Below are 211,381 nucleotides of genomic sequence, written 5' to 3' on the forward strand. Positions count from 1 at the left end.
AGCATTTTTTAAATTTAACATTTGCATATGTGTATCGATATAAGAGATAACAATGCATTTATTGCATCATGAATACCAACAAAGCAAATTCCTATTCCCAATGGTAAAAATTATTCAAAAAGAAGTGCTTTACGCTTAGATGCAAACACTGGGAAACATTGAAGAGTTCCTTAATCTGTCATATTCCAGAATCAGTGTTTGCATGCATATTCAGACTCACCTGAGAATCTCAAATGCAGTGTTCATTAATTAAATACTGAGGCATGCTTTTGACAACCATACTAAAATATAAGCAAGTATTTTGAAACAATCTCAGTGGGAAGCAATGGAGAAGCTTACTGAAGCTTAAAGGTCATCTACTGGGATTGACACGGGGGGAAAAAAGTCCTCACTTGAACCATGCCTTTGCATTAACATTTTAGACACATGTAGCTGGTTAGGACTCTCTGGGCATGTTAAAAATCCTACAGATCTCCAAAAGCACAGAAAATTATATTCAGATATGTAAAAATGTAACTGAAGTGAATTGATGACTGCAGCATAAAGTCTTGTTTACCCTGAAATGTATTATTGCAGAGTAATTAAGAGATTAGGGATGGGTTACAAAAAAAGGTCTGTGAAAACAACAAAATATTTTGAATATATCAAGCTCCTTGTATCCCTTACACAGAAGACAAATTCTTTTTTTCCTCAGCAAAAAGTCTTTAGCATATAAAAATCAAACTGAGGAAATAAACACCTTGTGTACAAGTGCTGGCCAGATGCCTTCTCTAACACAGGTTATCACAGATGAATGTAGGTGTTTAAGAGCAACATTAACTTACAGTCTTCATGAAACATTCATTTCACGGCGTTTTTCATTCACTGTCTCTGACCTAACAGATCTATCCAGTCAATATTCCTAAGCATTTTGACAGCTGCAGGAATTACAGACAGCTTGAGGACCCTAAAAAGAAGTCGTCTCTGCCACAAATTTTAAACAGGGTTTTTACTCATTGATTCTCCCATTCTCTTCTGTTCAGACAGGTGGAGGAGCATGGAAAGTGCATAGTAAATGTCATTGTATGTTTACTAATCCTAATGAGTGTTGTTATTCTGCTAATGATGTATGCCCTACATTTTTCTTCTGTGTCTTCTAGCCACAGCTGTTTCACCATTGTAATGAATCTTTTATTGTTTCTGGGAAAACTACCTCTGTGCAAAACCACAGAAGTATGGAATCCATTCTTACAACACGGTCAAACAGTTCCTTTGACTACTTCAAAATAGCATGTCCAAAAGTCTTTAAAGACCAAGATCAGAATCTTAAACTCAGCATGGATTCAGTGCAGGGTATTTTGCCAGATGGGTTTGCCAAATTTGGAAACACTTAACAAAAAAAAAAGTAGAATAAGTACTGTTACTGGTACTTATGTTTAGAGTCAAATACTGCTTGGAAGCCAATATTCCTAAATGAAAACCCTGAAAAAGAGATCTTACAGACTCACTGTTGAAAGTGTGTGTGTCCAGTGAAGGTTTATTACCCACCTACTACATTCAGTGTCCCTTATATGCTTACATAAATGATGACTCATGAGCACTGACAAGAGGAATCTGTAAGAAATTTTTGCTTGACTCAGTGCACATTTTATCTTTCAACAGGTACTTACTTTGAGGATGATGAAGATTTAAGGATTTTTTTTCCAATATTTTTTTTGTGTTTTTTTGGTTTTCTAACTGCAGTCCTAAAATAGGAGGGTCATTCCAAATAGTATCTGTTGGTATCCTAGCCGTTAGAAAGTAATAAGACTTTAGCCCAGTGCTGGTCCCTATACCAAATACCATTCCAGTTAGTAGTACAGCTTACATCAGACAATGCCAACATGCAACATCGTGCCTTGCTCTCCAAGGTTACTGTTACTGAAAACGTAAGGAAGTTCTTCAAGTAGAAATTGTTGTTTGCATCACCTAAATTAGGAGTTTTCACTAGCAAATAGCAGGAAAATCCAAAATGCTAAGCAAAGTAGTGTTTAGAAAAATAAAAAAAACCTTTAAGAGAGTTTCACTTTCTCAAAGCTTGAAAGGGTTTTCTGTTTTCCAGATCATATTTTTCTAGGGCAGATGTAGAAATAGGTAAATGTACCTTCCAGAAGGAGTCTGGACTAAATATGCTGTCAAAAAATGATAGGAAGAAACACAGTATGTTCCATGTAGTCAGTCCTCTGTGAATAAGATGGAATTTTTCCTGTATATGTACTCCTGCATAGAGCTAAACGATGACTCTAAATTGTCTTACAGGCTATTACATCTTTGCAGAATATGTTTTTATGATTAGTCTCTTACAATAATGAATGATAACTTGAAGGAAATCAAAGATGTCTTAAATTAATAAGGACCACCTTTTTTATGCTGCCATAAGAATTTACTTTAGTGTCTATAACTGCTTAGTTGGCATATACAATGTTTCTCTTTTCTGAGAAAATCTGCATTTTGATGGTCAAATGAGCATATCTTCCTTCTGTCTTTCAGTGAAAGTTACATTTCTGACTTTGTTACATGTAATGTAATGTAAGACCAGACATCAACTGGCATCTGAATGAGAAGCCAGTATAAAGTATGTGGTTTTAATTTCCACTCAGGATAAGCTACCAGATAAATTGCATCACCTCTTAAACCCAGTCTGGATTTTACCTGTTGTCTGCAGTACTAAGTAATTGGTTCCAGTGAAAATGAGAAAAGAATATTCATTTATTCTTTTTACTCTGTCATGTTTTAATCTGGTCGTTTCGAAAAGGAGGGAAGAGAAGATATTGTTGGAAAGGTTTTTAGTAAAATGAACTTACATAAGAATGAAATGTTTTCTTTCTAGTGCTTGAGAACAAGCAGGAGCAAACATGGCCAACACTGAGCAAAATGTGGCCTACACTAACAGAACTATGAAACCTTTTGTTTTCTCTGTTGTATAGCAGGCCTTTTGTGAAATTAGAAGTTAGTCTTTCATACAGTGTCTAAGACAAAAGTGTGCTGTGAATGAGTTTCATAAGTTATGAATACAGATGATGCACTCAGTGAAGTAATGAGCTGTTGAATTATTTTAAAAGAATGGCATTTCAGCAGAATAGAATTCCTCCTTTAGCACAGTACACTTGCTTTCCACAGAATTATACAAATATCAAGTAACTGTTACAAAACTGTGAGAGAAAGGAAAAAAATATCATTCAAAAGTAATAAATAAATAAATCTGGCATAGAGATAAAAATGCTGGCATGTCCGAACTTTGATCAACACAATATAAATTATTTTCTGACTTTATGAAAGAAATTAGGAAATCTTTATATGTATGTATGAAGTAGTCTTACTATCTACTTGTGTGAGAGTACTCTGACTCACTTCCATTACGAGATCCATGCCTATCCCAAGATAGGAAATGTCATTTTAATGATGATAAGGCTTTATTTGTCACTGTATATGTATACAAATCACATGGCAGGGGTGCTTCCTTTTTCATCAGCTGTGGTGAACTGCATTTACCACAGCATTTACCATTTGGGTACCTCTGGAAAAACTTTGCAGCTTCTGGCTGTGGCTCTATTCAATTTGTCAGAAATAAGTTTTGAATGCAGGCCTGAAATTCCTGATACTTTGGAATATATATAACTCATCTCTGCTGCAGCAATGCTGAATGCAGCAGGGAGTCTGTCCTGCCCTGAGATTTCTAAAGTCTCTATTAAATTAGAAGGAAGAAAGAAAAGCTCACTCTAGTACAGAGCTGGCTATGAGCGGATGTCAGTCTCAGATACCTCCTACCTTTGGGACACTTCCCTCATGTAGGGTAAAATTTCTGGGAAGAGCTCACAGTTCCTATGAAATCTGCCCTTAAGTTTAAGCATATCTATCAAGATTTCCCATTGTCCATAGTCTGAATTCTCTAGGATACTTTATAAGCTTCTTTTCTGAGAAGTCATCAACAGGATAAACTGTGGGTACCTTAACTCACATACCACCTGGAAAAAATCTGCATAGCATACTTTGGATCCCCCCTTTTTTGTACTAAGGGCTTCACGTGCAATCTATTGAATGTCACAGGAGTCTTCTCACTGATGCTAAAGTGCTTTTGGGACTATCTACTGTATCTTTCTCTCTAGATACTTTAAGATGCCAAATAACTGAGGAAACTGATTCAAACTATGCTTCACCTCTGGATGTAGATAAATGTATTGCTCCTTTTCAGTATGAGAGGAGGAAATGTAGAAATATGAGATGGAAAAGAGATTCTTAAGATACTGAGCCCAGCCTTGTATTATGATCAGTCACATCACATAGTGCCCTTCAGAAATGCATTCATCACTACCTGCAGAACAGCAGGGTATTAGTAACTAGTATAGTGCTGCTCCAGAATGTCAGTCTAAGGCTGAAGATATTCTTCTACTATCAAGACTAATATTATTTATGGCACTGGTCACTCCTTTTCTGCTCATGTGGTTTCCCTTAAGTAGCTTGTTTCCCCACATACCCAGTCCTCTTATAAATAAAATTATCTCAAGACATATGAAATGCTTAAGTCCTTGGCCAAACTTTGGTGTAGTAAAAATGCATGTAACTCTCAGAGAAGCTGTAACCGTTTACAATACATATTACTTTCATATAAGAACTTTTATATTGGCTTGCGAGGATATTACAGCAAAAAGAAAAAAATAAAGAAGTACAGGTAATCATCAGTGTAAAACATTGTAAGACTTTAATGTTAAAGCAGCTTCTATTATTAGTAATGTAAAACTAAAGCTCGTTATTCACAATCTCTTACACAACAGTTTCAAGTGCCCCCAGGATTTATGGCTCATCCAGGCCTTGAATTTGAATTTTAATTTGGAATTTCTGTAGCTGAGATGAGGTGAATTGGATCTTTTTCACTTCTTTCGTTGTGTATTTCTTCTTCACAAAACTTGAGATAACTGAGCTAACTCACATCCAGGAAGCAGGATGACAGGTGGTGCTGTACCCCTGCTGGTTAGCTTTCCTTCTTTAGAATTGTACCAAGCTAATAATGCTTCATGGTTATTTTACTGTGCCATGTAGATAAACCAGCTTATATTCAGAATGAGCGCCAGTCTCTGCTTGCCACTTCACTGCATAATGAGGATGAATTTTTGTGGTTTTTCCATGCAGTATAAACATCAGGATTTTTTCTAATCTCCTTATCCTTTTCATCTTCAGTCTCTGTACAAATTTATAAGATGTTTTAAACCTTGAACTTTTAAACTTTCTCTCTTACACAGAACCATTCTACTGACTAAGGGAAAGTTACTACAATTTTTTTCTCATGGTCAGGTCCTCAGTTGTTCATCTCAGGGGCTCTTTGTCATTACCTAAGATGATGAAGTATTATCTGAGTACTGATGAACTTCTGACTAAGCTGGGATAGCTGAAGCACTGCACCACCAATCTTACATGGTGTTGTAATCCTCATGTTCCACATCTGTATATTTTTCAGCATAGAAATTGTTCGGTACAATGTTCATTCTGTATAATTATGCATATACTTATTGGCCAAAAAGCTGATTTCCACTACTAGTGGGTATGATACAAAAGATGATTTTCCTAATTAGTTCAGCAAGTGAAACTCCTGTATCACATTTTGGATATTAGCTCCAGTTCTTGGATTGGACTGGAGTGTATGTTTCTAGTTTTATGAAATAGGACAGAGTTATCAAGCTCTCAAACAGTCTTGGAGCTGCTTGCTGTCCTCAGGGACTTATCAGTGACCTCACTTGTAGGTTGTCAGGGGAAAGAAAAGAGAACAAGAGCTCCAGGTGAAAGCACTCTGTTTGATAAAGGTATAGCTTGCTGGTTTGGTAAATTTGCTCAGGAGGGACTGAGCCCACAAAGAGCTGAATATTTACTTTACTGGAGATGTTGAAAAAGCTAAAGAATAGGTACCAGTAGCTCCTACTCTTGCTAAAGCTTTCAGGTGGAAAGAGTAGCAGCTGGATAGCTTGCAGAAAGAGTATTCCTTTTTCAAACAGCCTGTAACACGTAGTCTGGGGTTACAGCAGAAATTGAGCTTGTTTTCTTTTTTTAACAAGGTATTTTAGAAATAAGTGTGAGGCAGCTTCTAATTAGATGTGTCTGAATGTGCTGCATATTTGTGTGTTATTAGAATGTTTTATCTTATTTTCCAAGAAGGAAGCACTAATGAAAATAAGCAGCTATGGTAGCACTTGTATGCTTCATAATTTCAGGAAGAGTCAGAGCAATGCTGCGCTGATTAATACTGAAGTTTGTCAGGAACCACAAGTCTTGGGATGCCTACAAACAAACCCTGCAGGAGTTTCCTGCACGGAGGGATGTTTTGGAGCATTTTCCAGTCCCAGCAACAGTCTGTCCCTGTGCTGGAGAGAATACTGTCCATTGGAACAAAGAAGGTGAAAACAAATACCTGTTGCATATCAGCCTGCAAGTCTTCTCTGCTTTCACTATTTGGCAAGTTATTTTAACCCAAGACCAACGGCAGCTGATGCAAATTTTTCTGGCTGTGAAGGCTGGGAATGAAGATTCAGCATATGTATTTTACTGAGGCTAGGCTGGATGCTAACCTTGGGCAGTGGAGGAGGGGAGGAAGGAAGGCAGACTGCTGGGAATGCATCATACTGGTATCTTATATCATCCCAAAGGATCACCAGGGTTTTATGAAAGGATTCTTTTGTAGTCCTATTAGCAGCAATACAAACACTCTCAGAAGCAAGGTATAAGTCAACGGAGCAATTTCTCAACAAGTTTTATGTAAGTATAACTATTGATTCCAGGGTACCTTATCTAACTCTACATCAGCTTAACAGATTTAATTTATAATACTTGTTTCTCATGGAACATATTTCAAATCTTATTTGTAGAACACACAGCCTTTTAACTGCTGGTAGCTTTTAAAATACATTTTATATATTTATATAATGTCTTATTGACAGTGTTTTGGAATTCCTTGTGAAAAACCAAATCACAAAAATCAAAGGATACATTTAATAACTTATTTGACATGTGACATGAAGAGAAATGTTATTTATTCCCCAAATACAGCACGGTTTCCTTATTGTCCTGTCAGCATTCCAAAAACTGCATTTATGTGAGAGATTATGTCATAAAAAATGTATGCAACATCTCTGTTCTAGAAATGTGAATTCTAAATAGCAAAGTGCGTTAGCAATAGCTACAGTACCAGAAAGCATTTTCTTAAGAAAGTGTTTTGTTCATTTCATGCCAGAAAGTTTCTCAACTGTTCAGAAGAGACAGTCTACCAGGTATTTTTCTCTATCTTTTTCAAGCAACTGTTCAAGAGCAAGTGTTAAACATTGCTGGGTTCATGCACTTGAAGAGCCCCCTAGGGTTAGATTCTAAAGCCCTTTCATGGCCTTTATACTCATAAATAAGGGATTTGCTGCATTTTAAAGCATATCAGATCACAGTGAAAGTTTAAATTAGCATTTACTCCAAGGAGAACACATTCCCCAACCCTTGTTAATGTTCACCTCTTGGGTACATGCAAAGATTAAAATGAGAAGCTTTCCAGACATTCTGGGCATTTCCCTCCTGTTCTCTGTCCTGTTTTGCTCCCTCAAAACTACAAAGCAGCAAGATGAATGTAGGAGGTAGTCTGCTGTATTGCTAAAAAATGAGTATCGTGTTACTGCAGCTACACCGCAGGGGTGTATTTTATCAATTGCTATAATAACTCGATGGCAGCCAATCGTAAAGCTACTCCCGTGCTCAAACCCAGCTGCCAATTAGCAGCTGTAACAATAATCCATCCTAATAGCTATTAGCAGAGCCGGTGCTGGGATGTACCTTTACAGCCTGACACTGGAGAAGTTATGGTTATCTCTGAATCTTCGGTTTTCAAACACATAGTGGGGGCTCTCCTCATTCTTGCAGTTTTCCTTCTGAGGATTTTATTGGTATGCAGTTGGAATAAAGTATACAGTAAGGTGTATCTGATAAAGACATTTGGGGCTGGAATTTTCAACGACTGCACAATGAGGCATGCAGTTTAGACTTAGACATGTAAATGTTTTCATCCAAACCCAATTTTCAGACGTGCAATTGAAGTGAAAAATGCAACTGAGAAGATTTGCCAGCCTATGCATTTATGATTGCATGATTCAGATATTGTTTTGGAAAGATTTACATTAGTGGTTAAAGTAGGATGAGAATGAGTAGATCGAAAAGCCTTTGCAGTGCTCTGCAGTCTGTGCTCCTCTGAGTACAAGCCCACCCAGGCTGCAGCCTGGGGGATGCTGTGTAGGCAACCAACTCGAGATTGTGCTGCTGAGTATTAGCTTAGCTGAAGTTTTCTCCTCTTTTTGGTGTAATGTTCTGAGGGTTTGTGTTTGGATGTCCCTGAAAGGGGGACAGTAAATCTCTTACTTCATAGTAGCTTCTAACTATTCTTCTAGGTTAATGTCGTTCTGGATTTTTGATTTTGGTTAATCTCGGGTTCTAAACACATTCAATCCTAGAACTGAGAAAATGGATAGAAGAGGAATCTGTCACAGTTCTCTGTTCTGGAGGCAGAGGAGGGGAAGGATAAGAAAAGGTGGTGTTACCTACTTGAAGGAGGATCATTTATTCTGATAAGGAGACACACAAGAACCTGAATAGATTGGGTCTTGCAGATACTGATTTTTCTGTTTTGTTGTATTGTTCTCTTGTATCCAAATATTAGCAAAGGCTTACTCACTTTTATAGCACTTTTGCTATGGCTCCCTGTACCCGGATATTGGCAATGCCAAGCTGAGACATGAAGCAGATATTCACGAATCTATCCAATGTCGGGGTTTTGGGTTTTGGGGGTTTGTTTGTTTGTTTGTTTGTATTAATGTCAAAAAAGTTCAGGTTTCTCTATTGTTAAGCACAATAAAGCTAACAGGTTTGGCAAGACATTACACCTCTGGAAGTGAAAACTGATTCTATTACCCCAAGATGGTAAAGATAGAGAAATTAACATGGGAATTAGGAAATAATTATTCAAAACACTGTCACTGAAATAGCACTCTCCTTCTGCTGCTCTGAGCTTTATTGCTGCTTTGCTTTCTTGAGTGATAAGTTTCATATAATCCAACTTAAGGGTTCTTTGCTGCTGTGAAGCAAGTGTTACAGTCAGTCTTGATTCATTGCTGTGATAACAGAAAACTTCTATTCCTAGTTAAGATGCTGCAGTGCGACTTCTGAAGCAGTGTCAGGAAGAAATTTCAAAGCTGATTTTTGTCCAGAAAGGAGAGAAATTCTTTTATCTTTGTGCTAAGAAAAAAGTGAGAAACGCTTTTGGAGCTCTTCCTCTAAGATGTAACTAAGAAAAAGTATCATTGTTATTTAGGAAACTGGGCAATTTATAGATCATTGTTAAGAACAGTAACCTGATTGATGGACTGCATCAGAAAAGGTGTTGTAACAGCAAAAATGGTGAATTAAACAGAAAGTGCTTGAGGGCTGAGAGTTGAAGTTTAGTCTTGGAATATTAATTAAAATTATAAAAGTACGTGGCATTCCTATGAAACAGCTAAGTCTATTGGAACAGACTAATTCCCATTATAACACTGCTGAAGACACATGAGTCACACAGAATAAATTTGGCTCACTGAGTTAAATGCTGTATCACTACTATGGGAGACAACTGTACCTATTGCAACAGGTGCAATTAGAACTCACAAGATGCCTAGTGTTACTATAATAATGACTTTTCTTTCAACAGTTAAGAGAACTGAAACAGAACTGTATATAGGAGGGTGGGGGAAAAGCTTATTTTTATATGGTTATCTTTCTTTCCATTGCTGTGAGGGGGGAGAAAAAAAATTGTGTGAAATGGCTGTTTTCTTTTAAGGCAAGTTTAGCAGAATATTGGTCCAGCATGTTCATTCTTTATCCAGTACATTGAGGATAATGTAAACAATAATAAATTGTACTCTTTTGGTTTTGATTTTGTCAGTGCTTTTGCAAAAAGAAACTCCAAAACATCCACAGAAATGACTTTCTGGTCTTGATCAGCTTTGTGTAGATGCTAACACATCTCCATAGTAATCAGTCTGTAATAACTAACGATCTATTTTTTTTGTTTGTTTTGTTTTGTTTTCTTATGATGCCTCACAATAAGAAGGACAAAGGAACAAAAGCGTGGAAAGAAGCACAATCAGAAGAATTTATTAGTAGGAAATAGTCTCAGGTAAGAATTTGCATATGTTTTCACAAGTCCAGAATTATTTGGCACTGTGCAATGAATGCGTAAGGAGGAAAGAAGTGTATTCTCTGACTAACATAATATGTAAAAGTGTGTACTCAATGGTCCCTCCTTTGGCAGACTCCCAAAAACTCTATCGAGAGCCCTATTCATGGTTAGCGTAGTATAAAATGGGTCAATTTAACAGACTTTAATTGGATCAGTTTTCAACCATGAGTTACAAATATGGGTCTCTTCTTTTTTCACTTAACTCTAATTGCTGCTTGCTGTATACTACACGCCTGCATCAACTTGAATGCTGAAGTACAATTATATTGCTATGAACCGAGCGTCTCATTCTGAAAAGGGAGGCCTATGCTTGTTTCTCAGTATAAAGCATAGAAAACCAATGAACAGTGGGTTTCTTAGTCTACAGAAAGATTAATTTCTACTCGCACTTATCCGTATAAAACACAAGTCTTCTCTATTTTCCGGCTACTTTTTAGCCTCTTGTTAAATCAAGCACAAAGTCCTTGATGGTGGGAAGGAGAAATAGCTGGAAGATTGCTGATGATTTGCTTTAGGATGACTCATTCAATATGAGCAATTGTGAACCATGAACAAACTATCTACAGGCAGCACACATAAGACTTAATATCTTCCATGTTACTAGATGTTTCTAATGTTCAGCATTAGTGTTGCTTTTTTTCTTAAGAGCAGAAAGGTTCCCAATATGATATTGAAGAATCACTGGTTTAAAAGTTGCACAGAAATGTTTGGGACACTAATTACCAGTTACCATTGCACAGGGGTTTAGCCAATTTTTTCAGATTCTTCTGTATGTAACTTCAGAATTCTTTAAAATAACAAGGAAAATGTTAAAAAATGTTTAAGTGTATTCCTGGGCAACATATTGTTACTCCTTGTGCACGTGGCCATTACATGTTTGAACTTTGTGATGCACTGTTTCAGCTACATCAGCTGCTGTAGCTGGTAGCAGGGTGTTCTACTAAATGCTACTAGATGGTGAAGGGACAGTGGCAGAGTGGGAGAGCAACTCAGTAGGATTTACAAGTGTTGCTAATAAGAGAGAAATTATGAGATTTTAGAACCTTCAGATTTATAACGGCGCCAGCATGGAGCATCCAGTAATAGTAATAGGAAAGTACACGCATATATTTGATTTCTATTGCTGTTCCAATCTTTCTTTGTCCCAGTACAATGTACTTTGACATCCAAGCAATCCATTTAATCTCTCAGCCTAGCCTTCATGGTTTTGTTCAGGCAGACCTTTTTTTTTCCTGATTTTACTTTCTGGCACTGATCCCGTAGTTTACTAGCCCTTCTGGTACTACCTGTCTTGTTCCAGGCTCTTTTGTCTCACCCTCTACTCCCTTTTTAGTTCCTTCATTCAGATTTTTGCTCTACTTTGTTCTCCTGCCTCTTCATTCACATTCTTCTTTACTCTGGCTCCCCATCTCCCTCCTTCAGGTCTCATTTTCAATCTTCACCCGGCAATCAGCATAGCTCACCGCCCAGTCTACTTGTCCAGTCAGTCTTATCTCAAAAGGCTGTATATTCTGGCTCTATATACAGGCTGAGTGGCCTATATTCTTGGCTGTTATCAAACCTACCTGAGCTGTCCTATTACTTTCCTATTCTCTTTACTTCCTATTTTCAGTTCATTTGCTGAAGGAATCCATTTTTGGTTGTTTCTACCTCAAGGTCATTCTCCCCCAGTGAACTGATTCCCAGGTTCCATTTTTCTTACTAACTTCTTGTCCCTAGTTCAACCAGTCTTCCTTTTCATTAATCCCTGTTTCCATTTATGAACCCAGTCTCCATATCACCACATTCCTTGCTCCAGATTTTCTTTCCTCTTTATCTCCATACACTGCCTCATATTTCGCCTGCGTTTAAATCCTGCAGCTTCTTGTGACATTTTGAGTGCCAACAGGACAGTCTCGGAGAAGGTGGCTTATCTTACAAAGTTACTTTTCCACAAGTATCCCTCTCCTGCTGCATACCAAACAATTCTCATCCCATTCCCTGAATGAATGTGAGTTACCTCAAATGAAGAGGGTAACCGGGAACAAGGCTCCATGAGCTTCCTGAGTGACCTCTTCTCTCAGACAATCCTGGAGAACATAGGATTCAGCTTTGGTGGATGTGCTTGCAATGCATATGTGATAAAACTAATACTTGTACTCTGAATACAGGAAGTGTCTCAAACATGCTCAATTGCTTGCATGGAAGTGGCTGAGTCGTGCAGTGTCCCTGATACTGAAAGGAGTTATCAACAAAAAGGTTGTTGTAGCACTTCTGAAATAATTTATATGATTTCAGCTAGGTAACTTCTTGATCTTAAGGAAACTTTAAATCTGCTAAGAAATAAAATCTGAGGTTTCCTTTTATGTTTTATGTAACTGTTTATTTAAATTAGTGAAGTGATTCATTTTAAACACCCTCATCTGTGGTTACATAGTAAACACTTTTATTAGTAGTAGTGTGTACAGAACACAAGAAGCAAGAGAGAACACAGAGAAGACCATTAGGAAAAACAGCTTCTTATGACAAGTCAGAGAAGGTATGCTCTACTTTTGAAGAATATTAATTTCCCTTCATAAATTGGTAAGGCTTTTTATGTTCCTTGTTCTGAACATATACTCCCCAATCATCTTCTGTTGCCGGTGGTCCTTTATGCAAGAATCCACAGATTAATCCTAAATGCTGCTCGTGTATAACCAAGCACTACATGATAACTAAACATTTTGTTTCTGATAGTGCCCTCTTAATGAGTTGCAGGTGCCACAAACTTCATGTTCCCTATAGTGCTTTACTGCTTACTAGATGCAGTAAAACAGTTGGCATGCTGTAAATTATCAAGTGATAATTATATTCATGGCCTCAATACAAGAAGAAAATCCTCTGTTAACAACATATTTCTTCCAAAATGTGGTAATGAGATGTGTTGCACCTCCTAAGAAGAGCTTGCAGGGTGACTCTCTATTTAGAATACTGCAATCACAGTTCTATTTTTGGCCAGCATCTCTATGGTCAGAACAGAGAGTGACTCTACTCCCAAACGTGTATTTCTCATTCACTACACTCTTAAATTTTTACTCATCCTCTAAAAGAAAATAGTTCTGTGGTTAAAATTGGAAAGATGTGATATTTCTTTACCAGGAACATATCAATGTGATTTTTTCATACGATCCGATTTTAAAAGGTTGACCTGTGAGCCATAATAACCTGATGGCTTAGCCGAACTATTCTAGTATTTTTCCACTTTTCCAAATGTCTTCTGTATGTGAACACTTCATGACAGCCACATCTCAAATGGTAATAGTGTCTCTGAATAGCATAGGATGCTTCCTATCTCTAATAAGCTCCTTTAATATACCAGTCATATAATGATGCTCATCAGTACAAATTACCACTGCAAGGTCAATGAATGTTAATGTTTCCTGCAACAGAACCTTGAAGAATAATATAACCCCCTCCTCCTCTCGAACAAATATAATTCCAGGCTGAGTATTGTCCTACAGCAAAATAAATTAAGGAATACAGGAGTGTGTGGGGATGCTGACCATGATTTTGTAAAAAAGCAACCTCATCTTAGAATTCTTCTCAAGTGCTATAACAATAATTATTTTTAATGGTTTGTATTAATCTGTCAAAATTCTGTGATAACTGTAAGCAACTAGAATATTTAGGGAGCAATATTCACACAGATATAATTTGTATCATTTCAGTTTTAATGTTTGGAATCTTCCTCCAGGCTGCAAAGCTCTACACAAGCAAACAGGCACAAGGGGTATATATATTAGTTAAGCAATGTGAGAGAGGTGCAAGGAATTCTGGCTTCATCATGAAAGAATTTAGAGTTTTTAAAATAAAATCTATGATTTTATTTTTTTGTGTGAAACAATTTTATTTTTTCATTTTTTAAACAGATTCTCTGATTCCTCATTATTTCTTAGGTAATTTATGTTGCTCTTTGGAAAAACAGAGACGTACACTGAAACTGAACGTTAGTCATTCCATCTGCAGGCACTAATTCAAGAAAAATTCAAAGCTGCATTTTGGTGCATCCCTCTTTAGGACAGCATGTGAAAAAACTAAGAATAAGTTCTGAACAGGTGCCTCACGCAGTTTAATTTTAGTATATGAAGCTTAATTCAGTATTGTCACCAAAAGTTGTTTAGCAAAGAAAAAAGGCTTTCTGAATATTCTGTTCTGTTTTCTTTCACAGCTAACTTAGCCACCTGTCATATTTGTAGCAGATAATTAATTTCAGAGCATACAATTAGTCTAGCTAAGAATAGTCTTTGCAGCATACTACCTCTACCTTCTTATTATTTCTTTATCATACTCCCCAGCCCATTGACTCATTACTTCTCAGCTACTACATTTACATTTTACTCTTGGGTGAATTCACAAAATAATAAAATGATAAGATAACAGACTGACACTGCTCATTACGTATTGTAATAACCATAATAAGAGGGATAATCATATCATGCTTATATTTCATGCACACTTCATTGCCTTAAACTCTGGCCTGTACTAATTGATGATACTGGGGTTTTGTTGGTGCTTTCTAGAAGAATTTAATATTAAACGATAATACATTAAACAGTAATGGAAAATTTATTGGAAAACACAGTGGTAAAACCAGGATAACTAGCTATTTGAAAAACACTTCTAAAAAGAATATCTTTAATTAAAAAGCTATTTCATCATTAAAATGATAGACAAATTAATAAAAATCTGTTTTACTTTACAGCATATATTACAGTTAAAAAGGGACTCTCATGAGAACGAAAATGCATAAACCATAGTGTACTGCTTTTTACCCAATACATAATTCATACATGCAAATGTTCTGCAGATATTTCACTATAAATATAATTAATTGCTGCGGATTCACAGATGAGGCTGTGTGACTGTGCATGCACATATTGCCAGGCACACTCATTTATGTTGATTTCAGGCTAGAGACTCCTGTGACAAGCATAATAGGTAAAGAGGGGAAAAAATCAGCATTTAGAGACACATGGAATCATGCAATATCTATGCAGACAATTCCTTACAAAAATGACAGCATTCACCAAGAAATTGATGGAAGTAGCCTGAGGTAAATAAGGAAAGGTCTCCCATGCTCATGAATACACGTGGAACATTGCATAACATTAACATCCGGCAATTTAGTGGAATTTACACCATTGTCATTCAGCAATTACCTCTTTATGCTGTTGCTGATTATAACTATTGGGGAAACATTGAAAAGAGGGTGGGAAGTTTTAACAATTACATCTGTTAAGAGCTTTGCAAGATAGAAACTCTATTGCTTGTGTTATTGAAGATTTTGTGATAGAAAGCTACAGAAGAGTTTACAGATAGTCTTGCAAAATGGGGAAATTAGGTTCATAAACATAGGGGTCATTTGGAAAAATCCAAACAGGGAGGAGCTATTCAGCTTTGGAGGAGGGAAGCAGACATATGAGATGATCTCTTCTTCCTTTTCTGTTCTGTATGACTTCATCACTGACTCCACAAAGCAGCTGCTGGCACCAAGTAAAATAAATTATGTAGTAAATAGATTTTGCTGTTATTTCATAATCTCAGTTTCAACACTGTAAATACCTAATCATATTTTTGCTAAAATGTCAGTAAGACCACGCACAAAGAAAGAGATTCTTCATGTGTATGGATTTTCAAATTCCTGTGTAGCATTGTGTAAAGGAAAAAAAGAAAATTAGGAGACTGCATTTAATAATTTATTGCCTGTGGCGTAGTCCAGTGGAAAGGATATGCTCTGGAATTTCATTATAATTCTACCATCAATTACATGTCTGATCAGGCTCCAAAGCAGATATTATTTTGGGTTCGTACTCTTTAAAATCAAAATAAACACCTCGATTTTTAGAAGTTTGATCACCAAAGCCTTCCAAGGCCTTCAGTAGAAAATCAGTTGTTCCCTTTTGAATCCTAATGCATTCTCATAAATAATTAGAAATCATGTGTTAGCATCCTTTCTAACAAAACTCCAAATTTATGTTGGTATCTAAAAATTGATGCCCTAATAAATTCCTAGGGTAGACTTTTCGGAATTTTTATGATTGCTGTGCTCTATCTTGTCCATTTCTGAACATAAAGGTTACAGGAATTCTCAGATTTATGACTTCACTAAACTTCTACAGTGTTCAGATAATTCCTTCAGTCTTCTATTCTAGACCTTTTCTAATTAATTTAGTTACTATATTTAATTTCTTAGAATTGTTTTGTTTATTATACTTGGAGATAGGTTTAATAGATCAGCATAAGCTTCAGTTCCTTCTGTTTTATTATTACTCTGCAAATATCTGTTCAGAACACATTTGATTTTTCATGCTTTATATTTGGTTCAACTTGATTTAAATTTTGAAGTCTTCAAGATGGTATTTAGGTTTCTCTCCCACATAAAAGAAAATAATCTGTCACTTTTCAATGCTTAGTTGATTTTTACACCAAATCAAGAGGGAGCTTAAAAAGGTGAATTTATGATGTTTGCCTACTGGTTTGAAAGGGTCTCCATGCCTAAGGTGCAAGAATGCATAAATATTTGTAAATGAGTGGGAATTCCGATGCATTAGAAAAGCCAAACAGCAACCAAAGAAGAAAATTAAGAATTACTTTAGTAAAGGCTTTCTTCAGATACTTAGTCAACTCTCTTGGTCAGCTCTCGTTTTGTTGTGTAATTTAAAGTCATAACTCACAACAGCTATACACTTCGGTTATCTGGTTTGAACAGGAATGGAAAAAGCTTCTCATTTGTTTGGCTGCTTTTTTATTTTCTTTTCTTCTTCCTGTTTTTATTGCCCATTTTTTAATGTTGCAAGATTTTGACAGTGTCAGTGAACTAAGAAAGAGGAAACACAAATATGAATTAGGTGAAGTAGCTTAGTATAAATAAGAAAAGTAAATAGCCAAGATAAAAACTTAACAGATTGAAATTTCCTTTCAAATCTAAGTACTGCTGAGTTGATAAATGATGGAACAGGGCAAAACCCCATAAACCCCATAAAAAAAGAGACACCCCGCCCCCAACAACCTAAGTTAATTGCAAACTGTTTTCAGTAAAGATAGTTTTCTTTTTTCCTACTGAGTCTGAGTAACTGCTGTTGTCTTGAGTGACTTCTCTTGAGTACCAAAGTGAGCTACTGGAAATGCTTCAATTTTTATTGTTTTCTATACAATATTTAAACTATTATATATGTTCTATATAACAACATATAACAATATATGTTGTTTTGCTTGAGTTTCTCTGGTGTATGAGGTTATTGATGCCTGAGTCTTTAGCAGCTTAAGCACAATTTCACAAAAGTAAATGTGACACAGATTCAGTAAATTTACTCTGCTTACTCTGACATTTCTGCCAGAGTATCCTTTAGAAGGAAATCCCTATTTTTGTGTATTGTTACTTAAAGACAAAAAAAAATATATAATTATTTCCCCATAGTGTGTATTGTACAAAAGCATGCAAAACAAATCTCAATCAATATAATTTTTTTGTCAGGTTCTCTTCTTCAATCTGATTCTCTGATGGAAATGTGAACAAAAAAAGTCTTCAGAGTTTCCAGTGAAGTCAGAACCTAGCCATTAGTCTTCAGCACTCAAAAGTTTCTTGCAAGTGAAGATGTGTGGGAACATTTTTTTGTCCAGCCACATCTCTGTTCTTGCTATAAAAAGTTGCTTACTATCGTCTTTCTTTACAAGTTGATACCCTGCAGGCTTTTCTTGTATATCCTCTGAAAAGCTGTAATACTTGCTCTTCCACCTTTTCCAAGAGCACAGAATTTGTAGCCTAGTATTCTATTATCTCAAACGGTTTCTTAAGAACTGCTTAATTATTCCCATCTTGTTATCTACTTTTTTCAGTTCTTTGTTTCAAAAAACCAAATCTATCCTACCTGTAAGTTAGAATGATCTTCCTCTTGTGAAATGCCAGTGTTAGAAAATAATCGTAACTCCATCCTGCCTTTGATTATAGATTATTCTTCTTTGGTCACTGTAGATCTTACTAAGGTACTGAGAAACCAGTCGTCCTTTATAAACACTGTAACTAAGATAACTGCACCTACGAGCCTTAGCAAAGAACAGAGGAAAAAAGATAGATCTGCTTCTCTTTTCCTGATTTTCATCAATTTGCTCTGTCAAAGAGAGTTACTGTAGAGCAACCAATGGAGACACAGAGAGGTTTTCCTCAGAGGACCAAGTGCTTAGAGAAACCACAGCAAAATTGAGAACAAACAGCATATTTAGCAAAGATTCACTGATCTAAATCTTAAGTCCTATCCAGAGAGATGCTAAAACTAACTTGCTCAGAAAGTATAAATTTTCCTGAAACTTGACTTCATCAGTTCAACTTGTTGCTGTGTTATGCCGAGGCTAAGCTATTCCACTGAATTAAAGTATGGGTGGTAAGTAGCAACACAGGTTCATTGTTATCAGATTGCTCTATAAAAAAGCTGTCCTTGACTTCATTAAAAATAATTCATAGTAACACTATTCACATATGAGAAATCATCATGGCCCTTCTAATAAGTAGGTTCAGTAAGGTTACACTACCATTGTTTTATGTTATGCCTGTGTTATCATGGACCTATCACAAACTCAAAGGACGATTGAGAGCATCAGCACTGATCCCATTATTCTGGTGTTTGGTACCAATGCTGGTGAGCAATTTAATCTCTGAAGAGTCTTTACATGTTTAATGGTTTGGATGTCATCAGGAAACAAAGTTCTGCAGTGGCACTATGTGTGCATCCCTTAATAATTCTTGAAGCTGGTGCTGAAATTATTGAAGATTGCTTGAAATTAGGAAGAAAGGCAGAAATCTCACTGGTCAAATTCCAACAGGTTTTGAAAAAATAACATGAATAGATAGAAAAGGAAAGAGACATCAAGCAGTGCCCCCAGGAATGGAGAGGCTGCATGATGAGCTCAGCAGTGATCAGTCCTGTTTAGCCTGTTACTAGTCAGTCAGCACGCAAATGCTGGCTGGCCAGTAAGCACTTTCCTGACTAGAAACCAATGACTGGTTATGCTGCCTCTGGCTGAAGCAGTTGTTGCAGGCAGATGAGTGCTGTGGAGATAATGTCAGGGAATGTGAGTGGCTGAGACATAGTTGGAATCGGCTTTATCACAGGACTTGTGCAGTCAGATTGGATATGGACCTGGGTAGCTGGTGAAGAGAGGTTTCCAGGGCACAGACGCACAGGAAATCAAGCCTAGGTAGTTGTGCTGTTTATGAAATACTTTGAAGGATTTCCCTCCAATATATGCAATAATATATTTGCTCTGAAAAATTTCTTAGTTCTGTAATCTCTTCCTCACTCATCACTCCCGAATTCTTCCACTTTGCAGAAAGGCACAGATGTTGTTATTTGTCTTTTATCTCTGTGTAGAAGCTGGTCTGGATATCATGGCTGTGATTCTTTCTGTATTAATTAACTTGTATTTGGATCTCTCCTGTGTAAGAAATCATTATGTGTACTTACTTTCATAGCTGTATAGCTATGTATATAGCATGTATAGCTTACTTTGCTCTGGGGCCTTCAGGAAGTGCTTTACAAGTGAAATTGTCAGTGCAGTTTCTGAGTGATGTAAGCTGTTAGCAGAAGGAAGTGAACCAAGGCCAGCTAAAACACAAGAACATGTATTTTGCAGGTTGAACAAAGAGGCAGCAGATCTAGATTTACACCCTCTGTGTCATTCATTGTCACTTATCTTACACGTTCTGATGCAGACACACTAGCTTTGAGTTACTCTGGGTTTTGCCTTCAATCAAAGTCAAAGCCAAGTACTCTTCAGAACTGAATGCTCACATGCTGTTAAAAGGGCCTTCTGTGGCTGTGAAGAGAGGTCTACACCACAAAACTATAAGGTTTTTCCTCACTGAAGTGCCGTTGCAAGCTATAAAGAAAGTAAAGTATCTTAGGTTTGAACAGAAATTTCTCTCTGTCCTTGAAAGCGTGGATGCATTGCCCCTGTTCAGAAAGATTCCCATTGTGATGGATGAATCACTGTAATTACTTCTTATACATTAACATTGAATTACACTCAAAATTTCTAGTAGGTGGTCAGGATAACACTATGGACAATGACCACCATTTCATCCTATTCCCTCTGCATCTGCTCCTGTGAAGATGCCTGGGAATATTTTCTTTTGCTGAAAGAAAGCACATTGTAGAGTCAGCATTTTCTCCATCCACTCATGGACTTCCATCATGATCACATGGAGATATTAATTTTTATCTACAACAAAAGGTAATGATGTTAGATGGAATATAGGTAGACTGGTTTTGCCTATTTTTCCTTACTTTTACCTTCCCTGTTTATCCTACCTGTTCCATGCCTGTGTTAGTTTAGATTGTAAGACTTTTGGAGACAGAAATAAAACATCTTATACAAAGCATTGTCAGTATATAGCCAATAATAATGATGATGCAGGTGGGAGATCGATTAGTACCCTACTATTATAATTCCCTACATACTCTTCTTAATGTATGTCTTGTGATGTACGTAATTCAGGTTTGGGTTTTTCACTAGGTCCATACATTTATTGCACATTTTCTGTAAAAATATTTATAAGGCAAGTAAATTTTTTAAAATCTAAACCACCATAATGTTATGCTTTATATTCAGAGACACGTTCTCTCTTGTGTATATTTATATTTATGATTCAATGTGACTTCTTGGTTTTTGCTGGCACTGGAACTGGCAGCACCAAAATATAACGATAAGGGTTGTTTATGCAATACTTCCTGCCTTACCAAAGCCAGGAAGTGCTAACACCCATAGAAAAATTACACAAGCTTTGTAATCCAAAGTTGTTCAACAAAGCTGCTGAGCTTTCTGGATACTAATGCTAACTGACCTTTTTTTGATGGTTGCCTACCATTAGGACTGCACTTAAACTATGCCAGTTTGTCCTCTTGAATTGTTATCTGTCCTTGAAGACTAAACCCCTGTGCTTAACAGATCTTTTCAGTAAGATCTATGGGACAATCACAGATCACTAGCTTTTTTGCGCTGTTTGTCCAATGTATCCCAATTCATTTTGTGGAATAACCACCTCAGGTAAACACACTTAGTTTAGGCTGAGCTTGTTAATTGTGGTGTGACTGATGGCAAGCCAGTTAGGTTAAGGCATTGTTGACAATATTCCACAAGCATAAGAAAGAAGTGTCTAGCATGATGGTTTGGAAAGAAAAATACTTCTGTGCATCTCTTTTTGACCTAGTTTGTAGAAATAATGTACAACCAAGTATCTTTAGTTGCTGTGAGTGTATAGGTACTGAGAAAGGGACAGACATCTCAAGTAAACTTTTTTTAAGGGGCAAAAGGTTTGGGAGAATTGGAAGTCCCTGGTAAATTATTGCTGTGAAGAGTACAGCTGCGAATCAGCATTTGTCATAAAACTTTCAGAACTCTTATTCTGACAGAGGTCTCATGGAGTTATGTGATACGCAAAATGCAGGACTATCTACTATTTAGAGCAATGGGTTTTTACCTTTGCGTGTGCTTGATAGTGAGATCATTCATAACCCATCTGAGAGCACACATGGCAAATTCTTTTTATAACCCAAGAAATTAATGTTTCATCTTTCCACCTAAGAGGTTCAGTTTAGGTGTTTATGTGTTTGTGAACATGTTTAAGTGAAAAGGGGAATAACTATAAATGACAAATCTGCAGGAGAATGCAGTGCTTTCCCAATAAGCATCTGCCCCATCCCTACTGCCCCTACATCTATAACCATCAGAAACCAGACTCCAGAACTGAGAGCAAAAGACCCCAGTGGTATTTTCCTTGGAATAATACTCCCTGGAGGATGGAGTCATTACAGGACAATATAGTAGCAAAGTGACACAAAGAAAACGAAATCACTTTTTCCATTCCTTGTGGCCTAGATGCATAAATCAGAAACCTGCATCTTGCTGGGATCCTCCACTCTTTCTTCATGGCAGCCTACTCCCAGAAGGACAGAGTCCCAAGTCTATGACATCAGCTTCCTCTTTATGAGTAAACTGTTTACCAGTTGTCTGCTTAAAGGGTTTTTCTATCTGAAAGAGGTACCTTATTCACTTACTTTTTTTTTTTTTTCATAAATTGCAAGTATCTATATTTTAAGACCTAAAGAACCTTATTATAAGTGACCCTGTATATCTGATCCTTCACCGACTTAAACTAACCTGATAGGAATGGAGCTGAGGGAAAAGATCAGATGAGGAGATAAATAGGGGCAGAGACAGCAGCATATAAACAGTTGTGGAAGTAAAAATAATTGGGTGACTATAACACCCAAATGAAAAGGACTATTCATAAGAATTGGATCATCAGACACAAGCCAAAGCCAAACAACCTACCACCGTCAAAAGATGTGTAATGCTTACTTTTTAGCAATAAAATAAATATTCCTCATGAGAAGATATGATCCTTCCTAAGCAATGTTCTCAGTGTCCTGAATGTACAAAGCAAAGGAAAAATTGGGACAGAAAAGTTGACTTTTGGGTTTGAGTCATGCCACGATCGAATGGTAGACTGGAGAAAGGTCATTATCAAGGATTTGTCTGTGAACAGCTATATGAGTAACTGGGACTGAAGTTATCTTTTCCTTTGATAAAGTGAAGAAGCTGAGCTCCAACATGAAGTCAAATAACAGCATTCTTCCTGTAAACATGTAGTCCCTTGTAATTTTAACTCCACTCTGTTTTGTCAAAAAGGCTCCTTCCTGTTTGAAGGTCTTTCAGACCCATGATCTTAGACCAGACCTGCTTCTCTGAGTTGAAGATGTCCATGTCTATTTATGCCTACAAGAAACACCATGCACACACCCACAAATGGGCTCACATGCTCCCAGCTGAATTGGTGCATAGACACATTTTGCAAAAGGACTCTATATTGAGCATGTGCTCTTTTAGGAATATCTTCACCTTCAGCATCCTACTGAGAAGTTAGTTTACATCACTATCTTACCATATCCTGGGAAGAAAGAAAAAACTGGTATTTAAAAATCAAAATAGAAGAAACCAAAGAACGAAGCAGCCTGTCCACTGGTTCTAGAATCTAGAATCTAGAAAAGACTTTTTCTTAAAGTGTTTGGGGTTTTTGGGTTTTTTGTGGGGGGCTTGTTGTTTTTTTTTTTTTGTTATTATTATTTTTGGCAGGAACTTTGGTAAGAAGAATCTCAGCATCATACTAAAAACTTACATCCCTATTTGAAAGCTTGTATAAATATAACATACATGATTAATTTGCATTAGTCCTGTTAAATACTCATGTAAATGTATTATTAACAATGATTAATTTCAGTTATTTTAATTATTCACTTTTTCAGTTCTCTCAGATTAATTTACTTCCTTTGTGGGTGTTCTGAATACCTAATTGGATTCTGAGATGAGGAATATGTTCAGAGCTTGTCAGAAAAATACACAATCAATAGCCAAAGAAGCTTCTAAAATGTGTGATATTTGATAACAGTGATTAAAACAATATGAAAGAAGAATATGAAAAGTAGAAGGGCTGAATAGGAATCAACTACATCAGTTACTTTTCAACATGGGATGCTGCCTTTTCCTTTAAATACGAGAAAAAGAGAAATACATTTTATTTTATTTAATATGCAGAGATAATGTTGTAATAAGCTTCAACATAGTCTTAACAGAACCATCATGGTGGTATGTGGAAAAATTTGGAATATTAAATAATGGAGCTGATAATGAGATAGGAAGGTCACGGTCGTGCCCATGGCCTATGAGGTGCTGCATCCCTCCGGTGAGAGACAATCTCCCTCCATATGAGTCCAGTGGGAATGAGAAGCATGCAGTGCTTTGGAGCATCAAACGTTTTAGACACCAAACCTGTAATCAGAATTGCAGCAATTGTGTTTCTCTGGGTATATCCATGAAGGCTTCACCCGGATAGAGCTTTTGCCGTTAATAAGTTTCCTATGTTTCTTAAATCAGAACGACATACCTTTTGACACGTTGCGTAGTTACGTCCCCCTGGGATGGGAGAGACTTGCTTCCGCGCGTAGACTCGTTGTAAAGAGCCGGAGGAGGAGGCGAGCATCACCAGGTGGCACTGTTACCCGCCGCCACCGGCACCAATACCGACACCGGGCACTCACCGGCACCCGGCCCGCCCGCCCGCCGCAGCAGCACCGTGGGGACGTGGCTGCCGGCCTGCCCAGCGGGGCTATCGCGTGGACCCCTGGCCTGTGAGGAGGAGAGGGGAGTCCCCCCAGCGCCACCCGTACCGGCATAGCTTTAACCTTGCCGCATTCTTTCTCCAGGAGTTACCGGCAAGCTTTTAGAGCTGGGGATGCCCGTGGCGCGGCGAGTCAAACACTGGGTTTCTGCACAGAGGGCATGGGACTGGCCGAACAGCTACAGCGCTTGGTCTCCACTTTCACCCCTGGCAAGAGGCACTTCCCGAAGGAGCCTTCTCTTGAGGGATCAGGAACTGGTACTGGTCTGAGATTACTGAAAAAACCCCACCCAGACTGGCTGTGTTAAAGGCACTGTGGCCATGTCTGCCCATGCACAGAATTGCATGCTGATATTTCAAAAATGCTGTATTACAGGTGCCGCCACATGTGTTCACGTTCTTTATGTTATGCCCCATCCCTGGCCGTGTTCAAGGCCAGATTGGACGCGGCTTTGAGCAACCTGGTCTAGCGGAAGGTGTCCCTGCCCATGGCAGGGGTCTGGAACTGGATGATTTTAAGGTCCCTTCCAACACAACCCAGGCTGGGATTCTATGATTCTATAAGTAGGGAGTCTAAGGTTGCAAATAAACTAAAAGTCATAATAAACTAAACCTATAAAATCATTGTGAGTCCCTAACGTATTTAACCAGCCAGTATAAAAATATGAAACTCCAAGCCTGTCAATCTTAAGGATGATTGCAAAGTTTAGAAAACACTCGCTAGTCTCTAAGTCCTCTGAGAGAAAAATTATTAGCATTCTTCATTGCTAGAGATGTGTTGATTACAGCTCAGACTTTAGCTTGTTTATTTACAGATTTTAGGTCCCATAGGAACATACGTTTGGAGGTTTGATATCTTTGTGCCTCCCCTAGTGAAAATGGAGGCAACAATGCTTTATAAACATCAAATTATACAAAAATGAATCAAAATTCATAAAATTATGCAATAAATACTGCTAGCATCTGATAGAAATATTATCCCACGATCAGTGAATACTTGCTTAAGTTTCTCAGTGGATTAAAGCCCCAGAGACCAGAACTGGAAATGCAATATTTTTATTTGGGTAACTTTCCAGCAAAGTAAATACACACTGGTTTATAAAGAGTTGTTGTGAAACACAAGATCTGGAAATAATTTTGAATGCTAAGGACATTTTGGTGTACATCTGAAACACTTTTTTGATCCCGCAGTTTCTGACATGCATGAGATCCTAAGGAAGAACTATAGTAAAATGAGACTCTGATAGTTTTGGAAGCAAGAAAGATAGAAAATGGTTAAATATAGGTAGGAGAATTCAAAGCTTTTATTCTCTCATTTATGTTAGCAACAACTAAAACCATTGAGCTGGTCCAAAAGTGGAGAGCTAGCCTTGGAAGCAAAAAAAATCCAAACTATGTTATTTTTTTTCTTGTATTTTTATTTTACGTTATTTGCAACAAGATTTGTCATACATAATCTTGTAAAAGCCACATAGTCCCTCCACATCTCAGTGTTGTACGTGTAAATGGGCTCACAAAATGGGTTCAGAAAAGTGTTGTGAAAATTAATCGAAAAATACTGTGATATTTCACAGTATAAAGGACAGGATAGAAACAGCCTAAATGCTTCCAGTTAAATAAAAGAGGGTTTGTCTTCTTAGTCCCAATAGCATGGAAATTGGCATGTCTTGACATAGCACAGAATGGACCCAGAAGAATCTCAATTTATCAGTTTGACACTTTTCCACTATCAATTTTCAGACATAAGAAAAACTTTAATTCCCTAAGAAAGATACAGTAACTGGGACATGTAGCTGGGTCTTGCTCTTAGTTCCACAAATTCACATCTGCATTAGCATTACTGTCTGTGCTGAACAGATAAAAATAAATGAAGTTGCTCAACTCTGCTTTGTCAGTGTTGCATGACTCAAGAACTGTTTTAGCAGGGAGTGCTGGGTCTTCTACAGAAAGGGCAGCACACAGAGTGAACCACCCCAGCTTGACTGAGGCTCTGGTGCTCCATCTAGAAGACAGAAATGGATTCAAAGCCAAGGAGGAAGCTTCCATTTTTACAGCAGATCAAGGGTGATGACACTTTAATGCTTTATGAAATATGCAGTAGAGACACAGCACCTATTAGCTGCGACAATGTATTGCACTCTAAGTGTTAATTTGCATGTACATGGGGCTGAGTGTCCAGCGTTTACAAATAATTTGTGATAAAGCTAAACATGATAAATGGTGAATGAAGCTCAAATATGTAAACTAATTCAAAAGGGCAACGTGTTGTGGTCCTTTTGTGAGAAAGGCATTTTCACTGTGTAAAGAAAATCTAATACAAAAGCACTGAAAGAAAACTGCTGAGATACAGCTTAAGGGTTTGGTTCATATGGAAAAGGATTTTTAAAATTTATTATAATTCCTCATTCTCTGGGTCTAAAAATATACAATTTTAACGCACCAAAAATGTAGAACTTAATATTGCATACCTGGTAACAGTTAAAAGAGCCTTTGCTTTTTCATATGTGCATTAGTAAAAAGATGGTCTTTGACTTACTAATGCACTTTCTTACGGAAATAAGGCTCATGCAATTGTTTTGCCTACTCACCTTCTCATTCTTCATCCCTTATGCCATTATAACTTTTGAAGCCCATGGACAATTTCAGTCAAAGGTGATGGTGAAGCAGAGGTGTCACAAATAGGATGACTCTAACAGTTGAATGAAAATCAGTAGCTGAGAAACGGTGTGAAAGCTGGTGCTCTGCTCCAGCAGGTGGGGTTCAGCCTGGGCCACTTGGCCAGACAGCAGCTTGCTGGCCAGTCAGCGCCTGAGTTATATCAGCTAACTCAGACCGTGCAGAGGGTGTGGGACAGCTGAAGGTATTGCTGTGGGTGATGGAAGGAGGAGGAGGAGTTTGAGGCATTGGAAAGACTTGTTAGATGTTTCGTAAGTTACAGAACTTCTCTAAAATACAACTGCATTTGCATTGGAAGGTTGACATTTCATGTCTGGGAATAGTTTTATTCAAAAAATAGGAAACTTTAGGGGTGCTTTAGGATGGAAGCCTGAAGGATGTATCCTTCACCTTTTAGTCAGAGCTTGCTTAAGATATGCCTAAACCTAGTGCAATGTGTCCCTAGAGTCTGTAGAAATAAGATGTCTGTTTTCTATGTCAATTAAACTTTCAGATTTTGTTTGCATGGCAGGAAAAAAGTGTTTGGTCTGAATTATCCACAAATATTTAAAATCAATGGTTTGAATTTGATCAGGACCAACCACTACTGGTTGGTCAAGCTGGTAAAAAGACACCCACAAAAATTATTATGCTGCCACCAGAGTAGCTTGGCCTTTGTGCTTTCCTCATCTGTTTGTGAAGGATGGGAAGGAATGGCAAATAGTGCCCTGAAACTGAGATGAGGAAATTGAAAGGGAATGTCCTAATGAAAGAATTGTAGCTGGTCAATATTTTATAGAGATACAATTATTCTCTTCCTTGTTCATCTGCTGGCACAGTGAAGACTGTATTGCTAGGGAGACTCCAGGGCAGTTAGAAGCTACATGGAATGGAAGTTTCTGATAAATAATGTATGAATAGAAGCTGGATTCTTAACTACCTCCACCCTAGGACGAACATACTTCTATAATACAGCTAATTTTTGCCATCAGTGAGAAGACCGTTTAAATAGATCTATAGAGCTGGACCCACAAAAAGTGCATCACAGGTTTAATGAAGAATGCTGGAAAAAAAAACAACAAACCCAAACAATTACTTTTAGCATGAAATGATTTTTATCAGCTGGGCATCTTAGGGTAAGTAAAGTAAACCAGAATACAGAAAACTCAGAAAATGCAGTGCTTACATGGGAAAGGATTCTCTCAGACCTATCTAAACACAAAGAAAAGGTAATTACTGGCAGTGTACCCAAATTCATGGTGATATGCTTAGCTCCAAATAAAGAAACTGTTTTCCTGAGCAGTTCGGCTGCATTGTTTCTGGATGTCCGCCACCCATGGTGGAAGCATTGCCTGGTGCTCATGAAACTTCATGAGAGGGGGAGCCCGAATGCAGAAGTATGTTAAAGTCCTGTACGTTAGTACCAGTTAAATACTTCAGCTGGACAACCTTAGAATAGTGTACAGCCCTGAAGATTATACAAGAGTGAATTACACTGACTGCAGCTGTCAGGAGCAGCTGAGTCAGAGCAGTATACGGCTCAGCTGTAAGGATAAACAAGGGCAAGTCACATTCAGCAATGTTTTAGGGAAGCATTGCTATACCAGCAGAGCTACTGTAAAAATACAGAATTGTAGTCACTCTGTTCAAATAAATATTTAAGACTTTGCTGAAAGGGTTAATAGCCACTAAATCTAGAGAGTTGATTTAATTGATGAAAACAATCAAGTGCTTTTCATCTTGGTGGCCCATTAACAATGGCCGTTTATTTAGCCTTTGTGCTTAAGAGTGTGGCCTACTGCGACCTGAAGAGTCTTTCATTTGTGTTGCAAAGCAGTCAAGGCCATATGATGGGGCTAAGGGTGGCATTACAACAAGGAGGTTTTGCAAGTAATTGGAACAGTGTGTGTTGGGGGTGAGAGGAAGAGCAAAGTTATTGGTTAAGAGCTTAAACCTAGCCGCTTTTCTGTAGCCCTAACATGCTGTTTGGGGGTATAAAGCAGAGTTTTGGTTTGTTACCACTTGTATGTGAATTAGGATGCTGCACCTGACTTCTCTGCATCCACAAGTGATGCACTGCCACTGCTTCTATTTATCTTAGTCCTTTTATGTGAATCACACTAGGCAGATTCCTAGCAAAGGATTGTGGTGCCCTGCATTGCTTACAGACTGACCACACAAGGCAGACAAAGAACAGAAGACAGTGAATGTTTGACACAGTTTGCAAACCGGGGAAGTAAGGCACAGGGTAATTCAGTGACTTGTCACCCTCTTGCCTACATTCTGTGGTAGATCTGGTATTGGACAAAGATCTCCCAAGACTCAAGCTAGTATCTTAACCAGGAAAAAAAATATAGATAGATAGATATATATCTATCTATAGATATATCTCTCTATATATAGATATATCCTTGTTCAAATATTACTGATTGTGTCAAAGTAATCATGATTCCAGCATAAACATATCCCTTTCAGCTTAAACCAGTGCAAAGACCCCAAGTGGTGCAGAGTAAGGCAGACTGCTTGGCTCTTGAAGTGAGTTGGATTAAGTCTATGTTGCATTTGACTTTTTCTGCCTCAGGGTAGCGCTTGTAATGTCTAAGTTAGTCTGTAAATCTTAAACGGGATTTCTCTTCCAACACTCTTTAAGAGTCAGCGGATGACCATTGATTGCATTTACCTGAGTTGCCCTAAAACCCCTCTGGCACAGCGGGACATACAGTGCTTCTCAGGCTTTTGCAGCAACAGCCCAGCTGTGCTTTCATCATGGTTTAATCAGTCCTGATCAGTTAAAAGTATAACTGTGATAAAGAAGTAACACGTATAAAGAAAATAGAATTTAGTATTGTTCCATCCATAGTCAGTGAAATATGGCCATAGACAAAATTATTGATTACCTTTTTCCTTAATATTCACAAAGCTGCAGTACCTACATTTGTAGTGGCGCAGTGGGTAGGAGGCAGCTCTTAAAGAAGAAAAGAAAAAAATCTTTTTGCTACTCTGTTGGGTATCTACTTGCCTTCAGAACAAAATTCAGTGTTTACTTTCCTTCTTAATCCTATACTTTGTGTAGTGTGTAAATGAGGGAAGCATTTTTAACCTCGTGGGTATTTAGTTATGGTGGCAGGAGCTAGTACTGCCAGACAGCAAAAGCAGTTTCAATTTAAAAGTGTTTGTTTGCCCTTGCTATGAGCACAGAATAAGCAATTAAAACCAAACATTTCCATCAGTATGAGAAGTTAAGAAATTAGTCATTTGGCTTAAAGTTTCTTCTGCAATGCCATCCTGTCTGTATTGCACAACTTGCCTTCATATTACTAAGCTGGCTGAATCATCAACATATTAAAAAGATAAAAGCAGAGACTGCCCTGAGTGATGCTAAATTAAGATTTTTTTTGCCTAAGAATTCTTCACTGATCCATTCTTTATACACTAAACGCCTTCACTGTCATTTTTAAAAAAATCTATATAAAACAGGCTCATATAAATGATTCCAATAAAATAATTATATTTTATAACCTGATTTTAATAAAAACTGAGCACCATTTGAAAATTCTCATTAATTGTCAGTGGGATCAATGTACTGTAAAAGTTGGTAGTATTAAGCTGCAGGCTTATTTTTCAAATTTAATGATAAATATTAAACTATTCATCTTGAACTTCTGCAATATCAGCTTTGTTAAATAAATTGCAGCAGATATTCTAGTAGAAGTAGATATTTAATTAGAAAATATTTTAGTTGAAAATGGAACCAGATTGGTTTCAACCTTACATTAACAGTGCCACACATCTGGGGATGAGCTTAAGCTTCTAGAGTGAAAGACCTCATTTAGGAAAGTTGTAAGTCTCTGCAAGGAGAGACTGGGAAGGTACTTGGAGATCAGCTCTAGCTGTTACAGTTGTAATCAAATACTCTCTTAGCCAGATTTCTGCTTTCATCACTCTCAGGAGCCCTTGTGGCAGAATGCACTGCTGCTCCTCTTGCTGGCAGCCATTCTCAGTAACTTGACACAGCTGAGCTGGAGACTGTTGCAGTTGTAAGTGCTAGAATGATACAGGCTGCATTTCCCTTCTCCTCATTTCCTAGAGAATTTTCTTCTGGAAAATGCTTCTCTCCCCATTCATGATTGCACGACATACTTGTGACAATCACAGTAGCTGTTTATATGAAGATGGATTATAGGAAAATACTCTTCTGTTTCTAGCTGTCTTCAGCAGAATATGTGTTTCCTTTCAGATCTCATCCTTTCCTTCTCCTCAGAAAAATCCCCACAAAATCCATTCATCAGCAACCAGTCTTCTTGCTTGTTCTGTTTTTTCTCAGAAGGAAACTAAGTGTACTAGCACCCGTAACCTGTCAGCTTAAGAGAGGCCAGCACTACATTCTTTGTAGTTCAACCAAGAACTTTAGACCACAGTTTGGCAGTTCTTAAAGCAGCCTACAACAGTTATCACCATGTGTCTGGTCTGTAGCAACACATTTCCCTGTGAAGCTCTGAAACTTCATTTCTACTATCTTTTGACCATGTGCTACCCTGCAGCCATATTACCTTGAATTCTTCAGATACAACTGCAGCCTGGATGCTTTTTCCACTGTGTAAATGTCAGTGCAGTCAACAGAAGGCAGCTGATTTTGTCCATCGCCCTTTCAGCTTTTCCAGACACGCATTCTTAACCCCCTCAAATACCTCATATTTCTGTTCTGCTCAACTTTTCTCTAACTTTAATCTTTGTCCCTCCAACAGAAAGTTACCATCGTGGACACAAAAGTATTTCCAACTCATATGCTTTTTGTGTTTGTCCTTCTTTTCATAGTGAGTCTAGCTGTGTGTTAACAAAAAAACACCCCAAACCCCAACCGATCCAAACAAACCCCCTCAAGCCTAGCTAAAACTCAAAAGCTCCCATGCCTCTTTCTTGGAGAAAAAGGCAACTCTGAAAGATGCAACTAGTCTTTTATTTATCTGTGTGGACCATAAAGTGTGTACAAATGGCTTCCCTTCAAAAAACCTGTGAAGTGATCTGGATGGCTCGCAGGAGAGCTGCACGGGCATTTGCATAATTGTCCTCTGCTCAACTGGAATTTGGCCGAATATCTGCAGTTACCTCTCATTGCTTTGCCTGCACCAGGGGTTCATGACTGCACAAAGGCTGCCTTTGCTATTGCACTGGGATGCTTGTAAATCCGTAAGGGTTTTTAATCTTTTTTCCTACTGTTATCACATTTAGCCTGGCTGATGCCAGTACACTCAGGAGTTTGGGTGGACCTCACATATATGTTTTATTAATAAAACAGTGCTGCGAGACAAAAATGGTTGTGATTCGTGTGACAAAGAAGGAGCATCTGCTTAATAGTCTTGAGAATCAGTTTTTCTTTGGGTCAAAAAGAGACACATTTGTCAGAAGTAAATCCACTGGCCAAAGTGGGTGTTTGTTGGTTTTTTTAACAAATAACAGTGGGTTATAGCGTGCTGCTGGTCCCCACTTTTAATGTTTGGGAAATTATCTTTCAGAGGGAAAAGACTCAAGTGAAAAAATAAAAGTAACTGCTGTCAACTAGAACAGAAACGTTTCCTGATTGAGAATTAAGTGTACTCGGCACCGCTGGCGAAAGTACAAATTGAAGGATGCACGATGGGCCAGACAGAGAATTTGGTCTGGTTTTGCGGTTGCTGTTCTGTAAACTCACTTTAGCGCTGCAGTCCCTTCTGCTCCCAGCACATAAATGGACCTTCTACCGCCAGGCAGAACCGAAGCCAAATGTAGCTGTTCGCAAATTGTATCCAGTTCTCCCCTAAAGCCTGCGCCCACCACCACTGCTCGGCAACGAGATGCACAAAGAGCAGAGGCGGTAACAAAGCGCAACCCGGTTAATTAGGTCAGAGCCGAGCCCTGTGCGGATGAGACCGCTGCAGCCCTCCTCCTGCTGCGGAACGTATAGCCCCGCACCGCTCCCGGAAGGACACGGCAGGCTTCCCGGCGCTGAAGCGGCCCCTTGGCCCGCGGGGCTCCGCTCGCTGCCCGCTTCAGCGAGGCTCCCCCTGCCCGTGGGGTTTGCCCTGCCGCCGGGCCCGGGCCGGGGCTCGCAACGCGGGCGCTGAGCGGGGCCAAGCGCCGCCCCTCTCTCCCTCCTTCTCTGCCTCCCTCCTCCCTCCTTCCCTACGCCAGCCCTGCCCCGCCGCCTGGCACCGCAGCCGCGCCGGCCCCGAGCGCTACCCGCGCCGCCGCTGCTGCTGCTGCTGCTGCTCGGCTCCGGCCGGGCGGGGACTTGGCAGGAACTCCCGGGGAGACAGCGAGAGTGCCTGCCCCCGCTCCGCTGTGGCTTTTGGGCGGAGGAGGAGGAGGAAGGTCTGCGCTCGGCCGAGGAGCAGCAGCCGCCGCCGCCGGAGAGGAAGAGACAGGAGGGAGAGAGAAACGGAGAGGCGGCCGGAGCCCCCCAAAGTGCCCCCCCATCCCTGCACTGCAGGCTACATTTCCAGCTTCATGGGCAAAGTGTGGAAACAGCAGATGTACCCCCAGTACACCACCTACTACTACCCCCAGTATCTGCAGGCGAAGGTAGGGTACGGCACGCCGGGCGGCGCGGCGCGGCGGGTGCGAGGCTGGCCCCGCTCCAGGGTGGCTGGCCGGGGCCGAGCCCGGAGGGGAGCTCCTCGGCGCGGGGCACGGCCACGGGAAGGCCGTCAGGTTGCACCGGGGGACGGAGACAGGAAAGGGCCGGCAGCCCCTTCCTGCCGCCCGCCGCCGCCCTGGGAGAGCCGCCGGGCGCCCGCGGGCCGCTTTGCTCCCCCGCCGGGCTCCCACCCGTTCCCTTGCCTCGACTGTGCCGTCTCCGACCCGTCTCCTTCCCTCTCGCCTCCCCCCTCCCGCCGGCGGGCCCTCCTCCTCCTCCTCCTCCCGAGGGCTCGCAGCGTGTCTCCTTCCCCACCACGTCCCCGGCCACCCCACCGCAAAGCGCAGCTCGGCAAGCCCGCGGCCCCCCTCCTGCCGCCCTCCCCGGGCGCAGCGCAGCGGCCCGAACTGGGGTGGCGCGTCCAGGCCGAGAGCCGTGGCGGGGTAGCGCTGACAAGCCGGGGTGGCAGGGCGGGCTGACTGCTGGGGACGGGTGGCCGTGATTTTGCTTAAATACGGACGCTGAGGAGGCTCCCGGATTCGGATGGACACGCATTGTCTGTGGAGTTTGAGCTTTGTGAGCCGCCACCTCGCAGTTTGCAAACTGGATTAAGGGTCCAGCGCCTGATGGCTAATGTTGTACAAGGGTGGCTGGCGTTTGCAGGCAAATTGATGTTCGCAGTGCTTGTGGTGGTGGGGTCCCCACCTTTTCTTCTCTCCTTTCTCCTTCTGTGAGGCCAGCCAGCCCCACCGCTCAAGCAGCATCATGCTGCAAACTGGCAGATGCAGAGGTGGTTGCATCAGCTGTCTGGAACATTTAGCATAAGCCTCTCCAACCACCAGTGTCACTCCTCACAAATCAAAACAGACCCATATGAGGCTTCAATGTGTGAACTTTTTTTGGAGGTTATAACCGTGGTGTGTGTGTATGGGGGGTTTGATAGCTTGTCTTCTTTTCTTTTTCCTCTTTTTTTTTTTTGCTATTGAAGTCTCCCGCCTCTGTGACAATGACAGGACAAGATTTCCCTTCTCTTTATCTGCACCCTCATTAGGCTCTTCGTCTTACTGTGTTCTGTGTTGCTATATTGTGAAATGTCATTTATACTGCTTGCCTGAAAACTAAATTCAGTTTGACGTTTTAGAAGTCAGCAACGAGGAGGCTTTGAAATGTGCTTCCCTGTAGACAGAAATGGATAGAAATATGATGAAGGTCTTTAGGTGATTTGAAATGACAAATCTCTTAAATGTGTAATTAACATCAGGCTAAACAGCACAATCTGTAGCCATCTAAAGATTATGCGGCAGAGTAATCACTTCAGTACTGTTTAGGTGTATATTTTAAATGCATTATTTTTAAGAAAGGTAAAGTGCCTGAAGGACAGCCTTTTGCATCATGTAGCTGTATAACTATATAAATATTCTCAAATGAAAAAATGTCTTTGTTTAAAAGCTTGTACCTTCATGGTTTTGTGTGGCATTAGTAAGTTACAAACCAACTGCATAGCATTGAATATATATCAAGCAATGTCACTTGGCTTTTTTGACATGTAAATAATTGAAGAGGGAGATGAACTGTAATAGCTTACTGTAGTTATTAAAGTATGATCCTAGAAATCTATGATCCTATGAGAAAGCTTGATGGACCATCCTTTGAAAATGTTTCCTGTACAGATAATTTAATATTGATTTGTATTACAGTCAGTGACATCTTCAAAACATCTTGCAGTATTTGCTATAAAATTATATAGCCAGAAATTACATTACTGTGTTTCAGCAGAGCACACACAGCCATTTGACTTACACACATGAAATCGAATATCTGGGATCCAGTGAAAGCTCCCTGTTTTCAGAGAGCTTGATTTTAAAAGAGAAATAAAAGAAAAAAAAAGGTGGCTCGTTGGTATAGATAAAAGGAACAGTGAGTTGCAATATTCAGGTATGCAGAATTCAGTGAAACAAGCTATCTTCTCACTGTTGATCCTCTTGGAACATACAGAAAAATTAATTTGATTCATAGTTTTCAGCTGTTTTGTCTTTTGGGCCCTAAAAGAACCTGTTCTGCAGTATATGAGCTATTTCAGTAATTCTGGAGAAATCTTTGGTTTTTGTTAAAGACAAATGATATTAGAATTGAGTAGCTCAATGTCTGGTGGGTAATGGTTACACTGGGAGACGTTTTTAAAACTAGATTTTGAAACTGGAAGTTTTGCATCCCATCTTATCCTTATTTAAATAATGATGGAAAATCTGCTGACTAATAAACTGCAAATTGATAATTAGGAGGTGACAGGCACTGCCTGAAGATGGATTTTTCTGTAGAGAGCTCAAAAATCCTCATTAGAAATTGCATGCATTCCTAATGGTTCTTTGGGTTAAAATGTTGATGTGGTCAACTATTTTAATTGCTGCAAAATATGGTATAGATTTTAAAAACAGATTTTTGCATTTGCTTGTTATGATCTTCACAATCTTATTTGTGAAGTATTCAAGCTGGTTCAGTCATACATTCTGGGAGGAAACATAAACATTTGCTGTGATTCAGCACCTCCGTCCCCCTAATCTTAGGGAGCTCAGCATCAAAAGAGATTAGTGAAAACATGGACTGAAATGAAATGAATAAAATAAACACTGGAAGAAGGTGTAAGGCTTTTAATATGAAAGATCATTATAGCAATGAAAATAGTTTCAAATTGAAGCTTGTAAAACCTGCATTTTTGGGACTGCCACAGTTTTTTCTCCAGCAAATGATATGCTTGACATATCTGTTAAATTTTGTATTTTCTAATGAATGTATGTTTTGGGACAGTGCCTATATTGCAGCATTGTATGGCATGTCAGAGAGCATCAAAATATTTTTCCAGTTCAATGGATGTTTCTGAAGGTTTAGATACTTTCTTTAATAATATTTCCGTAACATTTCAACTTGGTGTATGTAGTTTCCTTCCTTAACAGTTTATTTGTAATGAAGTGATTCTGTATTTCAACATTTTAGCAGACAATGTTAGTTAAGATTGTATGTGTTTTAGTAATGCTTTAAGGCCCCTCTGACCAGGAGTAAGATCTGACTGTGCTAGGCAAAGTAGTGTAACATTTAACAAGGCAGGGTACTCATAAGCAAATATAAATGCATATGTGCATCTCTAGTCCACAGTCTGTTTGCTTTGGTCAAGGAAGAAATAGAATTGATGTTTTGGTCTCCTTTACTAAAATATCGAATGGAATTCAGTGACATCATGCAGACAATGATTTACAAATAAATCGTGATGCTAGCTGTATTGCTGTTTTTTGCCTTGGACAACAAGGAGATATGCAACAATATGATTAATTTTATTGGTAGGCTTTTATTTTGTAAAGGAAAGTTCTTTGTATAGGAGAGATGTAGTAGAGTGGGCTTCCAGCTGTATAATTCGGTAGCTGCAAAATTAGTGTCCTGGCAGCTGTGAAAAGCACTTATATTTCTAGAAGTTTGTGTAGGTTTGTAGGCAGGACTGTAGACTGGTGTAAGCTTGCAGTGAGCAGGCAGGTCCTGCGTGTCACAAACTTCTTTCGGGCTGTTGACAGCAAACTTTAAAATGTGAATGTTTAATTTTTATCCATGCCTATTGATGGCAGCGGAAGTGGGAAATCAGTTAGCAGGGTACTTACTGGAGGGTGAAACAAAGCAGATACGGAACTTTTCATATTAAGAGACACAGTTTAGTGTCAGTGTTTGAAGTTCACAGACTGAATGAAGAACCTTCTGGTGTAGATGCTTCTAATGCAGAAGTGGTAAGACCCTCTAATGGTTTCCTGCTAATGAAAACCTTTACTCACTGAATTCTGTGCCAAGCACAGGTCTGCTACCCTTTAAAAAGTGATCCTAGCTTACAACCTGATTTTAATCAGCATAAACAATTGCTAATTCTAATCAGTTTAGTTAGATTTATTCTGCATGCACTGTGACTGCGAAATCTGTACATAGTAAAATACAAGTTTACAGTAACACAAAGTGTACGTGTTTATGAGGTTGGATAGAAATATCTTATCATGGGAAGTGGTACTGTCCATAATTGTGATCCTGCTGGTTCTTGACTAGGCTAGAAATCCATCAGTTACCTGATCTTGAGATCCTGTTAGCCCCCTCAGCCTCTTGACTGTATTCCCTTCCTTTCTGGCCAGGCTGGGATTTTATTATGCAACTTCCAAAGAATTCCTTCAAAAAGTGTACCAGATTGTGGAAGTGTAAAAGGAAGACGTGTAAAAGTTACCAGTTTCAAGAAAAGATTTGAGGGTGTTGGTGGTGAGGTGATCCCGCTGGCTCTAGAAAACAATCTCAGTGGATATAAAATATGGAGAAGTGGAAAGTGTTCCCTAGGAAGAGTATTTTCTCTTCTTCCAACCATCCCAGTCCAAAACTGGGAGTGCCTGTGTCATCTTCAGAGAGGCCAGTGACATTTTGTCCCTGGTCACAAGGATCATTTTATGTAGAGGTTCCAGCTAGCTTATTTTGTGTGGGCATCTCTGTCCTTATCCCAGTTATAGCTCCTTTTAACTTTTGAAGCTTAGTTGAGGTAGCTTGGTATGAACTAGAAATATGTCCTTCAGGAAGTATTTCTAGAAACTATTGCTAGAATCATTCTTGTATATGCAAAACTTGAAGCCTTTCTAGAAATGGATCAAGCGAAACTCATCATCCTTGCCTTGAATTACTCCAGTTTTGAATTATTCTGTATCAGGGTCTCTCTTCAGAAGTAATGTCAGATTAGCTCCATAGGCAAATACGCATTAGAAGCAGAGTGTAATCAGATATGTTGTTAATAGTAGTGACTTCAGGAAGGTTTTATCCTAGATATTCCACACTGGGACCACTGCATTGTCAGGTAGTGTCAAGAAGGACGTATGTTAATGTGTCATATATGTTAATGTATGTCATTGTAACTATCTGAATAACTCTGATCAAGATACAGGAAATGCAGAACCATTTCACATCGTCATCTTCAAGACTGGCTTCATTCAAGACAACATGAGTTTTGCCTTTGATTTCAGATGAGCAGCATTTTATTTACTAGAAACTTGATTCATGCTTGGGTTATGATGACCATACTTAATTTGGGGGTGATCTGCAATGACATGATATTCATAATCTTCACTTCGGAAGAGCAGAGGTTAGGCAGTGCAACGTATAGATTTTGTGATGGGGGCTGGAATCAAGGAGTAGTAGCAGTGGCATCCATAAGATTTGCTGATTTATTTGTTTATTTTTTTCCCCTAGGGAATGTTTTAAAAAGAGTTTTTAAGAAGCTACAACTTTCCTCCCTTAATCCACTTCCTCAGGGAGCGGGATGATATATATGCACTGGAGACTGGATTTGCAAATGGCAAAGTGAAAAATATTTCTCCCATCACATTAATGTTAGAAATGGCAGGTTCTTACTAGCTTTGTAATTTCTAGAAGTTTGAAACTAAGCTCATCCCTAGAGTGCACTGTGCTCGGGGCTTAATTTGATACTGCGTGATTGGCCTCATTTAACAAATGTCAACAAAATCTTGGTCCCTCTCCTTGATTCAGTAGTAACTTTACTGCTGATGTATGAGTCAGATCCTGAGTCTGATAGTCTTATGGGACTGACTTTCCGAAAAGTTATAAACCAATATATGACTTGAAAAACTTATTGAGTGCTGTTTTCCTTTGTGTCTGATGGTTAACCCCCCTCTGGGTACCAAGCACGTTCCAAAACCATGTCTATGAACTTTATATCCAGCAGGTAGGCAACAGCTGTAAGAGACCAGAATATCTGATGTGTACTGGTGTATTTTCTAGCTTTGCCTTCAACACAAGCTCCCAAGGCAGTCATGAAAGGTGTGCAATAAGTTTGTGGGGGGAGAAGTCAATTTTCTTTGAATAAAATAGTTCTTTAAAGTACGTTTTCTTTCTCGGCTCAACTGTTACCCTGGTAATGAGTGTAGTTTCTTCTCATTACTTTTAAACCAGAGCTGAGCATGCTGTTTAGAATCTAACCTTCTTTGTAACATGAACCCTATACTTCAAAATACTTTGCTTCTAGTTAGAGCATAAAACTTAAGGTCTCAAGGATGAAATTTCCTGAGAGTAAATTTCTGAGCTTCCACTTAGTGTTGAAGGATTAAATAAGAGATAGGCAAAACCATTGAAATTTTCCAGTGGAGAATAACGTGTAGTAAAGCATTGTTTTCCAAGTCTACTTTTCTATAAAGCAGTACCTTTCATAAATATATCTACTTGGGATATACATCAACCCCCCACCTGGGATACATTTCTAAGTTTCCTGAAAGTCCAAGCAGCAGTTTGAGTTGTCAATGTTGATAGTAGGTACATGTCTCTTACTCAGAAAGGTAATTGATGCTACTAATCCAGTGCTCCTGATGAAGGACACTTGATTGTGATAGCAATAACGAAGTTTAAACAAAGGTGTAATAATAACCTGGAAAATACAGCTTGATACAGTTACAGATTTAAGTTTCAGTCTTCCAAGTAGTCATAATCAAGAGCGAATAGCAGTGGTTTAAAAAAGAAATTGTTTTTCATTAAGTTATGCTTTTGGTGTAAGAAACAGTCCTTTGAAGATACATGCTCAGATTTAGCAAAAAATTCGCTACAAATTATATATTAATTTTTATTGTATTGTATAAACTTTCTATGACCTGTGCAAAGTAGCAGTCACATCTATTTCAACTGGAAAATCACCTGCTTTGTTGAAGAAGTGAGAAGTGTTGCACAAACATGCTGATAAAAATCTGTTTGTCTGAATTTAATTAATTTCAGTCCAAACACAAACACACAACAGGTTCAGGTCATATTTATTGTAGCTAATAGGTGATAATTATTACCTGACTTCATGATTCTCTTAGTCTTCCTCAGCTGAAAACACCGAGTCCTGCATTTAAATGTAATTTCATTTAAGTTCTAGCGGAATTGCATGATCTCAGAATCGAGGAAGATGAAGAGCTTGGACACGAGTATAATCAGGTACCATGGTTCACTTGTTTCGTGGTAGCTTTTGAAGCCACAGTGCTCTGTTCATGGTGTGAGACCATAAGAATACACAGTCTTAACTGCTCTGACATAAAGCAAACATTTCAAAACACATCAGAGCAAGATTTCTGAAATCTCAGCATACACCTAAGGCTGGTGAAAAGTGTTTCAGAACCATTACAGGTAGATAAACAGAGCTTATTGATGCAAAATGCATCCTGGAATGTTCCCTGTGACTCTTGTGCACTGAAAGCATTGATCTGCTGTAGAGAGGCAGAGTGAACGGGCTTCACTTTGTGGATTTTACTACAGGTTAAGAACTGAATTCCCTTGCTTGTCTCTTGGCAACACAGACTGACATAATTCCAATAGCAGTTTATAGGCTGTGGTAGTATCTGTGACCTCTTCTATCCCTCAGGCCATAGCTACATAATCACTTTAATTTTACATAACTATGCACAGCAGCCAAAAAGGGCTGTCTTGTCTTTCCCCACTGCGCCCCAGCAACTCATTCCTGTCCCTTGCCCCGTGCTGGCACTAGCATTTGTATGATCAGTCAGTGAGCTGAATCAAGAAACCAGTCTTGGCTGAAAATGAACCCCAAAACCCCAACTGCAGTACATTTTTATAGTGGAACAACTGAGCTGCATAAGGAGTTTGATGTGCGTAGCTATGGGTAAAGCTGTCCCTGAGAAAAGTACACCATCTTAGGTCTCACTTCTGTACAACAATACGGTGGTGCTTAACTTGTCTAAATAAAAGGCTTTCCAAGTCCTTGGCCAAATGGCCCAAAGATCCAACCCCAAAGGAAGATACAACAGAGCTCTTAGGTTACCAAAATCTGTTGGTTGCATATATGTGCGGATAACTGCTAGCATAATTTTTCTGTGACTTTATTTCCCTGTTTTGTTTTAGATGTTGGTGCATCAAGTGTTAAAAACCCACTTGAGTCTCTTTCATTCTTACAACCAATAAGCATGGAAGAGAGTGTGAAGTAAATTGCTGAGAGGGCTTAAGTTAGGTATAGGCCTGGGAGGAAAGAAAGAATCAAATGTAAATGTGACTTCTAGTGGCCTTGTAGCGTAGTGTTACATCTAACTTTCCATTTTCAGCACAGTGCAACATTGATATTTTATTTCATTCTGGGGAGAGAGGGGAGAAGGCTGGCACTTCAAATTAGCAGCAGCTGCAGAATTAACACAAGGGTGTTAGTGACTCATTTGGAAAAGTACTAGCTAAAACATTCTGTCTCCTAGAAAAAACATTTAAGAAGGGGTTATGATACAAACTTTGAATTTCATGTAAAGTGCTTGTGACCTTCTGGTTTCCTCTGGATAGCTTTTCTGATTAGTGACCATTTGCTCGTGACAAGTGCCCATTAAGGGGAGAAGAATACATGGGACATTTTAGAGGGGGAAGCATCTCTGTTAACAGGGTCAAAGACTCCACAATGCTTCTTACTTCTTTTGACCCAGCCAGTTAGCCGAAAATTCAGATTCTTATTGTTCTAGGTAGAAGGATAAATGGTGATACTTCATTGTTTCTCTGATATACCTGAACTATTGACAAAGAGCAGTCAAACTTAAGTTTCCCTGAACACAGGGATCTTGAATAATAGAAGCAGTTTCTTTGTTCTTACTCCCAAATTCCTTTTCCCAATTCACTATTCTTTCTGCTTAGGCCTTTTATGGGGCTGTATCCTCAGTGAGTATGCTTAGTTAGTTCTCTACTCTTTCCATATCTGTATTTTCGGTGAGATTTTTTCCCCTCCTGTGATGAATATGTGTATTTCCCTGTTTTATACCCAGGTCCTACAAATGGCTAAGGGGAGATCTGATTGATGTGTAAATCTATTGAATGAGAATGTATAGACAAGGTGGAGCCAGACACTTCTTGGAGGTGCACCAGAATAGGATCACAAGATAATTCCAGTTGGAAGGGACTTCAGGGGCGTTCTAATCCAACTTTGTGTGCAAAGCAAGGTCATCTAGAAGATCAGACCAGGTTGCTCAGGGCCTTATCCAGTCTGGTTCTTGAAAGCCTCCAAGGGTGGAGACGCACAGTCTGTCTGCACAACCTGTTCCAGTGCTGGCTGTCCTCATGGTGGTGATTTTTTTACCTCCTTATTTCCAGTTTGAAGCTCTCTTGTTTCAGTTTATGCTTATTGACTCATTGTCACACCATGCACTGCTGTAAGAAACTGGCTCCTTCTCCCTGATAACCCCCTTAAAGGTTTCTATTCTACAATTGGAAAGCTGCTAGTAAGTCCCACCAAAGCCTTCTCTTCTCCAAATTGAAGAAGCCTAGTTCCTTCAGCTTTTTACAGAGTGTGTGATCCAGCCCCCAGCCATCTTGATGTTCCTCCACTGAACTTACTCCAGGTTGTCAATGACTCTTACTGGAGGCCCAAAGCTGCATGTAGTATTCTACATGGGGTCTATCAAACAGGGGGGATACTCACTTCCCTCACCCAGATGCAGCCCAGGAGGCACACCTTACTGCCAGAGCATGCTGATGGCTTATACTCTGCTCACTATCTGCCACAACTCCTCAGGGCTGTTCCAGCAGAGCTGCTCCCAGCCACTCAGTCCCCAGCCTATGTCACTGCAAGGGACTCTTCCTTTCCAGATGTGGAACTTCACACTTCTCTGATACAAATATGTTAAATGTGCAGTCCCCGGATAGACTTTTTTAGCGCTCCCAAGGTGCTGGTCTCCAGGTAGAGTATAACCCATTATTGTGTGGCCATCCTGTTAGTTGCATTCCAATCTAGTTGTCCACTTGTCCAGACTGTAATGTCTTTACCTTGGGTCCAATGATGTAGTGGGACACAAAGCCCTTGCTAAAATCAATGTGAATGACATTCAGTGCTCTCCCCTTGCCTACAGATGTACTGTTTTGTCATAGAAGGGAATAGGCAGTAGGATGCAACACAGTGGACACAAGTTGTGACCTGAGAAAGTTGTAATTAGATGTACAGCTTTATTATTATTATTTTTCCTATAAGGGTGGCCAAGCATGTGAACAAGTGCCAAGAGAGGATCTGGAATCTCTTGGAAACAGTAAAAACAACTGGACAAGGTCCTGAGCAACCTGGTCTAGTTGAACCTGCTCTAAGAGGGAAGTTGGACTAGATGACCTCCAGGCATCCTTTCCAAGCTACTGTGTGATTCTATGAGGGAGGCCCTGAAATAACTGCTATTATTCCTTCTGTGTTTCATCATTGTACGCTGTGATAAGGTATTTGGAAAGGAAGGGTATAGATGGAATTCCCTTTTTCTGTTTAATAGAACATGCATTCTACAAACACGCAAATGATATTTCAGTAATCTCTCCATCATGCAAATTCCCTTATCCCATTTTAGCAAATATCTTGTTTAAGCTGCTTAAAATGTGAAGTTTTAGGTTTGTCTGTTTATTTCTCCTGGCAGAACATCATAGTGCTACAAGCCTATGCTGTAAATCATGACAAACACGTATACATTCTTGTACCAAACCACTCTTTAGGCTGACGTTTCTTGCTCCTGCATCAAATCTGAATTTGTTGATAAGTGTTTGTCTTGGACATGGATTAAAAATTAAATAAAACTATAATCAACCCCAAATTTAATCTTGTTTCTTTCCAAGTAGACATTATTCAGAGGAACAGCAGAGTACTGAGGAAGACAGTGTTCTGACTTTCCAGTAGTAAAAATGGGAAGAATTAGCATGTTACTGTTGCTCTTCACTGACAGTTCTGCTTCAAGTGCCTTTTATTCCAAATTACTGTAACTTCATCAGCTGCAGAAGCTATGGATATGTGACGGGCTTCCAAACCCACTCACCCAGCTTCTTTAGCCCTCTCTGCTTTTATTAGCACTTCTTTCCAGTGTCTTTTATATACTCACTCCCACATCTTTTCTAAGGATTTTCAATGGCAGGTGTAATAATAGGAAGCTGTCATGTTCCCAAACCCTCAAGTTAATCTTAAAGATGCTGTTTCTATTAGATCTTAAAACACCACCAAACAATAAAAAAGTCAGGCTGTAGTCGTCAGCCACATTGATGATGAAGAAAAATGTAAACCCCACCAAATGGTGAGTTCATTTTTGCACTGTTAACTGAATCATGTGATCATGGCTCTTCATCAGTTCTGAAAATCGGGTTGTTTTTTTTTAGGGGCTAGAATATATATTTAGGGATCTAAGACAGGGTTACGCTGGCCTTAAGATGATTTCCTCGTGGTCAGAAGGTTGCAGAGACAGCAGCGTTATCACTCCAAATCATTATCACAGAGCAGAAATTACCTAATTGAAGACTTCTTTATTCTTTATCCTAGAGTGTTTATCTTGATGGTGACAGCTGTTTGAACATAAATAAAAGTGAAGAGTTCTACAAAAATATAGGATTTGGAAGAAATGAAGAGGTATTTCTGCACTGGGGATATTTCTGCTCTTACCGGTTTTAAATGCTGTTCTTAAGACTTTTACTTAGTTGAGGGCCTGGGACTAGGGAGAAGTGTTCTCCAGCACCTAAGAAACTAAGTAGCCATGCATTTTTCTGGGAGAAAAAAGAAACAACAAACCCCACCCCATGGTTAAAAATGACAGAAGAATGACAGAAGTTTCCTTTGCCATCTTGCCCCCAAAAGAGGCAGAAAAACAACTATGCATATTTTATATCTGCTACCGCTTTCCGTCTTTTAAATCTCCAAGTGGAATTTTGTGTCAGATGAATAATTGAATAACGAACAAATGAATAATAAATTCTGTTTTTTTTGGGGTTTTTTTGTTTGGTTTTTTTTTACCTCATATAATGGGTCATTTTCAATGCTCACTTGCACTCTATTCAGCTCTGTTAAGGTTAGTATAGCTGGCTTCTGTTCTACTGATGTTTATATGAAGTTTAGAAATGCATGTATGCTGGACAACAGAACTTCCGGCATTTCCATAGCAAACCTTTTTAGGGATAGGGATTTATCTGAGTCTTGTCTTCCAAACTGTGTTTTATCTTTCTCACTGGCGGAAAGCGTGCTGCATCTTACCCAGTAGCTTTTGCCATCCAGAGAGGATGCTGCAGATCCCTGTGCTCTGGTGGTGCTTGCTAATACTTGTATATACACACATTTGTAAGATGTGTTGAACATACAGTTTAGTTTAGATTGACCTGCCTGTTGTTACAAAATACTCACTGTTGGTTCAGTTTCCAGTTCCTTGTTACTGTTTTTCGTCTGTTAACAGTGTGGTGTCTACTCTGCAGGATAGCCTTGTGCTTCAAGTAGCCTATATATTGGGCAGTCGGGTGAAGGATGTATGTATGTGCATTATTTATAAAGTATCCCAGGTTGCTGTCCGTACAATGAAGGCATTCATGTGTAAAGCGGGCACTAGCTGTGATTTTTCTTCCTAAATTAAGAACTTAGTCCTTCTCTTGACACTGATACTGAGCTCCATGTGTTCTCTAATTTATATGGCCATAGAATCTAGGCTTTGCAGAAAAATCACGCACCAGAATCTTACTTCTGTTTTATCCCAAGAAATAATAAACATTATAACATTAATTTTCATATCTGTTTCATTACAGCTCTCCTTTTTTCAGTTTCAATGAGCTGCAAAATCTCCAAGCCATACCATGCTATTGTTCATGCCAGCCTATAGCTTTAAAGCAGGATTCAGGAGCCATTTGCTCTGAATCCCTTGGGGACAGCAGAAAGAAGGCTCACTGGCATCAAGGGTTCTGTACAAGTCTGAGCAACTCTGGTTTGCCTAATGACTGGAGGATGTCAGGAGACAGATCTGGGACTTCTGGGAGCAGAAAGCTGAGAGCCATGTCTGGGAATGACAAATATTTCACAGTTTTAGTGAGAATCTTCTGTTAATTGATACTTATAGGAATAGCATCTGGAAAAGAGGAAAGGAAAGCATGGCTCAGGATACCAATGTGAAAACAACACAGAAGTAGTCCGGTCTCTGTGTTTTCATATGATCTTGGCTTCACTGAAGTGATAGACGCCTCTGGAAGAACTACTTGCTGTTAGTCCTTCTACACTGAGACCATAGCAGCTGGCCTTGGGAGCAGTGGGTTTGCAGAGAAGACAGGTGGTTCCACAGGGAGGATCCTCTTTGCTTTCCTTTGCCCTTCCTGGCATTGAGCTTATCTCTGAAAGTGGGTTAAATAGGTTCCTAAAAGCTGGCCATAGGCCTGTCTCTTGAGCCTTGTGTTGTCATTTGAGATAGGAAAAGAGGAGAAGATAAGTGAAAAATACAAAGCTGGACGCAGGGAAAATATAGGGAAAACTAATTTTGAAAATTGAAAATTTCTGTAGAAAACAGATAAGGGAGAAGAATAAGAGAGAAAAGAGCAGGGGGGAGAAAAAGCACAGTTGAGTGGAGAGGCTGTGGCATGTGTGCCAGAGTATGGCACAAGAACACGCCTCCAGCTGCCAGGTCATCCATGGGGAGTTGCATCCCCAACAAAAGGAGATTGAAGGCAGTATTCTGCAAGAACTCAGTTAGGGGATTGCTAAAGTTCACCAAGAATTAAAGGTTATTTTTTCAAAAACAAAGGGGAGTTCTGGGGAACAGACAGGCAAGTCCTCTGGGAAAAGCCTTGTTTTATATAGATTGTGAGAGAACAAAAGCTAGTTGTGGGGCAAATTTGGCAGTTGTCTTTGACGTGTAACTGGTGCAGCCATATTGTGATACTGTAGATAAAGTTTCAGAGGTAAGCTCCTCAGAATTTAAGACTTGGCCGTTTCTTTTTGTTTCTTGTAGATTGTATGTCTGTTTTATTGTTACGCTGAAACTAGAGTTAAGTGCAAGGGCTTCCTGAACGCTGTCTCAAGTAAGGTCGTGATGTTGCTATTCTTTTTGATATTTTATATGTTCAGAAATTCATTTATCCCAATAGATCTGGTATGAATCTGATCCAAGAAAATACACAGTATAGCAAAGACTAAACGGAGGTAGCATCTACTTGGCAGCCAGAATATCATCATTGGCAAAAGTGGCTAAACAGTGAAAAGAAATAAAATAATGAGAAGGCATCCATCTCAATATAAAAAATTAGAGGAGTACGCATGGAAAATAGACTTCAGTTGACATTATACAGTGTATCAGCCAGAGTGAAACTCCGAGTGAATTCATAGCAACATGTTTTCATGTCTTTTAAGTTTTACACTTACAGAGGCATGCTTTCTTATATGAAAGGTTTCATAATTCATTTGTGCTGTTTGTACAACACCAGAACACTTACGTATCCAAGCACGCTGTTCTGGTCAAGTGTCAGTCAACTCAGAGACTAGGGTCAGTCCTAGCAGCCTGAGCAGATCCAGTGTTTGGGCTAGAAATAACATTCCAGCCTGCTTTGGTGATCAGGGAGGTGGGCTTTCTATTTAGATTAACATCACTTGGAGGGAAAAGCAGTACCGAGAGAAGGTTTGAAGTCCTAAAGTCACCACCAGAGAACAGCATTTTCAGTTCCTATAACTGAGATGGAATGATTTGTGTATTTTAATTTGTATTTTTTTGTGAAGTCGTTAGAATTGCTCTCAGCTGCGCTATAGCGTTTGGAGGTGGTGGAGGTCACGATATTACAAAGGGGTAATGCAGAGCTTGTATTTTTCTGTCAACAGTCTACCCCTGTGCAGCAACACAGACCCAGAAAGGGCTTTAGTTTTGTGAAGAAGGGGTCACAAATAATAAACAGTGATTTTTTGCACTTTGAGTATGCTATTCTGAAGCCACGTCTGATCAAGAGAAGATCCTTTTTATTTTACTTAGCTTTAATGTCTCTTTCTTGGTAGATTCTGGTTTTGCTTCTTTTTGTTGTTTTTTAATCATTTGTTCTATAGGTGACATTATCCCTCAAAAAGTGATAAAATCCCAGAGTTTTATGGCCTATGGTTTCATCCTGCATCTGTCTCATGTGCAGAGATCATCTAAGAATGGTATTTGGCATCTAGTTCCTTTATACTGACAGCAGGGATCTTTGAGAGGTAATTGCTGTGCAAGCACTGCACACAGTGCTAGCACAGTGAGTGCCAGGTATGAGGATTTATTTGGTATTCTGGAATAATTATCCCCAAACAATTTTAAGTGAGGAGAGCTTTCTTCTTGAGTAGGAGTATCACTGTCCAAAACAGCTTAATCCACTTCCAAAGCCAGCTAAACAAGGAAAACGATTCGTATTCTGCAATGTGATTGCCTTCATTTACAGCATTATTTATAAATATTGTTTTATTTTAAACTGTTAATCTGACACAATTTTAATGCATACATGAGGCTTCTGTTCCTACTTCTTTCCAGGACAAAGCCTTAAAGGTTTGATGATACTGAAGTAAATGCACTGGAATGTTAGAGAGTAAAAGCTATCAAAGGTGGAAAATATTGATATCAAAAAGATTTCAAGCTTGTCTACACTTAAAAATATAATGGGATTTATGAGGAAATATTGTTCTGGAATTACTGAACATTATAAATTCCCATATATATGTTCACATACTTGCACATCCATATCAGGGGTTGTTTGAGAGTAGTTCTGGTAAACTTCCAAATGTAGACTAGACTTAATTAAGCTGACTTGATGTGCTAAATTCATGTTAACTAAAACTCTGTTAACTGTATTGTCTGCTAATTAATAACTTTAATAGTTTTAATTATATGGCTAAATCCAGTAATACCAGAAATAAATAAATGCACTATGAATATTTATTCACTTCACTAAGTGAACATTTTGCCTGCATACAGTATTCACAACTGGACTCCAGTGCACTTGGCAGAACACAGATGGGATCTGTCTGTGTTCTTTTAGATGTCTTTGTTCTTGAATTCTTAGTACTGAAGTTACACAGGTATCTTGGATTTAAGTGTAAATGGAAAGGTTTCTAGGATATGCAGTATTGCAAAACACAAGTAATAACATGAACATATGTATCAACTATATTAACACTTTTATATTAAATAGTATACTACTAGTAGTTTTATAAATAATAAGTTATGTTGCACAGAAGAATGGATTTGAAGTTGCTTAGCTTTATAAAAATCATGTTTACAATGATGTACAGATATACCTATATTTAATTTAATTGCACTAAGTGTTGGCATGACAGACCAACTCCTCTCAGTTCTAGCCCTCCAATCAAAATTGAAGGGGAATGGAATTAAATAAGTAACACTGAGTAGAATTTAACTCCAGATACAGAAAAAACGCTCAGTCTGTAGCATATTCTGCTTTTGTACAATATGAGCCTTATAGACTTCAAAGAGAATTGTACATTTGCATCCCAGGGCAGAAATTGGCTGTGTGCTTGGAAGCATGAAATCTCTCAAGGTAATACTTCATAACTATGGAATGTATCCCATGGCTGATATGTAGCTAAGAACAGAGAATCAAATTACACATTAGAAATACTTGAAATTAAATATTTTTCTAGTAAAAGAGAGCATTATGCTGGGTAAACAATATATGTTTTCTTTTTCTATGCATTGGAATATAAATACATGAAGTATTTAAATGTGTATGGTTTTATTTCATTTTTTTTTAATGAATTTTAGTAATATTTCTTTAAGGAATAAGATACTTTTTTTCCCTTGAGTTCATTTATTAGAGTTTTATGCTTGACTCTTTCAGGGATTTTTAATTTGTTTTTACATTCTTTTATGCACTCCAATTAAGTTTGGAATTTCTGATCTTAAGCAACTAATTTCCAAACATAGAGACTTGTTTCAGCAAGGAAGGAACAAACATAATATCCCTAAATTCTCATTGGCATCTGCACAGAAGCATCCACTAAGGCGTCTTTTATTCAGTAAAGAATTAAAATTACTGAAACCAAAAAATTAATTGGTGAACTTTCTTGTCCATGTTACTGTATTTAAGAGCAACAAGAATTACGTGACTATTCCTTACCCTTGCCATTATAGACAGGCTGTTTTGTCCTCATGTGGACGTACATACTGTGGTGTCAACTCCACTCGTGTTTCTTGAATCTATTTGCAGTAAAACCATATACTGGTGAGGTTTAATGGGGAGCACTGAACACCATCCATCTTATCTTCTTCCCATGATACTCCTGCCTGCCTAGAGTGTTGTTGTGCCACGTAGGGAAGGTGATGATCACAGTTTTGGCTAAACAGCTCTCAATAGTTGGGGAGACCCTTCTCTCTTGCCTTTGATCAACGTAAGAAATTGCTGAGGATCCAACCAAACCTGCAGAGAGCAAATTCTTGTAGGAAATAGAAAAAAAATGCTTATTTGACATAAAACACATAATAAAGGACATGCAAATTTTCTTATATTTGTTATTTTACCTGATGTTCTGTTCATGGGAGCCTAGGTGGTCAGGAGGATTGTCTCTGGAAGCTGGGTTTGTCACTGCAGGATAGACTACAAGGTACTTTGTAACTTATTTAGTTTATCAGCTGTTACTCTGTATATTATTAAAACACCCTAGAAGCCCTACATACAGGTCAGGAGTCCTTTACATGAGGTGTGAGACTGCCACAGAGTCCTTTCTTGTCTCAGTGAAACACATGAGACAAAATGGATTTAGGAGCTTATAAACAAACTGAGTAGTAGTAGTATTTTGTTTGATCATCTTTGGGTTTAAGACAGACATTTTTGGAAACTGTTGCCTAATGTGCATTCAATACCCTGTAACTAATGGGTACTAATAGAGAAATCTCAATAGTTTATTAGGGAAATCTAGGGAGATAGTATCAGACTCCTTGAACTCCTGATAAAGAACAAAGCGACACATTAATCTCATTGTCAAAAGAACTATATATACACCTCAGCTGCAACAAAGTCAGACACTTTTTGCTAATATTTCCTTTACAGTAACTTTTACAACCTTCAGCTCTGTGTCATGATTCTTAAAATGCGTACTCTTGGGAACAGCGTTTGGAACTATTCATGTAGTTAAGAATACTCACATGATTAAAAATTTGACGTGCTATCTGACCTTTGCAGATCAGGTTGGAAGTATCTTGCCCGTATTTACCATAGCTCAGAATTGTCCAGATTCAAGCAGACACATTGATAAAAATGTAGGTTGGTTGAACTTTGTGTAAGTTTTTGAACACATGTAGTTGGGATTGGAGAAACACTACACTGGTTATTCTGTTATCTTGCAAAATAAAAGCCAGTTACAAAAAGCACATCTTTCCCTGAAAAGGGATTTCACATGAAGACTCTGTATTTGTATGAAATCTAATGGCCATTTGTTCAGTGAAATTTCACTGCCCTGCTGAGCACAAAATACAGAAGCACTTATAAAATAGAAACTTGTAATGCTGTAAGTTACATACTTTGAACAATAAATGAACTCTTTCCTTATACTGAACTGAAGTTTAGGAATGTAGTCATCTTTGTCTCATAATTTTCTGTCTACACACACCCAGTCTGCACTTCTAAGAACAACTTGCCATTGAAGGAGCACACGTCCTATAGTTTTGGTAACAACTGTATATTTTTGTAGTGGAAGATGTCTTTACATTAACAAAAATAACTTCATAATGATTATACATTAGAGTTAGTGGTGCCAGTTTTGCATTATTGTGTGCATGCATGCTTGTTAGGACATGAATGATATTTTCAGAGTAACCATACAGTTTGTGGAACTATTAAGTGGTTTTGGCTCTGTTCAAGTATTCAACAACATGTCTGTTGAATATGAACTTTTTTTTTTCTCATTAATCTAATATTGCTGTTTGTTAGGCTGTGATGAGTATGTTCTCCAGACAAGCTAACAAAAGATAACAGATCGGTTCTCTGTCCAGGAAAATAACAAGACGTAAACAGCATATTAGGCCAGGGCTTTAGAGGACAACCCATCATTCTGAAGAAGAAAAAGGTCAGCCTGGTGTGATGCCTCTAACTGCTTCAGTACAGGTAAAAAGAAAACCATAAAGAAAAGCAATTGTCATTTTAAAGCCAAGTGTAAAAAGCATAAGCTTCATTATCACTCTGATCTGGATGAACCTTAAACAATGTTTACAGTAAGGTTTGGATAGTTGCCTAGCACTGGAGTATACACAATTAAACAACATAGCTGAACTTTTCTTTCATGTCGGTGTACTGCTAAAATGACCTCCATTGTACTCATATGATAGTAATTCTTGGAACTTACAACATAAACAGGAGTAGAGAACGTTTACTTGTAATTCTATCCCATGGTAGCTGAGGGCATGAAGGGCCAGAACTGCATTTTAATCTATAGAGCTTCAGAAGTAAATGAGAGACACAAAACAGTGGTAAGGGCGTAGTAAAACATGAACTCAATTCTGACATGTGAGTGTTTATACCTGAATTTGGGAGTTGCAAGTATGGACTAATAGTTACTTAACACTGCAAAACTAATTTTGATTGGGTCTGTGCACTTCTATTTCTGTGACTAATAAGCATCTGTGTACTCATCTTTTCTTTGGTATAGTAACCCAAGAAAAGTAAACACAAATTACTGAAGGACTAAAGGAAAGCTGAAACAACAAGCCAATGGGTACACTTTGAAAGTGGATCATCAGAATTAGAGTTGCAGTTTGGCATGTCATTAGTCTCAGAAATACTTGTGTTTGACATTGTAACAGTCGGGATTTCCAGAATCACTTACATGATTTCACACTTGTTCTAGTTATTTCTAAATTTTATTAAAAAAAAAATAAATATTTTGGATACCACTTTTGCATACACATGCATTATAATAGCCCTTGTAACAAATGTTATCTCATTAATTTGCTGTGCTCAGTTTCTATTAAACTGTTTATTTTTATGTGCAGACTATGTATGAATGAACATTTTTAATGAAAAACTGTTAATGGCTGTATGTAAAAATGGAAGTTAATGTAGGATATGAATTTAAATGTGCTGTATATGAGTTGTTTAAATCTACAATTAACTAGGTTGGGTGCAGTTGGTGACACTGCAGAAAGATGAACGCTAATTATCTTGACTGAAAGACGCTCTAAACTTTTACAAGCATCCAGAAGAGCAGTTCAAAGCATACAAACAAATTATAAACATAAATGTTCCAAATAGAAGTGTTTTCTTTCAAATATTCTTTTCTTTTCAGTCGAGACCTCTTCACCTTTGCTTTTGTAGCAATAACACTAATCCAGTGCAATTACAGACAGTCACAACACTCACTCATCAGAGATTAAACTCGGTTTCTGTAGTATTTGTACACATGAAATTAAAATGTTTAAATTAGACGTTCTCTTCACTTTCACTGAGTTTTTACTGCTCATTGACCAAAAATTATTCGCACTATTGTCTGAAATTGCAGTTTATTGAAGTTATGATAGAATAATTATATTCTACTTTGTCTGGACAGATATTCAGCTGGAGAGTGTATTGTGTGTGCCAGTATTATTGCTGTAAAAATGCAGAATTTGGGAATAGTGCACGGGTTTTTGTATGAGTAGTAGATAAACAATTTTATTAGCAGTCCTGCAGCACGCCAGCTAACAGTGTTAGAAAGTGCTTTTCCAAGCAATCCCTATCACAAGTTTTTTTTCTCTGTGAATGTACAGCAACTTTATTAACTTTGAAATTAATTTTCTCCTTTGAATTAGGCCTTTGTGCCAAATGCAATTGACATAACATTGTGAGCTATTGCCAGTACCTTTCCCTCATATTTTTAATAGAAAAAAGAAAGTTCTTTAATATTTAATGGATTCTTGCTTTTTAAATTAGATGGGGTTTTGTATGTCCTGGGAATCCAAAGAAAGTCACTGGATTACAAAGTCCAATTAATATGTCGGTGCTCTAAGTACATAAATCAATGGAAAGTAACTGTGTAGACTGTGAGGGGAACTCATCGTTTGCTACATACGCTTGGTACACAGCTTTGTGCTTGGAGGCTGGAGAAAAGCACCCTGTGGGGACACTCTGGGTTTAGGTGGTGACTAGGCATGCAAGAATTTTAGGCTGAGGGCAGTAAAAGAAAATGTCAAACCTAAAGGCACATGGCTGGTGAGAATCAGTGAAGTCACAGCTGTGTCCTCTGTAGAGGCTTGCCTGCTAGTTTAGGTGGGGAGTAATTTGTTGATACTTATGGGTAACTTCACCTGTATTTCCACCAATTTGAATGGGCTTACACCTAATGAATAGAGATACTCAGAAAGCCATTACAGTTAGTTCACTTTCAATTGCAATTACCACATTTACTGTAAGAATATTGTGCTACAGTGCACCTCTTGTGCCTGTAAATAATTCTGTATTAAGATAATTTTAATGTCTGCTAATATAATTCTACCTTCTCCTCACTGGCAGCACAGTTTTCTTCTAATAATATCTAATGGCATGCATTCGTAGCTAGTGCCTCTGTGTACTGGTGCCAGCCATCCCATGTGCAGATAAAGGATTGTCACTGCTTCTATGATAAAGTTGTATTAGCTAGGTTTAGAGCTAGCCTGTTTTATTTCTTATGTTCACTTATAAACTGGGACTCCTCTCAAAATGAGTTTATAGAAAATAATTTGTAAAAAATATGTTTTGGGGTTTTTTTTTATTTTAAAAGGAAGATAGCATCTTGTTTGAGTGATATTTGCTTTCAACATTGATATAAATTACCATTTAAAGTGAGAGACTGTTACCTGATATTTCATGATGTCCAAATGTCTTATGTTATACTGATAATATGGCTGGTTGAATTTTTTTAAGACTGTCATTCAAACAGTAAAATAAGTGTTAAAACAATTATCAAAAGATAAAATAAGCTGCATCTTCTGGTAGGTATTTTCTGGTGCATGTTTGGATCCAAATCGTGTAAGGTGTAAGGTGCTACACAAAGATTAGGTCCTATTTATGTCCTAAAATAGGCCTAAAGTGATACGTGAGTAATGCCCAAACACTGCTTTGATCCTCTGTCCAGATCCATGAATGAGTTTCATGGCTATTGTGATTATCTCAGTAGACTTGAAACACCCAGTTGATATACATCCACATCAAGATCATTTCAGCCATGCAAATCATGATTTCAGTGGAATTAATAGTTGCATGTTTTACCTCAGAAAGTCAATGATATGTTCACTCAGTCTCATTCACTGTTCCAGTGAAAACTAAAATGCATTTGTAGACCTTTCTGTCCAGCACACCCAGATGTGCAGGTTTAATTTTGTGCAAGTATTCTTTATTTGCACGGTCCATAAGCACTGATTTGATTGGGATTAGATAAATGAAGAATCCAGATACAAATCATACAATAGGTTTCCCTCCTAGTCAGTTTCCCCATAAAGGGGAAAATTTATAGGCTTAGCCTATAAATTGTTTGAATAGTTCTGTGGGTTTTTTTCAATAGATAAATTCTAAGTATGAATTGCTAGAATGTTGCTGTCATAAGGTCTCACTATTTAGTGAATTTACATGTCTTCATCAATTCTTTCAGAAATTTGTTATTTTTTCATGTCACAAAAAGCTTAACAAAAAAGGCACAAGCCAGTTCAGCTTGTAGAAGACACAAAAAATACAAACCACTGTAACCCATTAAACTAATTATGATATGAAAAATTAACATCTCCAGACTCTATGCTTCTTTTTTTTTTTAAACTTCCGCATCAGGACAAAAATGGATTTGGCATGCCTGTGAAGCAACATGAATTTGCAGTCAGAAACAAGGACTATTAACAATAAACCTCCATAACTGCAGTCCTAAAGGACTTTCCTTCAAAATGTGTCTTGCTGTAAAGCACTGGGATTACTCATAGTAGTAAGGATCTGTTCTGGGACTTTACAGGGTTGCCACCCAACCATTTTGTGGCTCCCAAGATATGCAGACCTTTCATAAAACACAGGAGCTGAAGAGCAAATGGAAAGTACTTTTTTATATGTAGCCTTGCCACTTTGGAGATGCTAGGATGTTTGGGCTTTACAGTGCCATCACATTTTAAGCAAAACTCTCTGGTGCTTTCACTAGCAAGTTCTGCTTGAGAACTGATGGCAAGAATATGACCCTGGTGTGGTGTGTGCTTGCAGGCTGAGCGGTGGTGGGAGGCCAGCTGTGGAATGTGGGAAAGCGGCTGAACTGCTGAAGTCATGCAGGGAATGTTAAATGTGTCTCCAGCTGGCAGGGAGCTGCGGCTTAAACACAAGCTCCAGGTCCTGGGTATTGCTGAGTGTTCCCAGCACCCTCAACTCCTGCTGCCTTGAGCACGGCGCCAGTACATGTTGCAGATGGATCAAGCAGAAAATGAAATGCCTGTCACCTTTTAGTGGACTTTAATGGCAAATGATACGAGGCAGTGAAGGCTTAAACTTTATGATTATAAACTATTACAGTAGCCCTACCCAGGCAGTGAGAAGCTCGGTCCAAGAAAGTTAATTGTGCAACTCTTAGTAGAGAGAAAAAGGGTTCTTACATTTTTTATATTTCCTTGGGGTATGTTCCTCTTAAGAGAAAATGCAATTAATCCTTCTTTAACAACCCTCTAGTTTAGTAGGGGTGTTCTCCATCAATTTAGCTGTCAGGTTCCAATTTCACAGTAAAACCAACAAGGGAAGTGGTTGCTGCCTACCTGGCATGAAAAGGGCAGAGGGAGAGTAAGTGGGAAATGTGCTGCAACCCGTCTTCTGGGGGGACAGTCAGAATTTCCTCAGGTCCCCTGGTGTTCCTTGATTAGCAGGGCAGCTGCTATGAATACCCCCTAAGGGATACCTGCAGGTATTTTTATAGGTTTTTTTATCATGCTGACATAAGCTCACTTTGTCTCATCCCTGAGCTAAAAGGAAACCTTGTGGGGCAGTGCCTAACCTGAGCTAAAACATCCTGCTGAGGTGTCAGCAAGGTGACTGCTGGTCCAAGGGCTCAGGCTGTGTAATCGCAGGCCTATTGGAAGAAGGCTGTGTAGACATACTCTATGTTGTCTAAAGGTATGCTGAGGAAAGAACTGGAGAGCACAACAGTAAAACTCAAGAGATGGCAACTGTGTTAGGAATAACGTAGGAGTATAGAGTCCTATCTATTAAATATGATATAATCAACAGTTGCAAATGTATTATTACAAATTGCAGTATCTAACTGCCAAACCATGTAAGGCCCTACCAACAGTCCCCAGCTGGAAATTCCTTGATGCCTTCCTAAGGCCAATTTTCATAATAAGATTACAACTTTAAATCATCAAGAGAACGCATTGATGGACTGTTTTTCAGCTTTTGTTTAGCTAGAGGCTCCACCCAAGAAACTGGGGTCATAAGACATTTTCTTCTGTTAGAGTCATAACTCAGGATGTGTCACAAATGCCATTAACATTGAAACAGCAGTGGGCTGTGCCTCCTTATTTCTAATCCTGACCACAAACCTCTTGACTCTGGATCAGAAACAAAATGGAGAAACATGAGAAAAATGCATTTTTAAACTTTTCCTATGCAAGCAATAATTTAAGGGGGTTTAGAAATTAACTCTGGTGAATCTTGCTGCACATATTTCAGATGTTACTTTCACCAGCTAACTGCACTCCCTCCCCTGCTTAGGCTCTCCCTACTCATATACCTTCCCAGGGTAGGCAGCAAGGGGACATCTGCCCATGCCTCTGCTCTTGCCTTGCAGAGTTTGACATTACCAGTCAAGTTTACTTTCCTTGATGCATCCTAAACACTGCTTCTTGAAGCAAGGTGTTCCCTACCTTGGTAACTACAGAAGGCTGCCTGGGAGCAGAGAAGAAAGTTTGCTGCAGGCAGTAGGTGAAAAAGGAATACATCTGGGACTGAAATAGAGCTGTATTGAAAAAAATCAAGTTGGGAAAGGGGATGGGGACACAGCAGCCAAGGGAATAAAGAAAAGCAGAAGCAGAAAGAGTACTTTGGCAAGCGCGTGAAAGCTCACCTTCCAGCCTCCTCCTCAGTCTCTCCTATGGGAATAAAATGATTCTCAGAGTCAGGAGGTGGAGTGCCTGGAAAGTAACCCTAATGGTGAGGGAGGGTGGGGAGATGCGGGGAAAAAAGGTTGCTGAGCTAAGGTACCACACGTTGTACTTGGAGCAGCTGAGGCTCTAGCATTCCCTTCTGCTTACTGCTAGTCAGGCATTTTTGGCAGAAGAGCAAAAAGGACACCTGGAGGCAGCAATACCTCAGATTACTAGAGGAAGGCTTGTAAATGCTCATCTGCCAAAGCGTAACTTGTAGCAAGAACATTCACTGCTCTCCAGTAGTCAACAAAGTGATTGCTGTATGGTATCAATAGAAGCAGCTGGTGCAAGTGGCGGGTCTGAAGGAGATGAACGGGAAACGAACGTTAAGTGCTCATAATTTGTGCTCCAAGGTCCGCAGCTCAATTCAGATCAGTATCCTATAATACAGAAGATGCATTGTAAAACTAAAGCTGTGTTTTCAGATGTATTCTTTTGTAGCAGTACCAACTTTAAGCATCCCTCTTTGTCTCCAGCTATTCTTTCTCCCCACGTTACCCCATCAACAATGCCAGCAGAGCTGTTAGTGGGGCCACACAATGAAATAGATCTGGGAACCGGTCCAGGTTAAAAATAAACAGCAAAAATGAATACCAGGAACAAGGAGGATAAGGGGGGAAATGTTTATGCTAGCACTGTTGCTGAAAGAAATGTAAGAAACTTTGCACTAGTGAATTCTCATTTGCTGTTGGAGAAAATGACAGTTGATGATGTGCAAAATAAAACATCAGATCTCTGTCCTAACAATATGAGGAGAGCAACTGTGATTATTATTTACCTTCATATCTTATAAAAATGTAAACTAGAATTCATTTATTACATAAATGTTACTGCCATGGAGAATGTGGCCTAGTAAGGCCCCCCTGTAAAATCTGTAAGTAAAAAAGTGGCTACAGAAGTTAAATATTAAAAATTGTTTTTGTGTTATGGTGGAGGAAGAAGTAGTTGTGAAACTCAGATTAGAATTAGGGAGCTTCTAGATAAAATCCTGTGCTATAGTATCAGAATATTTAATGCTAGATTTTGTAGTCCTTCGTATAAAGTAGACTGATAGTCATGATAAAAGGCTAATTGATATATATAAAGAATGGATATTTATTTTCATTACTGCAGATGAAATGAGGAACTTAATATCGAAGTATAGAAATAGGGGGGAAAATGAGCTACCTTTTCCAAGTAGAGATTAATGACTGCTGTTGTACAGCATAAAAAATAATCCAGTCAGTCAGTCTGTTCTTACTGGTGAAATCAACAGGTCATGAAATAAGCTCATGAAGTGAAAATGGAATGAGAATAGCATGCTATATTTGGGGAAAAATCAGATCTACAAAGGCTAGGGCACCCTATCTGATGTATTTGTAAATAGGTCTTTTGATTCATGTAAATAGGGCATGCCACATTATATTTCATATCTGCAATTAGTTAAAAACAAGAGAAACACAGCAGGGAATGACTGACTGGGTGTTGAGATGATGGCGTTTCTGCGTATGCGGTGAAGCAGGGTGCCAAAGGCAGAGGTCTTTCCACACCCAAGGAACTTTGCCAACCTCTTCTAACATCCCAACACCTTGAAGAAACCTATTGTGTCTTAAAGCAGGATTCTCTTAAATAGTTTCAAACATAGCCTTATCTGTCTGGGTTTTATGCCTTATAAAGTGGATTAAAAGACTGTATAGTTTAGGGGGACTAACACTTATGCGATTAAGAACTATCTGAAGTTGGTTTTTTTTGAGTTGAAGACAATACATTTAGCATCCACCTGAACTGTAACATTTGTAGAGATTTCAGTGAAACAAGAACAATTCTTTGCCCTAATTAATTTTTATTATGTTTAAAGTTAATTTAAAATTAAGATAATTTTGAAATTTTGTATTTAATGATTTAACAAGAAAAAGGTTAGAATGATGTAAATAGGTCTACTGTAAATAACTTTAGTGAGGTTTATTGTTGTCGCTGTCATTCCTGATGCCAATGTCAAAATTAGCTCAGATTTGTTGGTGTATTGTCTCTGGACCCTCCTTGCTCATCCATCTTCCAGATCAAACACTTCCTTGTATATTTAAAGCTCTTGTCCTTATTTCTATGTCCTGATTTCTGGAAGATAGGGGTATATCCTTTATCTTCCTGGTTAATAAAAGGGTTGCTGTAATATAAATAATTTTTAATCAACTTCTACCTCTGCTCTTCTTTCCTTTTGCTTTGCTTTTTGCTGCTTTTGCTTTTCACAGATTTTGCAAGTATTTCAGCAAAAATTACACAGTTTATGAGATTTCAGTTTTCACTTATTTTACATCTGGTAAATTGTTTATTATTTTACGATGTTTAAGATTTGACAATGAGAATGTAGTATATAAAGGTGTGAATGATGTTGACATGGTTTTATTCCAACCACAGCTGATTCAAAAAAATCCTTAATTCCTCAAAACATGAAAGATTACCAATCTGATGTAACTGTCTAAAGACACGGTAGCTAGTAAGAAATGAGCAAAGTTGTCAGCATTCAATGGCTGTTTGTTGGTAATGTGAAATGAGATGCTGGTCTCAGGCTGTGTTTGTTGTAGCTACAGAGGCCACTGTCTCAGTTGTCATCCTTCTTCGTATGCTCAGTAGAGAGTTAAAAAGGCATCACTGCATCCTCATTTATTTTCAAAAGAAAACCTAAACAGCAGGACTGAAGCAAATCCACAGGGCAAGTTGGGGAAGCTTGCTCTCCAACTGCCCACATTGTACATCCTTTCGTGGAAACTGGGATCTTGTAATTTCCAGAGCTACTAAACTAGCTTTGAGTGAGACAAGGAAGGGCTTTCATGTTTAGCTTCAAGATGAATTTAACTTCGAGATTAACGTCTTAATTCAAATTTAAGCAAGTTCTTAACTGAAAAAAAAACCCAACCCAAATCCCAAAACTAAGCCTTTTGAGATTTAATGTGAAAACCATGCAGTGCTGGCTGTGGGGCAGTAAGCGAGTGCCCAGGCCAAATGCAGAAGAGCTTTTCTGTGAATGTCTTGTCACAAGTCCCTAAGATTTAAAAGGCAATACGTAGGATCATGCTCAGTGAAAAGAGAATAAAAATACAGGTCACCATGTAAGTTTTAAGGCTGTAAAGAGGCTGACAATAAAAAACTGCTTCATAGAATCATAGAATACCACTGGTACCCTGGGCTGATCCACTACAGCTAACCTGGGAGCTGTTAGTTACTCCCTATTTAGTCAGGAAAGTTTAACACTGGGGCCATTTATCTGCTGGCCCTTGTCAGTGAGGTTGAACATGCCATAGATATGCAACAGGTTTGATTGTGAAGGTGTTAAGATGCTAAATATTCAACTTAATGCTGAGTTACTGAACAGGCTGTTAAAAACTGATGTACAAATGGGGAAAAGTCTTTAGAATCATAGAACGGTTTGGATTGGAAAGGACCTTAAGATCATCTAGTTCCACCCCCCCTGCCACAGGCAGGGACACCTCGCACTAGACCAGGTTGCTCAAGGCCCTGTCCAGCCTGGCCTTGAACACTGCCAGGAGTGTTCATGACTTCCTTAGGCAGCCTGTTCCAGTGCCTTACTACCCTCACAGTGAAGAACTTCTTCTTTATATCCAACCTAAATCTCCCATTGCAGTTTGAACCCATTGCTCCTTGTCCTATCATTACACTCCCTGATGAAGAGTCTCTCTCTGGCATCCTTGTAGGCCTCCTTCAGATGCTGGAAGGCTGCTATGAGGTCTTCACAGAGCCTTCTCTTCTCCAGGCTGAACAGCCTGAACTTTCTAGCCTGTCAAAAAAAAGGTTGCTGTCTTCTGCTTACTTTTGAGGATAGCTCCCTAGGATGGGTACAGATGTTCCACCATCTGTAAATGAAGAGTTTAGTAATAGTAAACAATAATAAGAAATATTAATAGTAGCAATAATGTTGAGAAGACGCATTATTTGTTCAGTGCTTCAAGAATGAAAAGTGTTAAGTAAATCCAATTAGTAATTAAAGTTTGTGTGAGTAACAGAAAAATATGCTCAACGAATTAGATTGGAAAATCATTAGCCAAAATTGAAATTGCCATTCCTTCTTTGGTCCATCTTTTGTGGAAAGATGAAACCCGAGATTGTTATTTTTATACATTGTGAAAACTGAGTAAAAATTAATGGTTGTCTTATAATTAAATGACAACACGTTCATTAGCATGGAGTTATAGAACTAAAATATTCCCATATGTGACTGTAATATATTTTAATTTTTCTAAAACATTTATGTACTGAGTGCTGCATGCAGGCACAACTTCTGCAAAGCACAACTTCTAGTTGCACAGTAAGATCTGACATTTCAAATACTGAGGAAACAAATTGCCGTCAACAGGCTTGCAGAACTTTCTACTTGAAAATAATGAATTCAGGAAATACCTTGTGCCTGACTCCAGCAACAATCTCTTCCTCCCTAAGAGTGATTCCTGCCCTGTGCTCCACAGTGATGGCAAACATGCAGGCTGGGGCAGGGGGAAGTGGAAAAAGGATCTATATCAAATTCAAATGTCATCTTTCTGTATGGATCCATGTCACTGTTTTTGTTTACATGAGGCAGAGTTCTATTTCTCTCAGGAAAGGTCTGTATTCTGCAACTGAATGCACCATTTTTTTCTCACAGAACAGGCAAATGCGTCCTAAGCTGTCTAGGATAGCAGCCACTGTGCGATAACATTTTAAATCCAATCCATCTCTGCTATTCAGCCACCATTTCCAATTCAGTATTGAATTATTTCCATAATTCTCCTTCTCTCTGACCTGACTTCTGCTCTTTATGACTAAGGGAGCAGGGAATCTATACATAGATCAAGAGAGTCAGCATCATTTTATGCTGTGAAATTGTCTTCAAATTTGGAAGAAACTGGTACTGTGGAGTTGTTCATTTTATCTCTAGTATTACTTATATCCATTCAAATACCTCTGAAAGAAAAAGAAGATACAAATGTGTTAAAAAAGCAATATTTTGTGTTGATGAACACCCCCTCCCCCTCCCTAAAACCCAAGTGTAAAAGAAAACAAGGAATGTCCTTATTATTATATGATGGTCATCATGTTTTTCCTTTGTGTTCCTAACCAGGATGGACAGGGGCTGTGATTCTTCATTGCCTTGCCTCTTATGAAAGTATTTATAGCAAAACAAAGTGGGCATAAGATGTCTGTTATTTACAGCCTTCAAATTAATCTAAATCTAAATCAAATCTTCGGTAGTCTCCTAACACTGTAATGAATGACTACCCAGAGCATGAGGAATTCATGAGTCAGATCCCAGATCACCTCCTTCCCAGGCTACCTGTTTTGTCATCAGCTTGCCAGTAATGGACAGTTTAGGTAGTCTGTAAATAGCCCAAAAGGTTGGTCCAACAGTACAAGACAGTAGGAAGTCTAGCAGCAGGGACACCTCCCAGAACACCGCAGTTCCTAAATCATGCCTTTAGTTAAAAACCTATTGTACCTTCAAATAAATAAATCTTGACTTCTGCATTTGTGTAATCCTGATTTGCTTTCAAACAGGGGGCAGATTTCCTATTTCAAGACTGGTCTGTCAACACAATGTCTAGTTCTCTTGTCTAAACTAAAAATCTGTATTGGTCCACCAACATACACATATCTTTTGTCAATCAGATGCTTAAATCAGATCTAATACCCATTATGAATGTTTGCAGGCTGCAGATGCACAGCTTCCTGTCTGATGACTGCCTCCCTATTTCTATTTTCTGTATTTCATACAGCCATTATCTATTTCACAATATTTGTAGTAGCCTGCCAGGTCACTTCAGCAAGGTAGATAGAAAAATGCACTTTTCCTTACATGACTCTCATGGTTTCTGTTTTCTCCCTTTGTTTCTCCCAGTTAAAGCCAGCAACATACATGAATGAAATGACAGATCACCATCATTTTCATTTTCACATGTGTTATCTCTATAATCTTTTAGATTCTTCTGTTGACTCTTGGGTCATAAAATGAATTGTACCAATTCATCAGCACATAAAAGTTTGAACAGTTCTGTGTGAAGGAAACAATACTGTCTCCATTCTCCACTTGGCTCTGCAGTGCAAGGAACTTTTCACTGTCCCATTTGAATGTATCTTACCGAAGTCTCCCATGTTGACTACAGAGGTTTTAAGACACTACAGGAAGGATCAGATGATGGTAATCACTAAAGGTGCTGCTGTGCATGCTATCATGATCACCAAAAGACTATTATTAACCTACTTTATATTGTGTTTAAACCTCGTTTAAGCAGTTGTGATGTTAAGATATTCAAAACCCGATACTGGAAAAAGAATTGAAACATCATTTGACTCAGTGGTTTTCTTGATCATGCCTAAACCAGTGCTGGTCGAACAACCATTGATTGCACATTTCAGTAACATTTTATTTAGATGTCATTTTAATAGGAAGCGATGTTTTTGAAATACTGTAAGTATTCTTCTCTCTCTTCCATGTTATGAAGAGATCAAAAGCAGTACTGGCTTGAGAAGAAGATTGAATTGGATCTCCCAAATATTGTGCGAGTCAACTACTTTAAGGAAAACATCAAGATTACAAACAGATAACATGAAACATGGACAAAACTATCAGCTATTTTACTGTTTGGGTCATGCTGCAAGTGTACAAGCAGAACTGCTTTAAAGTCAATATTAATAACCAGTACTGGATTAAATAAAAGGTCAAAGTACATCAAATCCTATTTAAATTCCAAAGGTAAAAAAAATTGCTAGAAGTGTATGCAATAACAGGCTTTTTAAAAAATCTTCAAGTATGAAAAGTAGCAGCAGATAAAGAGCAACCATAGCTGTAATATAATAGTATGTATGCCTCTTTTTTCATTGCTAGGTTCAAAATAGTCTTAAATTACAATCCCAGGATTATTGGTGTCTTTTACTGCAGAGGAATGAGTTCACTGTGGAGGAATCATGCAGTGGCAGAAGTGGAATAGAACATAGCTCTTTTGTATCCTAGTCTGGTGTATTGATCACTAGAACCCTTTACCTTTTCTTACTGACAGGCTCAAAAGGACAACCTTTAAACTATGTATGTTGTCATCTCCCTTTTGTATTGGCTTTGGGTACTTGGATATTTGTACTGTAGTCCTTTTATTGAAAGTAAGTTCAAAATTAGTGTACAAGTTAGAATCTGAGGAGTAGTAAACTGTAACAGGGGGGTAACAGATACTCGATGATATTCCAAGCATATCAGCAAGCTGTTATTAAAGTTTTAAGCAAATCTGTAATAATACAGATTTCAGTGGATGCTGAAATAAAAGCATATATTGTCAAACTTGATGTGAATAAACTTCCATCTGTTGTCACAAAGAGTTCCTTTTTAATGTTCAAATGTATGTCTCAAGCTTTTGTGCAAAGTGGTTTTCTCTTCTTTCCCCTTCTTGTAGCAACTGTATTTTCCAAGGAGCAATGTTGAATCGCAAAGGCAGAAACTTCTAGCTACACTCTTAGTTCATTTGTTAAAGGCGAAAAGCTCATCCTTTCTTCACAAACCCCACATTGTGAAGGTGCTGAACAGCTGGCAATCAGATGATAAATACAGCCCAGGACGGTACCCATCTCTTAACAGCTTTTTATCTGATGGCCTAGCCCAAGAGCTGTCTCGTTCCTATAAATGATGGGAAACCCTAGAGCCTGTGGTTTGGAGCAGTGCGTAGGGATCCCTCCAGTTCACTGCATCTAGAGCTAAATCTGCTCCCACAGGATTCAGAAGTAAAATGTCTGATGATTTTAACAAAACCAGAATGTACTCCCTGTTCCACCACATCTGCTAGCACAGCCTTGCTAGGGTTGAAAAAAACGGGTGTTTGTGATCTTCATTCCGCATGTGTGCATGCACATGTATCTGCCTTTCAGACTAAGCATACACACATACGAAATATTTTAGAGTTTTGACTTCCATGCTATTTTTAAAGTGCATTATGAACTGGTGAGTTTATATAAATACTGTGCAACAGTGATAGCCTCAAAACTTCAAGGTTGCTTAATATGTTGCAATGAGTCAGTGAGGCTGTTGGCAATGTAGAAGAGGCAGTTCTCTGCAGAACTGGAGGCTGCGGGTGGGTGCTGAAGTGTTCTAAATACATCATACACAAACTTTCCGAATAAGTAAAAATGAGATTTCCCTAATTAAATATACTTCTATTCTTCCTACCGCGGGGATTTGTGGGCTCCCCCTAGTGGGTAATTGCAGCGTATGAGCTTTTCTGACGGGTTTAGTCTCGGAGAGTTTACAGCCGACAAACAAGATGGCTGACAGGCTGCAAGAGCCTCGACATTTAAAATCCTGTGTTTCTTGTCAGCCCGTGCCTGCCGCCGCTCTCAGCGAAGTTACGGGAAAGTTACACAGAGCGTGCGATGCGCCCGTTACCACCCGGTTTGTGCGAGAGCGGAGGCCTCGGTGTTGCTCCTGGGTCAGGAGCCTGCGCTGCCTCTCCCTCGGCGGCCGTGTCTGAAGGCCCTGCTGGCGGCCCTGTCCGAGCAGGGCGCGTCGCGGCGCTGCCGGCGGTTTCCCGCCCAGGCGCTGGAGGAGCCGCCCCGCTCGCTCACGGCCCGGCCGCCGGGGAAGTCTCTCCGCCCCGAGCCCCCGCCGCTGCCCGTGCTCCCCCGGCCGCGGGGGTATCCCCACGCCGCGGTAGGAAGCGCGGGGCAGGACGACAAGCGAATTGGGTTGGCCCTAGCGTAGCCGGCTGTGTGTCGAGGGCTGGGGCCGGGCTCCTCGCCCGGCGGTCGCCTGCCCTTCAGCGAGTGGGTTAGGCCGTGCGCTGAAACCAAATCTTAACAGTCTTAAGCCGCATTATATGATGAAAATCTTTTATTATTAAAACTGAGAGCGTTTTAGGGAGCTCCCTTACTCTCGGTTGCTTTTAGAGAAAACACTTCGTTAAAGAAAGTAATTGGTTTAGCTTTTTTTCCCCGTCTGTTCTACTTCCTGGTTCTTGTAACAGAAAGCTGGAGTGTCTGGGGTGCAAACGCTGGTGGGGAGTTTGGTTGTTGCCGTGTATTTTTTCTTGTCTTACGTTTTAGTGTGCTTGGTAGTATTTTTCCGAGATTCAGAAGTTTGGAGATTGTTGGGGTGTTTTTTTTGTTTGTTTTGTTTTGTTTGTTGTTTTTTGGGGTGGTGGTGGTATCTATGTTTGGTTTTGTTTAGTTTAGTTTTTGTTGGTTTTTTTTTTCACGGGGTTTTTAATTGGGTTTTTAATTAGGGGTTTTATTTATGCATTTGGGGCTAACTTGACCAGATAGTGTCCTGCTAAGCTTGCATTGCAAGAAGAATATGTGCATGTCATCTGAGATATGCTTAAAGCAAACTGTGGGTTACTTCAAGAAGTTCATGGCTGGACTCTTGAACGCTGAATCCTGCAGTTATCTTAGCTGCAGAAGTAATTAGATTTGATTATTTTTTTGTTCTCATTATACTGGCACAAAATAAGAGTGGGAAAATGTCACTGAAACAATTAAAACTGGCAGTGAAAAATAAGAGTTGTTTTGGGCTGGTGTTTTTTTTTCTTCTTTCCCATACCTCCAGCATAGTTACATTTATAACTGAGTGTGTGTCTCTTGTGGTCTCGATTACATCCTGTGTTTTTAGCTGGCAGCGTTTCCTCTGCAGAGGCCCTGTTCTGTATGCCGGCATACATTTCTGTGTATATTAAAAGAACAGAATCAAGATGAAATAGTAAATAAAACTACACCCCCACCCCCCCAATAAGTGGGGTTTTAATATTAATGCTTGGAACAAAACAAGCAGTGTATCTATCGTGTTTCTTTTTGTTAAACCAGCGAGTGCTAGCTATGCATTGTCAATGAAGATTGAACCATTCATTTAAGTCATCAAATCTGTTACACAGACCTCTCTCCCATTCTTTAAATATTTAAAGATTCTTATTTCTTCAGTAACATTTTTTGGTAGTGGAGCTTGGCTTCTCCGAAGTATTCTGTGTTTCAGAATCAGGATGTGAATCCTCACCTCCAGAAATGTCTTTTTATTTCAGTTTGCATAGAAGCATTTTTGGAACAGTGAACTCCTCTAACAGCTGTATTCAATCTTGAGTAAAATCACTTCCTGAAAAAAGTGGAATTAAACTTAATATACAAGCTTGCTTGGAATATAATACCATGGAATTAGGGAACTTTGTGATTACGAAACCGAATCCATTCACCCTGCTGAGGTAATTTCTTGTAAATTGTACACTATGGAAATCTTTAATCAATGTCAGTGTTTTTAAAGCTAAAATTCATACTTTTCAAGTGTGCTTTTTATTTCCTCTCACCCATAGAGTGCATTAGTTTGCAGGGGTTGTTTTGGGGTTTTGTTTTGGGGTTTTGTTTTTTTGTTGTTGTTTTTTTTTCCCCCAAAGAATTTTCAGCTGTGGTTGTGCAAGGTGGGAGAGGAGAGGAGTTAGGGGACAAAGTATGGCACTCTTACCTACTCTTAAGTGTTTGGCATCATAAACCCAGTCATGAAAATCATGAAGCTGATTAATAAAAGACAGGTATGTAAAAGCTGCATCTGATTCTGTAAAAAAATAGTAATTTAAAAATCAAGCAGTTCTTCAGTTTAACATTGCTTGTTACAAAGAAGGAGTGGGAGGTATTCTATATTTTTTACATATATATATTAAAGATGAAATGTGAGATTCTGGATGTATTTATACTGCAATCCAGAGGGAGAAACTGAGCTAGCCTGCATACTGGTAAGCATCACTCTTGTGGTATAGACTAAAACCACAAAATAATGCTCAGCTCACAGCCAGACTTATGCCAGTGAAGCTAAAACCCACCTTGCGGTGACTGTACTGCTTAGGGTGCATGGGCTTCAAAATGCAAAACATAACCAAAAGCATCCGTGCACTGAAGCTGCGTATTTGTATTGTTGACATAGGTCTGGCATTCTTCTGACTTAATGATTCAGGACTTCAGAATACAACCAAAAAGACCAACACACCAAACTGAAATTGCTCAGTTGTATTCAGATCTTAAATAGAGGAATAGGATGTTCAAATTCTTGCAGGGACTGAGTTGACCCCAGTCATTGGGGTCCTGCCTTAGCTGGCACGTAGTTCTGTTTGTACCTAAGTATATAAATATGTTTTGTATGTATTTCTTCCTTCAGTAGCTTGGAAGCAGAAAATAAGGTAAAGATTTGAATGTGGTTTTCTTGTATTTGGGATGATGCCATAGCCACAGGTTAGAGTCTATTCCTCTTCTTCCTTATTAGCATTTCATTATTTTACATAAATTGTGACCACATTGGTAGCAGAAATAGAGAGAGATGCACTCCTGAATGCTCAAGGCAGCAGGCACTAAGATGGTGTGCAAGTACTGGCTCCGGGTTGAATTTAGGGCTCTAATTTCCACTGGGATGTTCCAAATGCATGTTTTTTCTGCAACTCCTTGCATGTACGGCTTTCTTCTGAAGCTTGTGTGGTTTCTCTTCCTTTTCCCTTTTCTCATGGCATGAGTAACCTAAGGGCCTACCTTGGAGCAGGAAATTCCAGGAGGGGGAAGGCCACCTACTATGTGCTACAATAGCTAGCCAAGTGACTGATACACTGCCATTTAACTTCCTATGCCGTCAGCTTTACAGAGAAACCTTACTTTCAGCAGGAGTTTTGCTTTAAAATCAAGTTTTCCTTTGTGATTTACCAGAAGAGAACAACAACAACAAAAAAAAAAGTAATCTGAAATCTGTAAAATACTCTAAATTCTAAGAAAAATTGAATTTTGTGTAAATGCTGACCTTTGGTTGTATTTAGCTAGCAAATTTCTCCTGTTATGGATTCTGGAAAGTAAAAAAGCTAAATGTTGGTATGCTTATGTGCCCAACATTGCCCATTTGAGAAGGACAGTCTTTAGTAATGTTTGCTATTTTTATGATTCATCAGCCTAGAGAGCTTTGAGGACAAGTTAATTATCTAGTGTGAAGTGGTGGGGTTCTCTTACTGCTTTATATGCCATTTTGCTTTATTTTTGGGTTATCTGTATTTTTCTGTGGAAAATGTAGGTATAAATTGCAATAATGCAACAGGCTACTTATTACAGTACAAATGCTTTTGCACAAAAAAAGGTACACATTGGCAGTTTTAATGCAAATAACAATAATTGCTTTAACCCCACTTGAGCTAGGTTATGGCTCTTAGGGAAGCAGAGTATACCTTAGGGCTTTGGCTGCTTTATGGTTGGAACACCCTATTTTAGTTGGCTTTTTTGTAAAATGCAGATTATATGCTCATCTGTTTTACGATAAAGCCCTCTTGGGAGCAAAATTAGATTCCTTCTTAGCATGATCTCTGTTTACTTTATCCAAATTCATATAACTACATTTAAATTCTGATCACCCCAATCAGTTTCTTCCTTTTTATCACTGACAAAAGAACTGAGCATTTTTTCCATTCCTTGTCCAGATTGTTAAGATGCCCCCGAGGACCTTTGTTTACAGTGTCTTCTCATTCTTTTTTTTCCTTGACATTCTCCCCTCCCTCCAGCCGTGAGATACTAATTAAAGAGAGGACACGGTGACCCTGGGTTGTTTAAGAGTAGCAGGGGAGGGGTGGTGGTACAATGACAAAACCATCCCTGCAGGAAGTAATCAGGCTGGAGATCCAGCACAATGCTTACTTCCATCACCTGAAAATCCCTTTCATTTTGGAGAATCCAGCCCAGAAGCGGATTTATTTTCCTTTTAATAAAGTATCTTAATTGCAGACAAAGTCTCTGTATCTCCTTGTGTCAGTCTGTTTAACAGGGTCATTATACAAGGTTTTTTCTTGAACAGTTACTGAAAAATATTTCTCTTCATCATTTGTAAAGTACAAGCAGTATTAGTAGTAGCGTGTTATCAAGTATCATCTACATTTGCCTTTAGTTTCAAGGGAAAATAAGTTGGTTATCATGATAACACCCAGCAAGATTACGGTCTTACCTAGAAAATATGAATTTTGCAATTTCATGTTGGCTATTATTACTTAATTACTAACTCATTGGTGCTTGTGGTGTTTTATAAGCATCTAGTGACAAGAGAGATACAGGATTCTTTCCAAATTAGATTTTGTAAACTGGACCAGAAAGTCATCACTTTGGATTTACACCTGTGAAAATAAGACTTCTGTCTACACAGAAACCTCACTGCAGGGCATTTCCAGCATCAGATAAAGGCAGGGTGCTGCAGTGTGCGCTGGGGCACCCACCGCCTGCTCCCGCGCAGCATTCTGCTGGTGAAGCCAAGGAGGCTCTGTTGATACGATAGTGCAGCCAGTGAGATAAATCAGCAGGCTCTAGCCGTAGCACTCAATCTTCAGTGTTATCTGTACAGTTTTATCTTGTACCCATCAAAGAATCCAGCTGATTTCAGTAGCTGTCTGCTTGGGCTGGCCTGCAGAAATCAGATTGCAGTGTTGAAGTTAGCAATGTTGATACCTACCATTCCTGACCAGTGTCCTTCAATCAGAAAAAAAAAAATCCCACTGTCTGGGAGCTGGATCAAACTGTAGACAACATGCTTTAAAATGCGTAATTGAGGTATTTTTTTGATTTTTACCTTTATGGAGTTTTTTTTTAACAATAAGATCAGCTAGGAGAAACACTTAGAAAAGCCCTGTTTAAGGCAGAGGAGCGAACATCGTCGTGGCTTACTCCATAGTCTGGACAAATTGTTGCCTTCTTAAAGTAATTTCTTAACTCTGAGGTTTTGTCTGGTTTTGTTTTTCTTTAAAAAAACATAAAAATCCCTGGAGGTGTGGTGCTAACTGGAAAAGTTGTAAGTTTCATTATGCCCATTTTACTGTGTGATTGATTGTTGCACAATCTGTGAAACAAGGTTTGCACTTAAAATACTGTCTCTTCAGCCCAGTTTAAAGTCTTAGTGTAACTAGAGTATGATAGACATGGATCCAGGGGATCAGACAGTTCCAGATATCTAACATGCACTTCAGTGTTATGAGGTGTAAAATATATAACAAACAAAAAAAGTCAGTGTATATTTTCAATTATTTTGCAAAAGCCTTTGATTATACCAACCCAAACAATCCTGATTAAATATAAGGATTTGTGTAAAAGTAGCTAGATTCTAGATAGCAGGCACTAGAACTTTGATAGCATTTGTTCTGTAAACTCTTTTAACTCTTATTGACTCTACCAGTGCCTCAAAACCTGTCAGTTTTGATCAGCTAAGTGACCTTGCATCTTCAGGAAGATGCTATGCCCTAGCACCATAAACCAGCCTGAAAAACAGATGATGCCCTTCCCTGCAGTGACTCTGTGACCCTCTGCACCTACCCAGAGCATGAGCTGGCTGTGTAACTAGAGACCTGCGAAGTTATTGCTGTCTGGGCAACAGGAAAGGCCTAATAGTGTCAAAACCTAATACTGTGGTCTCATGATCATTAATGGCAGATCTGTGCCCTGTGGGACTGTATGGCTGTGCAAATGCGGTTCAAATCAGGTACAATAACACATGGGCTGCATTGCTGCTGCCAAGGCAGTGTGCACAGTGCAATGCTTATGATTGTAGGGGTGAGCAATACCTGCAGCCTGTCTGGAGCTCCTGGCAGTGTTCCTGTACTGGTGCCCTCTTTCTCCGCTAAATGCAGCTCCTGAGCCAGGCAGGGTTTCCAGCACTGCTACAGGAACAGCCTTGCTGTCTCTAATGCAGTAGATACTGCCCTGGGTTAAGCAGGGATGACCAGCATCCTCCAAGGTGTTGGCTTTTTGGGAGTTTGGGTCATTTGTGGAAGGCAAAGACACGCATGAATGCAGTGACTGTCCAAGGGAAGGAGGCTGCTTAAAATGAGAACACTGACATTTGGGGCATCAATGGGATTGTGATGTTGCAGTAGAACGAATTAAAAAAGGGACTCAGAAATGCTTCTGTTTGGGTAATGCTCAATTACAGAGCAGTAAAGTTATTTGAGACTATGTTGAGGCATACATATTGCTGGACTAAAATTACCACCTTTCAAAAAATTGGGAAAAAAGTGACATACGACTTGGTTTTAAAATAACTTTTACCCAGGGGAGCCCATTTGTGCTGAGTATTCACTGCATCACATCACGTGGCTAGTGCCGCATTGATCCAGTACAGAGTTCCCTAGAACTTCATTTTGTATCTCAGAGAATCACAGCATAATTGGTTCAGATGAAAAAGTATCAGCCGGTGTTCTTGACATCACTGTTGGTTATTGCACTGCCCATTTGACTGGATTGTTATTGTTCAGATTCCTTTCTGGTTTTGTAATGGCTGTATTTCACATTAAAGTTCAATGCTTTAATTAAGGAAATGACTGAATAGGAAGTTACTGTAACCATGATTTCAGCTTTTAAAGAAGGAATTGCTGTACACGTGAGGAAATTTGTGAACTTAAGGTTTTTGTTAAATGTGCAACATCTCCACTTTGTTTTTTAAGCCGCTGATATTCACATGGATAAATCCCTCCATTTTCCTTCTCTTTGTGCAGCTTTATGAATTTGTTTCCAAGCATATAGTATCTTGCAGTTTCCCCTAACGTATGTTTTTAAACAAAGATGATTTCATTTGCAAATTTGAGATCTGAAGAGGAAACCAATTCCATGTTTGCAGATGTCTCTTGAAATGAAAATATTTTATATGCTGCTACGTAAAACCCTGAGTAGCTGCTTGCTTTCAGTTTGAAGTCTGGTCAGGGCTCTGCAGGCAGACTGCATCTCCACATTGCTGTTCTCTCAGCAGTTGGGTGGGATTTAGGAGTTCCTGCCTCTGTGCCTGGATCTGGCCAAGACTGTTACATGTGAAGCTGCTCTCAGCATCAGAATTGGGAAATTAACCCGTTAGGAAAAGTATATATATGTGTATCTGTAGATTTAAACTGTATCAATTTGCTTTTTTACTTCATAGCATACCCGCATGAGCAGTTGGTTCAATCCAGCTAAGGAGTGTGGTAATGTCTGCTCTGAAGGGTGCAATAAATGGCTGGCATGGATGTGGAGAGGGAATGCTGTGGTAGCGAGAGGCATCTCTTAAATCAGATCTGATATGAAAGAACTAGCAAAGTCTCAGTGAAAAAAACAGAAGGAGCTCACAGCTACTCACTAGAAGTACCCACTTTGATAAACAGTATGTTTATTAGTTTGATCAGCTACCAAATAATGACAGTGGTACAGTAAATAGCACTAAGTACAGTGTGTCATCTGAGGCCTGGAGTTTCTCAGCATGAAAAAGCATGGCTTTTTGTTATTTTTTTCTCTCTGCCTTTGCACTATCTTTACTTTATAGTTTACAGTTCTTGAAAAGAGCAAGGAACAGTTTAGTAGTCCAGAAGAAACAAAGATCCATGGTTAGGTATCAAAACAATTTCCATTGGAGGGTGAGCTGCCTAGCACTGACAATCAAGAAGTAGCTAGTAGTTTATGAGAGGCAAATTGCCTGGTTGTTTTAACATTTTAACAAAGGAGTTCTAGCACAGTTTTGATTCAATTCTTGAATTTTATCAGCCAAGCATAATAGGAAATCAGTAATTAGGCAATTTTAAGCATTTAAACCAACTGTAGCTGAGGAATCTAAAATGCAGATTAGAAAAGGATGTATTATTTTAAATGGAAATGTTATGGTAATACATTCTAGGATTAACCTTTTAGTTAATTCAAAGCTGCCTTTGTTTTGTTAAAAAAATTAAAGGTTGTCTACATTGGTGACATTTCAAAGACTTACCCTGAATTTTTTAATGGAAAATAAGACGATTTTTTTCCCTATTTCACAATGACACTAGTAAAAACTACAATAAGGAAACTCACTCAACATGAATTACTTGTTTTGTGTGATTCTGCTTGCATGTATTTGTGGTCAGATTTTATGTGATTTGATACAAAATATGTAATTTATTGTTTATATATTTTTAATTAAGATTGGACTTTATTTTGTGGTTGAAGTCATATCTCAAATTTGTAGCTTCTCCTTTATTTCTTTCTCATTCTGTGAGAATGGTTTGATCAAATCCAGTGTAGCCAGTGCAGAGCCCACTAGGGATTAATACAGCTCTCTGACTTTTCTTCACTCTGGCCTAGTTCCTGTAAAATCATGTGCCTGCATGTTTTACTCATGTGAACTGTCATATTGTATGTCATCGCTAGGAAGAAGGGTTTATTCTTTCTCAAGTTACCAAATACTAAAGTAGATAAAAAAACCCTAAAGACCTAGTAATGTCAAAGAAGTTAGTAGTTTCCACAGGTTTTACTGACTTGTGTCAGGAGTTGAAATTAGCATTACAACGTAAGGATTCTTCTTTACTCATACCTCTTGTCAGTATGTTAGTAGTTGATTTAAGAACACTCCTTTTTCTCTAGGTAATGACACTAGATTGCACACATGCAAGTGCAGGAGCTAATGCATATTCTGAAATGGTCTGAGGCAGTGTTGGGAACAACCCTTCTGTGGAATGAAGTAGCAACTTTAGTGGAAATATAATGAACAAGGTGATTCAAATGAAAGCATTTAGGCATATTTAGATTTTCAACTTTCTTTTTATGTCTTTTAAATGATGTCTGTAATTCTGATAAAAATTATTGAGTTCTGAAGCAGTGGGCTGTGCTCAGAAAACAATCAGAAATTTCTTGAATGCAAAATACATGTTTTCATTTTGTGCAGAATATGATTTATATAACATCTCAGCTGACATGATCTGACATGTTTTTATGAATTCCTTTGCAAGGCAAAAATGCCTCTAGTTGCAATTTATAGTAATGAGACTTCTGTAAAGTAACTGATTACAGTGAAGGTGTAAGAAGCAAGCATGTTTGCCTTTCCAAGCCATTACCCTCTCCTAACTTCTGGAATACCTAAGCCTGTCTTCTGCAGCACTGTTATCTGTGCCACAGTCTCCAAAATCCGTCTGGTTTTTCAAACATAATTTTGTGTGTGCTTCACCAAATATATTTGGATGATATTTTGGATTGCAGGTCAGCCAGTCAGGTTAAATAATGTATCCCAACAGATAACTGTGGAATATACAACAAATGTATGTTTATGTAAGTGAATGTTCATGTGAAAACTTTTCAATGATCTGTAGAATAGTGAGGGGTAAATCGTGTCTTAGAGTCAGAAGCAATATTATGGTCCTCTCCAGTTGTCTTTATTATGTACTTATGGATTACATTGGGGAACAACTGGATCAGAAGTGGGCAGTTATTTGGTAGTTTAGATGGACTGGTAACAAAAACCTGATGTGCATGCATCTATGTTTACATAGATTTATGTTAAAATATTATGGAGAGAATTATTGAAACATGCTTCCCCCTAGAAGATAGTCATCTATTTCCTCCTAGTAAGTAGTTCTAGAAGGTTCCCGTAGCCATTTGCTGAACTCGTTTTGGTCTTAGAGCCCTGTTCAGCAAACACTGCGTAAGAGTTTTGCTCTGCTGAGAAATAAGTGCAGCGAGTAATAGTGCAAGCACTGAAACACTGTGAAGATCTGGTCCCTGGGGAGCTTAGTGCAAAATTCTTTTTGAAGATCGCAGAACGGGGAAAATGCTGGCTATGCAGAACCTCTGACAGAGTCTGCAACAGTGGAAGATAGGGGAAGGAGTTGCCAAGGCAGTGAAGAACTTCAAAGAATGCTGGAACTGGGGGCGAAAGTTCAACCTAATTCTTGTGTTATCCGAACTCACTCACCCAGCTCTGTTGCAGCACATCTGCACAAAATGGCTGAGGTCTGGCTGTTGCAATAACCTCACTTTTAATGCATGGTTAAAAAAATGCTTGCCAGTTAAAAATATTCAATGTAAAATTCTATGGGGGAGCCCTAGACGGAGAGAAGCCACACAGCCAAAATGCCACCCGGTCACACAGCCAGCAACACCTCCTACGGAAGCCACGCCTTCCCCACCTTGCCTTTTCCTAGCTTTGTGCTCCTGCCACTTAACTTGTGATGGTCTTGTTAGACACTTCAGTGACTCCCTGTCACGGCAGAAAAAAAAGCAGAAAGATTTCTGCTGGATTAGTGAGTTGAATCAGCAAGCAGAAGAAACAGAGGATAAAGCAGAAGGCTCAAAACCATGAAGCTCAAAGCAGGAAGTGGGAAAAGAGCAGAGATTTCCTCCTTTTCAGCATCCCTGAGCGGTTAAATGCACTCAGTAGATCACAATAGCAGAGTGTAAGTGCTTCCATTATGAGTGAAATCAGGGACTCGCTGGCAAAGCTCCTATTGACCAGGCCAGGATTTCATTCCAGGTTTTATCTTTGTGTGCATTGACACTGGAGAACAGACCTGTGAAATATGATGGTGCAGTATCTGATAGATGCTTTGAATCCAACTCCAGAGAATGTGTTGAAAACAACTTTAAGAGTCTATTTACCTAAATAAATATAAAACTTAATTATGATGCAATGAAATATTTTCCCACAATGATTCGTGCTGCTGCCAGCCCATGACACTTAGTATAGAACAATTAGTAAATAACTTCATGAATTACTCCCTGAAATAAATTGTCCTAACCATCTTGATTAATTTACTGATTACTGAGCATAAATATTCAGATCATCTCTGAATTTAAAATTACAGGAACTGAAATGATGAATGTGAAGACACAGACTTGGGATAGCAATGAATTTGTGGCTGGTTTAGCTTGGAGCGAAAGTGCCAAAACCCCTGTTTGCAGCTGATGGCTGTACAATGTGTTAGAAGATGGCTTCGGTGTTCTGCTCCTGCTTTTCACCTGTCTATAGTGAGTCAGCCCTATCTTATACCTTCAGGTACAGGATCCTATAGCTCTTCAGGGAGGGCTGCATCAGCAGGAGCAATGTCCTCGTTTCATCTCTTAAGAGTGGGGCTCTGCAAATACAGACAATCACAAGGCATGGGGAGCATTCCATGATGCTGAGTACCGTGCTGGTGGAGGCTTGCCATTGCCATGGCCACTGGCCAGATGACATTTATGAGTACTGAATTTAAATGGGAAGAAGAATTCTTATCCTGAAATTTGATCTGTTGATGATTTTATTCTGTGTTACATTGGTGTTGTGTAGGTGCTACAAATGTAACAAGTACACGATTTCAAAACTCAGAGGGGTAAAGCATGTAATTGTAGCGAAAAAAGCCCAGTTTATAGCTTCTTTGGCAGACTGAAACCCATAATGCCTGTCAGAGAAGTACGCTACACCAGGTACTTCAGGAACAATTCTACCAAGGTTTATGGAATACTTTTATTTTAAAGGTATTGAAAATGAGATAAGATTCAGACTGAATATTGAGTATTTGCTTACCTTCTGCCACACGATCCTGTTTCTTCCCTTCATACTCTAAATTAGGTCATTGTATATTATAAACAAATGTCTCTCTGTTTATATGTGATTCTAAAACAAACTTGGAACGTAAAGGCTATAATTTTGAAACAGATAAAATTTATGTGCCCCTGTGAAATCTATATGGAAATTAGTTTCTCACACTCCAGCTGAGATGATGTAAACGGATACCAGAGAGCGAGTACAGTGTTGTCAGTGTACTCAGGGGAGTTTGAGCACTGTAAAGACATTTGCAGGTCAGAAATGAGGTTAATTGACAGGGATGTGTGTGAGGACAGGAGAAATTTGCACAGTGCTTGTCAGCAGGTAGAGCTGTCAGTTCTTCACTTGACCACTAGTATTTGTCGAACAAACACAACTGGACTTGGTTCCAGGGAAGGATAAGGAAATACAAAGGGCAAAAAGAGTCACTTTAGAACAACAACATTGTTTGGAAAGAGTGTTGTTTTGTGGTTTTGATCCAAGATACCCACCTGTGTATGCCTACTGTATAGAATCTCCAGTCTGGCTTGTTGCTTCTGCCAGCATGAGTGCTCTCTGCAGCAGAGATTAGCAGAGTGGCATCTGGTCTGTTTTTTAACTCAGGTGTACTTCAAGTCCATAGCTTGAGTGGGTAAGCCTGGTTTTGCCCTAGTGACAGTAACTCTCATATATTTTTTTTGCATATTATGTTTTAAGTGCCTTTTTCTGCTTTTTTCCTCTTTTCCCATAATGACCCAGTTTGGATATAGCATTTGTTGCGATTCCAGCCTGCTCCTTACAGCTCTAGTACAAAATTTGTTTATAATGCAAATACTGCATGTTTCATTCAAGGCTTCAAAGTCTATGTCCTGTTTTATAGAGGTGGAAGGACCAGGTAAGGGTTTGATTTTCTTAATTTATTTTCCATAACCGCAGAGCACTGACAAATCTGAAGCTATTTGGTGGATTTAGACTACAAGAAAACAGCACACAAAGGAATAACATAAGGAATAAAATTTATGTCTGGCTGATTTTCTGTCAGACCTTCCACTCTAACCACTGCACAATCATTTATCTTTTCAGTGTCATTAACTGTTCTCAATCTTTAAACGTATTTTAATTGTAGGCGTATTTTAATTTCTTTTCTTTCTTATTTCTGTGTTTCTAGTAAAGTAGCAACCATTCAAGCCTGCCCTGCATAATGAAAAATTTCATCCAAAAAAAATCCAGAACACCACAATTGAACTGCCTTAAAATGTAAAATATGTAGGATGGATAAAAAAATTAAATGGCTGCACAGAATCATTGTTTCCTAGGAAATATTTACCAAATATTTTCACTTCTTCTACTGTTCCATAAATTTATTCTGCACAAAGTGTCGAAAATACAGTCAAGAAAGCATGTTGAAACAGTGAGCTCTTCTTAGCAGTCTTACTTAAAACATAAATATGTTTTAATATAATGAACAACTTCCTACATAGTTAATAACAAAGCAGAAAAAAAATTACTTTGTCATTTCAGACAGACTTTATTATTTTGTTCTACAGTAAATCTGGCAACTGTTTACAGACTTTGACTGCTTTATAGTTTCAAACAAGTGTTTGGCAACATTATCAAGCTCATGGCAGAATTCAGATCTTTTAGAGTCATTTTAGTTAATTCCACAAATCAAGATTGGATTTTGTCCTGTGATTTAATTACTGATTATGAACACCCTCCTTAAAATAGTAATCTTTTACAGTAATTCTGTTTCATATTTGGGCTTCCCAGAATATACAGGGTATATTTAGGAACGGGGTGTGTATTTGACAGTGGAAATACTTCTATAAGAGACTATCTTGTCGGGTTTCTCAAAGAATAAATAATGCATTCCATAATATAGAATTCTGGCATGGCATTAACAAGAGATTGTGTTGCTCTCTATGCACATATTCTTAACACCAGTCATCAGTGAAGGAATGGCAACAATTACTTATAATTATGCAATTTCTAAAGCATCTTTCCAAGAACATTTAAGGAAGTATGGAAGAAATGAACTGCAAGCTAAAATGAACAGGAGGAGTCAAAACATGTCATGGGAGGCACAAACCCAGGGGCCACAGCAGAGGCATTGCGTGTCCACTGAAGGGAGCAGAGCGCTGCTCTTTTTTCACAGGGAGCTGTTGGATTTAAGGGAAAAAAGATCCACGGTAGAGGTGATGGGAAAATCAGAGACAGGTTGGAGGATTCCCAGAGACAAAGAACTGATGAGTTTCAATCAAAAGAAATCTGTTATAGTGAGTGTGCACAGGTATTTTATAATGAATGACAAAATGGCATTTATTTTTTTGTATTCTAATCTAGAATATAAGTAATTTGGTCTCTCGATACCAATATTTGAAAAGATGCCACTGGAACAGATTATTTGTCTTCCCCTTTTGATTGTGATCGTGATGGAGATTATTATTGTTGAATATGTTCTTGTAATTATTTTGAAAATGGCATTCTTAAACAACAGCTTCTCATTGTGTGCGCAATATATCGCTCTTAGTAGTTCATATACTTCTGCGGAAGTAATTGTTTCTTAATGATATTCTTTTTCTAAAAGAAAAAGAAATACAGAAGTTTTTATACAGGAAGTGTTTTGCATGTTCATGGCAATACTGTGTCCCATTTCTACCTTTCCTTCTCATCCTCACTTAGCAAGATAGAGATTTTATTTCATTACCTGTGTACTGGGCATATTTAAATAATAATAAAACCAGCTAATTATAAGATTATTTATATCTAAAGAAGCTTCCCACGTAATGAAGTTTACTTGATTCCTTTGGCTGTAATAAATGCTTCTCTTGCTTTTAGTTCTGAATAGATGTACTTAAGCCTAAAATTAAAAATCTACTTCTGTACGATAGTTAGCTTCCCACACCTCATTATTATCACTTCTCAGGAAATGCTTAATATCTCTCAATGTTAAGCCATGCACACTGTTTCCTTAGCTTGCATAGGGTATTTCAAAGTATTTTTGCATTATTGTAGTTCAGCCTACTCTGGTTAGTATCTTTCCACGTGTGGGTGGGTGTGATGGGAGGATGGATCCTCAGGGAATTCAACATTGTGGTGGAAAGCACACAGGTCTTTTCAGTCCCATCGAGGTATAGAAATGAGATGCCTACAATCACTCCTCCCCTAGTGGGTCTTCGGGAGGCCCTGAAGTGGCCAGGAGAGCAGTATTGATGATGAAATTCAGGAGGTCCGGTCTGGACTCACAGGGTTTTACAGTGGAATGAAGGCTTCCCTTTTAAAGCAGATCCTGGAACCATCTGTCCTACAGAGGTACTGAATGCCCTGAGGGGAAATAGCTACTTTGGTTGAATTTTGAGATAAATAAAGGAAGCCATGGATTTGATTTAAACCAGAAATGGTGAAGTAGCAGCTTAAATGAGTAGAACTGTTTTTAAAATAATGGCTTAGTTTTGCCCATCTACTACTTGTTAAGATTGATAAACATTACTGGAAAGATTCTTGAGGGCTTCTGGTTGTTTCCAAGTTTTCAAGAGAAATCTTTCTTTCTGTATTTACGCAGTCTTTCTGCAAACCTAGATTTCTGAGCTGTACTCAAAAAACCCTCCAAACAAAACAGAACGTGTAATTACAACACTGTAGCTCCAAAATGCACCAGATCTGCCCAGAAAGTTTTATTTGTTCTGAATAAGCAGCTCTGGGTAATTTAAAGAACCTCTGAACATAATTTATGTAGACACCTAGATTTTCTTGGACCCTACAGTCACATTTTCACACAGGATCAAAATGAATTGCTTGTTTATAACTGTAAGCAGTGAGATACCTGGCTATCTGCAAGTCTGTTCACACCTGTTGTACACAGTTAATAACAAAGTTACTGAAAAGGTGATTTAAATTATCACATCTGAATATGTTTTATAGATTAGGTGTCTCGGGTTTGGAATTACTACCTCAGTAAGACTGAGATTGTTCTTTGCAAACAAGGCATGCTTCTTGCATCCCAGAAAATATGTATGGGAACTGTTATTGGTATCTTGAACTGATATATCACTGTACATGTACTAAAAAGTCCAGGGAATTATCTCAAACCTTATCAACTTAATCTCAAATACAGGGTTTTACACAGAAATAATTTTGTCTCTGTTCCAGAGTAAGAACAAAGCAGCTTTTTCATATGAGCATAAGTTCATGTTGGAAGGGACTTCAGGGAATCTCCAGTCCAACTTCAAGCCCAAAGCAACATCAGCTAAGAGATCGGGTCAGGTTGCTTAGGGCAGTATGCAGTCTTGAAAATGTTTGAGGATGGAGACTGCACAGCCTCTCTGGGCAATGCTTGGCTGTCCTTATGTCCGGTCAGAAACTCTCATTTCAGTTTAAGTCTGCTGTCCCCATCCCTCCAGCCATGCTGCTGTAAGGAGTCTGGCTCTGTATTCTTGATAACCTTGTCATAGCTGTTGGAAGGCAGCTATTTCCCCGTTTGAGACAAAAATGGAGATAGATTACTCAAGCCTTTTTAAAAGAACAGAAAATTTTGGTAAGTAGGTTAACACTTAGAATAAGACATCAAGATTTTCTTCCGAGAATATTCTGTAAGGTGTTTTTCCTTAATAACAATAAACAAACAGATACCATTTGTTTGTGGTCTAGTAGATGTTTATAGGTTTATATTTGTTACTGTATGTTTTCCTAGTATGTTAGGAGAGAAAGTAATGGTAATGGAGGAAAATGTGTCATGGGAAGCTCTGGGACATGTGGCAGCAGAGAGGGCAAAATGGCAGTGTTTCAGATACTGCTTTGGAATACTCTTGAGTGCCTTCCCTGGTATGACAGTGACTGAGAATAGGTCCAATCGAGCATATAGTGTTTACATCCCTCCAGCCTCTTCCCTGGGGGATGGGGCAGGAAAAGGAGAGGGAAGGAAGCAAGGGATGATTGATGGGTTTTGAAAAGCTCTTCCCTGCAAGGGAAAGGTGTGGTCACTGTGCATCTCCAGCTAACAAAGCCCTTCTGTAGGTGTAGCAGACCTAAGCTTTGTCACCCCTTTGGTGACCGGAACACTGTGTAGAAAAAGATTGTTGCTAATTTCCGCTTGAGAATAGAGATTTGAGCAGGAGAAGTAGCCTGTCACTGTTAAAGTTTACACTGCTTTAAGACAGTGTTTCAGCACTGAATCCAATTGTGTCATCTGTGACCAGGGGGCTATAATAGGTAAGACTGAAGCACAGATCGCCTACTGTATGTAGTACATCTCGGGAAGGCATGAGCACACAGCTACATTTCTGTCAAATTAAGCCACAGGTACATGAACATATTAAACTAATATAATCTGATACTGCTGCCAAAATGAGCAATCATATCCACCCTCTCTCCCCTGCCTGTTTTTGCTCGCATGCTACCTCCTTCATTACGCTGGCACAAGCAGTAGCACAGGCACACAAAGGAAATGATCTGGAAGAAAACTAACCTGATCACAAAGAGAAAATAGTAAAAAATGCTTCACCCACAGTCAGCTACTGAACAGTTGCTTTTTTTTTTTTTTTCTGCTGTGATATCAGCTGATGTTGTAAAGCAAAGTGTGAGGCTACAGCCTTAACCAGGCTAGGTAATATGAATTTATCCTAGCTTTAAGCCTCTGTGCTACATTTATGCCAGCAGTGGAAATAAAAATGACCGGTGATTCAATACAAAGTTAGCATAGTACAGATGGATGGTAACTGATCTGGCATAAAGTCTGCTGGTACAAACTTACTCCATCAAACATTTTTCAGTGGCAGTGATCATGTGGCTGCAGCGCTTTTCATCCAGTACCAGCAGCACTTAAACTTGTGTTACCAAATGAAGGCCAAACTGAATGAGATCCGTTTTAGGACTTCAAAGAGAAAAAAAAAAAAAAAAAAGAAAAAAAAAAAAAAAGAAAGTTATGCAGAATGTAGTTCTGCCAACTGATGGTGCTTTCTTAGTGTCAGTTCTAATCACATGGGCTCTGACCTGTGGTGGCAATATATTAAGATACCAAAATATTTGGTGATTATTTCTAGGGAACTGAGTAACTGAGGGTTATGGGTTTTGTAGATGTCAGCTTTGTGAGACGGCACTGTGTTACTTGGACTTTTGGTAATGAAGGACCTGGCAATTTTTTGTTTCTCTCCAGCTGATTCCCGCTGTCATGTTTGTATACATGAAATTAGGGCCACAATATTAGCAGAAAGAGGAAGAGAAACCAAATGGTGCCTGTTGATGCACGTCCATACCAGAAGGTCTTCTGCAGTGTCACCAATCAGAAACTCAGAGCCTTGACAGAGCTATAACTCTGGACTTTGTAAAAAACTAGATTACCAGCATCACTAGGTAATGTAAATGTAATAACGTAAACAATGCAGAGCAATAGCGACTGAACCTCCTTTACTCCACGTGCCCCACTCTTGTTGCCTCAGAACTGCAACATTTCCTAGGCCCAGATTTTGCGAGGAAACACAGATTTTCCCCCTGCTTCCCAGAGAGCGCCTTTAGGCGCTGAAGAGGGCTTTGACCGGGCGTTCCTCCCCCTCTCCCCATCTCTCAATTGCAGAGTTGAGCCCTACGCTACGTGCTGCGCTCAGAGCAGCCCGCCTGCGCTTTGTGGGGGTCTGAAGGGGTGTTACACCGCAGCCGGGCACTTGCGGGATGCCCAGACCTTTCTTGGGGCCGGCACCGCGCAGGGCGCACCCCGCGGGGGTATGCGCGGCACGCGCATTCCGCCGCGGGGCCGTCTACCCCCCCAACCCCCGATTAGGCGGAACCATTGCGATCCGCGGGGGTGTCCTCCGCCCTGCGCCTCTCCTGGCTCCGCTCCTCCCCTGGTCCCGCGCCCAGCTCCGCACCGCCCCGCGCATCACGGGGGCGGGGCACGGAGCGCGGACGCTGTGCCCGCTCCCCTGCTGCGGCTCGGCGGGTGTTCGTTTTGTCCCTCCCTCTCTCTTTCTTTCCCTCCCTGTTTCTGGGTGGTGGTTGAGGCCGGCAGGAGGTGGGGTCGGCTGGGCCGGGCCGGGCTGAGGAAGCCGGCGGCGGTCAATGAGAGCCCGTTGATGTCAGCCGGGGCTGCTGCGGCGGGGTAGGGTCGGAGCGGAGCAGAGTGGGGCGGGGCGGGGGGCCGGAGGTAAGTGAAGAAGCAAAACCGGCGGAGAAGGCACGGAGGCGGGGAGCGCCCTGCAGCCCCGCCGCGCCGCAGTCCGGCGGCCGCCGCCAAAGTTGCTCCCCATCTCGAGGGGGAGCCGGGAATCAGGCGGGGCGATGATATTCCCCAGCAGCAACAGCAGCGCGGCGGGCAGCAGCCGGACCCCGTATCGGAAGCAGGTAAGAGCCAGGGTAGGAGGGGGGGTTGTGGCTTCCCCAGCTTACACCCCACACACCTCTCCCGAGGCGCTGGGGGAGGAGTGGGGAGAGGGGTGGCGACTCGCCTGAGTTGCAGCCTGTGTGCTGTTAGAGAGCTGGGATGTACAAAAAGAAACTACTTTCCCTTCACGTCTCCCTCCCCCCCGGCTCCCCGCTCTGAAAAGCTGCGCCGTGACCTTGCCGAGTGCCCGAGCAGCCGGCGCCGGGTGACCTTACCGAGCGGCGCGGCTCGGTTCGGCGCGGTACGTGCGGCCGCCGAGGCCCGGGCGGCTGCCGGCCCTGCCAGGCTGGGCAACAAGTTAAAAAGGATCTGATGTTGCAACACGGGCCGCGAAGCGAAACTTGGGGCTGGATGTTGTTTGCTCGGCGTGAGATGAGCGGCAGGAAGCGGCGCGCTCTTTCTTTCGAGCAGCTCTCCACAAATCCTCCACCGCGCCTCGGACTTACCCCATTCCCTCCCTAACTCCCCCCCCCCCGAAGTGCACAAGGGAAATCCTGTGTGACATTTTATGAGTAGACAGATCGCTCCGATAAACTCGGAGCACTCGCATCTGTGGAGCTGTGCTGAAAGAGGTATTTGTTTGTTTGTTTAGTAGCTGGAAATAAACTAGTTGAAATAGCTGGGGCACAGCCTTGCCGGGCCGTTGTCTCCTCGGCTGCGCTTTTCAGTTCTTCCGCCCCTCAAAACGTTGGCATTAAGGTTACATTGTTTACTGCAAAGCGCGTTATTGTTGAGTCTTTGACTGAAAAATTAAATAAATAAAAGAATACACTGTGACTTTTTAAGCTCCTCGGAAAGCGGGCTGTGTGTTTGTGTGCCAGAGGGTGAATGGAGTAGAGGTCACTAACAAGCTCCCGGCTCCACAGAGCGGGCCAAAAATCCTGTGGCAGGCTTCTTCCCAGGTGAGGAAAAATCCTCCCGCGTCTGCTGCTTTTCCCAGCTGGAAGACGGAATTGGACGGGTTCGATTCGCAGTGCTGGGGGAGCTCTGTCCGTTTTTGCTAGGGGTCAGAATTCATGAAGGGCAGAAGTGGCAGATGGGCTACCAAGCGGGGAAGGGTTTCATGGAAATAATGGGAATATTCGAAATGTTAAAGCCCTCTCGGTGCGTTGCTGGGCTGGCGTGTGATCTGCGGGGCCGACCTGCGCCACACTGCGAGACTCGTTTTCTTGAAGCTTAAACACAAAATAGCCATTTCCTTCCTCGTCCTTCCGCATTGTACAGTAGTATCTTCCCGATAGGAATCTCTGGTGTGTTATCTCCGCAACACCCTGCAGATGCTGCCCGGCTGCGCGCAGTTATCTCTGCATCTTGTCCTCACCGTATTCAAGTCCGTGCGTAATAAAACACGCTCATTGTGTGCGCGGGCTCGGGTTTAGTAACTGCCCCCGGTCCGCCCACGGTGATGATCTTGTCTGGGGTTCCTGCATACTTTGCAAATGAAGCCAGTGTAGGAGATGCTATTTTCTAGCCCTACCTGAAGGGACCATGAATTAAGGGAGGCTCCGTGGGGCTGCTGTGCCCGCGGGTGGGCTAGGGAGGGGCGGAGGCAGCGGCTGTGCCTGCGAGAGGCAGGGAAGGAGCTCCTTCGCCGGCTGGGCTGGAGCAGGCTGATAAGATGCTCTCCTTTTCACAGTGCACTTCTTAGATTCAAAGAGCTAAAAGGGCCGACTGAATCAGAAAAACAAACAGACCTTTTTTTCCCCAATAGGCAGTGAAAGAAAAGAATGCGGGGGTATTATGTGGGCTCAAGACCCTGGGTACCAAAGGTTCCTTTTGTTAGTGTGTAGCTATTCTTCACTCAAACACTTCCTACATAAGGAGCCAGGGCCTGCCCTTTCTCCGTTTAAGTCCATGGAAAACTCCTATTAACTTCATTCATGTAGACTGACGTTGTTTAAAGATTGACTTTCTGATCTCCCTTTCACTTGGGCTTCACCTGCAGGGGTGTGCTGATGTCAAACAGTGCTGAAGAGTGTTAGGAGCCTAATTTTTCAGCTCTTGATAATTAAGAGTTGTCCAGATTAAGTATCTCCATGCTCTGTGTAACCCATATTCAGACAATTGAATTATAATTGTGTTTTAGTCAGAGACACTAGGTGCTATTAGCATAGGAAAAGTTGTCTACCATCATCTCTTAAAAGAGAAACTATATTTCAAGTGCTAACGGCATGTAGTATATGAAGCTGAAAAAAAACACCACCAAAACCCACCCCCTTAAAAATTGAAATCTTTTGAGTAGCTTGTGTGTATCTATTAGTATTGTAACATACATGATATCAAAACAGTATAAGTGCATTTCAGTTTTAGTATTGTCCTGTTTAATTTTTAAGAGTCTAGGACAGATTCAGGTGAAAAGATGAGTGATTTATTGGTAAAAGGCAAGGTGATATTCTCTTGACTTATTTTTAAGGCACTAATGTAAAGTGGAATTATACTTGCATTTAAAACATTGTCAAAATACCAGTTAGCTAAAGCAGGTCTAGAGCTTTACCCATACTTTCTTTTTGCTTTCCCGAAGAATTATGTTTTGTTCTAAAAACAAATCTGTGCTTATAGGATTAGGCTTGTTACCTGCTATGTCTTATTTCAGTGTGTAATTTAAGCATGTAGGAGCCAGTCGACATTGTCAGTTTCAGGTCAGATTCGATTGGGTGCTGCCTAATCGTTTTCTTTCTTTTGGTACTTGTAAGGATACTGAAATACAGTCTCTGAAGCTGTATTTTCAAACAGTTTACTGTGTTACGAGCAGAGTGGCATATTAAAAATACTCCTACCAGACTTAAAAGTTAGATGTTGCTTAAATGAGTGGCAACGCATCACAGAATTGGCTTGAAATGCATATTCAGGTCTAGTTAAGGAATGAAAGCTGTACAGCAGCTGCAGTAATAACCTATAGCAGTGCTTGTGGCCATGCATCCTATCTGAAAAAGGCAGGTGTAGGATAATATTTTACTAACAAGGTTACTCGAGCTATGCAAAGAATGCAGATGTGTGCATCCATAATGCAAAGGGAACAAAATGACATACAATATCCTCCTTAATACAGGCGTTCTTAGATCTCAGTTCGTGTGTGCTGAGAACATGATGATTCTCAGTCCCTCCTCCCACTTTTGGTATTCTCATGCAAATCGGGAGGCACTCCTCCGAAGTAAATATTTCTACACTCTGTAAAATTATCGTAAATGGAAAATTAGGCTTTCTCCTGCCATCTGCTCCTCGAATCTACAGAGCTAGTGCAGCTATTTGATTAGGGATTTTAAATGGCTTTGTTGCAGGGATGTTTCTCTGCTCTCGGGTTTCTTGAGAGGAAGCCAGAAGCAGCTCTGGAGGCCGGGGATGTAGGCAAGCATGGGGTCCCACCTACCCCAGCCTGGGTGCTCAGGAAGCCCAGCGTGTCTGTGCCTTTTAACAGCTCTACCCAGTAACAGTGGTTCTTGTTAAGTTTTGATGAGTGTAATGTTTATCTCGCCAGTGTAAGGAGATTTACATAGTTTGCTGCTTTTGAGCAGATTAACTGGGCGTAGCTGCACGTGAGGAATTTAACACTGATTTGGTGTTTGGCCTATGTAAAAAGGCTGTACAAAGCTTTTAATTAATCTGTTCATGCAGCTCTGTTATCACCAAGTGCCGTGTCACAGGTTGGATTTTGTTAAAAGTTGAAGATTGGGGTAGGTTTCTAATGACTGTTAAGACAGCTTTTTTTACCAGTCTTAAACTAAAAATGTAGATTAGCTTTTCACTCCATCTATAGGCTTAATGTATCAAGAAGCTACACCTGTAATCCTACTTTATTATTTCCCAGTTGGTGCTGTGTGTGATGTCTGTATGTGTGTGAGAAGGAACCTCGTTAAATTTGCAAGACCTGGGCATGGTCATAACTCAAACCATGCAGCTCCATAGAGCAGTCTGTGACCAGACTGCTATGACATTATACCACTTCTATGTATAGATGGTGCTGCAGCAGGAGGCTGAGGAGCCTAAGATTGAAGAGATAGGTATCTTTGGTTACCTAAATAAATGAGCTTAGTTTATCTTTGCTCCTTTCTTTCAGAACTACAAGAACTATATCATTTTGTATCATTATTTTGTGCTGACAGAGTAGGTTTTCCTTTACTCTGCATACTGTGTTGAAAGGTATACCTGCGTTTAACAAATCTCTTACATTAAGTACTGGCTATTTTAATATTTTTAAGTGCATCTATCAGACTGTGATGTTCTCCTTTATTCTCAAGGGAGCAAAACTGCTCAGTCAGTGGGTTTCTATACTTGTAACACAAAGGTGAATGAAAGAAATAAAAGGAAGCATCTTATCTTGTCAGGCATGATGTTACAGATTATGAAAAGTGATATGATTGTCTTAGCTGTGTTTAGCAATGTGAACTTTTTGTTTAGTATTTCTAACAGGGTGAACAATATATTTTTATCTCTTTGGAAGTGTTATTGTTTAAAGTATGTATCTTTGCCATGAAGCTTCACATGGAAGTGAGAATAAAAGTCTGTGTCTCAAACATCTGCTGTTTTGTTTTGGATTCAACTTTTTTTCCTGAAACTTCCAACTGTTAAGAAAAAAAATAATTTTGCTTGAGTTAACACATTTCAGAAGGGTTAGATCCTTTAAACTAGGATTATTGGCAGGGAAGGGAGAGGAAGGAAGGAAGGGAGGGGAAAATCCTTTCCTGAGAGCTTGAGATGGCTCCTAACACATCTGCACAGTGCTGCAACCAAGTAAATAAAAATGATAGTTGTTTGACATGATAGCTGTTTTGGCCTATTCCCCCCTCCCCCCCCCCCCCCCAAAGTCTTCATTAAAATTGATCTTTGCTAATTGCATGAGATTGTGTATAACAAAGGAAGTCAGTGGAGAATAGGAACTTCTTTTACTGGCTTTCCCTCGTGGCTGTTTCTAGCTCCTTATGAATGTTTTTCTGTTTCCAGCATCTTATGAATGTTTTTCTCTGTTTCTACCTCAAATTATTTTTAAAATACCTTACTTAAGGGACGGTGTGGAGGCTTGTGAAGCTGTAGTCCTGATGAAAAGCTGCATGGAGGTGTTTTGATCTCAGATGAAGTGTGTTGGTTAGAAGTTTTCCAGAAAGCCAAGAGAACTTCTGCTCTCAGAAACCTTGTTGAAGTAATTGTTGGTTATTTTGCATACGTTTCAGAATTGCAGTATACTGTGGTAATTATAACAGCCCTGCAGAAGCCACTGTATTTGCAGTTTCCTGAACCAACAGGAAGGGGAAGGGATAAGTTACAAATAGAGAAATGTGGAGGGGGGAGCCATGGGTTAGATAAGCACGAGCCTTCTAACTTAGGAAACATACGCACAACAGAAAAATCATGTGCTTTAGGGGCTGGTTACTGTGATTAGCATAGGTTTAGCCCTGTTTTACTCAAAAGCAGTTAAAGCAGTGTAGCTGCAGCTGTGTGTTTACACACGAAGTAGTTTTAAGTGGCAATTGAAGGAATAGGATGCCGGGGAGGGATCACTTTAAACAAATTCAGGATGAACTAGGTTTGTGACAGTTTGAGTTAGTTTATTTGTAGTAGTTTAAATGTAGTAAAATTTATTACAGTTTATGTGGATTGGTTTTTAACAATAACTTTATACCAGTTTTAAGGCCTAACCCTGTGCAGTTAAGATGCGCTGCCTTAAAAATATCTAGCAAATATTTTGAAGTGTTGTAAGCTCTTTAAAACAGAAATATAGTTACAACACTTCAAAAGAGTCTTTTTCTGAATTTATGATGTAGTATTAAGATATATCAGCTCCATGGTATGTTGCGAAATAAAAGCTGATAATTACAGATATGTATGAATATAAAACATAATACCTTATTTGTTCGTTTCTCCTCATAAAAGCAGTGTTGTTCACTTAGCCATAATAGTTTAGGAAGTCACTGGTGCGTGTCTTATTTGTTTAAAGTATTCTGCTTTAGAAAAATGGTATGTCAAATAAAGTAGGTGTTTTGATTTTACTTACTTGGTTGGTAGAACTGTAGAACTTTGAGGTTGCAGTGGAAACAAATAACACATTGTTCTGGAGAGGCTCATTTGGGCTTAATTTTCCTTAGTTCCTTGGTTGAAGAACAGCAGAAACAGTAGGGTAAGGTGAGCATCAGGCTTAGTCTAGCCTGACATTTACCTGTTTGCAAAATGAAATTAAATGCTTCTTTAGAGCAACTAAATATATGTAATTTGTAATTTTATAATGGATTGTTTCTTACTGGCAATGGCACTTTCACACCTTATTCTAACCTTTATTTTTTTCTGTTTCTCCACTTAGACAAGAAGGGGATTTATTTCTTTTCTTACCTTCCATTGTTTTCTGTTCTTTTATATCTGAATCTCCTACACCATATGGTGCTTTGCTTCAAGAGAGTGGAAACATGACTCCTTAGGTTAACTACAGCTCGTATATTCTGTCATCTGGGTACTATGGCATAACAATGTTAGAATTCAGTACTTCAGGATATTCTGGGGTATGTGTGTGTGGCACTTCCATTTTTAGTGTGCTCAGGGAGTGAAATCTAGGATTCAGGTGTGAGTTTGGGTGAGTGTTACAGGGAGCTTTTCTCAGAATTGTTAGTGACTGCAGGGCACCTCTTTCATGCCTGAAGTGTTAGCAGCTCCCAGGAAGGCTGCTGCAGCTTAGTGGAGGAGTATCCAGTTACCTTTGACAATCTGAAGCAATGTTTGTAGATGTTTGAATTCTCCTGAGGTGATTTAGAGTCCTGGTTTAGGGTATGTCTGACTCACAGGAACATTATCAGGTTGTGCTGGTACCTGACAATTTGCAACAGTTGGAAACCACTCATAACACCGGGCAGGCAAGGGTAGAAAATCCAGATCCTTGTTTACAAATCCACAAACAAAAGTAGACATTTTTAAAACTCAGGGATGGAGGGAGGGGAGAACCAAACCCCGCCCAAACAAACAAAAAAAAAAAAAACCCAAAAAAACAACAACAAAAAAAAAACCCAAACAAAACAGTGCTACAGGAGCTGAAAGTTTCCTTTAACTTGTGTGTAACCCTGTGGCAGATGATCTCCAGTCTTCCCAGGGAGACTGGTTATTGTGCAGCCCTGTTGTTTCAGGTTTTCTTCAAAGAGGCTGATTGAAGGCTCTGTATTTACTTTTATACTTAACCCATTTGGAGGGTAAGGGGTAGAGGTTTTCTTTTGTATTTTTGAAGTCAGTGATGCCTTTTTCAGTCCACCTTCTTTCATCAGATCATAGTTTTTTTTCCTGCTTTGGATGTAGTAGTGTCTCTTGGGCATCACCAGCTGTGATCCTGCCTGCCCAGGCATTGGAGTGCTGGAGTTAAGCACTAAAGAGATAGTTGGTGGGTTGCAAAGGGGTTTGCATGCTGTGACGGAAGAAATTCAAGTCTTGTGGTGGTTTATCTTTCTTTTCTACCTATATGTGTAATTTGTTAACAGTGCTTTGAAGAGCTGTGCAACATTTTTTTCTCTGGGCTGTTACTGGAGTGGGGGAGACCCTGTTACTCTGACAGCTGTAGATGACTGACTGTATAGCCTGTGTGCCCATCTTTCTGGATGGCAGTGGTGACCCATTGTGAAACATTTGTATTGCTACTTGCATGTGTTTGTTTTTCTGGCATAGCATAGCTATTCACTTGGCTAAGGTTTTAAATAACCGAATATGACATGAAACTCTTTAAAGTATGTAGTGTAGAAGTACGGTACAATACAAACTTGTGTTAAGTTGACCCACTGCAGCTGTGGTGTGGGAGGACAGGTAGAGCGGGGTGTGCCATGCATGTTTGAATGCATCTCATGGCCAGGATCATGCTTCCTGCAAGCCCAGGGTGGTAGCACCTGTGCCAGATAAACCTGGTCTTTGTGAGGGCTGGGCACACAGTTCCACAGATTTCTGTCCAGTATGAAAGCAAACACCAGCAGGAGGAGATCCTTTGAAGTGTTCAGTGGTCTGTCTTCCAGATGAGCTCAAGAAGAGTTCTGAAAATGTGGGTCTGAATTTTAAGACTCTTGCTTATACCAGTGCATATTTACATACCCAGTGGTGCCACTGCCTGTGGTGGGACTACTGACATGAATAAGTGCTTATTGAGACGAGAAGACTTGAGTTTCCCCGATGAGAAACCTGAGATGATTAGTTGGTGTATCCTAGGGCTGGAATTAGACTGACATTCAGCAGAATCAAATGGTATTTAGATTGCTTTAATATTTCATCTAATCTACTTGGCTTAAGATCATCATTATGACAGTACTTGTGCTTATTTAAAAATACTTTGCATAATTTGGGAAAAAACATTAGTTACTAGCTGAGCAGTTGTATTTGATACATAATCTTTGTAACACTGGCTGGTTTTATCTTTTCTTCAGCGTTCCAAGAGATGTGGCTCTGAATGCTACTTAAGGAGAAATGCTTACCAAAACTGGATTTCTAAAAATGCATCTCTCCAGTGTTTAGTTTAAACAAGAAGGTAAACAATTCTTCTTTTATTGTCTTGGCAACAGTGCTTCCACTGCACACGTATATGTGTAAATTATTCCAGAATTAAGGACAACTTTTGAAAGGAGAAAACCAGAAGTATACTGCAGTACTGAGGAGCTGTAGGATATGTTTGAAAGCTTGAGTAATTTTTATGACAAATAATACCAAGATGTAATTCACCATTTAGAATTTCAGTTGGTTAAAGGTGCTAGTGAAATTTGGGGCGCACCATGGCACCAGCAGAAGAATGCAGCGGCTTTTTGGTTTTCTGAAATGCCCTAGGAGCAGTCTTCATTTGCCGTTACAATATTCCATGATCCTATGGATGTGAATGCAAGATGGAAATGATTGAGGAAGTCATTAATTGTTCCAGCATTATGTTGATATTATAATTGCTATAGTGACAAAATCAGGTTAACTTTTGAACTAGATTTTGTCAGATTGCCAACAAATATACTGTTCTTAGATCTGTCAGGTGTGGAGTGTCGTGGTCTTGGGGAAGTCGCTAAGGGCTGAAGACTGGCTTAGTCATTAGAAAAGGCGCTTTGCCTTTTGATGTAACCACTCTTTACATATTCCAGTGACTTGCTAGGAATTCCCTTCTCTGAAGCTCCTGACCATTTTGTGCTGTTTTAATGTTTCACTTGCAACTTCATTGTTGTTTTAGTATTGTTAATATATGGGTTTGTATTCCAGTATATAATATCATAGAATGAAACATCTAGCCTGGTTGTGTTTTATTCTTCTATTCTTCTATTAAAAGACCCTTTTTTTGTGTGTGTGTGTGTGTGACCTTTTTCTAGTGGCCCTCTTTCAAAATTACTGAATCCTCAGAGCTGGTTTCCATCCCCACCTTCCTCCCCTGAAGTAAGGTGCTATGTTGAGTCATTGTATTGGGTGATAATAAAGGTCCCTGGTCAGCCACACCTATAAAGTTCATTCAAGGACAGCATAGGAATTAAGAGGGTGACATGAAGTTCAAATTGTGCTGTCAACAATGTTTTGGATAATTTTAGGTAAATTGTTTAGGTTTAGCTCTTCAAAAGGTATTAGTTAATAGTTTCCTCCGTCCCATAGATTTTTGCACAGGAATGTACTAACATCTGGAAGTGGGTCAGATACTACAGCAGTTAGGACTAAGTATCTTAAATATATGTATTTACATGCACATGTATAGAGATGATACATGTTTAAGCCTGTCCTTTAAAGCTCAGGATAGATCAGACTATTCAGAATGCTAGAACTTAATGTTCAAATTCTGACTGTCATTTACTGGGTGAGTAGTTTCTTTACTGTCTGAGGGAATGTTCATGTGAATACTATTACTAATATTTCCAGATTAATAACAGTGGCAGAGTTTGTTTTGGCAGGAAACTGGACTGGTAAAACTATCTAGAACTCTGGTTTTACAAAGGAGTAGATTTTGTTTTTCTGTTAGCAATGGTCGTCTTTATTTCTAGGCAGAAGTTTAATGTGCAAAAAGGCAGACTTTAACCATGAAATATTACTCAGAATGGGAATAACTCTGAAGTTCCATGCCTAGATTTTACAGAATTTTTATCTTGATGGCTTTAGTGGTTTTGTGGCCTTACCTTTCCTACTAAATTAACTTCACCCCCCCCCCCCCCATCCTCTGGGAAGTCCTTATTCCAAGGTTTTGTTGTCCTATTGTCCTATTTCAATTTTGAAATCCAATTAAATTGTATAAATTCAAATATTTAGTTTATTCTTTTAGGAAATGCAGTGTAGTCTTTCAAGTTCAATTTACTATTACTGTTGTAGCAAACTAATGATGACTTTCAGTATTAGTTTTAAGCATCCAGTGGTTGCAGGTTGATAAGCTCCAAGGGTAGGATTGCAACTAAGAAAAGTGGAGCTGAATGTTCTTATTAAAAAATATAAAATGGCTGCAGTGTAGGACAAACCTGAAAGCAGTTGCTAGGGACTGCAGTTGTGCAGTGAGTACAGGCAAGTGGTTAATTTATGTCAAAATGCTAGCTGTTAGCTGGGCAGATTCACTGGAGTGTTTTAAAGGCAATTATCAATTCCAAGTGTACTTATCGTAAGTATTTTCCTTTATCTGTAACTTTCTAATGTGTTCAGAGGTGTGATTCCTCAGTTGAATTCTTGTACCAGGGACAAGAACATGACTAATAAAGCTGTGGATGAGTTGGGCTCTATGCCCAGCTGAACTGGTTTATTCCTGACTAGTGTTTGACATGGTGTTCTTCATCTCTAGGCATAAATAGCACTAGACATGGTTCAAGTGAAATGTCCCTTTCCCTGCCAGAGATGGAGGCTCTCTAACGCAGGTGCTGCAGTTGTATGTGCCAGCTGTGCCCATGTATGCCCTGCTGACTGCATGGGCTTCTGAATTCACTGGTGACTGCTGTAAGCACTGCTGGTATCACTTCTGTGAATTTAACTGTAACTGCTTATATGTCTGAGACTATTATCTGTGCTGCCAGGACCAGTTCATCTTGGCCCTTGAATTCCTCATATATTTAAAATGTTGTATTAGTAGTATATCTGGAATCTTTCTGAGGTGTTATCTAATTCTTGTATTTTTTCATTTCAGAATTAAGTGATCTGTAGCATCTATGAAAATGATTCATTGTGCAGTCAGACACTCAACTCAGCAGCTATTTGGAGTGTTGCTTTCTTTAACTTTTAATATGCACCAACAAATGGCATTCTGCATTTGCTAAGCATACTGTTGCTAAATATTTGTAACTTACCTTTAGAACTATGTTTCTGGATGAAGAAGGAATTATTAATTAGTATGCACCATGATTTTTAATTTTAGAGTAAGTTGTTGCTTTTATTGTGCTGCGTGAGTTTGACACCTGAATGCTATTCTTTACCTCTTAAGCTGACTTCAGAATTAAAAATCTGTTAGAGTTAAAAGCTATGTGCATGAGATAAAACTGTAGTTGCAAAGGAAAAGTTTCTCTTTGTTCAAACCAAATAGTGAAGTTTCAAAAAATTAGAATGCAAAACGTGAGGAAAATTGATGAGTACTGTGTGAATGAGTTAGAATAGTTCTTCTGATTGCATTATTCAAATATAAATTATGGAGTTCAAGGAGAACAAGGAATGACAAATAATACATAAGCACACATGTTTTCTTGGATGTGCATGCACAGGGATTTTGGGAAGGTTGTAATTTGTAAAGAGAAAATAGAATGTTTTCAGAAGTCAGAAAGTTTTGGATCTAATAAGTGATAAGCATCTAGGAAAACATGATCCTTTAAAGAATGAGAAAAGACTGGGTATGTTTCAGATAAGGAAAACCTGACCCTAAGGCCAGAGCAACATTGTTGCATGTGGTTATGTGCCCAGGGTTTCACCAGGGTTTAGCAGACAGGTTTGTGCATGCTGCTTGTTGCCTTACTTGTAAGGCTTAGTTACAGATACAGGTACTAGGTTTATTTGCTACAGTAGCATCGTTTATGAAAAAGCAAAGTTGTTTTAATTCCTGATTGTTTGGCAGCCTAATGCTGTTTTGTTACCACTTTAATGAGTCAGCACCAATGGTAAAAAGCAGGACTCTGAACCATCAGTCATGTCTCTACCTTGTTCCTGTCCCTTCTGCCTTCTCTCACACTTGCGGCTCTGGGGCAATCCAGATCACAGAGCTGACTGAGTTGAGACACATAGGGCAGCAATTGCTTCCATTGCACTTTGGTCTTAGCCAAACTGAGGGAGAGGTTGGCTTGAAAGCTGAGCTGCCAACAAGGCCAGCAAAGTCATCTTTGTTCTTTACCAAAGCCAGCTTACCAGACCAGCAGATTTAACCACCAGTGTTACAGCTTGTTGACTTTCTTATAGCACCCTTTTCCTTTTCCCTATCTGCACGTCCTAGATCTCTCAAAGTGCAGTTTCTGCTTAACAACTTTATCAGGAATTGGCTTTCCATGTTAAAACACCCTGTCAATAACAGTTAAAAGATTTCAGCTTTCGGTGCTGTTCTTAATTGACCCAATGCCATGTTCAGATCATCAAAGGTCAGCACAGGCAAATCATCCCTTACATGCAACTAATCACCTGCTGGGAAGCTCCAGCAAAAGTTACCTACCCTTGGAAATCTTGCCCTGGTTCTTATGTATGAAACTTCAGTTCTAATCTTGCCTACCTTTGCAACTTCAAGAATTTTATCCTACTGAAGGAATACTGGTTTCCTTATTTATAAAGAGAAGCAAACTACTGTTTAGGAAAACAGGCTCATGGGCTGGATTTTGCTGTGCTGATCTTTGCAAACTCGTTGCTATGTTTTATCAAGTCCCCAGATTTGATGGAACAGTTGTGTTCACAGTGTTGCAGTGAATTTAAGGCAATTCACCGTATAAAAAGACTACTCCTCATCTGTACACCCTCGATCACTTGCATTTAGGAAGATATTTGCATTTTAAATAACTTCACATAAAGAGGATTTGATTTACTAATTCGTTAAGTTCCCTAACTACTGATTTTAATTTAAAATGTGTTATGTTCCTATTTATGGCTTAAAATTCAAAAGTTCACCCACTGATTGTCTTAAATGGGTACTCAGCAGCTTTGTGCTTTAAACAGGCTTCTAAAGTCAATTTCTCCGGGTGGTGGGGGTAGATGTGCTGCCCGAACTGGCTTTCATCAAACAACAACAGAATAGTTTTGCTAGAAACAGCTTGGATCTGTTGAGACTGATGCTGAGCAAATGCCAACAAGCCCTGCTGGATCCAAGTTGAATGGAGTTAAATAGTATTTGTACTATAGTAAGCATTTTGTTCTGGGGTATCCTAGTCCCCGTTTCCTCAAATTGTGCTGGAAAAGTGATCTCTCCATTAAGCATGCCAGTAATGAAGCAAGTTATATGTGTATTACTGTAACATCTGAAACTATCCTTAGAGAAACAAAGTAAGTGCTCTTTTTCCAATCCTGTGCATAAAATTGTTTAGCTGGGGAGAGGAAAAAGATGTTGAAGAGCATAATTACAGAGTACTGAGAGACATAATTGGTGTGCTGATAGGAAATGGGAGAAGAAAATGCTTCCCTTCAAGTTGTAGGAAACTAAACCAAGCTACAGTTGCAGGTTAGGAATTTGGAGACAGCTGGAGATGAGAATTATGACTTCCTTGTCATCTTTTCCAGGAGAAAGTTGTCCAAATGTCAACATTTTCCTTGTACTCTTCAGAGTACATAGTTTTAAGAAAGCAGGTCATAAATGCTTGCGGAAGGGAAAAGTAGAAAGTGCATGATACTGACTTAGTCCTCAGTGTTCAGACAACCTGTAGTTTGGTTCAAGATTTGAGTAGATGGGACACTCAAATCTAAAAGAATGTAGAAGCTCTATGTGTGTATACTCATACAGAGACTTTTTTAAGGGCAAAAGGGCAGGGTGGTGATAACTCAGAGAAATATTCACCGTTTCTTGCTGCTTGTCAAGATACATTTTCTGCCATTTCCTGATCAGCTGAGGCCATCCTAAGTTGTCTGTACCATCTTAGCAGCATTTTCTGTAGTAATAGCAGCCACAGATAAGTATTGTTTGGTATCTGAACTGTTCATCAACTGGATGTGCTGTTCTTCTTTCTGTCTTTCTCAGGAGTTAAGCATAGCTGCTTTTGTCATGCTAAACTGATTGTAATTTGTTCTGTGTTGCCTGTGCATGGGTAAGTCTCCATGTGTTACATAAGGGAGAGTTGTGTGAATCATTCTGGGCACGATGGACCAGTCCTCTTTTCCTGAATAGCAGAGGGTATCCTGTGTGTGACTGTGTATTATGTCATACATATGTAGAAAATGGACCTTTTATGTCACTTACTCTGAATATGCTACAGTAAACACTTGGCCAAAAAGGCTAGGTGTGGTGGTCTTCAGTGTAGCTGTGTAATAGTGCAAGATATGTCTGAGAAATGTCAAAAGTTGACTGTTACCCAGTGGCCCCAAAACCTTAGAAACAGTTGTCCTTGATGCTAACTTCAGGTCTTCCCGCACACAGCTTTTTCTCAGCTCTGGCTTTAAGTTGCTTTTGCTAGATATAAGGCATGTTTAAATCATTATGGTATTCATCGCCTTCCATGAGAATACAGCTAACAGCTTGTCCATTCTGGAGTTGTTAACACACACACATAACTGCAGTAATATAGTTGCATTAATGAAAAACTTTTAAGTACTCCTGCCATGTCTCACCCATGCTGCGGGCAGCTTGCGTGGTGTTTGCAACACTCCCCTCCTGAGTGGGAAACGATGCAAGAGGCAAACGTTTTTTAAAAGCAATGAAGTTCAACTCCAGTTCTTTCCTAATGAGATTTGAGCTTCTATGTTTTATTTTAGGAAACCATGGAGAGTCTGGAGAGTCATTTAGAAGACTTCAGGAATTTAATTTGCAGTCTCATATGTGCGACACACATACTCATTAAAATCTGAGGAAAAATTGGTATGCGTGTCGCAGCGTGCAAACCAAGCAGAGTTTGTTCCCTGGTCTCTGCGGAAAAGCCCTATATTTAAAAGTTTTGCCAACATTATACACTTGTGTCTTCTGGTCTGTCAGCTTTATACAACGTTGAAATGTATAAAACTCCTGGACAGATTTTCAGCTTGAGTGAATGAATGCAGAACCATTGGGTGAGAGTGGAACCGGGGCGATGTGTGCAAGTGCAGAAAACTGACAACTCCTCACATCATGAGTCTGACTTAAAGAGCTGCTACCAATCTCACTCTTGTTCTAAAAATGGCTGGATTGCTAATTTAATAATACTTGGCTGCTTCTGTTCAGTTCGGTGGTTTTGCCAGGGGGGAGAATCATTTTTATGGAGATGTGGTCACCCTGCCCTGAAGAATTGGAAGTTCAGTGTCAGACCCTGTATTAATGTATGTGTGTGTGTATATGTGTATACACATACACCACTTGTAGCAATATGGTCTCAGCCATGGGCTCCTTGAATGTCAAAATACCATGGCAAATTTAGCACAAGCTCTTAGTTTGACTTGTGCTGAAATAATTGTAGAAAGTATCTTACACTTCCCTTTTATGTGACTCCAGTGTATAGAAGGCAGTGGGGTAGGAAATCCTGAAGTTTTGTTTAATCTGGACTGTTAGTGTTTGTTGAATTAGGTATGTGCTTTCCTAGTTATACCTGAGACTTGTCTTAATACTTTACCAGCAATGTTGTTAATGTTCTCTTTCTCTGTGTTGATTATAATTAATTGTATCTGCTGCATTTTATCATACTTCAGAATGTGAGAACCATAAGGGCACTTGCTGAAATTGCAGAAGTAGCAAAAAAAGAGATGAGCTTTCAGCCTAGCACAGATCATGCTGACCTTACTTCTATGGCAAATACTATAAGGGACTGTGGAAATACTTGCAATGGAGTAACTAGGAAGAGCAGTGATGCTTTGGGTATGTTTTCCCTGTTGTCTGGCTCCTGGAGGAGTCATTCATTCCCATGGGAAACGATGGAAGATGCTGCCATTCTCACTGAAATTGGTTTAACTGTAACCTGGCATAGGCACATAACAAACTGCTGAGCAACAGAGTTGGACCTTTTTGGTATCAGTGTTACAAGAACCTTTGTGTTGTACTTGTGCAGTGTATCTACACTGTTTTGTTCTTTGCTGATACTTCTGCGGTAGTTAGGCCTGGAAACACAATAATGCATTAGATAATCAGAAAAGAGAAAACATTTGCAAACTCAGTAGGAAGGATGAAATATCTGAACTGATCTCTACTTTAAAGCATAAATCATGCCCTCAAAAGAGCCTGTTCGTGGGGTTATCCGGATTCGGTCTTTATGGTGAAGTCTTAAAAAACTGGCTTCTGTTTTTACATTCTTCTTTGTTTTCTCCTGACATGCCACCTTTCCTCCAGCTGGAGATGTTGGCTGCAGTGAAGTGGGTGTAGTCTGTCAGAGAAACATTAAGATTTAGGAATGTAGAAGAAAGAGCCACCTGCCTGCACTGTCCCATCTGCGTTGTCAAAGAGTGCAGCAGGAGAAGCAGGAATAGGCTGGGATGTACTGCACTAGGCTACTTATTTATTAAACACTGGTGTAATAGAAAGGTTGTATTGCCAAAAACAATGTACATTCTGCGCTTTAAATTAGAGGGATGCACAGTAACAATGCTGCTACTGTGATGGGTGTAATATGCTGCCCATAAGGAACCAGCAATGTAGACAAAGGGATTTTGATAGGAATTGACTCCCTCCTACATGGTCAGGCACAAGTTCTTCAATTTATTTTTTTAACTTGCATAAACAGAAAATGACATAGTGGATCCCATGTCAGCCAAAAGAGCCATCTGTGGTCTAACCCTGTCACAAACAGTATAGCAGTAATTCCAATGCCACTGACAGTGTGGAGTTTGCCAAAAAAGCAGATGCTTCTTCTGACATGCATCTTCAATGCAGTGCCGTTTCTATCCTATAATTGCTGTCTGCGGAGGGAGGGTGGGTAGGATAGCCAGATGAGCAGAATGATGAAATTGTAAGGTTTTTTGTTTTTGTTTTTGTTTTTTTTTTTTAAACAGGACTTTAGAAAATAGTAACAAAATTAAAAAGGAAACACTTAAAAAAATTGTTTGAAAAAGGTGAAATAAAAACTGCAGAATTATTGTATGTGCTTCATGAAACCTGTGACACATTTTAAGTCAAACAATGCTCACAGGAGCTTATCAGAATTCTTAAGTCTAATACAGGATGAAGGAACAGTAAATAGTACTTCAGAAACCTTTCTGTGGTGTTTTTAACTTTTCAGAAGAAAACATTTCCTTCTCTTGAATAATTTTAAAGAACTTGAGATTGACCAAATGTACTTTCTTTTTTTCTCCTCACTGGGGCTGCTAGTCTTTGTAGTACAGCTGTTCAAGCAGTACTCTGAATACGCTGAGGTGAGTATCTACGTGTCTGCACTGTGCTATTTTTAACATGATACTTACACTCATCAGTAGCAGCTTCATGAGCTGTACAGACCTAGCTGGACTAACCACCAAACTACAGCGATGGGTGGCATCCTTAACTGGTAAGAAAAGAGGATGGCCTCATGAACGTTGCTTTTTTACAACTTTACTGAAATTAAAATTAAAGTATACTTAATTACGTATACCATGAATATGCATTCTAACATTGCAAGTACTTGAAAACAGTTTTTGATCACATTGAGTATTGTCTGTGGCCCCATTTGTTGGCACTAGAGGCAGAAGTTCATGACACCTCATGACAAAACAAGTGAGCAAAATAACAGCTGAGCTGGAGGTTGGCATTCTTCTGATAGAAGAGTTTGTCCTCTGTGCAGAAGTAACTGCCTTGTGTGATACAGGAAAGTCTCACTGCCTGAGCTCAGTTTTGCAGGATTCACTTAGAGAAATGGTTACCTGCTGTCTCTAATTTTCCTACAAGGGAGCCAAACAATACCCAGCTAAATCCAGGTCTCTTACTTTCCATACATTTAAGTCCCACCTTGTGGTGCAGCTTTTGGTTAGTTCTTCCCATTACACTCTCCAATTCAGTAGAAGATAATACATATTATTTATTTTGAGATCGCAGTACACTTGTTTCCAGTTTCCATGAATGAGAAAAAAAAAATTCCATTTTTCCTTTGTATTTTTTTTTATTATAGGAAATGTCTGGTTTAATTTTTCTTGAGGGGAAAAAAAAACACCAGAGGAACTTTTTTACATTGAGGTATTAGTTGGTGCACCTTCTGATCTTCAGATTTATTTTGGATCACTTTACTTACTAAGCAGTGTTTAAAACCGAAGTATATTAGAAGCACCATGAATTAGTGACTAGAGAGGAGGGGGAAGTGATAGGATCAGTGATGCCTTTCTGTGTGCCTTTTGCTCTGCTTCCTCCCCTCCCATGACAGTGCATGCTGAGAAGCTAATGAGTTTATTAGATTAAGCTCCACTGCAGTTCACACCTCACTTTTTGCTAGAGAGTGCTGTACAAAGGGAACTGCTGATCTAGGCAGTATTTCCTTATTTTGCTGATGAAAATGTCACGTGGGACAGTGTCAGAAGACTTGGTCAAGATCTTTAGGTGTTTACTGCTTCTGCCTTACCCACTAAGCTGGTTGCACCGGCAGTGAGGAAAATTACATTTGTTTTGATGTGATCTGCTTTTGGCACGTTTGTTCTGTCTGCTTTTTTCTTTTTTTTTTTTCTTTTTTTTTTTTTTCAAATCTCCTTGGATTCATGTGAGATGATTGTTCAGTGATTTGTTCCAGAGTATTTCTGGGAATTGGAGTTGCGCTGACTGCTACGAAATTCCCTGGGTCTTCCTCTTCCCCTTAAAAAAGTTGCAGGACATTGGCTGATGGAGAACTGAAACTATTTATGGTAATTCTGTATGTGCCAGCTGCAGTTTGGCTGGATGTCTTTTTTTCATGTTCTGGGAATTTTACAGCTTTCATGAAGCAGAACAATCGCCTGAGTACTTGTTTTCTTTGATTTGTCATCTGATTTGGGGTAACACCTGAAGAGTTTTTAAATGGGGGTAGTGAGTAGAAATTTTCTTGTTTAATGAATGTTTAAGCAGAATCCTGAAGGGACCGCTATGACCTTCAGTTTAGGGATCTCTGAACCTCTTAACACTGTGAGCACTGTAATAGTCACCTGTCCAAGAGGCATATGCAAATGCTTAGTTTCTGCCTGTTTCCCTTTAAACTTCAAAACTGCTGCCGTTTGCTGCTCTAAGGTGTCTTTTATGTGCTTATTGCTAGCGTTTAATGAACTCCACTGGAAGTGTGGCCATAGGAGGCCTTCCTGCTGGCATATGACCCATTGTTCCCCCTCTCCCATCCACAACCTGAGACATAAAAAGCTGATTGAGTCATTTTTGCTTGGAGTCTGTAGGCTGTGATTTGCCAACTGTAATGTGATCATTCCTGGTGTAGTCTTACATACGACGTGGTGCAGGAGTTTCTAAGTTAATTGTTCTTTCAGTGGAAGCATTTCTCCTACCAATGGTATCTTGGATGTTTCCTGTTGTAGAGGACATTGTAAGATTTTATACCCTGCTATTAATGTGTACCAGCAGATGTGTAATACAAGAGAGAAATGATCTGTATTCAGTGTTATGTGTTGGACTTGCTACCTTTCAGAGGCTTGCATAAGCCCATTAATATGTGCGTGAAGCCTCTCTGAAAATGGATGTGTTTTCTTCTAACTGTAATTCGAATCCTCAGGCTGGAGCAAAAAAAATAACCTAGTGTAGGGATTCAGTACCCTTTTCTCTCTGGATCCTGATCAAAAGCCTTGGCTAGTTTCACTGAAGGAAATAGGTCTGCGTATTTACTAGAGTCAAGAAGGAAGTTGGCAGTGAATTCTTTTGTGTCTATTGCTCAATGAAGCTAACCACAAAAACACGTACATGCTTCTTTTTCTTTCTTTTTGTTCCGTTCTTAGTACCAAGCTCTCTTTCTTCAGGTACTTGGCATCTTGACTTTCTTTTTACATTCTTTTAATGTAGACTAGATGTTGGGTTGCTGCAGCCTCTGCGAATTTCAGAACCTAAGCCTCAGATATTTTGCTTCAGCTGTCTGTAATTGTGTCATGGCTAGGGCATGGGACGTGTGTGGTGTTTAGTCAGAGGATTGTCCAGGGAATCCAGGTATAAAAGTGAAAGGGAAGAGGGATGCTGCGATTCATGATGAGCAAGTAGAAGGGAGAAGAGTTGATAGCATCTGCAAAGGAACAGGACATAGCCCAGTTCAGCACTCCTGTCTCTCCCCTTTGTGGCTAGTTTCATGTATCCCTGATAGGGGATGAAGTCAAGGGAGTAAGTGAGCTCCTGGGAACTTTGAAGCTTTTTCGTTATCACTGAAGGCAGCCTCTCCTGCTGTCTCCAAGTTAGAGGTTTTTGTGTGTGATAATAATGAAAGGAACCCCAACTTATCCTTGAAGAAAAAAAAACCTGTTTGGTAGCATCGGCATCGATTTTGTCAGATACTTGCAATGCAGCCAGGATTATGCTCCCACTTTTTCAAGTGTTCTAGTAAGAAGGAAGTACATAGATTTAGAGCTTTGTTTCATTGCTAGCAGAAGATTGCTGTTATATTAAGCTTTAATATGTGTAATTTAAATAATATTGTTTCAATTTCCTGTAAAAAATATGGGAATGTGACATTTTGTCAACAAGCTGGAATGCTTTACTTCTGTACTTTTTGTTCTTAATTGTAGCTTTCTAGTGAGAACAAGTTTATAGTCCTGCTATGTCACTGAACTGTGGCTTGTTCTCTCACCATCCTGAGGGAAAGGAAGCAAAATAGCTCCCAGTGAGAATAATCAAAATCATCTAGGGGTGAAATTCTTAGGAGCCTCTGAACTGTGGCTAAGGGTTTATGCTAGACTTTGTCTTATATCATTCCTGATAGAGCCACTCTTCATGAAGATCTTTTAAAAAGGAAGCTGGTAGAAGCACCTACTCACTTTTACATTTCTGTATTTCAAGGAAGGACTTCTTAAATGGCTCAGAAAAAAAGGTGTGTTGAATCCTTTCCTGGATTTTGCTGAAAAATGTTTCTTGTTCTTACTGGCAGGATGATTTAAAGTAGTTAAAACACAATGCACTTGAAAAGAAAGACAGTATAATAAAAAAAAAGTCAAAGTTTTCATAGACTTGGCTATAACATCCAGGCAAGAAAAAAGAGCATAGCCCTCTATTTTTAAGAGGAGTTTTGCATGATAGAACTGAACTTAGGTGTTAACAAATAAAATTAAAGCTGAGGGGCTGCTTTTGTTCTTTTTCCCCCAGTTCAGTGTAATTTATTATTTTATATACATGTGTGTATATATATATATATATATATATATTAGTACTTGATTTTCAACCTGGGTATTGCAGTCCATCATTATCATAATGCCAGCTGTAGTATTTTGGGCGTAGTCCTTTCATGCCAAGATGCAGAAGGTTTAGAGAGCTTTTGGGGAGAAACCCAGTGCTGGATCTCCAGATGCTCCTGGGCTGTCTGTGATATTTTGTAACAGGGAGAGTCTGTGCTTGATGCCAGCTTCCACCCACTGGGTCCTGCCTCTTCCCAACACCTAGTTGTTTCTGCTCCATGTGGCTGGAGCCAGGAAGATGGAATAGGCTTGGATCCTGGGTGTGCAAATAACTCTGTATGATTGCAAGACATAATATCCATGGTTCTCAGCCTGGTGCAGTAAACCAGCCCTTGCTGGAATAGGCTTGTTGACTCTTGCAGCATCACTGTGATAAGACCATGTTCCTTACCCATGCGAAGAGAAGTTATGGTTGGTGGTTTAAAGGATGAAAAGGGAGCAAGTCTTGAGTTTTCTTGCCTGAGGAGATTTTCAGCAGGAGTCTGGAGGACCCAGCTTCTGAGATGCTCTCTACATTTCATCCTGAAAATGTTTAGAAAGCAACTGACTTGCATTATCTTGCTGTGACAAGTGCTGTTTGACTGAAGAACAGCAGTCAGAGAGGCTACCCTGAGGCAGGAGATGTGAATACTGCAGCGGCACGTCTATTTCTACTGGTTGACTCATGTCCACTGAGAATTGGTCTTGGAGAGGCCTCCAGAAGTTGTTTTGCTTGCTGTAACGTTTCAGACATGATGATGGAAACCATGAAATAGAATAGCGCAGGACACTCAAAATGGCATCTTCGTTAGAGAGATGCAGGCTTAGACTAAGTGTTTAATGTTTCCTTATCTATAGGAAAGTGATAAAGCAACTGTATTCATCAGTGGACACTCATTTATGTTAGATATTTGGAGTTCTTTCTGTTCAGGACATGATTTAATTACAAACAAGCTCCTGTTTCTGAAGTTGTGCACTGAATATGGCAGTGTCTTGCTTCACTATATGTGGCATCTTCTATTTTCCCGAGCCCTTGCTTTCATTGTACACGTAAAGTTCTGTGTTAAGTAGAGTAATAAATAAATAAAAAATCACCCCCTAATTCTAATACAGGGTTTTGTTTTAGGTTTGTTTTTTTTTTTTCCAAATTAATGTAATTTAATACTTTTTAACAGTTACACACATCTACAAAAATGTGTGGTAATTTTTATATCTCCCAGTTACTGAAGGTGCTGTTTCAAAATGCTACTTAATGAAATCAGGAAGGTTAGGCAAAACCAGGCAGCATAAGCAGGTACTTGAAGCTTAATCACCTAAACCAAAGCTAGGCAAACACCAGTGTCAGGATTTTGAAACTGTGAGATGATCCAAGCAGCAGTTCAGGATAAATCAGATAGTTAATGTGTGCTGTAATTTATGGTTTGAATTTTGAGTAGATGTGTGAGAACTCTGTTGTTAAGTCATGGTACTTTTCCCATCAGGAATTTTAGCCGAGTGAAAGAACTCATAATTAAATGCTAGTGTGTTGTATAACGTCATAGACATGCTTTTAATAACAGAAATTTAGAGACTTGAATGGAATGCTACCATAATAATCATTCTTTGTTTTCGGGACAGTTGTTACCCAAGTTACCTTCTGCTTGTTGGAGTTTCCTTGGACTTTTGTAGTCTGAAGGCAGCAAGGATTAGTATCTCTCATCTCCCAGGTCAAAGGAATTTCTCAGTGTTGTTCCATTTTGTTTTGTTTGGTTGGTTTTTTTTTTCTTCATGTGGCTTTTTCCTGTTGACAGCAAAGAGATACTTCTCCTTGGCATGCAAAATCCTGCTCTGACTCCTTTCCAGGCCTTAAGTATAGAGTGGTTTATAAGAAAGACAGGAATGGTTCATGCAAAGATGGGTGTCTTCTCCAGTTGTTTTTCAGCATTTGTGTTCAATTCCGGTTTGGGTTTTATATTGAGAAGAAAACACAGGCAGACAGTGTTCCTTGGTTAAAAGGCATTCCACAGGGACTCTTCTGTCACTGAGCTTTTCCTTTTTCTAGTGAGTGCCTGTGGTTTTCCCACTGCTCTGGTTGGGCTGTGGAGGGCTGGAGGGCTGGTCCCTTGGAGACCAGGCCAAGGGTGTTGGGAGCTCCTCACAGCTGGCTCCAGAATGGGATGGGGTGATCATACAGTATATGGGATGATTATCCTGTCACTGGTCTTTTTTGCTTAGCTGTTGAAGATGACCGGGAGGAAACTACTGAGAAGGAATGACTGCTAATTACTTTTGGGAATGAAGACTAAGGAGGAAATGGCAAACCAGTGTGACAATGGTATTTCTTGTGTACAGCAATATTGTCACAAGAAATAATGGTCTGTTACTTAGATTTATTCCTCCCGTACTTTTGTTCAATGTTTTAATTTAAGATGCAATTACTAAAAAGGAAAATTATTGAATGTGGTTTTATATACATTACGTTATTGCAAACTGTTGTGAAGTCCATATGATTTGACTTTAAGAACAGATTTTGATACGGATTCGCAGTGAAGACTACAGTTTGCGAAGCAAAACTCTTCACAATTGATTTCAGATTTTGTAAAAAGCTTTCAGTTCATGTTTGTGAAAGCTGTTTCTAAACAAACAGCCCCAAACTTTGGCCAGGTCTCCACTGCAGAATGTCTTGCCAGGGAGCACTCTATCAGCCAGGGGTGTGGAAAAAAGTCATACATCCTTGCTGACACTGATACATTGGCAAAACCCCAGGTGTGGATGCAGCTGTGGCGGCAGAAGAGAACTTGTATCAGCTTAGTTTATGTCGTTTGGGGATGTGATGCAACTACGCCAGCAGAAAACTCTTCTCTTGGCATGGGCTGTCAGTGTAGGAGGCTGTGCCAGCACAGCTCCAGGGGTGAGGCTCTGCACTGCCGATGAGCCTTTTGCAGCAACTGGGAAAGAAAAGCCCCTTTAAGGAAAAGAGGGTCCCCTCTAATTCAGTTTTTACAAGTAGCTGTCGATGAGGAACAGAGTGGAAAGAGTGATTCAGATTCTCAAATGAAGTTCTAATGTAAAAAATGTGTTTAAGTCTTATGGCTTTAAGATGTCACTGTCCCTTTAATGTCTGTGTCATCGGGTTGCAGGGTTTGAGAGCTGCAGTCCCCAGCATCTGTGTTTTGTAAAGCCTTTAAGGCTGGTAGAGGTATGAGTTTCTGTGAAAGCAGTGAAAAACCTCCCATCTGTAAACTTAGGAAGACAACTGTAATCACATCTACGTTCCCATCATAGTTGGATGTGACCACTAGCATGAGAGCATCTTCATGTTTAAATAAAAGTTGAATTTCTCAGAATGGAGTGTTTATGTTTTACAGGAAGGCAGAGTCAAGATTCCTGTTTTCTTGAGACACTTTTTTTTTTTTTTTTTTTTCCCCTGTCCTGCCTTTGCCCAGCTGGGAACAATATTTTAAAAAACCCCAGTTCTTCATAATGCGGAAACCCAAAGATTTTTAAGGGGAAAAACACTGTAAGAAGTAAAAACAAAAACAAAGACACTGAAATACAGAATAGAGGCTCTTAGTCTCCTGTAGTAATTACTGTTTAAGATGAAAATTGGTACATGTACATTAGTTTTTATGGCAGCCATACATGCACAAAGGGAAGTGTGTGTCTCAAAAGCTTGAGCAGAGCAGTTGCGTATTTGATCACTGCGTGCATTTTGAGGACTCCATTGAAGGCTTCTTGAAGAGAGTAGCAGCACCATGCCAGACTAAGTTTGTTCAGTTTGTTATGAAGATGTTTTGAAAGTAGTTGCTCTGTCATTCTGCTTTGCTTGTAACCCTAAAAATAATTGCCTAGCGTTACTGGAAGCAGAACAGTCTGACAGCCCAACTTGCACTGCTATAGTTAAAATCCATCAATGTTTCCATTACAAATTTGGAGGGAGGATTTAATCTTTTTCCCATTTTAAATCACGCCTGGAAAAAAATCTAGATCAGCGCTTTGATTCTAAGTATAAATCTTCTGGAAAAGCTTTTGATGTTTCTAAAAATCTTAATTAAAAACCAACCAGAAAAAACCAAACGCCAAACCCCTCTAACTCTATGGCAATGAAACACCAGTATTCATTTGTGAAATGTTAAATGATCAGGAATATATTTCATTCTTTTTGGTAATTTTCAGTTCTATAAAATTAGGCATCAACAGTGTTTCTACATATCAGTGTTGATTTTAAAGTGAGTTTTCTTTTTCCAGGCTATTACTGCTGCATAATTAACTTTGCAATATGCTGAACTGGAAGATTTCAAAACCTTCTTAGGGAAACACAAAGAAGAAGGGCATAGTTATTGTGAGGTTTCTGATATAAGGCATGCCTTTGTACTTTCCTCCCACTTACAATTTCATTCCAATTTCCTGAGGTTATCTCTAAAATAGTTTCACTTTTCTTGTGTACTGTGTCTGTAGTTTCATGGGTGCTTTAAACCAAGCTAAACTGCAATGCCCTCCTCTCTGCCTACATGTTCCTGTTCCCTGCCTTGTGACAGCCAAAGCTTTTGCGTAGCACAAAGCCGCATGTGGTGAACCAGATCAGGGAAGATAATTTTTTTGGTTCAGGCTGTGGCTACACAACTGTTTGTACTAGTCCAAAGAAGAGGGTCGAACCAGGGCGGGAACCAGTGAGTCTACAGTGACATCTCACTTTCTATTCCACATTATTTCCACACACACGTACACACACGCATACACCCCTTCCTTCTGCCTTCCCTCTGCAGTTCACAGGGTGGTTCTTCGCTATGAGCTTCTTGAGCTGTAGAAGCTCATTCAGGCTTTTGCAAGACAAGGGGCTGCATGCAGCCGATTCTTTTTGTCAGTGAAAACCTTGTAGTCACAAGACTTTTATTGGCAGCTTTAGTTCTCTTGTAATTTGTTAAAATATTCCTCTGACAACACCGCAGACCTGTTCATAACACTTTGTACAGTGTCCTGTTGTACTGTTATCAATGCAAGTGACTAAGACTGCTCTATTGCAGATTTTCTCTAGGATGTTATGTTCCATTCGGGTCTGATTTCAAGAACAATTGCATTAATGCCTTGAGGACTAGGTAGAAGTGCTTATGTGCTTATCTACTTCTGAAACTTTATTATTTAATTTTTTTAAATCGCCATTATACATAATTTTTTTTTCCTGACACTGAAATAATCCACACATACTGAGATCAGTGGCAAGGTGATAGTTCTGCCAAGGCACGCAGTTAATTGAAAGTCTGGTCCTTAAACTGTCTGTGGTCCCTCTCTATCTTTAAAAAAAAAAACAACCAAAACCAGTTGCAGTATTGTATGAAGTACTAAAAGCATGAAGAGATGTAAAAGAGGCCTATTTTTGTATTTCTGCATAGTTTAAGAAAATAGCATATTATTCATGTGTGCCACAATAATTCATTTGTGGACATCTGAAATAGTCATAGTGATGTAAACTTGGTTTACACTTGCTGGAACCTGGAAGAACAGTATCTCCTATTTCATATTCACATCAGATGCCACAATGAAGAGTGCAAAATTCTATGAGTATTCAGCAGAGGCTATATGTAATTTGAGCCTGTGTCATGCATAGAGTCTTCACATGGTGGTTGGGTATACTGGAATGTGCTTGTAAATCCTGTCCGAAACATGGTGTGAAAGCAGGTGTATTCAAAATAAATAAATAATTATGTACTGATTTAACACAGAGCTGCAAATGGTAAACAGGCACTGAGCTAATGTGCATACTGCAAGTGCTATCTGTAGTTTACCCTAACATGCTTTTTTCTTTGCAGCAGTCCATTGTACCAGCCCACCCAATGGCTCCTCCTAGTCCCAGCACCACCAGCAGTAACAACAACAGCAGTAGCAACAGCAACTCAGGATGGGATCAATTAAGTAAAACAAACCTTTACATCAGAGCACTGCCTCCAAACACCACTGATCAGGACCTGGTAAAATTATGCCAACCGTAAGTACTATGCTTAAATTTAAATTATAATGTCATATCTTAAAAGCTTATAAAGTGAAATTGGAATGAGTGTTTGGATTATGAGGGAAGAAAAACAGATTTGTAGATAAAAATCCTCATTCTATAGTGTGATGGCAAGTTGGAACTTCCCCGTCAATCAGAAGGAAAAGAATGTGTCACTTCGGAAAAGCGAAGAAAGTTAAATGTAAGTGGTGAATGGAAGCATCCCATTGGTTCAGTAAAAACTGTAATCACCCATACTGCTGCCTGATGGTGTTGAAATCACAGATAAGTGAAAGTTAACACCTGAATGCGAAACGTGCTATCAAGAACCTGCAACAGAGAGTGTCCTCTCTGTTCACTACTAAGATAATCTGCTGATACAAACTCCTCAAGTAATTGTTTTGCATCACTGTATATTACAGTGTGCATCTGAATGCTTATAGATTCAGACCAATTTGTTGGCTGTACATTACTGCATAATTACGTTTATCATTAGAAATGTTTGATCTGGGTTATAATCTCTCTGCTGGCTGGAGTTGTGGGTAGACTTGGCTTAGCAGAGGGTTTTCAGGCAGTGTTGTTAACATGAGATTTTTTGTTTGTTTGTGAGGTTTTCAGTTTTGTTTTATTAATTTTTACAGCAGCACACGCCTTTTAGTTACTTTCAAATGTGGGTCAGAAATCCAGAGACTTGCAGTTACGTTGTTTTTGCACTGTTTAAAATCACCTTTCATGGATACTTTACTGAATTCTTAAAATCTTCACTCCAGAATTCATAGTGCACTTTCTCGGTTATTTTGGAATCAAAAATACTCAGCTAAATTTTCAGTACTACCCGTAAGTAAACACCCAGCTGTCTTGAATGAATGGAGACTCATTAAAATTTGTGTGTATCACTGCTCTCTGAGATTCTCAAAGTAATTTCATGTTCAATTTAGCAGATCAGTAACTGGGACTATACAAAAATACACACTGAAGACCACAATGCAAGTTAGTAAAATAGCTAAGAAAAACCTGTAAGTCTTGAATCTTGGCTTATATGAGGTGCCTTTGGTTTTGAATGTTGCAAAACAACCTGGTACATAATTAATAGAGGAGATTTCTTCCTTTTTTGGTTTTTTTTTTCTTTTTTCCTATTTTTTAAAAAAAATTGGATTTTCAGCATTGTAGCCACGTATCAGTCATCTTGAGTATAGTAGTAACAACTTGCTCTCAGGTCTTTAAGGAAGAAAATTTTCCATTTGATCATTTTCCCAAGAGCAAATGAAATCCATGTGTTTTACAGAGAAGAGAACAGATTATCAATCTGAAAAGATTCATTAATAAATTAAACACTTTTACAGCTTCCCATGTGGCAGTGACCTCTTCACTTGCATTTTAGTGGCAAATGCATGTTTTGCAGAACTGGATTTTTCTGTCCCATTTTTGTTTTTTGAACTGATGAAGAAACTTTGGCCTGTGTACTCATGTTATGCTAGGACAGAGTTGTGAGGTTATTTTGCACTGTAGCCGCCCAGTAACTACTATTTGTGCAGTGGTTACTATAGCTCCTTAATCTCTTTCTGAAGACATTTTGGTCTGCACAGTCTTAGATGCCATTGATACATGAACGTTTGAGAAAAAATATGTTCGATACTTCGCTGTAACTGGTCCTTTCCCGCTTGGACAGCCACAGATCCCAGTTTTGGTTTTTTTTGTTGTTGATGTTCAATATATAGTTGTAGTTGGACAGCATGAATTTCACAACTAAAGGCAAGAGCTGCAGCCATGGAGTTACTAAATCAATTCTGATGTGAATTTCCAGACTTGGAAGGCTGTAGCGTTTCTTCCTGTGAGATAGTTCTCTCCTAAATGTCTTCCTTGGGAGGAAAGGAGGCCGTGTCTCAAAATTCTCCATTTCTGCTGAGGAATTAAGTGAGATGTCCAGAAATTTTAGCCTTGGAATGTCTTTCAAAAATCTGGGCAATCTATTAAGAGCCTTTAGGCTTCTTTCCCAGCCTAGCCCTTTAGCAACTAACTTGATGCTGCAGTAAGGTAGAAATGACAACATTCTCTCCTTGTTCATAGAAGGTCAGTAACCCACTTTTATAAACTATGGAGAGTTTCAGATGCAAAATCTGCCTAAACTTCTAGTTCACAGAGAGTAGGATATTCTTGAAAGTGAATCTGCCGCGTTCATTATTGGAGCTGAGAAAACACCAGATAAGGAGAGAATAAAAACTTGGGCACATAGAACTTTGTGTAGAAACTGCTGTTTATTCCAGATCTGGAATATTTTCGTTAGCTTTGTCCAAATGCCTAAGACTTTACTGGGAGGCCTTAATTTTAGTTCCTTTTACCGATATGCAGTGGATATTGCTATCCTAAGATATCCACTGGAGTGCTTGATGCTAAGAACAGATAGAAAGACTGCTCTACATATTGTAGAAATCATCTTTCTGGCTGGCAATAACTAGTTTTCAGTGGATGTACAGAAAAATATTACTGGCTTTTGTTTTATATCTTCTGGCTGTTGTCAGGCAAGGCAGAAAAACACCTGTGGGTTCAGGAAACAATTTTAAAACACCATTGTCTCTACAAATGCCAGAAACATCCCATCTGTTCAAATTTTCTTTCTGATCCTTGTGGACTTATATACACTGTACTGAAAAGTTATTTTCAGTGATGGTTATTGTAGAGAAATACTGTTTTCAATATAATCCTCGGAATACAAGGTAGAAGAATCTAGAGAGTTCTTTTGTGGAGGCCTGGTTATACAGTAACTTTGATTTGCTGTAGTCAGTGTGTTTCCTTTAGCTTTTGCTCACGACAGCTAGCAGTGCTAATTTTGGCCATGTTTTTATTTTGATTAATTATTTTTGGTGAATCACTAGAGAAACCTCTTATCAAATGATAGGCGTGTTGGGCTTGCTTTCCTGTTTTAGCACAGCTGTGCAGTATTTACGAACACAGTTAGCAAATGTTCACCAGTTTAGTGGAAAATTAATTTCTCGGCAAGAGCACAATTTGCCAATATGTGTCTCTACAGATCTGCTCTCCACCTTTATCTGCTTGGTTCTTTCTAGTTTTTCTATTAGGTGAAGTTTTCTCCTCTTTTCCAAGATGAAAAGAGTGTGTAATAGTTTTGTTGTGAAGGCTTACCTGGGAGTACAGCTGTTTTCTGACAGTATTACTTGCTTTTGTGTGGGAAATGAAGCTGCCACGTTTTTGAATAGTTCATTCAAACACGAGCCTGCTACTCCAGTTCTGTGTTGTGAAAGCAAATTTCTTCGTATCGGTTGTGCTAGAGGCAGAAGTGTGGGGAAGAATAAGATGTAGGTATTACGTTTGTCACATAATAAGGATGTCGTAACAGGTAACCCAAAATGAGTGTTAGGGGGACACCACTGTGAGTCAGTCCTGGCCATAAGAGCTTTTCATCAGGTATGTAAGGGCAGGCAAAGCAGTTGATGCAATGTCCTGTTGATACTGTCTTTTCTGTGGGAGGCTGGACAGGAGCGATCAGCTAAATAGGACAGGAACTGTCAGCTAAATAGAACAAGAGCAGAGGAAAGAAGAAGTTAGTTAGGAGCTGATGAGATGGTTTGGGGAAGCCTGTAGGAAGCTGCCTGACTCTGCTGTGCAGTTTCGTTTCTCAAACCGCATAGTGCTATTGCATGAGATCTCTACTGAGCAAAACCTCTGCCATGAAGAGCTGGTTTTACAGGATTGCTGGAACAGTGATAGCTGCAGCCTAATTGTACTCCCTTCCCCTGGTGTGGCTATCAGTACTTCCTTGATGTGCCCCTTCAGCTGTTGGGTTGGATTTATGAATACATTATTTAGGCTTTCCTGGTACTTTCTTATTTGGTGGCTGTTAGACAGTCATTTTTTGTAGCTTATTTAATACGTGTATCTGAAGAGGCAAGGTTAAATCCATGCCAACTATTCACTGAAATTGTTGAGACTGCCTATGTGATTAGGGACTTAAATGTTTGGGTCTTAGGCGATTCAGCCAGGAGTTTGTAACTTGCTTTGACGTGTTTTCTAGGTTCTTTCCAGACTCTCACTAAGCGCTGTGCTTTGCTGTGGGTGACCTTTATGTCCAAGCCATACAGTTCCAAAGCACTGTGCTTTCTACGGTCTCGCTGTGATTTACTTCCAAGCCTACAGCATGGCATCTCTGTAGTGCTGAATTTATTCAGAGACCTCCTTTTGTGCCATTTACATCATTAAATGAGGATGGTGCAGCAAACCCTTCATCCTCCTGACAATCCCCAGTCCCATGGTGAGATTTGAAGCTTTGAGGCTTAACCCAGGTCTTCCCCATTCAGCTGAGCATAAATTATATTGCCAGCCTGCCCTTTGGTGTGCTCTTTTCCAGGCTGTTTGCTCAAACTTCCTTTGCTGCTTATATCAAGCTGTTTGTAGTCTATATGATATTTTTGAAATCTGTTCTTGCTCTGGGCAGTTTCACTTTGGCCTTCCCTCTTAAGTTATCGCTTTATGGTTATAATGCTGTTTCTCTATGGGATTACAACTAGGAAAACAGTTGCCTTAAGGGTATCGAATTATATAATTAGAATGACAGACCATTGTTCTGTACTAGGATGGGCAGAACACAACCTTGTAGTGACTGCTTATATGCTTTAGGAAATCATGTATCATGTTGAAAGGGTATTTTAAGGATTCCTTCCTAAATATTCAGCATTACAAAATGAATGGTGGGCTAATGGTCATTTTGAAACATTTGAGCCAGATGTGCAATACAGCTTTGTTTGCACAGCATGAGACCTTCTACTTTTTATAGTTCTATACTCTAATGTTTCCCTGTTTTGTGGCAAGAGCACCCAGAAGTTGTTTCAATTACCTACTCTTCATAAAACATTCTCATTAAGTCATGTGACATCCACCAGCATATTAATGCTTCCATGTTCTTTGCTTGCTGTGTAATTGTGACCTCTCCTTGTGATGCTATTTCCCATCTTCAGGCACACTCAGGACTGAGAAGTGGTGACTGAAGCTTAAATATTTACTGCAATGGGAAGCTGTCATCTGCAGTTAAGAACAAGAAATCTGCTAATTTTACTCAGAATCTCATTAGAAAAAAAAGACATGTCTGGACTTTAGGAAGTAGTCTGATTGTCTTTTGCATCTAACTCTTTGGGAGAATGGTCTGGGGAGCTCACTAAAGAAATATCTGTACTACATGAATATAACGCCTGTAGATAGATGGTGTACGTACGGGAAAGCAAAATGGAAGATTTCAAACCTAGCTTCTCCAATTTTTTTGAAGTATTTTTTATTAATTCCTTTCTCCTTTATTCTCCAATTTCTGTGCATTTTTCTTTCATGGTTTGTCAGCTGCAGTGAAATACTGCATTCATAATTATGTGGACTATGATTTGATGTCATATAATTAAGTGTGATACGTCAGTGTCTCTGAAACTGTTCCTTTTGAGATCAGTATTAATAGGTATTATATATTGAGCAAAAGCCTGTATCTATCATCCTTTTTTCTTTGGTCCTCTACAAATTAATTACTTTAGAGGCTTAGGTATGCATTTAAAAAAATAGTATTATTGCATGCATCTCTGAATAAGTAACACCAGGTTTACAGAACATCCTTTGGTTGTAGGAGGAGGTAGATTCTTTAGCAGTCAAACAATATGTTATTTGTAATGTTCATCTCTATATTGCATGGGACCAATGTCATCTTTCTCTTTATTCATTCCTTAAGGACTGTGGCATGGTTTGGGCTTTCTTAAATTCCAGTATGGTATGTAAATTGGCTCTGCTAACTTCTGTCTTAGCTGATGATCTTTGAAGAGGTTACTGTCAAAATTAACTATCTCATTTCTTCTCTACAGAGAAGAAATAGCATTCAGTTTTGTATGTCTCTTTTGACAGATACACTGGAGGGATGTAGGCCTGACATGGACACTGGAATGGTCCTTTTTGTTAGGACTTGATTTCCAGAGTCAGTTTTGAGGCATTTGCGTGGTATGCCATGGGAATTGCGATTGGCCTGGAGACATGATGTTTGGTTTAAATAGTCATTTCCTTTATTTTTTTAGTAACTGCTTTCAGCAGTCATGTTATGAAGTGACAAGCCTGGCATGGGGTGAAGGAAGACTCTCTATCTGCCCCTCAATATTTGTACTTTAATTAGACAGAAATAAAATTCAGACAGCTTTATATTCAAGATCAAATGAAATCCTCTTGGAGGAGTTCCAGGGGGGTTTGGGGATTTTTGGGTTTTGGCTTCTTTTTTAGCAATAATGCCTTCTTGTAGAATGTCATTAGGGACCCATAGGTATTTTGGGGAAAATTTTAATAGATAAAAAAGTAAATAAATAAAAAAAAAAGTTGTTTTCTAAAGCCCTGTCCTCTGGATATAGACAGTCTCTTGAGATGCCTTGAATTTAAAACAAGTACAGTTTGAACTTTCTCTATGTTTTGTGATTAAGCAGAGATTGACGTTTCTCAAACTTAGTATTTCACTTAGCCCAACAGTAAGCAGCAGTTCCCTCTCAGCATACCCTGTTAAAAACTAGCAATCTGACTATAAATGCACTGAGGAACTCTGTGTCTGCACTGTGGTCACAGACGCTGCAGGGACCCAGCTATTGCACAATCTTCATCTCCCCGAGGAGATGAGAGTTTTGTTGCAGTGTGGGGCCGGAGGAGAGGTGATCCCATGGAATTTCCTTTAGGAAGTGGGGGCGAGGGAGGAGAAGAGAGTGGAAGGAATGTTTCAGCTGCAGCTGCTAGTAAAAGAAGCGCTAGGAAAACAGACTGGTAAAAGTTACCGCCATTGAAGCGCTTTTGTTGGAACACAAAAAGTTGATTCGATGGTGTGGGGCCTGTAAAATCTGTGAGTGTTTGCAAATCTGCAGGTATTTGTTGTACAGAGAAGCAATCCTTGTTCCATATCACAGAGCCGCAGGAAAGAAATGTCCTGTGGCAGCTGATGGAATGCCTTTGATCAGGCTCCTGGTCCCCAGCTTCCCCGATGGCAGGGGCCTGACTCAGATGGAAGGTGATAGCAGCGCAATTATTCATTGGAATAACCAGTAATTCAAGAACATTTTGAAGGGGGTTGTTGAATTTTAGTGGACTTATGAAAATGTTAACAAGTACTGATCAGGCTTTTTAGTGGGTTCCATGGTGCTAAAGCCTGTCCCTTCTTAGGCAGGCATCTCAGAAACCAATTCAGATCAAATCAGTTTACAGCCTGAGCTGATTTCTGTCCCAGCATGCTTACATTAAGCTTGCCCTTTTTCTCAGGTTACCATTCAGTGTAGAAAGTAGGATCGGTTATTTCAGGCAGAGTCTTATATCTAATGTCTAGTATCTCATGTGGTTTCACATAACTCAGAAATCTTGTGAAGTCTTAACTTTATTTGCTAAAGGTTAGTTCTACTTATCTCTGATGTCTGTAATATTAACTCCTTGAAACAAACAAACAAAAAAAAGAGCCATCTAATGCTGACACATTAAAAGACCAGTCTTTTTTGTAACCTTTCAACCTTTTTTCCCTATGTTGTTGCCAAGCTGCATTTAAGATTGAGAAACTGACACCCCCAAATTGTATGCAACCCAGATAATAAATATGCGTATTTTACCTGCAGAGTGAAAGCAGTAGCAAATATAGGTAAACAATTCAGATCCTGCTACCTCCAATGAAACCTGTAAGTGAGGCAATAGGGAGAAAAAAAATACTATTTATCCTTGAAAAATCTCCATAAAATGTTAAACCTTGGTTCTTAATTGTTTTCCCACAACTGGCTAGAATTCTACCCTCTTTCGACACTCAAAAAATATCCGCCGCCTCAGTTTAGTTTGAGCAGTGCCTTACTCAGGACTCAGAACAACCCTGTAGTAAATCAAATTAGTAAAGGGCTGCTGAGAGAAGAATTAACATTTTGTCATATAAGTATCCTGATTTTTGCAAGTAGATGTGCAGTACCTGGGGCAAAAAGTAAAATAATTTGAATGTTGATAATGTTGATACATGGACACAGAGCAAAAATCACCAATAAACACACACACACACACACACACACACAAACAAGACTTTGATTTGGGGCCTGTTTTAGCACTTACTAGTACAAATATTCCACTTGAAATAACCCATGTGACTTGAGTTAATCAGTAACAGAATCAGTTTGGGTGGAAGAAATATGTTCTGATTTGTACTTGTATTTCCCCTTCCATGTCAATTCTTCTTGTACTTACTTTAATTTCTTATTTTCCCCAAAGAGGAGAAACTTGTAATCTGTTGCTTTTCTGCCCCAAGAGAAATCCACCAAGATAAACATTGTGTGAAACTTCACTTTTGTGTATTAATAATTACATTTAATTAATTGATTGTTTTGGCTATCTTAATTGAAATATATTAGCCCAAAATGTGTTTTCTTTTTAAATATTTGTTTTACTTGTACAGTTGTGTAATTTTACGTACTGTCTTTAAAAGACAATGTCCTGGGTTTAGCAGTGGCAGTCGTTTTTCTCTTTCTTGGTAGCTGGTGCAGTGCTGTGTTTTGACTTTCGGCCTGGGAACAGAGCTGGAAAAAAAAAAGATGTTTTGGTTTGGCCAAGGACTTTGTGAGCCTTGTGCTCTGCCAGGGAGGAGGGGAAGCCGGGAGGAAGCGGAGACAGGGCACCTGACCCAAACTGACCAAAGAGGTATTCCATACCACAGCACGTCATGACCAGAATGCAACTGGGAGTTACCCGGAAGGGCTAGGTGGACTGCAGGGTTGGAGGAGGTATCGGTTGGTGCTTGGTCGGGCTGGGGGGGCGAGTTATCGGTCGGCTGGTGATGAGGTGTTGTATTCTCTCCCCTTGTTATTTCCTTTATCATTACTATTATTGGTGGTAGCAGTAGTGATTTGTGTTATACCTGAGTTACTAAACTGTTCTTATCTCAACCAGTGGGAGTTGCATTCTTTTTGATTCTCCTCTCCGTCCCTCTGACAATAGGGGAGGGCAAGAAGGGGGGGGGAAGTGAGTGGACAAGCTGTCTGGCTGGGGTTAAACCACAACAGACAAGAGTATGGATCGTTATTTTTGCCTAGGAGAACATTGTGGACTTAGGCCTTTCACATTATCAATATTTCAAATCCTAGTGATGCTTTTTGGCCTACATATAGGTAGCTTTCACAAGTTATCAAAATATTAGCAATTATTCTGGCATTAATAAGGACTTTAATGTCTGAGTGAATGCAGTAGTGAAATAAGTGTTATGTTAATAGAAGATCTAAAACCAGAAGGAAAAAAAGGAACCTGCTTCATGCAGAGTAATACAGATTACTGGAAAAATCTCAAATCTTTTATATGCAAACCTTAAATGTCAGAAATAAGATTATCTAAACACCCAAAATGGAGACAAATTACTTGTTTCTGGCTTCAAGGACTCTGCTGAAAGGGTAACTGAAGAGCTTTTGGAGCCTGCAGACTAGCAGGATTTTGCAGTTCAGGACTGTACTTTAGTGTGTGTGTAAAATCACCAACGAAATGGTGTGCTAAAGAAACCAACTGGTTTAACACAGAAGTGTGTACCTATGCCCCTAAAACAATGGCAAGCTTGACTGCTGTGTGTTTGCAGTGTGCTTGCAAAGGCCTGATCCTAGGAAGCATGGAGCATCTGCAGGACCCCACCACTCCTATAGCTAGTATTAGGGCTTAAAACCACTTAGAACTCCATAGCGTGCACTTAAGATTTGTTTGACAGTGAAGGCTGAGTTTTTCAGCTATGTAATTACACAGTGCCAGATAAATTCCGTGGTTCTTTCCTTTGGTATTGGGCTTTTGGCTGGTTTTTGTTTGTTTGTTTTTAATCCTTTTCAGTCTGTAGCTGTGCAGTAGTACCCCAAGGCAGAAATCTCCCCTAGTTAAGTCTGAATGCCCTTGCTGAGTCCTGGAGAAGCCATTTAGCACAGAAGAGAGACTCTTTCCATGCAAGATGTGAGGCTATCAGTATGGTGGGGATATCCAGTGGAGCTGGTAGCAGAGTGCATTTTCTTCCCTGCACTGCTGTTTGTAGTACTGTGATCTGAAATGGAATGTTTGTAAATATCTTGCTTCCCCCCCCCCTCCCCCCCAGAGAGTCTGTATTAAAACTCCTACAGTTCCCACACTTGAAGCTGTTTTTATTGTGTGGTAGGCTTTGTCTTAACTTTATTGTCAAAGCTGCTTTATTTGTTGCCAGAAGTCTATTTGCTATATTTTGAAGATCTCAACGACTGGAGGGAAAGTGTTGTTCCACATTCCTTTTTCTCAGTGGCAGCTTACAGGGCTTCCATGTGGCAGTACAGAGGTACATACAGTACTAGGCATGAAAGTTCCTTAGGCACGATGGCTGCTGAAAAAAGTCCATCCTCATACCAAGGACTCAGCATGAACGTACTTTTTATTATGTAAATTAGGATCAATTCTTTTTGAACATCTTCCAAATATTCAGAGCTATGACATTATAAAAACATGCAGTAATCTGTCCCAGTCTTCCTAGTGAATGCTTTTTACTTTGTTCCATGAGAAATTCTGAAGTTTTTTGCATTCATTTTATTAATTGCCTATTCAGTTAAATATTTGCTAATTCTGTTTGAATTCTAGGACTCTCACTCTGAATTATGCTTTGCGAATGTCATTAAATATTTTGAGAAGAGCGGCCTTCCGAGGAAGAGGGAACAGACCTGACTGTCACTGATCAACTGTTTCCCATCTAACGCTTGAACTGAGATCGAACTGGTAGTCTAAGGAGCACAGGCTCATTGTTTTGGCCATCTGAATTCAGTAGAATTGATAAGGTGCCAAAAACAGATAGGTTTCAATGGACACAGAAAGGCCCTCAGTTAAGATGTTTTTTGGTAGGTAGGGTAATAAAAGTTTCTGAGTCTGATTACTTTTTGAAAACCAAGAAGAAATTTTTTTTTTTCTTCATTGGTTTCCATTTAACCAGTAAATTGCACTTGAAGCAATGACCAGAAGCAGACCCAGTACTGGTTTAAGTCAGTATGGAACATGGGACGTCTGCTTCATTTATGGTAACTCTTTTGGTCTTTTCTGTCAAATATATTACCCTTTTAATTGTTACTCAAAATTCAGTGATAAAGTAATGCTGTATTCTCAAGATAAAGCCCCCACCTGAACTCATTTGGGTTTGAACCCCTCACTTAATTGGAGGATATTAGGGATTTGAGCTAGTTCATGGTTGTAGCTGAAGGGTGAGATGCACCAAGATTTTACTTTCAGAGGTAACTGGTTACAGACTGAGCATCTTAGTGATGTTTGCATGGTGGATATAGGTTTGGGGAACACTGTTAGTTTCTTTATCTTACGGGATAAGAAGTTAAATAATTTAATTAGAAACAGAGCATAATACATCTAAATACATAGCTGTAAAGCCAGATGCTCAATTCTTTATAATTATAGTGCTATGCTCTTTATGATATACTAAGAAAAACTCTTCCAAAAAAGGAATTCACTGCTGTTTATATAATCCCAGTAGAACCAGTTAAATTTTTGTCATGACAAATGAGAAATTAGTTTGTTTCTCTAGATGAGAAGTTGTGAGTTCCCATGGTAGAAGACATTGTAGCTTTACTCTTCTTTTTGTGACGGTTAGAGTGCCTTACCTTAAGGGAAGAGGAGGGAGGCAGCTTGGAAGTGCACAGGAAAGAGTAAATGTTCATAACTGTATGTTGTAGTCAGGAAGGAGTATTCCCGAGGGCAGAGTTGCCTTCTGCTCATCGGTGTCCTTTCCCAACTTCTGCTTTGTTCAGTGGGACAGAATTTGCAGAAATTTAAATTGTTCCTCAGGGGTTTAACTGGATTTGTGTTTGGATCTAGGTCACTGGTGTTCTGCCTTCTCCAGGATCTTAACAGTTGTCTTCTACTCATGCTTGTGCCAAAGGTATTTGACAAATCTTAAGTTAGCTTCTGCAGTGGTGGGGGAAATGAGGCTGTTTCTCTCAAGTTGCTTTCCTCTGGTGGCAGAGGTCAGTGTTTGGCTGTGACAGCTCTCCTTTATTTTTTTGGCAGGCAGTTCTCTGACATTCTTATTGCTGAGATCATCCCCACTAGGGCTTTCAGAAGAACATCTGACTGGGGCTCAGATTCTTCACCTTCTGCTGTTCTGATCATATAGTATGCTATAAGAAAGGTCTTGGTCCTTTGCCATTAATAATCAATTTGTTTCTAGAAGCGTTTTGTTGACTCTTAAGATCTTTGAAGGTTTCTTCCTTTCACGATGACTTGGTTTCATGTTGAGGGTGTGGATTCTTTTAATCCCAAGGATGATTTAAGAGAAAAAAATATCATTAAATTACTGCAGTCTGAGTCATACTTGGTCTGTGAGTTTAGTTCCCTGGCCTTCCCACACAGCATTTCCGATACGCAGTGAGCTGAGGGTGTGCAGGAGACTGTAGAGTGACCTAGATACTCTTTAACTCTTTACTAGTGAGTGGCTTTCTCATATTGGATATGGCTATTCCCTCTTGCGATCCTCAGGTTTTTTTCTGTGTCATAGCTGTATCCATTCCATTTTTCTTCTTAGTGGTTTTCATAAAAAAATTTAAGATTTCTATTTAGACTGTTTTAAGAATATTGTTTAGATAAATTGATCAGAAATTAGTAAATGAACTATTTTAAAATCTGAAGTGTAGGCATTGAGATTCATACCTGAGTAAGAGTTATAGCTTCTTTTGTTATAATACTTTATCACCTTTAAGAGAAAAGTTAGTTCTGCTGCCCTCTTGCAGGCAAAGAAATAGTTGTCTCAGGCTCTTGATAATAAAACAGGGCTGTAAAGCCCAGAAACCCTGTGACTGTGTCATGCAAGCTCCCTTGTTGGCATGTGTTGTTGAATCTGTTCAAGAAAGATTGTGATACAGAACTAACTTCACTGACTTTGGATTTGCCTGTCAGATTTGCTGGCATGCAGTGATTGGTTAATTTCACTTGGCTCTGCTTGAGATTATGTTTTTTGAGTAGTCTGTTCTGTGGGTATTGATGCTCTGAGTTTGTGAACACCACAGCTGTTCCTTTTAAGAAACTGAATCTATGTCTTACTCTGTTCAATGTAGATTTCATCTAAGCATGCAGCTGATACAGCCAAATGGAAGATCCTATTTTTTTTTGAGCCCAGTCTACTCAGTCTTGAGTCACCCCTTTGCACATGGGTTGGGTTTTCTCTGCTAGGTCAGGACTAAGCTCCATTGTCTGTGTTCTTTACTGTGAAGCCCATTGATCCAAGTGCTTCCTCAAGCATATCAGCCAAAGCTCAGTCTGTGACACTGGATTTATCCTTCCGTGGTGTCACTTGACATAGTAATTGCACAAAAGTCACTGGAAAGGAGGGTCTGGGGAATTGCATTAGTTTCAGCCAGCTTGGGTAAGTTCTATAGGACTATCTGATAAGGAACTACAGTTCCGTCTGCAGCACGGGGTCCAGAGTAGACGGTGGTTCTAGAAGACTTCAGTTGTACTTGGCTAGCTGCCTGTAGTGATAGGATCAGAACAGGTTAATGGTGTCTTTAAAAAGAATGGTATATGTAAGCTACCGAAAGCAAACTTTCATATACATGTCTACAGCATTCTGTTTGTAAGACTGCAGAAATCAAACACTGCCTCCTGCTTACTTCAATCAATATTCAAAAGACTGTCTTAAGCAGTGTGAAACTGAAGAAGTGTCACTGAATATGACCCTTACGCATCGGCCACAAAGGTCGTGCTTCAGATTTTGTGTTAGCTTGTGATTGCTCTAAATGTATCTAAAATTTGGCAAGAGATGGATAGTATTTTTTTAAATGCATGACACTCCTCTGTCCCTATCTCAGCACTTAATAGTGCTGCAGACATCTATTCAACAGAGCCACGTGGTTCTTCTAATCGATAATGTGTGAGCTGATGTTTCTGCTCAGTAACATACAGCCACTTAAATGCCCTTCCGAAGTATTTTGACCCCTGGAGAGAACTACTTTAGTGCAACCATTTTCCCTATTGAAATGGAGATATTTGCTATTCAGCACGGTTGGGACTTGAGACTTAGAGAAGCAGATTCAAATAGGGATAAAGTCTACATGCCATGCTATTAAGGGGGCAAGGCCTCTGGAAGGCTTAGCAATTATTTAGAATAATTTGTTCATTTAATACTGTTCTAGGATGACTGACATTAAGTTACCAGAAATTAAGGGGGATCAGACTCAAATACTAATTGAGGTGTTAATTGCAGTATAGAATAGCTATTGAAAGCAAGATGCTACTATGAGTATTTTATGAAAGAACTGCAGTTTAGAGAGACTGGATGTCACTTGAATGTATTAGGTTTTTTCTTCTTCCAGACAGAAGGTAGGTAGTCAGAACTTTCCAAAATGTGCAGTTAAATTAGTGCAAGATGCAGGTAAGAACAAGTAGGTATCTTGGTGTAGAAGGTATTTTAACCCAGCAGGCCAGGTCTTGTATTCATCCTGTTGCCTTTAGGTTGTTTTAGTATTACAAAAACAGAAGGCAAATATTCAACACACATTTTTTAAAAGTTATCAATGACAGGCACTATTCCAGTGACCAAGCATCTTCCATATAAGACAAATGCAAGAAAAAAGCATAGTGTGTTTGTGTAAATACATAGGTATGTATCTTTTAATACATGTGTATATGTAACTTGCACAATATGTGAGATTTTTTTTTTTTTGTAGTTCAGAGTTGACAGATGGGTCAGAGCTTAGGAAATGGGATGTGGCTGAAAGTGCCCATGTACTTTGGCAATCTCCAGTTCATGGTTTTCAGGACTTTGCCAGCATCTTCCTCAGGTTGTTATTTGTTTAAACTGAGGTTAAAAGACTGGGTTAGCAACCTCCACTAGGAGTGAAATTAATAGGCAAGAATAAATTAAAAAGTAATCTCATTCAAGTATACAGGCTAGTGGCATTAATAGGTGACTGTCTATCCAAATAGGAGGCAATCTCATACTAGTTAGAATTGTAGTCAGAATAACACCTTTTGATTTATACAGTTATGAATAAAACAAGGGGAAAAAGTATTGGGAGGTGTTGATAAATAACCTTATTTTCCCCTTGCCTTGTCCTTAATTCCCTCCTACAAGAAAAAGAAATATGCTTGGAAAAGCCAAAATAAAAGACAGTGCATCATATGGTGACAACAGCTGAACTTGGCTTCCTTGGCTGGAGGAGGAGGAATAGAAAAATAAAAGGTCTTCAGGTAGAAAGAGTAATTTATGCTTCCAAGCTGATCTGTACTGTTTAGCACAGGGAAGAGAAAGGAGTTATGAATAACAAGAACTGCTCTCATAGGTCTTCATACTTTTATTCTTTCAAGCTGTTAGTATAGACTCTGCAAAATTGGTGAGGCTGAGAGATTTGCAAAGATTTATGGTTGGGTGCAGAAATATTGCCTTACTTTCAGATTAAAACAGCTAGCACTTGGTAAATCGATACATGCATGTCTGCAGACCTGCCATGAGCTTGGCTTATAAATACATATTAGCATCCATCTGGTTTAATTTCTTATTTTCCAAAATCATTGTCTTGATTAGTGATCTTTTCTCAGTATGAGGAAAAAGGATAAAAGTAATTGCTAGACTGTAAAAATAATATCCTAGACTTGTGATTTGAACCTGGTTGGGACTTTATAATCTTGCTTGCAAATGAATTATGCTTTTTTTTAAAAACCCTTTATCTTTCATGGCTATATGAAACTGTGGTCTCATTTTTTTGTATTCTTTCTGGGAGCCACAGGAACTGTGATAATTTATTTTCAAAGACTATTGCTTCAGTTAGTGCTTTCAGTTGTAGGTAAAATGCCTCTTGCGCCCCTTCTGCCCGGTGCTTTACTCTTAACCCAGGCATAATTTGTGTCCATTCTGTAGCATTAGGGTAAGAAAACAACGGGATAAGACCGTTTACCATTTGCTTTCTTAAAATAGCATGGCTTTGTTCTTCCATCTTGTGGCTGTAAGGGAACTGTAGCCCATTCCCGTATACCTGAATAGCCTTGTCAGTAGATGTGCAGGCAAATTCCTGTAGAAAATCTAAGTCTTCCTAGGTTTTCTTGAGTAAGAATGATTATAGTACTAAGGAGTGGGTTAGTCAAGAATTCCAAATATCTTTTCACTTACCTCTTTTTGTAAAATAAGGATCCTCCAGAATTTGCTCTGCTAAACTGGATGCTGAATGATACAGGTTAGAAAGTGCAGCCTGCTTTGTGAGGCTGGAAGCTAGAAGCAGATGTCTTTGATTTTTATTTCTTCTTTTTTTTTCCCTAATGCTGTAGCATTTACTAGTAAGTTGTGTGAAGGTCTTAATATATACTATGGTAGTTGATTTATGATAATTATGAGATTTATTGTTTTGACTATCTGAATAACTGCATAAACTGTTTTCATATCAATGATCCTTGGTTTGGTATCTTACGGTAAAACTTTCCATAATGCTTTCAGTGTAAGAGTACTTCATAGAAATTACAATATACTATATTAGAAGTAGAATAGTAGAAGATCAGTTTCTAAACCATTTAGTCTAATTTATGCACACCACTTCATATTCCATGCAAATATAAAGTACTTAAAGAACAATGCTACATAGTTTATAAAAAAAGCCATGGAATGGTCTTTCACTAATGTTGGTCATCAAACTCAGTAGAAAGTTGGCAGGAAACAACACTTTTAATGTCAACCAGCATTTGTGTTCCTGCATACAGATGTTTGAAAATGAAATGTAATTCTGCATAGCTCGCACCTTTTAAAATACTTCACATGTGAGTTTTCAAATGGGTAAATAGAAAAATCTCCTAAAAGTGTAGGCAAAATAAGTTATGAAGTGTGGACATAGCTCTGCAAAACTGTTGATTTCATAAACTGTAAAGACGATGATAAACAATTTCCTTTTCTGAAAGAACAGACATTTTGGTTAATGCTGTGATTTTTATCCTCTCCAGCAGAGGAGAAAGCAAGCTACGGTTACTTAGGCAATACTTGCACTTCAAAGTGTGTCATAGGCAAATCCGTTTGTGTTTACTGATAGGTTATTTATCCTGCTTAACCTATAAACTGTAAAGTAACAAGGCTACTGAACTGATAGATAGCCTAGCAGATGGTTCAGAGATTATGCTAAATCACCTCAACTTGTCAGAAGTTAGGTTGGGTTACTGCAGGGGCAGTGGCTGCAAGAAACACTGAATGGGATCATTTTTCTCAGTTTGCTTGAAACTCTGTTTTTCTTCACAGCATGTGACATTTTATGTCTTTACAGTTAAAACAGATACATAATCAACAAATTTAGGACCAGCATGTTAGCATCCTGGCTTTCATAAGAATCATTAGGATGATGAGAATCTTTAGGTGTCTATGAAATATGAAAGATGATGATCTGTGCAATGCAAGAGGCTGGCTCTGCCACTTTTGCTGCTCTTCCTCTCTCTTTTTTCAGTGTTACGTGTTTTAATCTCCCATTATGCTGTCGTGTTATTCTCAAAGTAGCAGCAGCTGAATTCTTCTCAGTGCCTTCCAGGAAAGAATATAAGAGCCTTCTCCTCCATCTCCAAAAGCTCTCTGGGGGAAAAACCTTTATGGTTTTTTTCTTATCCCCCCCACCCCCCATCGTCATAGTACTAAAGAATAACTGCTTTTTTCACGTTGCAACATTCTTAACCTTATAAAGTAGGACTAAATAAACATGCCATTGCTTTGTTGTTGTTGTTGTTGTTCATTTAAGATTGACAGAGAAAACACCTCTGCAGGCAGTTGTTAGAAATCTGCTCGTTTGCTACACACTAGAAAGCCACATTAGGAGTGCTGGTTTAGTGTCAGCTGTAACATGTCTTAACTGTTTGAAATACTCAGAGATACTAAAAAAAGACAGTTTTCCTCAGCTGTGCTAAATGAAAGGGCATTGTACAGTGGATCATGCTTTTAAGATACTCAATTTGTTGTGCAGGAAGGAGCATACCAGTTGAAAAACCTTTTCAAAATGTCATAAAAATAGCTGTAGGATATTAACAGGACTTTGTCCCCTTGACTTGTCAGCTTATAAGGAATGGGTAGATATTATTCACACCTCTGCAAAGTAAGAAGAAGCAAACATTTCCTGATTCCAAAAGCCTTTCTTCCATATCCCCACACCTCATCCTTGGTTTAATCAGGAAATAACTTCTCTTAAGAAAACCAAAATAGGTAGCTGAAAAATTATCTCCAAGAACTTCTTGTGTATCAATTTCCTATTTGGTAGGGCTTTGAGTTTCTGGTTCTTTTTAGCTAGAAGGAGTAGTTACATTTGTATAGACCCTGTACACTATAAACCAAATATATATTCCTAAAATAATGCTTCTTATCTGTTAAAATTAATGCTGCCCAAGAAGGCATTTGTTCACACTTCATTAAATTATATATGTTCATTCTGCTAAGCATCTGCTCTTCTAAGGACAGATAACTGTAAAAGCTGATAATATATCAGATTTTTATCTCGTTTTGGTGCTTCTGATTACTTCTCAGTGAAATCTGTAATTGTAACCCACTGAGCATAACTAAAAGATTGTAGCACAGTAATACCAGTTTGAACCTCTTTTATGAATACAGGCTGAGAGAGCTGGGGTGGTTTGTCTTGGAGAAGAGAAAGCTCCTGGGAGACCTTACAGCAGCCTTCCAGTACCAAAAGGGGGCCTACAAGGAAGCTGGAGAGGGACTTTTTAGAGGGGCATGCAGGGGTAGGTAAAGGGGGAGGAATGGCTTTGAACCTAAAGGGGGCAGATTTCGATTAGATGTAAGGAAGTTCTTTACTGAGAGGGTATTGAGGCACTGGAACAGGTTGCCCAGAGAAGCCGTGGCTGCCCCATCACTGGCAGTGTTCAAGGCCAGGTTGGATGGGGCTTTGAGCAACCTGTTCTAGTGGAAGGTGTCCCTGCCGTGTGGCAGGGAAGTTGGAAGTAGGTGGTCTCTAAGGTCCCTTCTGACCCAAACCATCCTGTGATTCTATGAAAACAAATTCATGTTGCATCATTTCTCCCTTGTATACTCCCAGCATTGTATCAGATGTAGTTCACAGGAAAAATAGGAGGCTGTAGTAAGGAACTTGGGAAACCATTGCTCCATTTCCAATTATGTTGCTGATTCTGGCTAAGGGAGTTGCTTTTTTAAAAAAGAACCTAGCGTTTGACTTTGAAGGATAATTGCACGTTTTCACAAGCAGTGACAAATTTTACTCTAAATTTGCTCAAACCCCTAATGCTGATGAACTTTGCAGGGCACTTTGGAAACAGCAACTATCTTCCCATTGCTGTCCACCTGTTCCCCAAGCTTTATTGCTATCTGGTTGTGCACCTTTGGGTTGTGTAGCAGGTTGTCACCTGGGTTTGCCAGTTATGGAGAAGCTGACCCAAACCACTCTATGATTTTATGAACTGTGCTGATGTTGGTAACTGTATCAGTAATGATGATGGTACATGCTTTTATCCACTGATCCTTATCGAAAACACAACTATGCAAAACTTAATTGAAGATTTAAAGATAGAGAGGTTGTGAGGAAAGCTTTTTTGATCCTGTGAAGAATTTACAGCCACATGTAAGACTGTTGAGACTGCTGAATTATTGGTAAAGTAAGGATCTGAGGGGTTGGGTTTATTTTTTGTTGTGAGGTGTGTTTTGTTTTGGTGTTTTGGTTTTGGGAGGGGGGGTGTTTGGGTTTGTTTGTTTGCTTGCTTTGTGGGTTTTTTTGTTTTTAAAGTACACAGACCCTGACTCCTCAAAAATGGCTTTACATTAATGGAAAAAATATAACTATTCATTTTAAAACAATCAAAGCAGTATTGGCTTCCATAAAAATAAACTGTAATGTATTTAGATGTATTACTTACCTCCCAATTAAAATAATAAAAAGACAGTGAGAACAACTTGGATATTTTAAAAATACAGTCTTTCTCTTTGAAGTACCAGAGAGACAAAGGAACAATTAATAAGAAAGGAACTAGCTTTTATGTGAAAACCACATGACTATTTAGCAGTGTGTAATCAAAGCAGCGCTCTAACTTGGCTTTACAGGAAAGCTCTATTTTGCACATAGTGATCCAGTGCCTGAAACGGAACACATCTGGCTGAGTTAGTTAACCCAGTTCTTCAGTTTTTGAAGCTAGTAAAGGAGATTTTGCTGAACTGAACAAATTAGCCAAATCTGCAACAGTTTGAAAACACAACTCATACTAAGATAGATTATGCATACCCATCAACTCTGCAAATAAGAGAAATACAACTGCAACTTTTTATGTAATGTGTAATTATGCACTAAAAATGGTTGGTCCAGCTTTTGGTGGTAGGTACTCATCATGTTCTGGTAGCAAATATTTAGGCCCATCATGGTCATAAAGCAACTAAGTGATTCCAAAACTTTCTCAAAGAACAGTGTGTGTCTTCCAACAACAGAAAACAAAATACAGACAAAATGTTCTCAGCAATGTCTCCTTCTACACTATGGCATAGATGTGGTGAAGAATTTAAAAATGGAAACCATATGGTTTGATTCTGTTCTCCAAACTCAGTAGTCTGCTGGATTGAATACGTTTCCCCATCATGTTTCTGTAGAAGAACATTTACTCATAATTGAATAGCAGGATTAGAGTAGGTTATCACAAGAACTAGCAGTATTTCATTGACAAATGTTTTTTGAAATTCCCCTTATTGGAAAATTAAAAATTTGATACATGGAGAAACAAGACTCCTTGTGTTTATCTCAGCTTAAAAGGGAAGAGGAGCTTAAGGTTCAGTACACTACTTTCCCAAGACGCAGCAGAGAAAGGGAGGTATGAGAGCCAGATAAAACCTTTTGTACTGCTTAGAGAATGCTCTGAACTTGTTTTTTGGATCCAGCAGGAAAGATTGCTGGGGCTGATTATGTTCCCTTGGCTGTCGTGTTGGCTTAGAAGTGGCCTGAACACTGGAAGAACAGTGAGGAATGGGAGCCAGCTGTACCAAGTCAGCTCTTGCTGACAACTCCCTTGACTCTTTTCCTCAGCTAACAGGGGATTTTCTTTGCTCCTTTTGCGTCAGGTGGTATAGAGGAGCTGAGAACTGCAGCATAGATGAGGCCTTCCTGTGGACTGTTCAGGTTTCTCCTCTTTAGGTCTCTGTTGAGATGAATGGGTTGGGGCTTCTGCATACTCTACAAGTGAGATAGCTGTGATGTGGGCTTGGCTGTTAAGACCATTAATTTCACATAAATGTTTTGAGTTGTACTGTTCAAAATAGAATACTCTGTGTTTGGGTAGGTAAGGATGCCATCTTAAAGTTGCACATGGCATTTATTTTGTATTATACTGGAGCATAATATTCCCTTTCAAGCAGGGATTTGCTGCATTCAGAACACATATAGGGTGCTACAGACACTGTTGTACACTGAATGAAGCCACGTTTGACTAAGAAAGGTTTTTATTGTTGTTTTACTTTATTTTTAAAGCTGATCTATAGACAAAGCATCCCCACCTATGTGTTCCTTTCAGTGTTATAGTTAATGTACAGGTATTGTTTTGGAAGTATTTGCTTTATCTGTTTTGTTCTATTTATTTACCGTAGGCTAAAGTGAGGTTTATTCTGATATGAATCCATTCAGCAACTGCAGTGTATTTTAGTATTAGCTGATCTGGTCTCTCATGTGACACTCCTTGCTGGATCTGATTGTTTGTTATGTTCACTCTTGTCTTTGGGTCACCTGGTGAGAAATCTGCTCTCTGCTGAAAGTTTTGTGTTCAGCCAGGTTCTCTTTTCCTTTCACAATTTCACCTTACAATGAGTTCATGTACTCAGAGCCACTTATATGTTATGAAATCCATGCCTGGTTTTACCACATGATTCTGGCTCTTAGGAATAAAGAGCATTCCATGAAGGGCAGTGATAAGATGCTAAGATGTGAAAAATTAATCTAGAATAAACACAGAAGATACGCAGCATTGTTTCTGCATAGCAGAGGAGTTCTGACAGTACCATAGTAATGCAAGGCTTACAACAGCAGGATCTCTAGGAATGCTCTTTTTACAGCTGGACTGGACTTGGGCAAAGAAGAAGCACTGTTCTTCAACACCAAATTCTGGATAGTTCAGGATGGAGGAGCGAAGCAGCTCTAAAAGTCAAGGACTTCTCATTGTAGCAGAGATACGGACACATCATTCTGGTGTGTTAGTATCCAAGTCAACATCAGGAAGAGAAGCCCTTTACAGCAGAAGCTGGAGAGTAGTTTGAAAGTACTGCAAAGCGAAGCACTGTGAGTGAACTTGGTAGTATGGGGTATATTATGTTAAGCTTTTGTGGATGAAGATTTCAGCAATTCATTCCAGACAAGCCTCTCACTGCCTGTTCTTACTGTACCTCCCCTAAGGCACACACAGATAAGTTCTTTCAACACTCAAAATAGCACTTGTGGCAGAGACTTCAAGCTACTTCGTTCTCCATTCTTTGTCAATGCTCATGATGGCATTTTATCGCCCTCACATTTGCAAGTATGTTCGTTATACTAGCAGATGTACGAAGGGAGTAAAATAAACAGTGGTTCATTTTGATCCATGTACTTAGTTTTCGAAGTACCCTTTTCTTTCAGCATCATGGAGGTTGTCAAAATCAGGCTTCAGAGATGTTTTAAAAGTTTTATTTAAAACTAAAACAGCTATTTGCAATAAATCTGTCGATGTGATTATTTGCACTGGCTTTGTCTGCGTTGCTGAACAATATGGTATTTTAAAAGTACAAGGTGATGCTTTGCTTCAAGTCTTCCACTTCAAAAGTATCCAAGACAAATGTATAGTCCTGTATTTTGACATTCACACTGCCTGGCAGTAGGTCTTCTTAGAGCAGCTGAGTAAGCGGGGCTTACCCTTTCATTTCTGCACAGAGCATATGTAATGGACAGTGGTAAGCATAATCCTGTTAAGTGGCAGTACTGTGTATCTTCCTAGCTTGACTTTTGAATAAGTTTCTTCATCTGTTATACAATTATACATTTGTATTGATGTTCTGTACTATAATTATAGCTTGTACACAGATGTACTGAATATAGCCCTTTTAATCACATAACCAATGCACTCTGGCAATTTCTCACCTGCCTCATACCATCTCTTCCTTAATTAATACCTTAGTTGACGTTGGTACAAGTATCTGTGGAAGAGGGATGCAAAGCTGAAAACGTCTTCCCATCTCCAAAGATAATTCAGACTGAAAAGAGAATATATTAATAGAACTCAAAGAAGACCAAACAGAAACAAGAAAAGCCTACCACCAACGAAAACCACATACACCCCCTACCCTCCACCCCAAAGAAGGAACTCTGTTGCTGCTGGGAGTTTATTTGGTGGCATTTTGGGGAGAAAAATAACCTCCTTAATAAGGAATACGTAGTTGCTTGTCACCAGCCAGACTAGCAGTTATATCTGAAGATTAGCACTTAATGTAAAAGAAAGCATATTTTTTAAATAATTGCTTCAAAGGACAGAGATTGAGCAATTGCTGTTCATTGTTGAAATGATTCTGCCAGCCATAAGAGATGTGCTCTACCTGGGGTTGCAGGTCTCACTAAGCGCATGGTAAGGCTTTGGAGCAGAAGATTAGCATTAGCAGGATGCCTAAGACAACTAGATGTGCATGAACTTTAAGAGGAATGATGATCTTTATGTGAGACCTAACATCATAGACATCTTTGGAATATAAGTTTTCTCTTGCTTGTTATATTCCTTTTTGTAAGCAGTCAATACATGTTAGTTTGCACCATGACTGATGTCACTTATTTCCGGTAGGTCTTAGCTGCAGTTGCACCCAACAAATGAGCAGTCAAAGACAAAAGCCTGTTTTAACAGCAGTATTGGGACTGCAGAATTCAGGAGGTAGGAAGTAGATTTTCATGATGGTCATCATTTGAAGGAAGCACTTAGGAGGAATTGCAGGGAGTAATTTCTCCTGGTATCAGACCACAGGGCAGGAGCAAGGAGGGGATGTATCCCTCTGCCCAGGCGCTAAACTGCATTTCTGTGCTTCATGGTGTGAGTATTCACATTATGGGAGGAGTATTCACAGGGAAAATCGTAGGAGAAATCCTGGCGATAGCTGCTATTGTTATACTGGTTCTCTGAATTGTTCCTAGACTCACACTGCTGAAACTTCTTGGCAGTCTTCCATGGCAGCTAGCTCTTTGCAGACGACATGCAATCTAGGACAGTGAATTAAATCATTACTGGTTTTGCACACAGGAAGATGATCCATAAAATGGCTGCAAAGAACAGACATGCAGACATTTATTTAGGGGCTGGTGTATTTCACTGTCATGGGCCACTCCAGTCCACAGCCAGCCCCTCACTCTTCTCTGTGACCAAACTGTGGGAGGGCTGCAGTTACTTTTTTCACATGGATACCCAGTGCTGTAGCTTTTCACCAGCACCACCACTTTCTACACTTTCAAGAGCTGAAACAGTAGCAAGACAAGATCATTGTTCAGGGATTTTTGCTGCAAAAGGTTGTGTAGCTCTTCAGTTTAACAGTTTGCTGAAGCTGTTAGGATATAGAGAATGGCTGCTATCAAATGTAATGCTGGGTGCAAGTGACTTGGGACACAAGAATTCAGTGGATCTTAAAGAGCACTGTTCCTGAACAGTTTGCCTTTTTCATGTAAGTTTTCTCTGCACTCAGGAAAATTCTGGAGAAGGCTTGCGAAATTTTGACTCAGAGATGATAGAGCTTTCTGAATGGAATAATGTATTTAAAAAATAAGTGACACTAATAAGGAAGTACCTGTTCCAATAACTAGACACAATTTCTATTGCCTTATTACAGCTTCCAGCATAGCAGATTTAGGTGTGCACTGATTTTCATTGATGTTTGTGCTTGGTTTTGTGTTGTTTTGTTTGTTTGGGTTTTTGTTTTTTGTTGTTTTTTTTTTTTTTTTAGGCTACAGCTGTATAGCTCTAATTTATATCAGTGTAGATGCACATAATTTCAGATGCAGTAAGGAAGCAAACATCTGCTGTCCCAGGTTTACCCCTTTGAAACTATTTGAAGCCATACAGTAACTCATTGAACAAACAGAAGGTGCTTGAAACTGGTCACAGAGAGTGATGATTATACCGAAACATGTATTTAAATGTTCTTTAGGGGGAAAGTACTTTGTAAATAGGCTTCATCCTTGACTAACTATCACTTTGCAAGTGAACACTTGAGTAATCTAAGCTTAACTTTACTTATTAAGCTTCTTAAATATTTTGAAGAACTTTAAGACTAATACAACTATTGCACAAATCAAGTTAGTTGTCTTTTGAAATAATAGTTTCTTGAAATTATATTAATTCTGTTGAAGTTATATTTAGCAGGTGAACTGGTAAAAATTAATTCTTCCCCAAATTTCACTTTCTTATGTTGATAACATTTCTTAGAATTTTCAGTTCATTCTGGGTTCTTGCACGGTGAAGAAGAACCTCTTAGTACATAGTGCCTAAGTATACCTGTTAATGTAATATTAAGCTACATTATATTCTAATTGAGAGCATCACTGAGGAAACAGACTTGGTAGTGTTGATGGTGAGAAGCACTACATGGCTCTGCAGTGCTCATTTGCAGCCCAGAAAGCCAGCCATATCCTAGGACACATCAAAAGGAGTGTGACCAGCAGGTCGAGGGAGGTGATTTTTTTCCCCCTCTACTCCATGCTGATGAGGCCCCACCTGAAATATTGTGTGCAGCTCTGGAGCCCCGAACATAAGAAGGATGTGGACGTGTTGGAGCAAGTCCAAAGGAGGCCACAAAGATGCTTCAAGGACTGGAGCACCTCTTCGGTGAAGACAGGCTGAGAGTTGGGCTTGTTCAGCCTGGAGAAGGCTCAGGGGAGACCTCATAGCAGCTTCCAGTACCTAAAGGGAGCCTACACAGAAGCTGAAGAGGGACATTTTAAAGGGGCATGCAGGAATAGTTTAAGGGGGGGAATGGCTTTGAACTGAAAAAAGGGTAGATTCAGATTAGATATTAGGAAGAAGTTCTTCACTGTGACAGTGGTGAGGCACTGGAACAGGTTGCTCAGAGGAGCTGTGCCTGCCCCATCACTGGCAGTGTTCAAGGCCAGGTTGGATGGGGCTTTGAGCAACCTGTTCTAGTGGAAGGTGTCCCTGCCCGTGGCAGGGAAGTTGGAAGTAGGTTTTTAAGGTCCCTTCTGACCCAAACCATTCTGTGATTCTATGAAAACAAATTCATGTTGCATCATTTCTCCCTTGTATACTCCCAGCATTGTATCAAATGTAGTTCACAGGAAAAATAGGAGGCTGTAGTAAGGAACTTGGGAAACCATTGCTCCATTTCCAATTACGCTGCTGATTCTGGCTAAGGGAGTTGCTTTTTTAAAAAAGAACCTAGCATTTGACTTTGAAGGATAATTGCACATTTTCACAAGCAGTGACAAATTCTACTCTAAATTTGCTCAAACCCCTAATGCTGATGAACTTTGCAGGGCACTTTGGAAACAGCAATTATCTTCCTATTGCTGTCCACCTGTTTCCCAAGCTTTATTGCTATCTGGTTGTACACCTTTGGGCTGTGTAGCAGGTTGTCACCTGGGTTTGCCAGTTATGGAGAAGCTGAGGAACAGGCAATGAGAAAAAGGAAATTGCAACCTTCCTGAGGGATGTTTTGATTTTGGTTGAGATGTTTTGCATCTCAGTTTTCCATTTAAAAATGCAGAAAATAGTTTACCACCTTTGCTGATCAGGTTTCATAAACCTGTCCTTGCTTGTCATCTTCAAGATAGGAGTATTTAATCTTTTTTGTTTGTCAGTGGGGGCGGAAGAGAGAGCTAATTTTTTTACATTGGTTTATTTGTATATATACTAAGTCCAAGTTTATGTCTAAAATGCTGTTTTTTGTATGTACCAGGGTTTTAACCGTATTGATTTCTTTTTTTTGGTATAAAGCACTTTCTCTAGCTTGTTCTGTGGTTCTGCTGTGCCACTGAGAAGACAGAGAGAATAGAACAAGATCATGTTTGAAATTGTTTCTCTTGTCACTTCCATCTATGTATGATTTTTCATTACAGAATTATATGGTCTATATATTATTTCATTTTGTTCGAAGTAAAGTGTAATAGGATATAAAATAATGGAATTGGGTATCTGTTGTAGTAGGACATTCTTTTCTCATTTTCCTTACATATGTGTAATACATTTTAGGTATGGGAAAATTGTATCCACGAAGGCTATTTTGGATAAGACAACAAACAAGTGCAAAGGTATGTATATTTGCCTTTATATTACATTCACCTGAAAGTCCTAATTGATTCTGTAAAATATACTAATGTATTTTAAGTGTTTTTAACCTTTCTTTTTCGGGGGGGAAGTGGTGCTGCTGTGTGGGTCTTCCCCCTCTCCCCCTTTTTTCTTTTTTCTTCTTCCCATTTTTATTCCTGAACTAGTCTTATTCAATACATTCGTTTCCAGTGGAGCTGGCAGACAGCCTGTGTCAGTGCTGCAGCCAAGGCAGAGTGGAGCTGACATGCACAGGGCTGGCTGGCAGTTTGCCTCTATTTTAAAAACAAAAATGGAGTTAAAAGCAGCTTTTCCCCCTTTTGCCTGGAGAAACCAGGGAATCTTGCAGAAGACCATTCAACTGTACTAAGCATCTGAAAAAATTACATATTGTGGAAATCAGCTCCATTGACTAGAGTAGTTTAAAGCAGCACTTAATTACATGTTCTAATACTCTTAATTGTGTTTTGTTATATGCTTTTGAATGTATTGGGAGCAAAGCGAGGGTTCATTTTCACTACAGTAATTGCACCTGGAAAAAAATCAGAACTCCTTTAGATAAGCTGGATGCATCAGTTCAATTATTTTCATCACTCACTGCAATTGTAGTGAGATCATATCCCAGCAATGTGCATGGTGGGAGAAGGTGTGGTAATACCCAATTTCAGACTTTCTTTTTTTACAATTAAGAGGATAATTTCTGGGCAAAGTGAAGAATTAAGTCAGCTGATTTAGCAATGTTAATAAGCATGAAGCTCGTGAAGGAGCATAAAGGTGACAGGCAGAGGCAGGAGAGGAGAGTTCATCGTTAATACAGAGCTTTTGTGCAGAACGTGGAAGCAGCGGCATAGCTTCTCAGCTCCGCTCCTCACCCTAAGCAATTAAAGGGATTTTGGCAGTTCAGAAACTGAAATTTCTATAGTTTTTTTCCCCCTAGTTTGTATGTGGATGTCATCTGCGTATACTGTGACTAGGAAAGAGGAGATGCCCCTTTCAATTATTTTAATTCATTAATACCTATGGCAGCACTTAACTGATTTAATCTGACCAGTCCCACCTTTCCTGAAGGCTTCAGTAGTTCTGTCAGTGGTACAGAAATTCTCACATTAAGAGATTTAAGATGACTTTTCCGATACAGATTTTAAGCCTCACTGGTGAAAAGCAGTAACTAAGATTCTGCTGAAACAATATTCAGCAAGGTAAGGCTGTAAGGAAGCTTACTGCATGTCATTAAAATTACATAAGTAGCCAGAATGCAAATATCTAACTGGAATTTACCCAAAAGATTTGACAGCATCTCTGTCTCTTGCCAAGAAAACATACCATGGAATTTGAACTAACTGGAACACAAGCAATGGAGTTTATATAACATCTAGAAGATGGCAAAGCCAGCTTCGATGGCATGCTTGGTATCAGTATGTAACTTCATCTGTATTTCACCCTGCAGTGTGGTGGTGTTGATAACCTGGGCTGTCATTGGTATGGAAAGCTAGTTTTGGGTATGGAAAGTTAGTTTGCCTTGGCAGCACAAAACTTGATATGAGCTAATTCACTCTGTTTCATGTCAAGATTTAACAGTCCACAACACCACGTGTTACACAGAACAATATGCTGCTTTCTTCAGCTTCTTGGCAGGTTAAATAAGCTAGCACTGATGTACAAGGCTGCTCGAATTGTTTTTCCCAAATTAAGGACTTCAAAGCTGGTTCAGTTGTATCTCTACACAACCTTTTTGTCTTCAGTATAGATATATCATTGTAAGAGAATGCTATTACCTTCTGAAGAAAGAATTCAATTTTCTACTCCCCTAGAGTTGTGGGGGTTTTTATTGTTGGGTTTTTTTTTTTTGTTTTCTAACCCAACTTAGACATTGGAGAGGGATTTATTTAATATTTGAGGCAGTTCACTGGTGGGAAAGAAGGGACTTGAAAAATACAGAATGATGTTCGCAGTAACATTATGGGGAAGTGGCTTCCAAACTCTTCCTGCCTTTTGATCAGACTTGAGCATCCAATTCCCAAGTAGCATTAAAAATTGCAGCCTGTAAGGTCAGTGCCTGTAAATGCCAAAGTGTATGGCTGTTCAGATGTCCTGGATTCCATTAGCTGTATGTTGTTGTTTAGAATGAGAAAAGAAGTTATTGCAACTGTATGGAAGTATACAATTAACTTTGGGTTTACTTTAACATTTAAAGGCTGCATTATAGGGCATAGAAAATGCTTTTAGGACAACTTTTTGCATTCCGGTTTCAGTAACAACAATGGAAAACCTCATCTGCTTTCACTGAAGCTGGGTTTTCTCTTCTTAAATTTAACTTTATGTATATACAGTGAAGTAATTCACCAAAAATTGGGTTATGATAGAGTAGATAAGCATATTTTAAACTAAATTCTTCTCTCAGCCTTGTGTAAATTACACATAATTTGGAGGATTGTCACTTATTTTCAGACTGGACTAAGATTTAGTTTAGAAAAGTTAACAGATTATGTTTCACTCTGATCTCTATGAAATAAACTGATGTCACATTTGCTCTTGGATGATACACACCAGGTAACTTGAAGCAAAACACCACCAAATTGTTAGCAATTAGGACAAAATCCTGATAATGATTGGGCATGGAAATTGATTTGTTCCAGTGGGGTAGCTCCCCACCAGTTCAAGGTTGAAGGACTTCAGTAGATGATTGGGTTTTTTTCTTGGGGACTACATGAAGAGCTTTGGAGTTCAAATTGACCCTCTTCCCCAACAGGAAAATTGTTTTAAATAACTATGCTAGTAGCGTATGAACTCATTATAAGTTGTTTGCTGTCTTGTTAATGAGCATGCTTTATATTTCAGGTTATGGTTTTGTTGACTTTGACAGCCCAGCAGCTGCTCAGAAGGCAGTGTCTGCTTTAAAGGCTAGTGGAGTCCAAGCACAGATGGCAAAGGTGGGTTAAAATACTACTTTTCCATTGACTTCATCAAAAGAAAGATTAGCAATAAATTTTAAGAACTACCGTTCTTACTGCAGGCTTAATGGTTTAAATAAATGTTAATTCCTGAAGCAAGTCAATACCTCAAATAGTTTACAGCACAAGGGTATGAAAGGTTTTATATGCTGCCTGCTTGTTGGTACTGAGGTTTACCAGCCTCTTGATTTGGGGATGAATTTTTAAGCACAGCATGGCAAAATTTAACCTTGTGACTTTGTATTCAGCCTTTCTAGTATATTTTCCCTTCATGAGTAAAATCTAAATCTGGCTGTTCATGATAGGTTTCTTGAAATTCTTATCCAGCTCTTTGACAACCTATTTCTGCATCAGGGCAAACCTAAGCATTATTAACAATAAAGTAATATGATCTTTCTTCTTTTTCTCTCATTTTTACTGACCCCTGCCTCTGAATCAGTTTATTAACCAAAACCTGATCTTCAGAGCAATGTTTTCCCTGCCTAAGTTTCTCAACTCCATAAAATCAGGGAGATGATATATTAGTAATGATTTTGTTATGTGTTCTTGTTAGGTGACATGGCCCGGTTCCAATAGAATGCCATAAACACTGCTACAAATCTATTAAATAAAGAAAATATTGCCAACATAATCTGTTCATGTAATTCGTGGTACCTCTTAAAGCAATTTTTCTTTTACTTTGAAAAATATATTCTAATCAGAAAAAATAATAGTCCAGTAATTAACTAGTAATCTCGGACACTTTTTAATAAAGTAGTCTGCTGCAGATCTAGCAAATCTTTTATAGTCAGCTATTAGGCACAGATTTTTTTCAGATGAGAGATTTTTCCACAGCTTCTCAGCTGAGGAGAACAGTTAAGCTAACAACATAAAATGTCTTTGGATGAATTCCAGGGCAACAAAATGGAAACCATATGTTTCATACTTAATGCATGTTTCATTACAGCCATGACACAAACATATATGCTTACTGGAAAACATTTGGTGTGGTGTTTTTTTCTTTTTCTCTATTTTCCTTCTTTTTAGAAGGTTTTATGCAGGGTTAATAAAGACCTTTTAATCTTTAGTTTTTAGGTGATCACTTTAAAATACACACGGGATTTTTCAAAGGCTCTGTCAGCTTATGGATAAGATATCTAGGTAGGAGTGTAGAAAAGAGAATGTGAAGTCATGTAAGTTCATTTTGATAATGAACTTTGAGGTCTGATTTAATTGTCTTCAATAGATAGAGAAGCTCTAATAATTTGCCATAGTAATCTGATTAATAGTTTTTTATTTTTTCCCATAGTATATTTTTCTGACTCATTTCCTCTGACAGTTGCAATATTCATAGAATTATAGAATGGCTTCAGTTGGAAAGGACCTTAAGATCAACTAGTTCCAGCACCCCTGCCATGGGGCAGGGACACCTCCCACCAGACCATGTCACCCAAGGCTTTGTCCTATCTGGCCTTGAGCACTGCCAGGGGTGAAGCATTTACCGCTTCTTTGAGCAACCCATTTCAGTGCCTCCTCACCCTCATAGTGAAGAGCTTCTTCCTTATATCTAGCCTGAACTTCCCCTGTTTAAGTTTGAACCTGTTATCCCATGTCCTATCACTACAGTCCCTAATGAAGAGTCCCTCTTCAGCATCTTTGCAGGCCCCCTTCAGATGCTGGAAGGCTGCTTATGAGGTCTCCACGCAGCCTTCTCTTCTCCAGGCTGAAGAGCCCCAACTTTCTCAGCCTGTCTTCGTAGGGAGGTGTTCCAGCCTCCTGATCATCCTCATGGCCCTCCTCTGGACTTGTTCCAACAGTTCCATGTCCTTTTTATGTTGAGGACACCAGAACTGCACACAATACTCCAAATGAGGTCTCACGAGAGCAGAGTAGAGGGGCAGGATCACCTCCTTTGACCTGCTGGTCACACTCCTTTTGATGCAGCCCAGGATACGGTTGGCTTTCTGGGCAGCAAGCGCACACTGAATCCGGCTCATGTTAAGTTTCTCATCAACCAACACCCCCAAGTCCTTCTCCGCAGGGCTGCTTTAGCCTGTAGCTGTGCCTGGGAGTGCCCTGACCCAGGTGTAGGACCTTGCAAAGTGAACTTCATGAGGTTGGCATTGGCCACCACTCAAGCTTGTCAAGATTTCTCTGGATGGCATCCCTTTCCTCCAGTGCATCAGTCAAACCATGCGGCTTGGTGTTATCAGCAAACTTGCTGAGGGCACACTCAATCCCACTGTCCATGTTGCTGACAAGGATGCTGAACAGGCTCAATCCCAACAACGACCCCTGAGGGACACCACTTGTTTCCAGTCTTCAGTTGGACATTGAGCTGTTGACCACAGATCTTTGTGTGCGACCATCCAGCCAGTTCTTTATCCACCAAGTGGTCCATCTATCAAATTGATGTCTCCAGTTTAGAGACAAGAATGTCATGCAGGACAGTGTTGAACGCTGTTGTGGTGGTTTAAGCCCAGCCGGCAACCCAGAACCACACAGCAATTTGTTCACTCCCCCCCATTTACTTCCCCTGCTCCTGGAGGGATGAGGAGGAGAATCGAAAGAATGTAACTCCCATGGGTTGTGATAAGAACAGCCCAGTAACTAAGGTATAACACAAACCACTACTGCTACCACCAGTAATAATAATGATAGGGGAAATAACAAGGGAAGAGAATACAACTGCTCACCGCCCACTGACTGATAGCCAGACCTCAGCAGTGATTTAGCCCTTCTGGGTAACTGCCCCCAGTTTATATACTGGGCATGACGTGCTGTGGTATGGAATACCTCTTTGGTCAGTTTGGGTCAGGTGTCCTGTCTCTGCTTCCTCCCGTCTTCTCTTCCTCCCTGGCAGAACATGAGTGACCTGGTGACCTTTGGGAAATCTGTAACTATAAAGTTTGCATTTCAGTGAAACTTGTTGTTCTGCTCCTAAACATTGGAAGTGTGTTTGAGTTAATAAAAAGAACAACCCCAAACTAACCCAATGAACAGAACCACAACAAATGGTCACAACACAAGTGACTAAGAGCTATTTTTATTTTTTTTTTGCCTTTTGTCTATTTTGAGCCATTGGATTTTATTTTTATTTTTTTTTCTCCTGGGCAGTGCTGCTCTGCTTTTGTGTGAAAAATCCGATCTTCGCTTGGATGCTCCAAGCTGGGAAGTGTCAGTCACTTACAGTTGTTTTGGCAAGATTAGCAAATTAGACTTTTCACATGCAAGACACTACACAAACACAAGTTAACTTCTATATTTAATAATCTATCCTTTTACGTGTTGTCACGTGCCATGAGTGCTCTTCTCGCAGTGAAACTGCTCAGGCTTAAGCCTGAGTATCACAGAGAAGTACTGGAAGGACAGTATCTCAGATGCCTGGCTGACAGATTTCATTACTGACCGCTATGACTGCTTCAGTTTCAAAGAGAAATAAATGCCTGTTGGCAGGATTTGTCTGTGGGAAGGCGTTGTTGTTCTGCTGTGCCCAGGGTGTCAGCCAACAGCATGGCTCCTCAGTATTCTTGCCCTCCTCCCAGACATGGTGGTAGTCCCTGACCTGCAACAACTGAGGGGGAAGGAAAATGTTATTGCTGAAGTCTTGTCCTGACTCTGGCTGCGTAAAGCCCTTTTTGCAGTGTCTTTCTGTAGCTATAGGTTAGTCAGTTAAAAATGACATCAGCAAGTTCATTTATAAATCCTAGTTTAGTAGCAGTGGTTCAGATTACAACTGTTCAAATCTTTGTTATTTCATTTGTAGAGATAACTTCAAATATTTTACTGTGTGAGCTTTTCCTATCCATGGTGTAAGATCATGCTGTACTTGGCAGCCTGGTTCCAAGTTGATCTGACTCCAGAAAAATCTAGTCTCAGCCATTATGTTTCTGCTATTGCTGAGCAGCCAGGAGGGTCTGGGGCCCGAGATGTACCTTCAGGCCAAATCCTGCTAAATCTGTTCCAGGGGGGTCACTGCTGGTGACACCTCAGGAGATGTCATGACGATGGTGTCAGTGAAAGAACAGTGTCAGATAACTGCTACTGCTCAGGAGACATTATGTCTTCAGTTATTCTCCTTTTTCTGGATCTGAATTGGGAGTGCTTGACTAAGATGAAACAACTTGAACTGTTTTGATCTGTGCTGTATAACAGTATCTTCCTGTACCCACTGAAAGGGAAATGCCTGCAAAGATTCCTGTTGGTCAGATATAATGCTGCGGAGAGCTTACATAAGGTGATACTGCATTGCCAGGGCATGGGAGTAGCTTTTGGATGGAAATTTAAAATAGAAATACGGGGCTGTTGCCTTTCTTCTCCCTTCCAGTTAACTGTTACCAGTGTTCAGGCTTGTCAGAGTGTATAAGCAGCAGCAGGAAGGGATCAGGAGGTGATGTGAGCTGTATTGGTAAACAGCTTGCTTCAGTACCTAGTACAAAACCAATAGCCTGTATGTTACTACAGACATGAGGTACGGAAAGAGCAGATACATGTCCTTCAAGACTGTTGTAATTTCTAAACTAGTTAGTAACTAGTGAGTGTCTAATTTTTATTTTCATTCATTTTAGTTTCTTGAAATTTCTTTAATTAAGTTCTTTGATTATAAACCAATAGTAATGGGTTAAAAAGCTCTTATTTTGCAGAGTTGTGCATCCTTAGATAAGCTTAATTAGTATTGAAAAGCTCTGCCCATTTTCTTTAGTAAAAAAGTTGTTGCAGTTGGAAGATAGATGCGCAGAAAAAGATCTATTGTATATTGGCGTTTTGAATGAAGAGTTAAAAAAACCTGAGGATCCGTAAAGGAGTGTTTTGAAGATAGTGGGGTCTAAATGGTGTAGACATCTGAGGCATCATTTAAATTCATACAGATTTTTGACCTTGAGCTTAACATGAGACATTTAGTTTTCAGATGTAGTTCTGCCTCATTAAATGGTATTCAGCTGAGCTCAACTGTAGTTTCTTAAGTAACTGTTTCAGGTGATTCGAAAAGTGGCCCTTAAAGATGAAAGGTTGAATATCATTCTTGTTCTTCTGAATGCAAACTAATGGGTAAATATAAAAAGTAAAATGAATTACTGAATAAGAATAGTTAATAAAAAACATAGTTCTTCTAATATTTCAATCTAGCAGACTGAAGCCAAGAGGAGGATGATTGTGTTTGCAGCCCAGATAAAGTCAAATGGAGAATATGTATGTTGTACTGACAGCAATGTAGAGATATGCAAGCCAGTTAGAATACCAGCCTGGCTGTGGCAGCTCAGAGTTCAAGTGCTAAATTTCCTTCCTGGTGTGTCAGTGACATTTGTATAGCCATGTTGTCTAGTTCATGATAGGTTAACAGATTTCTGAGATAAATAGTGAAAGGCTTGTACTAGAACTGTTCTACGTATGGAGTTACCATATTTTCAAAGAGCTTGTAATCACAAGGATTAACGTACGTTCCTGTGTTCTCACAGCTGTATCTCAGCCATGTCCTTAAAATTGGTATAGCGTCCTCCCTTTAAAATGCTTTAACCACCCAAGTCAGCACAACTGATAAAGACTCATTGAGCCTGATCCTCCAGACTAAGTTGTTGAAGACATTACCCTCCTTCATGTCTTCTCTGTTGTCTCTCAATGAGATTTTTAGTTCATCTCTATGTAAAACTTTAAGATTGTCAGAATCATTTGTAACTTAAGTGATATTCGTTCTTTTCCAATTTGTGTTTTTCTATTTTATTTTTTTTTCTCTACAGAAGCACAAACTTGCCTTTAGTAAATGTGTGCTACTTATAATAAAACCCATGACAGTAGTCTATGGACATGGAAGATTTCTGTGGTCGATGAAACTCATTAATTTGCGCCAAGGAATGCTGTTCCGTGTACTAATGTGTGTTTTGAGGAAAAGACTCATTGTTTATGCATTCAAAGATTTTCCCACAACCACCCATTTTTAGGACCTGGGGCTTCAGATTTATAATGTTACAATTTCCTCCTCCTTAAGGTCTTTATTTCCACTAACACAGTTAAGTATGCTTCTGCTTGTATTGTATCAGTTCCCACAGTAACAAATCACTAATTTTCTAATTTAACAAATCACAGATATTCACAGTAACAAAACACTATTTTCAGGTATTTTAGGTTTGTGCAAAAAAATTAGAGCCATTTTCAGAGCTGTTTCATATTCAAATTGTGTCAGAAGAATGGCTGCAATAACAGTGCATGGTGTGTTGTACCATGGTTACTGACCCTTCTGCCATTCTTAAGAAACAATTTCTGTTGTGGAGAGTAGTCCCTTGGCCCTGAAAGCAACAGATCAAACTCTGAAACTCATTACGTGAGGGTGGTTTTCAGTTTGTGATAAATATTAGCCCACTGCCTGAGTTTCTGTTCATCCTCCAGAACCCAGAGATGACATGAATTTGTAATCTTTATATTTTTTACTATTGCTTACAAAGGCAGAACTGTGAAGCACTCTCCATGGGCTGGTAGCTTGATCTTTCTTTCCAGTGAAGTTCAATGCAGGAGCATTCTTTTTATATTCTATAATTACTTTAGATAAGCATATGCTTTTGCCAAGCATATTTGGAAAAGATGAATGCCTCAATATAAAGTGTGAGTTGCACAGCAGGTTTGGGGGATTTTGGGGAGGGAAGGGCTGCTTACCCACTTGTCCTCATCTCTGTAACAGAAATCAAGGCTTTTCCACAGCTATTAAACATAATGCTTCAAAGGCAGTCTTCCTTTATGCCACTGATGAAGAACATGGTTTTCAGTTAGCAAAAATGAGATATAGCTAACTTTCATGACTTTAATAATGTATTGTGTTTTGTACTTGTCTTCACTGTGGCAACCTTCTAGGTACCAGTTTTCATTCCTGCAGAGTAAAATAAGAAAATAAGTTCAGGTTACCATGGTAGCTAGTGCACTTAAACTAACTAGTGAAGGTAGGCATATTGCAATTGTTTTATTCTGCTGCTGGGCTTCTGAATGCCAAAGAACACGATAGGCAAACAGGAGAGAACACAAACAGATTTTTTAGCAGTTGTCTTATAAGAAAAGTTTTTTTTTCCACCTAGTTTATAATGCTTTCTGTAGGTAGCAGAATTAAAACCTACAGTAATAGAATTTTAACAAAACAATCAATTTTCCTCCTTTTATTTGTAAAAGTTCTTAAAAGTCATTATAAAATAAATGGAAAGTAATCCAAATTTTGATTACCTGGAGGATAAATGACCATTTCAGGAGTTGCATGTGTATTAAAAAAGGCAGGTAACAACCACTTCTCTTGAGTACAAAGCTCCAACCCACAGTCTTAGTTGCTAAGCAGTGCTGTGGCTTGTTCAGATGAGGGTCCAGTGCCCTGTTACGAAGCATGGTGGCATCGTTGGGTTTTCTGTGGAAAACACAGGTGTCAGTGATCAATGTGTAGAACTCCCAGGGAGCACCTTGGTGCCCTTCGAGCAATGGGAAAACAAGAATACCAAGGATTAAAAAGGGAATGTATGACCGCAGTGATAGTCTGATTGCAAATCTGAACATGGTGCTTATTGTAGTTAAAAATTCCTTTTCATACAGTTCTTATCCCTCTTTGGAATACAGATGTGCCTACGAAAATAAACTAAAATGTTTAGTTTATTCATCATATGGAGTGTTTATGCCGTTCTGGAGAACAAGTGAAGATTGGTAGTGATTTTTCCCTTGAATTGTGTTGTTAACAGTCTGTGGTCAGGCAGTATTAAAACTGTGGCTAAAACAGACATATTTCAGGGAGACACAGGCCAATTGTAATTTTTAAAGTAGTTTCTATAGGAAGGCAGACAAGCATTTAATGCCTATCAGCCAGGATCTTCCATGCTGTGAGCGGTGCCTCGTCACATGTTTCTGAATGGCTGTGTGTTCACTCTGACCTTACACAGAGCAAGAGAAAACAGATGTCGTATCGTCTTGCCAAGTTTCTTGCTTGCAGTTTAGGAACGGTTCCACACGCACAGGGAGGTTTTCGTTAATTTCTTTCAGATGATGGTAGAGCATTTTGCATTATTTAAGACTCCCGATAACCTCTTTCTACAGAAATGAATATTAGCACTTGATTATTCCTATCCCTTTTATGAGAAGTACTGTGTCTTGTTGTCAGCTTATTAAGTTAGTGTTGTAAGTGCTTTTTAGAAAGGAGTGCATTAATCTGCAAGAGCACTGTTCTGCATCTTCATATTATTACGTTCTGCTAGAATTCTGGAGGCACAGCTAAAGGTGATGGAAACTTGATGAATTGCTAAAACCAAGGCTTCCTGGCTTCCTCACTAAAATGGATGTTTACAGTAGCCCACAAATTCCCTGACATTGCCCATATTCTGCAAATATTGAGCATTTTCAGCAACTTTCAGGAACTGCTGAAAGTTCTGTTAACTGGGGAAACCCTCCGTGACTTACGAAGACTCTAAAAATAAGCAATTTTCCTAAATAATGTAGAATTAAAAATAAAGAACCACCAAACCCTCAGTGGTTCAGTGGTCTTTATTTTAATGTTAGCTTGCTACCCTGGTGTAGGAAGCTTTGAACTGACTTCAGTAATTCTTTTTGATAATTCCCTTAAAATGGTACAAATATTTTCAAGAGATACAAGATTTATAAGATGAAAGCAGTTCCTATGATTTCATGAATTTTAAGCCTAGGAGAAAAACCCTACCTTTGAAAGCACTTAATTACAGTGTATAGGTAAGGTTTGAGTTGAGTTATGTTTGCAGATATTTTTGACAGTTTCATTTTTTTTGTGGAATTCCAGAATAAGAATTAGAAACTTGGATATCAAAGGAATCATTTTCTCTTCTGAAACAGAACTGTAATAACCATGTGAATTAAACTATGGTGAGGCAAGTTTCGGTAAGGAAGGAAGTCACAGTACTTAATGTATTAAACTGCTGTTTGCCAGGGAGATGGGGAACAAGTTAAAGAGTTTGTCTCTCTCCTAACTTCCTGAATTTTTAACCTTTTAACCATTTTCGATGCCAAAATCTTGTATAAAAGCAAACATCTGTTTGTATGGTGCCATTTGTGTAAGACAGGATAAAGATGCATGGGGAGTCTTAGTTGTGGTTGCCATTTGGAATTTGGCTTGGAAATTTAGCATGCTCTAAGGGAAGGAAGTTGCTTGCTGCTTATGATCTCCCAGAATGTACCCAGATAGCTGTTTTAAGGTTTAGTAGTCTTGTGATGACAGAAGCTGCACAGTGACGTAAGTAATTAATGAGAGGAGGTGTTTTGCACTTTTTTTTTCCACTGCCAAACTATATACAATTTCAAATGCAGTCTAGAAAGAGTTCAGCCTTGCTTTAGATGTACCCCAACAGCACTATCCCAGTGTCGTAAATGAGCTTTTTAGAGATGGCAGGGTTTCTTTGGTTTCATTTGTTCGGCTTTTTCCCTGCAAAGTGAAGAAGTGGATTGTGGATTAATTTGATCTATCCTGACTTAGTTGGAGTTGATGATCCATATGAGTCCCTTCCAACTTGAGATATTCTGTGACTCTGATTTGTCCTTGTAGCTGAACTGCTGCTGCTCCCTGGGATGGCTGTGGGTTTGCTCCTGCAGTGCAGATACAACCCTGTTGCACTGTGGAATGTGTTTGTTGACATTTCAACTACTTTGTCCTGGGAGAATTGCAGATGAATGAAATTTCAACTCGTATTCCAGGATTTCAGTTTAACATCCTTATCCACTGGCTGCTTTTTTGCTCCTCTTCACCCATATCTGCCATCTTATGGGTTCTAGCTATGGATATATGTAAAAGTATTTTCAAGCTTCTCTTTTTCCACTGTGGTCAGTATGTCCTGTCGAAGGATCAAAAGCAGTAATAACTGAATCCCTGGTAGAATTCAGGCTGTAATAGTCTGCGACACAGAGGAAGGATCAAGAAAGCAAAGTCCTTTCCAGTCACCTGTTCATCCATGCACCTGACCAAAACCCAGTAGCTGCTAATGCAAAATATGTATTGCTAAATGGGCCACAAGTCATTTTTTTTCCATTACAACATACTTTCTCTTCAGAGAAAGCAATTTCTTTACAGCAGTTTCCTCAGATGCACTTCCTTCTCACTCCCCCCCCCGCCGCCCCGTTCCAAAGGGATTTGCAATGTAGGTTAGTGGTAAAGTTGAAAATGATCTTTCAAAGTAGAGCGTTCCCTTCTCACACAATGCTGTTACTTGTTTTTTGTGGCATGAAGTTTCCTTTGCTGGGTGCATAGGTACAAGAATTAAGCTTCCCAGCATGTATGGAGGAAGATCTTCATGTTTTAACCATGAATTGTTGTAGGTCTTTCTGTCCCTTTTGGAAAGGAAAGCTCATGATCTTTCATCCTGAATACAATGCCTGCATAATGCGGAAGTGTGGTAACCCCCTAGGCTAGAATAGGAGCCCAAGAAAAGCGCAATGTGATCTGCTCAGTTACCTAAATAAAACAGATTGCTCTGACATTCTGCAGTTGACAGTTTCTTTCTCTATTAGGTGTTCTGAATGTAAGCATTTATTTCTTGCATGTAAATTACTTTTTTATTAGTGTGAATAAAATGGGGCATTTTTTTTATCTCTCGCAATGTTGTTAGGCTTTTTAATGAGAACATTTTTATAACGTAGTTTAGACCTTTTGTTATTATAGAATAAAAACATGAGCAAATTAGATTAAAATATACAAGGGGTCTGATTTCCCAACTTGTAGGTTTAGGTTATTTAGAGAAATTTTAAGGTATTTGTGTTCAATGCATTTTACAGCTTATAATAAAAAGTAAAGAATTTTTTTTTTCTTTCAAATACTACTTAGAGTTTCAGAAAATTATGCTATAGCTACAAATGCGATTTTATAATGCCATGGCTGAAAGCTCCTTGTAAAGCTTTTGCTCATAGTGCTCATTAAAGAAGGGGGTAAGCCTGCATATCTCAAGGTGCAAAACAAAACTGGCTACTACAGTCTAAGCAACAAACTAATTCCAAAATGTGAAAGCTGTCTTCATTTCAGATTCCTTCCTGAGGAAATTTGAACTGTGTATAACATAGATTTTCACTCATGGTTGAAACTCCCCAGCAAGAAGTGTTAATGTCAACTGTGGCCTCACAGTGAATCAGTTTTCTTGTCTTTCTGCTGATTTTTCTAACTTGAAAAAGAAGTCAGATACTGTAAGATAATTTAAATCACAAACCTCTGTGTGTACTGTATAAGTTCGGTATTATTATGGGAGGAGGAATATTTCCAGTAGATACCAAAAGGAAAAACATACATGATAGTCAAGTGCCATTTGCAATGGACTATAGAGGGACTGATGAGGACAACACTTGGCACTTGGAAAAGTTTGTGTTTTCTAAGGTATGTGGGATTTCAGTGTGGCTAGGCATAGCAGATCAGAAGGATGCAACGGGAGCTTGTTTCCCTTTTATAGGTCCTTTGATGCTGAAATTCCTTAAAAAACCTTTACAGAAAACATCAGAACATTAGCCCTTTCTAGTTCAGTCTCGGAGTAAAAGTGCAAATAAGGAAGGTCCATGAACATAGAATTTGCTTCCCCATTTTTAAGTTTCATTAGTTCTTTGGAACAGAATAGTTCATTTCTGTGCCTAAAAAGGTTCAATCTCACCCTCCCCTAGCCCCCAACTCCTTTTCTTTCTTTTTTCCAAGGGAAACCAACCCCAACTGAGAGGTGGTATCCAGGATAGCAAGTTACTAAATTATACAATATGCCACCAATGGCACTGAGATATTGCTGATATAAGGACAGTTTAAGGACAGATTGATACCTAATCTATATAACAAGGTGTCATTATCTGTGCAGCTATAATCACTCTAATAAATGCTTTAATTCTAGTAGGCAAGTATTGTGGTTTTATATTTTGTTTTCTGGTTTGATTCGAACTTCTTTGTGAGTTAGCCCTCTTCTATGGAATGGAAATATGCTGAGGATTCTTACAACAAAATAGTGTTTGTTTCAGATTGTATCACTCCTAATGCCAAAAAGTTCTGAATATAATGATCTCTACCGGGAAGCCACAATGTGACATCAAGGTTTTGCACAACTGTCAGGGCCAAGTCATATAGTTCTGTGTAGCTTAAGAATCTGTTTCATCATGTAGCATGGCCCACACTTAGCAGCATGAGAGAAATGCTTAATCACCACAGCTGGAAAATCTGTAGACCAACGCTGGAAATGATAATTTTCAGCAAAAATGTTTCTTTGAGATGGAATTTCATGGCGCATACATAGATCACACAATGTAGATACCCTCAGATCAGGGGAATGGCAAAGACATGACCACTTTTATCTCTTTCTTAATTGCTCATCTCAATCCTGTGCTGCTCTGTCATTTTGTCTGTTTCTGTAGAAGGGCTTTGGAAGACTTTTATCTGTATGCATAATGTAAAAGTTAGATAAAAACTCAAAAACATTATGTGGGAGAAGATGACAGTGTCCCACTCACTTCTGTATCAGCCTATTCTTGTGGTAATATTTTGGCAATGTACATACTCTTAGATGGGTTGTTTCCAATATTTTCTCTTTTTATTTAGCTCTGGCATTTTTCAGCTCTTTCCACCATTCTTGTATTGCTTTGTCTGCTAATTCCTCGTTTTGTCCTTTTTTTTTTTTCCTTTTAGGGAAATCTGAAAGCTGAAGTTGTAATACGGACTGTAAACTAGTCAATTATTCACCTTTATCTGCACTTAAAAATGTTGTTGTCAGCAGTAATAGGAGGAGGGTAGCTTTCTCAGGAATGCTGTAGAGTATGATTGAAGATGGAGGTCACTAATGCTAGGAAAGAACAGGGGCCTGAGAAGTAAAGATATATACCAGTAGTAGTTACATGTAATTGTTGTTATATCTCATATTCAAAATATCTTTCCAGTGGCAGCAGTAATAACAGTTTGCTTTAATTTTCTTTCAGCAACAAGAGCAAGACCCAACTAATTTGTACATTTCCAATTTGCCGCTTTCAATGGATGAGCAGGAGCTCGAGAACATGCTGAAACCGTTTGGGCAGGTTATCTCTACAAGGATACTGCGGGACTCAAGCGGGACAAGCCGTGGTGTTGGCTTTGCAAGGTATTTCAGTGGCATTAGTCATGCTGGCAGCTTTCTTCCTTTTTTCTTTAATTGAAAAGACAGGAATAGGAGAAATTACTGAAAATTATCAACCTTTTAAAGTAAAGTGAGATCTAGGTGGAGATACCAGCAGGGTTTTGTTAATTATTCCTTTGGTAAGGCAAATATGGCTGTGTCTCATCTTGCTTAGATGGCTAAATCTGAATCTGTTGCTCTTAATAGACAATTACCTAGAATAAGAGTTCATTCTCTACTACTTCCTTCTCCTGTCTGTACTTCTCTTTTCTGATCTGTCCCTGAACCAATAAGCAGGAGTTATGCAGTGATTTACAGAGACTTCTTCTGTGACTGTTCTGGCTTTTGAGGCTTGAATTTGAGACAGGAGACTGTAAGGAGGAACCGCTTTCCTCCCATCCCCATCCTTTTTTTTTCCCCTTCATTAGTTCCTCTGAGAAAATGAACTCACCATTGCCCTTTGAATGTCAGCCCTTCGAATTTTCTGGCTCATTAACATGTTGTCATCTGAGAAAGAAAATATTTTCGTTCACTTACAGTAAATCTCACCTTAAAATATTTGCCAGCTTGGTCAAATATCTCTCCCAAATTAACAAGAACAAATATTTTCTATAAATTAGTAGATACCTCCCACATATTCTACCTGTATGAGCTTACTTTTTCCCTAGTTAACTCAGTTATTTGTTCTGGGGTCTCTTGATCAGAGCCTTTTCTGTGCCTTTCTAGTACTTTTCTCTCTTTAAGTCCTGCTTTAAACATAGCATGGCAACCAAAATTTGGAGGCTTTACTTTGGATATTCCTATTGTCAAATATAGGGGCATTGAGTCTTTTCTCCCTAAACTTGCTTACTAACTCTGTCTTGAATCAGTGGTATTTTAGGAATGGTTTTATTTTAATATAGCCAGAAGAGTTTTAGAACTGTGTGTCAAAGTCCAAAAGACTTGTGTGTGTATCCAAACCCTCACTTGTATTAAAGACTTTAAAAGTGATTATTTTCTCAATAGGTTCTGTATTATGCATTGGTTTATTTATATATATGTGTATAAACTTGGTTATTTTTGTGCACATATTTATGCGCATACATGCACATAAGTTATAGAGTGAGGATTTGCTGTCATAGCTAATAAGAATTTCTCCCCTTGTGTAAGCTAGGTATTGGAATATTTTTGGATAACTATTAGTTCAAGTTAAAGTTGTCCCAAGAAACGTGTAGTCATTAAGTAAAGATTTTAATTTCTTGCCTTTGGAAACATTTTATTAGGTTAATAAGCGGTAATGTGTTTTATCAAGTCCAAGCTTGAGTCTGAAGCTAAATTATATTGTTTGCTCCATGGAAGACAAAAAAAAAAATAATTGTTTGATGCAGATCCAACAATCCAAAACTTGTGAAAATTCCCTAGAAGGTATTTTTGAAACCATGAGGAAAACTTCTTGCTCAGTCTGGCATTTTGATGATTTTGGTTGCTGTCTATGACTGTTTTTTTGACAGCCTGTGCAGAAGGGCTATCAGAATTAAAATGGTGCCAAAACTTTGTAATTTTTAGTACTGCTACTTTGCTGCTGAGATCATTGGCCGAATTTGTGGAACTGGATTACAGAACTTAATGAACAAATAAAAAGGAATACTGGTTCGGTATTATCCAAATATCATCTTGCAGACAGCTGCAAAATATATTCTTTTAAAATAAACTTTGTTACACTTGCATGTCTTGGTCATCTATTGCAACTTAGTCCAAGCTGGCAGTTAGAAGTGACGCATCTACACTGCAGGGCAAGGATGTAGCTGCAGCCTATGGAGCCACTCCCAGATTAGCTGTAGCTCACAAGTAGTCCACCCAGCCTATTAAGTCTAGTTTTCACAACATAAGCACACAAACCTGTTCAGGATTTTGGATGAATTCTTAGTAGCAGTCAGATTTTCTGTTACTGGTTCCTGTTTTGAAGGTAACTTGGAGACAATTAAATAAGAGACAGGTACATCATTTAGTTGGGGTGATACCTATAAGGTGAAAACTGCAAAGGCAGTTTGGGTCATGCAGTCAGGCACGTTTATATTTGTGTTTATTACTTTTAAACCATACACACACTTCAGAATCCTTGGCAAAAGTGGCATTAATATTTGTTGTATATATCGTAGACTCTTAAGGATTCAGCTGTGGGTGATTGTGAATCAGTCTTTGCTTCCTTCAAGACAGCATAGGTAATTTGTACTATAGCTGTCCAAGTCATGTTTTGCCTAATTTCTAAGTAAATAAGGGCATTGTATTGGCAGTTTGGCACTGACTTGGGCCTCAGAGTGCGTAAAATGTTAATGGAGTTTAGTTCTACTTCTCTGAAGTTGTGTATTCTTAGAAGGCATCTTCTCTGTTGCTCATACATGGGAAAGCAAGCCACAGAATGAAGCAAGAAAAAGCAAGAAACATGCTTTAAAAAATCACAAACATGGAAATCTGGATGAGTGTTTAATTTATGCAAATTATTCTTTATTTTCTTAGGATGGAGTCAACAGAAAAATGTGAAGCAGTGATTGCTCATTTTAATGGAAAATTCATAAAGACACCAGCAGGAGTTTCTGGTATGTTGCATATATTTCTAACAAGATGTATGAATTGGTTGCAGCTTGTGGAGTGGAAGCCTGATTGTTTATCTGGCTTCTCATTCAGAAACAGACTTATTAAACTGTGTCTTGTTGGATGACTGTAATGCTTGCTCACTTGTAACACAGTATATCACTTCTATAAACCTTTAATAGGAATCCAGTAGTGTTCTCTCCTAGCAGAAAGACAAGTGGCTAAGATGCCTTATAGAATCATAGAATAGTTAGGGTTGGAAAGCCTTAAGCCAGCTATGCACAGCTTTACATCCTACATTGAAGTCAGGAAACAAGTGTGTGTTGTATGTGTATCAGGCCAGAAATTGGCTGATGGTCCATGAACAGGTTTGGTGGGGTTTTGTTTGGTTGGTTGTTTTGGGGTTTTGTTTTGTTTTGCTTGTCTGTTTTGGGTTGGTGGGGGTTTTTTGTTTGGATTTTCTTGAGTTTGGTTTTTTTTTTGAGAGGCAGAAAATGCACTGCTTTTGCTATCTGTTGATTTTTTGAAGTAATTTTCCATAAAAGATTTGGTTAAAAAACCATAGATTCTGCAGCAGCGCCTTGAGGCCAGACACTTTCATTCTTTGGGAAGCTGTGACTCTCAAGTCTTACATAGTCTTTGAGATTCTTCAGGAAGATTGAAGGGCAGGTCAATGAATGCTACTTCTGGAAATGTTGTGCAAGGCAAAATTCAGAGAAGGTACACAGTGCAATTTTTTTTTGTCACACTAAGTTCCTCATCAGTTTGTTTGCTTTGTCAGCATTGTTTCTAAGAGACAAAATGTATTCTATAAACACTTAAAAATGAGGAAAGGGAATTCAGAGCAGCAGAGTAAAACAGAAAGAAAAGAGGACAATAAAGGAGAAGAGAATACATGCCTGACATTCCAGGCAGCTTTCGGTAACCATTTTATTGAGAATCCCAAGTGGGAATTTTACAAATTACATTGTTGATGTGGTTGCTGAAGCTGCCTTTATCCCGCTGGTGAAATGTTCTCTGCAGCCAGACCCTGACACTGAGGAGGAGAGCAGTCCTCGGCAGGCAGACAAGAATGTGGCTTGTTAGTAAAACTACATACATGCCTCATCCCTGAAAGATTACTCCAGTTCGAGGCAGTCTGTTCTGCAGTGGGGATGGAAAGCTGCTGCAGAGCACAGGAAACCACTCCCTTCACCAACGCTAATCTAATGCAGGGTTTTGACTTCCCCGTCTTGGCTTTTGCAGACCCTTTGCATTGGTATTGATTGCTGAGATTCTTTAGGTGAAACTCTTTTATACATAGGGGCTGTAACATTTATTTTGCTATTTCATATATTTAGCAATCTGTTTTATGAGATGGAAAATCCCTTTAGGGGCAAAGAGATCATAGAACCATTTTCTCTGAATTCTGACTGTGCTCTGATCCACCCTCTGTGATTAATTTTATAGTGCTGCTATGGCTTTGAACATGAAATACAAGTAAAAAGTATAGAGAAACTAAGAATTCAAATTAACATATAGGGGTTTCTTTTCAATTAAAACCAGTAAAAAGAGCTGTATCAGAACTCCCTATTAGTGCTTTTTAGCTTGCACATTTTTATTTTCAGTTATGTTACTGTGTTCTCAATGAACAAGTTATCAAGCGTGTCATTGCTAATCATGCTGTCTCTGATGGGCTGTTGCTGAAGCTGGAGTTGCACCCTTACATGATCAGGTTCAACCGGGTAGAAATAAAAAGTTGCTGCATGGAATTCTAAGAGCACTTTCTGCATTGTGGAGGAAAGTTTAGCAGTGAAGTCTGATTAATAAGGGACAATAAATTTGCACAGAAGTGGTGGTTGTCAGAAAATGGAAACTAATGAGGGGTCTGAAGATGTAATCCACCTCATGGACTTTAACTTTTAATGCTTACTTGGCAAAGTAGTCGCCTAGGCTCTCTTTCTAGAATAGGTGAAGCAGCACATACCTCCAAAGAGACTGATGTGTCTTTGCTGTCAGCTGTCCTTGTGGTTACAGTTTCTAGATGAGTCGCTCTGAAATAGGTGACTCTCAGTGTCTGAAAGTCAGTTGAGATGAGTCACACCTCCATGGTGCTGAAAAGTGCAATAAATAATTAGGTGCATAAGGGTGTTTTGAGAACCTTGGTTATTAAAGACCATCAATTCTGTTGTATAGGGTGCAGCCTCAACTCTGTTTTTCCATGCTGGTGCTGTGAAGTTGAATTGCTTCTTTGAAAGGTTTTTATGGAGTTCAGATTCTTTCTGTAGTTCCTCACCACATCACAAGCATATGTCAGATAATGCAGTCTTTTTAGAGGATGCAGCTTATGCATAATAATATGCTGCAGTTTGCCAGAAAGCGGGGCAGTCATGGGGCATATGTGGTCTTGGGCTACCTGCAGAGAGAAAAGTAGATACAGTGGGAAAGCTCTTGGACAAAGGTTAGGAAAATGTTTTGAAATAGATTAGCATCCTTCAGGGTTGTAGAGGAGCAAGTTCAAATAAATGCAAAATAAAATCGTAGAACTGGAACTACATTTAAATTAAAACATTGTGTCCTAGAAATTTGGCTAAGATCAGCAAAGAGAGCTGGCTATAAAAACACTGTTATCAGGATGAGGAGGGTAGGAGAGACTGGTCTGTAATGAAATAGGTGTGGGAGGAAGAACATCTGTTCAACAAAAACAAGCTTTCATAATGTAGCTTTGTTATTTTAATCAAGTTTGGGTTTAAATGGAAGAATGGGTTAAACACAGTTATAGGAAGCATAGGTGAAACCTCATGGAGCATGAGAAGACAGAACAGAAAAGCTCTCTGAGGATCTGAGAGGAACAGAGGTAGCATGGGGTGGTCACAAAACTGTTGACTGTAGAATTGAGTGACTGGGCATTGATGATACTGAGCAAGCTGAACCCAGATGAACAAGCTATTCAGGCTTTATTTCCTTGCTCTATAGTAGATTAATGAAATACAGTCAATATTTAATATGTCCTCCTTTGTCTTCAGTGAGGAAGAAGGAAGGTTAGCTCAGAGAGCAATTTCAAATGCACTGCAAGTTGGCGTTATCTTAAAACTCCTAGGAGTGGTGTATTAGTTCCACTATTTGTTCCAGTTCTGGTTTGTACTTCCATTATCTAAGTTACTGTAATAGTTTGTTCTGTCTTATGGAGTGTGACTTTCTGTCCATTTCTCTTAGGACTTTGATTTTTTGTTTCATTCTTTTCTCAACTGTATGTTTATTATGTGATTGCTATAATCTTGAAATAATTTGCATTTAGTTCTACTTTTCTCTTTAAAGAATTATTTTCAGTGAATAATGTGATATTTAAAGCTTTACTATTCTGTGAAATGTGAAGCTCATGACAAGAATTGGAGGAAACAGAGTAGGCTAGTATAAGGGAGCAGGAGGCAGAAGATGAGTAGTGAGGGCAGAGCAGCATTCATAGCCTCCCTTTCCTAAAGGTGATACTTAAAGATGATATTAAAGATGATACAATCTTTTTGTTTTGTGTTGGTCCCATAATGATGATTTTGCTGGGCAAAATCATGAAAGGCATCTCCTCCCTATCGCAGCAGCATGATGATAATCTGAGAATAATTATATAAATGAGTACATGAAGCAGTTGTGCTGTAGAATACCTAAGGTATTTGTAAGTCCGGATGTGTTTGGTTTTGTTGCATTTAAAATGAAAAATACAGAAGGTTGAAAGCTACAAAAGTTTTATGCCTGTTGCACAGGCTTTATGGGTTATTTAATACTTCTTTTTCTGAGAAATAACCTGAATAATTTTGTTTTAATGGGTCTAAGGTAGAGGGCATTTTTGATGAGCAGCTCCTACCATTTTTGCTTCAGGAATGGTGGGTTATGGTGATGCATAGGTTGTCTGTGACCCACTCTTCCCACTTATGGTAAAGATATTGCTCACTCAGATTACTTTTTTTAGGAGGGTATTTGAAGACAGGTGAGAGAGCCCTGCTTCTGCCTGTTCTCTTGAGTATAGGCGAGGAAGAGGGCCACCAGGTATGGTGGATAATACTGCTTGAAATTATTCTGCTCCTACTGAAGAAGAGTAAAATGGAGCCTTGAAGTAGTTATTTTGTGGCAGTCATTTTTGAGTGTTCAGTCATTTTTGAGTGTTCTCTATTTGCTTACCTTTAAAAAGAAAAGAACACTGCAGATCTCTATATAGTGAATTTAATTTGCTTGACCATAAACTCATATCTCAGTTACATTTCACAGATCCTTTAGAAATAATCCAGTAACAACAGACTGAAAACCACTGCTAAAATGTATCAAGAGGTCACAGTGCTGGTATTACTCTTGATTGTCACATTGAAGGCAGAGAAACAAAAATTTTGCACATTAGATCAAAGATGAGAAGCTTTTTGAGAAGCTCTAATTCTCATATTCATAATTGCTGCTTAGTTTTAAGAAGCAATGTTGGAATAGAAAAATACTACATAAACCCACTAAAAATATGCTCTTGTGATAAATTATTAAAATTTGTGTTGATTATTAAAGAAATGTGGCCCTGAGCACTGCATTTAAGTGATGATGAGAATGGTAAAGAGTATATGTTTAATTTCTCTTCAAACATACAAAGCTACTGAGATCTTGGGTTGCACACCTTTTTCGTTTTGCACAGCTTCTCGCAAAAGGTGTACTAGCTGTACAGGCTTGCTCTATTATTCAAGAGATGTTTTAATGTCAGAATTCAGTAGACTTATATGCTTTGTCACTGGAAAATAAGAAATGAAAGTCACTAAAGGATGCTATTTAATTGAGAACTTATTAAAACAATAGGATTTTAAGACTCTTTTGTTGTATTTGTTTAATATCTGAAAGCAGGGTTTATTGAAAAGTTTAGAAAACTGGCCATGTAAAGTTAAGGGTGTAAACATAAAGTCCAACATAAAAACATCAATATTTTTTTCTTGTATATATGTATCATTGTCTCTGCCTGGCAAGGGTTGGAACTAGGTGGTCTTAAGGTCCTTTCCAACCTTAACCATCCTATGATTCTGTGATCGCCTGGTATATATTTGGGTAGACACTGAACAAAGACTGAATTCTGATCTACACATGTGCATGTGTGTATGACAAGAAGTGTTTACTCTGTGGACAAATGATTATTCACATCTTTCTTCTGTAAAAAAAACCCTAGAAGAGGGTGATTTGGGGCAGGAGGAGATGGCCAGCTCTTTGCATTTAAATCACTGACCTGCTGTTAAAGTGCAGGAAAACTTATGGTTACAGAATGCCTCCATAGCAGCACCTCAACAGACATCTACAAATCACTGAGAGTGTCTTTTGCTTTTCATTGTTAGTAGAGTTGTCATTCTAAATGTGGTGTCTTAGCTGCTTAGCTTAGCTAGAAGTAAGTCCACTCTTAAGTTGTGTCCTTTTACATCAGCAGTCTTTTAGTGGTTAATGCAACTCTGAATATTTATACAATGCCTCTCTGTCTTGCACATACAGACAAGTCACTGAATGATTAATGATCCCCTTCATCGCTGAGGCCTGCACACTTCCCAACAATTAAACAATAAAAATGACTCTCCCTTCCTTCCTGGACCACAAAAAAGATTGCTGACTGGTCTGTAGGACTTGCTGGAGTTTTTTGTTAATATATCTATTATATACATGTTTGCATGTGCAAGAGAAAGTATGTCATGTATTTGAAAAATAGGAGGGAAGGTAAGCTGAAGAAATAACTTTCAGATTTGATTTTGAAGAGAGTAAGGGCTACACTCATTCTTCGGTGAGAGGGAGATCAACAGGTCATACTTGGCTCCCATGAAGGTTTATCTCCTTCTCACGACCCTCCCTCTGATGACCGTCAGTCATTGTGTTCTGAAAGCAATGAACGCAGTAGTACTCAGGTCACATGTATTGAAGAGCAGCCAAAAATTGGAGTTAGTTGCAGCAGTTCCTACTATCAGCATTCAGATCTTGAACTGGAATCAGGGAAGGCAAATTCTGTAGAGCCTTTTCACAGCAGTTGGCTCTATTAAATAGACGGTATTTGTGGGGTCTTTTGGAGGGAAGTTGTTTGACTGGTTGTGGTTTTTAACGTGAATTGGAGCTCTTGCTTTTGGCTTCGTTTATGGACATAGTGAGGACCAAGAGAAGCTGGAAGATAAGAAAAACAAGGGTTCTCATGATCAGATCTGTGCTCAGTAAGATGGAGCACTAACTCCAGGCAAATCACAGATGAATGCCTTTTTAATATTTTTGTCATTGCTGCAGGTTTTTGCATATGCAGAATCTAATACATGTGGATAATTCTTACTCTGTTTTTTCTTCCTTTTTAAAGTTATCAGGAGAGTGTTTGCAGAGGACGACAGAAGATGTTTCACTGTTTAAAATTTAGCTGGATTCAGTTATCGACTCACCAAAAAAAGAAACATTCTTAAAATATTTTTCTGTGAATATTTTATTCTAACTGTTCGGACAGGTTTACTCCGACTTCTAAACACAACTTTGTCTTGAGACAGTGATGGGAAATGTAAGCACAAATAATGCTTTCAAGAAAAGTTTTATCCAGTTCACTGTAATGATTTTTCATGAAAGGATAATGCAACTTTGAATGAAGTATTTACTACCTGCAAGTGCTATAATACAGAATCACAGGGCTAGAAACCTTTAGGTGTTCTCTGACGTCTTTATAAGCCATTCTCATGCCAGTTTCTTTTAACTTCATCCAGTAATTTATAGTGTGTATTTTGGAAGTCACACATGCTTCCCACAATACTGCTTGGTTTGAAATAATTTGCAAGTAGCCAGAGATACTCAGCTTAGGGAAGACTTTTTTCATTTAAGGCAGTTAACTTCAGTATTAGATCTCAGCTCTCCCCTTCTGACGGATAGGGTTTTTTTCCACTGTGTAAAATCGAGTCAAAACAATTTCAGACCAGGCCCTGACAGTTCTGCCCATATTGACTAACATCTGACATTATCTCCTCTTACTTCAACAGAATTGTATGTGGTTTAAAATGCTGTGTGATATGACCGAGGTTTTTAGGATCTAGCTTTTATAAAGCAATGTCAAATTATCTATCAGCATATTGATATGGTACCTTTTCCCCAGTAGAACCAGAGCTAGTGCTTTAGGTATGCCATCCGAAGCCAGGGATGTCTTGGCCATTAGTGCTGGTTTTGTGCCAAAATCGTAAAAGTCAAGCTCTTTGCCAGGTTACAAGTCTCTGAAGTTTTCAGTCATCTCTTGTAAGAGCATGCAGAATGAAGAGCACATCAGCTCTTTTTGTTGCACAATACAGATATATTAGAACTTTTCTTGGGGGTTTTCTTTTGTGGGTGGCCCTCCCATCGCATGTGTTTACTCTGCATTTGAGAACTTACATGTTTTCAGATCCAGCTGTGTCTTATGAAGGTGTTTCCAAACAGAGAATGACTGGAGGAGTGTCATGGTGAAGCTTAGACAGCTCATGCATCAGGAATTACTGGCAGAGTAGCACTCACATCCAAATCATAACAGTGCTTCCACCCTGTTATTAGGGAGGGTGTGGTGTGATGTAGCAGAGCTGCGCTTCAGCTGTAGGTAGTCAGAAACTATTGCAGTTTAAGCTATTAACAGGGAGAGAATACTGTGCAAAGTTTTCTTTTTCTTTAGTTTTGATGTTATAAATTGAAATCACTGTCAGGCTTATATTACGGAAAAAGGAATGGTGACAGATAGCATTTTGAGACAGTATGGAAAAAAAAAAAAGTCTTGAAGAATTTCTGGTTCATTGCATGCTCTTTATAGAGCAGAGGTAAAAAGGGAATGGACAGTTGTGGCATTTTTTCAGTGCAAGGTGGCAGAAGATAAAGGTGCCTGCTCCACCCTGCTGGTTTAGAGTAAGTGGAGACGTATTTGGCTATTCTAGATGAGCAGAGCAATTTCAGTTTTGGGACCTTACTGAAACCTCCAAGGGGTGGGGTGGGGGGAATATAATAAAGACCTTTGGCCAGATTTATTCTCCACCCTCCTTAGATGTACCTCCTAAGAGGCAAAGCTCAAAGGGTTCAGATGGTAGTCTCATTCATCCCCAGACCAACAGCCGCATGCTCAGGATGTATAGATCATGTTTCTTTCCAACAGGTTTTAAAGCAGGAGTTTTAAATCAAAGATATAAGGCATTCCAGATGCTCTCTTTGTGTGTGGCAGCTGTCTTTGTGCTATGCAGAACAGTTGATGCTGTGGTATGAGTCCATGTTATTTAACTGTCATATTGAGAATATAACTTAAAAACCATGCCTCATTTGAAGCACTGAATGTCTATGTATGAACACTGTTTCAACTAATACTCCTTCTTCTCAGTTCCTGCAGAACCTTTATTGTGCAAGTTTGCCGATGGAGGACAGAAAAAGAGACAGAATCAGAATAAATACATACAGAATGGAAGAGCATGGCACAGAGAAGGCGAGGTGAGACTTGTAAGTCCTCCCTTCAAGCTTTAGTGTGGGTGTACAATAATGAATACTTATGAAAATGATAGGCATTGAGACTTCTTGGCTTGGCTGTGGTGTATTAAAAATGTGCAAGCAATTCTTACCTGACAGCTTGCAGCTTTGTAAAATACTGTATCTTTCTTAAGAGGAAAAAAGGCAAAATGTGAAACACTAAATCCTACCTTATTAAAGTGAACAATAAAATCTCCTTCAACTTGGTCAGGAATATGCCTGAGATATTTCTCAAATAAAACTACCTGAGACATAACTTTATTTACATGTGGAAAACAGTCCTTTGATTTATGCATCATTGAAATGTACATCACTTTCATAAGATTAAAATAGTGTACCAGTGCAGTCCAGCAGTAATTGTTTTTTTAATCACAACTCTTTGCATCTTTAATGTTCAAGATAATAGTTTCATAGGCTTACTGCGGTTAGCAAGCCTAGACACCTCATTTATATGAGACAGAAAAATTCAAATGTGTCTTCTGAAAAACAGCACTCCCCATTCATTCTTCTAGTTAATGCATTGTAGGCAACACCCTCACATAATCATCTTCATGCCCTGCCTCTCAAATGCACACATTTTCTACTAGCCAGGTATTTCATAGATTGCATTTTGTTCCTCATGCTGGGAACTTGGAAACTTGTATTCATAGCCAATATTGCTGACTATCTTCACTGTATAATTACTTTTGTCTGTTGACCTTTCCCTAACTTATAGTAATAAACTATTTCAATACAAATTTTCAATTAAAAAGTACAACTAAAGAAAGAGTAAGAGAAATTTACAATAAAAATTAATTTTGTCAACTCTTTTTTTCCACTTTTTTTTCCTTTTCTTTATTAAAGGCTGGAATGACACTCACATATGATCCAACCACAGCTGCTTTACAAAATGGGTATGTTAAATACTGGTACACTTAAGAAAAAAAAAGAAGACTGCATTATGAAAGATGCACAGAGCTGGCATTTAATTAATATTTCTTAATTTTCTAGATTTTATCCATCACCCTACAGTATTACAGCAAACAGAATGATCACTCAGACATCTATTACGCCATATATCGCTTCTCCGGTTTCCACATACCAGGTTTGTATTTGGAACTTAGTAGCTGAAATGGTTCATTGGAGCTTCTGTTTATTTATCAGTTGCTACATCTGGTTTCATGAGTTCTCCAATAATGCTTCATTTTGATGAAGGGGGTTCTTTATGCCGAACAGCATGAAAAAAATTGCCTTAAAAACCATGTGTTTGTTTCAGGAAGCACAGCAATAGAATGAGATACATGGTGTTTTGCAAAACAAAGTCACTGACTCGTGCTGATAGCCAAGATATTTGTAGCCACTTCTGCTTTTCATGTACGATTTTTCTTTTTTTCTTGGTCAAGTTCTTTTAATGTCAGTAACCCATCTTTAAAGTAATTATTCTTTACTTAAAACCTTCTTGATTTAGTTAAATTCTCTTTCAGAGATATTTCTCCATGCTTTTTGAACTTTTCTCCAGGTTTTTGTCAGTGCAAAAGAAGGCCCAACAATAATGTATTACGTGGTTGTAATGAGTAAAGAGTGCAGAAACTTGCTAGACAGTAGAGAAGGAAATCTGAAAAAGAGTTCAGAGCACAAATCACATTAGCATTCAAATTAAGTGATTTTATACCAGGACTAAAGCATTTAATAGCGTAGAACAGTATTTCTAACCCAAAAGTTACTTTATTTTGAACAATAATTTGAAACATGAACCATGCACATTTCTTGTTCCTGGGTATCGGTCCAAAGCTTCCTGGAAAGGTATTTTGATAGATGGCATCTTGAGTCCCTATTAGGGGATATTGACAAACAGTTCAGCATACTGGGAAATTATATGCAACGGTTGGATACAGGTCCTAAGAATGCTCGTTTTAAGACATCATACATTTCAGTTTACAAATAACTTATGTTTAATGCAACTTGTATGGCAATTGCAGACACATGTTCTGTATGACGGTTATTCCAGTGTAATCTCAGTAATCAGCTTTTTTGGCATTTTACAATTTAACACATAGAGGAAGTAAAAATCAGTGAATCAGGTGATAAATCACCAAAACTGATTAAATGTAGAAAATTCTTACCTCTCTATGTCAGGGGAAGGAGAAGAGGCTGTTTGTGTTTTAGTGAGAGAGATGTGCTAAGTTTTCTAGGTTTAGGCGAAAATTAATGTAGAAGGCTAACAGAGGCACTGTGGGCCATTTGGCCAGTGTTGCCTTGCAGGTATTTCCATTCCATTCCAGCTGAGAAGAGGAAGAATTGTCTAATATTAATTAGTCTGGAGGTTTAGCGCCTTCTTGCATGAGCAGAGTGTTAGGTAGGAATGAAAACAGTGTACTCTGGGGTAAAGGGCAGCTGAATTAACTTTATATTAATTTCTGAGGTGACTTACGCAACACAATATTTGCTCTTGGCAGACAGTGCCAGGACTGTATTTTTCAGTATATTGAATCATTCTGCTTTGTACAGCAATACCTCAAAAATTGCAGCAAGTTCTTACCCAGAAAAAAATATTCCAGTAGAATTATCTGCTATTCTTTATTAAAATATAAATTGTTTCTCAATATAAGATTCTCAAATATTCATAATCCAAGTAAAAGCTGGAAGTTGGCTTGGAAACGTAATTTAGGAATATAGTCTCACTTTCCTGGGTTTATGAGATAGGCAGACCACAATACTGTATGTTTGCAGGAATGTTGTTAGCATTATTTAAACAGACATGTCATGGAGCTTGAATTATTGTAGATGGCGTTATTAACATTATGCTTGAAGTGCCACAGTAAAAGGAATTGAGAATTAACTGAAGTATTCTGTACTGGGGAGGGAGGAGGTTCTTGGCCAGAAGAGTTTCACAATTTGAGCATTAGTCACTTCTTCGTTACTGAACCCTTCTCACTGAAACCTGCACCGTTCTGTCGTCTACAGAATAGAACGTATCATAAGAGCATGATTTATTATTTTTTTTCTTTGAGGCATGGTATAACCTGTTCCTAGATTTATTCTTATTAAAGGTAAACAAATTTAATAAAGATTTGGCCATTGTTTGTTTCTGCAACTCCTGTATACCCAAATGACAGTAGTAAGCCAGGTACTATCATAGTATGAGTAGATCAGCCAAAGCTTTAGTCAGGCTGTACCAGTATTTTTGCCATTAAGCTCTTGCCTGAGGAAAGGGAGGGTTCAGGTGTTTTCCATTTTCGAACTCCTGTTTGCTCTTCTTCTGTTTGAAAAAGTAAAAATATTACTCAGATTTGAAAGTCAGTAGCAAAAGGAGGGAAGAAATACTTACTTCTTGCAGAAAATACCTCACCTGGATTTTTTTCAAGACTGTCTACCTGTCTTGTCCCAGAACTCTGAGAATGATGGTAGAGGCTTTTAAGGGGCTTTGAATGCCTGGCAATAGTGGTGAGTTAGGTCTGCATGTGTAGTACAGGTCAGGATCCTGCCTTATCCTACACACCTGCAGGAGATGGGGAGGAAACATTCTAATACCTACTTCTAAATATTTCTTGGAGCACACTTTTTCAAAGAGCTATTGCAATCAGCTGGGTTTGGGGTTTTTTAAAACTAAGATAACCATGAAACCTATTAGTTTACCTTTTAATCTGTTTACTTTACATTTTCATGCAAAGTTAGGCATGCTATCCCAATTTAAGGATTTGGGAAGTCAGTGATTGTGGAGAGAAAACATGCTAGCTTCAAGAGCGGGGAAGCTCATCAGAACCTTCTCCTCTTCCTCTTCATACTGCAATGTTTTTGGAGAATGAATCTCCTAAATCTTCTCCTTGTTCCTGGAATAAGAGTCCAGCAGAATTCCTGTTTTCTTTTTCTCCTTTGAAAATCCAGTAGTTTATTAGAAAGCAAATAATTCTGTAACTTCTGAGGTCCCAGCTACTTTTCCTCAAAGGAATTTCAAAGTCGGTCCTTTTTTAACACATCACAATTTTCTCATGGATCTGTCTGAACCCTTTCAGTGTACTTGGTAAAGTTTTTGAGACCTGCACTTACAACAGTGTAGTGTTCTGACAGGTGCATGTGGTATATTGTCTCCAAATCTTGTTTCTGATGTACAGGTACAATAAATACAGTTTTCGTAGATATCATTGTTGCTCCACAGAGTGACTGCATTAAGAAGTGAATAAATAAGGGAGGGGGCTTGTTAACATTATTTGTTAAATTACTACTGTGTCTCAGTTGGAGTATTCAGGAAAAGAATGACTAAAATGAAAAATACTGCTTTTGTTCTAGGTTCAGAGTCCTTCTTGGATGCAGCCTCAACCATATATAATGCAGCACCCAGTAAGTCTCTATGCTTCTTCATTGCTGTTTACTGTTTGTATAAACACTTTGCATACTTTAAACAACAGGAAATAGATCAATTCCCACTCAATTACTTCCAGACAATTACATCATGACTAAATAATGGATTCAAATAAAAAGAGAAACAATGATAGTAACCTGAACTGGGGCTTCGTTAGGAAAAAAAGAAAGCTTCCTTCACGGTATCAAAGTGATGAGAACAATCAGAGTTACCAAGTCAGCATCCTGAGGAAACTTTTTTTTATTAAATGAAAAGCACTTTGCAAGTACCATTGTTTTACATACTGTTTACCTATCAGGAGCTGGAATTGAAGACCCAAGGTTTTAAAATGGGTCTGGAGTAGGTTCAGAGTGGATGATTTGTGAAAGACAGATGGATGTAGTGATATAGATGACATTATGGGCACCCACTTAAGAAAACCTGCATAGCTGGTTCTGGCTTCACCACTCATGAGTAATGCTAGTCTCCCTACACTTTTGGCTGTGGCATCTGTACCAGACTGTCAGGCATTCTAATCTATACTCCCTGATGATATTTTGCTTCTTATCTATGTCATTTGCCAATTAAGTACCATAATATCTGAGACTTAGTGGGTTTCTTGAGATGAGTATTACAAATAATAACAGGAGCTTTAATATATGCCCTCCTGTAGTTAGCAAACAAGTCTGTTTCCAGATATAGAAAGGATATTGTCTTGACTTTAATTAACCTCTCCATACAGATTATAGAATGTAAATCTTCTTGGCAGAACATTTTCTTCTCATGCATGCAGAGAAGGTGATACTTAACCAGAACACCCTCTCGCAAGCTTAATTGTTGTATTTGTGGTTTTTGATGCTAAACACACATGCACACAACAGGTTTTAACTTTTTTGTCAACACAGATTTTCTTAAAAACAAAATCTTGCACACCATGCTGTGAAATACATGAGTTGATAAATTATAATGCTGTAAGGTGCATTAGTTTCACAGGTATACAAAATGGGATTTCACAGTTGAAAAGGAAGATTTAGATTCCTGACTTAAGTTCAGTTTTGGCCTGTGCAAAGACTGGTGCTGTCTTGCTCGTTTGCTTTGCAGAGAAGCCTGCAGTCTACAGACAGGAAATTCTTTTAGTGTTTGATGTGCCTGTGACTCATTTAATCTACACTGATCACATGGTTGTTTTTCCAACTATACTCTGTACGGGTGGTTTTTTCTTCTTCTTTTTTTCTTTTTGGTTGTTTTCAAGGATTAGTTATTGAATCGGAGTGCTGGCTTTCAGTGCACTGCAGTTATTTCTGTTAGTTTTGAGCCTCCATCAGTTTAATCAACACTTCTGCAAGCATAAGTCATACAAAGTATTTGGAAATATCTTTTTGTAGAGCATGGTTCATAAAATGAAATTTGTTGATAATCCTCCATTTCAGATAACTCTGGAAACCTCCATATTTAGCAATCTCAAGTGTTTAAAATTCTACATATACTTTTGATGAAGTTAACGAAATGGTATAGGAGTGATAGAGATCATCACAGCAGCTAGTATTTAGACAGAGAGTCAGTGTTGATAACCTGCTCTTCCAGAATGTGTGTTCTACTGAATCCAGCCATTAAGTGGGCAGCTGTCTTGTATGTGAACTTCACATTTGACAGGTAGAATTTTCGTAATACAAATGTTCTTCCAAAGCCTTCATTCTTAAGGATGAGAATTTCTTCCTAAAGCCTGAAATTGCAAAGCTTAACCTGAGTGAATCTGTGGCAGCACGTGTAGATTTTTGCTGTAAAGTTAGCATCTGGTTAAACTCATGTTTTACAAAGTGTTTTTAGCATGTGTCTCAAGCGCATTGTACTTAAGTTGTGTGTTCAATGGGAAGTCAATGTAGTTGTTAACCCATTCCCAAACTGTACAAAACACATCTGCTGAAGTAGAATATTCAGAATGCCCCAGACCTACTCCCTGAGTCAGTGTCTCGGTCTACGGAGAGTTCTTGTGGTATGTCACATCGGAAGGACTTAGACTTTCAAATGCAAAATGTAATTAAAATCCAGGTGTTGCCACAACCATTTCCTTCTTTCTCTGTTTTTTAATAGGGTGCTGTACTGACTCCCTCCATGGACCACACCATGTCACTACAGCCTGCATCGATGATAAGCCCTCTGACACAGCAGATGAGTCATCTTTCATTAGGCAGTACTGGAACAGTATGTAGCAATTGAATACGAACTAGAACTTACACAAGTAGAAAATACTGCATGTAGATCACAGTATGCATGTTCAGCCTGCATACAAGGGAAAAGTAGTCCTTCAGTCTTTTATCCAGTAAAATATTAATAGCTGCTTCCATTTTTAAATCTTATTCAGCTCTTTTTTGTCAGTCTATTACATGATCAGAAATTGGAAATTAATAAATGAAAATAGATCAAACCAAATGAAAGGAACTTAGGGGACAGATCCAAAGTTGTATTGGAAAGGGAAAAATAGTTGTTTTACTCTTCAGGAGAAATGATGATGATTTGGATTAACAGAGAAAGAAAAGTCCTTCACACCGTATTTGCAGTCTAAATTTGAGTTTTCTCGAAACAGGTTTCTGAAAAGCCTGTTGATGTCAAACACAAAAGTCTTTTTCTCATGTATATTACTTTAGGGAAACAGTTAATATCTGTTAAACAATATCATGATAGATATTTTGAGTACTCTTAAATTTACATTGAGCTTGAACTCAACTTAATGGACTCCCTGTCTTTTTAGTACATGCCAGCCACAACAGCTATGCAAGGAGCCTACATACCCCAATATACACATGTCCAGACAGCAGCAGTTCCTGTTGAGGTCAGTATATTTTATAAAAGACCAGAGATGGGAGACATGAATAAGATATTAGGTTTGGGGGGTTTTGTTTTGTTTTATTCCTAGAAAACTTGATTTTTAAAGCCTAACATTGTAACTGTGAGTGCACTGTGAATACACTGTATATTAAAGTTATAAAATACCATTATTATTTACTAATATAAATAGTAGCATAACAAAGAATGACCTGTACTTGTAGCAGTACAGTACTTGAAGCAGTATTCCATATGAGCATAACTGAGATGAGCTTTATGGGTTTTGAAGCCTAACTTCCAATAGGAAAACGTTAGGGTATGTTGTAGTTTTGTTTCTTTCATTTAGTTTTCCTGTGAGCAGACTTCTCTGCTAACAGACCATGATTATAACTTTTAGCAAAGAATCCTGATTTTTACCCTGGCATCTCAGGATACTTGTTTATTAGGCTATTTGCCTAAAAAACTCCTCTGCAAGTCCAGTTGAAAAGCATAAGTAAATGGTACACAATAGTTTGTCTACTATATCTTACACCATTTCATAGGTCAGCACTTCGTTAACAGAGGAGCTGGTATACTGCAGCTCTTGTATTCACAATGAGTGCTAGATAGTCTCTTCCAGAGCCTGTAAGGCAAAACATTTTATTTCAGTCTGTTTGCCCAGAAACTCTAGAAATTGTTTGGTTCAGTTTATTCATCTACCCACATGCAGATAAGGGTTTTTGATAATAGCTGGTAGCACTGTCTGCCAGAGCGTTATCAGCTGAATTAATTCCCTGGTTTCTTGGGGGTCTGTGTGCAAAGTCCCGGCTACAGTTCTTTGTGTTGCCTAGTGCCAGTCACACTACAGTACTTAAAGCAATAGTGTTTGTACATGTGGTAAGTAGATATTCTTCTCGCTGACCCTCAGAAGGAGAGGGGCAGAATGATCTTTAACATTTTCAGGTAGAAAATGTACTAGTAGTTATTTGCTCTGTGTATTTATTTTTATAATATTAAAGGTTTGTGGTTTATTTTAGTTATCAAGGCAGCTGGGGTAACACAACATTTGCTTGATCATTTTATTTCTTTGTTTGTTGAAATGTAAATTAGTGCAAAATTAACATCTCCAGTTTGGAATACCCCACTTGAGAAAAACTAGACTTTAGATTTGAAGACTGCTAATTGCATGAGTCACATCAAAATACAGATTGCAGCTAATGCTGCCTGATTTTTTGTCTCATGTCTTGTCTTCCTTTTTATTTGCAGGAAGCCAGTGGTCAGCAACAAGTTACAGTAGAGACGTCCAGTGACCATTCTCCATATACGTATCAGCAAAATAAGTAACTGTGAGGTAGGGGTTCATCCTGTCACATGAAAGATGTGAATTCAGAGATACTTTATTTCATAACCTGCAGTGCTCTGTATTGAATTTTAATTCTTTCTTTAATGTCATATAAATAACATCGATAACTCTGAGGACAGGCAGTGAGGTTAATTTGAACTTGGCCAAAGTTAGAAGCCAGGAAGGAAAGCACAGGTTCTAGAAGTCAGTTAATGAATTATGAGTAATAGAGTTTTAATAATTTTCTATAGCATAACTGGATTATGTTGGATTTTAATTTGTTCATCTTGGCAGTGTGCTATATACAAGAATAACAATGAATTAGTGCAAAACTATGAGAATCACGATGAGAAAGGGAACTGTATTTGCACATAAAATATCCACTAGTTCTGTGGTACATGGTAAGATTTGGAAGCAGCATTGCAACTGACTTAACAGACCACAGGCATGGAGTTAAGCTGGTAGACATCCTTGCTTGACCTTTTCTCCTGCGGACTTCCCTGTTCATCCTTTACCCTAGCAAAAAGCAGTTTGATCCAAAATTTTGACAGTTGTTTGTCAAAACACATCCTTGTTTGTCTCCAACTCCAGAGTTTCACTTTCCTGCTCCAGTTTTGCATGGCCTTTACTAACCAATAATTAACTTCACATGAGCCTCCTTCAATGCAAAATCTTTGCTTTCTGTAGATTGCCAGCGTGTGAAAATATTTGCACTAACTCTTCCCTTCTGCATCCTTCATATTTTGAAATTCTGGGATTTAATTCTTTCTTAACTCATCTTTTAAAAGTGCTTTGTAAACCAGGCAGCTTGAATACAAAATCATTTTAATCAAATTTCGAAGATCTCATAGTGAAAAATTCTATTCTGTTGCAGTAATGTTCCAGATGCTGTTAAGAACAGGTTTCTGCAGCTTTCACAGCATTTATTAGATACTAAAATATGATAATCAGTTATGTGTGAAGAATTTCCAATTGTGTGATATTCCCCCTAAAATACATAGATCTAACAATACACACGTTTTGGCATTACCTTGGATTTTGCAGGTCAGATGTGCTGTTTGACAACAATACTCTCATTCCCATTTTTGGCAGAGCAACTTTTTACATGTTCGAGAACGTAAAGATAGAAACAAACCAATGAGAAAACTTTGCACATTCAACAGAAGGCACCAGTCTGCACAGTGCAACACATGACCTGTGTTTATTATTGTAGTCAAGCCAAATGCTGGTATCTAGAGAAAGCCCATATCCTTGATTTGCTTCCAGGGCAGGGAGAAAACAAAGCCACAGACTCTTCCCCTTATCCATCGCCTGGTGTTAAAATCATGGCTCCTGCACGTTTCCCATGCCAAGGCTGTTGGCTGGTGTTAGCTGCTTTTCAATGAATTATTTGTTTTGCCTTAAGTCTTCCCTGTGGGCATGTAAAACCTCCTTACCAGTAGAGATCTGTGGTAGATGATGAAGTGTAATCCTGCATGTCATCTCCCCATCCTGCCTCTCTCTCCCAGTCTGTCAGTGTCTTTCCCATAGACTGGGACCAGGCAACAGTCTCCTGAAAGGATGAGGTGTGTTCCCATCTGAGACACATTTTATAATTACAACCATGTAGAATACCAAGCTCTGTGAGCAGTCCTGTTCGTTTGCTGTAAATCAATCCTCCATATATTTTATTCTTAAGAGAAGTACTTTTATCTGTATTTATATGCAGTGAAAGCCAGGGGAATCTATGTCAGCAGTGGCTATGGCAGTGAGCACGTGGGGAAGGTTAATATTACTCAGCTAATTTCAGCCTCAGAGTATGGCATTTGGTATTTCTGTCCCTGGAACATGTTGGTACTTGTCGGTTTTTGGACAGGTGAAGGGGAGGGAATTGAGAGTTATTTCTTGCCCTAAATACACTGCAGTCTCTTAAATTGTTGTGGCTTTGTCACTGTTTTCAAACTGAAACTTCAGTCTAAATGTACATGCAGCACTTTAGGGAATGTCCTATTAAAAGTCAATATGCATATTGCCATAAATAAGGAGTAAGTGACATCTAGCATATTGGCACAAGTGGATGCAGTCAATCAAAGATATATAGTGTCTTTCCTTTGTCAGCTACATTTAATCACTTTATAGCTTCTTTTCAGAAAGTTGCCATGTGAAAATAGTCAAAGGGACTTGAGAGGAAAAACATGTTATAATTATATATACACCTGTAAATGTACAAGCCTTAAAATAGCAGACTTTGTTTTGGGTGGAGAAATTCAACAATTGACTAAACTTTTTTTCATTAGCCATGTATTATTTTTTTTTTAATCCATATGGCAATATAAGCCAGTGCAGTAAATTGAGAAGTCTTCCTTCAAGTTTAATAAGCCCTGAGTTGCTGTTAAGTATTAGCAGTGATGGAGGCACAGTAGCTGTCTCTGCATAAGCTGTTGTACATAGCCTCCCTGAGGCTTCGCCAAAAGAAAGTTGTGTTCTTTTTCCAGACATCAAAAGCCTTGGAGATGCCACGGGAGTAAGCTCACGCACTCAAGCACTTTTGGTCAATTAAAAGGAAACAACAATAACAAAACAACAAAGAAGGGAATAGCTTTGAATGCAGTCTCAGGGTTCCCCAGTGGGAACTCCGCATGCTGAACAGGTATTGGAGATAAGAGGGGGGAAAATACAATACAGGCTGTATCCTGGCAGAGATATCCCTTATCCTGGGAAGGGCCAAGCACCTGTATTGCCACCTGTGTTAACTTCTCAAATTTATACTTGGATTCGCTTACTCTTCTCACAGCTCTCTAAAATAGGAAATATTTTAGTTTTGTCAACAGCTACATAAGAAAAAAAGGGGTGCAATTGTAACTCTGCTCTAGCTCTGACCTTTCTGTGTTACAGATGTCCAGTGTTGACCTGGCCTGGAGAAGGGTGCAAAGGCTGAAACAATCATGGATTTTACTGATCAATTGTGCTTTAGGAATTATTGACAGTTTTGCACAGGTTCTTGAAAATGTTATTTATAATGAAATCAACTAAAACTATTTTTGCTATAAGTTCTATAAGGTGCATAAGAAAAACCTTAAATTCATCTAGTAGCTGTTCCCATGAACAGGTTTATTTTAGTAAAAAAAAATTTTTATCAAGTGTTATGACGCAAAAAAAAAAAAGTTGAATTTCTGGGTATGCACAGATGACCACGAAGACTTATTCATGTGCATGACAGAATTTGTGTTTTGGTTTCTTTTTATTTTGTTGTTTTCTTTTTTTTTAATTTCCTTTTTTTTTTTATTTTCCTTTTTTTTTTTTTTGTAATTGTATGAAATGGGTTTTCTGAAGTTTAAAATAGTAAAACATCTAAGACGATGTTCTGTGCTTGCAGTGTGTGAGTGTTGCTTTAGTGCAGTGTTGCAATTATAGTGTCTGGTCTTTTAGCTTTCTGTTTTTCTTTTAATGTAGTGTGAAGTGTCTTATCCTTTTCTATAAATTCCAATTTGCCTTAAATCTTTCAATGCTGTAGCTGTTTCAGTAAGTAGTCCAAACTAATGGTGTAGAATGCTTTGACCAAATGAGCTGGTCTATTATGCCTTGTAAAACAGCAGCATAGGGCTTTTAAAGGTAGTCAATAAAAATTGCTGAAAATTTGGCTTTTTTAATGTGTAGTAAGTGTTTTTAATGATTTTTCACATAATATGTAAGGTAGTGAAATGCAAGAGGGAAAAAAATGTTTTGTGTGAAACACATTTTCTGACTGGGGAAATTTTAATAGGATAAATTGTTTGTAAGGCCATATGCCAATAGTTCCCTCTGGTAGTTTGAATGATTTAGGAACTCTGCTGTATGATGCAATGTAAAATCTTTTTTTGCCTTTTTTCAGAAACTAACTTGATGTTCTAGTTTTAGCATAGGTAGAGTAGGGAGTTTGGGGTGGAGATATCACCGAATGTTTTTGTCCTTCCTTTATACTAATGATAGTGCTTTAGGATGAGGATTGTGCTGAGACTTAGCAAACAGAAAAGTTGCTATTACAGCAAAATGGCAAAAGCTAAAGGACTTGTTTTCAAACATACGCTGAGATGTAAGTAGAAGCATAATTGATTGGGTACTAGCTCTCTATAGTAGGTAAATAAAAATAAAAAGACTTGGCACTTTTAAAAGGTAACTTTACCAAAGAACAAAGAGCCAGTAACCAATAATTCTGATTTGTCTCAGCATTACGTCTTCTGTACTCTTTATTTTTGCCGGACCAGTTTGCGGTTAGGAGAATGTGCCTTTTTTGTACATTTGCATTTAGGTTTTATAATTTTAATTGACGTATGGACACAAAAGCATGAAGGAAGACTTGGATCCAAGCAGTGCCACACTTTACATCATCACTACAAGTGTTAAGTGTAAAGAAAACCAATTTTGAAACTATGAAATTCCTGATTCATAAATACACAGTTATTTGTACTTCACATATTAGATAATTCACTGCTACTAAAGCTCTTTATTACAATTGCATATGTTTTAAATCGAATGATAAATTAAGTTGTCTTCCAAAACTGTGTACTTCTCTGGTCAGCTGTATATGATCAGTTATCTACCTCAAAGTTTATTTCCTTTTGTATTGGGACAGGTTGCTGGCCCTCCCTGTTTCCACAGACCAAATCATCCTAGCTCGGGAGCTAGGGCTAAGCAGTTGTTTCTTTCAAGTATTTTTTAGTTTTTAAATTTTGTGTGAGTATTGGAGTATAGATGTCGGTGACATTTCATAGTTTCAAAAGTAAATTGCTGCTCTGAGAAGTGTAGATTCTAGTGAAATACATAGTCATAAGAGATGTGTTTTTGTTTTTTCTTTTTTTAAGAAGTTGTGGTATTATTGGTTCTATGCTCCCTGGAATATTACTGCTTTGTAAAAGTCCAGACTTCCTGCAGCACCTTGCCTGTATCTGGTAACTTTCCAAACCTGGATCTCTCACTACTTGATATTTTTGCGTTAATTAAAACTGCAGTATGATAGCTGTGTTAGAGGGAGGGAAGAGCTGCTGCCAGAAATGTCTGAACTAAGTGCCATACTCATTGTCTGGGTAAGATTTGGGAAATTTAACCTCTGTACATAAAGAAATAATCAGTTACTTAAACATCACATAGTAGACAGCCATTAAATTATAAAAAATTAATTTATGAAGAAAGACCTTTTGTACAGATTGAAAAAAAAAAAAAGATTTTCATAGAGATATCTATATGATCAAGAGAGTTAATTTTTTATTTTTGTTTTACTAGTGCCACAAACTTGCCAGTGGTAACTTATTTGTCCGGTTCAAGATAACTCTGTAGTTTTGTTTCCTAGGACTTGTTGTTAAACGCCAAAAGACATTTTTGAACTGTAAATTTGATTAGATTGTTAGCTTTTTTCTGTTTTATTTCTTTGAAAACTTTTGAATAAAAAAGATCCAAAAAAATGAAAACCCATCGTCTTTTTCCTTCAGCCTTTCCTTTAGTGGGGGAAAACCCAACAGGTTGCGGTAAAACCTTGGTGTTCATTTTGAAGTGCTTGGAGTAGCTTTCTGCTTTACAGTCCGGGTTTTTCCATCCTGCCTTGTGGTAAAAGCAAATCTTAACTCTTTCAAACCACATTCTTTCAGACAAGACAGGGAGAGATTTAGGAAAAACATATGTTGAGATACCTGGTTTGAATGCGAGAACTCTGTTGCCCTCTCTGTCAGCTCGCACAGAGAGTTATGTGTAACCAGGCCTGCACACTGTAGTTGTAAGCAGGCCAGTTTTGTAGAAGTGTGGAGATGTAGGTCACTTCGGTAGTTCATAGCACTGAACTGCTGCCTGAAAGTGCTTTCACCTTCCCACGTGCAGTGGCATTGGGTGGCATGCCCAGTTCGGGAGAGCAGAGGTGATGCTGTACTGGAATTCAAAATGATCCCAAGTGTTTGCCTTCCACCTGCAATCTGTAAGCACTTTATTTCTTTAAAGATGGTCTCTGATTTTTATTACCCTTTTGGCAAGATCACTGTTGCTGATGATACATGTCAGATAGAGGATTGTTCTACCTAAAGTAAGGCTTGGGGGGAAAAAAAGACAGGAAAATGCGAACTACTGCATTGCTTCAGCCAAATGCTTTACCAACTGTGTGGTCCTCAACATAGCTGTGTATCGATGAGTGTGCCAGGAGAGGGGCTTTGACCTAGTCTTGGGCACTCAGAGGTGCACCCAGTGGCAGAGAGCAATGGCTAGGTGATCCAGTGGGTTCCTGTGACTTGCCACTAGTGCTGGATTGGCAAAGAGGAGGCTCATTTGCAACAGGCTGTGCTGTCCTGGAGAACCTTCCTCCCACCCTGGGAGACAGTCCTTTACACTGTACACGTGGTTTTGACGTATTCCAAGAGCTCCATTGACCTTGCACCAGGCCAGGCACCCTGCTGGGCGGGCAGCCACAACTTCTCTGAGCAGCCTGTTCCAGTGCCTCCCCACCCTCACAGTGAAGAAATTCTTCCTAATACCTAACCTAAATCTAACCCAATTTAAAGCGATTCCCCCTTGTCCTGTCCCTACATGCCCTTGTAAAAAGTCCCTCTCTAGATTTCTTGTAAGGCCCCCTTTAGGTACTGGAAGACTGCTCTGAGGTCTGGAATATTCTCCAGGCTGAACAAACCCAACTCTCTCAGCCTGTCTTTGTAGGAAAGGTGCTCCAGCCCTCTGAAAATACGTGTTTTTCCGGTGGAGCTAGTGAAAGGGACTCACTTAGAAGTTACACTACCTTATGCAATAAGGACATCCTTAATAATGATGGCTCTTACTATTAATGAAGCAAAAAAGTCCCAACAAAACAAGCAACCCAGTCCCTCACTGTGTGGTATTAAACACATTTAGACTTGTAACTGAAAAAAATCTAAGCATTTTATGATAATTTAAATAGTGGCCCACTGTGTTGCCTGTATAAAATGCAATGGATGAGAAATTAAGATTTTTAAAGGGTTTTGTTACATTATTCTTGTTCACCATAAAACTGAATTTCAGATCAATAAGCAGTCTTTTTTAATTAAGTGTGCATACTACCTCACAAAAGCTGTATGTGGTACATTCAGAATAATGCGGGTTGGAAAGGCTTTTTGCTGTCTATTTGCTTTTCCAGTCAGCCATATTATAAACTTAGGTCTCTTACTGTAGCTCCAAATATATTTGAATTGAATGGACACTTTCAGATTTGTACCCTTTACCTGATACAAGGTTGTATCATTTTTATCAGGCAATCTGCAATAATCATAGAATCATAGAATAGTTAGGGTTGGAAAGGACCTTAAGATCATCTAGTTCCAAACCCCCCTACCATGGGCAGGGACACCTTACACTAAGCCATGTCACCCAAGGCTCTGTCCAACATGGCCTTGAACACCGCCAGGGATGGAGCGTTCACAGCTTCCTTGGGCAACCCATTCCAGTGCCTCACCACCCTCACAGTAAAGAACTTCTTCCTTATATCCAATCTAAACTTCCCCTGTTTAAGTTTTAACCCATTACCCCTTGTCCTATCACTACAGTCCCTAATGAAGAGTCCCTCCCCAGCATCCCTATAGCCCCCCTTCAGATACTGGAAGGCTGCTATGAGGTCTCCATGCAGCCTTCTCTTCTCCAGGCTGAACAGCCTGTCTTCATACAGGAGGTGCTCCAGTCCCCTGGTCATCCTCGTGGCCCTCCTCTGGACTTGTTCCAACAGTTCCATGTCCTTTTTATGTTTAGGATACCAGATCTGCACACAGTACTCCAAGTGAGGCAATGTCTTTATGTAATATGCTTTTGTTATATATAATAAAGTTCATATTTATTGCCAGCTAGCTTGTTCAAACATTGGCTCCATTCTGTTGCACACAGCTTGTTTTGAACCCTACCTGCAAACATGCTGTGAATAGGTTTTTTTTTTACCTATTAACAAATACTTCTAAGCATCATTTTCTTGTGGGATGATTCTGTACCAATACAAATGTTTTTTGCAACTCTGTTGCTTGTTGGCTGTTAGTGATTAGAAAGTATCCTTTCTTTAGGTACTGAACAAAATCTTACCTATTTTGTGCACTAGGCAGGTGCAAGATGAGTGCAAGTAATGCATTAACAGCAGTGTGGCAAAGTAGCAAAGTCCTGTTGATAGCTGAGCCCTGCTAATGACTTTGCATATATTAAGCTAGAATCTTTGAGGAGCTCTTTCCTCATACTCTTTGTCAGTTTCTCTCGGGGGGATGGGGAAAAAAGTGGTGTTCTGCCCTCTCCTCCCAGCTTTTAATTTATGCTGTGGTACATGCACCAATCCAGACAAACCTGATGATTGACTAAAGCTCTGCCACCTCCCTTTCTGCAGAAACATCATATGAGAAATGCATTTTGTGTGCCAGAATATGAGTTTGTACTCCTACTCCTCCTGTGCACACTTCACTGCACTTGTTCCTTTTGCTTTGATCAACTGCTCCATAAGCATTTGCCAACTTTCACATGCGTTGGAATAAGATACTCAGTCCTGTACTGCCCAGCACTGTCTTATTGTGAAAGCCAGTGCGTTATTTGGTGGCGTTTAAGACATGTATGCTATTACCTTCCAAAACACTTGCAACAGTGACATACTCTTTCAACTGTGAAAGATCATCTGTGTCATTCCTTAGCCAACAAATTCTGGCGTTGATTAACCCAAACAAATCTGAGGCTTTTGGCTTTCAGACTTGGTCCATTAATTCTATCCAGAATAGGGGTTAGGATATACAAAACCTATTCTGTTTGGCAACTTCTCCAGCTGAGAAAAGCCAAGCTGATTTCAGAACAGCAAAGATTTACAGTGTGGTGACCAGAGGGAGTGTGGAAAAGCCTGCATGTGGAATGAGTCAGTCTTTCCTTTTCAGGACAGCTCTAACTGCATCAACCATCTGAGAAACCTGTGGGGCCCATTTCTGTAGTAAAGAAAAAGTCGTATCACAGGAAAATATACTACTGGAGTATTTTTCCATGTCCAAGAAGAAAAGACAGCTTGTCAGCGGCCAAGCTTTAACTCTTGAAGTTATCTTGCCTTTTTCAACAGTATCCCCTCACTCAGTATGTAACATCAGTGGTGTTCTGAATTCTGCTGTGCTTTCTCGGTCTCCCTGCAGCTGAATAAACTGATCTCTTTCGACAGCTTCACTGGGACGGAAAGATCTTTGGAGAACGTGCAGAATGAAGGTATGTGGCAGCCTAAAAACATCCCACATGCACACCACAGGTGTTCACAGCAACCTGCTCAGGCAGCTTTCTAAGCAGCTTTATTGTTTTAGAGCCTAACATGCTAATGTCGCCAAGGGAAAACACATTTGGGAAATGATTTCTGCATGTACACTGCTGATCCTAGGTAGTCATCTGCAGTAGGAGTTTTCCCTGGTATTTTTACTACCGGACATTCACACACACAGCTGATGTTTTCAGGCAATGTCCTTGAAGCACTTAAGGGAAATGGGATAAGACAATGGTTTAAAAGAAGGCCGAGAGAAAATTTACTAGTAAGTAGGATTTTTTTGGTGAATAGTTTTATCTTTTTGCAAACACAGATAGAAACTTTTCCTTTGTGTGCCTCAGTCTTTATCCACTAGGAAATATTTGGGGGTTTATGCCTTCCAAGGAATGTAAAAAATGCGCAAATGTATTTACAGGTATTTGTCACAGCCTTCCTTTTGTATCAATTTGTATCATTAGCCAGTCTGAAAGATAATCAGAAAATACGTAACTAGATGCATAAACCAGTAATTTATAGACTAGCTCACAGCAAAGAAAAGTAGGATTTCATAAGCCATTAGGCTAAGCATGAGTATGCTTACCCAGCAAGGGTCCTGCAGTGCCTTTGCTGGCCAGGCAGCCACCAGGCAGGAGGGTCTTTCAGGTCTCTTCCTGCAGCTCCCCAGGGCAGACCCACATTTCCACTTTCTGCCAAGCTCCATCAGTGCCGTGGTCACTGATTGCTTGCCCCAACAAACAGACCTGGTGCTTCTTGACTAGCGTCACTCTTCTTCCTTTAGATTTTGTGTCTGCTTTCCCTCCTGAATCCTTGAGCTGCTGGCACCCCTGTCTCAACAGCTCTACCTCTCTCTGCCTGTAATTTTGCCTTTCTTACCTCTCCACAGACTTTCTCACAGCTTTGTATTGGCAGTCTGAGGCAGGGTTCTGCAGCTGGGCTGGATCAGAGCTGGGCCTTTTTGCACAGGCAGCTGCAGCCCCAGGAGAGGGGAGGGGGTATATGGCACGGGCTGAGCAAGGGGGTGATGTACTCAGGTCTTCCTCGTGTCAAGAAGGCATTGGTGCAGTTGGAGGGGTGGGTATTCAGGACCTCCAAGTGGTGCTGGCTGTGCCAAAACAGAATGAAAACTAGGTTTCAAACAGCTTTAAGAGAGGCCACTGCAGCTAGGTGGAATACAGTGCTCCAGAAGTTACCAGCTGCTTGTATTCTGAGTTCATGACCTCCTTCAGCTCTACTCTCTCACTTTCCATAGTTCAACAAGTTCCAGCTGTCCGTAGGCAGAGGGTTTATACGTGACTGGGAAGGAGACAGCTCATCAAGCAAGGCACAGGCTTCACATAGTAAAAAGCCCAATGCCATTCTGCCATGAGCTCTTGCGTCACAGAAGTTACTGAAGAAAGACAGCAGTAGAGAAGTAGTGGAAGTAGAAGAGTGGAAACCCTTGGGTTTTAAGTTGTTTCTTGGTAAACTATTTAACAGTGGTCTAGCTCCGTCTTCACTCTAGTGACCCTAGGAACAGCAAAGCTTTACATTCCATTCTAGTATTCTAGAGTGAATTTTGTACTAAAATGTTGAAAATCCAGATTTCAGCTATTAAAAAAATAAAAAAAAAGGGAGAATTAGGCAGTTCCAGGAATTCCGCTCCTGAAAATATTTTGCAGATGAAACTATCCAGTCATCTCTGGGAAAACAGTTCGGGACAAACCATACCATCATACGTATTACAGTAAGTGTATGCACAGCCCATCTATTCCGGATGGTGATCATCTGATCAGCCCTGCAGTGTGCGGTGCTGCCCCGTGTCAAGGCTGCAATTAATTTCCTAAACAGTGTTGTCCTCTCAGCAAACCCAATGTTTGGGACCCATCCTTTTTTAATCGGTGCCACTCAGGTGAGTGGGCGGAGCAGAGCCCTGAGCTTATAGGGGCTCTCTGCTCCAGCTGCCTTTGCCTGCTGGTGCAGGCAGGGGTGCAGACTGGGGAGATCTCAGCCCACAGCTGCCCCACTGCTGCTGCCCTTACCCAAGAGCTTAAATAACATTTTACCTCGCAGCCACCAGAGGGCATCTTCGTTATAAGCTGGAATAGGAAGGTGAACTCCCTTCGTTAGTATCTAATTACGGTGCATTTATAATTACCTATTATTAAAAGCAAAACCTCATCCTGCCTTTGCACAATGTAGCGCAAGTGCTCACATTTCTAATAATGTGGCTTTACTCGTCATTAAGAGAGCAATAATAGAGTTGTCTTTTTCAGAGGGGGGAAAGAAAGCCATCCTTTTCTTTTGGTTAATGTAATGTGTGAGGGTGCCTTCGCTGCACAGCAGGCAAGGGAGGAGGGAAGTAAAAAATTAATCTAATCAAAACCACATCACCAAAACCACAAGTGCTCCAGGCAGGGTCAGGAAGAATTGACAAGTAGTTAGTATGTGACAGACGAACAGAAGAGGAACCAAACAGCAAGGGAATTCTGGAGAAGTCAAGCTGACTGCAAGGATTCAACCCAGGCCAGACCAAGAAACCTTTTTCTTATTAACTCAAAGCCAGTCTATTTGCATATACTCTTGGGAGCATTCTTTTTAGTATTATATCCTCATAAGCACCAAGACACTTGAAAATACATTTATTCAAAACAGTGTAAAAAAACCTAATACCTTTTCAGGAAGTAAATAAAGCTCTGAAAATAAACTGTATCTTGGGGGCTAAATGAGAAATCTGGGCTACAAAACAGACCTATGCGAAGTATTTGGGATGGTACAGAAAAGGCTGCATATTTTTGCAGAGTTAATTCAAGAAGAGCTTTCAGTGGTCATTACGATGACTTCCGACATATTTATCCAGATTACTAATACAGATGGGGCAGGAGGGGACAACAGAAATAGTTATTTTTGCTGCCTTGTCTCCATCTGTAGTACAGCTTGAATCTAATGAATAAATTAACTGTAACCCAGAGAGTATGCCAGTGCTTCAATTCTCAGAAGCTTTTTGTAGCATCCTTTTTGGCCAAGGAGAATGGGCTTGCCTACGCATTTTAGCCAGTTGCATTCACCTCTGGTTCTGCTGCACACTCAGCCTTATGCTGCTTCATCAATGCCCCAGGCAAGGCCAGCAACTGACCTACACAATCCTTCTCTTCGATGTGGACTACAAGAAGCGTTTGTTAATCTCTGCTGAGGATTTTGTCGCTCTTCAAAGTAATTAGATGAATCACTTCTAGACCAAGCCAAATTGCTCTGTTGGGCACAATAAAAGACCCAAACAGCAACCAGAACAAATAGGAGAGTTCATAGACAGCCATGAATAAAAATACTGTAAGTCTGGAGATATAAAGTATTTCTCTGTTTTGCACACACCCTAGCCTTGGGCTAAACAGTGCACAGACACAGACTTGAATTTCTGGAAAACAATCTCATCCAGGCGTGTGTTTGCGATTTTTGAGTATTGCTTTTTATACTGAATGAGGATTGGGGAGAAAAAGAAACGTCCTATTTTTTAATTTTATTTTTTTTTTTAATTTAATTTCAGACCTGCTGGGTCTGGGGGGAGGTGTTGGGTGTTTTATCTTTTTTTCTGTGCAGTCTCGAGTACTTGTGGTTATCTTTTTTTTGGCACCCACCTCAATGTCAGCATGACTGTGTTTGTCACAGGTTTTATGTGCTGCTGCAAGCAGGACTCAAATTAGGATTGGTGTGACCAAAGGACAATAGCTCTGCCAACAAGACAGACTTTTTTTGATCTAACTAGCAGATGCTCTGCTAGCGTCTCTCACTTTTTGCTTCTCTCTTGCCTAAACGACTGAAACCAGCCTGTCAGTGTGATTGTATTCGAGGGAGCTACAACTGTTTGCACAAGATCTGAATCTAGCCTAATACCTACTTTAATAACTGCTTCTAACAGCTACTTCTGAAGGCACCTATAGTAAATTCCATTCAATACATCACAGCTTTAAAAAGCAGAGATTTTTCCAGAAATGGCTACTCTTTTTATAGAGGCTATTTTGCACCCTAGTGGTTTATTTTGGTTAGTAACAAATTGTTCCTGCATAGCCCTGGTCATCAATCACTTGCAAGAATAATATCGCAGGGGGAGGAGACTGGAAAGAGACCCTGCTGCAGTTCAAATCTTGAATTCCCTTTTTTTCCCCCCTCCCCCGTTATTTGAAAGTAGTTTTGGAAGAGGAAGAAACTACCAGACATACTAAGGACCTGGCATAAAACATTGGACCAGCTTTTCAGGTGTCACTGAGGGGCAGCGGGTCTAGAGGTGTCTCTCCAGCCCAGACTTAAGAAGATCTTAACTAGCTGTAGCTTTTCAAGCAAGCCTGAAGGCTACTGACTGCCAGTCATCCTGACAAGGTGATGACTAATGGGGACAATTAGCTCCCTCCCCTAACATGCTGTCTGTCATGGCGATTTCAAAGGGAGTAAGAACACTTTTCCCTACGGAAACAGGTTGGCAAATGGGTTTGGGTCTGCTAAAGCTTTAGTGTAGTTTCATATTAACAAAATGTCAAAAAGTTCCTCCAGTGAAGGTTCAAGCCCATATTGTCTGTTCTGTAAATTCCTATTTGATTCATGTTCATGTATTGAAAAATTCACTCTATAGCCAACCTGCAATTCCACAAGAGTAAGCTGCAGAATTTCCATTAACTCCAAAGGGAGAAATACACATTTGTCCATTTATCTTTTTCCATTTAAAAAAGCAACAGCTTTTTATATTTGAAGTAGAAACTAATTAACCCATATAGGATGAATTTAAAAGTAACAGCTGCTAGTAATTTAACTTGTTTCTATCTCTTTTAGAATGGTATATCCAGTTTACAAACAAAATTGAGACACACCTGATATTAGCACCATTATATAGCTGCTAATTGTTAAAGCTAATGCTTACAGAAGTGCCCTGCCTCTCTGACTAATTGATCTTAGCACCCATCTCTCATAGAGCTGCATCTTCAGGTCTGCTCAGTGCCCAGAGCACCAAGGCCAGTTTGTGATGCATATTGACTGCTGGATTTTAAGAAACATTCCTTCAGTTGGGCTGGTTAAAATTTTTCCTTAGTTCACATTTCTTGGTGAACGAGCTGTATTATAGCTGACTGCCTGGATCTCAGCAGAACGTGCTGAAAAGCAAGGAAAAAGACAGAGGAATTAACCACCACTGACCTAGACTACTCTTTAAAGTGACCAAAAAACAATCAGACTATAATCTAAGAGCCACTGTGAAAAGCTACATGACTAATCTGTATTTTCATTGTGTGACTGGTGGGAGGAAGAAGGGTATAGCACAATAGTCAATTTATTGGAAGAATAATGTAGTCATTCAACAGGGCATTATTCTGAACTAATTTAAATGACAGTAGAGCAGCCCTCTCTTGACTTCAGAAAACACAAGTCATTCAAATTCCATATCTAATAATGAAATTGTTCCACTGACTTATTTGTTGACATAAATTACATATAGCTAATATGTTCCTGTTGCAGACCCTGAGGACTCTCTGTTTATGCTAAATGTGAATGTATTCTAGCACATGAATTACTATCCTCCTGCTTGCTTCTTGGGTGCCTCCAGAATAAGTAATACGTTGGCATAACTTTGCCATTTGTCAGCCAGCAGTCTGGTAGCACATTTGCTCGTCAATCTAATTTTAACCTTTTCTCATACAAGCACTTGGTATTCCATGTAAATCAAACAGACAGGCTGTCATTCAATAGGATACTGTCTTCATAGTCTTCTAAGCTATGTACTCTATCATGTGTTCATTTTTAAGTAGCAGAGGAAAAGTAAAACTAATATATTACTTCTGGTTTCTTAATGCCAGAATGCCAGGAATCTCCTTATTACCACAATAGAGACAAATGATACATCTAGCAGAGGTTTTGGACAATGGGCCTGGTAATGCGAATGCTGAATAGCACTTTCTGAATTGAAAGGCTTGTCCTGAATGGTAAGTAGTGCAAGGCACGTTTAAAGGCTTCATAGGACATATTCTAGGTCTGTTCCTATTATCACTGTAATTTGCAGCTAAGAATAATAATAAAAAAATTACATTCAACTGATGAATTAAACATTTATTTATAAATTATTACTCTCTGGTTCCAACAAGTTTCTTCATGAAATACTGATGCTGACTGCAAAAGAGAACATAATTAATTTGAAATATAGATAAGTTTGTGAATGCTCATTTCTTATGATAATTTGTGTAAATAACATGAAAGTTTTACTGGCATATCCTTTATTTTGTAAGGCTTTTCAGAAATCACTATGGCTATGAAAATAGTATGCTTGAAGTTGAGCTGTTTTGTCAGGGTTGCTGTAACTATGCATCACCTCAATATCTTTTATTTCTTAAACATGAATGAAGGTCCATTTATGCAGCCTAAACCACGTTCTGGCTTTTTCAGTTATTCAGTTTCATTAAGAATGCTTAAAAAAAGCGATTCTGAAATTGTACTGCAATGATCTGTGGTGTCTGCTAAGAATTCAGTCTCACACAACACCTGTAATCGTTCACTGTGTGGTACAATAGTTAACTGGTTTAATAAGTATTAAAATTATAGTTTGACTGATCTAAATTTTCCTTATTAATACTTTGAGACTGTTAACATTGCATTACATTTCACTCCACTCAGGCTGACAAAATAAAGCTATATATATTTAATACTAAATTCTGTTCTGAACAGTAATTTATGACACTGGACTTGGTCTGGGGTAGACCCTTAATAGTGCCTGCATGCCTCCCCAGCACACTGCCCAGTAGTCCCCTTACCAAAGAGCAGAAGTCCGTTCACTCCAGTAGCATTTTCTCAGGCCATACTCTCTTCTGCTAGTCCATACTTTCTTGTGCTGTTGTTTACTCCATCACTCTTTGAGTCCATCCGCACTGCCATATTTCTAGCAACAGTATGCACCCCAAAATGTGCCTCTCTTGCTGTGGAATTAATTAACTTGTGTTAATTTTCCAAGTATGAGTTATATCTAATGATAAGTGTGCAATTTCTACCACAAAGTTCTGTTTCTGATTGAGGTAATACTGTAATAAAAGTAACAAGTATACTGCTTCTACTACCACCTCAAACATCTTTTGTATCTACAAGTTAAGTACAGGTAATATTTGCCCATCATCATCTGAAGTGTTGTAAGACTTAATTTAACACTAGTTTGACCCAAATTTTTAGCCATAGACTAAGTAAATATCTTCAGGAATTTCTGGCTATCTTCAGTAAATATACATCAGAAGAATTTGTCCCATAAAATATTCAGGTACTTCTGTTGCTTAATTTTGCATGGCAGGAGTAAACATGAGTTTATCCTCCATGCTCTGATGATGTTCTCACATGGGATTTGTTGGGCTTCTATATCTAGACTTTTGATGCCAAGCAGTTTTTATTCTCAGGGATGCATCTAGGGAATTTCAGTATGGTCAGTAAGGTGGGCTCTCATAAGCAGTGATCTCACCTAGTTTGACAAAACTAATTTTACATGTAATTTGTCCATTGCATATCAGCTCCTCTGCTTTACCACCACTGTTCTTCCAGCTGCAGTCTTTACTTTGTTCAGGAAAGTGTATATTACACATAAATATTTGCTCTGAAGAAAAGCAGTGAATTGGGGGGGGGGGGCTGTGGAATAACTGCTTTTAATTACAAGAAAAATATTTTCTGGTCTTACTGTCTGTGTATTAAGGCACATATAGTTGTGTTTAACAAACATCCTCTTTCCCTCTTTTCCATGACTCTTGATCCTTATGGATTACTAAAGAAATATAATCAATCAACAGGATTAGAAGTTACAGACTTAAATATGGGCTGAATCCAGCCTCAGATCTTCATTTAAGAAGGAAATAAATCTTTTATGTCTATGCCTATACAAATAAACAGGAAAAATACAACTATAAGTTGCTAGCACTGCAAACAGCCTGGGTAATCTAAGGACAAACTTGGTTCTAGTTATTAGCAGTGTATTCCTCCAGGAATAAAAGGCAAAATCCAACCATCTTTATTGGAAGGTGTGATGGGCAAACCCAGTACAGAAGAGAATACAGTCTTTTTCTTTTCATGTGGATTTTTTATATAATTAAACCCCAAACCCCTTAAATGCATTCTCAGGTACTGCTACCAAGACAGCTCTAAAAATGACTTCCCCAGAGCCATTAATCACACTATTCTGTTAATGTCTATATTTTTTTAATCTTGGCTCAGTCCCACCAATCAGATGGCAAGTCTATATATCAAAGTCTAAATTCAGCTCACTTCATTGTTTATGCAATACTACCTCCAAAAAGGAAAAGCAGATGCCACCCATGGGATGAGTACAGCTCACAATTATCATTTCCAGCAACCTCAGTATTAAATTGGTGCACCAAAGGTAAGTGCCACAACAACGTACTGTCAACCTGAGTCGCATGTGTGTAGGCCCCATATGAAAACTAATGAGAAAAGAGGATATTCTGTCCTCCTGAGCATGTATCTGGCATCCTGGCTGGTCAGAGTCTGCATACCTGTCCTTGAATCATCAGATTAAAAAAGAAAGAATAATGTAGTGAAACTTACTTCACTCTACTGAAAGGAAAATTTAGCAAGCTGCACTTAGGAAGAAACTACAGTTATTTAAGTAAATAAAAATATTAAAACCAAACAAAGAAACCTTCTCAGATCTAGTAACTTACATGGTATCTGCAGGGTTTGGTCCAATATCTTTTGGTAAATTAACAGTACTTTTATGCTAAAAAGGTCATAATGGTATATTGTACTTTTCCACTCTACTGACCATGGCCCTGAAATTCATTTGAGAAGTTTTATTCCTAATTCTCATTAGAAAGTCATTCTGTAGACTTTTGAATTCCGTTTTAAAGGGGATGTTACAGAATTCTGCCACAGTCCTAGTGCCACATTGATGTTAAAAGCACAGGAAAAGGGTCTTTATGATTTGTATTATATAAATACAAGGCACATATATATATAAGGCACATTAGTACCTATTACATGGAGCTGGACTGCTGGGTTTGGGGGGTTTACAGTGCTGCTAACACCCCGAGTCTCACTCAGTCTGTGAGACGGCTCAGCCCCTCCTCATTTCGTGCCCCCAGGCTGTGGCAAGCAGCTTTTTGTTCTTTCGGCACATGGAAGACGCTCTGCTTGGTGATACACATCTTGCCAAGGTGATTTATAACTCACTGTATCTGACTAAGTGCAGCTGACAGCCAGAAATGGGGGAGAGCAGGGAAGTGCGCACAGCTCCTGGATAGGGGATTGTGGTATGCTTTACTGCTGCATCCTGCCACATACATGTTCTTCTGGCCTCTTAACCAACTGCCAATATACAACTTTAAGCTCTAATTAGCTTCCAAGGACATATCAAAGAAAAGCCGTGATGTGGGTTTATAAGGGGGAACAAGCGTTACTGTCCCTTCAGAGCAGAATTTGTCCTCTGCTAGTTTTTACATCCAATTCTAAGAGACTTACAGTACAACTTCATACTCCTATTCTGACCTGACTGTCTCTCCTATCAATTCCACTTCAGGTCCATGCCCACCTCCTTGAAGCTCTTCTGCTTGTTGTTTGTTCCTCTTCTCTCTGAAACACCTCCACAGTTTGGATGCTCTTGGAGCAAATTGCCTTCTACCGCTGTCTTTTCACACCCCAGAGGGGCTGGACTGAACACAGAGCCATCTCCAGCCCATGGCAACTTTCTGTCAAAAAGCAGATGCAGGCATTAGTGACACTGACATTATAAAAGTAACCTCCAGCAGTCCCTATGGCGTACCTTCCTGGGGTCTGCTCTCCAGGCATGGTCCTGACCAAGTGCCACATTGCATCTCAGCTGGCCCCATCTAAGAGCGGCTCAGGACAGGGACCGGCTTGAGCAGAGCTAGAGAGGGGCAGAGCTCTGTGGGGGTGCCGTGCAGCACCACATCAGCCACCCTCCGGGGAGCACCACAGCTGTGCCACTAGCTGCTGGTGGGAGTCACCCACAGGCACAACGCAAGTGAAGTCTGCTGAGGGACCTCATTCCTCTGGAGGCACGGAGGGGAGAGGGCAATACCGGGTGTTTACTTTGCAGCAGCACACCCATGTGCTTGCAGCACAGGGCGAGTCAGCGCAGAGCCCCAGTGCCTCCCGACCTGCGTGCATCAGTCCAAAGTGCTGTGCCCCAGGCAGGGCGGGGTGGATGTGGTGAGGGAGGGTGGAGCATGAGCCAGTTGTTATCTTCCTACTTGGGTCTCACAGAGATGGTGGGGGGTGATTTGATTTGTTACTGTAGCTAGAGGGACAGCAGCAGTACCGGTGGTGAGGGTTTCCCAGAGTGGGGCTGAGGCCCCTGAGGTTTGTGTGGGGCTCCTCTGCCCCTGTAGCAAGACACCCTGGCTGTGGGAAAGAGGCCATTGCAATGCTGACCCCCCTATGCCACCGCAGGGTGCCCCAGGCACTGCAGCTCCCAGCCCTGCTCCAAGTAATGCCCCTTTCCCTTCCTCTTCTCAGGTTTTTGCAATCATCTACTAAGTGCACCCCTAACCGTGCATCTCATCCCTGCCTGCTTTCTCTCAGTTTCCCATTTTCTTACAGTGTTTTCCCAGCTCCTCATCTCCTGCTCAGGGAAACAATATATATACAAGGATGGTTCTGCTCTTCATGCCAGCTTCCCACTTGGTACCTTAGAAGAGAGTGTTGTATCTGTTTCCTGCTCTGATTCATCAACCCATCTGGTACTGATGCTTCCTTGCTTATTTCCTAAGGTAATTCTGCCTCCCTGCCACTTCTGGTTTTGTCTGGGGTTCATCTGTTGTTTATCCCAAACTAATTGTATTCTGCTACTCAGATCAAAGAGCCTAGTTCTGTGTCTGTCAAGGTAAACCTGCAATGCAGTTTATGGGGAAGAAACACCTTCAGAAAGTGTGTGTGATCTGAGCAAAAAGCAATTGCATGAGAGGTGGAAGCACTCCACTGCAGAAAGAGAGCGGATTGGGATTATAGTGAATATAAAACTTTCAGAAATCAGAATAGCTTCAATGTTATTCTTAAAAATAATGGATTAATTATTCCAGTGGCATTGTGCTGTGTATCCCTGTGCAAAGAGGGCTTTTATTTCTTCCCTCTGTAGTGGGGAAAGAAAATGACTGCTTAAATCACTATTGACATACAGCACATGAATTTCCACTTGATTTTATGAACAGCCCCTATCATCACGTCTTGTGTGGACTGCCTCATGCTCATTGTACTGTGGGGTTAGACACACTGTCACCATTCCTATAAATAGGCTGCTTGGTTATGAAGGACTATTAGTGTTTCCTCTGGGAAGAATAGGACTTTTCACTGGCGTTTTAGGCCAGAACTGTTGAAACTTTCTGGTGGAGATAGGGTTTGGAGAGTAAAAAACTGCTGAAGAGAGCCAATAATCAACGTATTAATGCTTGAAACACAGATGCCCAGTGAGCCTGGATAATTCACAGAGAAAATGGAAGTGTGATGGTGGTGTGCTTTTAAACAAGGAGGCTTGGCTTCAGGGCTGGCAAGGAGCAAGGCAGCTGCCATGAAGAGAAAGGGAAGTTCCCTGTGATCCAAAGGAAAGCAGAGCTGCGGCGCAAGGGCAGCTGAAATGTTGGAGAGTTTGCTCTGCACCTGAAAGATGCTCATGCATACTGGGGAGCAGCAGGTAAGGAAATGCGGTTTTCCATATATTTTTGGAGCAAAGAAAGACGCAGTTATGTGTACAAACCCCTTGTGTTTCAGCTGTCAGCTGTTCAGCTGTTAGTATGATCTTTAGATCATAGGAGAGCACCTGCAGGCAAACATCCTCAGGTTGGTTCAGTAGGGATGGATATTTTTAAGCTTAGGGTGGGAGTGGGGATCCCTGGCTCTAAGGATATAGGTCATTTGGGCTGTGCAACCCTGTTTCTGTGAGTAAATGCACTGGAGACACCAAAGACAGTACGCATCCTGCTGGCCATGCAGTGAGGGAAGCTTTATTGCATGCCGTATGGGAGGTCAAACACAGGACAGCAGTGAATGATAGGTAGCAAGGTTTGCTAGGTGTCTTCTGACTATTAAAAGTAACACCACCAATATATTCAGGGGTTTTCCTTACAATTAGCAACCAATCTGGAATTCAGACCCCACCTTCCACAGCCTGGGAAGTTCCCAAGAGCTCAGTGAACAGCACCCTTTGTGCAAAAAGCAAGTCTGTGCACAAGAACATTGTCCTACAGAAAGGAAAGGAATAAATCATTACATTTGGGGATGTGACTAACTTCTTCTGAACAGTGAGGAAAGCACCACACTTGCCAGTTATCTCTTCTGTGCGTTTCCTCAGTTGTGGCTGTGGCCATCTGATGAGTGTTTCCCTTTCACTCCCAGCACAGCGCAGTCTGTCTGCTGTCAGCAGTTAATGAAGTCACTCGCAAGACGCCATTCCCTGGGGAAAAGCAGTGCTATGAATAAACCTGTTACTTGTGTCTATGGTAGCAATGCTCTCAGCACTGCTTTTGCCATGCGCCCATCTCTGATGATTGTTGCCATTTTTCAACAATGGTCTTTAGAGTTATTGCTATTCAGGATGCCAGGTTCCCTTCCTCCTTGCAGAGCTGTAGAGCTCAGCAAGTGCTTCTGCACTGTCCCCAGTGACAGACGCAGGTTCTGAGGTACACAGGCTCACCAAAAATGTGCAGAAAGTGAACGAGTAATCTTATTGCATCAAGTACTTTTAATAATAGTCTGTAGCGAATATTATCATCCGATAGATACTTCATCAACGCACATCCTACAGTAAGGAGGAAAAAAATAAAGCTTTTTTTCTGAGAACAGGATATTTCTGTGATACTGAAATAGAAAGGGAAACTGTTAATCTGATGAGAAGTACTAGAGAAACAAAATCAGCAAAAATACAGATAAAGAATGATGAATCGTGGTAACATATCATCCAAAGTATGTAAGATCATGTAAATACCTATTACAATTTGTAAGGCATACAGTGCTTGTTAGTGACGGCAAAGTCAATGACTCTTCAATGCACTTTATTGACTGAGTTTGTGGTTGAGAACTAGCAAAACATAATTTTATGGTTGAATACCTTTGTGAGAAAATTTAGCTAACAATGCCAATAAATGGTCAAAAAGAGAAGAACTGAGTAAAGCAGCATTCAGTTTGAACATTATCTGTTCTCTCTTTGAGAGATGTGGGGGACAACATTTTTAAAATGTCTGTGGGGTTGTTTTTGTTGTGTGTGCAGATACTTACTTTTCTTTTTACAAGATTTGGTGGTCTTAATAGCCAACTCCAAATCAAGTTGTCAGAATTTTTGTTCTCAGAAAATTAGGACGAGGTCTTTTTAGCATTTTGTTGGTTTTTCTGCATTGTGATCTAAGTGTCTGAACCATTCCGACATGAGCAGAGTTAAAATTGTTGTCTCATATATATCTCTGTTCAGGTGCCTCATTCTACTGCTTGTATAAAAGCAAAACAAAATAAGCCCTTGTTACTCATACTTTTCATGTTAATTATGCATGGATGAATAAGTTTAAGTGATTCATGACCTACATTAAAATTTGACATCAGCCTTTAATGTGTTCAGCCTGACACATGGTGTGTCGTATAATATTGATATATCTCATCAACCTGGCAATCTGCATCAGCTTGCCATGAAAGGAAAATGATAGAGTAGAGCTGATCTACTTCTCTGTCAAAGCTTTAATTAAAACATTCACGCTATCTGTTAAAAGTGAAGGGGCTTGGGGAAAGTCCCAAGATGTCTGTTCTGTCATTAGCAAGATTTCATTCTGAAAGTTTAGAAGGATAGGAATACCCCTCTTAAATCAGACTTACGTGACCTGGTCAGCATCTCACTGGCATTCAAAACTCTCATACAACTTGTTCTCTGTTATCCTACGTATAAGAGAACAAAACCTAATGCATCAGATTTTCCCATATGCTTGCCTAGCACTTTTCTTCAGTAACAACTGAACCAGCTGGGGTAGGTTCAGCAAACAGGCAAAGCAGGAGCACTGCTGCTCTTGCAACAGTTCTCATCCTTTTCTTTGGGGCACAGAAGTGCAAAACTGAGGGCAGGTTCCTCCTTAAGGGTTTGTTTCCCATTGCTAGCACCCAGACAGCCTAGAGGCTGTGACAAAGCAATACTTGTCCCTTTGCAGGCTTGTCAGCTGGGAGGTAGAGCCTGATCAAAATGAGGTCTCATTTAGTGCTAGCTGCCGCTGAAATGAGACCTTGCCAGACTACCTAGGAACACCACTCGTGTGATAAAGCCTCCTGGCTGTGTCTGCAGAGGCGTCTTATTAAGGTCATATAGAGACTGTTTTTTCTTCTCTTAGCAGAACCATCTGGAGGGTAGGACTGCAAATGCAGCTGTCTCTCCTCAGGGCAGAAAACCTACTTGTAACAATGATCTTTGTAATTCCTAGAAGATGCTTCTTGCCCTCTTCAGTCCCACAGTGCCATTAGCTGCAGTTCATCTTATCCAGTGGCAATGGATATTAAAGCCACAGTCAATGCCTCAAATGGTTGTTTAAAATCAGCTTAGCAAGCTTTGCTCCCTCTCTGACCTTTTTCCGGGTTTTCATGTCTCCTGTGCTTGTCATATTTCTCTCACAAGAGATGCACTAAGGAATCTCTTCAGCCAGGAAGGCTGCCCAGGTGATGCTCAAGATGCTCTGTCTGACCCTGAGCCTTGACCAGTTCCTTTCTTCCAAGGAACAATCTTCCTCAAGCGTCACTGTAACAACAGAAAAAGCACAGTATCAGGATCATAAAGAAAATTATATACTAGGAAGACTGTGAACCTTAGAAGAATGCAAGCAAAAGGCCAAGACTTGAAAGATTCATTAATACGAATTCAGAAGCATGAGCTAAATCTAACCATTGTTACTCAACACACAAGCATAGCAAATAAATCTAAGAGGGGTTTTTTGAGGCAGCAGGGGAAGAAAAGAAAATACTCCTATAAAAATGGCAAGGATGAATCAGATGGGAACACATGAGAACATAAATATCAGCTCAGGATGAGGGAAAGGTAGGCTTTATTATGCTGCGGGAGCAAACTGATGATGTAGGAGATGTAGTAAACATGAGTGGTTTTATCAGTAATGTGACTGCAAATATTGTGTGTGTCAGCACAGTCTGAATAGATAACTGCAGTCTTTTGTTTGCTTTTGTATATGTTTAGAACCATAAATACTGAACAACTTTCATAGAATGAGATAGAAATTGAAGACATCATGAGAACATGTTAAATAGGTACTTTCCACAAGACACTGTTAGCATATTCAATCCACTGCTGACATTATTTATTAGATAATCTTGCTTGAAATTGTTACTATGATTTTGACTTGTAGGTCATGTGCCCATCCCCTTTGATCTTCAGGTTAACATGACATGGGTAGAAGAGAGCATTTGTGTTTTTCCTACATGCGGGGAAGTTCACACACTACAGAATGAGAAAGGAACTTCCCTAGCTTCAAAGTCCAGAAAGACAGCTGAAGAATTAAATGAACAAATGATACTTTGGATTGATGTTTTTCTGGCTCAGATTTCTTTCGTTAAGAACCACTTTGCTCTTGACTGTGTCTATAGAAAACACAGTGAGGCACCTCCTGTGTGTTAGCCCAAGGCCTGGTGCTCCTTGGAGGTCTGCTTAGCACCATGTTCATGGCTCGGCACACTCCCCTGGTGCAACCACAAGACAAGTATTTGACCTGCTTGAATTCTTCCTTCGTCTCTGCTGTTGCTTTCAGAAATTACCGAGCACAGTTACCGTTCTCTGGTGTAAAAGGGCATTCAGATCCCTCTTCTAAGTTAATGTTGACTCATTAACCTCTTCACCCTTAGGTACATTTTTGCTTTAAAATTTTGCAGTAACATTATGGTAGTTAAACACTCAAATGTCTCCCCAGATTAGGGTGGGCAGGATCTTGCTTTAATTGAGAGAGTCTCACCCACCAGATCAGCATCTCACTATAAATCAAAAGCAAAAATGATTTTTTGAAAGAATCACATCATAACTGACAGGAGTATAACAAATATCTGACAGCTATGACTCAGCGTCTGCATTGCTTCCTTAACATAACACTATGTTGTAGGCTGGCTTTGAGTAGGTTTTTCACATAATTTCAGGTAATGATTAACTTCCAATGACTAAAATACCTTCAGGAGAACTGATGAGACATCTCATGTAGTTATTCAAGTTAGTATATTCAAGCTTTCGCTTTACCTCATTCATTCAAAATTGGATTTACTTTAACTGAAGCTATTTCAATTCTCCCCCATAAATGTGAAGTCAGCAGTACTATTACAGCATAATTCCAAGCTGAAATGACTGTATTCCAGGCAGATGCACACACAGTATGTCCATGCAGGTTTTTTCATTTATTCAATTTACAAAACCGAAGGCGTTTTAGCATCTGTGGCAATGCAACCACCTCTGGAATGAAACACAACTTTGTACCAACTCACATTGTAGGATAAAAGACAGAGGGAAGGAGCACTAAGAAGAGCACAAAGCAGGGGAAATCTGCTTATGAAGGTTTGTTCAAAAGGAAAAGCTCCCACTGCAGCATTTCATTCCTGAAGAGGGTGTGTTAAAGCATGCAAGATAATAAAGTGCAGCAGATGTTTTAAGAATTGATGTTATGAGGAGTGTTGTAAGGCATTTGAGAAGAAAGAGGATTTTTCACACAAACTAGATGAACTCCATTGAAGCAAATGTGGTATTAATTTTCTGAAACTAAGATTGCTATAACTAGTGTTAATATAGTATAATGTGATTACAACATGTAGCGTGCTACAAAATAACACATCGTAACAATATATGTATCAGTACAATCAGTAAAATGTTTGTAAGCTAGCAATTAGGAGAGAAGCTGGGGAACAAGTGTAAATAACTTCCACGCCTGGCTCTAAAATACCAAATGGGAGCAAAATGGACAGGAAAAATCAGTACTGACACTGGTGGGAATGTGTTGAGAATGGCCCAGATGTCAGGAATAAAAGGGATGTCAGCAACGTAGTTTAAAAAATTACACATTATCATAGATGAGCGGAGATGTTTGTGTATGAAAATTGTGTGGAGGCACAGGCTAGAACTGCAGCACCTGGGCTGACCCCAGATCTTCAAAAAATGGCAGGTTCTAGTGGATGGGTAATCTATGATTGAAATGCACTTGAATCAATGTGTGAGCTTTTAAGAAAGCTACAAATAAAACCAGAGGTATAGAGGCATGACTTGGTAACAATGAAGCCGCCTACAGAGGCAGGGAGAAGTGGCATGGGCAGAATGGAATTTGTCAAACTAAAGGTCTTTTGAAGGACCGCTAAGGAACTGTTACACATATATCTAACACAGACAACTACAAACATGAAAGATCAACTCCCAAGCATTGTCTCATTGTAGGAGATTTTAACTGCTCAGAAATAGAACATAAAGCAAATGTTACTGATAATGGTAGAGCCAGTTATTCCAGGGTGTAATAGCTGTCAGATTTCATCATTAAGCAGTCACTGGACTACCATGATGCTATTCTAGATGGTCTTTGTTAGCTAGTGATGACACAGAGCAGCTGGTTGTAGAAAATAACCTAGCTAAAGTTACTTGATTAAAATGACAATAAGTGAAAGAAGCAAGAATAGGCCTGTTGGATTTCTCAAAATTTGTCTTTTTGAAGTGTTGTACCTAAAGAAACTAGTTGGTGATGGCAAGTGGATGAAGGTTCCGAATCTGAATATTAGAATCTCTTTAATTTTCATAGTATTTTTAAATTTTGCACTTTCCACAGTAAGTAGAGAATGAAGGGTCCACTTCTACCACACAAATAAAAGGGGGTCTAGTAAGTAGTAAGGATGGGATAGAGTTTAAAGATTGCATGGATACTACCCAAGCAGAATGAATTATTTTCCTTCTTTTCTATGAAGAGGATGGTATAGATCATAGATCAAAATAGATCAGGATGGGAAGAATCCGCAGAAATAAAAGCTAATATTTGCAATCTTGAAAAGTAAATCCAGAGTCTAGTAGGCCCATAGAGGAATGAAGTCCATTATCGTAAAATGCTGAAAGAATGAGCAAAAATTTCAGGCAGAGGAGCAAGCTTTTCTTTAAAGATCTGCTAGAACAAACGAGAGAGGAGCAGAGGAAAAAGTGACTTCACATCTACAGCTTCATTAATCTGACCTGAGTGATATGGAAACTTTGTACTCATGCTTGCAAGAAAGAATAAATGAGGAGATAAAATAGAGAAAATAGGTTGAAAGCTATAAATACTTAATACAGTGTGTTAAGGCTGATGAAATGTATGCATGATACCATCTGCTCTGGAAAGAGAATTACTGGGCTACCTAAAGTTTTGGTAGAGACTTTCATCAGACTTTAAGCTAGTCTCTGAAAGTATTAATACTTTCATTGCTGCTAAAAGTGGCATGGTCAGATGAGAAAAAATATCCATAACATTATATATACACATTGTGGGGGAACTTGAGAGCTGGAGGTGTGGGGTAGAATTTAATAGCACAAGTGCCAGCCCACACACAAAGTGAGGTGGAAATGATTTCTGTTATAAATTGTGGTTTATCAGATGGTCAAGAGAAGGACCATAATGTCTTGATCAGTCATAGAAGGATGCTGAGACAGCTGGGACGGATCCATGGGAAAGGCAAAAATTACTCTCTTTAGATATGATGCAGGAGACTTAAGGAGGAATGCATTAAGTAAGGACACTTGTACAAGGCACTCACTGGTCACAGCTCTTCTGGAGTACTGTGTATGGCTTTTCACCCATAAGTAGGAAAGTGCACTGAAAGAAATGCATAGTAGTAGTAGCTGACAAAACAAAGAATGAGGGATATACAATTGCTATCTATAAATACATCAAGTGGAGGGGAAAGAAGGGCAGGGCAAATACTAGGAAAGGAAAGAAGTTATTTAAGTTACCAGACAATGTTGTCATTAATACAAATGGATATAAATTGAAAGTCAGTCCATCCAGGCGGGAGCTGAAGAGGTTTCCAGCCATGAGAAGAGTGAAGTCCCTGAAACAGTTTTCTAGTAAGAGTGACAGAAACGAACTGCTGTAGGTGAGGATATCACAATAAAATGGAACTTCTTTGCTTGCAAATCGGATGATGCAGAATTGACCTACTTGTTGCATATGCCATAAAGGTGAGTAGAGCCACTTTCTCCCTGCCAGAGAGTTAAACAGTCTGAGTAGCCTTGTGATGGATTTTTTGTAAGTTTATTAACACAATTGTAAGATGAAAGGACACATCTTCAGTATCTATGAGATCATTTACAGTCTTGTGCCTTCTGCTTTGCACTGTTGTGACAATAGTATTTGAAATTTCTGTTAATTTATTGGTTTTGATAGAAAGCACAACTCTATGGCCTCCTGTGACATATTGACATGCTACAAAATATTAAGAATTCTTTAATTGGTTTAAGATTATGGAATCCTGTGTGCTAAGTGTCCAACAGAAGCACAACCACACGGTTGAAAATATAAGATAAGAAGCATAAGGTATCAGTGGACCAAATATTATTGACAGTATTAACATGATCAACCATTTTGAACTCCTGGAAAACATTGTTAGGAAGGATCTGCCTTGCCTTATCTTTTTTGTTATTATTTATCCAAAATACTTGGAATTTAGAGATGGTTCTATTTACATGTTCTTAGTCTTGCATGCTTTTAGTTAGATATATAATATTAACACTTCTTATCAGTTCTTTAAGAACTACAGAAGCACTAATCGTTCTATGTAAGACTGTTTTTCCAGTGTTTCTGTTTACCTGTGAGTAGACACTGTTGGTTTAAATTTCCTTTCTATTTCCATAAGAGACACACACATAAAAGTAAGGCAAGATTTTCAAAATACAGGAATAATTTATACTGACAAAGATATTGGAAACAATCTCTGACATTTCAGAATCATGTAACTGAGCTTCTAACAAAGACACTAGAAGTCATGTTCTGTTTACTGTGAGAGATGAGATAGGAATTTGGAAAAAAACATGCTAACAGATTATAACTGTACTATAACATAAATAACCAAATTTTAAACAGAGATCTGAATACCTCCAAAAGTTCTTACATATGTAGCAAGGCAAAATATTGCTAAAAGGTAATAAGGCCGTTAGTACCTGAATACCTTTTTCACATACAAGTTTTAAAGTAATAATTCCTGTACTCTGCCGTAACAGAGTAGCCATAAGATGGCAGCACTCTGCACAAAAGGCTCCTGATACCCTAAATCCTGCTCTTTTCCCAGAAACCCCACAGGCAGGAGTGAATGGCCTGAACTCTTCGTGATGTAAATAGAAACCATGCTGGCCAAGTTCAGAACAGCTCCTGCAAAGCTTCAGAAACGTAGCTGGTTTCAGGCAGTGCCTGAGCCTATTTTCTTTAGTAATTAGCAACTGTTTGGGTGCTGAGCTAAACATGCTTATCTGTTTAGGTTAGGCTAGATTATCCTTATTCAAACCCTGTGTTTCAGCAAAGCACTGGACTTCTCTAGGTCTAAATACAGCCAGGTCAACTGTAAGATAAACTCAGTTTCTGTGTGTAAGCGCGGAATGGAATCACTTTTTATAAGTGATTTAATCCCAGCTCAATGGTTCATAATTTACATCTGCGTGTACCAGGCCTGAACACATCATTGTCTGCACAACCCCACCAGCTTTCTCAAAAGCAAGTCCTCCCTCTGCATTGTTGCCTACCCCAGCCTGCTGCAGGACTGTGTTAAAGCTTCGCGTTTCTGTTGGTGCCGCTGAAACCCACCCGTCTCAGGACTCACTTTGGCCCTTGTGTAAAGGGTGCAGCAGGTCCAGTTTGCATTTAGCATTAATCTGAATGGAATAAGTGACAGAAAGATCCTCAGCTAAAGTGCAGGAGGTCTGAGGTGCTGTGGAGTCAGTGCTCAGTGCAGTTCTCGCCACACTTGCGCCAGCACTGAACAGAGGTGCCTGCCCTGGTGCCCCAGTACCGGGCTTTTATAGCATAGGGAGAACAAGGTGTACTGTATAACTGTATAAAGCAAACAGAAACTGAGGCTAGATGTGATAGGCTGTGTGGAAATCCCCATCAAGTTTTGAGTGCCCTGGCTGGCTGGCTGGCAGACCTGCTTGAATGCCAGTGATTTTCCCACTGGTTTCCCTTGAGCCCTTCTGTAGTTCAGAAGTTTGATTATTTCACTTTGACCGTGAGAATGTATTCAAATCTGAAAAGCAAACAAATCTTTCAGGGTGCTCACCCATTGAGGGAAACCAGGAACAAAGGTTTGCTCACACCCTCGTCTGGAGCCAGCCAGGTCAGAGCTGTGGGCAAGGTAAATACGAGTGGAAAACACCCCAGGTGTTGCCTGCCTGTTCATTGCTCACTTGGTGAGCAATTCCTTCTTCTTCCTCCTTCTCCTCTCTGTTCAGAGGTAGGTTGTTGACTTCAATCTCTGCCCTCGTCTAGCAGCAGCACACTGCTCTGGCAATGAGAAAAGACCAGAGTGTGAATCATGGCCTGAGTCATGAATCCCAAACACCATGCTTTGCTCAGAGCTGGAGGGGGAAAATTCCTTTCATCTGTGTGACTCTTCAGCTGCTGCAACCCACTGGAAGGAGCTACAGACATCCCTCATCTTCTTCTAAAGCCACTCTGCTGAGTGTAGCTGTGTTTGCAAACAGCACCTGGAGAGGAAAGTAAGAAAGGCCTTTGCCTTTCCACATACTTACCCACACCTTAGGTGGACTCTGTGGCTTACCCCACACAGCAGTGTTTTGGTCCTAGGCCTCTATCAGGGTACGGTATTAGTACACCACAAAACATGGAAGCTGGAGTGAAGCTGCTCAGTCATTGTACACTCAGATCTTCATTTACTACAGGCTCCATGTTGTTTACAGTGGACCCGAATGCTTCCTCTCTATGTGTTTTAGCTAGCTCTCCTTAAGTATTGCCAGGACCTATGCTGCAGCAAAGTTAGAGTCAGGACAGTCCTTCTAGTGTCATTGCAGTATTTGTGTGTGGTTTCTGTCTGTGCTGCGTTGGCCTGTTTGCAGGACATTCACACCACTATGTGGCTACTCAAATCACCTCTAGTTCCTTAGAGAGGAATCCAAGTTTCAAGCATCCTCTGAAACATTTGCCATTGCCGTTCTCTGGAACTGGGTCTCTCAGGGTGCTGAGGGATATATTTGAGGGTAGACTTTTTCTGAAGAAAATGCCTTCCATTTCTGCTGCAGCAAGAGTCTGGAAGCACTGACTGTGCAGCTACAGAATATATGCCTTCTTTGGGAGAAAAGTTTTTAAACACTTGTTCTGTAGACTTTTGCATATTCTTCTGTTATCTTTCAGGTTAAAAAGTTTGATCAGAACTTAGAAAGTCTGCTCTGATTTCCCCATTAGAGATCCTCAGGACCTTTCTAGATGGATTTGATTTGGAATCCAACCAGGGAGAGAATAAAGGCATCAGATGTTTGAAATTCAAAGCAACCTGCTGCTGACCTAAGGAGTGCAGCCCTTTTGCCTCTTGGGGATGCACTGAGGAGGTGAATGTTGCCTTATATGATGGACAGAAAGGAGACACCACCTCACTGCTTCCAGTCCCACAGAACTCTCTGATGAAGGGCAAGACGTAAGAAATGAAGTGTAGGAGACACTTTCCCCCCTCTTTGTAAATGCTCTGAGAACCGTCTCAGCCCATGGGACATTCAGACTTTAAATTGTTCTATATTTTTTCAGGGTTTCAGGGTGGAGTGTTTGTGAGAAGAACACTGGGAATTAAGAGCTGGGTTGTGTGTGAGGCTGAGAGATAACTCCCAAGAATTTCTCCTCTATATGGATAGCTCTCCAGCTTCAAATTGAAAGAGATTTTCCTTGCTCTGATGAGTGTGGGACATACTGATCTCTTATGTTGACTGATAAGCTTTTGCTGGAGCTAACAGACCTTCTCTTCCAGGTTTTGTCTAGCATAAAAGGAGCTAACTGCTGTTTTCTCTTGGGAGGGTCTCCCTCCATGTGTATAATTATGCTGCATCAGTTTATAAGCTATTTGTAGGAGAGACTGGTATTTTTTCTAAAATGAAGTAATTTTTAGATTTGAATGGGTCAATGGTGAGGAGTGCTTCTGTAGGCAAACACTTCCCATTCTGGAGCCGCTGCAGACCTTTGACAAGGCTGACTTGTGCATTCAGATCAGTATGACAGAAAGGATACACCACTGTTCTAGAGAAAAAATACCCACTATTATTAATGAAATGAAACTTGAGTCTAATGTTTTTTAGTTGATTTCTTCTCTGTCCCCAACATCAGCTTGCTTTCTTTCTGTACCTCAATATTCCATGTTTGTTACCTGCCAGTGAATTTGTTAAAGATTGATTGGATTCTCTCTTCCAAACCTTATAAAGAAGGGGGACCTTGTTGTCAGACCAAGCAATGCCAGGACCACAAGGACTTCCATGCATCCTCCCCACATCAGCACTCACAATTGCAATTCTACTCTTCCAGCATGTGTGATAGTTAAAGACAGTAAAGCATTACAGTAGTAGAGGAATTTCCTGGTCAACTTACCTTTAGATATAACACAAGATATTTATTTGGTGACGTTTCAAAACAAGAATCATTGGTCAGCTTCCTGCCTAGGTTTCTTTGCCTTGCCCAAGATCTACTCTCGGTACGTGCTGTCTCCCTTTCTGGACCTCTCTTAACCTCTTGTTTCCCTATCACTGAGGAGATTTTTTGCCACTCTGAACAGTCTTGTGAGCTTCCCATTGTGTGAGATTTTAAAAATCAAATCTGACCTTGATTTTTCTCTCTTATTTCTCCCTGTGTGTTTCTGTCATTTTTTGTTCTACTACTTTCTTTTCCTTTTCTGCTATCTCCACGCAATCTGGGGAGGTCTGTTCTTAATAATTTGGAGAAACTCCCATATTTTATTCAGACAAGACTTATTCAGATAGTCTGGCCACCATCCCCTTCAGAGGTAGGCACTTAGCCTTCAGTCATGCTGTCCTTGCCAAGACATATATAAAATATTACCACACAAGCAAATGGGGAAACTGATAGTATCAAACAGAATTTGTAAGTTTTATGTAGGCTGTATTATTTATTCTCCCTACACTACAAAGTTCGATATCATCTTGAACCTAAGGATAAGCATTTGCTAATTGCCAGCTGTTCAGCTGGCTGGTCTTTAATCTGGGACACTGCTGGTGTCTGGCACCTTTTGGTGGCTGAAGGACTGCCACCAAGTCATTTGAGCACATGGATTGAAGTGTTGCTACATTACCAAGGCCTAGTAAGACCTACATAGTGACCTTCTACATTGAGAGGGAAAGCTGTGGGTTTCAGAGCTCTGCAAGGCTGTAGAGATAGCAGCAATATTAAAGAACATGTACACAAATGTAAATTTAAAACAGTAAAATAGGGTTCTTTGGATTATACTTAACAGGAAGATTTTTTTCCTAGTAGGAGCAAACACATTCAGTTGACTCCACTTCTTTTTGACCTTCCATAGCTACAGTGTCCTCACGGAGTTGCATCTTCACCAGCTGAGGGAGCATAATCTAATCGATCTGTTTTCATGGCACAGAAAATTGCTGTAGCTGAAAAAGTGCTTTACAAAGGACACTTCAAGGTATAAAAAGCAATTGAAGGAGGCTTAGGAATGCTGTTGTAAATGGAAGTGTTGAGATACTGTCCCACAACAGCCTAAACTGGGCTAAATACAGCCTAAACTGGGCTAAATTCAGCCTAACATATTCCTTTGCTGGCAACTCTGCCTCTCTGCCTCTTTCCTAATCCCTCCCTTGAGCTCGCCACTCACTCTGGACTGCACAGCCACACAGTTCAAGGAACTCACCTAGGTGAAAAGGAGCCTCCAGCCTTCCCCACAGAAGGTGACTGGATTTCAGTTGAATCAGTTTGAGTCATCTCATGGTTTGTTTGAACATGAGTACTGGTAGGAGCAAAGGGGTGGGAACACAAGGGCAGAGCAAAGGTAGGCTTGACGTAATCCATGTTGAACTGCTTTGAAACTACCCATAGACTGTGTAAATACTAGTAAAATTGGATGTGCCTGGGAATACTTCCAGACACTAGAATGAGATTGCCTCTGCTATTAAACTGTTAAAATGCTCCCTGGCATGAATTTGACCTCTTTCAATTAACACTCTGCGAACAATTTCTGAGCACTATTTGGTTGCTAGAATGGTCCCACCAGGCAATTTGCAAGCATAAACTCAGGTCTTTCTGTGCCAGTTGGCCTCAATGCCCAGGAATGTTCAGGCGTGTTGAGTTTAGTGTAGACCTATCCCTACCTTTATATCCTGTCCCAGGACTGCAGCTACCACCGGTCAGAAAACAGAGGTCTGAGCCTGCCAGTTTTCTTGGTGAGAGCAACCTAGTCCTTGTGAGCTAACTTTGATAGGGTTTCTGACTGTAGAAAAAAGGATACATATTTTCAGGCTAGCAACACCCACAATGAAATTATAATTTTATGCTGCACTGTATAGATTCTCTTACGATAAGAGAGGGGTTGTCCTGAACAAAGGATTTTCAAAACAGACAATAGCAGAGCATGAAAGATGGGGAAAGATGAAATCTACAAATAGGAAATTTTATTTCCTTTTAATAAGATTGTAAGAAATGCATGTTTTGCCTTTTCTTCTGGGTGGTGTGGGGGAAAGAAAGATATCAGAACTTGTTATATTGTTGTATGTAAGCTGTAGAATATTTAGTCACATATTACATAGAGTTAAAGCTGACATAAAGTTTTTTCCAAGTCAGTTGCATAACTGAGAATGCAATTATTCCTCCTACATATTAACAGAAGTTCCACAACTGCATCATTTTGTTTTCAGTTTACAGCATTAATAATATAAATGTACTCTCCATCTTGAACCATTGAAGCCAGGTCCTCAATTATAATGAGTGATTGCTTTTTGCATTTGTTTTTAGTTTGTTGGGTTTTTTTGTTTGTTTGTTTTCTTTTTTCCCCA

General features: G+C 39.3%; 1 protein-coding gene across 7 annotated transcripts; it reads left to right on the forward strand.

Moving 5' to 3' along the window:
- The first annotated feature begins 33,308 nt into the window (after nucleotides 1–33,308).
- Nucleotides 33,309–185,192, forward strand: RBMS1 (RNA binding motif single stranded interacting protein 1). Of its 7 annotated transcripts, none has more exons than XM_061344171.1 (14): nucleotides 33,309–33,650; nucleotides 113,269–113,444; nucleotides 140,616–140,674; nucleotides 143,529–143,620; nucleotides 156,524–156,681; nucleotides 159,193–159,272; nucleotides 167,591–167,706; nucleotides 168,577–168,626; nucleotides 168,724–168,817; nucleotides 172,000–172,050; nucleotides 174,143–174,253; nucleotides 174,801–174,881; nucleotides 176,120–176,204; nucleotides 185,048–185,192. In XM_061344171.1, the coding sequence occupies exons 1-13, from the start codon at nucleotides 33,576–33,578 to the stop codon at nucleotides 176,195–176,197; spliced, it is 1,221 nt and encodes a 406-aa protein (XP_061200155.1). In that variant the 5' UTR covers nucleotides 33,309–33,575; the 3' UTR covers nucleotides 176,198–176,204; nucleotides 185,048–185,192. The 7 variants fall into 7 exon arrangements, with proteins under 7 accessions (XP_061200155.1, XP_061200153.1, XP_061200157.1 ...); XM_061344169.1 differs by lacking the exon at nucleotides 185,048–185,192 and adding an exon at nucleotides 179,070–179,824; XM_061344173.1 differs by lacking the exon at nucleotides 185,048–185,192 and adding an exon at nucleotides 179,070–179,824 and having other exon boundaries at nucleotides 167,591–167,697.
- Nucleotides 185,193–211,381: the final 26,189 nt, after the last annotated feature.

The sequence above is a fragment of the Neopsephotus bourkii genome, unplaced genomic scaffold, assembly GCF_033783945.1.
Source record: "Neopsephotus bourkii isolate Nb327-2 ecotype Australia unplaced genomic scaffold, CSIRO-AGI_Nbou_v1 NB_196, whole genome shotgun sequence".
NCBI classification, from domain to species: Eukaryota; Metazoa; Chordata; class Aves; order Psittaciformes; family Psittacidae; genus Neopsephotus; species Neopsephotus bourkii.

Bases quoted from the DNA above. Each gene is read 5' to 3' on its own strand.
- RBMS1 (XM_061344171.1), top strand. From the start codon at position 33,576: ATGGGCAAAGTGTGGAAACAGCAGATGTACCCCCAGTACACCACCTAC. The intron at 168,818-171,999 runs GTTTGTATTTGG...CTTTTGTTCTAG, and splicing joins CTCCGGTTTCCACATACCAG to GTTCAGAGTCCTTCTTGGAT. The intron at 174,882-176,119 runs GTCAGTATATTT...TTTTATTTGCAG, and splicing joins CAGCAGCAGTTCCTGTTGAG to GAAGCCAGTGGTCAGCAACA.